The following is a 278,799-nucleotide window of genomic DNA, read 5'->3' as shown; positions in this document are numbered from 1 at the left end:
GAATGTTTAGTATTTATGGCCAAAAAGTATTTCTCATACAAATATTTACTGTAATCATGACTTAACTAGTGCTTTTACGCAAGTTTCCAATTTATGTACAAATTTGTTACGTTGCTGCCGTAGGAACCCAACTCCATCATAAGTTGTTACACACATTTTTAATGACAAATTTTGTCAAACGCCATATTGTTGGGCCATTAAACCTTTAGCGGCCGCCGGTGAGTGGGACGCAGTTGCGCGAAGTGGAGGTCCGCCGGCAGCTGTTCCCAGCCCAACTGTGGCGCGTCGTCTGCGCTTGGGGAGACAGAAGACGGCGCGAGGGTCGACTCTCGCCCAACTGATAGTGAAGCGATGCTCAGACAGGCGAGGTGTGTTCGAAGTGAGGATGTGTGTCCTGCCACTCACAATCGTTCTCACCTCTATTTTTGTTGTCGGGCAATTAATGCATGCCTCTTATGTAACCCAGTTACAGCCAGTGCAGCCACAGTTTTGGAGACATTACGTTCGCTTTAAAAAACTAGCAAGTTAGCCAATCATCAGTGTCTTTCTTGTGATGTGGTCATATGGGTTACGCGGCCAAAAAGATATATATATATATATATATATATATATATATATATATATATATACTGTAAAAAGGAAGAGGAGAGAGAAATGTAGAACCCCGGTTAAAGCAACATGCCTACATATAGCCGACACAAACTAGATTTTAAGCACAACGGGTCATTATTTTATAAGGAGACAAGACCACAACACTTTTATATGCATGTACGTCGTAGGTATATGTGTGTACGCACACACACAGAGACATAGAATACACACGGTATTGGTATGAATTGGCGGAGGCCGGCTCAATCTTGCTTCTTACCCATACATTTTTGCTGTAGAAGTTCATGTGATAGGACAATGACATTTTTGAGCAGTTACGTCTGTGACGTTCCAACGCTGTTCACCTGCGATTCAAATTTCGATTCGCAGAAAATATAGTGTCCAACAGAATCCTAGTTGCAGAAACGTTCGGCCATGTCGCGGGCCTATAGCAGCATATGATCATCTAAATCTGGTTCCACTACTTTTATGCACCTACAGGCAGCATTATTCTCTCTAGCATTGTAAATGGTGTTCACAACATGAGTGAGAGATCTTACCATCCTATTAAACCTTATTTAAAAGAATTGATCATTAATTTTCAACAATGAATCAAGAAAATGTCAATTGGCCAGCCCTACTTTAGGTGCACCAAGTAAAATTTAACTTTAAAAAAGAATCATGCCAATGGAACATCCATCCATTTTCTGAACCGCTTCTCCTCACTAAGGTCGCGGGCGTGCTGGAGCCTATCCCAGCTATCATCGGGCAGGAGGCGGGGTACACCCTGAATTGGTTGCCAGCCAATTGCATGGCACACATAAACAAACAACCATTCCCACTCACATTCACACCTACGGGCAATTTAGAGTTGTCAATTAACCTAGCATGCATGTTTTTGGGATGTGGGAGGAAACCGGAGTGCCCGGAGAAAACCCACGCAGGCACGGGGAGAACATGCAAACTCCACACAGGCGGGGCCGGGGATTGAACCCTGGTGCCACTGGAACATAAGCACGCATTTAATCTTTCAAACACAATTCATTCATTTTGTTTCATACTGACGAAATAGAGTGCCTTGTAAATGTATACGCATGCAGCTGGCCACTGGTCAAAGATATCACAGAGGGAGGGGTCTGCTTCCTGTAAAAAATTCCCCTATAGTTGACCCTTAAGAAAACACTTGTTTCAAGGTAATGTCATTTTCATGACAATGTTTCTTTTGGCCTCATCTTAAAATCGCTCTCAGCCGATGCATCAGGCTGCCCCATCAGACACCTGCGCCCCTTTTGACGTTGTGTTTAACAATGCTCCCGTCTTTGAGTAAACACTGGTTCGTAGCAACAACTCTGGGGTCAGGGGGGAGCTGAGCCAGCAGGATGGATGAAGTGAGGCCGTGGAGAACGGGTGACTGGGGAAAAGGGACACCTGCTTGTGCCATTTTGGGAAATAGCCAATTTAGGCCACATGGAAGTGAAAACTTCGGGGAATGGTGGTGCATTGGCCTTGTCCATTTTAATCTATTATGTATTTTATTATTATTTTATTATTCCCATCCATCCATTTTCTGTACCGCTTCTCCTCACTAGGGTCGCGGGCATGCTAGAGCCTATCCCAGCTAACTTCAGGCAATAGGCGGGGTACGCCCTCAACTGGTCGCCAGCCAATCACAGGGCAAATAGAAACAAACAACGATTCGCACTCACATTCCCGTAGGTGGAAATTCACTCACACTCTACTACATATTTATGTTGCACACAGCACAGAGAATGTGATTGCAAACATGTGACGGTGAAAGGGGCACGAAAACAGTGCTGAACCATTTGAGCTGGGGGCGTGGAGGGTGGATTCAGTGCCTCTCATTGGCACCTCGACAGTAGTCAGGACGCAGACTTGCATCTCTCCAGCAACTTGTTAACATTGTGGGAACTGTCAAACTTTGGTTCCAATGCCCAAGTCCTTACAGATGCCCTACTGCTGCCCAAAGAGGAAATGCAATTGCTAGTATTGTCATATGTGATTGCAACATGGACATATAAAAGACAACTAAACAAAAAATAAGACTGGTCTGAAAAGTCGGTGAGATCAAATTTTTGACAAAAGTTGAAAAACTAAGAAAATTGCAAGCAAACTAACCAACTAACTAAATTGAGACTGACAACTCGTCATGGTAGCGAATAGGGGAGCAGTCAGTCTTAATATAGCAACGGGCACGACGTTCGGCTTTTTAAACTGCGTATGCGTGGGTGGTACATGATCAGAGGACTGAGTTTTGAGCGTGTGTTATATCGGGACTCCTCTCAAATTCACTTCACTAACTTGTGTCAAATCCCAAAACATCCTGTGCTAACTTTACGCCTACGGGGCACCGAGCTAAGCTAAACGCTAGCTCGCTAACTAGTGGGAGGAAGCTGCTCCTCGCTTTGCCACAATTTAAATGTCTTTGTTCGCGTAGGTTAATGGCCCCGGTAAGTAACGCGTACGGAACTTAATGGCAACTCCTGGACCAACTCCAGCTGTCCATCTCTGGTTACTAGCAGCAAGCACCTACTGCTAAGGTTAGCTTAGCCTAGCTTAGCCCCCGTAGCCGTTAGCCACTCGTCCCAGCAAAAGTGTTCCCCCTCTCGCTTCAGCTTCCACCGCGCGACCCTTACCATGTCTGCGGCGGTCTCAGCGGGGCAGGGGGGCACGATTTCACCGGTGACTGTACGCCTTATAGCCTTTGAATGGTTTGTCAGACCGCTCCTCTTGCTTCTTGTTTTTTTTTCCTCTGTCCCCCGCGGAAGATGTTTTGTTCGCCTCTCCCTCAGTGAACCCAGCCTTGTCAGCGAAATTCACTTCCTCAACCGGTCTTACAGGAAGGAGAGGCGGCAGTCAGAAAAACGGGCCTCGGTTGCATGTCCGGGTCACTCGGGGCCTTCTCGGCTCCAGCCAATAGCGACGAAGCAAGAAAGGCATTGCCAAGTATGGCCAGAGAGGAGTGGTGCACTGGTGCGCTCGGGTTTATGTACTGTACTTTCACACACTGGAATAGACCAACATTATTCTTGCAAATCCGAGACTTTTTTTCCAGTAGCCTTTCATAGTCGGGACGTGAATGACGGAAATACGTTTTAAATTGTGCATTTACTATGTTTTTTTTTTTTTTGACACATCCAGACAAGTTTAGCACAGACTGTTCGAACAAACATTATAATATATACTGGACATTCACTTGGCTTATTTTTCTCATTTACAGAGTCACGTTAAAATGTATCTTATCTATTTTATAAATACATATTTCACTTTGAAAATATTAGTACTGTAACGATACACCAAGTTAAGATTCGATTCGTGTCTCGATTACTGACCCAGCTAAGCTAACAACTAGCTCGCTAACTAGATTGAGGAAGCTGCGACTCGCTTTGTCACAAATTGAAGGTGTTTGTTTTTCGATGCACGGGGGTTAGTAGCCATAAGTAACGCGTAAGGATATAAAATTAGGCTCCAAAATTATGAAAAATAGAGACCTTCTCTCAGCTGTCGGTCACTGTGGGCGTGCCCGTTGAATGCACTGAAAATACACGCTGCTCGGCCTTCACCTGTCACTCATAAAAGTTCGTAGTCGGTCAGTAGGCTATGTGATCAAATGTCCGTAGAGTGAATCTCAAGTTATGTCGGCCTACACATGACACAAAACCCACTGAGGCAGTGATTTATTGGATAAAGCCGATGCAAATCCCCAGGCTAGCGGGATAACTGTAGCTGGAGGAATGGGGCAGATTATTATTACTTTTTTTTTTTTTTTTTTAACCCGTCCTGTTCAGCTGAATGGCCATATTATTATTACAAAGTAATACACACTTGCCTTGGATAGCCACTGATGGAATGGCAGTGCTCAGTACTTACATAGAGGGGAAAGGCTGAGCCATGTCAGAAAGCCCAAATGCGTACTTGGGCTTGGTTTTAACGATGCCCAAAAAATCCTGGCAACTGAAATGGCGAAAAACAGTTTAACACTACTGTATATTTCAACAACTCAGTACTAAAAAATTTTTCAGTCGGTGGACATGTTTTCAGCACTTACCTTCAAAAATATTTAATGTATTTAGAAATCACAAATCACTGAAATCTCTTTGCAGGGTCTCTAACCTGAAATGTATGTTTCTGGAATGTGAAAGGAAGCATGGGGAGAACATGCAAACTCAACACAAGAAGGCAGCAACCTGGATTCAAACCCACAACCTTTGAACTGTTAGGCAGACATGCTAATGTGATACGTATTAAATGTATAATATATATGATTAATAAATATAATACATAAATTTGTCAGAGTAGACTGTGCCTGTGTTTCCTTTTGTGCCCCACTTAAATTTATTTCGGAATGGTGTCTTTGAAGGCGCATGAACATCTTTGACTTGGCTTGGGAAAGATTTTTGAAGCACTAACCGCAAATAGTCTGGGCCTTTTTGACGACGCAACTTTCATCTTTGTTCTCAACCGGATAGCCAAAATACTCCCATACTGCTGACCTAAATGAACTTGGAGACTCCACAATTTCAGGTTTATTAGTAGGACTGGCTATGTTCTTATATATTTTTAATTAACTTAAAATAACAATAATATTTATTATGTTAAGTTTGGCCGGCACGGTGGACGACTGGTTAGCACATCCATTTGCCAGTATATTACAGAATTGAGCAATGCCACCTGGAGGAGTTGCCATAGTGTGGCTGTAGTTCAACATCCCATAGTTGACATGATGTGCTTCTATAGATATCAAACTGGGTGAGATGGAATCAGCAGTGCCTCTGCTGCTCATAGCCAAGTACAGCAGTGCACTCCAGTTTACACAACTCCTTTATTTGATCAATAAACTACTTAAAGATTCCACACAAATTACAGAATTATTTAAAATAAGTAGGACGTTTTTACTATTACTAATATAGTAACGTTAACATCCTCTTCTTTTCCATTGGCCGTAATTTTTTCCTTCATTTTTTTAACTTCTCGCGATATCTCGGGAACAGGAAACATGGCGGACGAGAATGGACGGAAGTGGGATCGGTGCCTAGCAGACACCACAGTGAAAACCGGTAAACTTTAATTTCCACATTTTGCAAACGTCACTTTACTGTACAATATTTAGTATTGTGTATGAGTTAGCAGCGAATTAATTTGTGCTCGAGCGAAATGCTTTACGTGACGCCCTTTAGCGGGACATTGGCTTGACCACTCTGTGTGTGTGAGGCACTTTCCTGAGGTCAACTTCATAGAAAAATGTATTTTGTTTCGGGAATTCGATATGAAGATCTAAATTCAACAATACAATGTTCCCAATGTTTTATCCTCGCATTATTCAGTTTTCTGGAGAGGATAATGTGTCGGTGTGTATGACAGCCCAAACTGAGATGAAATATAGTGTTAATTCATCCCACTTCATTTGAAACTAATAAACAGTGTACTCTGAGCAAGTCGAGCCTGATTTGCCATAAAATTAACATTTTAAACAATGACTTCGCTTTTTGAGGGGGAGACTGATTGGAGAAGTCTCCATTGTGTCTGATGTCAGTTTAATTTAAAATGCACATTCTTTCGACAACCTTGCATCGTGGATTAAGTTCATATGCGCTATTTGCAGTAGGTCCAGCCCTCAAATGGGGGTCTTCCTCCAGATGGTGCTTGCTCGGCTCATTTAAGTGTCCTCACAGAGAAGCAATGTGCAACTAATCTCAGATGACACTGGATGCAATCAAAACTTTACTATACCTCACGCAGTTGTTCAAGGCCAAAGCAAACCCCATAGTCTTTCTCTGATCTAATATGAATCGCATGCATACTTCCTTGTCGCGAGAGACAATAGCACGTGGCTTGTTGCTGCCGTCGATGTGCACTAAGCTTGAAAAGGGTGCTGCTGTCTGTGTTTGCCGTGTTAACTTCGTGATAATGAATCAACACATTTTAATAATGACAACATTAAGGCCTATACAGTGTCCAAGTAAGAATAGTTTGGCGTTTGCCATCGTGGGCTGATCTGGAAGTTTCTGGAAAAGTGGTACAGTTGAGCTACTAAAATGGACTTCAGAATTCTGCAAAACGTTTTGTGGAAATTATATGCTTTTAAAGTAGTAAGCAGAAGTTGGTTTGGTTGTTTTGCGTGACATTCCGTGAGACATCAGCCCAGACATAACGAACTCTGAATGTTTTGCTTTTCATTAAGCTTTTTTGACACTTATTGAAAAAGGACAAGCAGCTTCAACACAGGGTGTTAAGAGAACAAGATATATTAGAAGTTACGATCTCATTCAAAACAGTAAGAATCAAGCATCACCATATGCATCGTCAATGTATGTTAAAATGAGATGTGTGGGGAAATAATATGACAGAAATTCCCTTTGCATTACACCTTTGCCATTCAAGTTAAAAGACCGGGTTTTACCGTTTTCCCCGAGTAAATGGTGGTTAATTCTATTTAGACTTGTATGACATTTGAGAAGATTTTTTTTCTTGCCTAATAACTTCATCTGTCTGAATATCAATAAAAATACTAATGTGCACTGCTTTCTTTGTTTGTGTAGATTCTCAATCATCCAGGTCATGCTAATCTGCCAAGGTTGATTTGAGGCAACTGGTCTCTTCTTATTTATTACATTTGTTGTTCTGTGTGTGTGTGTGTGTTTTCTGTAGCAAACGTTCAAATATAACTTAGGCAACTATACTATTAGGCTAAAGATTTGTGAATGTGAACAGAAAAAAATGTAAACTTACAAATTGATTTAATGGTGCTAAAATGACTACATATAGATTTTTTAGTCTAACAAAGCAACATTGCAGAAATACTTTTTTTTTAATCATCATTGAAATTGTGAGAATTGCTCTTGTGTTTGATGAGAAATGAATAGCGAGCTTACTTTTCAAAGGGAGTGTATCCTTTATCTTGAGCAGTGTGTATATATATTAAAAGAATGAATCATTCATTCTTCCTGGATGAGAGATGCTTGTATAAACTCTTTCTTGCCTCTGAAAAGACTCCAGGTCAAATCTCCTGGACGTCCCGGTGTTTAACTATCGTTCTCGTAAATGATGCCGGGCTAGTTTCACGTAGTCCCACCGCCATGACCAGCGAGAAGGAGACGGAATTGCAAGCGCAATGTACACTGAGACAAATGGAAAATGGTGAAATACTTAGGCTGGCAAACAATCCACTTGACTCTGCGTGACACCACCATCAGCACAATAAAATAGGCTTCTTGCCGGGAGGAAAACATCTGCATTCTTTGAGCGAACTCCAGCAAGCTGCCAGCTGTGCGAAAGTGCCTTTTGTGGCCTAGCAACTCTGTAGCATATGTTCTGCTAATGCTGTTGGTTAATTACAATTAATTTGCGGAAATGATGTCGGTATCTTTAAGTTGGCTACATACAGTCCAACTATATGCCAGAAAGAATTATGTTTGTTTTGTAACTTCATAGGTTTTTGTTTGTTTGTTTATATCCAAGAGCAATTGTCTAGGGTATTGGCTAAAGTGAATTCCCGGGATTGAAAATTAGTAAATTATTGGTGGAATTTTGAGAGAATAAAAAAAAAAAAAAAAAGTATAACAATAAGACTTTTACACCGATTTCATCGGTGTGATCGGTATCGTCCGATAATTAGCATTTTATCCTGATCGGCTTTAATGTCATCATTCGCCGATTCGATCAATGACGTCATTGATCGGCTGCGCAAAATAAATTTACGCCGCGTCGCCATCGTGCGCAGTATATTTGAATCCAAAAGCGAGTTTATTTTTAGCCTTGTCGCGTGTCTTTTGACGTAGTACTGTAAATATCTGGCGGCAAATAAATTTATTTAAAAAAAAAAAAAAAAAACATGTCAATGGTGTGGAACAGACAACACGTCTGAGACAGACAACACGTAATGCCCGGATCAGACTACAAGACAAATTTCGTCTTTCAAGATTGCACTATGTCAGACTACTGCAATAAAATATTGTATTCCGATACCACCGCATCCCATTTTTTACGATCATTGGGCTTTATCTTGTCAACTCAAATGCGACCGTATACACTCGTTACCGTGGCGACGACGACAAGAGTGGCTCGGCCGACTGTATTATAAGAACAAAATGGGGAAAACGTCTGTTGGTGCTCACTGGTGCTCAGGACAGGAGAGGATATTTGTTTGAGGCTAGCTTGAGGTATGTTCCCATACTTTTAATACGATACGGCTCGCAAGCAGGCAACAAAATGTTATGTAGCCTAGCAAGCTAGCGGTAGCACTAACCTTTGTACGTAAACATGCCGCCGTTCTGTCGAATCATGCTCTAAGGTTTCGGTGTGGGTGAAGTAAGCTAATTGCAATAAGTTAGCACTCATTATTTCTGTCATGTAATGTTGGTTTGACCTGACTGATTAGAATACACGATCTGACTAGAGCAGTGATTTCCAACCTTTACGGAGCCAATGAACATATTTTACAATTGAAAAATCTCACGGCACACCAACAAACAAAGATTTCACAAAAGGTGGATAAACCAATTACTGTACTTACTTCCTGCCATCTAATAGAAGACCATTCATTTGTTCTATCACTATGCCTCACTGGCATCAATAGAGGAACAAAGATACATTATTTATCCATCCATCCATCCATTTTCTGAGCCGCTTATCCTCACAAGAGTCGGGGGAGTGCTGGAGCCTATCCCAGCTGTCATCGGGCAGGAGGCGGGGTACACCCTGAACTGGTTGCCAGCCAATCGCAGGGCACATATAAACAAACAACCATTCGCACTCACATTCACACCTGCAGGAAATTTAGAGTCTTCAAATTTAGAGCCCCAAAAATCCTGATTGTGTAAAGCCTAATGACAATAGGTTACTGGGAACCGGGTGAGGGTTTTCAGGCCCGAGGCTTGTGTATTTTTTGTTACCGCACGAATCTTTTCACTATAGTCAGAGGAACACAAACTGATTCAAAGGGACATGTTGATTTGCGCTGATATTTTCCTGCGAGTATCGCTATGAAAATCAGCGCTTGGCATGAGAGCAAAGCGAGAGTGAGGTGGAACCAAACATGGTCTTAAGTTGAGCAAAATATTTGTATGAAAAGGATGCATATGGTTTAATTTTGATCTGGGCAGATAATGAAGATGAGCTTTTCTTGTTTGACTTTTCTAAAGCTGGGTAATCGAAAACAGTCCAACGGTTCTGGTTCAACAACATCGGTCATGCCGCATAGCTCTCTGAATCCAATTAAGAGTTAAGAGGGGCCCAAATGGCTCTTTTTATGTTTTCTGTGCTGGCTGGCCTGCCACTGGGTGCGATGTGGCCTGCACATTCCTATGCAAGGTCCTCTCCAGTCCGAGGCAAAACAAGCATGGGGATTTTTTTTGTGGCACTGCCTAACCGTTTTCACGGCTGCACTGCATGGGACCGACACTGCAGCACTGTATTTCTTACCTACATGTGCACCCTCTTGAACTGGCCTCTGTCTCAACTCCACACACCCATTTTGGCACCTTTTTAGTATTTTGTGTGCTCTTATTTCTTCGTCGCTGCCTTCCTCTTCCTCACGAGCAATGTCTTGCTGTTTGTGTTTTCATTTAGGGATCTCATCACAGCAGATTTACTTTGGTGGATCTAAAGCTGGGTTTCCCAAACCTTTTCAGCTCAAGACTTAAACTAGAAATGTGGTTTATCTCTCGAAACACACTAAAAATATCATTGTTCTGTATGTAAACTAATGATGAAAAACACAAGACATTAATTCAGCTCAACTCTATTTCTGTTGCACTTTAACAACAACCACAGCTGTAACAAAGTGATGTACATAAAAATAGTCATTCAAATAATATCAATACAATCATAAATAAAATATTGTCTAATTAAAATATACAAGCGCTCCCTTTACATTTGCATTTAGCATACAGGAGGACCATATCAAATGTGTATTAGAGCTGGCCCCCCAATATGTAGCGGATGCGCCACTAATACTTCAAATCCCAGAATGCTTTGCCAGTGTGTTGGTGCATCAGTCGAGGCCAGCAAGCGTCCCCTCCTTTTGTGTTGGAGTCATGAGTAACTATGCCACCAGTCTCTTCGGGCAAATTTATACCAACCCCTTGCCCAAAAATGGCCAAACAAAAGATGGAAAACAAGTGCTTTCAAGACAAGTGCAGGCGGAATATTATCTGTTCACGACAGATTTTAGATTTCAGAGCTACATATTTTATGTTTTTAAATAAGAACAAATTTGCTCTAATTGTTTAGGGTAAATCACCTGCTAATTGTCGTTGCACCGGCTAGCTTGTCTCCATGAATGCTAGGTTTAGTCATGCTAAAATACTGAACTTTGACCTATATATATATATATATATATATTAAAATAGCATTTCCAAATTTACACCAATAGAAATGTGATTTAAAATGCATAGCTGCAAAAAAACACATCCAGCTCACTGGTCAGTGGCACAATTTCTTTTTGATGAACAACAAAAAAAATGACTCATGTCACTGGTGTGCTATTTTCAGTACAGGTCCACAGGCTACCCAGGTGGTCCTTGGGGGCTACCTGGTGCCTGTGGGTATCATGTTGGTGACCCCTGGCCCTAGCATAACCTAACGTTAGTCACTTAAAGCTGGGATATCAATAAACTAATATGTCACTTTATCAGATAGTCTTTTCAGCTAATCTATCACAGTGAATATTAGTGGTCCAGATTCTTGAAGTTGTGCTGATGAAAGGTGTTCGTTTAAAAAAAAAAAATAATAATAATAATAATTCTGGATCTGTATAGAAAGGTGCATGATTCCAAAACCAGTCAGCCTATTCTGGACTTCTGCTCTGCATCCACTGCGCCAGACGCTATGGGACTGGATCAAACTTCCAGACGCCACCTCAGTGCTTGAGTTGAGTCACTGAAGCCGTGTTGTAAATGCTGTCTATTTTTTTTCTCCTTTGCAGTAACTGGCCTGGGTGTGGGGATCGTCTTCTCTGTCCTTCTCTTTAAGCGTAAGTCATCAGTGCAAAAAGAAGTAGGCTCTCGTCATTTGGGTGATGAATGAATGTTTTTGTCCTCCCCTCAGGACGCACATGGCCCGTCTCGTTTGGTGCAGGTTTGGGTTTGGGCATGGGCTACTCCAACTGCCAGAATGACATCAGGTCGCCGTACTTGATTCATGGCCGTGTGGTAAAGGTGAGAGCACAGTGTGAAGAAGTGTTCGTGTTGAGGGCTGTTCACCCATCCACACCTCCAGGCTATATGATTTCTGTTTCCTCTCAGGACCAGCAGTGAAGGATTAAGGAGGATGTGGTTTCACCACATAAGCATCTGTTTCATGTTGCCCTACTAATGTGGCTCTGACACCAATGTTGCCTCACTTAGGGCACTCGATGTATATTTAATAAAGTGACTAAAGAGGATTCTCTGCCTGTCTTTGTCTGTTTGTGAGCAATGCAATGTGGTTTGGGTGTGGAAGGTAATATTGTGTGTTAATGAGCTTTGAGACTTTGACCTCCTGCTGTATTGGAATGAAGACCAGGTTCAGCATCTGCAGCCTGCTTGGAGAGTGGGAGGACAAAGACTGAGAAATATTGTGTGTACAGTTTCTCACTGGGGAGAAAAATATATTTGTGGATGCATAGCTACATGGATAGAAAGATAGATAGATATTAAATACAAATGTTACATCCCTCAGATGTGCACAATTTAAATAGAGCTGCAGTGGAATCTCCAAAGTTGTTGGTTGACTTCCAAGTAATTTCAACACTTTTCCCAGATGAAATATGTGAATTAAGTTATTCTAGGGTGAAACTGTTTTCATCAAACTAATACTAACTGGACAGGCAACGCTTTAACATTTGAACATTCTTTACTAAAAAAAAAAAAAGTTAATCACTGAAATAATACCGAATCTCACCCTTTGAAGACGAGTGACAGAATATTGGGGAAGAGAAATGCATTTACAGAGCAATACTGTTAAAGTGTGCATCTGTATGAGGGCATCATTAAAACAGCATGTACCTTTCAAGTAGTTATTTGTTCAACATGCCATTTGCTTGGTAAAAATAATCTATATGCTGTAAGAAATGGACATTTAATTTTAGCCAAAGACATGTCGCACTGAGAGGCCAGATCCTTTCCAGTTCTATGGTTAGGGTTAGCGTTACGGTTTTCCTCTTTGCTACCACTGGTACCCTTCAGTGGTGTTCCCACAAAGTCGGAAGCGTCAGGATTGTCTCAACTGTCTCCGTAAGATAAACGAACAATTCACGGGGAATTTAGGGGTCTAACTTAACCCCCGACTGATTATTAACTTGATTAGCTGTGCCTCAATTCTTCTCCACGTATATATTTTAGGTTTCTGTGAAGCGCGAGTACCATCTGTGTGTCACTCGCGAAAAGCATCATGAGGTCGACATGGCTTGTGTAATCACTGGCAGCGTGTGCTCCTGATCAAGATTGAGTACATGTGCTCGGACCACTCGAGTATTTGCCCGCTTGTCCGATTGAAGAGGAAGAAGACGAAGAGCAGATGTTCGTGTGGACGTCAGTTCACATTTAGCCCCCCGCTGAAGCAGAATCTGCGGAATGCTGGAGAAGGCCTTTTCTGGACTGGATCTTGGGTCTTATTGCTAACAGGTGAGTCCAACACTTTCTCATCTACGAAAACACGGGTGCATGATGGATTGTTCTTTTTTCCTTCATCAAGCTTTTCACAGTTCAAGCCCACACATTCCAGTGCACAAAAGAACAGAGCTTTCAAAGGTCACTCATGACTTCAACACGAGTGCTGTGCAAAAAGCATGTCGGATATTGAGCCTATCGCTCATCCCCTGTTCATTGAAATATGTCTTTGCTAATTAAACCGATAAGGGCGCTCATGGACTCCTGCCAGGGTACACACCTGTGCGGTTCGGGAACTTGGGGTGACTGGTGAGATAAATGCCAGTAAGGTAGTGTAAAAAATACAATAAAATCTTCCAAAAGTGGGAGGAGAGTAGTCTGAATAATTTAATTGATTGTACTTGTTCCAAGTATTGAGCAGTATTGATTGACTTTAGGTTCTAACTTGCCTGAATCAGGTCACACTCTGCGAAAGTAGCAATTGGCTCTTGTCTCCTGACCTCTTTCTTCCCACGGAGCATATTGTGACCACTATGTGTAAAGAATAGAAGCGTATACAACAATGCAACAGATTGTTAGTGTTCAGTATTACAATAGATTTCTATGATCATTCTTTTTCTTGTGTATTCCTACTTTCTTACATGTGTCTGCTAGTTATACACGCGTCTCTTGTTATTTACACTGAAATGCTTAAACACTGTGGAGCCATGACTGTTACAATACACGCTGGGAATTATTGGGCATATATTACCATTTCTGTAAATTGTACAGTTATTTATCACATGCCACAGTAAAATACTGTAAAGTCATTGTACACTAATGAAAAATCGTAAGCCAACTTGAACAATCACAAGGAAGTACACGTTTGTATCCAATGCAACTGGTAAGTCACGATGTAATGCTTAGCTTTGTTTGGCATATAGCAGAACGGACTGGGATGTCTATCGCACACAACCCACAGTCAGGTTTTCATGAAAACAAAAAGTATGAATAAATAATAAATGTAACACGAGAATTAAATATTAAACTACGGGTACCATACATGCACATGATTCATGTTATGTTAATCCTTATCATTAATGAATATTAAGGATTAACGGCCTTATTATGGCAACAGTTGAACAATGCGTGACGCAATGCATGCTGGGAACCACACGGCTTCACAAGCCTGCTGCTTTCAAACTTAGCCTGGCATTTGGTGCCTCCACTAATGTCAGAATCAGAATCATCTTTATTTGCCAAGTATGTCCAAAAAACACACAAGGCTCTAGTACGACAACAGACAGTCAATTGACAGAGAATACTTTTGAGACATAAAGACATTGACCAAAAACAGTCAATGAGCAATAAAGGGTTGCTAGTTATCTGGTAATGCCGGTACATATTTAATTTTTTGGGACAATTGTGCAAAAAGATGCAGAGTCCTCTAGCACTTAGAGCAGTTTGAAAGACTAATATTGCAATAGTCCGGTGCAATGACCATTGTGTAATCTGGGACAATGTTGATTGTGCAAAAGTTGCAGATACTCCTCAATCAGTGTGCAAATGGAGCAGATGCTACTCTGGCATGAGTGGCCAGTATTGGTCAACAACAGATATGCAAATAGTGCAGCGTGGCGAGACTACTACAGTGAGTGCACGAGTAATGTATAATCGGCCCCACAGAAATGTGACAACAAACTCAAGTCAAAAAAATTGCCAGCATATTGTAATGGAATTGTAGGTTAGCTGTTTAAGAAGTTGATTGCAAGAGGGAAGAAGCTGTTGGAATATCTGCTCGTTCTAGTTTGCATTGATCGGTAGCGCCTACATGAGGGAAGGAGTTGGAAGAGCTGGTGACCGGGGTGCGGAGGGTCCGAGAGGATTTTGCACGCGCTTGTCTTAGTTCCGGCAGCGTGCAAGTCCTCAAGGGTGGGTAGGGGGTTACCGACAATCCTTTCAGCGGTTTGGATTGTCCGTTGCAGTCGGAGTTTGTCCTTTTTTGTAGCAGCACCAAACCAGACCGTGATGGAAGAACACAGGACTGATTCGATGACCGCTGTGTAGAACTGCCTCAGCAGCTCCGGTGGCAGGCCGTGCTTTCTCAGAAGCCCCAGGAAGTACATGCTCTGCTGGGCCTTTTTGAGGACGGAGTTGATGTTGGTCGCCCACTTCAGGTCCTGAGAGATTGTAATTCCCAGGAACTTGAAGGTCTCGACGGTTGACACAAGGCACCTGGACAACGTGAGGGGCAGCTGTGGCGAAGGATGCCTCCTGAAGTCCACGATCATCTCTACCGTCTTGAGCGTGTTCAGCTCCAGGTTGTGTCGGCCGCACCACAGCTCCGGCCGCTCCGCTTCCTGTCGATATGCAGACGCATCACCGTCCTTGATGAGGCAGATGACGGTGGTGTCATCTGCAAACTTTAGGAGTTTGACAGCTGGGTGCGCTGAGGTACAGTCGTTCGTGTGGAGAGAGAAGAGCAGCGGAGAGAGGACACAACCTTGGGGTGCCCCAGTGCTGATGCTGCGTGTGGATGAGGTGGCCTCCCCCAGCCTGACCTGCTGTGTCCTGCCCGTCAGAAAGCTGTAGATCCAAAAAGTGAAAGTGTCCTTTTCAAATCTGCATGTGTTGTGTTATCACACAAAATTGTCGAATACAATATTTTATTGTGAAATGACAGTAAACTGGTGATTTCACAATTCAATTCTAGGAATAGTTCTACACTGTGTTTGTCAAAGTCTACATTAAATCCTGCATGAGTGAAATGTTAAATTTGCATTTAAATAGTATGCAATTGTATTTTTGCGTTTTTTTGTTTACATCCATTAAAACAATAAATCAGTAACTGTGTGGCGTCCAACCAAAATGCCATGATGAAAGTGAAAATTACAGTTAATTACTGTGTAATCACCCCAAAAATTTTTTTACTATATGGTATGTGGTTAATAACTACAATTTTCAGAAATGGCAAACAGGGAGGCTATTATACTGCAGATCTACCTTATATGCAGATTGTGTATAATATATAACCACAATATATGGATCTTCTTCACCTGGCCTTTAACTTTGAAATAATAATAATCATTTTTATTTTTTTCAAACTGGACTTCCAAGCCCCCTCACAGCAGGAGCTCCGTCTGGCTGACTGCGGGCATTTTTACAACCACAGCTTGGAAAGAGCTTTTCGGCGGCTTTAAACTTGGGACTTGACTCGGGCTGGAGGAGAACGAAAGAAAGAAAGAAGAAGGGGAGGAAGGGGAGGGACGCTCCGGGCTGATGGAGCCTGACATGAGATAGTCGCGCAAGGCACATCTCCTCCTCCTCCTCCTCCTCCTCCTCCTCCTCCTCCTCCTCCTCCTTCCTTCCTTCCTTCCTCGGACCCGGACGCACGCTGTTGTCACTGCTGCTGCCGCTGCTGCTGCTGGATGATGTGAGCGCTAAATGACATAGCAGGCTCGGATGTTCCAGCACAGAGCAGGACGCTCTCCTAATTTGCTTTAAAAAACCATCAAGACATCATTTTGTATTCCTTGGAGACGGCGACGACGCGCAGCAACGGTAACGCAGCGGGCCGTTACTTTTCCCCGTGTTAATGTCATCACCGGGAGTTAATATTTATTAAGCACACTTTTAGTTCATTGCCTATACGGTGACCTACCAAAGTTCGACGCTAGAAAAACCAATGGCGTGATAAATGAAAAAAAAAACCTTGTTTTTTTTAAAAAAATCCTAGGAATAAAAATGAACCTCATTATTCTATTTGCTTTGCGATTGTGCTGTTGGGTGCGTCAAAATTAATTAGAAATGAATCATCTTACTATATTTGCAACTACTGTATCGTGTCGCAGTGTTACAATGGAACCTCCAAAGTCGAACAGACAAAAAAGGCAATCATAACTTGGAGTTAAAACCCCAAAAATCTCATGACACTTAAACTCATTGAGCAATAAAAGGCTTGACTTGTTTTGACTTTGACTTTTTTTTTTTTTTTTACTTTAAAAGCTGCAGTGTTGGCAAAGTGGAATGTGATGATAACCGTAGAATCAGAAATGGCACTTGAATAGGAAAGCATATTGACCTTACAATTAAGTCCCGTGACACTTAATTCCATTGAGTATTTAAAGACTTGACTCCCTAGTATTGGTTTTTTTGCTTTTTCTCTGGCTTTATATCTATAAACCATAGAACCAGAAAAAAATCTGAGCTCTCAATAAAACATAACCGTACAATTAATGATCAATAACATACACAAATAGCATGGAGCTAAATGTACAATGGCTATTAACTTTATGAAAATGACCAAAGAATCGTCCTAACTAAAGGTACATTTCATGCATTTTTTCTATTTTGCAACCAACAGTGTTGCCTCAATCCTTTTCATAAACTACATACCGATGTAACAAACCCGAAGCTCAAGATGCGTGTTAAATGTTGCCTGCCAACGGAAATATTGTTCCGTCCCACAAGGCTATATAAATTCCAGCAATACTTAGAAAACTATCGCTCTGCAAACACTTTCCAGTTTCCTCGCCATTATGTTTCTGTCAGCCGTGTTCCAAATGTATCTGTATCATACAGTGGTGAACTTGCTTTTACACTTATATGCAAGTGAGGACTGTCCAAATCTAGATTTGATAAATGTTTTATGAATGTGACACTTTGAGCTTGGAACTCACTTCACATTATTTCTTACATGGGAAGATTGTTCTGAGATTAGAACTCAACTATTGTCACTGAACATATTGTTTAGCTTTCCATATTTCACTGTAAGTATCATGGCAAGGTATGGTTTCTCAAACCTCAGGTTGTGGGCCCAAAATAGGCAGCGGACAGATTTTTTGGAGTCGTCTATTGTCAGAGTAAAATGCTTTAAGCTGATTTACTGATCATCAAGCAGGCACACGATATCTTGGCAAATGACTTTTTCATTCATGTTTGTTTTCATAAAGTCATGTCTGTTGTGTTTATTGCGTGTGTTTTCCTCATTTGTTTGTAAGTACATGATGTATTTTCAGTATGATGGTTCTGGAACTCCTGCTGGAAGGGATTTTGACCCTTATTTTTTTCTACTAACAAGTGCAACACTAAACCCTTTAAGAATCAAATGTGATGGTATTTGACGCATATTTGCATTGGGTTTGCCTGCGTCTGCTTCATAGGAGAGTACCAAAAAGGGCGCAGCAGGAGAAACGTGTTAAAACTCTAGCTTGTAAAGGACTTGACAGGCCGAGGCATTTTTAAAGAGGGAGGTGAGGACAACATTGCTATTGAGGCCAGAAAGGCTTTCCTTCTTCCAACTGTTGGCCTTTTTAGGGACAATGTGAGTCGAGTCCACCCTAATGTCCTCTGTGCAACTGGTGATTTACATCATTGCGCATCCGGCATGTCTATGTCAGTTGTGATGCATCGTAAACAGGTCCAGATATCTTCAGAAAGTTAGCAGTGTGTTTGCTTGGGTGAATAAAATCGCACCAAACGACTTTGGTGATGGTTAGTAACACACTACTGTGTTGTGCCCGTTTAGGTGCAGTCATGTGGCAGACCATTCTCATTTGCTACGCCCTGTTTGCACTGTATGCCACGGCACCGCCCGCGCACATCAACCGCCTGGCGCTGTTCCCTGACAAGAGTGCCTGGTGCGAGGCCAAGAACATCACACAGATAGTCGGGCACACTGGATGTCAGCCTCGCTCTATTCAAAACAGGTCAGAATGAGAGCCCTCCGTCCTCTGTGTCCTTCCTCGCCTCTATCTTATGATCTCGTCATACTGTTTTAAGCGAGTCATATTTCAGTGTCCTCCACAAGCTGAGGTCGACTATTTTCTGAAAGGGCTTTTAGGAAACAAACAACAACAGAAACAAATGAAAAGCCTCATGTTCATTGCAGTGCATCGATTTAGCATATTGTTGTATTTTGCAAGCTCATTGTCTTTTACTGCTTCTCTGATGCTCCACATAAAACTGCTTCCAGCAGAAGCCAGCAAAATCCTATTGAAGTCATGTTTAATATGCTAACCATTTACCACATGCAGTGACATTTGTATATACCAAAATGGTGGGCACCAACTGCTTTGCTAAGGTAATCTACAAACCAGGAGAATATTCTCTCCTACTGTCTGACAAACATCATTTGTGATTCATTATAAAACCTAACAAAGGAATTAAAACTGTGTTATAAAGTGTCTTCGCAAATAGTGTGAGTGTTTATTTCCTGAACTGAAGATTGGGGGAGACATGTATTCAATTATGCATTTTTGGAACAATGTTAGGGATTAAAAAAAAAACCCACTGATGTCAAGAGAAACTTCTTGTAGAAACTCTGCATTGGGGTAATAATTTCATGTGAAAAGAGCGGCTTATTTTGTCTTCATTTCAGGAGCAAACAAAACAGGGTTGACAAAAGGCTCATCACAGAGTGAGATACAGCTCTGGTTCACAGACTTCAATTTATACAGTCCAAAATGAAGTCATAACAAGGATACTTTTGTTTTGAGAGCTATGTGCGGCGTAACAATCACACACTCGTATATCGACAAAAGTGTACGTGGCCTTGTGAGGCTCGAGGCTGGAAAACAGGAAAGTCACTGATATTAAAACATCATAAAGAGTGCATAAATGCAATAAATAGAATAACACATTAAGCTTATCGATGATTTTGTTTTTGAAATTTGAGGTTTAGAATTTGTTTCTATGGAAATGACTAGTTTTAAGAATAGAATACGATTTTTGCAAGTCACTTCATTGGTCAGTGCAAATAAATTACACTAGCAACACTAGTAGTGCCAAATAATGACAATAGAAAAAAATGAAGGAAACAAAAGTAATTCAACTAATAAACGCAGTGTATGCGAATACTGTGTGTAGGACATATTTCCTCAATAGTGTCCATTGCAAAAGTTCTCATCATATCCCAATTAATCACAAATAAAAGCCACTCCAAATAGACACGTCCCTTATCCCATCAGAAAAAAACAGGTTGAAATTAGTTTACCGATGCAATTGTTCACACGCGTACATTTAAAGTTAACGGCTGAGCCCATTTCAACTCAGATGCTAACCGAAACAGCAGCACTGACGCACATAAAAAGTCAAATTCGGGTCTACTCAAGAATTGTAAAGGTGTTCCATTCGTAATACTGAAGACGATCTTACGTTACATGGAGATCGCTTCTTTAACTGCAACTAGTATACTTTGACGTGTAATCAATCTGCAATGCTGTGTGCGTCCATGTTTATGTTTGGTGGAGTTACACAACTTATCTGCTCCACTCAGTTTGGTTATTTACTTTGAAACTGTAGTTTCACTAGACATCTATTGTATTAAACCAGTAATATTGTTTACTATTATTCAAAAATGCATTCCCAAGCAGAGAGTTTACCAGCCTTTATTGAGCCAAAGCGCATACAATATTTTATATGAGAAATATCTCACAACACGACCAAAGAAATATGTAGATACTGTAATAATGATTGTCTTACCTCGATTTACTCACGAATGTACTCAGTCTAAACTATGGGCCTGTTTAGTTGAACACAGCTGATATACTGGCAGGAAGAAACACAAAAGGAGAATGTAAATGGTAATTTTTGGACCAATTAAGTGAAATAGGATAATTTCCTACAGCACAGTGGTTGGAAATTACTTTCCTAGCAATTTCCCCCGAAATAGATGTATCCCCTCCTTTGACGTAAAAAAACATCTCAGACCACGATTCTCAGCCGCTGTGCCACGGCACAATATTGAGTGAGATCATAAGGTGTTCAGTTCGTGTTCATTATCCAACTTCCCTTAATTCGTCCCAAAAGCATTTTTTTTTAACTGTACAAATAATGTATATTTGTTCATCTATGAATTAACACATACACTGCCATTGACGTCTTTAGAAGTCAAATATCCATGTTAACTGGGAAGGCTGGCAGTGAAGCGACATATTGTAACAGGCAAAATAATTCGATGCTCTTCCACTAGATGGCAGAAGGTACAATTAAGCTGCCATGAGATTTTTCCCGTACAGTATGTGCCTTGGCTCAATGTAGTTTGGAAAACACAGATAGATCGCTAACCAGCTAGCTAGCTAGCTAGCTAGCTAGATAGATAGATAGATAGATAGATAGATAGATAGATAGATAGATAGATAGATAGATAGATAGATAGATAGACAGACAGACAGACAGACAGACAGACAGATAGATAGATAGATAGATAGATAGATAGATGTAGGTTTTTCCAGTATCTCCACAATTACAAAAAAGGCAACAACACAAAGCAAAGCTGGCATGGCAAATACCAAATTATTAATATGATTAAAGATGTGAAAAATCTAAACAATTTAACATGGTTTAAAATGATCTTAAACGTGACCAATATCATCAGGTAGAGTGATGTGATTTCAGTGAGCTCTGTTTCCTTTTTTCTGTCACACATGGATGCGTTGGCCGTGCATCTGAATGTGACGGGGGATAATGGCCTGTGTCCTCCTTGCAGAGCTTGTCTGGGCCAATGTTTCAGCTACAGCGTCCCCAACACATTCCCGCAGTCCACTGAGTCTCTGGTGCACTGCGACTCCTGCATGCCTGCACAGACTCAGTGGGAAGTGGTAAGAGTTATTGCATGTTTGTTAGCTCACGGAGCAAGCGGACTTTTTGGTATTCTCACCCAAAAACACAACTTCCAAACAAGCGCGTTCATTACTCGACAGCGTACATATGAAAACGGTGCATTTGTTCCTATGCTTATTGACAATGTCAAGTCCATGTTCCACAAGCGTCTACAGTTCATTGTACCTCTGAGACAGGAATCCAGTCTTGCGACAACAAAGGCTTTGGAGAAAGCACTTTGGAGGGATGCCATGTAGACTAGGCGGGTGGGGGCACAGGTGAGGTCACCTCATGTTACACTGGAAAATATTCCATCTTTTTCAAAGAACAGACACCTGATAGAGTAGTCACTTTGCTCCTCGTGTTGAGGATGTGTGTGTGTGTGTGTGTGTGTGTGTGTGTGTGAGAGAGAGTGTGTATCTTGGGGAGAGAGCGAACGAGTCCAACTCAACTGACTTTTAATCATCTTCAAATGGATGTTTGTGTTTGTGGTTATGATTGTTGTTCCATGACTTTAACTGGAGCTGGAAATAACAAAGTCAGAGCTCATGAAAGAGGATACCACTCACAGTTGTTTTGGTCCTCATGCTCGAACTTGATGAAACTGCTGAAGGATCATTTTCAATGCACAATCCAAACAGTGAGGGGAAGTTGTGTGAGGTCTGGAGCACAAGTTTAGCTTGTGCAACAGTAAGATTCGCCGGGAATTTAAGCAGCGGGAACTTTCGAAGTTGACCGTCCCAAAAGTGGTCAAATTTGTTGTACAAACAAATGCTTCGAATGCAGTGGCGGCTGGTCAATAGAGGGCGCTAGGGCACCGCCCCACCGTTCAGCTGAGTCACCTTGAATCAGACAAAATTAATGAAAATATTCAGGAAAATATTGCAAAATATATGTATATCTATTTTTAAATTTGCAAGATAAATAGCTTACAGTTAATGATGAGTACAATTGTTCCGGTTTGGGGTGAAAAAAAGTTTAACCATTGACGCTCATTAAAAGTTGGACACGTACAGTTGATCCTGTTTTTGTAGAAGAGATAGGAGCATGGTGGGGCATTGAATTCCAGCGCCCACGGAGCAATTATGATTGCTGATATTTCATGCCGAGTTGTATACGATCAGATTGTGTTCTCTGTTGACATGTGCAGTCGTCAAGCGTGGCAAAGTGCACATGCTGTCAGCTGGACTTGCGATTTATTTATTTGAAGTTTTTCATCTCATCTTACTTCTGCACATTGAAAAGCAAGTTTTGTAACATTGGTTGCTAGCTTGCTAACTTGCCTTCATGACCTTCGGGCTGGTCGAAAGGTGCTTTTGAAAATCTCACTCCGAACCGTTCGAAAACTCACAACGCTTGTTGGAATGGGCTCAACATTGTCATTCTCAGAGTAGAGTTAGGGCGTCAGATTGAATTTCGGAACGCACCTCATACACGCCGCTGCAGCCATGCGTGCCGCCATCTTGGCTTGCATTAGCACTACGGCTCACTGCTTCGCCACATTAGTAAGTGAGAAAAAAAGAGAGTGCATGCCTACGAGGCGAATGGGACACATGCAAACTGAACCGACACAGTTGAACCGACGTTTGACATTCCATCCCTCATATAAATATATATACATACACATTTGTTTGCGCGCTGCTAAACTGTGATGTACTGTAATGCATTTACCCGCACTTTCCTGAAAGCAGTTTGTGTTTATGTACGCACAGGTGACTCTGGAGTGCCCAGGGAATGAAGAGACTCCTCGCGTGGACAAGTTGGTAGAGAGGATCTTCCACTGCAGCTGCCAGTCCTGCGGTAAGGAAGGCGCCCAGGAGGGTGCCATGATGCAGCTGTATCCGGCAGACAACAGCCTGGACGCTCCGTCTTTACCCGACGCCCTGAGCGAGACTAACTCTCACCCACCACCCCGTTCAGACAAACACTCTAAGCACGGCCACACACTCGCAGGCCATCACCCTCTTCCACACACGTCAAACGGAGGGTAGGGCTTACCCATCCCGCCGCTCCGTTCTCCTACGCTTTGCATCGTTCTTAATGCGTAGTGTTGCAGAAGCACTTTGAAGATGGGATTCACTTTGTCTTAAAAGCTGCAAACGCATTTACAAATTCATTTTATCCATTGTTAATAGATTCAAATCATATTAACACATGAGCCTATAAATGCACTGCTTTTGTTTCCTGATAAAATATGTTTGTTGTATCCAGACACAACCATAGTCTGTTGATGAACTGTGGTAGCTACCTTTTATCTGCAATGATTACAATAAATTACAAAATTGTTGTGATAGCTGCATTTGATTCATTTTGTCTGGTCTATCGGACCCCACGACCCGGTACCGACTCCAGTAGAATGGTACTGCAAATAAGTTGTCTGTTCAATAATAGTTCAAGATAAAATAAATAATAAAGGCATTTTCCCTCACTTTATTTTCAGGCTTTAAAGTACCTGGGAAAAACAATTTAATGTCATGTAAGTCTACTACAAAAGGGCGCTCATACTTAGCATCGCCTTCGGCGCTCAAGCAGAGGGGGCAAACTTGTAATCAAGAGGCCCATTTGAATTTTAAAACAGACAGATGGGCGAGTTATTTGTCACATAACGTAAAAACTAAGATTCGATGTGTCTGTAAAATATATCAATTTAAAGTTTGTTATTTTTAATAATAGAAAATACACTCTGTTTTTATTAATATTCATCATTAATTGAATTATAGTGAATTAACCACTTATTTAAGAACACAAATAGCATATACACTTTGTAAAAATGTTTATTCCACCCCAAGAAATATTTTACCTTTTACAAGAAATCAATGAACCAATTATCTAATTAGATACAAGAATAATAATAAAAAAAGAATAAATAAAAAGGAGAAACAAATAAATAAAAATGAATATATATTTTTTAAAAGGCTAAATTAATGCTCAGCTTGGTGGCCCTGATTATATAACAGAGTGAGCAATATTGGCACATGGGCCTGGTCTAAAGGCATGATATGATTTCTGAAAACCTCCTCTTTGCTTCCTGTATTGAAATTATCCCTGCAAGCTGAGTCATACTACTGTCCTGGCTGTGTGGTGTTGTTGCACTGTTAATGCGGTTTTAATAAACGGTTGGCTTAAAGGCTGTTTTGACCAGGAGTAATGGGGCTTTTAATGAGCCATTTTAACTTTGGCAGCATGTGGTGATGTTGACCTTACATTATGGGGTCTATTTTTGTAGACGGTGCATCTGCGGCAGGGCGGAAATGCTGGCATATCCTTAGTTTTGTGCAAGTGCAAGGTTAGCTGTACGTGCTTGCCAATTTGGCAGAGCAGTCTGCACCAAGCTGGGTCTTCCGGCACGTCGAGGGTGTGTCCTTTGACATGCACTCGCCGGAGTGACAATTTGGTGGCAGAAAGTAAACACACGCCTGCTGAGACCGCTGGTCGAACATGATTTTGGTGACTTTGACTGGAGTGCAGGCAGACATCGACTTACGAGTGCAGCAACACATGTAGACAGAATAGAGCAAGACTCACAAGCATAAATTCTTTATCCTCTGTGAAAAATGACGACTTTTACTGCAGCTGACTGAGTCACTTACAAACTCTACTTCGATTGTGCCTGCATGACTGAATTATACTGCCCCCGGTGAGAAGTTGCACACACCAGAAGGAGCCGCAATATGATGCACAAACTGTTTAATGCTTTACATACTATTTAATTATGTTATTACTATAAGTTTTTATAAACTACAATACTATAGAGCATGGTCACTTTTATCTCAGGCCACCACTGCCTAGTGGTTTTAAAACATTAATAGCATGATACGCACCAGTCAGACTCACTGTGATGTGATCAACAATTCTCTGAAATGGGTTATTAAGTTTTATAGAATTGTTTAAATTGTGACATTTTAAAGAATGGGAGGTGCTGATGTTCTATAAGGGGAGGCTCACTGTCCACACTTTGCAAGCCCGGATGGAAGACATCCTAAGAGGTCACATTTATGGGTCACCATGTACACTAGTTAGACATGATGTTCTTCAAATCAGGAACAGCACATGCTGCCTAAATGACTGCCTAATCTTTGCTCGAAGACCTCAATCAGTCCCCATCATCTATTCCCGGATCCTCTCTTCTGTTTCTCGTCAATTCTGTTCCTGTAGACTACCCTTTATCTTTCCCTTTTTCTTCTATGTAATTCCATTTGAGCAGCGATGGACCGACTGTGGGTCTGCGCTGCTCGACAAATGGATCTCCTCCTTATCTCAGGGCTACATAGCTGACCGACATAGATTCGGACGTCACAGGTTATTGTATCAAAAGATGAGACTAAATGCGATGTTGTGTGGCTCCGAATGGTATCCCCTTGGAGTGCGCCATGGCAACGGTAATCCTTGCGATATCGCTTTTCATTGGAAAACCAATGCAATAATGTCACTCAAGGAATAGTTTGCGTAAAGGATTATTGATAGCCTCTGCAAGGGGGTTGTAACATGTAAAGTTTATCAGGCCTTTCAGGGGTCACTGGAGTACAATTTCGGCCATGTTTCCAGGTCCAATTTAATAGTGGTGGTTGTAAACACAAACATAAAACACATCAAACAGGCAGATTTCCGGTGGGCATCCATAAGCGATGTCTTACCCACACAGGTGGCAATATTTGTGTCAAAAAAATACTCTGTTAATGGTCACATTTCAACTCCTTTGCACCATTCTTTGCACATTTTTAGCAATTATTTTTAAACATGTAACGTATAATATATTTAGAAGCAAATCTCTGAATTCATACATCCCTCCTTCCCTCCCTCCAGAAAGGCCACCCCCCATCAACTTTGCATTAAAGCTCAATGTCATCAGACCTCTTTTGAAAACCCTCTACCCTGGATCCAGAAGTCCTAGCCCACTACAAACCCACAGCAAATATTCAATTTCTTTCAACAGCTTCAGGAACAAGTGCAATAACCTCTTTGAAACGTTTCAGTCTAGTTTCCGCTCAGCCCACAGCGCGGAATCCGCTCTGTGGTCGATGCGACAAATGACCCGCTGATGGCGGCAGATGCTGGTTCTCCATCATTACTGTTCCTCCTAACCACAGCATTTGGCCACATTATCCTACTTAAGCGCCCGTACAACACTAATCGACTACCACACTGCGGTCGGACCTCGCCGGGAGAAGTGTATATGTAACGCTAGAAGCTACGAAGCCTTAAGAACTCAAAATGCAGGACAGAGCTCCAAGAATCCTGACGAGACAACCAAAAAAGGAACACATGACCCCTGCCATCTTGCACTTACTTCAATGGCTGCCCATTACCCAGCAGGGTTGAATACAAAATCTGACTGTTAACACATCTCTGTATCCATGGCAATTCCCCCCCTTGCCCCCATCCACACGCACCGTCTTTTCCAAAAATACCTCCAACCCCCAGGTCCAATCTACGACCAATGGTTGATTGGGCCTTCTGCTCTTCTCGGTGGTGCGATGCTCTCCCTGACCACCTGAGGACACTAAAATACTTAGAGACTTTCAAAAAGGAACTAAAACGCTACCTTTTCATTGATGCCTTCTATTAAGGGGGAGATTTGCATTGTTAAAGCTGCCAGCAAGATTTGAACGTAGCCAGGAATGATCGTTGAATGGGTTATACAGTAGATACATAAGGTCGGCGGACATATTTAAGTCACCAGCAGTTTTCACGAGATCATTCTATATTTAATAAGTGTCCCTGATAACGTTCAATGCTCCAGTAATGCATGAATCGCTGCATCCTCTTCTGCATAAAGAGACGTCTCCATGCAAGACTATTGCGTCACATTTAAAGGGAACGAGAGGAGCCGCTTCGATTGGAGTGGATTGAAGTCGGCTGTGAACACACCCACACCAGTGCAGATGTCCCACTTTTAAATACGCTGATGTACGCCGGCCCACCAAATTACCAACACCCGGTCTAAAACACCTCCTCGCAGAGTTACGCCAGTCCTGAAAATAGAGCCCTAAATGTTATTGGGCTGAAGTTTTTTTTTTTGGAACCTCCAATGAATTAAAAATCAAAAAGAGGTGATAAACTCATGTGTCGCGAAGAAATGTTGCTAATTCAGCATAATTTCTGACTTCGCTCAGCTGTCTGCCTCTGCCTATATTATGTAAATTAGCAGAACCCTAACATCACATCTGGGGGGGGGGGGGGGGTCAGATAACAAATAATTACTTGTTTGTATAATTTCCCACTTGATGATTGGAAAGGCAAACCAGAGTACCAACTAATACATGTCTGGTCCAACACATACACTTTACAGTACTAGTGTATATGCTGTACATTTGTGTTACAGAAAATACTGTGCAGAATGTGCCATCCATGTAGAAAATCCATCAATGACCTCTTATCAGTAAGAACATTTGCTCAACATGCTCCAATCTGAAAACAACAACAACGTGCTTTTAGTGATGCAAACCCGAGCAGAGTTTATCCGACTTCGGTGGCTACGTGGTTGGATAACTTGCTTGACTGATTTTAAAAGCACTCTATTCATTATGTTATTTGCCCTGTACATTGTAAATACTCAACTTAGCTCTTCTATTTAATAGTATTTTTTTAGGTTAGTATTTTTTAGTGAAGCTTTATTATTATTATTTTATTATTTTAAATCGGTTAGGTTTGTTTCCAGTTTGCCTTTAAAAAGGTGCTAAAGCTTGACGGATAAATTCACTGGTCGAATGATAAAACTTAACAGAGCATATCATTTTCCAAAAAGTTGTAAAAACACAAGGCTGGAACTAAATGGTTCAAGATAGTACACATAATAAATCAGTTGCCATGACGGAAATGATCCATGTGGGGGGGGGACAAAACAAAAACGACAAACCTCCTTTGGCCACGTGAGCGTGCATGCGCTGCTCGCGCACGCGGGCTCGTTGGGTCGCGCGCCCCAACGAGCCCAAAGTGTCCTTGCGCTCCGCCGTCGCCTCAACCGGCAGCTGATTTTTCTCCAGCACATCATTTGAAAACTTGTTTGCAGCAGCCTCACACACTTGCAGGTAGGCAGCATTTACTCCTTGATACTACTTTACATCCGCACCTTATTGTTGCTATAGGAATAGAAAATGTTACCAAAGGATTATAAAGTGTGTTATCATGAAGCGCTAGGCTATACGTGAATGCGTTCCTGAGCTTTTAATCTCGTTTGCAGTATGTGCATGTTCTGCACGTTTAAGATTACAATGGATTGTCTGTGTCGAAATGCAATGACAAAAGGATTGATCAATAGGGTGTGTGTGTGTGTGTGTGTGTGAAAGCTATAAGATGCTTATTTGCATTTAGTCTAATGATTTTCTGACGACCAGGAATGGGGTGGAAGGGGATAATGATCTGATCTGATAAAGATAATAGTCTTATGGGACTGTACCTTCCTCTCAGGATGTGTGGCACGGATGTGGACCTGGACGACGAAGGCTCAGTCGAGGAGGAGAAGGAGGAAGACTTGTGGATGGGCGAGCGAGTGAAGATGCTGCCCCCTCCTGTGGCCCACAGCCAGGGTTCCGCGTGGGGCACCCGGAGGAGCGGGTCGGGCTGCGTGGTGTGCGGGGCGGCTCTGGTCCTTTGGAACGTGTGTGTGCTCCTGGCTGGTGCTCTGCTCCTGACGCTGATCTTCTCCTTGGTGCTGCTGCCCGCAGTGGTGCTGCTCTACGTTGGATTCCTGTGCCATTCCAGGGTGAGTTGATTACGACAGTTACTGTATTTGCAGGAGCGCAGTGCTCGTAGCCTCGAGATACAAGTTGAATATGTTCTATGAGCGCGCTCTTATCTCTAATCGTCTTTCCCCATTTCTAGTTCTCTCACGTCTCTTTTCTCTTGTACAGCCAGGGGCGTCGAATCGGGGGGAATAGGGGACCATTATTAGAGTCTTGGATGTTTGCATATTCCAGGCGAGTCCACCAACACAATGGGTGACTGAAATAGGTGATTTGTGGTTGCCATGGCAATGACAAACACCCCATCTAAAGACAAGTAGATTAGTTCTTAAGATTTTAATTTGATGTTAAATGACTACGTATTTCACCTGCAAGTAAACAGTAAGTATGAGACACCTGCCAAACCCTCAGCGACCAGCAGATTCAGTTCTGCCTGAGTCTCGGTGTCTCATCTTCCTGTGAAGATCTACAGTCATGTCCTTGAAGAAGCCAACCCCGCCCTGCACGTGACCATTGCAGATATTATATTTCACTACTGTATGGCAGCGTGGACAATAAACCAAAAATAGTCTGCTCAAAATAATCAAGTGAACGCATAATAATCACGGTGCAAGTCAATCACACTTCTGAAATATCGACCTGTCGAGCGAGGAAGCAAAAACGACTGTGAATCAATTTGAGCTCTGATAGTAGCGTGAGGCACTGCACAGTGTCCTGGTGGTGAGCACGTCTGCCTCATAGTTCTGAAGAGGATTTTTGTTTTCTAGATACTCTGCCTTACTCCCCATTACAATAAAATGCATTTTATATTCATTGAACACTCTAAATCACTGGTTCTCAACTGGTGGGGCTTTGGGACTCACCATCACTCCTTATGCACAAGCCCTGATCCAAATCGAGGAAGAACATATTTCAACATATCGTATGTATTTCATAAAAACATGTTGCAGTTTGAACCCGACATATGACAAAATATCACAGTGTGCCAATAGATGTGATGTTCAAATTTAATGATGAACAACCAAAGTGTGCAATGGTAGAGACAAAAATACTCCTCCCAAGTGGCTGGATTTTAATTTTTAAAATAAATAAATAAGTGAGTCTTGGGGAAAGAACAATGGACATAACGTACAAACTTTCTGTAACTTTTAAGTCTTTCATTCACAAATAGGAAATAAAAATGCAGCAGTTATTAATCCACACACTAAATATATTCATCACGGTGACATTAAAGAACACAAAGCAATTTAAGTATATTAAAAAATAGTTTTGTTCATTTAAATGGCTTGTCAGCATTCCCCTCTTTTGTCTTTAATATCAGAAAATCCATATTTCATGTAGTCTATGTCATACATGCGTTTAGCCATATTCATTGTGCAATTATGACAATAAAATGGCGGGATCCCGTTAGCATTACATGGCATCGTCGCCACCTTCTGTTGAGGAGTGTGTATAGCCGGCATTTTGTAAACGTTTCCGCAGACCCCGCAACGGTTCAGTGACCCAACCGGTCGAGAATCACTGCTCTGAATTGTCCATAGGTGCGAATGAGCGTGGAGGAAATACCCGGCCGGCAAGAGGGCGGTAAACCAAGGTGAGGTCGAAAGGGTTTTGGATTTGGGGCTTTGGGGCCCATCACGTCAATGCTGAAAATTGAAAATACTATTTTCTAGGCGGACCCTCAGTCACGTGCCCATGGAATCGTCATCACCCGCCACCTTATGGCGCCCTGTTATTCGCTCATATGTGACTGGAAAAGCCCTGCCAGAGCCCTACAAATTGACCTCCAGCTGGCCACTCGTGTTCATGCACTAATTGTGTAGGAAATCATAATTGCTGCTTGAAATCATGAATAAATAATGTATAATTACTAAAGAGCGGGACGAGCTAATTTCACCTGCTTTAAAAGTCCATTTACCTGAGTGGCAGATTACCATAGCCTGGATGAGTGACAATCTAAACAGACTTTTCTTGTCCTCATTAGGACTTGATTTATCTTCGAAAACCAGCTCTAGTCAATTTGGCCCAATTACGGGGCTTATTGTCAAAGTTCACAAATCGGAAGGAACAATCCAATGCTGATGCTGAAGAATGTTTCTGTCTTTTACAAATCTCAAAAATATGAACTACTGTCATTAGCATCAAACCAGCCTGCTTGCAAATGAGTTGGCAATTGAGTGAATTGTGGTGACTTTAATTGTCGCTAGACTTCCTGCCTCCTTACGTACAGCTTGCAGCCGCTGTGACGCTCACTGTGAACTATTCAGGCAGGCAAGGTGCAGTGTGGGAGCAAAAGCATCAATCCATCCGTCCATTTTCTATAGCACTTGTCCCCGGAAAATAGGTTCGCGGACTTCCTGTGTACGCTGCGGTAACTAGCGTACCAATGGGTTGATGACACGATGATTTGAACCCAAACTAAAATGTTGTTTTCTTTATGGCTGGTGTCTTTGGACAAAACATTTATATATATTGCATTGTCATTTAATTGTACAGATATCATTTAATATATGTAAAAACAAACAAATCCTAAACATATTGATATTGTCATCTTCAAAAGACACTGTAGACGTTTAAAGTTCTTACGGGTGCTTTGTCCCGGTCTCCTGCTGTAAGGTTCACCTATTTATCCGAGCCGAAAGGAAGTGCTTCGACTTGTTTTGCCGAATGCTTCGGTAGGTTGCACATTCAGTGGACCACCTGCGGATTTTTGTTGTTGTTGTTTTTTTCTTTGGGGGAGGGATACTTTTTGGCAGTATACATCCCTGCTTATTCAATAATTTTTTAGGTTTAAAAAAAAAAAAAAGTTTTTTGTTTTTTTCCCATTATAACGGCCGTCAATTACCTGCAGATCTTCGCTATTCGCAGACAGGTCTGGTCCCTACCTCTGTGAATAGGAAGGGTCCTCTGTATATCCTATTAGGGTCTGGGATGAGCTGGATCCCAGCTGACTTTGAGCAGGAAGCGGGATACATTCTGGACTGGTCGCCAGTCATTCACAGAAAACTATTGGCACTCACATTTCCACCAATGGACAATTTAGAACAGGGGTGTCAAACCCATTTTTGTCGCGGGCCACATTGTAATTGCAATTTCCCTCAGAGGGCCATTATGACTGTGAAACCATAAAAATCTTTAATCGCCTCATCATATTATTACACATGAAATTTATTAACTAGTTTTGGAATCAGAAATCAGGGGTAATGAGTTTTTCAACTATTGTTCATGTTTGGTAACACAAAAATGCTTGCAATATTTCAACGTTGTCATTGATGATATATGACAATTTAAAATTTTGGTACAGATTTTAACAAGAATCATGGAAGCCTTCGCGGCCCACAGCAAATCATGTGGCGGGCCGGATCTGGCCCCCGCGCCTTGAGGTTGACACGTGTGATTTAAAGTCTTCCTTGAACCTAAAATGTTTTGGGGATTGTGGGAGAGAGCTGGAGTACATTAAGAAAATCCACGCAAGCATGGGCAGAAGATGAAAATTCCACACTTTGTGAACACGCACGCAATTGCGGTAATATCCTGCCTTCACTGACTTCCATGTACAACCCCAATTCCAATGAAGTTGGGATGTTGTGTTAAACAGAAATAAAAACAGAATACAATAATTTGCAAATCATGTTCAACCTATTTTTAATTGAATACACTACAAAGACAAGATGTTTGATGTTCAAACTGATAAACTTTATTGTTTTTAGCAAATAGTCATTAACTCAGAATTTTATGGCTGCAACACGTTCCAAAAAAGCTGGGACAGGGTCATGTTTACCACTGATTTACATCACCTTTTCTTTCAACAACATTCAATAAACGTTTGGGAACTGAGGACACTAATTGTTGAAGCTTTGTAGGTGGAATTCTTTCCCATTCTCCACAGCTTCAGCTGTTCAACAGTCCGGGGTCTCCGTTGTCGTATTTTACGCTTCATAATGCGCCACACATTTTCAATGGGAGACCGGTCTGGACTGCAGCCAGGCCAGTCTAGTACCCGCACTCTTTTACTACGAAGCCACGCTGTTGTAACACGTGCAGAATGTGGTTTGGCATTGTCTTGCTGAAATAAGCAGGGGCGTCCATGAAAAAGACATAGCTTGGATGGCAGCATATGTTTCTCCAAAACCTGTATGTACTTTTCAGCATCAATGGTGCCTTCACAGATGTGTAAGTTACCAATGCCATTGGCATTAACACAGCCCCATACCATCACAGATCCTAGCTTTTGAACTTTGCGTCCATAACAGTCCGGATGGTTCTTTTCCTCTTTGGCCCGGAGGACACGACGTCCACAATTTCCAAAAACAATTTGAAATGTCGAGTCGTCGGACCGCAAAACACTTTTCCACTTTGCATCAGTCCATATTTGATTAGCTCGGGCCCACAGAAGCCGGCGGCGTTTCTGGGTGTTGTTGATAAATGGCTTTTGCTTTGCATAGTAGAGTTTCAAGTTGCATTTACGGATGTAGCCCCGAACTGTATTTCGTGACATTGGTTTTCTGAAGTGTTCCTGAGCCCATGTCGTGATATCCTTTACACACTGATGTCGGTTTTTTATGCTGAGGGATCGAAGGTCACGGGCATTCAAGGTTGGTTTTCGGCCTTGCCGCTGACATGCAGTGATTTCTCCAGATTCTCTGAACCTTTTGATGATATTATGGACCGTAGATTAGGAAATCCCTAAATTCCTTGCAATTGTACGTTGAGGAACATTGTCCTTAAACTGTTCGACTATTTTCTCACACACTTGTTCACAAAGAGGTGAACCTCGTCCAATCTTTGCTTGTGAATGACTGAGCAATTCAGGGATCCTCCTTTTATACCCAATCATGGCACCCACCTGTTCCCAATGAGCCTGTTCACCTGTGGGATGTTCCAAACAGGTGTTTGATGAGCATTCCTCAACTTTCTCAGTCTTTTTTGCCACCTGTCTCAGCTTTTTTGGAACGTGTTGCAGCCATAAAATTCTAAATTAATGTTTATTTGCTAAAAGCAATAAAGTTTATCAGTTTGAACATTAAATATCTCACAATCAGAATCAGATCAGAATTGACTGTCCGTTGTCGTACTCGAGCGGCGCCAACTACGGAGACAAATCCACTGACTGTTTTTTGGACATACTTGGCAAATAAAGATGATTCTGATTCTGATTCTGATCCCGATCTTGTCTTTGTAGTGTATTCAATTAAATATAGGTTGAACATGATTTGCAAATCATTGTATTCTGTTTTTATTTATGTTTAACACAACGTCCCAACTTCATTGGAATTGGGGTTGTAAAATGCTGACTGCCTCATCATCTGTCATCTCTGCGTGTGTGTGTGTGTGTGTGTGTGTGTGTGCGTGAGTATGGAGTTCACCATCACCATCATTGATTGACAGCTCAGAGTTGGTGCCAACCCTGAGACACTCGCCTCGTCACACTTCACTGCCCGCATGACGTCTCTCCTTCACAAATATGAACACAAATGCATTCACTCATATGCAGTAACGAGCAAATAAAATAATTTCACCAGAGGCTCCACTCAGACCCTCTTCCAAGGGCCCCATGTGGACTTTTACGCCCTTCCCCGTGTGTCTTCACAGATCCTGGACAGCTCGTCAGCCATCTGCAATTACCTTGACGACAACAGCTGCTCGGCCCTCATCATCCTGGGCTTTGTAATGATGTCGCCGCTCGTGGTTGTGGCGGCGGCGGTCTTCTGCGGTTTGCTGCGAAGGTTTCGACTCCTGCTTCTCATTCAGCCAATCAGTCGCGCACGGTACAGAGGGAGGTTAATGGACTGGGTGGGCAGCGTCCACGCTTGGGTCTGATTGCTGCATTAAGTTGGTGGGGGAAAAAAAGGCCTGGCATGTTGAGTCTAAAGCAGCCTTTTCTTACCTCATACATTGCCTGCAGAAGTTGTTTCCCAACCTTTACTGAGCTAAGGCACATACTTTACAGTAAACACAAAAAGCATAGCTTAAATTGTTTTGTGGCCACACTTGTAACCCAAAACACCTGCACCTCAAATTAAATCAACTTTCCATTGAAAAGAATGTAAACAACATTAATCTGTTCCACCCCCCACCCCCAAAATTTTACAAAAATGTTTGGAATGTTTTTTAAGATGAACAATAGGACTCTATAATATATTACTTTGTAACAACATCCAAAGTTAGCATAGGTAAGTAGAATGTAAAGAATTAAAGAGTTTGTGGATCATGAATAATTTATTGGGGCTCTTGCTGGTGTGCGTGACTTGGCCAGCTGGGGGCAGTCTAATACAGTGAGGCAGACACACGCGAAGAAGACTTTCACAACAACTCTAAGCAGCACTATTAGTTGTTTTTTTTTTTGCAGAGGATAAAGAATATATACGTGTGAATATTGTTATATTGTCTGTCTATATGTGTTGCTGCACCATTTGTGTTCAAATATCTGTTTGTTTGTTTTTTTAGTGTTATAACACTGCCACATAGATGTTATTTGTTAGCCTCGCTATGACTTTCCCTGTTCCCATCAAGCTAGCAGACTTTGAGGCAACGTTATGTGTTTGTTTTAACTACACAAGATGTAATTGTTTAATGTTTAGATTGACAGCAAACTTCTCATGTCTCACAAAACACGCAATTCGAGTCACTCATATCCCAAGTCACCACTGAATACTGAAATAATGATGATCACGTCTCAATGGACTCCCAAATTGACTTACTCAGTGTGAAATGTGGGCCTGTTTAGTTGAACATAACGCTACTATTTTATTGTAAATACAATACAATAATACAATAATATTGTAAATTGTACCTTCTTCCTTCAAGTGGAAGGACAATTAAGTGTTCTCCTTGACACAATATGTCGCTGACAAAGATAGATGAACAGAGGCACAAATATGACTATAGGTGTTGATTGACACTGTCAGATATTGTTTGACATTTTATTGTTGTTTTTTTTGCTGTGGTTGTAGATTGCTGTGGTGTAGAACTGCACGAGTTGCTTCTAATCTATTGGTTACCTAATTTAGCTACATGAAACTGTCAGTATATTACAAATGCTCGCTTTTTCTTCAGCTTTTTGTGACCTTTCGTGGAATATTTATTCCAATGTTGTTCAGAGAAGAAAAAAGGCTCAAAGTTACATTGAAATCAGCAAAACTGCAGTGTCACTTGTTTTTAGAGGATTGTTTTATTGTTGTGTTCAGTGTTTTTTAATTTTTTTAATTTTTTTGGGTGGTTTGCTTCTCATGTACAAAATCACCTAATGTAGCCTTTTAGTAGTCATGCCTTGTACTGTATGAGGGAGGCTATAAAGATACATAGTACAACCACAATTAGAAAACAAAAGTTGCCAATATAATAGTGTAATGGCTGTTTAGTGGGAGCCTAGTGTTTAAGTTTAAATTTGTGTTTAAATTTGATCATCAGATTGTTATGCTTCATTCTGCCGTCGAGTCGTTTACTTTAATGTATGCATGCCCAGCATCCTCTTTATGTATGTGTCCTTTCTTTGTGTTATTGTTATCGAGGAGGTAGACAAGAACCAGAATTACTGTAATTATTGTATGCTGTACAGATACAGTAAAATGTCTGACGATTTTAAATTGTACTTATTATTTTAGTACCAGGAGTGGAAAATCATTTTTTGCTTATTGCTTGTGCCAAACCACACAAACACACATCGCCATAGTGAGTATTCCCATTAATAAAGATATACTCTGCAGTATTTTGTTTGTAATGTGACCTTTTCCCCCCATAAGAATGTTAGTTGATTAAATCCAATTGAGTGATTGCTTTACCTTTAACTCAGACAACACACACTCAAAAAAGACAATGTGGGTCCACTATGTTCTCATTACTGTAATCAATTTGAACAATATACCCGCATGCGCAGAACAAGTGAGATAATCAGCTAATCAGGATGAAATGGCCTACGTCCATCGTGGTGATGTTTATGTGCCCCTTAATCAGATGAGCTTTGTTCTTATTGACAAATACATCATTGAGAAAGATTACCACATTGAACTGGGACCATGTTAGCATAATAATAAGCCTGACATGTTCAATATAGAACTTTATTGTTGATCAAAACTATATGGCGTCGGACAATATTGCGCTGACATGTAATTGGGTTTGGCATTGAAAATGCCCCATCAGAGAGAAAGTTGTTTATATTCATCCACATCATTAGGTACACCTGCTCAATCAAATACGATCCAATTCAAGTTCTGTCGTGGAATAAAAAAACATGTAACACTGTAAAATGATTTAAAAACATAACCTTTAATAGTGTAGAACTGCATGTACAGAGAAATATAATGTATAAATCAATAGGAACCTTTCCCAGTTAGAGACAGTTACAAATAAAAAAAAAATTGTTCGCGGTCCAACCGAATGATTAAAATAAGAAAACAAGTACCCTTAAAGGCGACGTTTGCCATTTTCAAAGAAATCACTTGTCCCCTTGTTTATTGCAGGGTTTCAGTTCTGGAGTAAAAGTCAATCAAAAGTGGTTAGAATGTTTATTGTTTTGAGTTATTCAAATTACATTTTTATTTTGTTTTGTTTATTACATTAGTAGTGTAGTTAGAGCTGTGTGTTGGCTATTGAGCGAAGTTAGCATGGCCTCAAGCTGCTACGCCCATTTAAAGACTTCCTGATAACATGCATCTCATTTTCATGACTTCCCCCCTAGAAGTATTCCTACTGCATCAGGCAGGACTATTCTTCTGCTTTATGCTCCGTGGTTCTGGCATTACATCAACGGAAAAGAAATTCTGGTTTGATTTTGTGGTAACGAGTAACGAAGATGGTTCGGGGAAATATATCGGAGTAATCGTATACATTTTAATTAGGAAAGTACAGAGTAGTACAGTTATGTGAAAATTCTACTTAAGTGCAGTGACAAAGTATTTGGACGTTACACTGCAAGACTTGTGTATTTGTGGCCAAAGATGTGGACCAAGCAACAAAAGAAAAACTAGTTCAGTACTGTGCCCGTCTGAATATGAAACAACCCTTTAAAGTACACACTGACAATTTAGCAGCCCACGCATTTTCACTAGAACAATGTTCCAACTTGAAGTGACTGAAATAATGGCTGCTCCTGTATGCGCGTGTTAAGTGTGTCAAGTGTGTACGTTAATATGAGGCGAACGCATCACAGTTAGAGAAAAAAAAAAAAAAGTCAAAAGGATATTTCCATTTGAAGAACAATGTTCAATATGGATTGAATAATCGCATTGTATGAAACAGACTGCATTGCTTAAAGTTTGATTGTTTCATCACTGCCCATGCAAGAAGTGTTTTTTTTTGTTTTTTTTTGTACTTTTGTGTAAAAGTCCTTTTGTACTTTTTTCATGTCTATCGTCATAATATAAAATATAACATAATCAGGTTTGGGGAGTAATGGATTAATAATAATAATTAATAATTAGGATGCAAAAAAAGGTAACTGTATTGTACAGTTAGAGAAAAAAAAAACAAATTACAAATGACAGGGACATTTAGTAAATTGGATTATTTTGGATTATTTGGCAGGCTTACAAGGCCGGTGGTTGATTTGAGCTCTCGGCCGCTTTCAAGATAGCAAGCGGCTCCACCTTGTTCAGGGTTAGCAGCGCAACAAGTGGCTGTCACAATAAAGCTCAACGGGCCGCTGTGCCTCCACTCGCACGGTCGTTGCCGTGATATTGTGAGCGTACCCGGTGATCATTTGCGCCATTTACTCAGTTAGCTTAAGATACGGCTAACACCAAAGGTTGCCTTCAAATGCTTCATTTGTCCCATTTCAATTTTTTTCATTTGCAGTCATTGACACAGTGGGTCATGCGGCTGGGTTTTTAAAACACTGCTATGAAGGTAGGCAGCACGGTGAAATAGTGGTTAGCACATCTACCTCACACTTCCGAGGTTCTGGGTTTGAATCCTGGGGATTCTGGTTTCTGCCCAGATTGCGAAAACATGCATATTAATCCTTCATAAGACAGAAAAGAACAGAATCTTATATATATTTCATTGATACTTTATTTTGGAATATATGGTATTGGGGTAATCCAAAAAGTACAACCCCAATTCCAATGAAGTTGGGATGTTGTGTTAAACATAAATAAAAACAGAATACAATGATTTGAAAATCAAGTTCAACCTATAATTAATTGAATACACTACAAAAACAAGATAGTTAATGTTCAAACTGTTAAACTTGATTGTTTTTAGCAAATAAGCATTAACTTGGAATTTTATGGCTGCAACACGTTCCAAAAAAGCTGGGACAGGGTCATGTTTACCACTGTGTTACATCACCTTTTCTTTCAACAACATTCAATAAACGTTTGGGAACTGAGGACACTAATTGTTCAAGCCTTGTAGGAGGAATTCTTTCCCATTCTTACTTGATGTACAGCTTCAGCTGTTCAACAGTCCGGGGTCTCCGTTGTCGTATTTTACGCTTCATAATGCGCCACACATTTTCAATGGGAGACCGGTCTGGGCTGCAGGCAGGCCAGTCTCGTACCCGCACTCTTTTACGACAAAGCCACGTAGTAGAGTTTCAAGTTGCATTTACGGATGTAGCGCCAAACTGTATTTACTGACATTGGTTTTCTGAAGTGTTCCTGAGCCCAAGTGGTGATATCCTTCATCCTTTTTGATGCAGTGCCGCCTGAGGGATCGAAGGTCACGGGCATTCAATGTTGGTTTTCGGCCTTGCCGCTTACATGCAGTCATTTCTCCAGGTTCTCTGAACCTTTTGATGACATTATGGACCGTAGAGGATGAAATCCCTAAATTCCTTGCAATTGTACGTTGAGGAACATTGTCCTTACAATGTTCGAGTATTTTCTCACACACTTGTTCACAAAGAGGTGAACCTCCCCCATCTTTGCTTGTGAATGACTGAGCAATTCAGGGAAGCTCCTTTTCTACCCAATCATGGCACCCACCTGTTCCCAATGAGCCTGTTCACCTGTGGGATGTTCCAAACAGGCGTTTGATGAGCATTCCTCAACTTTCTCACTCTTTTTTGCCACCCGTCCCAGCTTTTTTGGAACGTGTTGCAGCCATAAAATTCTAAGTTAATGATTATTTGCTAAAAACAATCAAGTTTATCAGTTTGAACATTAAATAGCTTGTCTTTGTAGTGTATTCAATTAAATATAAGTTGAACAGGATTTGCAAATCACTGTATTCTGTTTTTATTTATATTTAACACAACGTCCCAACTTCATTGGAATTGGGGTTGTAATTGAAGGTAACAAAGTTACATTGTTTGGATATTATCGTAGGCTACTTCGGTTACGTTACTGACTACATTTTTTTTTACAGGTAACCAGTAACTGTATGAATACATTTTTAAAGTAACCCTTCAAACCCTCCATATCATAAACGTTTCTCATCCATCTTTAAACAATATACCATAGCTAAACGCTAGCGCTGAATTGTAAGCATGACTATAAACATTTGCACACGAAAATGTTTTGAACATTACATACATTTTACATTTAACCTTTGGGAAAAAAAGGTGAGAAATGTGTTATATGCCATGTTATTTAGTGTGCAAGGCATGCTATCCCAGAAGTGCGTAAATAATTAAGATAGATGGGTATCAAAGTTATCTATTTTATGTATATACTCTAAATGCAAACGTGGCAGTGCCGTGTACTGTATTTCTATGCATACTTAATGTGTACAGGGTATGACATTTCTGAACACAGTCTGCTGTAAACAAAAGCAAAAATCAATTATACTCTGTCAACAAATAAATCTGGATTAGACTAGCAAAACAAAAAAGACAAACAAAATGGCCTCGTCCAGCAGATTATTACAGGTTATATTTGTTGGCATGAGTGGCCAAACAAATAAAATCATTTGGGATAATAGTAACCAAAAAAAAAAAAACAACAACAATTGTGATTCTCTGCACAGTGCACGGCAAACAACTGTGGGTGATGAAGCACTCAAGTGCATAATCACCAGCAGCCAGTCAGGCACGGCTCTCTGAGGAGAAACACTTCCAGGGCAGGCTGTAGGCGTGGGGAACTAAAGACTTTTAATTACTGCGATGGACATCTCCTCTTTATATGGTCTATTTAAAGACACTCATTCAATTCGCTATTGCCTTGCCGGTTGGGTTTGGTGCGGGATGTGGGAAGCGACAAAGACGGCTGGCGCGAGACAGCCACATCCAACGTGAACCTTAAACGAATAGCGACTGTCTCGCTCGCCTCGTCTCTAACGGTCATAAGTGGTGTGTATGGCAGAATCAGAATCATCTTTATTTGCCAGGTATGTCAAAAAGGAAGCAGGGAATTTGTCTCCGGCAGTTGGAGCCGCTCTAGTACGATAACAGACAGCCATTTGACAGAAAATACTTTTGCGACATAAAAACACAGTACGGAGAGTCACTGAGCAATGAAAGGTTACCAGTAATGTGGTAATGCTGATACATGTTTTTTTTTTGACAATTGTGCAAATGATGCAGAGTCCGCTGGCAATTTAGAGCAGTTTGAAATGACTAATAGAGCAATAGTCTGGTATAGTGACCATTGTGCAAATGGCGCAGAGACTTCTCAAGCTCATGAGTGGCCAGTATTGGTCAACGACAGATATGCAAATAGTGCCGAGTGGCGAGAGTGCTCCAGTGAGTGCATGAATAATGTATAATTGGCCCGAAAGAGATGTGACAACAATCTCAAGACAAAATTGGCGGCATGTTACAATGGAAGTTAACTGTTTCAGAAGTTAATGGCAAGAGAGAAGAAGCTGTTGGAATGTCTGCCAGTTTTATTTTGCATTGTTCGATAGTGCCTACCCGAGGGAAGGAGCTGGAAAAGGTGGTGACCAGGATGTGACGGGTCCAAGAGGATTTTGCATGCTCTTGTGTGAATCGAAAGAAGGGTGTTTGTCTACAATATGTGTACATGTAAATGGACAGACAGATGTTTACACAGAGTCTGTACGATCGTGTGAGATTGTGACCTTAGCATACCATAGAAAAGTATACAGTCACCCTGAAAGCACTTTGAAGCCAAGTTAATATTGCAAACAACTTAGTTGGTACTTTGCAATCTTCATTTATTTAACAGTTTGAGATGTCCTCTTGGTGATGCACCGAGCCGAGTCATCCATTTTGAGGCTACCGAGATGACAGAGAAAGGTTACGAAAGTCAGCATATTCTCAACAACAAATGCTCCCATTCCTGAATGAGTGCTGGCGCAGATGTATTTCTTATTGCTCCTACGGTAACGTTAATTTCGAGCTGGCCGCACAATATATGACTTGCCTCATAACAACGTTGTCTCGTCTGTGCGCTCGGGCTCTGCTGCTTTATGAAGCACTCAAGCTGAATCTATAAGCCAATTACAGCTCTCGATTCATTTCCCGCTTGTGCACTGCCATACACATGTCCACATATACGCATTGTCAGATGTTTATTATGGCCACTACAATTTCCCCTTGTACACCCTCTCTACCTTCCATTTACAGCCTCGTTGTGCTTAATTAGCGCTCCCCCAGGGAGAAAAGTATCTTATTGATTGTTCGTCCAGATTCCTCTGCTTCCTTGTGGTAACATCCTATCTTCATGATGGCGCCATCCACGGGGGATTCTGCTGCAAGGTTTACATGTTTGCCTTTAACAGAATTCCTCGAGTGATCATTTAGCGTGAAATTAACAACACAGTCTTGCTCGGAATGAGTCGCGATTGCTTGAGTGGTTTCCTGACGTGGTAATGGAAGAGCAGAGCACATGATGTAAATATGGGATTTTAAATTACATCTTTTTCTCTTTTTCACAAAACAAAATGAACATACGGTATGTGGGTAGCCACCTAACATCATGATATTAGACTTTATTTAGGGCTAACTCAGTCAGCATTTGATTACATTTACTAGATTAAATTCGTCAATTAATTGTAATATTTTTATATGAATTGATATGTAGGAAAATAGTAAGGAAATAGTGTTTTTTAATCGTAATTTTTATATAGTTTTAACAGTACAAAAAATAATTAGAAGAAAATACAATTCATTAGTTCAATGCTTCTATACACAACCAACTAGGTTATTATCATTAAGAGTTCCTCCATTAGTTGCAGACAAATGGTGCACTCCAATTTGCCTCGGTTGCCCCAAGAGACGATTAATCAACAAATGAGGTCGTGAATATTTTGCCCATCCCTAATTAATTCTTAATAAAGGCTCCTAAATGTGGTTTCCTTTGTTACTGTCTCATCCTATTTAAATCCAAGAAACCAGCTGTACATGGATATTTTCTTGTATGGGATCTAATTGAATGTATTAAAAGAATTGTACTAGGAAATGTTCACACTCACTGGACACTTCATAAGATACACTGTCATAATACCACAAGTAGATAAGAATACTGTTTATTGAAAAAAAAAAAATCACAAGTGCAGGGTTATCATATTAATCAACAGTTAAATTAAGACGGTGTCAATCAAAACTCAGTACAGCGTTGCCTTGAAATATGAGTTTAAGGTGTTCCGTGACTATGCTCGTAAATTAAAACACTCTCAAAAATCATCTTTTTGCATTGAAATGAATGGAAATGCCATTCATCTATTCCAGCCTCCCCCCCAAAAAAAATATTGTAATGTGTTTTCGAAAAATAGCACTCTACAATATTGTACTTTGTAAAACAACAACAACAACATACAGTTAGGACATAATTAAATAAAATGTATGGATGGTTTTTGCCACTTTTTAAAAAAAAACTTTGCGGTGTAACAAAAGACAGACCAAGTAAACTGAAGTTATATTAGTCATTTTTTTCCACAAAGGATAAAGAATATATGCTTGTGAGTATTATAATACAAGTATTATCTTTTCATTTGCGTTGCTCCACTGTTTGTGTTCAAATATCTGTTCGACCGAACGACGGCTCGTATCTCAAAAAACCCATAGGTCGGGTCACTCTTAAGTCAAGGCAGCACTGCATTTTTATCTTTGTAAAGGCAGAACTTTGGAAACACATTTTGCATTGGATCGTAATCGATTCAGTGTGTCAGTGAACAGAAAAACTGTGTTGAGTTTGCTCAGAAATGTGTACCTTTATTTTTATTTTTATTTTATTTTGATCTCTTTGCCTTCAGGTGACCACTGTACATTTGTTTCCGAATTAAGGTGTGAACACAGAGGCGTTGAGTCTGGCTCTCATCATCACCCAACAGAGATAAGAAGGAAAAATAGCGAGCTCCCACTAAGACTTATCATCTTCACCCTTTTTTCCAGTTTCTGGCTCATTAATCTCATTTCAGTTCACGGCTTAACAGTTGGGCTCATTGCGGGATACCGCAGGTCCTTCCTATTTTCTCACATCTAAAATCCATTTTCCATGTTCCACTTCTATCTCATCACAACCTATTGCCTGTGCTGCTAGCATGAAAAGAGGAATCAAGGCAGGCTATTCATTAACCCTGCTTCCAACCTCTACAAAACACCATTCAGGAAAGCAAAGCACGGTAACACATTGGGTCATTCAGGCCGTTAGACACTCAATGCAATTGAGAAATCATATTCACCCAAGGTCTAAAGGACCAACTGTCTTGATAATCTTCTTTTATTACATCAGTAATTAAAGCAGTTTTTCCCCTCTCTTCTGTGTGATCATGAGTTCCATCCATCCAATTCTTTATATACTGTAGCCCAAAGCATTCATATCTACGGCCAATTCTGACAAGTGTAATTTTCATATCAATAAAGCATCCTGCAACCTCTGAAGTTGAACAATTCAGCAGTGAAAAGAAATTGGGATTTTCCATCCATCCATCTTCTTTACCGCTTCTCCTCACTAGGGTCGCGGGTGTGCTGGAGCCTATCCCATAGCCTATCTGCGGGCGGGAGGCGGGGTACACCCTGAACTGGTCGCCAGCCAATCGCAGTCCAAGTTAGAACTTTTTACATTCAACATTCATCATGGCAGCATCCATCATCATTCAAGGGGTGAGCCCATTTTTTTGAAAGCACTTTAAGCTGTCAATGTTTAGTTTTTTTAAAACTGAGGAGCATTGTTCCTTTCTGTCCCCACTGCGTTCATCAGTGGGTCAGAGTCCACCGATCGTCTCGTCTCTTGGACGACTGCTGACGTGAGGAGCTGAAGTGGCGACATGTTCGACTGATCCTTGCGCACACAGTCGCGCTGAGCGAAATAAAAATGAAGTTGTTGAAGCACAGAAGCTATAAAAGGTCACGGGGGAGTAAGGGAGAAGGCGGGGAGGTCACATAAAGTGAATGCAGAATTTGAAATGAGGTAAATATACAGTAAACCTTCCTGCAACAACAATAGGTACACATGCTAATGAGATCAAATACAAGACCTTCTGCCTTCAAACTTTACAACTGCAAATTTCTCCAAATACTGCAAAGCGTCTTTTATCATCCCCTGGTCCCCAACTTGTGTGATTATTGCTTTAGTCAGCACCAAAGAGCCAACTGTGTATATGTGTTGCTCCCTTAGTTTACTTGCAAAGTCAGCACAGCACACTGGAACGAATCAATGCAATGGCACAACTGGAAATATTTATTTATGATCCCCCTTAAGCTGCCATCACCATCCCTGATGCAGTATTTGAATAAAAGCACACTCACGTAAACATCGAAATGTCAGAATATGGGTGCAAATGTCTGAGGCTCACTGACAGGCCTAAACAGGACAGATGGTTGAAATGCAGTAGTAATGGATGCGACGAATGAAAATAGCTAAATATGAACTGTGAATGGAAAAGACCTTCAATTGGTCTCAGTCTTGATAAGATGCCATGAACTGTACATTAACGTAGCTTGGGCAACAACTAAAATGGGAGCACAGGCGACCATTAAACGGAGGCGCATGTCTCAAAGTGAGTCCCTGTCGCGGCGGGACAAGTTTTAAAGTAATCATTAAAATGGAATTGGAGGCATAAGATGGCGGCAGAGAGGGTTACGTTTTCAAAAGATAATTTTAATAATATTCTATTGTCAGGTCATACAGACAGTTTTAACATAAACATGAAAAAAGTGTTTTTATTTATTTTTATTATTTTTTTTACTGTACCTTTAAATGGTGGCAGGTGTGTGCTGACTCCCATTCAAGTTGAGTTTGAATGGGATTGATGAATTGTGAAAACATTCCCGCTGATAAGAGGGTGTGCACACTTGTGCAACTACATTATCTCAATTGTTGATTTTTTTTTTTTCCCTCCCGAAAATTTGAAAGTTCAAATTGAGTTGTACAGGTTACAGATCACATTCATGATGGAAACATGTTTGAAAAATGTTTTACAGCATCGTCGTTTTTTATCACAAAAACCTGACATTTGAACTTACTGTATAATACTAGAATATTATTTGCATTCTGGTAGTCAGTTTCAAATGGAAGGTGCAATCAAAATGGTCCAACACAAGCATACTGAGTGGAAATGTGCACCTCACGGCAAGGTCGTTTTTAGAATTGTGCTCACATGTCCTGAAAAGCTGAATCGATTGGTCACAGGTCACAGTCGACGCGTGTAACACGACTGCGACATCATATTTCCTTTGGGTCCACACGAAGGTGGCGTAACGATGTATTTCCAGCGATGAAAATATATCAGTGGTATTTAACAACACTTAATTCATAGTTCGTATCTAGTTCATCTTTACGGGCATTTAATGTTTTATTGTGCCCTCTGGCGACCTATAAATTTTACATTTGCTTATTTATTAATATGAATTGAACTCGCAGAGACTTGAATTCTACAGCTGTTTAATGTTGTAGCTCAAAGGGTACACACACACACATCAGAATCACTAAATATTACATTTGTGCTGATCTTCCAGTCTTTGTAAATGCTGCAGTTTGAGGGGAAATTAGCCACACCGTGATTTTGTCCCTGCTGCCAAACTACTTTGATACATTGCTGAGTGGAATGACTCACGACAGTCGATTTAGGATTCAGAGATGTGCCGAGTCTAGCCTTTAAAGAATTTGCTTGACATTCAAAAGTTCTTAAAGATATCATAATGACGATCAATCAGGCTGCTATAGCCAAGGCACGTATTTTGCGTAAGAAAAAAGTCAGGGCACACAAACAAAAATGTCACCAAAAAAAACCTGCCGTCTAGCGGAAGACCATTTAATTGTTCTGCCTGTCACATTATGCCACTGGAATAGATAGATTAACAAATACACATTATTTGTAGTTAATAATTAATCATTTTCAGATGTATGTAAAATAAGGAAAATCACGAATAAAAGGCTCTCCTCCGAGCTGCAGCACTGTGTGGGCGTGTCCGCTGAAGGCGCTGGAGACAAGCCCTTCACCTGTCAATCAAATATGTTCGTTCGTATGTTCTGTGCTCAAGTGTCTGGACTTAGCTACTGGCTGAAAAACATGTGCTGCTGGGGTTATAGTTAATAAACAGTTAACTTTGCCGTGTCTGCGTTATGTGGGGGACCCACACACAACAACTCTGGGCGAGACGTTGCCGTATTAAAAGACCCCGCCACGGTTAGGCGAGTTCTTTAGCTCCTTAGCTCGGTAGCTCGTGGGCTAGCGAACGTAATAAACAGTTAACTTTCCCTTAAGTGTCTCTGTAGTGTGGCTCTACACCCGGCACATGGAGCAAGGCTGTGGAATATTGGACGGAGACAATGACGGTCCACGCGAGCACTAGCGGCTAACGCGTACTAGCCTAGCTGCTAGTAGAAGGCCGCGTCGCAGTCGAGCCGTCCAACTCGCCGTCAGCTCACTGCGTGAGCCGCGTACAGAGATAAATAACACAAAAATAACACAATAACACAATATCAAATAACACAAAAAGCTTCAGCAAAGATGCATTTTTCGGGTTGTAGGCATTGATGTCTAACTGCACAATGTCGTTGTGATAGAAATGCCCAAAGCTATTATAGTAACTCGCAATTCCGGCAAATTGCCATACTTAACTAAAAAAGTTATATAGTTGTTATACTGCACAGTTTACTGTATATAGTGTGGTAGAGTTGACACATGCTACTCCCTGATGACATCACGAGACCCCATTTAAGCCCCGCCCCAGAAATCCGGCCAGCTGAGAAGGTGAAAAAGAGTTTTAAACTCGTTCTCAACAATTCAGTGCTATCCTTTTTCTCAGTCTTTGCACGTTTTCAACACTTACCTTCAAACATATTTAATGTACTTAGAAACAAAACATGAAAATGACTTCAGTGCGACTTGAAGTAAAATAGTTTTTTTAAATGTCACACCTGACGATCTCTCACGACACAGTAACCACGGCACAGTGGTTGCTAAAGGTTAAAGCTAACATGCGTTTATGAAGTTGGGTTTCAACTGTTTTTTTGTTTTTGTTTTGCTTGTTTTTGCAGAACAAGTACGGAGGAAAAACACATGTAACATCTCATCTTTGTAAAAACAAGACACGATGTTGGCTGTACATGTTTGTCCCTGCAAACAGGAAGACAAAGTTTCACAAACTCTCCCTCATTGGGAAATTCCACTTTTCTAACTGAGCTACAGTCTGTGATGCGGCAAGCCCAGACACGCAGCAGACAGATGTCTACAAACACACACACACACACACACACACACACACACACACACACTTCAGGAGAGATGGCTGCATCTGTACTCATCTGTGTAAACAGTCAAGTCAAATGCTACGTAAATTGTTTTCCTCAGCCCGTCACTTCAAAGTTGCGTTTGAGGGTTTTCCTTGCCACCAACACTCAGCATGTAAACACTCCACAACATGGAACATATGCATAATAATAACATTCAGTAAGGGAATTTCCTGAAAGCTGGCATGCTTCGTGTCCAGCAGGTTCTCGGTTTACGATAGCACCGACACAGTTTCGGGGTTCTGAACGTCACGCAACGAACTAGTTTCCGTGACGAGATGAGAATGCACTTTTCCAGTGAACCGACACATATTCGTCGGTCGGTATTTGCAAATTCGCCTATTTGATTTTTGCGGGGAACCTATCCTACATTATTTGCTGAAAAACTCACCTACGAGCTTTTTTATGCTCTGGTCACGACCATGTCGAGTATAAAAAATATTGCTTTGGCGCCATCTTGTTACATCTTGGTGACCAGCAACTATTGAGTGAGGGGAGGAGCTTCATTTCATCATGCCATAATCTTGTCCAGTAGAAGAAAGGGGGGGGGGGTAAGGAATTGCTTGTGGCATCTAAAGGCAATTACAAACCTTTTGGGATAGGCATCGGTTACTTGCGCGTTTTCCTTTCATTGTACTTACTGTTTTTCATTTGATTGGTTGAAACTAGATCGCCTAGAAGTGTTTTTCATGCAAATATATACTGTGATAACAAAGAGAAAAAGAACAAGCAGGAACTGATGATAGTTGCAGTAGAGGCCTGGCGGAACGTCACCAGGGATGAAATCCAACGTCTGGTGATGTCTACACGTTCCAGACTTTAGCTTGTAATTGACTGCAAAGGATTTGCAACCTTTTGATTCATGATTGTTAATTTGTCCCATGACTTGTGGTCCCTTCAAAAGTGGTAGGCATTTATGCAAACTGCTGTTATTCCTACATCATTCACCTGATTTGTAAATAAACTGAAAAATAAAAACTCAAAGGTGATTGGACAAATGTTCGGTTTTACACATTGACCGTGAAACACTCGGTCAGACCAAGATCACAGTAAGAAGCTGAATGACATATTTCCACTTCTTTGAATGAGGAATATTGTCTAATATTGCTCCATTCAGATAACACCACTGCTATGCTTGTGTCTTTTTCCATTTTCCAAACAACGTCCAAACCAAGTCGCCCTAAAACAAGTTGATTGGTTTTGTCATTTGAACAAGCCTATTCAAGTACTCCCAAAATTGTGATGGAATACTGTTGCACTGCTAAGCTGTTGTGACACCAAATCATGTACCAAATAAAAGCAGACAGCTGACAGCACGTTCATCGGGAGTCATATTAATTAGCGTGACTCCCCAGCAGCAGCACGGCTCATCAACACGGTGTTGATAAAATGCGTATTCATCACCCATCCTGCACACTTCCGTCAACACAAAATAAAATATTCCTTTTACATTTCTCCTTTTTAAAGGTTGCAGAGTGAGCATGGGCACACTTGCTGCACAATTAGAGATGAATGGATGAAAAATAAAAGGGTCCTAATCTATCTTGCATTAATGACTCATAAAGTTGGAGAAATGTCTGGATGATTTTGAGAGGGATAAAATTGGCAGACTGTGAGCAAGATTTTTTTATTTTTTTTAAACCGTGTATCAACAGATTCCAGCACTCATTTGTGTTATCATTTCATCAGCCTGCCTCCTTTTACCCAGCATGCACCTCTCTCCCTGTCTGGAGGCTCCTTAGCAAGAAATGTGATGAAAACTCAGATAATATGCTGTTACGTATATGGTGCTATTTTCAATTCGTTTTTTTACAGTACAAAATGTTCTGAGTCATTTGGTTTTCCAAATGACTCTAATTGTAAAACAATATATATTTTTTTTATACCAGGCATCATGAGGCTATAGTGGGGAATTTTTTTAACACCAGCTCGTGGTTTTAGACTGGCACAAGAGCAGTGCGTTCACAAAAAAAATCAATTCCACTGTTCTCTTAAATAAGGGAATATTTTGCTCCTTAAAATCTGTTGGGTCATCGTTAATGCTCCCTGAATTACGTTCCGCCTTGTAAATCCACAAGATGTCAATCAGTCAAAATCTCAACCGCTGTTGACTTAACTTCTCTCTATTTTCTTCTTTTTTTACATCGAGTTGCCATCTGCGGAGGTTGAAAAAAAAGTAACAAGCCTATTTTGACAAAGTTAGGCGTAGAAATTATATAGGTATCTGTTTTCAAATGTAGGGAGTAAAAGTAAAAAGTCATAAGAAAAGTCAATTCTCAAATAGCTGCAGTCCCTGAAAATGTGTACATTAAATGACAATTTGCAATTTAAAACAAAAACAAAAACATCACTTTTGGTTATGTTCGTTAAAACCATCAGGATGACCGAACAGTAGTGCATTATTAAAAAGATCTTTGAAAAAATAAATAAAACATCTCTATCTGACCCCGTCTTGTACCTCTAATAAGATTTTCAAACCACCATGCAGTAGGAAAAAACAACCTATCCCAGACAGAAGGCGAGGTGTCAATCATTCGTGTGCACAATCATAGTGGGAAAGGTAATAGCTGAGCCATTACTTTGCGTTTCAAGAGCTTTGACGGAATATTTAATATTTACACCACCTCTAAACCATTCGGAAACTACGGAAGCGTATTGCATTCACTTGGATTAAAAAAAAAAACCCACACAAAAAAAACTCCTGTTTTAATGAGTAATTTTTCTTCGGGCTTTGTTTTTTAAATATTTTTTTCTGTTTTTTTTGACAAATTGTTTTTCTCAGTTTTTCTGACAAATTTTTTTCCACCGGTTTTTCTGGCTAATTGTTTTCCAAGTTATCGGACACATCGAACCTGAGAACTGCAAGCGGCTCTGCGGATGACCGGCTTATTTAGTTTGATTTTTTTTCCCCTTTTTTTTTTTTTTTTTTTGCCCAGCGGTAACTGAGCGTGTCATCTGTCCCGCGTGACGCCCCTGTTCGTAATACTTGTGCAATGCCATTGTATTATTAATAGTGGGGCGTTACCACAGAGCACTTTGAGATCTGCTCATTATTTGCTCATTAGACGTGTAATGAATCACTTGTGTGCCCGCGGGCGTTAAGTGCCTGTTACATGTTGGAGCAGCGAGACTAAAACTTGAAATGATGATGTGACTTCCTGGAGGAGGAGGATGAGGAGGAGGAGAAGGAGGAAGGTTACTCCGAGCATTGCTAATCAACATTTCCACACACATTGAGGAGAAGAGTTATGCCGCGCGTGACCATCTTATGAGGATGAAGACTATTTGGCCCGCTTGCGTTTTTCTGTGGGCGACGTTGCAGCGCGGCATCTTGCAGGTTGTTGAATTACCTGACTCAGGTGAGAGAGACGGCGAAACGCACGCGCGATCGTATCGACACTCACGATAGACATCCTTCAGGCCGAGAGTTGCTATTTTCGTTCATTTTATTCCAGCAGCGCAAAAGTCATTCCACTCGACTGCCAGTTCATTAGGTACACCTGCACAATGACACTGGCAGAGAGGCCTGGGTTCAACCGTGCAGTTTCGTTTTATATTCAAAAGTAATGACACTTTGATTCAACACGCATTGTCATTTGCATTGGCTGCTGAACTCCCCAAAAAAACAATTACAAACCCCCCCCCCCCAAAAAAACAGCATCCGTTTTTGTAATGTTTTTTAATAAGACAAATTGTACAGTACTGTGTAAAATTGTCCCTTTATCAGAAATACAGGACTGTCATAAGAAAATACAATGTAAGGAATGAAACCGTTTTTGCTCCCTTTTTAGTTTCAATTTAACTCGACATTGTGCTGCTCCTTTTGGTGTGTACACTTTGGCCACCTGGGGGCGATATAATATCGGCATACTGAGAGGTGGTCCAACCTCCTCAAGAAGCGTAGTAATATCAATCGTACTTTGCAGAAGATAAAGAATATATCCCTGCGAGTATTACAAAATCATCTGTCTGCAGTGCATACTCTCGGTTCGGCAACACCGGATTCATCTCATCGCTGATATTTTTTATTTGTATTTTTTTTGCTATTCAATGTTATTTTTATGCTATTCAACAACAACAAAATGCTTATGATGATGTTGCTGCAGGGTTAAGTAATGACCATGACCAAATTATGACAACCAAAGGCAGATTGGACCTTTTAATGGATTGCTTCCGTCCATCTTTATACTTTGCACACTTTTAAATGAATGATTCTCCAAAGGTACAATGCAAGGAAGTTATTAATAATACAGTATATCAACCGCAGGCTACTGCATGCTTCACTTCCTTCTATAACAAACAGCATTTTTTCCCCTCCACCCACACTCTTTGTTACTTTCAGACTTATTTTGAGAAATAGCTCCGTCACCTCATGGCTGAGAAACTCGAAAAGTGGTGCTGTGAGACTTTAAAAGCAGAATAATTTGTTACTTGTCTAGTGCGCTACTTTGCTCTGATGTTAGTGGAGGGAGGTTGTCCCCTGTTATTACTCATTGCTGTTTTTTTAATGTATTTTAAATCTGGTAATGTGTGCTAATGCAGGCTTGTCTACAGACTGAGTCAAAACAACTACCTATAAAACCTCTACATTTCCTTTTAACAATGGCAGTTGACTATTAGGGGTTGAACGGATTAGTCGATTTGTCGACTGGCGGACGAGTAGACTTACGACTCTGCATCAACATTTAAAGCTTGAAGTCGACTAATCCCTCGTCATGTTTTTTTTTCATCTCATCTTCCAATTGATACAATTTCAGAGGACCTTTGACTCACGCCTCCACTGCCATTGCCGGACATAAACGCTCCACGAAGGAGCGAAATGTCCAACCATCAAGGCAACGGGCAGTCGTCATACATCTGCGTGGGTCAAAGAGCATGAAAATAAGATGGTGGTAGAAGAGCTAGCTTCGGCTATACTGATCGCCACTTGTCTTAAAATACTCATACTTGCAGGACCGCGGGAATGTTATGTCCAATAATGTGCGGGCAACTGTCAACAACGGTCACATGCCAAATATGCAAGACTATCCTCAATCATAATAAAAGCGAAACACAAACTGAAAAAGAGAAATGCTTAATTTTTTTGGAGCCTGGCTACGATGTCCCGTCTTACAACACGCCATGAAGTAGCTACGAGTATGGAAAACACCAATAACAACAACTACATTCAACATAATCGCGAGACGTATTTTGGGCTCGTCAAAACGTGTCTTTACTTGAAACTGGTCTGGGCTGCAAAAAAGGTGGGCAACTGCTCTACTGTGCTGAAAAAATATAAATGACATAATCAATTAATATAGTTTGATTTTACGTTCTTCACATTATATACCGAGTATACAGTACAAATGACCACAAAGTCCAATAGACGTACTATAACATCTCGTAGAAAGTCTTCCAGCAGAGTAGAAGATGTAAGAGCTGCTGGGTGGTGGGTTATGATGGCAAGGCGTCCCAACATTTTTGTCCATCCAGTGAAAATTTCCTGCATCTCTAGCATTCGCAGATGACATGCTCAGATTTCACCTCTGTTTTGGATGAATGCAAAGATGCGACATTTCATTCAAGCATCTCCAAGAAGAGTCAGTCTAACCCTCATCAGCTCATGTGTTTTGTCTCTGTCTCGTTGTATTTTCACTCAGCTTCTTCTTTCAAGGTATCTAAAGGTATTTGTTTTACGAGCATTTGTCTGCTCGTTCTTCACTCTTTTCCGGTGGCTTTTTTTCCCCCTTTAAAAGATTCATGATTGTGGGCAAGTACTGCAATAAAATATTTCTTTGGTTCTGCTGAGACTTCACAAATGGGAGATGCAGAATGCACAAATACACACACGCCACGCTGAAAGAATTGGGCAGTTGCGGTTCTAAAATCCTTTGAAATCTGAACTATGAATATGAAAAAGTGATCAATATCTTTAGCTTTTATTTCCTAGTATTTAAATCTTCACCTGATACACAGTTGAAGATTCTGTAACACCTTTTGTCTGAACCCAGACATTTTACATGTAAGCGCAAGTATTGGAACGTGTGACTGGCGTGTGTTTTGTTTCCCGGGTGTGTCCTGTTACTGTCCTGTCTACTACTATAATCCAACTATTTGGAATGTCCTGAAGACGAAATAAACCACTCGTGTACTAAGTAACAGACGTCGAATGGGTAGACCAGCAGCAGTTGATAACAGAAACATTGCCAGCGCGAAGAAAGAAAGAGCCTAAAACAACTGTTAATGACATCAGCAACAACCCCAAGAGGGCAGGAGTGAAAGCAGTCCAAAAGTACAGAGGCTACACCTGAAAATGCAAACCACTCATTGCATGAACACTAGGAAGGACCGACTGGAATTTGCCAAAAAGTGCAAAGATGAGCCTAAAAATCTTTGGTGGAAACTTTTATGGGCAGACAAGACATGGAAACTCATCTGTGAAACTCACTGGAGGTCATGTCCCAGCTTGGGCTTGCATGGCATCTTCTGAGACTGTTATCACTCATTAATCTTCACTGATAAACAACATGAAGGCAGCAGCAAAATAAAATCTGAAGTCTACAGAAACATTTTGTCTGCCAATTTAAAGCAAGATGCAGCCAACTGATGAGGAGAGCTTTGACTATGTAGCACGATAATGACCCAGACAACAGAGGAGGTCATCTGGAGCAAGAAATGGAATGTTTTAGACTTTTCTAGTCAATCTCCAGACGTAAACTCTATAGAACATGGATTTTTCCTGCTAAAAAGGAGACAGAAGGGGGTAAACCCCTCCTCTCCATAAAAACAACAACAACCACAACAATAACTGAAAGAAGCTACAATGAAAGCCTGGAAAACGCATCACAAAAGAAGAATCCAAATGTTTGGTGGTGTCAAAGTATCGCCAGAGAGGACAATCAGGAAAGTGATGATTTCCACAAGTTCCAGACTTCAAACAGTCATTCACTGCAAAGGATTACTCATGGTTACATTTTATATCGAAATATATGACGTGTATGTGCTATCCATAGTACCTCTAAATAGGTTACAAGTGCAATACCCAAAGTTCTATTTTACATGTACAATTATTCAGGTGCAATATACAGTATCTCGGCATTGCTCACAAAAGTATCAAATTGTGACCAAGATCATCATCAAACATATTTTGATTTCAAAACAATTTGTATTGGTGAAACCCAATTACTCACACTGGGACTCCTCCAAACTGAAGTAGTGTTTGCCGTATTCTGTCTTCTGTTCAGTGTGGAACTGCTGTGAGGGCGACATTCTCGTATTGCTGGACTCGTCAGGAAGCGTGGCCAACTACGAGTTCTCACGCATGCTGGGCTTCACCGCCAAGCTTCTTCGGCCCTTCTCGCTAGCCCGCGGCCACGTGAGGGTCGGGCTGCTGCAGGTGGGGACCGCCCCGAACCTGGAGTTCGGCCTGGATGTGCACAGCGAGCAAAGAAGTCTGCAGAAAGCTTTTCTCGGCGTCGCACAGCTGCAGGGGAGCACCAACACCGAGGCGGCGCTACGGGTAGCCCAGCGGCTCCTGACGGAGACGCGCGTGCCGAAGGTTCTGCTCTGGCTGACCGATGGCGTGGAGCTGGGGAAGGTGGACGAGCCCATAGCACAACTGAAGGCGCAAGGGGTGTCTGTGTTGATTGTGTCCACTGTGCACGGCGACTACCAGGTCTTGCAGCGTGCGGTCTCCCCTCCTCTGGAGTCCCACCTGTACTCTGTGGACATGGACAACATTGACATCATCACAGAGGAAATGAGAGCGGCCATTATCAGTATGTGTGAATTATGTTTGGTACCTGGGCCCAGTGGCGGCTGGTGTAGTTTTCTCCATTTATCTGTCTGGATAAAGCAATACAATTTGTTGATGATTTCCAACAACTTTTTGTTCATCTTAACTGTAGGAATCATTCGAGCAGAGCGACTCCGTGCCACTGACGTCACGTCGCGCGGCGCTGTACTGCAGTGGCGCCCTGTTTTAAGCACACTAAGCGGTTACTACGAGCTGTGGTATAACACCGTTGGGAATGCACACGCAGAGGCAAGACGCATTCTCCCGGGACAAACCAGCTCGGTGGCGCTGACCGAACTGCAACCCCAGACCACCTATTCCGCCTTCTTGCGGCCAGAGTCCAACCAGAGGCTTTTCAACACCCTCACTGTGAGCTTCACCACGCTTCCAGGTGAGAATGTTATCATTGCGTGAATGCTACAGCACAATGATGTGATCACCTGAAAATTGTAGTGCTACACGTGTCAAAGTCCAACAAAATCTGTTCTGTGTCACTGGCTGGCTTCCTAGTTTTTCTCATTTAAAAACAAAGGAAAGGGAATTCAATAAGTAACTTGATCACATTCCTAACTCAAACAAGCATGATAGAGAATAACCACCATGTAATGACACTACTGTAAATAAATTAGGAAAGTGCCTCATCCTTTGAAGAAAAGATGTAAATGTATTTTTGGAATGAATAAATGTACTTCCGACAGCATGCGTACTTCTTGTCAGTGTGTAATAGATAGACTAAACACAGTAAAAACGTACAGTGGTGCCTTAAGTTACAAACAAACAAAAAACACCAATAAACCCTTATCTCAAATCATGTACCCCCTTTGAAATGAATGCAAATGTCGTTCATTCATTCATATTGCAGCGACTCCCGTAAAAAAAAAAAAATTTTTTTTTTAATTAAAAAAATACCACTCTATAACATGGTACTTTATAAAAACATACAGTAAATGACAAAGTCCAATAAAATGTAAAGAATTAAACAGTTTTTGACACATTTTTTACTTCAATTCAATGGACATCGTGCTGGTCCCTCTGGTGTGCGCATCTTGGCCACCTGGAGGCAGCATTATACAGACATACAGCATGGATATACATGGAAATATCACAGCTCCTCAATAAGCTGCAGGAATATTAGGCGTTTTTCGCAGAGGATAAAGAAAACATGCCGGTGAGTATTGTTATATATTATATCTAAATGAATTGCTCCACCGTTTGTGTTCAAATATCTGTTGCTTAACACAATTGTTAGGAAAGAGAAATATCAACATGCACCACTTTATTTCAATAAATCTCTGCCAGTGTTTACATTTCTACAACATTTGCAGAAAATCGCAATGTCCCATCACTGGTGAGCTATTTTTAGAGCAGGCCGGTGGGCTACTCATGTGGTCTTTTGTGGTTTGTATTTAATTTTCAAATTCAAAACATTTGCATTTAAGCTTTAAGAACTGTTTGTTTTTAAATATGTACTTAACTAGGATTTAATTTTTTTAAATTTCCCAGTGCAATATTTCAAAATTGTATTCATGTATTTATTTAGCTTGATGGCATCCCCAGTTTCTGCAGTATTTGCAATTTACACTTTAAGATGTTTCTCTGAGATGCTTATTTCATTCCTTCTCATGATTATCATGTTATCTTTCCCTATAACACCTTCAGATCTTTTAAGCCCGGCAGTGGTCTCGGTGTCCGAATCCGGCGCCCGTCAGACACGAGTCAGCTGGGGTCCCCTGCAGCCCGCTTTGGTTGCGAGATACACCGTGGAGTACGGAGTCATTCCAAGCGGCGCGGTCTCCAGTGTAATGGCACAGAGCCACCAGAACTCCACTGTGCTCACCAACCTGGAGCCAGGAACTCAGTACCTTGTCACAGTCAGTGCCTTGTACAAGAACGGAAAAGAAAGAGCCATGTCTGTGAAAGCATGCACTCAAGAAGGTGTGTAAAGGTGTCATCTTGCTTGTATCTTTTTTTTTTTTTTTTTTAAAAGATAACCTTTATTTCTGATCATAATGTCACTGACCACTTTTCCATCGAGCGTCACACTTGATTTTCCCATGGTACAGCACAGTTTGAGTAGGCCAGGTGTGGCTGTATCAGCTATGTAAACAGTGAGACATCAAAAGCAGCGTGACATAGTGTAACTCGGCAAGAAAGCAAACAAAGAACAGGAAGACAATGCAGAAAACGGAAAACTGTTGTCCTTGAAAGATGTACAGTATTTTATGTTCATCTTTTTTGGTTGTTTAGGACAAGAAGACAAGCTTTGTATCATTTTTATGTTTAAAAAACACAAAACAGCAGCTGGTGAGCGAGTGGTTAGCATGTCTGCCTCCCAGTTCCGACATTCAGGTTCGGATCTCAGCTGCGGCTTTCTTGTGTGGAGTTTTCATGTTCTGCTTTTACTCCACCTTCCTCCCACATTCCAAAAACATGCATCAGAGTTTAACTGAAGATTCTAAATAGTCCATAGGTGTAGGACCGCAGCTATTGGATATTTATTCTACCGATTATCCCATTGGATAAAAATGGATTTTGTTTTATTGCACAACAAAAATAGTTCATGTGCGATGCCGGTATTTTTTGGGGATCGCTGTTCCAAACATATCTGTGACTTTGTGTGTGTGTGTGTGTGTGTGTGTGTGTGTGTGTGTGGCTTTAAAAGGTGGGGTCTGACCTTGTGAGTGACGTGGGAGTCAGCAAATGGGAGTGTAAAGGTGGCTCTTGTTAGCAAGTTAGCAGACAGCTACCAACTGGCTAACTGTTAGCCAATCTGTGTGAGTGTCGGCCATAGCAGCTTGCGTATGAATGTGCTTATTAAGTGTTTATTTTATTACGGTTTGTTCAGTAATGCGATTGAAAGTGCAGTGGCAGCTGTGTATATTCTTGGCCACTTGTGGGGTCATTACAATATGTTCTACCTAGCGGCGGTCGCCTATTAGTTAATACCGATACCTTGTTTTGGCCATCATAGACGTGCTATTTTGGACGTTAGCTAGTTCTGATTTGCAGTTGACACATCGAACTGTGTTATCTTCCTTTTTTCAGTGTGAAATGCTCCCAAACTTTGGACATTCTTTTACGCACTTTGCTTCTGACTCACTGCCGTCGCGCTAACTTGTTTTCGACATGGATTTGTGCATGAGTCTGCAGTAACATAGGTGTGAATGTGAGTATGGATGGTTTGTCTGTATTTGTCTTAAATTAAAGATTGACTGGGGGTGTACCCAGCCTCTCACCCAAAGTCAGCTGGGCTAACTAGTCACTAGCTCCCCTGCAGCCCTGGTGAGGACAAGCGCTATCGAAAATGGATGGATGAATGATTAATGGATCAAGAAAAATGTTGTCAAACGCAAATTCCTAGTGTATTTACAGTGCTTTTTTTTTTTTTCTTCTTTTTCACCAGCACCAGCAGCGAGTCTGCCTGCCCTGTCAGATCTTCAGCTCAACCCAGCGGCGCACGAGGAGGTACAGGTAGAATGGAAGGCGCGACAGCAGGGCCTGACAGGATTCTGGCTCACCTGGGAGAAAGGGAACACCCACAGCTCTTCTTCCATATACCTGCCGCCGTCCTCACACTCAACGCGTCTCACACACCTTGCGCCGAGCAGCCGCGTGTGCGTGTCCCCCGTCTACAGCTCGGGCCGAGGAGAGGGCATATGCTGCACGACAGAGAAGTAAAGAGGTTATCGGAGCTTAAGGCCTCTTCAGTTGTTTTCTTCAGTTGTGTTGCGTTTTTTTGTTTATTTGCGGAAATGCAATATCCGTTTTCCTGGATTAACGAGAGAAGGCTGCAATCTAGCAGCCGGCAAACAATCTGCATTTGGAGTGCTGGAGGCACAAGATAATATGCAGGACTGAGTATTATTATTCTTTTTTTTTTTTTTTTTTTTATGAATTTCAGCCATAACATTACAACATGTTCAAGGCTGTGGCTTGCCAAATACAAAATGTTGATTACTATTATCCCTAACACTATCAATACATCATTTAATTTCCATCTCAGGACCAATCAAGTTTCATATTTAAATTGAATGATGAAAAATATCGTAGCAAATAAGAGTCAAGTTATTACTGGACTTGTTTGTGTCAAATTATACCTTTGTGCAGAACTATCTATCCATCCATTTTATCCATGCAAGCACACGGAGAGTATGCAAACTTCACACAGGCAAGCTGGAGCCCGGATTCATAAATTTGAGCATTTTTCATCTGAAGTGGATTTTGACCTACGAAAGCAAGTAAACTATAAAGATGATCATTGCAATTTTTTTCCCCCAGCGCTTAGTCTTTTATTTTTATGTATTTTTTGCCTAACACTTGCTGTTTTAAATCAAGCATGCAGAACATAAAACATCAACTAAAATGGTAAATGATATGGAAAATGTTAAAGTGAGTAGGCAGTCCGGAAAAGGCGTGTCTCGACTTTGAATTTGAAGAAGATTAATGAGTCTGTGTTTTGGAGGTGAGGCGGTAGTACGTTCCAAAGACGGGGGCCAGAGCGGCTGAAGGCTCTGTCCTCCACGGTGGACAGACGGGCAGAAGGGACGGTGAGGTGGATGGAGGACGAAGACCTGACAGAGCGGGAGGGTATGGCAACATGAAGGTCAGCAAGATTTGGCGGGGCGAGGTTAATTGATGGCCTTGAAGGTGCAGATCAGTATTTTATATTGGATTTGCATTGGACAGGGAGCTGGAGTGATGTGGTGAGTGGATGGGCTCGTTGTGATAATACGGGCGGCAGATATGATGACAAACAAGCTCTTTTATCAAACTCTTCCCATTTATAAATCAAGAAGAAATGTGTTTTTAAATGTTTGTTTTTTTTATCTTTTTTTTTTTTATCTTTATTTATAGTTCAGTTGTTCCTGTAAATGTTTTCTTTGGTTAAATGAAAGGACACGAGAGAAATATGTTCTGTTCGTAAATATTCTGGTATTTAAATTTCTAAGAATTCAGATGTTGGCACACAATACGGGATCATGATCAATTGTTATAAGCTCCTTTCCGTTCTGGTGTTTGGGTGGTTATGGCACCATCAAATGGCTGTTATTAGAAATTACAAAGAATGAACTGTTGTGTAAATTGCAGCATCCAGGGAAGATGCATTTTCATTCTGTACGCATAACTAGCTAGCTAACTGCACGCCGTAGTGATAGAAATGGGTAATAAATTAAAACCAAATTCCATCTATCCATCCATTTTCAATTATACTGACAATTGTATACAATAGCTGTTTAGATGATTTGGCACAAAGACACAAAAATAAAACTAACTAATAAAATTAGGATGCGGAATACTGTATGTTGCTTCTCCAAAACTGCGTCATCGTCATCAATGCTCCCTGGCTCCTCGAATAAATGTAATCCAAATCTTAACGGCATTTGACTTGACCTCTGTATTTCCATCATTTTTACACTGTGTTTTCATCCGTGGAGTTTGACAAAAAGTAACAAGCCTATTTTGTCAAAATAAGGATGAAGAAAGTACATATTTCTATTTCCAAATGTAACGTGTAGAAGTAAAAAGTAGTCCGAAAAATAAATACTCAAGTTAGGTACAGATACCTGTCAAATCTACTTAAGCCTTCCCTAACAGATGAAAATGTCACAACATTTGATTGCAGAACTCATTTCCAATCTTTCTTAATTCTCCTAATAATCCCCATTAGATAGCTGTGCATCAATTTATGCCAGTCACTCAGAGCCAGGATGATGCCATGAGATTTTTTCCTGATATAAATATGTGCCTTTGCTCAATAAAAGTTGGGACATAGGCCTGCCACAAATATACATAAAAAACACTTGAGTAATTGACACCACCCACGGCCCCACCCCCCCAAAAAAGAGATTTATAATTGCCTATAGATGCCACAAGATGGCGGCAAAGCTATACTTATGCAGTATATTATACCGTGCTTTGGCCTAAGCATAAAAACTGTGAAAAATCAGGAGAGGCTCCCCCCAAAAATTAGTGAATATGTGGGGGAACATTGTATTATTAAAACTATTCTATTGAATTACATCAAATTGTGAGAGTGTGAATGACAGTCAAGCTGAATTCCCTCTGAATGAAACAAATACACTCAAACTGCAAAATAGATATTCATAGTTGAACTCATATTTATTGCTTCAAAAACTGTGATATAATAAGTCATAAAGATTAATAAAATAAAAATTAATTAATAAAGACGTTGACTGTGTTGTTGTGAATGTGGGGGTGGGGGGGTCGGGTTGCTTAACGTCATTCCTACGCCCATGTGCTTTGGGGACTGGTTGGTTTTTTTTTTTTTGTTTTTTTTTTGCAACACTTGCGTGGGATTGTGACTCAGGCCGATTTGTTGATGGCCACTAATATTCCTGCACACGCACGCGTGCACTGTGCGGCGCGCGCCCCCCGCGTGCACCCGCCCACGGCGGACATCAGAGCGCGCACGACGGGGAGCGACAAGAGGAAGACGCGGCCGGCAGACCCACTGGCACCGTAACCCAGGAAGTAAGTGACGATCTTAAATGGCGAGGTGATCGATGACGCAACTTGGGCTGATTTGAAGTCTTTTTTTTTTTTTTTTTTACTCAAAGGGAGCTCCTCTCTATCTCTCTGCTTGTGTGATTTCTGTCGCAGATGCTTTATCCTAAGTGTCCTCGCCCGTGGACGCGCTTCCCTCCTCCACGCGGATGTTGAAGCAGAGCTGATCCGATTTTATGGCCGCCATCAGCACGTCCGACCAGAGGAGATGAGCGGCCAACAGCGGCCGTCGGTGCTCGCTTTAGCAGCACTGCTCTTCTGCACAGCCCAGCACAGGACTCATGGCAGCGGATCAGCATCAGCGTCGTCATTGGAGGTGACAGGCGGGGAGGATTCTGGGATGCAACGCAGGCGGCTCAACCATGACAACAGCAGTCAGGAAAGCAGGCCGTGGCAGAAATCGTCGAGCCGCGGCGACGCTTCGGCCGCGGCGTCGGTCAAGTGGAGCCCGGCGAGCGGGGGGTCATCAGCGCTGTGTGCCTACCAAGTCACGGAAGGGGGCATCGGGGGGCCGCTCTGCTTTCGACACATGTCGGTTGGGTTTAAGTGTCACAAGGGAGACTGCACATCAGCCATGTCTTCGGGGAGCCTGGTTGCGAATATTCTCGTCAATGGCAGCGTGCTACTACAGTGGGGTCGAGGGGGAGAGACAAACTCGTCGACAAACTCGTCGACAGGGGAAAATGCAAACAGTGTTTTTGGCGGCCGGCGCCACAGACCCGGAGGCTACGAGTTGAGCTGCCGGTGGAACGGCAGCTACACTCAGTTCGAGTGCGCCGGGGTCCGTCTCGGTTCCGGGTGCAGGGACTTCCTGTTGAGCGGGCTGCACGAGAACATCCCTTACCGCATCTGCCTGCGCTCCACGGTCCAGAGAGCAGACCACAGGGACTGCGTGGAGTTCACCCTGCCGCCGTCCGGGATGCAGGATATCGTGATCGCCATGACGACAGTCGGGGGTGCCATTTGCGTAATGTTGGTCATCATCTGCTTACTGGTGGCGTACATCACGGAAAACATCATGAGCCCCGCAACGCAGCACACATACTCTTACCGCACTCACTCACGCCACTGAGGTTCCCGGCCTAACCTTTGCACTGATGAGCGAACGCTTTAAGCATCCACCGTGACTGCATCTGACGTGACCTTCTCTCAACTGTTGTCCACGTAGCAACACCAGTGTGTGCTGCTATGCTACTGAAGCACAAGAGTGACTCTGACACAAATAAACCTTTCAACGTCTCCAAACAAGTGCTAAACCAAATTTCCTGATACTGTACAATGTAATCTCCAAAGTGGATTCAGTCCAATTTGATTCCAATTTGTTGTCATTTTAAAAACAATGTAATCCTGAGGTAATGCTTTAGGTCAGCAATCGCCGACATTTTTTTGCGCCACGGATGGGTTACATATAAAGACATACAGTATATTGACGGACCTTACGGATAAAATATACAATTCACGTTACGCCATTACGCTGAATGTAACTATCGGGCGCCGTTCCCATCTCGGGGTAATCTTTTGTCTTTTAAAAAAAACTCCCAAAGCTTGTCTTTCTTGCTTGGGTTCCTTGCGCCTAAGCAGTTTTGATAGCTTCATTGCCTCATTTGTGAGCCTGTCGTGACATATTTACTCATTTTTGTTAGCTTTTGTGCTTCCTTTTCCCCCCCTGTATCACGTGACCCGTTCTCACAGAGGCACAGGTGGATGCACCTAATTTTCAAACAGACTCTGATGATCAATAAAATATATATATTTTTTTGTTCAATTGCGCATCCCAGTATTGGTCCGTGTAGCGGTGGTTGGGGACCCCTGCTTTAGGTCGGTGTTTCGCAAACTTTAATTGAGCCAAGGCACCCATTTTACGTTGGAAAAATCTCACAGCACAATACCAAACAAAAGCACAAAAGTCCCAAAATGTCTAAATACGAAAATAATGATGATATTGTCTCAATTTACCAACAAATTTGCTTACTTAGCATGACATCTGAGCCGTTTTAATCGAATAGAGCTAAGATACTCACAGGAAGATTCTGTTTTAAGAACAGGTGGATACACGGGTTTATTGTACTTTCTGCCATCGAATGAAAGAGCATATAATTGTTCCTCCTGTCACTATATATTGCTGGTAAAGACAGATAAAGATATATTTGTAATCAATAATTGTCTGATAAATGAATTGAAACGGTATAATTCCTCATGGTTGGGAATCGCTGCTTTAGGTGACATTTCAACCAGGAAAGAGATTCATGTCCAGAATAACTGACCGAATGGCTAATTTGCATAATACACTCTCCGGGATACGCTCCCTTCTTCTTTTATTATTTTTGTACTGAGCAGCCACAACATACAGACGATATCGTATTACCGTGTTGCATATCCATCTCTGGTTCTATAGTCGACATCATACTTCACCTCGTTGCCATCACTGGTACCCTTTGTTGTGATAAAAATACAAAAGGGCCAAAGAAAACCCAAAATAGTCTTGTGGAATTCATCTTGAAGTCTTATGAATGACTTTAGAGGCATTTTGTCCCAAAAATGTAAGTAGAATTCCATATTTTTACAACCTGAGGGCATTCCACTTTGGACGTTCCACTGCACTGTACACTGAGTACATGGCGATCAACTCAACTGTTACGTTTAAGGTTTTGTCAGTGATTAATAGTTAATCTGTATACCGGCAGCAATATACAGCAATATAATTAATGAAATGCTTCAAATGTGTCCCATCAGCTGATGTTTTGTTCAACTTGCGCCGCACATAAGTGTCCAGATAACTTGTGTCCTTTCTGTAACAAAAACAAAACAAAAAAAACACACACAAAAAAAAGATACTGGAGGGAATTATGTGTGCCCATTAGACTAATTTTGTGGCATAGGTCTCCATATGTACACATTTGTATACCATTTGATAAAGGGCAATACAACCTCTAAATACTGTACCAAACTACATTACCCACTTGTGTCCTGCTGTCAGCCAGTAAAGTATCATGAGATTATTTATATTATTTGACTGTGTTTCTTTACTGACTGTGCACGAGAGATTGGCCATTTGGTCAATTTCACACTTACAAGATGACACTAAGAAAATGACCACAAGCATTGTTATGCAAATAAATATCCAAAAGAAAGCCGTATAACAGTATAAAAAGACTTTCGAATATGATTCAGTATATTATCAAAGTAGGAGAGGCTGAGACTGTTAGAACAGTTTTCTATATTACTCGTACATTGTGATCACAGTCAAGTGGATATATGTCTGCCTCACATTTCTGAGATTCAGGGTTAGAATTTCGGGTCTGGCTTTCCTTCTGTGGAATATATTCTACTTGATAGTAAAATGTATTGCGGGAGGGCATCAATTTATCATAACGAACAGCATACAACATTTTCAAACTTCTGTAGCAACCACATGCGTTTTCAACATGCAAAATAGCAGACATGTATTTACTTTCACCATGTAACAACTGACACACAGAATTAGGAAAACAAAAAAAATACAAAATAGAATAACAATAACAACAGAAATAAATATGATCCATCCATCCATTTTCTACATTCTTAATTCACATTAGAGACATGGGTGGGCTGGAGCCTATCCAAGCTGATTTAAAGATTGGATTTAACATACTGTCTACTCAGTTTCATATATGTCACCATCATATCATTAGCCTAATAGCATAATTGCCTAAATCATTTTTAATTTACTGTCATAATATCAATAAATGTGTTTGCTAATTTTTTTTTTTTTTTTTTATGTGCGTGTGTAGATACTCAGTCATCCAGGTCATAGTAATCCGCAAAGGTTGAAACAAGGCAACAAACTCATTTTGTTTGTTGAATTATTTATTTTTTTCCTAAAATGTTGAAAAAAATGATGTAGACTATGCTATTAGGCTAACGATGTGTATGGTTCTTTTGTGTATTTAATCAAATACAGGTTTTTTAAATTATGATGCGCGGTACAGAAATTATTTTCTTAATTTTTATACCAAATTATCAAACGTCAAACAAAATAAACAGAAGACCACGCGCGTCATACAGTGACGTCAGAAACGTGTAACGATTGGGCACGCCCTCCAATGACGTCACGGTAATAAATACTTTTCCAAGCACGGGGTTTCCGCCATTTTAACTTCCTGCTTTCAAAGGAGAAGAGGCGTCTATAGAACAGTACTCGAAGCGCTTTACTGTATAGCTTGTTTAAAGGGGGTTGTTTTTTTTTTCTTGTCTAAACGGGGCACAAACAAACGACACCAAGTGGTTTCCGACCGTTTTCGTAGCGTAGCTTCAGCCGGAGAGTCGCAATGCCGAGCCACCCGCTGCGAGTAGCGGTTGTGTGCTCGAGCAACCAGAACCGCAGTATGGAAGCGCACAATATCCTCAGGTAAACAATGGCCACCCGAGGAAGAAGAAGACGACGACCACGCGACGACGACGACGACATGAACGAAATGTGCCTTATCGCGTCGTGTTTGTGAAGCGGTTTCCAGCTGACACGACGCCGCACTTGCCGGGCCTCCGCAGTCCCAACAATGGACTCAGAGTGCAGTGTCACGCCGGATGTTGAGCTCTACTCTTAAACCTTGTTTTCTGAGTCAGTTTAAGATTGTCGTTGGATAATACCCTCACAGCGTGTATTCTCAACTGAGTCCGTTTTTTTTTGTTTTTTTAAATACTCTTTTTTTTTTTTTTTTTTTTTTTTTTTTTTTTTTTTTCTTAATAGTCGATTCATGCTGACAGACCGAGAGCGCCCCCTAGGTGAAAGAATTACGGAAGGAAGCAACTGCTGCTGCGCGGCATTTGATGACGTAGGGGCTCAGTGCTGCCCCTTTTCGGTCACTCGCTTTAGTGTTTGCGCTGACTTGGGTAAAGCCTATGGAAAGCCATTTGAGCGTTTATTCGATATCCAGCTTAAGGTCCATGTAGTACGCTCTTTTTCCTCACAAGTAAGACAATTCAGGGCACTAATAGGCAACTAAATAATTGCTCAAACGGCTTACTGTAATTTATTTGATAGGCAGCCTTAAGGTCCATGTTACTAGTACACTCTTCGTCCAACTTTGGTATTCAAGTAGGCTAACTGCGTGGGTAGTGAGGCACAATTGCAGTAGACGACTCCTGCGTACGGTTAGTATTGGTAATGAAGCACTAGATGAATTGCCTCACTTGTAAGTCTTAACAAGTATGCTCAAGTTGTCCTGTTGAGGATGAAAGGAGTTACTACTACTTGGACCTTAAGAAGGATATTAAAAAAATGCTCATATGGCTGTATGGCAAGCCATTAATGTGTTTATTCGATATCCTACTAGTGCGCCGAATTGTCTTACAAGTGAGGACAATGTACTAGTGTGTGGACCTACAAGGTGGATAACAAGGATGTCAAAGAAATGCTTCAAACAGCTTTCCATAGGGTAAAAATGGTATTTGGGATCGCTCGTATTAAAGGTAACATTTTTAAGATGAAATAATGTCTGTGTGGGGTTACAGACGAAACTGCAAGAAAACCTTTTTATTTTATTTATTTATTTTTTTAATAGAAATATTTATATAGGTTGCATAAGTGATTAAAAAAAAAAAGCAGAGCTCTGGCATTGTTCGGCTGGTCTACTCATTTTAAATTACTATTCCCTATGGTATCTAATTAACTTTTGTCCCCCACCCTCTTCTCTCTGTCCTCTGCAGTAAACGTGGATTCGATGTGCGTTCATTCGGGACTGGTTCTCATGTGAAGTTACCCGGTCCTGCCCCAGACAAGCCTAATGTGTACGACTTCAAAACAACATATGAACAGATGTACAACGACTTGGTCCGCAAGGACAAGGAACTGTATCCCCGTCTCACTACACATACACGCACTGTCAGACAAATCACGGGATAAGTATTCCATGTACTGTGTGCGCATCTTTGTTAGCTTTATGGACATCAGGAAGGTGGACGCAACTGCATCGATGGGTAAATGGCATGCCAGGGAACCCATGTCTTTAGCCCTGTAACAATACACTTAAACATGTTGCAATATGCCAGTTGTGTCAAAGTAAATGGCTGTATGGTTAAAAAAATATATATATATTTTTTTTTTTTGTAAGAAAGGAATCAGATCTATTTCCGTTCTGATATACAGGTTAAATACAGAAACCTTGGGCTTGTTTTGACTTGATGCTGTCGCTGCTTTTAAACCCCATCAGTTGACAAGTGCATCTCAATGCAACTAGAGTATTTTAGTCAAAAAGCTCATTAAGTCTTTACAAGTCTAAAGTTGGGTTTGTTTTTTTAATTTGAATTTTGATTATAGTTTTATGTAATTGACCATCTCAAGAAACTGGAATATTGCACAACAAAAATAAGCAGATTTTTAACTGATATGGTGTTTAATGAATATTTGAGTTTTAATTTTTTAAAGAAAAATGGATGCACGCTTAAAACACGAGTGATTTTTTTAACATTAAAAAAGGCAACTATCAGATTAATATAAATTCAAGATGGTATGTATTCTAATTGAAGCTGCAGTATAATTTTCAAAGGCCCATTATTGGGATCCATTGGACCACTGAATTATTTAGCATCTTGTAAATGCAAACTTGGGGAAAATTAGTTTTAAAAGCATAAAACTAAAGTTTCTTTCCTGTTCAGGAAACCATATGGCATGCATATTTTAGCAATAGCTGTAATGTTTCAACTTTAAAAAAAAAAAATAATAAAATTCCACACAAAAGGAGGGAGCCTTGCAATAATCCCCTCATTAAATCTATTGATCTTAAAAACAAAGGACAACATATTAGGGACACCTGCCTAGTAAGATAAGAGCAGATTCAGTTCTTGTATGTCAAAATGCATCAAAACCTTCACAGCGGAACTTAATTTGACACCTGAATTTAGAAATGCACATATACAACTGTTGAATGTTTTACTTTTTTTTTTTTTACATGCTGGTTAAGGAGCTCAATGGCAAAATTGAATTGATTTGAATTTTTTTATTTTTTCCCCCCCAAGGATGTCCACTCTGCCTTTCTGTGACTCTTCCAGTCTCCCTGTATGTCAACAATCATCTGATATCACTCTGTGATACTTTAAGCTCACTTGTCACTTCCCTCTGAGGACATCCTGCTTGAAGCCTCACAATGGTTAAGTGTCGTCTTGGTCTCAAAATTCCAGCAACATTGGGAAGAGGACTGTTTGAATACAAATTATAATTGAACCAGGAAATGTTGTGTAACACCTGTTGCAAATTGTGCCATTCAGCTTCTTAAGTTGAAGCATTGAACGACTGGGGGTGCATGTGAAAATTTAGAAATCAAATTAAGTTCAATGTAAATGTGAGAGTGCCTTTTAGGTTAATCCTGAAATTTCACCTGAAAACTGAATATCCCGAACTTTTTGAGTAGTGTATGTTGAGCTTATTACTGTATTGCTATGTGCAGGATGGCTGGGTCCTTACATGACTAAAATGTGACAAAATTGAGTATTTGTAATTGTCTACAGTCAAACTTGGCAATTGAGTTGCAGTGGCGGCTGATATACTAAATTAACCTTTTACTACAGAATTTAGCTGAATTAAGCTTATAACCGTTTAGAAGTACATTTGTTAAAGCACATGACATCGCAATGGTGCCGTTAACAAAACATGCTTATGCAATCTTCTCTGCTCCGTGTGTTCCGCAGGGTTACCACTAGGTGGTGATGTTGCTCACTTCAAATGGTTAACATGATCTATCGCCTCGGTATGTTCCTTGACCTAGACCCCTCCTCAGATATACACAGAATGGAATCCTCCACATGCTGGACCGAAACAAGCGAATCAAGTCAAAGCCGGAGCGCTTTCAGAGCTGCAAGGACAAGTTTGACCTGGTCATCACCTGTGAGGAGCGCGTCTACGACCAAGTGCTGGAGGGTGAGCGGGGCTTCCTGTCCAACTGTCTTCGTGTTCCCCACCTCCCTCATGTTTTGTTGTTGTTTTCCCAGATCTGAGCTCACGGGAGCAGGAGACACTGCAGCCCGTGCACGTCATCAATGTAGACATTCAGGACAACCATGAGGAAGCAACGCTGGGCGCCTTCCTCATCTGCGAGCTGTGTCAATGTGTGAGTGTCTGCTAGGTGGAGGCGTCACTCTGAAGAACAATTTGGTTTGGAATGATTCGTACTGACCATTTCTGCACTGGAGCACTTTCTACTCTTAACACTTGAAGCCAATTCCTCTTTCGCATCATCTGCACCATCAAATATAGAAATCTTTTTTTAAAGCAAATAATCCTCACTTTTGTTCAGAACAAGCAGCAATAATTTCCCAAAATGTTGACTTTGTGATTGTCACTTGCAGTGGTGAAAAGCAGCATTGCATCATACTGAGAACCGATTCTGACTACTTTTTTTTTCAGATAACTACCTCTGGCATTGTCATGAACATTAAGTGAGCATTATAATCTATATGGATCATTTTAGTCAAACAGCAAGAAGCCTTATGGTTCTATAATAAACCTTTGTCAATATCAATCACAACTGAGCATCATTATCTTTGTAAAAGCTTTTGAGAAGAGTTTCTGTTGGGTCTCAAGAGTTCTGGTGCATCTAATCAAGTGGCTTGTATAGATAGGTCCTTTTAGATTTGTTAAAATCAGTGTAGAACGAGCAAACTTGGATGAGGTCACTAAGGCAGGCAAGGCCTCACCATCGAATGTTCCGCATTTGCTTAAGCTTTTTAGGTTTTTTTTGTTTTTTGTCAACTTTGGGAGTCTGTGATGGTGTAGCACAGTGATTTTCAACTGATGGTTCGTGGACCCATTTTGAGCGGGGAGCAGACTGCTAGTAAAAAAGCAATCACAAGTGGCCCTCTGTTTACGGCAGCACCAAAGTGCACACATTTGGCTAATTTGCGTTTCGGTGTATGCATTTTGTCACGTGGTACCAAAAGACACGCTCATACAACCATACTGTTTCATTTGATTATATTTGTGCCCTACAAGTGTTTTTCATACAAATATTTACTGTAATTGTGACTTTACTACTGCACTAGCTTAGCTTCGTAATTGATTTTGGCGTGTTCCAACTTACAAATGCGGGTTACGTCGATGCCGTTGGAACAGAACTCTATCCTAAACTAAAGACCCACATCTCAGGTTTGACTAGTCTTTGTTTACTGAAGAAGAAACGAAAAACATTTAAACAGGCTTTCATCAGAAATATAACTGGGGGTGTAACTGTACATGTATTCTGAATTTTTGGTACTGTTCAAAGGCAGACCAAGTTTCCACAAGGACCACCCCCCTCCCTCTTCACTCCCTCCATCCATCAATTTTTTTTTATAGTGCTTATCGTCATTTGCCATTTGGGTGAGCTGGAGCCTATCCAACCTGACTTGGCAAGAGACAAGGTACACCCTGAAGTGGTCGCCAGCCAATCGCAGAGCACATATAGACAAACGACCTTATACTCGCACATTCACACCTAAGGCCAATTTAGAGTCGACAATTAACCAAACATGCATGTTTTTGGAATGTTGGAGGAAGACAGGAGTACCCACAACAAACCCAAGAAAGCTAGGCACTCAGCCGGCGCCACTATTTGAACACACTGTGAATTCACCAATTGTTTAAAAAAATAATAATTGTATCTGTCCATTATTCACTCGAAAAACTCACCTATTTGTTTTTTTTGGTAGCTATTTCTAAAAGATTTTAACCAGGTTTGGTCTCCAGGGTGAAGTGATCCATCTCGACTGAGAGACCAGCTTTGTATGCCAGGGATGAGCTAAATTTAATCTGGGTGGGGAGGGGAAGTTTCAGGGAGGCTTTGCCGCATGTACATGCGAACTTTAGGCTTTTTTTTCTAAATTAAATATGTAAGCTAATTATTTTTAAGGTTCATGTCGTAAGATGACTGAAATTATATTAAAATAGCAACCGGGATCCTAGGTTTAGTTATAGTTACGATTTAAACCATTGGTTCTCAAAGTGTCGTACAAGTATCAGTTGTTGTATATAGGCTCCCTCTAGTGGTAAGCGAAAGAATCACTGAATAAAATTTTCATACGATGCAAAATGTTCGTGGTTTAAAGCTTTTTTTTAAATACCAGTACATTTAAGTACACTTCAGTTTGTTTGACGTTCAATACGTTCAATCTCGTTTTCAAACATTTAAGTGGAATTTTTATTTACGTGTGCAATACAATTAAATCCAAATTTAAATAATTATGCCACTGTATCTTTGTTTGTCAATATGGCTGTACTTGGAGGGGTGTCAATTTGGCTTTTTGGTGCTTAGCTGATGGGCTCGGCCCCTCCGGTTATTCTATTTCAGTCTGCATTTGTCACCGCAGCTGCTGGCACGACATTAAGCCGCATTTTTTTTCTCTCCTCACATCTTTCACAGATCCAGCACACGGACGACATGGAGAACGAAATTGACGAGCTCCTGCAAGAGTTTGAGGACAAGAGCAGCAGGGCTTTCCTTCACACCGTCTGCTTCTACTGACAGCTGCAAAAAGCACACGCAGGGCCCCGGCACCAATGGCAAATAATGTGACAGTTACATTTACAGGATTTGTGTTCAGAGAAACACACACGTGTGCAGAGCCTAACGAAAAATATTGGCAATCATGTGGTTGGCCTCCACGAGGAGCGCTGACTCGCTGCTGTTCCTCTTGCCTTTATTCCTCCTGATCAAGGTCAAGCCAAGGTCAGCCACGCCTCCTGAGGGAGTGCAATGATGCCCAGTCCCGCCATTTTACTCAGTGCATCTTCATAAAGATGATTCTCCCGCAATCCTAGTCATCTATTGTTCAGTAATTCAGTCAATCTCGTCAGATTTGTCTTCCACACCCAGAACTCTGTAGATTTGTTTTATTGAGCCAGGAAGAATGATCTGAATGCTTTTTGTTTTGCGTTTTAAATTAAGTTAAAAGGTCAAGCTAGCGAATAACCAAACCTTGACCTCTTTGAAGAAATATGTGTTGGCCTGATACTCAAACTTGGATATGTTGTTTTTCAGGGTGTACCTTTTTTTGAGGGGGGGTTAAAAATGATGCTTTGTCAGCTCAAGAGTGCCTGATTTGTACATAGGAATATACTAAAAGAATCTCTAAGAAAGATTTGTGGCTTATTCTTTTTTTTTTTTAACCATTGCACTGCTTTTAGGACCTGAAAATACTTTTTCCACATTAACTACTCACCATTACAGACTTGCTGTTATGTTAGCACATTTGCATTGGGGTCAGTTATTCTGCTCTTCTGAAACCTCTGTGCTAATGTGCTGTTTTAGCATCATATAAAATATATTTGTATATACAATATCAATTTACAATTTCTAATTCAGTTGGAGAGTTCACATAGTATATTCTCTGAACTTTTAAGGTTTAGCTGGTGGCGATGGGAGTTTTCATCTTCATCCCATCTTGTCTTGTATTCACCTCCTAAATTGTATCAGCAGGGCCTCAGAACTGTGAGGCAGATATGTTAACCACAAATATACTGTGCTTCTCTAAAATATTACTTAAAAGTAGTCTCATTTACCTTTATTTGCCTACTATTAGGCTGACATCGGCCTCAAGAAGCTGAGATACTGCCAACTACCAATCAGAGCAAAGCTGTTTTCCATATTGGAATTATGGAGAACAGGGATCCAATCAGAGCAAATGTTATTTACATGTCAAATATTAATGAGAAATTTGGCTATTTTACCTACCAGATGTTTAAATCAACTAGAATAGGTTGGGAAAAAGTGCATCCTGGGCATTTTCAAATCACATCTTCCAAACCTGATAAAACGACATCAAAGATTATTAAAAAAAAAAAAAAAAAAGTTGCAGCATGGGACGTTCAAAAACAAATCAGGGTTAGGCAAACTTGTGCTGATCGACCATATTGAATATAGAAAACGGATCGGTGGGTCATTTGTAGTGGAGGTGCCCAAACAATTCTGTCTAAAATATGTAAAATAGTTAATTTCAGGTGGCGCGACTGGTTAGAGCGTCTGCCTCACAGTTCTGAGGACCGGGTTTCAATCCCTGACCTCGTCTGTGTGAAGTTCGCATGTTCTCCCCGTGCCTGCGTGGGTTTTCTCCGGGCACCCCGGTTTCCTCCCACATCCCAAAAACATGCGTGGTAGGTTAATTGACAACTCTAAATTGCCCGTAGGTGTGAATGTGAGTGCGAATGGTTGTTTGTTTTGTATGTGGCCTGCGATTGGCTGGCAACCCCGCCTCCTGCCCGATGATAGCTGGGATAGGCTCCAGCACGCCCGCGACCCGAGTGAGGAGAAGCTGCTCAGAAAATGGATGGATGGATAGTTAATTTCATTTTAATTGTAATTATTTAAACCATTTATTGAAATTGGAAACACTTCACCATTTTTTCCTTTAAGTCAACCAAATGAATTAAAAGCAAGCAATTTTAGGTTATAAAAAACTTGACGCAAATGTTACAGGACACTTGATCACGTATGTTCGTTCATATGTTTAACATTTATCAGTTCATATTTCCAGTGAAATCACACAATGTCCATTTGAGTTTTCCTCTTAGTGTTTCATCTCTTATTTCACCTCAACATTACTTAAGGTTTTAATTGAAAGCGCTATACCATTAATTATAACATATTTGAATTCAACAGCAGTCAATGGCTGTGAATGAGTTAATTATAGCACATCAAGTCATGTACATGATGTCATCACTTTGTTGGAATGGCTGATTGTTGCAGGCATGTTGCCTTCACTTTCGTTATTCATTTAGGGTGAAAAAAAGAACCTGTATTAATGTAGCGATGGTGATGTAGGTGATAATCATATCAATTGTTACTGGTTAGAAAGACACAAAGCAGTTTAATTCTACTTGACTCCATTGTGCACATTTATATTATGTTGAACTTGTTACAGACAGACAAGTAATCCTTTACAGGTTAGTTTCCTCCAACAATAACAAACGAACCAGTCCAACATGTGTGAAGACACAGTGACAGACTCGTTCGAGGGACATGATTCAGTCTTTCTAATTCATTGAAATAATCTATGATTCAGACTGGAGTTCCATCTTTTGGAGGAGAGCCAGTCATGTCCATTTTCTCCACGCTGCCTTCACTGTCTGCCGCAGGCTGCTCTAAACTTGCTTTGAGTGCTTCTTCACAGTCTAGTCCGGCTGAGGCAGAACTTTGAGCCTCTGCTGTCCTCTCTTGAGATAGACCGTCCCGTTGTTGCTTCATCTCGTGGACGAGGAGCGGGGCGATCACCTCCTGAGCCTGAGGTGTCTCTCCAAGTGGCAGAGTGAAGCCTATTTTACCGACAGCGCTACTAGCGGTGCCCCCTGCTGGCGGAGGCGTGAGGGTCTTGGTCTGAGCCTCCTCTTCGGTACGCAGCCAGTCCATCTTCTGCCGGTGCTGCTTGACGGCGTCGTCCACGCGGGCGTCAATCATGGCCTCTGTCAGAACGCCGTCCTCGGAGGAATACGCCGCTGCCTGTGAGGACACGGTGCTCATATTAGAACCAAAAACACGCTTAAGATGACACTGTTCGGCTGTTTTGTCGCTGATTTTTAAGTCGCCGCTACTTGTGAATAGCAAAAATCCCCAAGTAATTGATACCCCACCAAAAGGTTTAGAACGGCCTAGAGATGCAACAACATGGCGGCAAAGCACTACTTTCGTCCAAATGAAGCTTTTCAACTCACTTCAGTATACAAATAGCTTGAATAGCTTTGCCTCTTTTTTGGAAAACTATGCGAGCAAAAGTGAGAACCGGCGCTAAGGAAGTGTGTTATAATAAGTTTACGTGTATTTAAAGTAAGTGGGAGGGGTTAAACCATTTTTTAAAATGCTTTTATATGGTCTCTCATGTCGCAGATTTTAACTTGAACGTAACCCCCGCGATAACCCAGGGTTCACTTTGATGAGCACTTTAAGGGCCTTACCTGCCAGGCCACTCCCAACTTGGAGATCTCTCTACCGGACATGCCTTCTGCCCGCTTGGCTATCTCGGAGCATTTTTGACCATAATCGAACTGCGCCAGCTTCATTCTCCTGCAGGAAGACAAACATTCATGCGTTTGCAAGTGAACAAAAGACAACAACTGTGAGCCTGGATACAGTTTTATTAAGGAAATGAAGGCTATTCGGGATTGCAAGTGATGGGAATAATTGAATAAATTATTGTAAAGATTTTTTTTTGGATTGGTCTATTAATCGCTTCATGAAGCACTTCATTGTTGTGTTGTTTTGTTTGCTACTGATTGAGCAGTCTAAGCCATCATTTTTGTTGTGCCAAAAAAAAATATATATTTTACTCACTGCCTCCCTCCGGTGGCGGGCTCCAGAACATATCTGTCAAAGTACAAACGCACCAGCCTCTCTCTCTCCTCCAGCCCAGGCAGAGCAAAATTGACTATTTCATCGATACGGTCGTTAATGGCCCAGTCAAACTGCTCTGGTTGGTTACTGGCCAAAATCAACATGAACCTTGATGGGAACAGCAAAACAGCACAGTTTGAGATGTGGCAGGTAGTCGCAAAGGCCAAACTTTTCAAATATAGAATAGACTTTACCTGTTGCTCTGCTCTCCAGTGCGATACAAAAATGCATTCAAAGTGGCTCGGAGATCTTCACTGATCTTCTCCTGCAAACATCGGGAAGGAAGATTACAAATTAGCTCAGGGGACACATACAGCCCGCTCCATTCTTAAATTCCAGCCACCGAACATGATTAGCGGTTTCTTTCCTAAGATTAAAACATGTGTTCAGTATTGTCTTATTATTAATGCATCTCATGCAATAATTTGTTAATTAAAAATGTTAATTAATATATCGCTGCCGCCGTGCAGAAACCTCCCGTATCCAAATTTGGTCAATTTCACATTTCTTTCACAAATCAATACTATTGGTCAGTCCCCACGTGGGTTTACTTTTACAAATTATTGGCCAATGTAAAGTGTTGAAAATGATTTGCTCCGTTTGACGACGCAACATTTATGGCTCAATGCCGTTTTTTTTTTGTTTCGTTTTTTTTTATGAGAGGATTTTGCCGGACGCCAGCAAGGTTTCATTTGTCTTGTTTGTTTCTAAAATTGGTTACTCAATTCAGTTTTATTTATAGAGCACTTTAGCAAACAACTACAGCTCAAACAAAGTGCCGTGCATAAATAAAAATACATCAAAATATACTTATCAATTTAGGATTTTTGTCTCTCAAACAATATGGTAATTGGTTTAATTGTCAATGTTGTTTGTTTGTTTGATTGTGTGTTTGACTAGTCCACCAAAATGTTTAAAAAGTACAAAAATATTTTACATATGCATTTAACTATTTTATTAAATAACTGGTCACATTAAATTAATTATAAATAAAATTTTACAATCGATGATGATTTTTTGTTATTATTAATATAAACTGTTTTAGATACACATTTTAGCAACTTTTTTAAGGCACTTGAACGCAAACATTTTTCCACCCATGATTTAACTGGTTTGAACCAGAAATGCTGCATGCAGTTAAAATTAATCAACACACTTGAGGCTAGAAAGACTTTTCTTTTTCTTTTTTTAAGAAAGATAAAACACTAAATGACAAAAAGTTAATCGTTTCTGGATAATTCAAACTTACAGTGGATCTCTTACGAAGGAATGCGTCGGCTTCATCGACGAATAACAGCAGACTGTAATAACATAAACGGAATTGAAATTTTGCAGGTTTACATTTTATTCCTATAAGTCAGTAAGTAAGTGGCTTACCCTCGTTTGCTCGTGCTGGCCCAGTCAAACACTTTGTGCATGGCCGTCACACCATCGCGGCCCATCGGTGCGACGTCACCCCCGGTCATGATTGCGTAGTCCATCCCAGAATGCACTGCCAGCTTCTGCTCAAAACAGACAAATGCTTTCCAGCCGAAGCTCCTTTTTAAAAAGTCTCATCAGCCACTGTACCTTCGCAAACAGCGTCTTGCCGGTGCCTGGGGGTCCGTACATCAGGATGTTCCTGTAGAGGCCGTTGTTCTGCCTTGTGTTTTTTGTTGCTATGGCAATATCACGCACTCGCTCCTCCAGCATAGGCTAGAACATAAAACTGTCACAATACTGTCTGTACTTGATACTAGTTTGTGTGTTCTTGCTACTTACATTGAGCACAACTCCTTCAAGGGCATCCTGAGGTTTGCTTTTCAGCCTTTTGACCGCCTAAAAAGCGGCGCGAGAGGAACAATGATGTCAAAAGAGGAATACATCAAATACAGGATTTATTTGTGAAGTAAAAGTCCTACCTTGACTGGATGCTTAATGGCCTCCCCCACAGTGAATCGGGACGTCTCTCGCACCAAAGACGGCTTCCCCAGTCTCGCCTCGATGTAGCGACCCGCCACTCCGGTGGCGTTGCGGGCTGAATACACCCCCACAGCTAAAAGTGTTAGTCCGGCCACCTGTTTGTTGCGAGGAGAAAAAGTTGTTACTTGGACAACCAGTTAGTCTGAGGGTGAAACTATAGCTATGATTCCATTTTCTGTAGCGCTTATCCACATTAGGATCGAACCTTGGGCACATTAGAGGTTCTACTGTACATGCGCAGCATATAGAAGCAGATGACTGACCGTGGCCGTGACTTTGTCCCAGTCAGACACAAAGGCTCTGAATCCTTCTCCAAATACCGCGCCTGCTGTCCTGAAAGTAATAACTACGTTCATTACATCAGCGTGACCAGTATCACATTGATATGATTTCGGAACTTTAGGCACACCTGCACAATTTAATAAGTCTACAGTAATACAAGCTCTCTATCAACAATTGCTTTCATAAAGACTGTCAAACAGGCTTTATTCTCATTCTCTTAACTGAGCATTACTAAGTAATCACATGGAATCTGCTTCGTATTATTCTATTGGCCAATTAAAATACCAGAAGCTCACCAAGAGTGAAACTGTATGAATTTTAGGAGTCTTTTTAAAAAAAAAAAAGTATTTTAACTTACTAGGAAAGTTAGAAAATATTATCCCCCCACACCAGTTTCACCCACCAACATGAAATTCGGTGGCCATGGCATCCATCATAGCAGGACGCACAAAAAAGTCAAAAGTACCCATGCCCGGAATTGAATTGGGAGTCAGACATTTTGGTTTGAAGCGGCCCTTTTGCGTAAATTCCAGGGCTCCATACTTTGAAGGAATTTGCCCAAATGAGCCTCAATCAGAAGCAGGTGTACTAGATGGGTGGTCAACGCCAAATTGCAACGCTTTTTTTTTGCCTGCACCATCTAACATGGGAGGAGTATGGTATCCAAGTTTGACAATCATTTCAAGGATTCGCCATGAAAAAAATAGGAGGGACCATTCATCACCAAAAATGTGTGTCACTGTTGTGAAAGTGTACCTAATGTTGTGGCCCGAGTGCATGCGTCTAAACTGGCCTGTCAAGTGAGCATGTCTTACTTTATGGACTCCAGGACTGTCTGTCTGTGCTCCGCAGCCTTCAGGCGGATTTGCTCGCGTATGATGTCGGCGTTCTCTCGCTCCACACGAGCCCGCGCTTTGGACTCGGCGTCGATACGCAGCATCTCGTTCTTGTGCCTCAGCTCCATCTCGTGCTCGATGGTCGCTATTGTAGGAGAAAAAAAAAATCTAAACACATCAACCTCCAGCTCATCGCCGGATCTTGGGGTTATTGAAGAGCCGATGCACGGACCTTTCCTCATGGCTTCCTGTTTCTGAACCGACTCTTCCTGCTTGCGAAGGTTGTCCTCGTTCAGCATTTGCTGAGTGGGGGTGGGAGGAAAACTGAAACCAAAACTCTTTACTGCAGAGGAATGTCAAACTAAATCAGGACAGCTCACCTGTTGTCTTAGTTGGTCCTCGTAGCGCTGCCGGGCCAGCTTGTCCTGGTACTGAGCCCTCTGAAGAAGACACGAAGGATTACTTACACAAAAAAGTGAAAAATGTTGGACAAATATGGCGCAAAACTCACCGCTTGATGCTGCTTGGTTTCTTCATTTAGAGTTTTCCTCCTCTCCTCACCCTGCATTCGGATCTGGTCGCCTTTCAGCTGCTCCACGGCCGCTTCATACTCCTGTCACGGTGGAAAACAGAATAAAAGCCATTAAACAAAACTTTTTAGCCTCATTATGACATTATTGACATTATTGTCTAACCAGAGGCAAAAACTCAACTTTTCCAAGGCCAAATTGCATAGTTACATAAATATCAACATACTCCAAATGGCAATCTGAATTGATAACATGAAAGGCGATGCTATTACGCTATTTATCTAGCTGACAGACAAACGATGAAGCCTTAACGTTGAAGGCGATTGACCTGGCCATTGAAGCGGCATGAATGACTTCAATGGATTTCGTGAGCAGGATGACGTTGAATAAATGTGACGAAGATTGTGGCCCTTATTTCTGTTGTGCAGATTTGTGTTATGGCACTAGCAAACTTGTTGCTTCTGTGTTACTTTCTGCTGTTTCCACTTGTTTATTTCCTACAGTAAGACTGGCAGTTTTTGTTTTTGCTCATATTCGTATGTGTAATATGTGCAGGTCAACCACTACAATCACTAGATGGAAATTTACGGTCCATTATAGAACTATAAAGTCTCACATTGTAAATATCAAACCGCGACTAGCTACACCACAAGCTAAATGAAATGACCTGCACCAAGAGAGCGGTGCCGCTGTTGTTTATTTCTTACGGCGTACCTTGATTTTGCTGTGGTGCTCCAAGTGGGTACTCTGCTCCTGCATGCGGGCCAACTCCAGAGCTTCTTTGGCATTTCCTAAATGAATGGACAACACAAGACATTATAAGCATGTCAGTCAAAAGACACACACACACACACACACACACACACTGCTTGCTTTGGAGCGTGATGACGACCTTTGAACCATGCCTGTGAGTTTGAATGGCGGTGGGACAAAAAAAAAAAAAAAGTGTTGTTTGGTTAAATTGGCACGTATTATTGCATATTAATGTTGAGGAAGATACCAATTGAACCAGAGTGCTGGGCCTCGATGTCAAAGAGACTCCAGGTACAGGAATAAACCAAAAGGAAACTCCGGAGTTAGTGAGTGCGTCCTGTGTAAAGAGCCCCCCTCCTCTCGGAAAACTTACGGGACTTGTCGAGCTCCTTGGCCGCCTGTGCAGCCCGTTCCAGACCGGTGGGATCGAAGTTGCTCCATTTGTCCTTGGGTTTATCTCCACCGCCGCTGGAGCCTCCGGACGGCGGCGGCTGGGGAGGCTGAACCGGCAGACCCGGAGGAGGCTCCGGTTGCCCCTTGTTCAGGCCGAACAGCCACGACATTTTTGGGAGTGACTAAGGTTGAATTGGACCAGTTGTGTGCAGAGGGACCGGGACGGGCTGCCAAAGATCTGTCACTCGACTTCCTCCACGCGCGTGCCACTCACTAGTGTTATGCGCATGCGCAACGGAGAGGGCCGGTGTCGCTGAGTAACACCAATGACGATTGGCTCGATTTGAGTGTTCTTTCTTTTTATTGGTCGTTGTGACTGCGGAGGTCATCAGTAGGCCCCACCCAGATAAGAGACGGCAGCCGTAATGGGACAAATTCGATCCGAGCGTCATGTCGGTTTGTTACATCAGTCCGGCTGCTTCTGAAAGTCAAACGTTGACTTTTGTTGAATGTCCTTGCTTCTGGGATGCTTCGTAACCAGGAGCAATTATGGCATTGCTGTTTTTTTTTTTTTTTTTTTTTTTGCAAGCCCACTGAATGATATATACACTACTCAAAAATAGTTATTTAGTTTTCACCTGGAATTTCATCATAGAACTAAAATGCACTATAATCCTTCCAGGTGAACTTGATTTGACCTTTATTTTTTAAATAGCCTACATATGTCCAACTGTTTCAGTACATTTTGCACAACTTGCTGTTCTTAAACGAGCTGAATAGCAGAATTGTCATTTTTTTATCCATGACTCGTTAATTATATCTACAAGGATGCCCACTTTTATACCTTTCTGTAAGTCTTCCAGTCTCCGTTACAACTTGTTTACTATTGACATTCACATCCAGTTGGAAGCTTTGCAATGGAGCGGTACTGTTGATCAATTGTTAGGAGACATCTTGGTCTCATTTCTATGACAAAATGTGAACAGCATGATCATGAGGACTGTTTAAATACCAATTCTAATTAAACCAGGAAACTTAGTGTTTAATTTTTGGATCAAACACCTGCTGTAAATTTTCATTCAGATCCTTTTTAGGGAACAGGAAATTGTACAAAAAGAAAGTACTGAAACATTCCACAGCAGGACATGTATATTCCAAAGTTTTCAATTTAAGTTCACCTGTAACACATACATTAAAAGCAAACAAAACGTACAGTATATCAAAATGTTTAATGGTAACTAAACAATCAGAGGACAATCACACAATGAGAAATAAATATTTACATAAAGGAAAAAACCGAGACATTTCAGATCAACCCTATGCAGAGGAATTGAATTTATTTGCAATATAATCTGTAGACGCATTATTATGACATGAAATCGTTCCAAACTGGAATTGTGGCGGTGTGACGGCTTCAAAGGGTTAGAAAATCACCATGTCTTGTCATTTTACAATAATACACTGATATTATTGATAGTTTTACAAAACAAAGCTTTCTAACCCCTTTACATTGTAAAGAACAAATGGGGGGGGGGGGGGGGGGGGGGGAGAAAAAAAAAACAACTAAACCAAATCGATTGTATGTGCCCGTTTAATGAACAGCTCCACAATACTGAGGCCAGTAGCGCGTCCACTACTGTTGCACAACAACACGGGAGAAGACACCGGGAGGTTCTTTGCCGTCACCCAGCGCTGCACAGAAGCCTTCTTGCTGCCGGGCCCGGGCCAGCTTCGCGAGGGCGAGGAACGACCTGGGTTCCGTGATGGCCAGGTCGCTGATAACCCGTCGGTTGAGCTGAACACTGCTCTGTAGATAAGAACAGACGGAACTTTAGTGCACAATCTAATACGATCCAATAAAAGCGATGTGTCGTATATTCTGGTTTTACAAAGACAACAACAATGGTTGGTTTGATTCTAGTTATCATATTTAGAAAAACGGTACAGTTGTACACCCCTTCAAACTATTGTAAGAGGGGCACTAGTCAGTGTTTTTGAGTATTATTGAGTGTTAAAAAAAAATAAAAAAAAAATAACAAAAAAAAAATAAAAAAAAAACATTTAAAAAGACTAACCTTGATTAGGTTGCTCATGAGGACAGGATACTTCATGCCGTGCTCTCGGGACGCTGCAGCAATGCGTGTGATCCACAGCTGGAATAAGAAAAACAAAGGAGGGATGATTATATGACCAAAAAAAAAAAACATTTTTAGTCTCCTTCAAGATGTAATCTGGCTACCTGTAATATGCACATCTTAGTCGCACACATTAACCACTTTAGCACAAATATACACTCATGAGAAACCTACACGTGTCTCATAACATTTCTGCGTTTCTATTTGGTCCCACTCATGTAACTAAACAAAGCAAATAAAAAAAAAAAAAATGACCATACCCTATTTTCTCAAATAGTTTGAGTATTTTCTCAAACACTTTAATACCTAGTACCGCCTAAAAAAATAATTAGCTCTGGTACCACCATAATGACAACTCTAGTACTAGGCCTTACACCTAATAGACGTGTTGATTTCTGCTATTGAGTAAACAGCCCTGCTTCCCAATGAGGACATAAATCAAGACACCTAGCAGTATAATGCAGTGCAAGCTACACGACAACCACAATAATACAAGTACATGGAGTGTCAGAATTGTTCTAGGACTAGTGTCTCAAAAGATATAGTTCTACTATTTCCAATCCAAATTACAAGGTTTCCCCTTTACAAGTAATCGCCCTGGAGTTTAACACACTTTCCCATCATTCTCTGCCACGCCTTCATGCACTGCTGGAAGGATTCTTCCGGGATCCTCCCCAGCTCTATTGACAGTCATCTTGAGCTCATCCAAAAACAAAACCAAAACAAAACCAAAAATAAAATCACACAGAGCGAGGTCAGGTGAGTAGGGCGGCGGCTCCGGCACAGCGATTTTCTTCTCGGCCAGGAACTGTCAGATGCTCGGGGCTTGTGAGCTACAACTCTCGCACACTGACTGAATGATGCAAGCGTGGCAGATCTCTCAGAGGCTGTGCCGGTTGATCATCTGGCCCACATCGAAGGGGGGCAAAACTCATTGGTTGGAGTTTAGGTTTGAAAATATCTTTTGTGACAACAGTCCTGGAACTTTTTTTTTTTTTTTTTTTTTTTTTTTTAACCCACCTTGCAATCAATTGAACAAATGTGAGCATTATTATCTTGTTCAAGGCAGAACCTTTTTTTTTTTTTTTTTTTTTTTTTTTTTTGATGGCGCTCTTGTATTGCATCTCCATGTTTGGTACGGTGGTCCTCAACGATGAGTACAATAACGAAATATGTATTTCTCACCGTTCTAATGTTGCGTTTCTTCAGCCTGCGTCCTTTCGTAGCGTAGACAAAAGCCCTCCTGACAGCCCGCACGGCCAGACTGTAACAGCGGTTCTTTCTGCCTCTGAAATGCTTCAAACAGACGTCAAATATCTTATATGATGACATCATCGTCACATTTATAGACATCTTTGAGTCATTTCTCAGAACATCAACAAACAAGAGGACGATGATAGGGACGTGTAATACAAACGGGAAACAGTAGTTTAACATTAACACGTTGCTCTCTTGTGCTTACCCGTGCATGCTTGAGAAGTTCTTGAACCTTCCAGTATCTGTCCGGTCCACGGCTTCTAATCCAGTTGGACAACGTCAGGAATACCATTTTTGGCTCTCCACAGAATTCTTACTAAAAAAAAAACCCAACAGCAACAATGAGGCCACGGTGTTGACTGTGACATTCGATAGAATCCACACATGAGTCACACTCGCTCATTACGTGAGACTCACTGCACACTAGTGGCACATGGGTTCGCTTGCTTTTTTGTACCGTGAAAGCCGGTAAAGGTTTTCCAGACGCTAATGGATTAGCTCCGGAAAAAAACAAAAAAACAAAGCACAGTTACTGATGTATTTCTTTCTATGAAAATAAGTGGTTTATTGGTTTTGTAATATGTTTTATTAATATTACTTTGTTTGTATACGTGCGAAATGAATACATTTGTATTTAAACTGGATTGGAAAATCAAATTTTGTGCATGGTGATGTGCGGAAATTCTAAAACTCAAGAATAAGCAACAACTCTTATTTTATTTAGCACCGTGTTGGGCAAAAATTTGTGAATTAGGGCCACAATTTTCTTTTTTAAAACTCAAACATTGGCCAGGTCATTTGTAGATTAGGTTAAAAATATATAATTGGGTGTTTAAAATATGTAAAATCATGTTTTTATTTTTTTAAAATAATAACAATGATCTTTTTCAGGGTATTTTTATTTAATTATAATTAATCCCATTATTCAATAAAAAAAATAAAGCAATGGTAAATCCAGATTGAATTTTTATTTTAGTGAATTAGATTATTAACAATAGTAATAATGCATAATGATTAATCAATTCTTTAATACGATAAATGAATTAAAAAAATAATTTATACAAATTTTCGTGGGGGAAAAGAGCCAAAATGTATTTTATCTGATAAATGCTCATACTAAAGGGACTGTTGATACTGTAAATGCTTGGTGGGCCGGATTAAGGAATGTAAAATCCGGGCGATGCCGGTATTCAAAGCCAACGCTTCCACCTTCTGGTGACGCTACTGCGGTGGATTGTGGGACATGGAGGAAGGAAGGAAGTGTAGGTCAGGCTAGAAACAGCAACATGTCCGTAGCTAGCCTCACGTCCTTGAGCCGCTGTGGGGGTTTGGCTTTCCGCTCATCAACTGGTCTAGTGGTATGTTCATAATCATCACCGACTCTCGTAAAGCTGTTGTTTTTTTTACCTTTTCCATATTAGAAACTATTGCCTTGTATTTGGTATAACTCAGATTGACCACAGAGGGGTCCGTCTATATCCTGGAATACCGATTGTATAGCGGCACCATTCTCTTTATTAACAGTAGTAGTAGTAGTAGTAGATGAAACCTTAATGACATTCTTGAATACTACCATTTTTTTACATATGAAATAAACTAGACCACCATGAATCATTTCAATATCCTCCCAAAAACGTAATTATAACCTCTGCAAATCACGTGAAAAAGAGTCACCATTAATGCAGTGATTCCCAACCACTGTGCCATGAGAAATTATCCAATAATACAATAATATATACATATATGCATTGCTTTCATGACATTTTTGACCGGTGGTGTGCTGACAGATTTTTCTAATGTAAACTATGTGCCTTGGTTCAGTGAATGTTGGGAAACAGTTGTCTATAGTTTATCCCACCTTTTCATTTTCATCATGTTTATTTGGATTAAATATTGCATTTCGTTGTGGCAGGCAGTGCGTTGTGCGCAGACAGCAGCCGCTCCAGCAGCACAGCCTCGGATTAAGAAGTTCCAGGTGTACAGATGGGACCCAGACACTCCAGGAGACAAACCTCGCATGCAGACCTTCGACATCGACCTGAACACGTACGTAATGACCCAGATCCAAGCCTGTGACAGCTGCAGTGTATTAAGTGTTGTCCTGAAAACAGCGGAACATCCAAATTAGGTCTTACATTTGGGAAAGTGGCCAACATGTTCGCACAGCTTGACTTAGCGAGCCTCTAAAGCTGTGTGCCAAAAAGATTTTAACCATGCACGTTTGACATTTCGGTTCTTTCTTTATCCTTCCTCCAGATGTGGACCTATGGTACTTGATGCCCTAATTAAGATAAAAAATGAAATGGACCCCACATTGACTTTCCGCCGCTCCTGCAGAGAAGGTGTGTATTCTGAATGTTCAAGTTTGACATCAGCCCATAAGCAGAGTGCCTCTGTTATTTCAGATTGTTCTTGCAAAAAATACAAATAAAACTGAATCCTCGTGAGGGGTCACTCTCTTACTTGTAAATGCAGGTATCTGTGGATCGTGCGCAATGAACATCAATGGTGGGAACACGCTGGCCTGCCTCAACAAGATTGACACTAACATCAGCAAGCCAACCAAGATTTACCCCCTTCCACATATGTATGTGGTCAAAGACCTGGTGCCTGTAAGTATACGCCATCTTAAGCCTATCTACTGTAAATGCAGTGGTGCTTTGAGATACAAGTGACCCGACTTAAGAGTTTTTCGAGATGCAAGCCGTCGTTATTTTTTATGTTTTTCTTTGACTTGCCAACAAAAATGTGAGATACGAGTGACTGTTGGTGGGAGAGAACTGAAAACTCAACTTCAAGCAGCAGTTTGGCACATAGGGAAATATATTTCCAAATTGAGGCTTCAAACTGGTTAACTCCCGTTGAAGTTAACTGCCAAACTAAACAAAGAGAATTACACATTGTGTAAGTAAAACAACCACATAACTTTGCCTTAAAGTCTGCTAGCTTAATGCTAATGCATAATGGGAAACGCTGTAGACGGGCGGACGAATAGCATCTGTGTCGCGATGTTAAAACCATTTAAGCAACAAATATTTGGTGGCGCAACACTTGTAGACAGACAAATATAACAATACTCACAGGCATATATTCTTTATCTTTTTTAGATAAAGTCAGAGTCAGTTGTGAAACACTTCTTTGTGTGTCTGTGATGATATTCTACTCCCCTCTGGTGGCCAAGATGCGCACACTTGAAGAAGCACAATGACCATTGAATTGAAGCAAAAACAGTTTCATTTATTTACCTTATATTTAATTGGAATTACTGTGTGTTTGTCTAAAGTATAATATTGAATTAATATGAAAAACATTACAAACGTTTTAGGGGGGGAGGCTGGAACTTCTGGAAATTAAATTTTGTTGTCAAGTATTCTTTCAACACAGGTTATGGCTTTCAAAGCTATTTTTCCCATGATTGAAATAAAAACAATCGGTAGGTGTAGAACGGATGGCAATATTTTAAGTAAGCGTGCTTTGCTCCACAGGACATGAGCAACTTCTATGCTCAGTACAAGTCCATTGAGCCCTACTTGAAGAAGAAGGATAAGTCCCAGGAGGGGAAGGAGCAGTACATGCAGTCTGTGGAGGACAGGCAGAAACTGGCATGTTCCTCTCATTTCTGCTTTCACATTCGCTATCCATAGCGCAAGTCCCATGATGCTGAGGACTAATCTCACTTCCTTTTTTTTGTCCCGCGCAGGATGGGCTGTACGAGTGCATCCTTTGCGCCTGCTGCAGTACCAGCTGCCCCAGCTACTGGTGGAATGGTGACAAATATCTTGGACCCGCCGTGCTCATGCAGGTGTGTACTATAGTACCTCGACCAAAATCTGTTCTGTGACGCTTGTCGACCTGGGATTTGTTTAGGAGAAAAACATTTTTTACCATTGAGATCAATTATATTCAGTATAAAATGTCCCAGAGTCCAAACTGCCATAAAACTTTTCTTAAATGTATCCGGAATTTTAAAAGTAACATTTTAACGTTATTGTCAAATATAAGCAGACATTAACCACTGTAAAGTAATAATGGAATGTTTTAGCTCAGCTACTTGAAACAATGGATTCGTAGGTATTACTTACATGGCTCAATCTCAATGAGACCAACCTGGCTAAATAAAAATAACCTGGCTAAATACAAATAAAGAAATAAGGGACACACCGATACCACTTTTTAGACAGAGTTCAAGTGTAAGTACTTACATTTGAGTACTCACCGATTCCAGGTATCAACATGTTTTAATCAAATATTGTTCAAAAACTAACTTTTCTTGAACTTGTGGCATGGCATGTTTCACTCAAATATAACAGTTTTTAGAATAAATGACATTTTAACATCCAACTGCATGTTTTTTAAACGTAGCCTGTAACACAAGCCATTTTAGTTATGTGGTGTTTCAGTCGGGAACACCAGGGGGCACTGTGTAAAAGGCGTACATATGTGAGGGCCTGCAACTGAGTGTGGGGAACTGCCCTTCCACACTACTGTCGCTTAAAACAAAACAAAATTAACTGTATTGTCTATTATGTATATTTTTCTAAAAAAAAAAATCTTCCTCTCACTATTCTGGCATTTAGTCAATAGAAATTATTTTGGTAATCCCAATTGACCTAAAACAGGAAAGGTTTGATATCAGGAAAGTCTGATTTCATGTCAGACAGTCAAGAAAAAAAGCATAATGCTAAAAAATATTGTCACCCCAGGGGTGAGTATTTCTGAGCAGGACTTTACAAGAAATTTCCATTCGTGCAACACACAAACAACTTCATATTAGTTTGATGTGGGGAAAAAAAACTTGTTTCTATCTGCAAATAGTCACTTAAAAGGCCACATGGATCACAACAAATAACAGAAGCTTTTATGGACACTTAACATGTTAAAATACAAAACACAAACAGAATATGAACGTCAAATAATTAACGATTCCGGAACATCTGAGAAATACCATTGCATGCCGAGTGGGAGATGGGGGTCGTGAAGCTCGTTGCTTGCCGGAAGGTGGTCACCACCCTTGCTGCCTGAATTGGAGTTTGTTATCAATTTTGCAGAGAATAATTTGCAGTCGCCTAAAAGTGTTGTCATCCATTTCCTTAAAGTGTCTCCACGTTTGTAATGGCTCCTACCAGGAAGGTATCGTATTTATTTAAGGCTGGTGAAGCGGTATCAGGTGTTGCGGTATCGGAGCATGCAGATGTACCATATCGATACCGATATCTGTTACGCGGCTGCACGATATTTTGTTTGTGCATCGTCATCGCGACGTATGTGTGTGCAATAGTCAAATCGCTGGGTCTGCTACGATGTAGGTGGACTGTGACATACAGGGATATCAACTGTAATATTACAAGTGACCAGCAGAGGCATCTGTTCGGGCATGCTCAAAAGATTAAAAGATTGTACACCTGCTGCATTTCCTGTTTCGGGCTTCAGAGTGAAACTAGGCTGACACGCTGCAGCTGCGTGAGTGCACGAGGTGCATCTGGGGACACTGCGTAAATGGGAGCGAATGTGTTCTTTTGTAATAGAGTACATCATTTTAAAAATGGATTACCAGGAAAATTATTATTTGTATCAGAATGCTTCAATTAAACCGCTGTACGATCACACTGGGATAACATGGAATTTATTTTGCTTTGTAATATAAGACAAGATCAATTATTTTATCGATTTCCTTTCACCATCGTTCCTGTCATACTGTGTTGAATGTTTTTGTTTGCATCTTAAGGACAAAAGTCCTGTTTTTCTTTTAATTCCTCCTTAAAAAATCAGTCAAGCAACACGTTTTTCCTCATGTTTTAGAGATTGTAGGGGGGACTGCAGCTAGCTACTAGTGTGAACCAAAGGGGTGGCAACAATGGGCAAATAAAATGGCAGTATTTTGAGGGTAACAGCCTGTCAGCAACATATTGGGAGGGGGGGAATAACTATGAACTGGTTCATTTTTGGACCAGTGAACTTTGAACTATGAACTGAACTAGTTAATTGTTGGAAGGATGAACTGAACTTTAAACTACTCCATATAGAAAATGAACTTTTCCAACACTGATCCTGTATTTCACATTGCAGGTTTGAAAAAAAAAAATTGCAATGTCATTTTTCCCCAATATCCTGCAGGCCTACCCTTGTACATGGTTTACTTGATAAACATCTCACTACACACCACCGAACAAAAATGTTAAAAAAAAAAAAAAAAATCCTGAAATAGTCAGTGTTGGGAAAGTTCATTTTCTACACAAACTACTTCAAAGTTAATTTCATCCCAAAAATGAACTAGTTAACTTCATAGTTCATAATTAAACATTTTGAAATAACTTCACCGTTAAAAAAACAAACTAGTTAATGGTCCTTTTTTTCCCCCAATATGTTGTTGACAGGCTGTTTCCCTGAAAACACTGGCATTTAATTTCCAACATGTTTCCACCCATTCACTCCACCCTGGTAACCAGCTGCAGCTCTCACCCTACGATCTCAAAAACATGAGGAAAAACTTGTTGCTTGAATAGTCATTCTTCTGTGGTCAGCGTGGTGCAGAGCCTAAGAATACCAGAGAATCGCTGGTTCGTATGCCCACCTGAGCGCATGTTGTTGTCGTGACCTTGGGCAAGACACGTAACCTACATTGCCTACGAATGAATGTGATTGGATGTTTGGTGGTGGTCGGGGGGGGGGGCCGTAGGCGCAGAATGGCAGCCACGCTTCCGTCAGACTGCCCCAGGGCTACACAAGTAGTTTACCACCACCAGCTATGACTGTGGAGTGAATGAATAATGTATGCAATTGTAAAGCGTCTTTGAGTGTCCATAAAAGCGCTATGTAAGTGTAATGCATTATTAATATTATTTTAAATGAGGAAATACAACAAAACAGGACTTTTATTCTTAATGCGCAAACAAAACCAAACAACGCGGTGTGAGAGGAACGATGGCGAAAGGTCAATGACAACTGCATTTCTCGCAGCTCTCGCTGACTTATATTAACAAAATATTTTATGTACTAAAAAACGAAATCAATTCCATATTATGACATAGTGATTGTGCAGTGTTAACTAAGGCATTCTGATACAAATAATAATTTTTCTAGCAATCAATTTTTGCAATTATGTACCAAAGAAGACATTCACTCCCCTTGACGCAGTGTCCCTGAACGCACCACGCCCACTTGAGACGTGAACATGAATGGCGACCGCAAAGAATGGGTTGCCAAATACATGTAGCGTTTCATAGATTTTGAATTTGAACAAAAGTTTTGTGTTTAACTTCACTGTATTGTAAGAGCCTCACACGTGTCAAGGACGAGCGCACTCCCTGTCGTTCTCCAGGCCTACCGTTGGATGATCGACTCGCGGGACGACTTCACAGAGGAGCGTCTGTCCAAGCTGCAGGATCCGTTTTCTCTTTACCGCTGCCACACCATCATGAACTGCACCAAGACGTGCCCCAAGGTAACGCGTCCGGCCGCTGCTGACCGTCCGCGAATGACACTTATACCCTTGCCGCCTGTGTCGTCCTCACAGGGCCTGAACCCGGGGAAAGCCATAGCGGAGATCAAGAAGATGATGGCCACCTATCAGGAGAAGAAAGCAGCTGCTGTTTGAAGACCCAGCTGTCCTGTGTATCATATATCATTAAATTATAAACAATTGATTCTAAAACCTGCTTCTTGATGTCTGATGGTTTTGTACACTCTTCTTTCACACACAAAAGCACTCGTTTGATGAAATGTACTATGAATTGCACATGTACGTAATTGTTGTTTAACCAAGCAAAAATAGTTTATCTGGATACTCGATTATTCGATTGACTTTTCAGTAGGATATGTGAATACTAAAATATTCGATAGGTGCAGCCCTACGTTCAACTGCCCTGTTATGTGGTCATAATTGTATGGTTTAATAAAACCATTACATCAGGTCCTTGTGGGATGAACCTGTAAAAATTAAAAAAAAAAAAAAAAAAAAGGAATGCTCCTTTAAAATTAGAAAGTTTTTGATCCTTACGTTTCAGTTCGCCATTGGCGATGTGAGGACTTGGGAGCACGCACACTGCTGATCCCCACCTTGGAATTTGAAATACCCAAGAAGAGCATTTGATCGGGATTCTGGGTAGGATTGGATTACCAAATCTATATTCCAAATGTCCTTGGATCAGGTCCACATTCTGGTTTGAAATACCCAATTTTGAGATTTATTCCTGTCCAGACCAATCTGATTCCAGATTATATGTTTTGAAATACTGGGTCCAGGTTTTATGCAGGTATCTGTGGTAGGCTAAAAAAATTCGGAGCGGCTGCATAATTTGGACAGTTTACTCGGCCACTAAGGCCTGCTACATACGTAAAGATAATGGGTCTGTTTATGTCCTGATTTTGCCCCTTTCTGACCAAGGACAAATTGCAGACTGTGTTTTCTCAGATTATCCTATAAAATGATCATGTGGTCTGAATTGAAATTTTCCCATCGAAACGGGTCGGGTCCGACAGTCTTTAATATTAAACGTGTTAAATATCTACGACCAAAAAGTCAACGATTCCCGAGTAGAAGCTCACATGGGAGCGGATGTTGAATCCCACTCCCTCCCACTTCCACAGAAATTGCTCCCACTACTCCCAGTCTCAAGTGAGTGTTTAAAAATCTTGAAATCCTGCCCAATCCCGAGTCTTTGAAAAAAAATCCCACTCCCACAGCAATTGATCCCTATCCCAGCCAAAATTTTACAGAAGCCCACTCCCATACACGCCCCCCACCCACCACCCCTCACTCCTTTATTATTATTTTTTGTACCAGTCAATCCTGCTCCGCTATTCTTCCTCGGTATAAAACATGCATGACATGTCTGCTTTAGTCACCGTAAAATACACTGAATTACCGGAATGCTCAAGAAAGAAAACAAGTTAATGAACAATAGCCGTATTAGTCTCTTAGGTTGGCAATGTTTATCTAAATGCTGATGGGAAATGTTCAAAACATCGATTTGACTAAAAATAAAATAACTGCATCATGTTTTCACTCCTGTTATGGTTTCCACTTCCAACAACTCCTGCCATTATGGCTTCAACACCCACCCAATCCCAGTGACTTTGTTTCATAGTTCCCGCTCCCACCCGCTCGAGATGACCTTCAATCCTGCTCCTGCCCAATTGCGTGATTGATGGTGAAATTCCCTCAGATCCCGAAAAATGTCAGCCTCACTTAGTGAATTCTGACTTGAAATGGAAAGTAGGCAACCACGAAGCAACCTGGTTGAGGAATGAGGAAGCAGGCGTAAATAAAGGTAAACTTGAACTACCCAAACACAAAACTATAATAACTCAGACCATTAACTTAATTAGAGACTTCACCTTTAGCTAGCTTCTCATGAGCTCACCACCTATGGGTGTAGTGTGAGACGGACGCCAGCCAAAGGGATCAGTTCGGTAGTCCGATAACCGGCTTCAGAAGCTATCACTAAGGACGTGGAAGGTCAACTCTCTGGCAGGGAAAGAACCAGAACTGGTGTCCCGCGGGACCCAGTGGGAATCCTGAAAAATGTCATCCTCTACTCCCGAGTCATGACTTGACTTGAATTGTGACTTGAAACGGAACGTCCGCAACCAAGAAGCGAAACTGACAGGAACGAGGAAGCGGACAAGTAAATAAAAATTAGCTTGAACTACCTGAAACACAAAGGATAATGAGCCAGGCCATTAACTTAATTGGGGAACTAAACATTAGTTCGCTTCTAAAGGGCTCACCGCATGTGGGAGGGGCCAAGGGGGAGGCCGAAGATGGTTAGCTTGGTGGTCTGATCCGTGGCTACAGAAACTAGCTCTCGGGACGTGGAACGTCACCTCTCTGGTAGGGAAAGAGCCTGAGCTGGTGGGCAAGGTTGAGAAATTGCGACTACATATAGTCAGGCTCGCCTCAACACACCGCTTGGGCTCCGGTACCTGTCTTCTTGAGAGGGGTTCTACTCTTTTTCACTCTGGAGTTGCTCACAGTGAGAGGTGCCGCACAGGTGTGGGCGTATTTATTGCCCCACGCCTCGGTGCCTGTATATTTGGGTTCACCCCAGTAGACGAGAGGGAAGCCTCTCTCCGCCTTTGGGTGGGGGGTCAACAGCTCAGAGTACTTACCCTTTTTGGAGTCTTTAAAGGGGGTGTTGGAGAACGCCACTGCTAGGGACTCCGTTATTCTGCTTGGGGACCTCAACGCTCACGTGGGCAATGACAGTGAGACCTGGAAGGGTGCGATTAGGAGGAATGACACCCTTCTCCGATCTGAATTTGATTGTTGCTTTGTTATTGGACTTCCATGATCATCAAGCACTGTCCTTCACGAACACCATGTTCAAACATAAGTGTGTCCATACGTGCACTTTGCGCCAGGACACCCTAGGCTGCAGTTCAATGATCAACTTTTTGGTCGTGTGGATGAAAATCAGCACCTCCAAATCTCAGGCCATGGTGCTCTGTCGGAAAAGGGTGGAGTGACCTCTCCGTGTCAAGGAAGAGATCCTGCCCCAAGTGGAGGCGTTCAAGTATCTCAGGGTCTTGTTCACAAGTGAGGGAAGAATGGAGATCTTCCTCGAAGAGCTGGACGAAGTGGCTAGGGAGAGGGAAGTCTGGGCTTCCCTGCTAAAGATGCTAACCCTGCAGTCCATCCCCGGATAAGCGGAATAAAATGGATTGGTGGATGGATGGATGAATGGGTGGATGGCTCTTCCGCTTGTGTTGTAGACTACAAAGTCCACTTTCACGCTGTCTCCAGGATTTTTCAAAATCTTTTCTCTTTTTTTTAGTCAGGGATTTTTCTGTAAAAAACAATCCCAAAACCAGCATCATCCCCTCTTCTCGTGTGTCCTCTTCCATGTTACGTATTTGTGTTTCCCAGTTGTTAGATTTTACAACAACGGATGGAAAGTAAATCATTCTACGTCATGTTTGACTTGCTGTTCATCCATGTTAGAACCTCCTCTGCACCACATCAGTCAACTCTTTGCCAGCCAACACCATTAGAGGTGCCAAATGTCACCTGTTCTGATTAGAACAAATTAAGTATTACATTAGTCACGCAATTGATTCGTTAATTACAGACAGCAAAACAATAGTGCTTGAAAAGAGTCAACTCTTGAACACACAGTAAGTTGTCTTCAAAAGGTTAGGGAGGAGCAGTAAAATAATTAAGACGTAAGTTAAGGTCACACTAATTATCAACGATCACGGCCCTGCTGGGAGTCAACATAAAACGTTGGTGCAGGACCCAAACGGACACAGAGTTCTTTCGAGCTCCACTCAGACTATTGACAGCGTAATTGATTGAGCGTGGTGAGTACTTTCTATTATTTATAAGTATTTTCGTTGAGAAATATTCATTGAGAAACTTCCAACTTTCATCCAAGTTGGACATTTTAATTGTTGCACTTTGTAGAATCACGCAAAAGGTACAGATTGGGACTGGGGTCAAAGTGGACATTGCCTCCTCCACTTTAGGATGTTTGTCTAATGGGATTGTAGAGTTTGGACACTGACGCCTTGAAGTGACAGTGTGCAAAAAAAAGCTTTTCTGCTGTGGATCAGCTTATGAAATGCAGGGAAGAATGACATTCTTAATTGCATGCGTCTCTTGGCAAGAACGGAAAACATCAATACAAGATTAAAAAAAAAAAAAATGAATAGAAGAGACTAAAAAGTGACATGGAATGTGAACTAACAAAAATAATAATATACCGACAGAAACACGTACGGTAAGTGTGGAATTTTGAACATCCTGCGCGGAAAACATTCCTGCAGTGCTTCCAACAATGTGCAACTTTTCATCACAACAAGTCCAAACAGCTTTTGATAAAAGAGGAAATATTTGGGGACATAAACATAATTTTACCTTCAAGTGTTTTTCTTTCTCTTTTCATCTTTTTTTTTTTTTTTACAGGAAATAACCCCATTTCTTTTGATATATCAGAGGACAGAAGGGCGTCATAATGATGATCAAAACTTTCATTTTCGTACTTCTACTTCTTGGTAAGTAATCTGAACTAAATGTTGCAATCTAGAGCTTCATGTCATCATGTAAGATATCTAACCAAACTCCTCCATTGAAACAGCAACCACTGCTGAGGAAAGTCAAGAACACCACAGCGGCGGTAGACGACTCCTCCAGAACACACTTTCCGTCAACTCAATTATCAAAACCGCAACCACCAAGAGGACAACCACCGACCGTACACCCGTCACCGATTGCCCCGTCGTCACATGCCCCACATGCCCCAGTATCTCCACATGCCCCCCCCCGCGCTCATGCCCCACATGCCCCAGATGGCGCACATGCCCCACATGCCCCAACCCCACCCCATGCTCCAGATGTCCCCCATTCACCCCCTCCACATGTCCCAGATGCCCTGACGGCACCACATGCCCCAGATGCCCCCCCACCATCACATGCCCCACATGCCCCCGCACCACCACATGCCCCACATGCCCCCCCACCACCACATGCCCCTCATGCCCCACTTTACGTCCATACCCATTCTACAAACACCCCAAATGCCCCAAATGCCACCCCTTCCACAAATGCCCCATCCACATATGCCCCATATGCCCCACCGTCCCCACATGCCACCCCTGACGAAGATAACGCTTCAGTGATTGATCATTAAAAAAAAAAAAAAAAAAAAAGAAAATGTAGAAGAAATCAAATGCATTGCAATGAAGTTAAGTAAGATAATTGAATAATTGAAATTGTACTAAGTTGAAAAGAATTGAACTGTACTCAAACATTCTGCATTGGAATAAAAATGGAAATGTTGAAGCCACTCCAACGTGCACAGTTTGAACATTTACTGTCATTCACTGTTTCTGGCATTTGTGTCCTCTTTCTTTCTTTCTTTCTTGCTTACTTTCTTTATTGCATGTGCTGTGGCACATAAGTGTCGTGACCGTGCAGGATAATCAGATGTGTTGCGATTGGTTCCAAAATGATGTATTCACTACAAAGACGGTATCTTTGTTCATCTCGCTATGATGCTGACCTATTGTGACAGGCAGAATAATTAAACGCTCTTCCACTAGATGGCAGAAAGCACAATGAATTAGTCCCTAACTTAGTTTTTCGAGTTGACACTCACGCAGACTAATCAGCCAATTAGTCTTCAACACCTGAAGTGACCACGCCTTTGAAAGGCACAGATAATATTACTCCAGGTGTTGTCACTTTTGGCTTGTCCCAACATACAGTAATTACACTTTATAAAGAAGTTTCTGTTTTACATTGTCTTGCTATGTTTTCACACAATACAGAGCAATTTCTATTTCTCAAAAATACAACAACAAAAAGTATTTTGGGGGGTCTGGAGTGTTTCTATTCATTTCCATGGCTTAAACTGATTTGATGGAATGAGTAAATTGAGTTATGAGCATGCTCAAAGAAAAAAGTCAAGGTGCGACCCGGTACTTTTGGGATGGCCAATTCTGTCATGACAGACAGCCAGTCTGTCAGCCAATCACGTTCTACAAGCTACAGTGACACACCCGCTATTCAAGGCTTTGTTGATGATGCAGTCAAGTCAAAGTGTGTCAGAGCCAGCCATCCGTCCAAGAGACAAAACATTGCAACCTCTGAATTCACTCCACTTTCCGTCTATGACTGGGAGTTCTGCCAGATCAAGTTTGGGTGAGTTTCCCTGATTCTGCTCTCTGCAAATCATAAAGACCTGCTATCTGCGGATTCCGGAACCTTGCATCACTGGCCCGAAACAAATTCCCTATAGTCAAAGCCTGACCCTCTCAACTGTGAAGTGAACTGCTCTGTATCCTGGCTTTGAAGAGACCTGTTACAGTTGCTCTCAAATTGATGATTACAAAAAAAAATCCTTTCCAACTTTTCTGGTTGTTGCGTATTTTGCAGATGGGTCCTTCACCACACCTCCCTCATGTCAGTGCCGTGAGATTCTTCAAACACTGAATTGGCAGCTGGTTTGGACAAAGAACACTCGCAGTGCTGTATATTAATTCCGATGAGGACAATAAAGGCACTTTATAGTGCTATTGACCCCCAATAGTAACGCTATACACCGTTATAAACCAGTATAAGGTAAACAAAATATGAGAAACATCTCTGATGCACTGTAGGCTACAACAACCGCGATAATAAGCATGTTGAATTCATGACCAATGACCATGTCAATCAAAACAGATCTCAATAACTTGTGCAAGTGTACCATAGCTGGCTGGTGAGTATAAATAATACAAAATCCTTAGTTTTGAGTTCTTTTGACTCCCATATTTATCTCTACTGTACATCCAATCCATATCATTTTGCAAACTCGCAATGATTACGGTCTGTCGTCGATCAGTGTTGCCGCTAATGAGCTGCTTAGGTGCAGTATTTGGCGGGTCCAGAAGCGGGGCCTGCATGGGAGGCCGGACGGGGAGGAGACTTGACAATGCGGGGTGGTGCAATGTGGCGCTGCAAAATCCTCCAGCACTCACGGGGCGCATGAAGGTGGCGGACAGTCGCAGCACATTGATCCAAAGTTTTTGGTGAGTGGCAGCTATTTTTATTTTTAGTTTTCCTTCTTATCAGGTTATTCTCATCTGCATGCATTTGAGGTTTGATGGAACTGAGGCTAAAAGACAAATCAATTGATTGTGTTGTGTAATGCACTTCAACTTTACACTTTTCACTCCACGCTCCGGGTGCTTTGCATGGAGGTGTTGGGGACATGTGGCCCTGTGTTTTCACGAGGGGGGGCAGGGAGGAGGGACTTCAGTTAAGCCCCTGCAGCAATGGCAGGGGTATTGCCAGGGGGGAAAACTACCAGACAAATGAGGGTCAATGAGGGCAAAGGAGGGGCTGGTGTGGGGGGTGGGGGGGCGCTTTATAATTCCTTTAGCTGGAAAATATAAAGAAAAGCTTAAATGTAAGAGCATTTGCGGTTTCTGTCCTGAGAAACTAGTTCACAAGTGTATGTGGGAGGTGTGTATTGTGGGGGTCTTTGGTGGAGAAGGTGGTGGGAGGGCTAATAGCTCCCAGATGTGTGCCGTGAAAACATATGGCCTTTGATGCCACTGTGATGCACCATTGGAATTTGCCCGTACGTGTGTGTGTGTGTGTGTGTGCGGGTGTGTTTTTTTTTTTTTTTTCTATGCTAGTGCAAACATGAGATTTTACTCAACAATTTCCCTTGGGAACTAAAGTGTTACAGTCAATTTAAAAACAACACAAAACAAACAACAGCATAGTAACATGCCCGGTGCATTTGTTTTTCTCAAAGGGGCCCTTATTGTCATTTCCAGTAAGTCTCCCAAACGTCGCAAGGTGAAAAAAGCCCAAATGCTGTCATACTTCATCTTGTGTGGGTGACGTACAGTATAGCAGAGAAGCTGTAGGAGGAGCGTTAACATTTTTCCACATCGTACAAAAACAACATCATTAGCGTGAGAGGGAAGAGAGAGAGAGATTGATTTCAATGTCGTTCATGTGTACAGTATGTTGATGATGTCACTGTTCACGTTTTTAGGCCCACACTACTTTTTTATTTTATTTATTTATTTATTTATTTATTTTTACTCTTCCAGGAGACCATTTGCTTGGAAGAAGAAAATGGGGGTGCAAAGAGGGGGAGGGCGACAGAAGGGAAATGAGGGATGCAGTCACAGACGTATCGAGGGAGGGAGGGAAAGGGGGGACCAGAGAGCGGGTGCCGGGGTCCGCCGTTTCTTTTCCTGGAATGCAGCCCCAGACTGTCTGCTGCAGAGGAGAAAAGTGGGAAAACAGAGTGATTGTTCTTAGGAAGGAGAGACTTTCCACATTCTTGCTGTTATACTCGCCCCATACTTTTTGCTGGGGCCAGTGGAGGGGTTCAGGGGTGGGGGGGGGGGGGCTGGAGAGGTTAGAAAGGACGTGCAAAAAAAAATAAATCAATAAAAAAACACTTAATGCTGCTCGCCGTTTTTATCTGCTGATCTTCTCTACACAGAGAGAGTCTGACTACCTCCCAGAGCGACCATGAGAGCCCTCCTCTTGATATGCATGCCAGGTAACGGCATCTTAGTGGTCACCAATAAAGTGACCGCCCCGCCCGTTTTGGAGATTAGTATCGGTATTACTTTTAATACTTGGGAATCCGGCATTCGATCCACATCTTGTTGCTGCGTCCACGCTTGGTCATGTGACCTCGTGATGTGTTCTTGCCTCCGACTTGGATGACATTTGTGACTTTCTGTAACCACCAAAAGCAAAAGATGCATTTGTGAAACAAAAAAAAAATATTCCGAGATGATTTTGACGATAATGTATTTACAGTTTTGGTTAAGTCAGTCAGAAAAAAAGCACATGATAAACATAACCTCTAAATTTAGACCCCCCCCCCCACCCCAAAAAAAAAACCCATCAAAACTTTGATGGGGATATACAGTATGTACAGTATGTACATCGCGATGCTTAGAATGGTCTATTGCAGTTCGGCATTGACACCAATCTGAAAAGTCATAAAAGTTGACCCATATTATTCCGTCATGTTGTCATTTGTTTCTTTCTGCGAATCGTCAACAGTTGTGCTGCTTGCCCAGGCTCAGTACGAGGAATCTATTCCTTTTCTTGGTGAGTTCGTGAAATAATCAATATTGTTCCACTTTAGTATGGAATTATAACACAATGGACTTAGATAACTTCAACAGTAATATATCATATAGTTACTGTTTTCTTCTCTAGATGACTATGGACTTGATTATTTACCAGGTAAAGCATATTTTGATTAATCTATATAAACGTGTTACGTGTGTGGTATTATCTGTTTGTTTCTGGGTCTGTTAAATTGAGGTTCCACTGGAGGTGACTATCATTCATGATCAATAATAACATGAATTATTGTATTTGGAGCAAATTCGTTATTTCAGAAGGTAGCGCTTCGCATTAATTATTAATCATTACCCAGGAAGTAGCTCTCATTTTCAAAAAGGTCAGTGACCCCCAATCTATGTCAAGTATGAGTTTCACTTTTTAAGATATGCTTTTACAAAGATGATGTATTGATTGAGTGATATGTTCAGGTTTGTGGTCGTAGTTTGCAGTGGTGTACGACTATACCCTATCATACTTAGGTCTGCCCTTGTATCGCATCTCAGTATATTGTGCCGGTACAGTTCAAACGCTTCTTCGTGTGACAACAAATAAAAAGCAATTTGTTTCCCTGCGTTCAGAAAATCCAAATTCTGAGAATCATGATTCTGTTCCCGAAAACTACCAGCAGCAGGCCCGATTCGAACCCGTGATCCGTCCGGAAAAAACTGGTATGTCTGCTAAAGCTTTAAATTACCATCTGGAGAAAGAGTCTGATTTTCCCTTTCTTTTCATATGGATATCAGAGACGGATTTGGAGACGGAGCCCACGGAGCCCGGTCCTCTCGGTAAGACAATCGAGTTGTCGACTTCTTCGTAGAGAGTATTGTCTTTTTAAGCGTTCCAAATGTTGAACTTCCAGATTGCAGAGAGGAGCAGTATCCGTGCACTAGACTCTATTCCGTGCACAAACCATGCAAGCAGTGCCTGAACAGTCTCTGCTTTTACAGGTATGTCGCACGTGGAAACACTTACACCATGAGCTAGTTACCCGAGCATCCCAAAATCATGTCATTATCTATTTTCTGTTTATTAGCCAGAAAGCCCATCTGAACTCAGTCAGCCAACATGGCCTCAAGGATTTCAGTTTGGGTGGAAATTAAATACTCACAGATGCAAACATGCACACACTCAGACCTATTTAATTAAAGACCCTGGGCTCTGTAGGAAGAATGCCCTATTATTCTGTTTAAAAAAATAAATAAATAATACATTTCAAGCACAAGTACTTTTCTAGACTATGTTTTGTACAAGTAGAATATGATACGATTTCATCTGCTATATAATCTTTCTAAAGTTAGAGTAGGCCAAAATATGTACATACAGTATATACACACTGGCCATTGTAGGACCTTCATTGTGTACAGGTCAACACGCATCATCTCATGAGATCCAATTGTATTTTTTCTATTTATTATACTATTTTCCCACACATTTTCTTTTTTATACACAGTGGTGACTTGACATGCGAGTTTACATCAAGTAATTTATTGTTTCGTAATAAAAATTTAAAAAAAACACTTTATAATCTTCTTTTTCTTTCAGCGTGTCCTGTTAGGGGTCACCACAGCGTGTCAAATAGGAAAGAAAAATAACCTTTTTATAATATTGTAAATAAAAAAATAAAAACATAACCATGACATAATTAATTAGAATGTAAAGAATTAAACTGCCCCATTTCTCTGCTTCAATTCAATGGACATTGTGCTGCTCCTTCTGGTCTCAGCCACCTGGGAACAGCAGAATACAGACATAGCGACACACAAAGAACAGTTTCGCAACTGACTCAGTAAACTGCAGATTGTGCAAAAACTGTTTTTTTTTTTTCCTTCATTTTTTTGTGTGCGCAAAGGATAAAGAATATGTGCCTGTGAGTATTGTTGTATTATCGGTCTACGTGTGTTGCTCCACCATTTGTGTTCAAATATCTGTTTCTTAAAGGGCTAACACCACGACAGCGATGCTTTTCGTTAGCCCATATATGGTGTTTCCCATTACCCGTTAGCATTTTACCAGACTTTGAGGCAGTTATTTAGTTGTTTAAGCATAGCATGAAATTCTCTTTAGCTTGACAGTAAACATCAAATGCGAGTGGAAATAAACAGTTTGTAGCCTCTTTTTTTTCCCCCTAAGAATTGTTCACTATCTGCCAAATTGCCGCTTGTTGTGAAGTGAATTGAGTTCTCTGCCACCGTACGTACAGTGCTTGTATCTCAATTTTTTGCTCACAAGTCAAAGCAATAAAAAAATAAAAATAAAACAATTGACCGAATGACAGGCCACTTGTATCTCAAGGCACCACTGTACTCCATTTTTTTTCTTTGCAAAGCCAATAATGCACAGTTTTGATTGACTGTCACATGTATTAGCCCTTAGAATACAACAGCTCAGGACTACTTGTACTATGTAACAATAATAATAATTATTATTTTTAAATCAAATACAGTGCAATTGTTATATTCACAGTAATGAAATAATGGGCAGCGCGAACAGTGGTCTGTACATCTGCCTCTCATTTGAGAGGTTCTGGGTTTGAAGATCTCTCTGAATTCTACTGCCTCAAAGTGAGCGTTCCATTTTGACTCAAGTTGAAGTTAAACGTGGAGATGCTTCCTTGCCCCATAAAGTGGTGGCCCCCATTCTTCTTTTTTTCCCCCACAATAAAAAGAGATAAAAGTGACACAACCGAAGCCACATTACAGAGAACGGACTTGGAGCACGTGAATCATCAGTTATGATGAGGAATATTGCTATTTTCTTTGGCGTGTGGGTGTTATTGTTTTTTTTTTTTTCTTTTATTAAAAACCACAAAGCCCATTTTGCCTCTTTTTCAAAGAAATTTGTTTCTGCCAGCTGTGCTACTTGGTGGGCTTAATGGGCATGAAAAAAGTGACAGAGATGTGCGTGGGAATGGTGCAAAGCAAAGTGGTGAATAGAATCGTTTGCGCCTATATGTACAAATGAAATACCAATTAGGAAATGTTTTATTCTTTCTGTGTGGCCCTGTACCAAACGATCCACAAACCCTTAAAAAAAGTCCTGAGTGTGAGTTTCCAATATGAATTATCCTTAAAAACGACACAATCCTTTAATGAGCTGTTTAAAGGCCATAGAAATCCCTGGATTGCGTGAGCTGCAGCCTTCTCTGCTGGCCTACAACAGTCTATTGTCTTTATTTCGTAATGTTTCCCTCGGCTGCTGACGTTAGATTTGTTTGTGAAATCAACCATGTGGCGGTGTTATAACGCTCCAACACAATCGGTGCAGCAGCACATGTAGACAGACATTTTAACAATACGCGCGCGCATATATTCGTTGTCCTCTGCAAAAACCGAATACTACTACAGCTTACTGAGACACGTACAGTAGTTGTGAACCTCTTCATCGTTTGCGTTATCATGACTTTCTTATATTGCCAGTGGCCAAGTACCACACTCCGGAAGCCGCAATAAACTAATCATGAGGAGGAGCGTGTTTACAGAATTAAGTAAACTTGTATCCCAAGGCATGACTTGTAATGGGCTCAAACATTCTTGGAACATCTTTTTTTCAAAAAATAAGGATAAAGGTTTCCCACAATTCTTGATACAGATTGTAGGAAAAGTTTATACAAAAAGGATTATTAAAAGAAAAGACCCCAGAATGTTTTTTTTTTTTTTTTTTTGACATGATATTAAAAGATATTATTTGACATTTTTTGACATGATATTAAAAGTTTCTACTGAAGGACCAGGCACCAAATGCACGGCCCGCTACTGTTTTATGGCCCAAAAAAGTTGGAACACCTGCAGTGCATTTCTACACTACAGCACACAAACCACAGTAATGAACCAAAGCGGAAACATATTGATGGTACTAGTTTCATGTCATTCGATGTGAACGTGCTTCATCACCTTTCTCTGTTGTTTTGCAGTCTGAGGCGTGTGTACGTCATCAACAGGGAGGTGTGCGTGAGGACCGTGTGTGCACATGAAGAGCTGCTGAGAGGTGAGTTCACCACAGTAGTTGTTTTTTTTCTTAAACCTGACCTTTTTGTTCTGACTGGGAACTCGCCTGTCTGTAGTTGACCTGTGCCGGGACCAGTTCTCACGCTGCGGCGTGGCGGCGCTGAGCGGCCACTGCGGATCCGTGGGGGCGAGCTGCGGGAAGAGCTGCGGTGGTGGCTGCTGATGATGGAGACCCAACCGAACCACGATCGCCATCTACAACTCTTGTTCTTCTTCACTGATGTGCTTTAAAATGCAGTGTTTCCCAACCTTTATTTAGCCAAGGCACACATTTCGCATTAGGATAACCTCGCAACAGATGACCAAACAAAAATGTCACAAATGGTATATAAAGTGGATACCCTCCTTTTTTTTTTTTCTTTTTAGTAGCCGTTTATGTGCCCAAAGCTATGACAGAATTGCTTTGACATCATTTGGTGGCATCTTGGTGCCAAGGAAATATGATAATGTGAGTTGAGGCGCTTCATTCACACAAAATCTTTTGGCGCCATCTTATGATATTTATAGGCCATTACAGTACAGTATAACCCTTTTTTACGGGGTACATCAATTCCACTGGTGCCTTGAGATACAATTTTAATTTGTTCCATGACCCGCTTGCATCTCAACACACGCAAATCATCTTGAGCCATTGAAATCAATGGAAATGCGATTAATCCGTTCCAGCCCCTTAAAGAACACCCCAAATTATTTTTTAACATATATTTTCACATGAAAAATTATACTCAACAGTATTGTGCTGTATAAAAACACACAGTAATAACATTTGCTCTCCGCATAACCTGCAAAGACGGAAAATGCAAGCACAAAACACAATGGTACCTAATGTATTGTCTTTACTGGCTCTCCTGTGGGGTCTATTGCTGGTTGGCAAATCATCTTAATGGTGCATTACCCCCACCAACTGATAGTGCCCTTCTACTGAAACCAATGTGAATTGATGGTGGCTTGATGTGATTAAAAAAAAAAAATAAAAATTGGCTAAGTAATGGTTCATATATTGAAAAATAAACCAATGGAAGTCAAGGCACCTGTATCTCAAGGTATTATACAGTCGGAAAAGCTGTGAATAATTGACACTCATTATATAATGATTATTTTTTTCTTCTTACAAACACCACCCTCCTGACCCTAATACAAAAAAAATGTGAATAAGCAGGGGAATCAGATTTTTAAAAAATGAAAAACAAGTGGGGGATCTTGAACAAGTACTGCGACTAAGCAGGGGTTTCTTAGGTGAATGATGCTAAAATGCAAATGTACATGGGTCCACTCTACTTTATTACTTACTGTATACTTACTGCTGGCATGGGTCGGTCCTTATCGCCAGCAAATAGCGGGGGATTCACTGTACGCTGAGAAAACGATGATCTTAATTTACTCACACATTTACTTGTGTGTGCCTGTTTAGTTGAGCGCAAAGCTATCATTCTGTTGTACAAATAGCATCAGGTGGATACACAGGTTCATTCGACCTTCCGCCTTATTGTGGAAGAGCATTCAATTTTTCAGCCTGTCACTATACGTCATTAGCATAGCTAGATGAACAAAGACACATTATTTGTAGTAAATAATTTTCAGTCCAATAATTGCCCGTGGCACACCTGATGATCTAGTGGTTGGGAATCACTGCTATAATGTCAACGCTTCTATTTCTCACATACTACAGTTTGCCTTTCCCCTCCCACCTGTGTGTATCGATCAGTATACTCCAAAGAAGCTTGATGATTGTACAAATCACTGGTGCTATAAACTCATCACACTGGTGCTGTATTAGAGATGCGACTAGCTGCGGAGACCTCTCAGTTTGTTTTGCATACTGTACCGTATCAATCGCATGCTTTGTATTTTGTTGTTTTCTTATACTGTACTTAAAAAAAAAAAATAATAATAATAATAATTTTTTTTAAGTCATTCGGTCAAAGCAGTCGCTGACATCAGCCAAGATGACCTCAGCTTTGAGAAGGATCCTCACAAAGCACTACTGCTGCTTTGTAAAACTACCACAATTAAAATATAATAAAATATGTTTTTTTGTTTTTTTTTTTTTTCAACAACAGCTTTGTAGCATGTGACTTACTCATTTATTCACATTCCACAAGTGTGTTTATTCTGTGTTACAAACATACTGTACATGTACCAGTGTTCACCATCTAACACAGGGTTTCCCCAAACTTAAAGTTGAGAACCAAAATGTCCCATTTTTTGTTAGCAAATGGCTTTCAGGCTCATGTTTGTTGTCAATTAATGCATTTGTTATTTATCATTAGTCTGAGTACAGTATATGTGGATATTATAGTGATACAGGATGTATTTTTGTAAGTTTGTGTACTCGAGAGAACCATATTCGGGCTTGATCTGTAAATGTTTGGGAAACCCTGGCAGCATTTACACAGTAAGCCAATATCATTGAAATAATTACAATTAAAAAATATATTTCTTTACAGTCACACTAAAGCAATGACTTCATATGGTTAGTACTAAAATATTTTTTAGTTATTAGTTTAGTTTTTAGTCCTTTTTGACTGTTAGTATAATCACTGGAATGTGCATGATGAATAGCTTATACTTCATTCAAATGACCGGAGGAAAGTCAGGTATAGTACAGTTAGTGGCCACTTTATTAGGTACACCTGCGGAGCCTCAGAGTTTTGCCTTTTCAAAGATAATTATGCTCAGTTTAGATTGACACTGTCACAGTGAATAAGCAGGGGAATCGGATATAAACAATATATATATTTTTTTAGGACTGTGCAGAACTGCGCTGCATCATACTGAGAGCTGTTTCTAATAGTTGGACCTCAACTGTAACTGAATAAGTTAACCAAAACAAAAAAGAAAGTGACATCTCTCAGTATGAGGAAGTGCAAAATGAGCATTTTAATAGACGCAGAATTGTTTAGACAGATAATTCCATTGTGCAGAGGTACCTAATATTTTGGCCGGCGAGTGCACATTTTTGCCTTCAGTCACTGGTGATGACATTTTCCCTGAGGGTGACGCGGCTGCTGCTTCTACTCTCAGTTAGTTGTCGACAGAAATGAGGAGGGAAGCGAAGGATGTCGTCGTTTCATCTCCTGTTGTAGCTGCTCCTTCAAGGTGGACACCTGCACAAAGAAGAAAACAAAAAAATGAATCGTCATGAAAATGATACAATTAATTCTCCATAAGCCACATGCTCCGTTTTCTTTACATGATCCTGGATAAACGCTCTTTTATTTTACTGTGGTATGAACGAAATAATATGAAACATTGATTTGATTAATTAACTAATCGATTATTATCCCCACCACTCTGATGATGATAATTTCATAGTAACACATCCATCGTTTATACAGTAAACCCTGTTAATTGCAGGGGATGGATGAAAATGTGCTATACAGAGAGCGTACGGGTATTAGTTATGCAGTTTTACCTCTCCCACAAGTTTTAAACACATTAAAACTTATTAAAACACACTACTTAAAGTATTTTTTGAGCAACTGTTCGCACTCGCTCGCTTGCACAGTTCTCCAAAAAGGAGGCAATGCGTGCTTGCTTCAAGCTGTTTATTGATCACACCCAGTTGAAGTGGAAAAGAGAATTGTATATTTAAACACCAAAATGTTCCACCAAACCACAAAACTTCATTTAATGAAAGTCTGCTAGCTTAACGCTCACAAATAATACAAAACGCCAAAGACAGGCGAATGGAAATGAGCATAGATGTTACTGCAATTGTAAACCTTCAAACAACTGCTACTTTAACACACACGAGGCAGCAACACACGTAAACAGCAACAATACTCACGTGCAAATATTCTCTCTAAGTTGGGCACCTTCTCTGCTTCTTCTGCTTGCTCTCAATTACGCTGCATTGCTTCCAGACGTCAGTGCTGCCCGCATGTTATGGTACTATACTAACTACCACACCGCCAGGCGGAAGTCAGGCAAGTGAACCACTATACTGTCAGTGACTTTATAGTAACACAATAAAGTGTTATTGTGTATCCCAAACACACTGAGAGCTTCAAAGCCTTGACGTCTCTACCTGTTCCTCCAGACCTTTGACCCGGTGCCGATGTGTGCGCTCCCTGGAGCCCAGAGTCCTCTCCAGATCCCTGAAGCTGGCCCTCAGCCTCTCGGCCTCCTGCTGAGTCTCATCACGCTGCCTGACCAAACTTTCACACACGCTGTGGGATTGCTCCATGTCAGCCATCTGCGTCTACACATGACACACACATTGAGAGGGGTGGGGGTGGGTGGGTAGAAAGAAAGAAAGAAAGAAAGGAAGAAAGAAAAGCAGACAATAGTTGGCGTCAAAAGAGGAACGTGGGCTGACCATTAAGCACGTTAGAGGCTATAAAACAAAAAAGGGACAGATGACCTCATGCCTAATGATGGCTCAGGAGATTCATTGGGAAGCATTAAATGAAGAAATGATTCTGTTACAATCTAGCCATCGTGAACCATGTATGGAATATGTCAGTTTGTTTCAAAACGGACAGATGGATCAGGTTAAAAAAAATAAAAAATTAAAAAAAGTTTAATGAAAGAGGCCCAAAAAATATCTAAAATATCTAAATTTGTCACACCACAGGGAAGACTACTGTTCACAAGCTGCATACATTTGTATTAAAAATAAAAATAAAAATAAAGTACTGTATATGAAATCAGACTTCGACATACTTTCAGCTTGCAGATGCTGCGGGCATGTCACTGAATCCTATGAAAACCCCGCCTCCCTGGAACTTTCAGCTGTCAATCAAATATGGTAAAAATGTTGTGCTAAAATAAACAAACAAACAAAAAAATCCACTAAGCAAGAACCATGAAGTGGACTATTTGTTTTCGTGGGCCACATGAAATGATGTATAGGTTCGTATGTGGCCCCCAAGCTACATTTGCCCACCCCCTGGTACAGTACATGATGTATGAAACCCCATTGGCCAACAACATTAGGTACACCTGCAAAATAGTAACAACAGTCGCGTTTCGTTACACATGACTTATTTCCCATTATTGTTAACAACGCTGTCCGACAAAACAAAAAAAGAAAACATCTACAGTTCACACTAGCACATAGTGTTACCACAAATATGTTGGTGTCTTTTATCAGGCACTTTTGAAGTTTATTAGTCTGGACAAAGTTGACGGACAAATGCTTGATGGCTTCTGAGACACCCACAAAGTGTGGCTCCCTCCTGCATTTCTTCTTTTAATCTACGAAAATGTAATTATTATTATTTTTTTTTAAAATTTATTCTAAGATGTTTCACACACATCACACACACACACACACACACACACACGACTTCTCACCCATAAATGTGCAAAGACACGCACACACAATGTATTTTGAATGAGCAGTGGTCCACTCTACCCCTTCATGTTGGAGTTGCAGCGAATTCCCACGTCACTAAAAATGAATGAGGAAATGTCACAGCTGTGTGGATTACCTGCAGCATGAGAATCTGCTGCTGGGCTTCCTGCAGCTCCTGTTCAGCCGTGTTCAGGGAGCGATCCAAGCGGTTTCTCTCGGCCGAAAGACGCATGCTGCCCTCTTCGCTCTTCAGCTTCTGGCGCTCGACCTAAGGAGAGATGCATTTCATTTCGCACTTCTCATATAATAACCAAAATCGCTTGATTGGACAGCTGTAGCGGCACAGTTCTGAGGACCGGGGTTCAATCCCCGGCCCCGCCTGTGTGGAGTTTGCATGTTCTCCCCGTGCCTGCGTGGGTTTTCTCCGGGCACTCCGGTTTCCTCCCATATCCCAAATACATGAATGGTAGGTTAATTGACAACTCTAAATTGCCCGTAGGTGTGAATGTGAGTGCGAACGGTTGTTTGTTTGTATGTGCCCTGCGATTGGCTGGCAACCAGTTCAGGGTGTACCCCGCCTCCAGCCCGATGATAGCTGGGATAGGCTCCAGCACGCCCGCGACCCTAGTTAGGAGAAGCGGCTCAGAAAATGGATGGATGGATGGATGGATGGATGGATGGACAGCTGTACAAAAAAATTGCAATTGGAAAATGTTAAAGTAACTGATGCTGCAGAAGTGTGAGAATCGCTTTTTTTGTGTGGCTCAAGAGCAATAGGTGTATATTTTTTAGTTTTAGTTGAGTTTGGATTGGATTGGATACCTTATCAAGCGTATTCCTCAGGGCATTTTTATCTTTCTCCAGCCTCACTGCCTGCCTCTCGGCGTCTTTCTTCTCCGTTTCCAGCATGGCCACGGCCCTCTGCAGAGCCCGCAGACGCTCCTCCACCACGGCCCGTTCCGTCTGAGCCGCATGGGCGCCGCGCTGGGCTTCGGCAAGGCCGGCTGAACGCTGACGCAGAGCCTGCCGCATAATGAACGACAACACACGACTGGTAGACAACATCTGAGAAGTTACAGAACTGTGGATGAAACAGATGGAGGCCACAAGTGGTCTCGAGAGTGAAGCTCCTAAGGTGCCATTCAATAAGCCACAAAACCTCCAAGTGGTCTGAGGAATGTACAGCCCCAACTTTGGGATGCGAAGAGTACATGATCCACAATCAGCGGACAACATCTAGATTATGATATAATGCATTTGAGTGTGTTTGTAATTTACAGTGATTCCCAACCACTGTGAGCCATGAAAGATCATCAGATGTTTCACTGGAAATGATCCTGTACTGTCATAAACACACCCACACACAATTTGGTCTTGTGTACAATAAAGCCAGAGCTGTGTCTTGCACACGAAATTACATCTCTGTGGCGGAGAGGCAATATTTGATGTAGTGAACATGAGCTTCACCTCCTGGGTTTTGGTGAACTCAGCCTCCAGTTCTTCTCGTTGCAGCTCGCTCTGGTGCAGCTCACTCTGCACGCTGTGCATGCGCTCATTAAGGGCGGCCATGTTCCGCCTGGCTTCGCTTAACGATGACCGAGATTCATCGATTCGCTCCTGACGGACACAGAGTTACATTAAATGATCATACTAGCACAACTATGGCCTTTTGTTCATCATTGCTTTTATTGACGCCCACCTGGAGGTGTTGTTTCTCCTGCTCGGTCATACTCAAAGCCTTCTGCAGAGCAGTCAGGCGACTCTGAGCGCTGCCGTGAGCAGCCGCCAACTCCTGCAGACTCTGGTTGAGGGAGGCGTTCTTCTCTCGCAGCAGAGCTTCGTTTTCCTCGGCTTTGAGCAGGGACTGACTCAGCCGCTCCACTTCCGTCTGAAACAGGGACACCCGGCCTTCTCCCTCTGCTACCTGCCATTTGTACCCAGAAAATAACTATATGTCACATCAATGCTTTGTCACTTTTGTGGAGTGCCATAAAGCAGCAGCAGAGGAGAGTCGTACCAATAATTTTGCCTAAATAACTTAATAAAGCTTAGAATCAGAATCATCTTTATTTACCAAGTATGTCCAAAACACACAAGGAATTTACTTAGTTAGGATTGACCCCATCAGTGAGGTGTTAATTTAACAATAACGTTTAAAAATTTGGAGTGGTGTAGAATTGAAATTTATCCATACACATACATTTCAATCATAAACTCACATGATACAAGGGGGAAAAACTGTGGCCTTTAACGAGATAACGCTAACGTGTACATTTTAACTGAAGGAGAAAACAATTTAAAACCGTTCCGAAGAGTCTTAATAACATTTCTATTTTCATTAAAATACTCAACACACATTAGTTTATCATGATCAAGAATGATATTACAAATCGGTTATAAAATAAAAAGTCTGAATAGATTGCCAATTTAATTTTGTTTGCCGAGGTTAATGTACTTCCTTCGATATTGACATTTAAAATCATGGCATTTTTCGGGACACCCTGTATTTTGGCTACATGAGGTGGGTTGGGGCGCAAAATATGAGAAACATGTCTCTTTATGATGAACCCCATTATCGAAAATTATGAAAATGTGTCTGGGACGCCATTTGATTTAGATGATGCTTCTTATTTATTGCATCACTCTTCGTAATTGATCGAAACTACAAGCGACAAACAATTGGAGCGCACCTGTTTGAGCAGAGCGTCATGGCGAGAATGGGAGGCCTGGCTCTCGGCCTCTCGGTCTCCCAGGCTCAGTCTGAGTCTCTGCAGCTCGCCCTCCAGACTCCGCCGTCCCACCTCAACCCGGGTGGCCCGCGCTTCGGACGTCTCCAGCGCCTCTCGCAGGCGCCTCCTCTCGGCCTCCAGACGCACCTCTGCAGCTCGTTGCTTATCTAATTGTTCCTGCAGAACAATGCATTTGTTTGCAGTTAGGCTCATAAAAAGCATTTGGAGGCATGGAAACATCAGCTTTGCATTTTTCTACAGAAATGTTAGTACTGTGGAACCTCTGAACCTCGAATCTTCCTGATGGCGGAATTTGACCAACATTGTCGTGCAAACTATGCCTCTAAACTCTAAAGCAGAGATGGACAAAGTATGGCCCATGGTGTGTTTCCTAATGCAAATGTGTGTTTTATAAAGAAATGAATAAAGAAAAATTCATGTGACTTTAAAGACCCACTAAAGTCATTTTTGTGTTTTTTATATACAGGATCTTAAGGACGGAGTAAAAATCCAATGAGTTGTCACTTGCGATGTTTTATAGTGCTTAACTTCTTTTTACACTTGTACTGTATGTGTGTAAAGAATGTTCACCTCAAAACAGTGCCTGTACAGTAAATAAAGGTTTTATGATGGTGACAGATTGACTCAAGAGCATTGTTTCTATTTCCATGATTTCCTATGGGAATGAGTGTTTCCAAAAAGTTGACTGACTCCCTTCAACAAACTGTGTTCAACCTTGTTGGTTCCACTTGACACGTTTTCGGTAGCATGCCGCATAAAAAGCATTCATCCATAATGTTCTGTCTGTTCTTACTGTTTTCTGGCATCACAAGCAGACATAAGGGGAGCTGGCATGAGACGCCACAAGCAGTCAAAGCCCATCTGCTGTTATTGTATTATCTTCCTCTGTTGTTGTTGTTGTCCATCAGCGCCCACAAGTGATGCGCAGTAGTCTACGTGTGTGTGCGTACCTGTGTGTGTTTCTTCTCCGCCTCACAGGCCTGCAGTCCACGCTCCAGCTCCTTCACCCTGTCGGTGAGCGTCCTCCTCTCTCTGTCGCCTCTCCTCACCGCCTCCTCCTGTTGATGGAGCTGAAGCTGAGCATGCGTCAGACGCTCGTCCAGGCCTCGCTTGCCTACGCACACAAATACGCACGCGCCCAGGACGCATTTGCTTGTGTGATTGTGAGATAATAATGCAGTTGACGTGACAAGCAGACGCACACCTTCTTGGTATTCTTGTAGGTTCTTTTGCAGCTGAGCGAGACGACTCTGAGCAGAGTCTCGATCCCCCCTCAGCTCGTCCACCTCCCGCTGAAAGGCCCCCAACTGACACAGAGCGTCATCCTTTAACATAAGACGCGCCAAGGACCAATGTTGAAGTGAGTTGAGGAGCTTCATTTAGACCAAAGTAGTGTTTTGCTGCCATCTTGCAGCATCTACAGACAGTTCTAAACTGTAAACTTTTGAGGGGGGTCAATTACTCGTGGATTTTCCCAATTCGCAGCACGGCTCAGTCCCGGTCGACTACTCATAGCGCAGGAACACAGCACAAAATTAATTTTGTCCTTTACCCGCTCTCTGTGCGCTTCACGGAGCTCCAGGAGGAATTCCTTCAGACCACTTCGCAGTGTGTCAGTGTCCAGCTCTGACTGGGAGAGTGGGAGAGGCGTCCCCCCCCTTTCAGGAGAAACGGCTCTAGAGCCCAGAGTGTTGTCAGGGGTGCTCGTCTGAAATTCTGTAAGAATTCAATACGACATAGACAGGGGTCATCTGATGCAGAAAAGTTTTACTTGCAACTGAACTCATTTACATTATCCAAAAAAAAAAAAAAAAAACAGCTCCAACTAAAACCTGCAAACTCCATTGGTGATCTATTTCTGTTTCAATCAACCATAACTTGCATCTCAGTACTCACTGAAAACCACACACAAAATGTAATTTAAGAGTGTCAAAATAAATGGACAAAATCAGCTCTGTAAGATTGAGAATATTAATGGCTAAAAAAATAATTTTAAAAAAATGGCCGACTGCTAAGCGTGTCTGCCTCACAGTTCTGAGGACGTGAGTTCAAATCCGGCCTCGCCTGTGTGGAGTTTGCATGTTCTCCCTGTGCCTGCGTGCGTTTTCTCCGGGTATTCCGGTTTCCTCCCACATCCCAAAAAGATGCATGGGAGGTTCATCGAAGACTCTAAATTGCCCGTAGGTGTGAATGTGAGTGCGAATGGTTGTTTGTTTATATGTGCCCTGCGATTGGCTGGCGACCGGTTCGGGGTGTACCCAGGCTTTCGCCCGAAGATAGCTGGGATAGGCTCCAGTACGCCCGCGACCCTTGTGAGGATAAAGCGGTACGGAAAACGCATGAATAAAAAAAATATAGCAAAAATATATTAAGTTAAAGAAAAGAGAGGTTTCTTCCGCATTTACACATTTTTTAAAGGGATTGTGTCTTCTGTAGAGCGGTCACGGAATGAAACCTAATACGGTTAATTTTGTTCAAATATACTGGTGAAGAAGCAACTTTCGGCTTTTTCCCTCTCAGTGGTCGCCAGAGTGAGTCATTTGTATGATTTGTTTGGAAAAGTTCTTGCGCATCTCAACAATTTCAATATTGTTAAAAGTTATATAAAATTATTGAACGTTTATTTCAGTAGCCCTAAATCACACGCGCATCAAAAGGGCTTCACAGGCAGATTAAATGGAGACAGGAAGTTGTGCACCACCAAACAAACCTTGCACTGCAATGCAAGTGAGAAAAGGCATCATCTTGTTTCTACCTTTAGGTGGCGAGAGAGAGGAGCGCAGCGGTGAGATGCTGTGATGGCGTGACATGGAGCTGGGTGACGCAGAGCTGCCTCCAGGGCTCCTCCCTCTGACTCCTCTTCCTCCAGCAGCGATTCCCAGCGTTCTGGTCAGCGCCGACTGTAGGCCGCTCAGACGAAACTCCAGGTCCCTCCTGGAGGCCTCGGCCCGCGTTAGCTCCGCCTCGGTGGCGGCCAGGCGGCCCTGGGCCTCGCTCAGCTGCAGGCTGTACACGCTGGCCGAGTCCTGGGCCGCCTGCGTGCGCAGAGTCAGGTTCTTGGCTTCGTCCTGCAGCTTCTTCTCGCAGCCTCGGGCTTCCTGAAGCTGAGCGGTCAGTTCTCTCTCGCAAAGCCGCCAGCCGGACTCGGACTCGGCCAGCTGCTTCTGAACTAGGGTGAACTGAGAAAAAAGGGACATATGAAGGTGTTTGACTCCCAGTGTGAGGAAAAAGCTGGTACAACAAACACATTTTTCTTGACTATGCTGATGTTGCTCCCAGTACTAAACTCCTTTGTCAAAATGTGCAATAGACTCAACGCATCATTGCTTTGCTATCTGCATTATATCATTGCGAGGTTATACAAACCCCGAATGCAATTAAGCTGGGACATTGTGTAAAATGTAAATATAAACAGAATACAATGATTTGTAAATCTTTTTCAACCTATATTCAAGTGAATTCACTTCAAGATATTTAATGTTCAAACTAATTACCTTTATTGTTTTGTGCAAACATTCACTCATTTTGAATTTTGAACGTTCAAAAACGTTGAGACAGGGACATGTTTACCAGTGTGTTACCGGTACATCGCCTTTCCTTTTAACAACATTCAATAAGCTTTTGGGAACAAACGCAAAGCAAAGCCGCGCAGAATGTGGCTTTGCATTGCCTTGCAGAAATAGGCAGGGATGTCCCTGAAAAGGATATTGCTTGGATGGCAGCATATGTTGTTCCAAAACCTGTATGTACCTTTTAGCATTAATAGTTCCTTCACAGATGCTGCCTTGTGAACTTTGCGCCGATAACAACTTTAGAGTACCTTATATACAGTAACCTTGTTTGATTGATTTGTCTAGTTTGTTGTTACTTTTTGTTATTGTTTTGCTGTTGCTGCTTTGTCCTATTTTGCATTATCTATGGTCTTGTCTTTTTGGATATCCTCACCTCTCTCTTCAGGGAGTCTCGAGCAGCTTCGGCTTCAGATAACTTGTGCTTGAGGGCAAAAACCTCCTTGCCTCTTTCCTCCTCTCGCTGCTCTTCCAGGGACAAGCGAGTTTGCAGCTCTGCTACCTCCCTACCTTTCTGCTCCTTCTCTCCATCCAAGACCTTCAGCTGGAACCCACAAACATGACAACTTGTGAATAGTGTGTACAGTATAAATCATTTTGGGTTAACTGTATTTGTCAACGCAAAAACGTAATGCAATTACGTCAATGCCGATAACTAAACAATTGTTTAAGCCTTTCTGTAGGTTTGGCCGGTGTCACCTGTCTGCGCAGCTCCTGCAGCTCCCGTCGCGCCTCCAGTCGTGACCGTTCAACTTCCCTAAGACAGCTGCGCAGCTCCGTCACCTCCTTCTGAGTGGATGAAAGATTCTCCTGTAGCACGACCAGTCTCTGCTCCTTCTCCTCGCACTGTCGCTTCACACTGACAGACACACAGTCATGAGGACGAGAACATCTTGGACGTTACCTCCATTTCTGCCATTGAGAGCGCTCACCTGATTCTCTCGGTCTCAGCCCCTCGTAGAGTTTCCCTCAGCTGGGAGTTAGACTGGCTGATGGTGTCTCTCTCCTTGGAGATGTCGCTCAGGCTGCGGCGCAGTTCCGTGCCTTCCCTTCTGTAGTTTTCCGCCTCGTCATGCGCTTGGTTGAGACGACGCTCTGCCTCCGTGGCGTTTCGCCGGAGCTCATCTCGACTCTCCTCGCTGACGGCGAGAGAAGCTCTGCAATTGTCGAGCTGGAGAGATCATAGGCCAGTTAGAACTTATTATTAATTTAGCCAGGTTGTTAATTATTATTATTTTTTTATTACTTTCTAGCAATAGTTATTTGAATTAGTTGGCAGTACAGTTGTTTCCAAAATTGGGACTGGTTGCTTGTGACTATGGCAAAAACAGTTGTTTTGTTTCTGTTGTTTTTAAATGTGCTTTATAAATAAATTGGATTGGATTGAATAGTATCCAATCCGACTTTGGGCGGGGACACCCTGCACTGGTACAGTATATAGACAAACAGCCATTCACTCTCAACACTTCAAGGAATGTTTTGGAACGGGGGGAAGCTGGAATGCCAGGAACTAAACAACCTAACCTACACACAGAGCTATGTTTCATAACCCCACAAGCGTCAACACCAGGTAGTGACAACAAAGAAGTAAACAATAATAAATCAATATTACAAATATTAAACCTGACTTACAGTGCAGTTGACCTGTGGTGCCAATTTTCCCCATCGGTTTAAATTTGGGTAACCTCCACATTATTCCACTGGCCACCGTCGATAAGTATGTTGGCTATTTAATGATTTGACATACTTTGAATTAACCTCCAATGCTCTATACTTTTGTTGTAGTTTAGTTTTTTTCGTTGGAGTGTGTCATTCCATGACGTTAAGCTCGCATCGGGAGTGTGTATCCGATCTACGCGTTTAACGCTGCGGTCGCACTGGCACGTATCCAATACGTACTGGATTTGTATCCGTGTTTTGAAGAGGCCTGATTCCCATCTAAGACTCACCGAGTTTATGCGTTTGTTTCTTTTAGATTTATACTAACATGACACAAAACCCAATTGTGCCACTTTAGTGACTTGACTGAAACTGTGACTTGTCTTGAGACTCGAGACAGACTTGTGCGTTGAACATTGCTACAAACCCGTGTACCTCTTTGACGGCACCATCGGCACGTGACTGAAAGTCGCGCAGACTCTCCCGCAGACTTTGAAGGTCCCTTTCGTGAAGAGCGGAAGCGTCCTCGAGCTGTGACCGAAGCTCCTGCAGCTCACTGGTGAGAGCACCAACTCTGGCCTGCAACATAAAATAAATAAATAGGTTATTGGAAATATTTTAAATAAAACATACACTGACAGGGGATAAAATTTCTACAATCGAATGTTTCTTATTTTGCTTGTACTTTGCAGCTTATATGTATATACAGTACATCATTTTTGTACGGCAGGGAAAAGACAGGAAAGGCAAAAAAGGAGTGCAATGTCTTTGTTTCACCTGTTCCTGCTCTTTGAAGACGGCCGCTGCTCGGGCCTTACGCTCGGCCTCCAGGGTCAAGGCTGACAGCTCGGCCTGCAGACTGGACACTCGGTCACACAGAGCCGCTTTCTCAGCCTCCTTTAGCGACAGAGCCTGCAATGATGAAAATACAGTGGTGCCTTGACATACAAGTTTAATTACTCCAAAAGCCAAAAGGTTTTTCCATTCAAAATGCTTGTAGTCATCATTATGTGTCCGAGCGTGACTCTAACCTGTTGTTTCTCAGTTTCCGCCTGGAGTAGACTCTGATCCCGATCGTGCAGGAGAGTCCTCAGATCACTCTGCAGCTCCTCTTTCTCTCGCTGTGCTTTGTGAAGCTCTTCCTCCACCTGCTGCCTCAGCTTCCTCAGAGTGCTGTCATGAGCCACCGTGAGGCTTTGTCGCAGGTCTTCCTGTCACAACCACAAATGTGATATTGATGATTTGCAATAAAACGCACTAATGCTGATTTTTTTGAATTATTTGGTGCCACTTGAAACCAGGTGGCTTATGACCTCACCTTTTCTGTGACAAGTTTCTCCACTTCTTCGTGATGTTCGCTGGTGGCCTTGCGCAAAGCTTGCTGGGCCTCCAGATGTGCCGCATTCAGGCTGTGAGTCACAGCGTGTTTCTCCTTCTCAGCCTGGTCCAGTGCGCTCTGTGCCTCAGAGCGAGCACGCCGCAGCTCAGCTATAAACCATGTATTTTAACCAAAAAAAAAAAAGGGAAGGTGAAGTCTATCCCTGCTGACTTAGTGCAAGAAGCAGGTATAGCATCGCAATTTAGCGCCCACGATTTGGGATCTCAGTAAAAGATCGCAATCTTAGTAGATCAGGCGTAACATGCCTAGCAGCAGCGCACGCAATCTGTTAGGGCGAACATGCAATTTATCGGCTACTATTTGGGATCTTAGGAAATCGGGCACGTAAACAGATCGTGGGCCCAAAAATAACTGTTCATTCCCTCCTCATCGTTCACCTGTTGCTGTGTCTGTGCGCACTCGAAGATTTTGGTTGTCTGCTACGAGCTGCTCCCTGCGAGACTCCAGCTGAGCAAGCTGATGCTGCACCTCAAACAGAGTGGTCTCGAGAGACTCACGCTCGGACCTGCGGGGGTTAAAAGACAAGTTACAAGAGGCATGTGAGAGTGTGAAAATGATTTCCTGACTGTAAACGCGCCTGTAAGCGGAGAGTTCTTCCGACAGCGCGCTGTTTTCTCTCTCGGACGCCGTCAGCTGAACTAGAAGAGCTGCTTTGTCTCTGGCCAGCTCTGCCCGGCCGCGGCCGGCCTCCTCCGAGGCCGCTTCGTGCCGCTGGCCCTCTCCTCTGGCGAGGCTTAGCTCAGAACCCAAGGACGTCACCTCAGCACAGAGCTGACAAGGAGGACCAAGCAGATGACATTGTCTTGATAAATAAATAGTCTCATCAATAGGACAGGCAACGGCTATACCTGTGTGACTTTCTCTTGCAGCTTAAGTCTCTCGGCCCTGAGACTGTGGAGCTCAGCCTCCATCCCCACACGGGTCAGCTCAGTGTCCTGCAGGGACTGGCGCAGAGCGATGCGAGCGGAGTCCAGCTCCATTCGGTCCTGCTCCAACCGGACCAGCTCGTCTCTGATGGTCAGCTTCTCCAGCTCGGCCTCACGTTTCTGAATTTGCAGCAGGGCCTTCTCCTCCTCCAGCTATTGACAGAGTTCATCGTGAACGCTCCAAAAGAGGACACAAGTGATATTCCATGGGGTGGGCAAACATTGGTGCCACAGGGCCACATTTGATTTTTAAAGCAAACAGATGAGCCACGTCAGTAATAGATGAAAGAAAAAAAAATAAAGTGCAGTTAAATGCAAAATTGTTAATTTGAATAATGATTCATTCTTATTTTTGGTTGTATTATGCTCTAATTAATTCAATTATAATTGACCAATTATTTAGTTTAAAAAAAAATATATATATATATATATATATATATATATATATATATATATATATATGTGTGTAAATTATTTATTTACCAATACTTATACTTCATTTACAATAAATCAATTATTTAATTAGATACATGAATTAAAAATGAATAAATACATTTTCATTAACTAATTTTAGGGGGAAAAAAACTGCAAAATGAAGCCAACAAATATTACAGGACTCTTGATAATGTAAATGCCCACCCCTGCTCTATGTAAAAAACATTATCTACCTGAAGGATGTAGGTGTTAAGGTCAGTTTTATCTTGGGACAGCGCCTCATTCATGTTGCCCATTTTGGCCAAAGAGTCCCCTAGCGCTGCATCCTCAGACTGGAGTTTATTGATCAGTAGAGAGAGTTCTGCATTGCTGCTCTCAGCCTGTGGGTGGGAAACGGCACTCTGAATTAAATGCAACAAAATGACCCACTCATGTACATACACGCTTGCTACCTGAGTGAGTGCTTCAGAAAGTTGGGCTCTCTCCTTCTCTAGCAACTGCCTCTCAACTTCCGCCTGCTGGTGAGTCTCCCTCACTGCAGAGAGCTCGCCACGTTGGGCAGACGCTCGGCTTTCGCTCTGGTCCCACTGCTTCTGACTAAAAGTACACAAAGATACATAATTTTTTTTTTTTAAAAGACAAAAAAAACTGCGAATGGCATTTAGGCTCTAGACAGTGGGGGCTTCGTGCAAGTTAGGCAGCATACATTGAGATTTGTTGGCTGCACAGATTAGCATTACCTAACAGCTACTTGATTGCTTGGTGAAGTTTTCGACGCGGCGGTGGTGTCACGTATATACACATAGTATACGGCAGTAAGCTTAAATTCCATAGTCATGGGAGCCAAAGAGGATTGAATCAAACTCTCTTGAATGACCTCCTGTGTGCGTGTGTGTGCTGGCTGGGCGAGACTTTGCGGATTAGTGTGCGCATCGGCAAGTCCGAATTACTTTCAATTAGCCTACTTACATCCTCTGAATCTCAGCCTTGGCCCGGTCCCTCTCCTGGATGGCAGCCTCCTTCTCTTCCCTCTGGTGGTCTTTCTCCCGCTGCGTGGATGTCAGAACCAGCTGCAGCTTCTCAAACTCCATCTGCAGAGTCTGATTGCTGCTCTGAGTTGCCTTCATGCTCTTCTCCAAGCTCATTTTCTCACTGCATTAGTGATGATACATTGAAATATTAGAGTTCAGGAATAAACTAGATATTGGTAAAAATATTAAATGAAGATAAAAAAATATATATAGGGAAATACAATAAAAATAATGAAGCGTTTGACCTTGCATGCGATATTTTATATATAATATATATATATATTTGTTTTTATTTATTTATTTATTTATTTATTCCAAGTTTGGCACACATAAAATTTTGGGGAATCAGTAGAATTTCCCCTTGAGGGATCATAAATAATATAATAAATTAAATAACAGTGAAAAAATATTCAAGCCAAATCTACATATCATTAAAAAATCTCGACTGACAAGCGATCTATACAAAAGGAATAGGAGTATACTGTATATTAAATGAGAGGACAGGTGTTGCGATATAGTAGAGAAGGGGGAGAGGGGCTGGGGGTTGTTTTGTACATACATACACCTTATACCCAAAGTATATACATATACCCAAACTTCAGACAATATTTCAACTAGACCACTTATTTAGCCCTGATGCTTAATTCTTCCTATACCAAGACATTTAAGACACTTAGTAACTTTCAATTTTTAGCGAACAGTTTGGGAAAGACCCTTTTTTTTTTTTTACTTCCAACATAAATGTGTCCCAGTGAAAAAAAACAAGGTCCATAAAGACACTTGGACAAGTCTTGTGAAGAACCTCAAACACCTTTGGGACGAACTAGTACAAATTTTGAGCCAACATCAGCTACCTCTTACCAATTATTCTTGTGGTTCCATGGACACACCAACATTTTGAATAAAGTTTAGATACACACTGATATTGCTGCAAAGTGGAGTACTTTTTTCTATAAAGTGTATTGGTTGGTAAAGTGAGGGAAAGGTTGAGGTGACATGGGTGAGGGAGTGTGGATTCAGACTTAACAGTGTTTAGAAACAAGTTGATTACAAATGTGTGAACCTGGCCAGGGTGTCTCTCTCCTGTCTGAAGCGGTCCTTCTCTCGCTGCGAGGTCTCTTTGTCCCGCTGGGCAGCGTCTCGCTCCCGCTGCAGCGTTTGATGACGTTGATCCGCTTCTCTTTTGGCTGAATCAGCCTCAGCTAGCTGCTTTCGTAACTGCTGTATAGAGGACTGGGCAGAGAGCAAACGCCCTCGAGCATCCTGTTGAAAAAACAAATGATGTTACAATGCAAACTCGAGGTTTCGAATTTTGAATCCGAAATAATTGGGGATTTTCCTCACGTATTGTGTGCTTTCAAAGCAACCAGGTACTGCTAAAAAAAATCCGAATATAGTGACCCAAATGTTCCAGGCCCACCCGCTATGTGTAAAAATCCGCACTACAGAGAGATCATATTTAAAAAAAAATTAAAAACGTCTTCCCTTCCATATGCTTTAAACACATTTTAAAAAAAATTTTTTTTTTTTTTTTTTTTTTACATCCTGAAAAGTGCATAAGTGACAGTGGCTCTCCTTTCCCACATGGGAGGGCATTACAGAAAATAAACATTTTTTTGCTTTTCAACCCGTTCCGGTTCGGCTGCTCGGTCAAGCAAAAGGGAGGATCTCTATGTCTTTTATGCCAGAACAGTTTTACCATGCAACAGTGGACATTTTGTATACTGCCACTGTAGTTCTTTGTATTATGATGGATATTTATTGAAAATTTGAGTCGGACAAAACAAGGTTCTAAAGGAGAGTGACAAAAAAGAAAAAAAGAGGGCAGAGAGAAAAACAAACAAGACAGGACCCAAGCTGTAAGAGTAACAGTACAGTAAGTAAGTATACTGTAAAAAGAAAATTGTTAATGTAATATTCTTATCTAATTTCTTGAGATGGTGAATTTGAGGTTTGTGTTAGCTGTATGTTATACAGCATGTAAGTAAGTAACATTTCTTCGTTATTCTAATTTATTAAGATGCACCTGTCCATTCAAACTGAGCAACCACAACATTAGGTACTGCTACCGAATCAAATGAGCTCTAAGACAAGACTGTACGAAGAAATTGCCTTTATTTTACGGATAATAATTCTTGATTGAGAAATTTGGGGGATTTCCTGAGTTTGTGCAAGTGTACCTAATGTTGTGGCCAGTGAGCGTATATCACCATGTCACCTGCAGCTGCAGCGTCTTGTGTGTGACTGCCGAGCGTAGCGCCGACAGGGTCGCCTCTGGTGGAGCAGACGGCGAGGTGAGTTTTGAGGGGGAGGATGACCTGCGAGGAGGAGCGGCAGGGGAGGAGCCGTGGATAAAGGCCAGCAGAGGTGCAGCAGAGTTGTCCTGATCTGCCTCCGAAAACGACTCCGCGTCTGTCAACACCGTCTAGAAAACAAAACAATTCAATAGCATGATGAATCTCCATCTTAATTGTGTGATTACAAGACCATATGTGTCGCAGATTCACCTGAGCGATGTCTCGCAGTGTGTCCAATAGCGTCTCAGTGTGAGCTCTCATCATCTGCATGTCACTCCCGTCATTGCTGCTCTGCTCCTATAGGCACAATAACCAATAGAATACATAATCTGAATCTAAAGACATCCTATACAAGATATTCTGCCGTTACAAAGAGAACAACCCTCAGTTTTGATTGTCATAGAGGTATTCATTCAACAATAATATGTACTGTATGTGTATTATAGGTTGTAGTTTGTAGTGGAAAAGAACTGCGCGGCAACATACTAGAAGGTGTTTTTAATATTTTGGTGATCTTATAAAGCTACATGTAAAAGGGAGCATTGTACATGACAAACAGCAAGTCTGATGCAGACTGAAATAACAAAGATATTATTCAAATACTGCATTTCATTCAGCGGCCTTTGCTGCAATTGGAGCCATGGACCAATTATTCCTCAGATGGCTTCAAAAACCGCGCACCTCAAATAGTTATTAGACAGAAAGACAGACAGAGACAGTTGCAATCTAGCTAGCTCGTTAGCTGGATAGATAGAAAAATAGATATATGTATAGATCGATAAATAATCTTTCTGTTTTATAATAGTTAAAAAAAAGATGTTTGAAAACATGTGCTTTTACTTTGGAAAACAATGATCAACATTTTTGCCTATTTTCTAACATGTTACGGACCAAATCAATCAAACTGAATCATAATCATTTTATGTTTGTACATTTTCTGCTCTGTCAAACAATGTCCAATTTTTGAATAAAGGGATGGAAATTAAAACTTTTTTTTTTTTTTTTTTTTTTTTTTTAAATCTGATTCATGTATGAATCGAAAGAATAATTGACGGATGAGCTGATTATTCAAATAATTATTAGTTGCAGCCCTAATAGTTTAGGTACATATTATTTATTATTTAAAAATATATATATTATTTTGAAATAACATTAACATTATTTTAAAATACATTTGTATTTATACAGACCTGACTGCTAATACATGCCAGGAACTGGTATCACTTTTCAGTCAGATATATCAGCAACAATACTGTAGTCATTGTCCACTCACCTCAAGCCTCCTGGACAGAAGAACAAGTTCTCTCTCTTTCTCCTCAATTTTGCCCTTCAGTCTTTCCCCCTCGCGCACCGAGTCCGACAACCTGTCGTTTGGGACACAAAAGAACATAATGAGTCATTTAACACATTCGCTGCCGTTGACAGCTTTAGAAGTCAAATATCCATTTGAACTGGGAAGGCTGGCAGTGAATGAGTTAATCATCTAAATCAGTGATAGGTTCTTCACTGTTGGGGGCGCTTGAGAGCAGCCTCTGACCTAAGGTTGAGCTCGCTTCTCTCTGCGTCCGTCCTGGCCTGAAGGTTCATCATCTCGGACACTCGTTCCCTCAGTTGCTTCTCCAGTTGGACCCTGAGAGCCTTCTCGCGCTCCAGTGCCAGCACGGCTCCTCCCTCTCTGGACTGTAGAGTTGCAGAAAGACCCGTGCAGGACACCTGAGCAGAGTGGGACGCCTGAGCCAGCTCGTTACGCATGTCTGACAAGTCTCTGTGGGTTGGGGAGAGCGGGACAGAGGTGGGCATAGGGGAGAGGGGTCTCATTTACATCCATCACCCATCCATGGATATGTCACTCCATCTAACCAGACATCCATGAGCACATCTACCATCTACCCATCCATTCATCTATCATCTGTCTATTTATCTACAACTCCAGAATTTGTCCCTCATCTACCCAACCATCCATTAGTGCATCTGTCCATCTAGCCATACGTCAATCAGATCCATCCATCCACCCATCAATCTACCCATCTACCCATCTATTCATCCATCCATGAAACAGTGCATCAGACAGCTACCCCTCCATTCATCCATCAGTGTAACTGTCCATCAACCATCAATCCATCATCATTCGTCCAGCCATCTACTAATCAGTTTATCCATCCGTGTATCTCTCCTTCTACCAATCCATCAGTGCATCTGTTATCTACCCATCCATCCGTCTGTGCAGCTTTCAACTACCCATCCATTCATCCATCTCCAATCTTCCCAACTATATATCAGCATCTTTGTCATTTACCGAATCATCAATCTGTCCATCAGCACATCCATTCATCTACCCATCCATCCTTCAGCACAGCTGTCCAAACAATCAGTCATCAGCAAATCTGTCCATCTGCCTTCCAAACATTATCCATCCATCATTAAATATCCCATCTGCCATCCATCCATTCATAATCTGTCCATTATCATCATCCACCAGTACATCTGTCTATCGATCCAGCAGTGCAACCATCTACCATCCATCGATCAGCACATTTGTCCATCCATCAGTGAATTCATCAACCCATCCATCCATCTGCGTATTTTTCCATCTACCCATCCATCGCCATCTGCATACCTTTCAGTGGCACTCTTCAGCTCACATGTATGCCTGCGGAACCCGACCACTTGGCGCCACAGAGTCAGCAGGCGGCTGTGCTCGCTGCTAAAGTAACTGTGGAAAGACTGAGAAGAAAATCACAGTTAGAAAAAAATATCACTTATTGCAAAAGCGAACACGCTTGGTAAGCATCCTTGTGCCACCTCTTCCTCTCTCCTCCAGTCAGACTCCTTTTGTTCCAGTTCTTCTCGGGCTTTGGTCCAGTCAGTGGTGAGCCTGCGGATGTCCTGGCTGAGAGCCTCATTGGCTAAACTGGCCTGCTCCAGCTGCTCCCTCAGCATGGCGTTCACCGCAGAAAGACTGCTGCTTCTGAAAATAGACCAAGCAGCAACATATTGATAGAAAAGGTACAAAAGGCAAAGGGATAAACGCCTAAAGTGAGTTTTCAATGAATACCAACCGCTGTTGTTCTTCTTCCAGACGGATTAACGCATCCTCCAGGTTACTGCTGGATTCCCCCGGACAGCGACCATTTGACGTTTCACTGGAATCCTAATTAGGAAAACAAAACGTGATTTTACTTGTGCCATCATCTGCATTGCTGAATTTAGTGTATATTAGGGCAGTGACCCAACAGACCCAGCAATTGAGACTGCTTTAATCATTTCAATGCCAATGTATGCATCTTGTGTTTATACAGAAAGGTAATTCAATAGGTGGCACGGTGGACGACTGGTTAGCCCCTCTGCCTCACAGTTCTGAGGACCAGGGTTCAATCCCCGGCCCCGCCTGTGTGGAGTTTGCATGTTCTCCCCGTGCCTGCGTGGGTTTTCTCCGGGGACTCCGGTTTCCTCCCACATTCCAGAAACATGCACGGTAGGTTGATTAAAGACTCTAAATTGCCCGTAAGTGTGAATGTGTGTGCGACTGGTTGTTTGTTTATATGTGCCCTGCGATTCGCTGGCGACCAGTTCAGGGTGTACCCCGCCTCTCGCCCGAAGATAGCAGGGATAGACTCCAGCACGCCCACGACCCTTGTGAGGATAAAGCGGTACGGAAAAATGGATGGATGGACGGTAATTCAATGGAAGTGTCTCACAATGGATCGCTGTCTGCCGGCAGAGTGCCATTATCCCCTAAAATTTCATTCAAAAACCCCAGTGAGCATTGCTAGTATGTATATTTTTTTTTCATCGACTATGCTGGCAGTTTGCATTGAGCCTGATGAACTCTGCCTTGCAATGAGTGGAACATGTGACGTGACCAGACAGCTACACAATAATTGCAGTTGTGAAGTTTTCGAATGAATTAGGAGCTTTTGGGCTTTCGGTTGTCTGTGGGATGAATAATAGAAATAATCAGAGAAATTTTAATATTATTTTTAATTTACTTAATCTTTTATTTTCCAGGTATTTTGGAAAACGGAACATCAGATATTAAGTACTGTACTGTAGTTGAATTCATTTTTCATTTGGTAATTGTATACTCTCTGACTGCAAAATTTTACAAGAAAGTGGAAAAAGGCTGCAAGATGTTTTGTTATAGCTATTAATGAAAATATCTGCCATTTAAATAATTAGATTTGGAGGAAACAATGTTTTTGCACCATTCCACAGCATTCTAATCAACTATACATTTAGAACATTGGCCATGTCTGTATTGATTATGAATATGAATAATTTTAGGAATTGAACTTTTTTGTCAAAATGTGTAATACAGGGCGCTCCAAGAAATTTTACATCATTATGGAATACAGGAACAATCATAGTGAACATTTGTGAAGCTTTGTGATTAGTTATGAAATCTATTGCTGCTTGAATACATTGTTGCAATTCCGATATTTATTTTCTAACATGAAGCCTATTTGATTTTGTTTCCCTAGGACATAGTCACTCAAATAGTCATATTTTTTAAATAACCCGTATAAAGAAAATAGAAATAAAAAAATAAAAAAACACTATGACATGTCAATAGAAGTGGGGAATCATAAATACAGGAGCTGCTTACACTCAGTCTGGGTTTCTCAAACTCTGCTGACTTCTGCTGCAGCATCTGCTCCAGATCTCCACACCTCTTTTTGTACTGAAGCACCTAAAGTCACAGCACATTAATCAGCAACACCTTTACAACTACATCACATATGAAGGCGGAGCGTGATATAACACACCTTAGCCTGCAACTTCTGCACGAGCTGCGCCTGCCTCTGCTGCCCCTCCTGATACGCAGTGAGTTTTCTTTTGTAGGCTGCCTGCTCTTCATCCAGCCGCCTGCGCAGATCCACGTTCTGCTGAGTCAGGCTGCGAGACTCTGGCGAATCACGGTCGCCGTCTCCCGAATCGAAACGTAGCCTCTGCTCCAACTTTATGTAATGAGGAGAAAATAAGAAATACACTCATTTGACACTTTATGAGGCACGCCTGTCCAATTTAATAACATCCTATTGACAAGCTATATGGAACTAAGGCCAAATAATACCAATTTGGCTCTATAGATAGCCACTCCTGAATATGCCCAATTTTTAGAATAATGCTTCATGCATTATTCACATCGAGTCTAGCACAATGTTAGCAAAGGTTTTACTGGATGCCCACCAAAATTTTGCGGGCGATGTAATAATAGAAATTGTACTATAGCAGTTTCTGCCCCTTTCCTCTCGTTCTCAGTACGTTGCAGTGCAGTCCTACATCACTGTTAACTACACCCACATTAAAAATCATATTGTTAAATTAATACCTCACTTACATTGCCAATCAAAATATATCATTATTATCTTTGATATTAGTCTCATTAGATTGTGCAAGTGTACCTTATGTTGTTGCCTGTGCATGCATATTTGAACAGTGTTTGTTGGAATGCTCCATTTGGTGATGTTTATCTCAAAACTGGGCATTGTGCCCCTCCCACCAAGAGACCCTCCTCAAAACAACTTGAAGCCCCTGTTTAAAAGTCACCCCTAGCAACAGACACCATGGCAACAGTGCACTTCAGTTCATTCCGGGCCTCATCACCTGGGAGACCAGTAAATCTCAGACAAAGAAAGAGCGAAAAATACTGAACAATCTCCCCCGGAGAACGTTATTTTCACATATGGCGCTTTCTGAGTCATCCGCAGACCACCTTCGAGCTCCTTACCCTCTCGCTGATTGCACTGTACTTGATAGCCAGCTCGTCGCGGTCCGCCCTGCTGTGTGCCAGGAGGTCCTCCAGTTTGGCCAGCTCTCCCTGCAGGACCTGGTTCTCCTCCTGGAGCGACATGACTGACGACATGGCCCCTGTCGCTGCAACGGCCAAAACAAGAAAGAAATGACTCTGAGTATACTGTATATTTAGTTTTCAATTGAGACCACTCACAGTTTTCGTTGAGGTTCTTTGTGACAATCTCACGAACTCTTGCCGGTAGACATGTAGGGGGGGCATCCGGCGAGTGGCCCCGGACAGTGAGCTTCTTCTCCTCAGATAAAACACTCTCCTCCAGCCTCTGATGAGTAACATGGACATTTGGAGACGTAAGCTGTTAGCTCGTGCAGCCGACACTCAGTGAACATTGTGCAATGTAGCTCAGGGCAACGCAAAGACAACACAGAAAAGTGATGAGGACAGTGGAATATGTTTTTAACGCTGCAATCAATCAAGTGCGTGTGCGTGTGAGGTTCAGGTGGCGCTCACCTGTATCACTGACTCCAGTTTGTTGGGCTCGCTCGCCTGGTTTTCCGCGACACTCATCGCAGCAGACATGCTTAAACCCCCCAAAAGAATTAACTCTAATGCATTTAAGGAAAAACAAAACAGATTTGAATCCGGTGTTTAAGCCGAGCCAATCGAGTCAGAGGCAGGCGCGGAGTGTGCTTCCTGCTTGCGTCCTCCACGCAGATTGAGGGCAGCGGGATTAGCAGGTTTAAAGACACACAGCGCTTCCACCTCCACCCGCCCACTTCGCTCCACTCCAATACACAGACGAGCCCACAGACCCACTACAAAGGGTTCAACTAAAATGAACATTACCAATAATTTCATGTTAGGGTTAGCAGGTGGTCCTTTAGTGGGGAAAAAAAACTTTTGTTTCTAATACAGTATTTTTTTTTTCTATTTTGACACTTTATTATGTTGCTGTTACTGCGGCTACCATTGTTATGTTAAAACGATAAACATAAAGTATAATATGGGAAGAACAAATGAAAGGGATGTGAGCTATTTTCTCAGTCAGTGTGAATATTTATCAGTTATGAAATATTGACACTTTTTCTGTGAGACAATCAATTTTATGTTTTAAATTCTTCATGTATTGAAGTGAGTTTTTTTTTTTAACTGAGGTTGTTTTTTTTCAATTGGCTAATAGTTGTAGTAGTATAGTTGTGTTTCCTGTGTTCATTTAGTAAACACATTATGCACTCATGCCTCTTACTTTGTACTAATTTGCACTAATTGTGTAAATACTGTTTTAGCATAATTGGACTACATTTCTTACCAGAGATCAACACGTTATGCTTCTATTTTTTTCCCCTGCTTAGATTAGATTTAAATTTCCTTTAAATCTTCACAAATGCTGCTCTTGTTTTTTTATTTTTTTCACTTTCTTCACTTGCTTGGTTGTTCATATAGTAGTGTATATTTTTTAATACTGCAGCTGTGACAATCTAATTTCACTCACGTGATGAATAAACTATCTGTCTATCTATCTATCGATTTACTGTATCTAAAGATAAATGGTGGAGAACTTGTGTCAACCTTCCAACAATTTTCGGCGAAAGGACTGGAACATTAAGTGTGAGTCTGCACCACTTTGTTAGGATTGTCATAGTGACCAACAGAGGATCATTATGTCAATAACAGACACCCCACTAGGTAGACCCCGCCGGGCTTTAACACTTGCATACAATTTCTTTTCCGAAACTGTGAGGATGCTTATTACATTCCCATGTTAACTTCACCGTCACAACTATGTGCACCCTGAACCCTATGTGTAAAAGAGACCACCATCAATGTGACCCAACAATGCAAAGGTTACAAACTAAGAGCTGTTTGACAAAGAGTGCAACACTGCAGCACAGTCCTACAATGGACTAGCAGAGAAAATAGCAATAGCTCCGGGAACACAACCCTGTGGGACCACTGTTGAGAGCGAAGCATCTGTTGTCTCTATTACAAGAGATTGGATAGGAAACAAATAGATCTTGAACTCTCAACTTTGAAAATAATTTCAATTCATCCATTCATTGACTGCGTGTATATACATAAAAGGGTCTGCAAGTGGCTGGTGACCACTCTAGGGAGTACCCTTCCTCCAGTCCCAAGTCAGCTGCCATAGGCTCTAGCTCACCCTGGACTCTAATAAATTCAAGCGCCAAAGAAAATGGATTGATACAACACTTTATGTTTAATATTGTGACAGCAATGGTGTAGAATTTCAAGGCATCATATTCGTTCCTAATATTTCTGCTACCTTTCGCACACGTGGCAACGGTCGATTCGTGGTCAGCACATCTGCCTCACAGTTCTGAGGTTCCGGGTTTGAATCTCGAGGGTGAAAGGTTGTCAGGCTGTAGGTGCCCTGCGATTGGCTGGCGACCACTTCACGATGGGTGGACGCAGACTTTCACTCAAAGTCAGATGGGTTAAATTAACCAGATTTGCACTTCAGATTAGTTCCCGTTCATCAGCAAATTATATCGGACGTGCACTTCCCATGATATGAAACACGGCAAAAAAAAGAGAACAACATTGTGGGTTGCATCCATCGTTAACATCCACACTGAGCACAACGCGTCCAGTCCGACATGTGCAAAAAAGTGCAGCGTGAACTTGCTTAATTATTAAGCCGCGCAGCATCCACCCAACTTCACTTTTAACTTGTTCTCTGTGGATGCTAGCGGTGGAGGGTTCGATTCACAACATGATACTGAGAGCTAACGAAATCTAAATTTAAAAAAAAACACAAAAAAAACAGCGCGGAGGCGCGCTCGACAATGCGCATGTGCAGACAGAACACGTCGCCGTTGCTCACCTCTTGAGACAATTCCAAATTTCCAACGTTGTCCTTCACAGCTCCATGGGCGTGGGCCGCACTCACACAAATCACATCCAGTCAGCCAACTCACTCACTGCCGCAATCGTCTGCTTCCTAATTCTCCCCCCCCCCACTCACGCTTCTTTTTCCGGGGAGGGACTTCCACAGCACACACAGCCTGGAAGAGTCATGTGGCGCCCTGAAGGCTGCACAGTTTAGAAACAAAGCGAGTGATGAACAAACGGCATTGCACTCACAGGCCGGGTAAAAAGTGTTAAGTTACCAACCAGTGGCTTTATTTTTGCGCCTCGAGCCGCTACAATAGGAGATAGTTGTCAAAAGTTAAGACTATCTGGGATATGTCATTAGAGATATGCTGTAGCTAGGCCTATATCTAAACAGTAGTTCCAATACACAGTACTTTTACAGTATCAGCGGTAGAGAACATTTTTTCCCATCATTCATTTCAGGCTTTACATGAGTCATAAAAAATATGAAAATGCAATTATCAAACAGTTATTGTTGGATACTGTATTATAAGCATTTTGTTTTTTCCCCCCCCGTTCCAGTTCCTCTCTTAAACTTGCAAATCTTGGTAAAGTTTATGCCTATCGTTGCAGCAAGGATGGAAAGGAAGACGAATGAAAGAAGGGCGTCACCGGCCGTTTTAGGGTCTCTAACAGTACCAGCTCCGCGCACACAAACCCACATCCTGGTGTGTGTATTTGAAACTCCAACATTGGCCTTGAAACCTTAACCCTTGTTTAAAACCCTAATCCTGATTTGAAACCAAATCCCAGGCAAGAAACCCAAACCTCAGCAAGAAACCCCACCGTGAAACCGTAATCCTGTTTTAAAACCTTACTTTGAAACCCCTCAACCTTCCACAACACCTAACAACTGACTTGGAACACTAACCCTTTGATTGATACGACAATTTAAATGAATCTCTCAAGCTTCGATTGAAAGTGATGCAGATGGGAATTTGTGTGGTGCTGTGTCACATGGTTCTGGAAAGGTTTGAGGAATGTTGCAATGTTGAAGGACATTTTGAGGAATTACGAGAATAAACTGTGTTCAATAAATGTGATTTTTATGAATACATGCAAATGTATTATCAGTTAAATCATCCCAGCAACAGTGCTAATTGATTATATTCATGCCTTTAGAAAATCTAAAATAATTCACTAGTAAAACTAAAACATTTTATTAAAGACAGAGAAAATGAAATATACTGTTTATTTACAAAGAGGTTTACATTTTATACATTTTTTTTTCTGAGGCACTTAAATACTCAGTGCAACTTTTGAATAAGAATAAGGACATTTCTTTTTTGGTAAAAGGCACATTAAAAGGGAAAAAAACTTACTGGGTAAACAAAGACAAACCTGAAAACATGAAATCATAATCATGTTTAAAAGCTCTTTAGATTAACAATTAAAGGGTTCCATGTAAAACTATTCATCAAAATAGCAACATAACCACTGAGCTCAGTACTGCAGGTCCTCCTAAAAACAATACCAGTAATGAAAATGAATCCTGCAAAAAAAAAAAAATTCTAAAGGAAAACATTTTAACTCTTCGGATCTGAAAACAAAATGTTTTGCGAAAGAGGGGGAAAAGACATTCATTTGATTCTACACAGATTTCCGAGGGATTCCATGAGAGTCCAAAAAGACGAGGTGCTGATTGCTTTAAAGCAATAATGGAGGAAGTAACTCAAACTAACACACATTTTGTCGTTACCCAACTACTAAAATCATAGAGGGATCATCCTACATAGGGGAGTGAAAAGGGAAAATAATGTAAAAATAATAATAATAATGTAGATGTGACCATGTTTCCTTTTTAGAGCAAGTTGGTATGTGACCCTCACAGGGTGGCTGCTGTGCGTTAATCAGACCAGTTTGCCATGTTTCCCACTTCTTTTTTTCTTTCCCCACACAATCATCCCATCCATGGAATGTATGCAAACAGAGCATGTCCACGTTTGTCCACACTCAGCTGAACTGCACCCAGCCTGATTTGACAGCATCTTTACTGGAGCTGTGGAGGAGATGCACCCAAGGGATGAAGAAGAACCGTGAAGAAAACAAAATCCACATGGGAGGAATATGATGATGATGTTAGCCTAATAGCATACCGTAGTTGCCCAAGTGATTTTTAACTTATTATCACAATAACAATAAAAATACCTAGGTGCTTGCCTATTGGCTGTGTAGATTCTCAGTCATCCAAGTCATGGTAATAATCTGCAGAGGATGAATTGAGGCAAGTGCACTCATTTGTTGAATTTGTTTTTGTTGTTCAGAAATGACTTGGGCAATTATGCTATTAGGCTAGCTGTGACTTACTTGGAACCTGCAGATGTGAAATCCCCCCACATGTCAGAGCTGGGTTGGGTTTCAGACACAGGGGATCCAAAGTCTAAAAAAGGGCCTGAAATAAAGACAAATCAAATATGTGTTGAGAACGAAGTAGGATTCTCGTTAGACAAGCTGTCGCAAGGAGGTGAGCATGACCTAATGTCCGCGTCTACTTGAAGTCGGTATTGCATATATAAATGATAAAGAACAGCTATTACTCTGTGATGGAAAATATGTCAATATGTTTGGACAAAATTACAGCAGTCCAAGTACAGCAGCTAAAACCAGCAAGCCTTCTGGAAGAGCAGTTGGGCAGATCAAGCAAGATACAGCCACCAAGTTCAATTTTGCAACTAGCATTTCTATTTAATGTAGAATTCCGTAAATAAATATATAACCAAGAGTAGTGTATTTAGCTTTATGTTACTGAATTTGACAGACTTGTGAAATGTAAATAAAAGAAGAAATGTGACATACAGATGTGTTGAAAGTGACCAACAAATTATTATTCATTTCCTTTCATCGCTGTTCCAACAAAAATCTATCTCCAAATGTTGTTTATCTTTACCCCCAAAGAAAACAACAAAAACAAGTAGAAGTCTGTCACTGCTATTTAAGAAAATCTTGTAGTTGTCCTCTAAAGCGTGAATTCTTGAACGTCATCATAGATTGTTTCTAGAGGGAACTTCTAATGTGATTGACGAGGAAGTACTATGGAAATGAACCGAGGAGAAAAAAGTTAAAAGTCGCGTTATTACGAGAATAGTTGTTTTTGTTTGTTTTTTTTTTTTTTTAAGTTGGAATCTGCCAAAAGTCAGTTCAAATCTCAGCTGTGGCCTTCCTGTGTGACGTTTGCAAATTCTCTTTGTGATTATGTGGGTTTCTCCAGGTACTCTGGCTACTGCCCACATTCCGAAAAAATCCATGTTACTCTAAAGACTAAATTGCCCACACGTGTGACTGCGAGTGTGAATGGTTGTTCATCTATATGTCCTGTGATTGACTGGTGACCAGTCCAGGGATGTAACCCGCCTTTTGGATAGGCTGCAGAAAATGGATGGCTGGAAGTTGAAATATTTTTTTTCTTTTTTTTAAACGGATAGTTTTCAAAATACCCACACGAACGTTAACACATCCATCCTCGTCGCAACACAGGTACGTTTGCAGTCGTAATATTACGACTTTATTCTCATAGTTTCTTTTTTTGTTCAGGGTGGCCCTAATACTCCTTCATTGCTACTGTAACTGGAGGAACAGAAATGTAATTACCAATGTTTGTTTCTTGTTGTTGTGCAGGTGTGATTGTGTGCTGGCTGCCAGGAGGTGGGATGACACCTCCAACCTTAACTCCTGGTGGAGGTGGGAGCAGACCTCCAGCCATGGGGCGCGGCTTGGCACCAGATGCATCCTTCTTCTTGATATTCTGTCACAGACAACGACAATTTTGTCAACATCACTATTCCGATAATGGTTGCCCATCCAATTTATTGTAATGCTGGAGGAATATATTCACCCCGATGCTGATCTTGATGGTCTGCCCCTCCTTGAAGCTCAGGTCGAGCTTTGGTGCGGTACTCTGGGTTGCTTCCATTTTGGCCAGCTCACCTTCTTGCTTTACCCACCTTCAGAAATAGAGCATGTATAACTATAACTTAAAGTCACATGCTCCAGTGTAAAATTTCATGTTTTACTTTTAACTGTGATTAGCTTCTTTTTAGCCTTGTAAGGAATATATGTCAAAATGTTAAGAAGCACAATGCATGAAGTCTTAAAGCTCTGGAACTTGTCTTTCTCTTCACTGCCATGCTTCAATGATCATCAAGGTTTCAATTTCTATAAATTCAAGGTAAGATTATTTGATTACTTTGGTCAGTTACTGTCCAGGAATGGATTAGATTACCTCAACCATTTCGAAATTATAACATTTTATGTACCAATATGAAAGTGAGTTTTCTTAACTTACTTAAAATGGTCTTGCAAAGCAACGTTGAAATCAAAGGAGTCTCCTCGATCAGCAAAGCCCAGACCGATAAAAGCATGACGGCCTACAACGAAAACATCGATGGATGTGAAAGATTTTGTGTCACATATTTTAAAAGATGAAAATGTCTGCTGGAAGAAAAATGACTTGTGGCATTATGGCTAAGCAATATTTATTTTATTGAGGAAACAAAAATACATGGCAATAACAACTAATAAAGTCAACATTCCAACCAACAGTGTTCACTTCCACACAATATGGCCACCCCTATTGGTTTGGTATGTACAATATGAGGTGGTAGTTTGTAGTGGTGGACAATACAATCTATTCAGTTTAATATCATGCATAAATGACACCAATTATTTACAGCTACAACTGTAGTTACATAGCAAACTCCTGTATGTTAGAGTACATTATGCACAAATGAAAGTGTCTTACCATTTCCATCCTCTATCCGGATCACAAAGTACCTGCTGGAGTCTGTGACCGCTTCAACTACACTGCCCGGATACTGTTCAACTGGAGCTTGGGCAAAAAGCTCTCCTACAAACACAAACAGAATACAGTAGTATTTTAAACTTGATATATACACCAAAGGTCCTACGCGGGAAAGCGGTTAAGAATATTAAAATGTTAGTTGCCAGCACAGTTAGTTCAGGCTTTATGATCGTGACAGTTTGACTCCTGATTGCATTTCTATTACTTCGATTGGGAAATTGGTGATGAAAAAAGAACCAAATTGCTTTTAAGGTTCCATTGTATACAAAATTGTAGTGGAAAAGTGAAAGCTACATGCGATTCAAACAAATGTCTGTCTAGAAACTGACATGAATACACACAATGCATGTGTGCATATTTGTTTACCTGTGTTTTTGTCCTCCAACTTGATGTAGGCCAGCTTTCCTTTTGCAGTGATTTTCATTCTCCCACTCCATGCGGGTTCGTCCAGCTTCCAATCAGCAGCACTGTAAACAAAGGAGGAAAGCAAATGAACATTTTTCCTTGTCTTTTTACCACCTAAACAGGAACCAGTTCCTCTCAATGAACTGCTCAGTGGCAAATGCCTGCAGATCTTTCTGGGTTTATGTGCCAGGCATGATAAGATGTTCTTAGTTATAAAACCAGGTAAAACGTCACTGATATCACTTGCACATGGGTAGTCTTTTTTTCCCCCCTGTGCCAAGTTATTAGAAAAAAATAATCAGATACATTAAGCATTGGTTAAACTAATGGGATTACTGTGATGATGGGCTAATGTACAAAGACCCAAACAAGCATATTAGGGGCCATGAGGGCTCCGTTTCCATCCAGAGAAAGACTTTCACAAAGCACCAGAGTGGAACAAAAGTAGTAAAGCACTCTTATTTGCAGAAGCAGACGACTCGCAGCTGTCGCTTGATCCAGCAAAAGGAATTGAAATCAAAGGTTCTCAAGGAGTCAAACAGAGCCGTTAATCGTGAACGTGGGTGCCAGCTGGATAAAACTAATCCTATAGAGGGAAGTCATTACTTTAGCAACTGGCGGGGAGCTAAACAACAGGCATCTGCTGAAATGTTTGGGTGTTTCGCTTGTTGTTCTTTTTCCCTCACATTTTAATCCGCACAAAAACTAACTTTGACAGGAGGAAACTGGATCCGTTTTCCCTACGCCGGGAGAACAAAGAAGCGGGTTTAAGGAATAACAGTATGAACAACAATTTGAAGTTTTGAATATATATAAACAATCCGTTTACTCAAGAATGAAAATCAACATATCACCGCTTCTGGTTCATTTAAAAAAACAATAATTTGCACATAGTGATGACGACAGATTTAATAGTAGTAGTTGTAGTAGTAGACAAAAGTAGTGCTGGACAATCCAGCTTTACGCAACCAAGATGTAAGTTCGTGAATTAACCATCTATTTAGGTTCATAGACTTTAAATAAGTAAATGATTGGAAATTTGGATAAGTCACTTAAATAAAATGTGAAGCGTCCACGCGAAGTGGTGTCCGATAATGGGTGCACTAGATTCATTAAGCTAGCGATTTGACAGTTGCGGATGTCTCGTGAAACAAACATGTTTCTTACCGATAACCCCGGTTCGAAGCCCGCGGCGGAATCCGGTAGACGTGGACCTCGGGCTTCACACAGAGCATCGATTCATAACTGCTGTCTTCTGCCATTGCGTTTGCGTCAAGTGTCACTTGATGAAACTCCAACTTCCGACTTTCACCAAACACCTCGACCGCAGTGGAAGCAGACGAAACCTCGAACAGAAGCTCGGCGCGCTTCCTACAGCGCCGCCACTGTTCAGGAGGATTAATGCATGTCCGTATGTAAAATAAGCCAGTACTGTATAGTACAGTACAGTAGAGTACACTTAAAAAAAACCTCATCTGGAGAGCTACTTTTTTTTTTTTTTTGAGGTGGTAGTTGGTGTAAAAGGTTTGAGAACCAATGGCCGACGGTATTTTACCCTTCTCATGTCTAATTAGAGTCAACCACAGTAGTTAGAAACCGCTTTCAGAGGAAGAACTTCTAACCTAAACCATTGAAATCTACTGATTGATTAATAACATTTCCAAAAGCTTTAGTGGAATTTCTGAGCTAGAGCAATTGAGAGAAAAAAAAAGCTCCGTTTTTTTTTTTTTAAAGGAGTAAAGCGAAACTAAGTTCAGTTGACACACAGCGACTCCTCGCCAGTTTTAGTGCACAGGGGACAATTTATAGTTTTGCATCCCTGATATGTTGGACAAATTTGAGCTATGTGTACTTTATTATCAAGGCCATGGGATGGGAAGCATATTAAGTGAGTCAAACCAATCATGCATAACAACCACGAGCGTGCAGGTTATGCCTTGAGGAACTGGTGGGTGGAACACAAGAGTTGTGTCTGTATACGCATCATGAAACGAAAACATGCACTTAATAATTGATATAGTAAATAATCCAATTCCCATTACAAAAGCATCAATCAACTGAGCTTTGTGGTATTTGTGAAGTCATACAGTTGTTATGGAATCTAATTAGTTTGCCTTTAATAAAGTGATATGCGCTTCACACCAATATAGTTAACTTAAGGAATGACCTAATTCAAATAAAAAGAAAACAAGACATTTTATTTTATGATTGGTTTATTAAAGGGATTTTTTTGTTTTCAGGATTCTAAATGACAAGTAAGCCACATACTACTGACAGAATAAAACAAGTTTCATGAGCTCAGTCACACAATGCTTATGATAGTTGCAGATAATCACTACTTTTAACTCAAAATTAAATTGTGTTAATTCGACTCTCCTTTGTAGCAATAACTGAATCCGATCATTTAGAAATCTAGGAGTATAGATGGTGCCTTATTCGAAGACGAATGTGATGAATGTATCCGCGCAAAGCAATAGTCCCATCCCAATGACATTGCAACAATTACCCAGTTTTGAGAATGAAAATGCTACCCTGAGTTTTGTGATAGCAATAGAGGTTTAGTAGCATATGCTATAACCTTTCCCAGGTTTCTATGTGACTGCTGCATGTCACTCAGAAACCTTAAGAACCATGCACACAGAAGAGGATGTTCCATTCACAGGTAGTAGAGAAAAACAAATTAAATATCAAAACAGAAATACAAACAAGCAGATTTCGCATACCTGTCATTTGTGTAAACAAAAATATTCTGCTCAAATTGAGTTCTAAGCAACATAATACTCACACTAAAAAGGTGTAATATTTCTAAAGGCCATTAAGGGAGACTGAAATTTTTTTATAAACAAATTCACCTTCTGACTTAACCTTGAATAGTTTTAACATTCCATCACGACATTTTCTTCATTTTACTGTGATATTAAATTCATGAATCAGTCTCATTTATGTAACATAGTTTAACATTGTGACCGACAAAACAGATTTTTTTAGTATGCTTAGAAGAAATATAAAAAAATACTATTTCATCACTTCTTTTAAACAGATATTTGTAATGGAGAGCACAATTGTGGAGTATGCCTTAAGATTTTTTTGTGACAAGTTGTGTTGCTTAAACTTGCTTACTTGCTTAAAACGTATGCTACATTCATAAGTGCAATGAGCACCATATGAATAGGCAAAAGCCACACACCATCAATGTTGGGCATTTAGGATTTAAGGCATGTATGGGTCGACCATTTAAAGACAATGTACTAAATAGCTAGCTGTTTAGAACACTTTCATGATTTGCAAACTTTTGTTTGAGGGGTTGTGGACATCTGACAATGCTGTAAAATGCAGTGAGAAAGAAGTTAAGAAAAACAAAATAGTTACATTTGAATGAAATCCAAAATTCATACAAAAATGTACCCAAAAAAATAAAATGAATCACTTGATGGTGGAAACATCCTTTCTTGTGTTGCTTAGGCAAGTCATTTGTTAATCATTTACCAGCAATCATCTTAATTGCAGTCTGCAAATATGCTGCAGTCTTTGATCGACATTGACCAACTCTCTGCAGATCAAGCAAACCAAATGCTCTTCAGTTTTGCAATTACTTTCAATTCATAGGAGAGTCAGCCTGTTTCAAAGCTTATGCACTTCGATGTTATAATTCTTATGTTGAAATAAACGACTATAATCTGTCTATTGAATTCCTTGACAAAAATTCCTCGGGGAAAAAAATTTATGCAAGTTAAAGAATTGAAAACAAGATCACGTGACCAAAAAGCAGATCACTGACAATAGAGCAAAAAATAAAAAATAAAAAAATAAGGAAGGAATGCATTTCTTATTGCTTGAATGAAACAGACTTATTTTATCTGGGTGACTATTGGGCAGTCACCAGCACCCCACGGACGACTGTGGACTGCTACTTTGGGCCCCTTCTGTATTAAAACACATAAAGCAACGTGCACGATGACCGGAAGGTGACACCAGGTTGACTTTTTGTCCAGTGCCTAATACTAGAGTTACTTAACACAAATACTTAACCACCTGAACTCGTCTTACCGGAGGACACGCAGTCATGACCGGTTCAACTTTCCATGGAAGGGCCAGCTCATTCGTTTCCATCTCCAGGGCTGTTCCCGGACTTACTTAATTGGCCTGGAAGGGACCGACATCTGACACCCTGACACTCGCCTGCGAACGAGTAAGAGTCAAAGGGCACCTCATGGTATAGCAAAGTATCACAGTGTTTAGGGATGTTAGGCAAAAGCCCCCTTATAAGCGTGGAACAGGCGGGGAGGTGGCCAATCTCTGCCAGCCCCTCCTATTGTTCCACAAAGAGAGAAGGCATGACGGATGGCAAAGACGATCCCATTATGTTGGGTAGAGCGAGGGTGGACGAGTTCATGTTTTATCTTCATGTTTCAAATGTTCACACACCACTCTGCTCTTCATACTACACACCCCTTTCACTGCTCTTGGTAACACATTTGACCCAATAATAGTGGGAGGCTCCGGTTTATCTGCAAAGTCGAAAGCCTGAGGTGCCGTCAGGCCCGGTGGGCTGGCGGATCACATGACTGTTGGGACGAACTGGTTCTGATGGTTGCTGTGCAGTTATACGAACTGGCCTAGGGAAATAAAGAGATCCAAATAATTCATTTTAACAAGAGCAAAAATGTCAGTTTTGTGTGTTTTTTTTTTTTTTTTTTGCAGCAAGTCTTACCTCTCTTGGCATGGATTGTCCTGAGGTGTATCATCTGACGAAGCACTACCCAGAATCCTCCGACGAGCCTCTGCATACTCCGCCTCACGCTGCGCCAAAGACTTCATCTGCTGGGAAGGTCGAGACGAGGATGCAGGATTTCCCGCAGTACCATTATTTGACGGCCGCTTTAAAATTCTGATTTGTGGTGGCGGTGCTGCAGGAAGAGATTCATCCTGGATTACAATTGCAGTTCTCACAGGTGAACTTGAACTGGACTTCCTGCACAGATAAGGTTTCCCCAAAAATATTAGTAATAGTTTTGTTATTATTATTTCTATTTTCCATTAAATATTAGTTATTGTGCTTACTTTGAAAGCTGGTTTATTTTCAGCTTTGCCTCAAGTCTTCTTTCTATTTCCTGAAGAGATAAAATACATGCATTATTTAAAACATATGTAGAATAATTTTTTCAGACATTATGAGACAGAAATGTAAAACAAACTTGTCTCAACAGGTTATAACTTCATTTGAATGTACAATGTAAATATTTGTTCTTCGATTTTATTGTTATAGCCATCAATCGCAAACCTGGTTAGATCAACCCCCTGCTACGTGTACTGTTTTTTTGTTTTGTACTGAGAAAATGAGAATTTGATTCCCGTTTGGTAACGGACTGTTATTTGGATTTTGGTGGAGAGTTTGTTCCCAGGATTCCTGTGGCAAGAAAAACTAAAAACCTGAAACATTCAATTCCGTAACCACAACACAAACGCTCACTAGATGCATCCATCTTGGATTTTCGAACGTTAAAAGCAATGGGAACCACGGACGTGACGTAATTCCTAGCGTCAGAGGTAAATGGAAACCAAACCAGGAGAAAAATTATCCAATTCCTATAACACTACGAACGTGTATGTACATATACTATCATACCATATTCAGTAATTATAATTTAAGTGACTAAAAGTAGCTTGACTAATTATAGCCCACATACAACCAAACGAATGACGATCCCATGCAGTGTCCTGTATGTAGTCTCTCATTTCCGCAAGGAGCGGCTATAAATACAAAGGTTACGTACTTAAGCACAAAGAAAACGGAATTGAAAAGCGTAGGCCAAGGAAAATCACAAATGTGCTGGAAAATTAAATTTCCTGTTGACCCACGTAGTGCTGGACAGCGAGGCCTGTTGGAGAGTCGCAGGCTGTTGAAAATGTACGAATTTGACAAAAACTAAATAATGTATCCGGACGGTGCCTATCACGAGTATGTAATAATTCGACATTAATCTTGTAACGGTTGTTCTGTCATCGTTTCTTACCCCGCTGTCCGCCGCTTCCTCCCAGCTCTCCGCAACCTCTTCATCCTCCATTTTAACAGAGCTCAGTAATCGCCGCCTGGTGCCCGCTTCGGCTCCTCCACGCCAGCTAACTGCGGTCCATCCGCACATTAGCAACAACCCGGGCCCAAGATTTTGTTCGGTGAGATTTCTGACGATATTATCAAGGACGTAGACTGCACAGGACTACTAACCTGTTCTTTTTTTTAAAGCCCTGCTCAACAGAACGAAAGCCTTCCTGGTTACAGTGGTGTCTCAACTTACTTTATGTTTGGCGTCACGTCCACTGGGCGTAACCAGCCATTGGTGTTAAACCAAGCACCTCTCACACCTAAAATTAGTCCATGACAGTGGCCAGGCCAGCCCTAGTTTGGTTGGGCTCAAGCCCACCCAACAACTTGCCTTAGTCCCCCCTACGAATTCGTCCTCAAATTAATTGTATTTTTTGAAAAAAAATATTTTTTTTAATAAACAAATGTTCCATGGTGATAGCATACGCTTTGGCATTGGCAAAAAAGTAAACCTCGTGAAAATCGCTTGAGAAATGAGCAATTTATGACTTAATTTCAATGTTCATACATTGCCTTTGAAGGCAACATCGACCTTCCCAACATGGCCGCCACGTAGACACGTCAGTTAGCCTGACTGCTCCAACGCGCTGGCGTGTCGTCTTCATATCTATGGACAGAACAGCTACAGATATTTCCAGATGTGTTAACGCAAATGACCAGGAAATGCTTGATTTACAACCATGACACAACGACAATTCACCACACGGCGATGCTTCAAACCCTCGTCATGAATTGCTTTATGTTATGTGTCGGCAGTAGCCCAGGGTATCTGATACAATATGAAGTACTGTACTGTCCCCAATAAGCCCAATGTGTAGATTACATTTATTTTGGTAAAACTCCAAAATATGTAATTACTTTTGAGTATGGTCAATAATAATAATAGTAATTTATAATTAACAAAATAAATAAAATGTGAAGAATGTGTGTAATGTAATGGAAAATTGGAATGATTCCAATTTTATTTTATCATGGGGGTCAAATAATCCAAATAGATTCAAATTATCTCTGACAGTGGTTCTCAAACTTTTTACACCAAGTAACACCGAAAGAAAATACTTAGCTCTCCAAGTACCACCATAATGAACACATTCATTAAAATACAGTAGCGTAGTAGGCCCAAGTGTTCGTCAAGACAAGGCAGCGCTTTCCTTCCTCAAAGTTGTATTTGATATTATTGTAAGCCACTGTAACACTACACACAGTTTGGACATTAACACTGTGCTTAAATATAGGAAAATAAAAAGTGTACTTAAATATTTATTCAATTATAATGCATTCCACATAAAAGTTAGATAAAAATCGTACCTAATAAATGTTTTAAAGCAAACAGTTTTACAAGTTTAATTGCAAATGTAAAGTTAAATGTAAAAGTTAAACCTGTTCAATATTTACAACCAAAAAATGCAGCCCTATGGGGGGGCATAAGCCAGTGCAAACTGTAGGCCGGTCCCAGCCCGAATAAATGCAGAGGGTTGCGTGAGGAAGGTCATCCGTCTTAAAACCTCGCCAAACAAATATGAGCGTTCATGCAAAGAATTCCATGCCGGATCGGTCGTGGGACGGGTTAACAAGGTCCGTCACCGGCGCCATCAACCTGCAGGGCGCCGTTGGGAATTCAGCTACTGTGGGTCGAAGTCGAAGAAGGAGAATCAGTGGACAGTGAGTTCTTCTAGAACTGAATGTGGGGACTTTGAATGTTGGGACTATGACAGGAAAATCTCGGGAGTTGGTTGACATGATGATTAGGAGAAAGGTTGATATATTGTGTGTCCAGGAGACCAGGTGGAAAGGCAGTAAGGCTAGAAGTTTAGGGGCAGGGTTTACATTATTTTACCATGGTGTAGATGGGAAGAAAAATGGAGTCGGGGTTATTTTAAGAGAAGAGTTGGTTAAGAATGTCTTGGAGGTGAAAAGAGTATTAGATCGAGTGATGAGGGTGAAACCTGAAATTGAGGGTGTTATGTGATTAGTGGCTATGCCCCACAGGTAGGATGTGACCTAGAGGTGAAAGAGAAATTCTGGAAGGAGCTAGATGAAGTGTGGAACCTCACAGTACAGGAAATCATATGTATATGAGTATATTGGTAGAAGGATGATGAGGATGCAGCTGTCAGGCAAGAGAGCTAAAGGAAGACCAGAGAGAAGGTTGATGGATGTCGTGAGGGAAGACATGAGGGCAGTTGGTCTTCGAGAGGAGGATGCAGGAGATATGCTTACATGGAAAAGGATGACGCGCGGTGGTGACCCCTAAAGGGACAGGCCGAAAGGAAAAGAAGAATATTTACAACCAAAAATCCTTGTGTAACGGAAAAGCTGACTACTTTCAAGTCATGACTTGTGACGTAAAACGGAATGAAGCCAATTACAAGCGACCTGACTGAGGAATAAAGAGGGGGCCGCAAATAAAAACAAATATGTCCTACCCAAAGTCGTATTTTGTATAAGTGGGTTCACCAGACAGCAAGAAGTATTTTTCAAAATGTTTATTGACATCACCCTTCTACAATAGACCTGCCTTCGGTCGCTTCGGCAACACTCTGGAAACATCGATACAAGATATACGGTAGTGTTTCTTCTTCGTTTTTGTTAGATGTTTGATCACACAAGATTTCTGTCTTGGGGGACTGAATTCTAGAACAGTGGTGGAACAGAATGTTTATGTATGTGGTGTTCAGTGTTGAGATTATTGGCGTACACCACACTCAGTATGACCAAAACTGTTAAATGCCACATTTTTTTTTCAAATCTTCATGTAATCTTTGAATATTTGAAAAATCCTTATGTATGTTCCAAGCCTCAGTTCACTTATGACTCGTCCCAGCTCAATACTACGATTTCACGTAGACCTGCTTTCCTATTAATGTGGTTTGTTTTGATTTTAAAAAAGCAAAACAATTCTCAAGGTATTATAATGAGTATAAATACATATAATCCAATTTTCTTTTGTATTATTGTGTTTTACGTTTTATGAATTATTATTTTTTTAAATGTATGTACTGCACTATGTTTTAGCTGCCGTTGTTCTCTCTGAATAAAGTTGAGTTAGTTTCTGCTGATGCATACAGTACTGTTCTGTAGTGAAAGTACTTGTCCCGTGCGGTTGTCTGCCTGTGACCGCCCCCTCTTGGGGTTCCAGGCGGAGGACCCACCCAGCCAGTGGAGCCGGTCCGCGGCTGCTGCTGCTGCCGGAATGTAGCTGTGCTCTCAGTGTGCTGCGGAGGAGGACGCCGTTGCGAGATTGGAAGATGGCGACCGTTTGGAGGCTGTTAAGGACACGCCGGAGCTGATACCCGGAGACGAGCGGACCTTTAAAACACAGTCACGGAAGAGCACGTCTTAAGCGGCGGTACTGTCGACGCTCCCACGGCTGAAAGGGCTGAAAGTGACGGCGTCATTCGTGAGAAAGCCTCACCAAAAGAACGATGCGTCCGCCGCACCAGCTAATTAGCGCACTGATTCTGTTGAAGCTAACGTTAGCACAGATTACCAGCAGTAACACAAGGAAGTCAGCACCCGTTTACTCGTTTATCATTGAGACTGTTGAGTAGTTGGAACACAGCACAATTAGGGGATTTTTAAAAGGTGTTTTTCTTTTTCAATTATTTGGTCGTGTCTTGAATGGAAACGCTTCCGTATCCTTTCTATCAAACGACTCCTAGGCGTTAGCTAAAATGCTAGCGATGTTAGCATAACACTCCGAGGAAAGAGCGTTAAAAGAAAAAAAAAAAATTACACTCCAAAATGCTGCTTTATAAAGTCTACAACAACCGCCGACGATGTCAGTCGGTTAGCTTTATTGGCGAAAAACAAGGGAGTACTCAACATTTCCGTTATGTGATGGCTAGCTAGTGTGTTGTTCCTAACGACATAGTGGGATGTGGGAAAAGAAAGATTGGCTAAGGGGACAACTCGTCTCAAACAACGATGAAAACAATTAATACCTATACATGTACAAAGGGCACAGAGAAAGGTGTTCCAAAGTTCAAGCTAGTTACTATCGTTGGGTTCATTTGAATGTACTACAAGGCGTCGGTCTTTATATCTCATTGCAGTAGTTTAATACCTAATAATAGACCTGATTGATTACCACTGCTAACCTCAGTAATGGTGCTGCAAATTGCAGTGCTTCTACATTGTGTCCCGTAATAATCCTAAACTTTATGAATCCCTGTGGGTACATTTACATTTTTGACTGCATGCACTGTCCATCGCAATTGCAGTCTGGTATTTCTCTTCATGAACATCACGCACATGTATCACCATCTTGTCTCCCCTGTCCCAACAGACCATAATGTCCCAAACAACCAACTGTGACGATGGATGCTTTGTTGCCATGGACACTGAGGACGATGGCGCCGACCCCGCTGGAAGAATAGAAGCCCTTGATTCAAAGACGGGGTCCTATCGGGAAGAAGGGGACATGGACACTTGTGCCAAAGCGGGAGGGAGAACCATGATGGAGCTGCCAGAGGAAGTCCTTGAATATATTCTGTCCTTTCTGTCACCCTACCAGGAGCACAAAATGGCTGCGCTTGTATGCAAGCAGTGGTATCGCCTCATTAAAGGTAAGTGATTTTTATTTTAGTAACAGACTACAAGGCAGGCTCGTTAAATGTTAGTTACTCCTGTTACAAATATATTTTTTTTTAACTTAGGTGTTGCTTATCAGTGCTATCATGGGTTCATGAGAGCTGTCCAGGATGGAAACATTCAATGGGAAAGTCGAACATACCCGTATCCAGGAACTCCAATTACGCAGCGCTTTTCACACAGTCAGTATACTTAAAACAGCCCGTGCGTGACAAATGAATTGCTCATAATTCTGTGTGGATGAAACTATATTTTTATGCAATAAACACTTAGTAAAACTTCAGCTACTAGCATCTCTATTGCATAGTACCTTAAATGTGGAACAACATCTGCTCCAGAATGTGATATGTTTGGATTTTATTTAGGAAATAATAGATATTGACTCTGTGACCAGTTCTTACCTCTCATACAAGTTACACACACACACACACATATATATATATACCAGTGGATAATATACAACTTTAAACAATAAAACACTTAACGGTGATACATGTAACAATCTCTGGGTATGGTGACACTGGACTCAAATATTTGGACTCCACATTGATTTTCGAGTCGCCTGAATTATTTTTACTTGTATATTCTTCTCCCAACACTCCTTGTTGAGGCATCAGGGTTAATGGTTTGGTTTAATGAAATTATGATTGCATCATATATATATATATTTTTTTTTAACAAAAAATCTGTAAAATTGTCCTCTGTGGACTTTATGATAACTGAAATTGCGCCAGTAGGGAAAAGGTTCCCCCCACCCTGGACTAAGTTTTTATGTGACTCTCAAGCCATGAAATATGCTTCACTGGTGCTAAATTTTAAGCTTACGCCTTAAAATAATAAACCTGTTTCTTGTACTTCCTCTTTTGTTTCTATTTCTGTTTAAAGTCTCTTTTAATGTCCACTATTACAGGTGCATGTTATTATGACTCAAACCAGTCCATGTATGTGTTTGGGGGCTGCACCCAGAGTAGCTGCAATGCTGCCTTTAATGATTTATGGAGACTCGACCTGAACAGCAAGGAGTGGATCCGTCCTCTAGCTTCAGGTAGGACTACCACAGATGCAGATACAAAAACAAAACAATGAAAATGTTCCCTAGAGAAGTGAGAACTGCACTAATGTAAAAATAAAATGGAGCACATGAAATAAATACTGTTTTCTATTATCACATGTTTGACCAAGCGAGTTAAGTCAGGAGTCGATAAATATTTTTTTTTACTGAGTTGTAATCCAAAGAACCGATGCTGCCATATGTGTGTTGGAATTATATTCCCTTACACACATCAAGCAATCATTCACCATCACAGTGTGTCTGTGTGAGGAATTGACTTCAGCCATGCGCTTTAGATCTGTGGCTCACAAGGGTGATGACAAGTATTACTTTCTCCTCTGTAAACAGCGGGAAGAATAAAGAAATATGTTCATGTGATGACGGTGGAACTAGTGTAACAACATGCGTTTTATTTCCTTCAGATTTTTTCCACTTAAGCCGCAGTCAACTGTGTCCATTTATTTTCCTGATCCTCATTGCTTTACATGAACAACCTTGTTCATGTAGAACACAGGCATCAAACTCAAAGCTCGGGGGCCAGATCCGGCCCGCCACATCATTTAATGTGGACCATGAAACAAATAGTATGAATATTTTCTTTTAATTTTGGTACAAAATTTGTACCAAATTTGCAAATATTGTCTTTGCTTAACTGATATTACCAAAATGTATTCCTCCAAATCACTTCTTAACTTGAACAATAGTTACTGTACTTAACAGCATGGACAAGTGAATTCAAAGATTTGTTTCTTGATACATTATCAATGTTTGAAGATAATCTGGTATATGCAGACAGTCACGTGACCAAACTCGGGAAATAGGTTAGCGGACTTCTATGTATGCTGCGCTAACGAGTATGACTACGAGTTAATGGCACGATAGTATGAAGCTGAAATTTAGTTTTCACTTTGGCTGGCATCTTCTGACAAAAGTTAAATAATCAGAATCAGAATCAGAATCATCTTTATTTGCCAAGTATGTCCAAAACACACAAGGAATTTGTCTCCGGTAGTTGGAGCCGCTCTAGTACAACAAACAGTCAATTTACAGAACACTTTGGGGACATAAAGACATTGACAAAAAACAATTGTGCAAAAAGATGCAGAGTCCTCTAGCACTTAGAGCAGTTCGAACGACTAATATTGCAATAGTCCGGTGCAATGACCATTGTGCAAAGGGCGCTGAGACTTCAAGGAGTGTATGCGGTTTAAAGTGACAAGTAGTGCGATCATCTGGGACAATGTCGGTTGTGCAAATGTTACAGATACTCCTCAATCAGTGTGCAAATGGAGCAGATGCTACTCTGGGATGAGTGGCCAGTATATGCAAATAGTGCAGCATGGCGAGACAACTACAGTGAGTGCACAAGTAATAAATAATTGGCCCCACAGAAATGTGACAACGAACTCAAGTCAAAAAATTGCCAGCTTGTTGTAATGGAATTATAGGTTAGGTGTTTAAGAAGTTGATCGCAAGAGGGAAGAAGCTGTTGGAATGTCTACTAGTTCTAGTTAGCGTTGATCGGTAGCGCCTACCTGAGGGAAGGAGCTGGAAGAGCTGGTGACCGGGGTGCAGACGGTCCGAGAGGATTTTGCACGCCCTTGTCTTAGTTCTGGCAGCGTGCAAGTCCTCAATGGTGGGTAGGGGGTTACCGACAATCCTTTCAGCAGTTTTGATTGTCCGTTGCAGTCGGAGCTTGTCCTTTTTTGTAGCAGCACCAAACCAGACTGTGATGGAAGAACACAGGACCGATTCGATGACCGCTGTGTAGAACTGTCTCAGCAGCTCCGGTGGCAGGCCGTGCTTTCTCAGAAGCCGCAGGAAGTACATCCTCTGCTGGGCCTTTTTGAGGACGGAGTTGATGTTGTTCGCCCACTTCAGGTCCTGAGAGATTGTAATTCCCAGGAACTTGAAGGTCTCGACGGTTGACACAAGGCAGCTGGACAACGTGAGGGGCAGCTGTGGCGAAGGATGCCTCCTGAAGTCCACGATCATCTCTACCGTCTTGAGCGTGTTCAGCTCCAGGTTGTGTCGCCCGCACCACAGCTCCAGCCGCTCCGCTTCCTGTCGATATGCAGACTCGTCACCGTCCTTGATGAGGCCGATGACAGTGGTGTCATCTGCAAACTTCAGGAGCTTGACAGTCGGGTTCGCTGAGGTGCAGTCGTTCGTGTAGAGAGAGAAGAGCAGCGGAGAGAGGACACAACCTTGGGGCGCCCCAGTGCTGATGCTGCGTGTGGATGAGGTGGCCTCCCCCAGCCTGACCTGCTGTGTCCTGCCCGTCAGAAAGCTGTAAATCCACTGGCAGATGGCAGGTGAGACGCTGAGCTGGAGAAGCTTGGTTGAAAGGAGTTCAGGGATGATGGTGTTGAACGCTGAGCTGAAGTCCACGAACAGGATCCTCACGTAGGTCCCTGCACTGTCGAGGTGTTCTAGGATGAAGTGCAGGCCCATGTTGACTGCATCATCCGCAGACCTGTTCGCTTGGTAGGCAAACTGCAGGGGGTCCAGCAGGGGACCTGTGACACTCTTGAGGTGGTCCAGCACGAGACGTTCAAAGGACTTCATGACCACAGATGTCAAAGCGACAGGCCTGTAGTCATTCAGACTAGAGATTGCAGGTTTCTTGGGGACTGGAATGATGGTGGAGCGTTTGAAGCAGGATGGAACTTCGCACATTTCCAAAGATCTGTTAAAGATCTGAGTGAAGACTGGAGCGAGCTGGTCCGCGCAGACTTTGAGGCAGGATGGGGACACATGGTCCGGTCCTGTTGCTTTGTTAATCTTCTGTTGTTTGAAGATGCGTCTCACATCCTGTTCATGGATGGTTAACGCAGAAGTCAGAGGTGTGGTTGTGGTCGCGGGTGCGGCCGGGTTGGTGTGTGGAGTGAAACTGTCCTTTTCAAATCTGCAATAGAAGGTATTCAAGTCGTTGGCTAGTGTGCTATTGTTCTCAGCTTGGGGGGATCGTCGCTTGTAATTAGTCAGCGATTGGAATGCACGCCAGACTGATTTCGAGTCGTTCGCGCTAAACTGTTTTTCCAACTTTGCTGCATAGATCCTCTTTGCAATGTTAATTTCTTTAGTAAGCTGGTTTCTAGCTCGATTATACAGGGCCCTGTCCCCGCTCTGATATGCATCTTCCTTAGCTTGGCGAAGCTGCTTAAGTTTAGCAGTGAACCACGGCTTGTTGTTGTTGAATGTCCGAAATGATTTTGTTGGTACACAAACCTCTTCACAGAAACTGATATAGGATGTGACAGTGTCCGTATATTCATCCAGGCTGCCAGCTGAATTTTCAAAGACACTCCAGTCTGTGCAGTCTAAACAGCTTTGAAGTTCCATCTTTGCTTCATTGGTCCACTTTTTGACTGTTTTCACTGTAGGCTTCGCACATTTAAGTACTTGCTTGTACGTCGGTATTAAGTGAATTAAGCAGTGATCAGACGAGCCCAGGGCTGCACGAGGTATAGCACGGTATGCGTTTTTTACCGTAGTGTAGCAGTGGTCTAAAGTATTATTTGCCCTGGTAGGACAGTCGATGTGCTGCTTGTATTTAGGGAGTTCGTGGTTGAGTTTAGCTTTGTTAAAGTCCCCGAGAATAATGAGGGGTGAGTCAGGGTGTTTTTTTTCAATTTCGTTGACTTGTTCGGCGAGCGTTAGCAATGCGGCGCTCGTGTTAGCTTGCGGTGTGATATAGACTCCAGCCAGTATAAACGATGCAAACTCACGTGGCGCGTAAAATGGTTTACAGTTCAGAAACAGCGACTCCAAATGCGGGCTGCAGTGTGTGCTGAGCACCGTGACGTCCGTACACCATTTTTCGTTTATATGGAGGCATATCCCGCCGCCCTTCGTTTTTCCCGATGATTCCATGTCGCGGTCCGCTCGATGAATGTTGAAGCCGGGAAGCGTGACGGCGCCATCGGGTACAGCGTCGCAAAGCCAGGTCTCCGTGAAGCACATGGCCGCGGAACGTCCGAAGTCTTTACTGGTCTTTAACAGAAGATGAAGCTCGTCCATTTTGTTGGGTAGGGAGCGTACATTCGCGAGGTGGATCGACGGGAAGGCCAATCTGTGTCCTCTCTTGCGGAGTTTCACCTGAATTCCGGCTCGTTTTCCTCTGTGGCGCCGCTTCCGCATCCATGCGCCGAAAACCGCGGACGCCGCTCCGGTGAGTAACTCGGGGAAAAAACTGAGCGGATTTTCGAAAGTTGGTGACAGAAAGTCCGGAGTAGCCTCCTTGATGGTTAGCAGGTCTCCCCTTGTGTAAGTGAGTCGTGTAAGGTCTCCAAAGACGGACGAAAAACACAAAAACGAAGACAATACTAGAGAGCGCGTTACCGAGGCGGCCACACTGGTAGGCGCCATCTTGTGTAATTTATTTACGCAAATGTGATATATGTCAACACAAACGAAGTCTAAACACTGCTACCGTTATCTTTGTTAGTTCTGTGGTGACGTCTTGTCCTAAACAAAAAACATAGTAGTAGGTGTGAATGTGAGTGCGAATGGTTGTTTGTTTATATGTGCCCTGTGATTGGCTGGCAACCAGTTGAGAGTGTACCCTGCCTCTTGCCCGATGATAGCTAGGACCCCAGTGAGGATAAGCGGTACAGAAAATGGATGGATGATTTTTGGGGGGCATGGCTTAAACGGGGGCCAGTGATGCACTTGGGCCCTGGCAGGAGTCATCCCACCCCTACTATGTAAGAACTTTAGCATCTTTGTTAGCATCAGTGGCGCTATTGCGAGTTACTAAGTTATAATTACTTTGCCTCTTTTTACCACTGCAGCATGCAATTAGCTAGCCAGCTATGCCTACACCCCCAAAAAAATCCATCTTCTCTGGATGCCGCAATTCACAGAACTGCTCAGTGTTATTTAGTATAATGTTACGTATGTTGAAATGAAAAGGATTGTTGTTATATAACTAGGAGGAAGTATCTTTTCAAGTGTCTGTTGTAGTGTGAATAAAAGGTTAACCTTTCCTGAGGTGTCGCAATTATGTAGACCCACACACACAGAAAGCATGTTTAATCATTTCTCTCTTCTCTCCAGGCTCATATCCATCTCCTAAAGCTGGAGCAACTCTCGTGATGCACAAAGATCTGTTAGTGCTGTTTGGAGGGTGGACTAGACCTAGTCCTTACCCACTGCACCAACCAGAGAGATTTTTCGATGAAATCCACACCTACTCCCCTTCAAAGAACTGGTGAGGGGAAAGAAATTGACTGTTTGAAACATTTTTCATTTCTTCTTTTATTTATATGCATTCCCTCTGTCCTAGGTGGAACTGTATAGTAACGACACAAGGACCGCCACCCATGGCTGGCCACTCTTCATCTGTTATTGGAAACATCATGGTGGTGTTTGGAGGCTCTTTAGGAGCACGGCAAATGTATGCATGTCTTATCCTTGATTTAGTTACACATTTTAAAATGCAAAGCCTATATTTTACAGACTTTTACTCATTTTATTGCTATAATCATATACTGGTACCTGTTTGTTCTGATCAGGAGTAATGATGTGTGGGTTTTGGATCTGGAACAGTGGTCCTGGTCGAAACCAGCCATATCAGGCCACTGCCCACACCCGCGAGGTGGCCAGTCACAGGTAGGAAAACCTCACTTAAATAAACTATTATTATTATTATTTTTTTTAGACACCAGTTTGTTGACTCATTGAAACTAGTATTATTGGCAACCCTAGTTATTTCTGACTTGATGGTTTCCTGACAGATTGTGATTGATGATCACACGCTGCTCATTTTGGGAGGCTGTGGAGGCCCAAATGCTGTAAGTGTAATTGAGTCACAGTTTTGCCTGTTATGTCAGTTCCACCCAGAAGCTATCCATAGAACAAATATAGGGATATTAATAATTTATTAATTACATTTACTGGACAGTAATGAGGGAAATTATCTTCAGTGGGTTACATTGTGGTTGTTTGCAGCCACACACATCTAGTTACCCGTCTCCCATGTATTAAAGCTCCTCAAGGATGCCTGGCTGCTTCACATAGATGTGCCCACGTGGAGGTGGCAGCAGCTGCAGGTGGAAAACGAGGATCACGGTGCCCCGGAGCTGTGGTGCCACCCAGCTTGCAGAGTAAGTCTTGCTAATCAGTATTCAACTATTGTGGGTGGGTCTGCAATGTTCCCCCCCCCAATGAGGTTCACTGAAATCTTAAATAACATCTGATGTTGTGTTGTTCAACTCTTTCTCAAGGTGGGCCAGTGTGTGGTGGTCTTCTCGCAGGCTCCTTCTGGCCGCGCACCACTCAGCCCAAGTCTTAACTCTCGGCCCTCCCCAATAAGTGCCATACCTGCCCCTCTGGGCCCGGAACCGCCTTCTTTGCGCTCTCAGTCTCCCGTGCGGAGTGGGGCAGCTGGCGTCGTTCTCGGTGCTGTCGAAGAGGCTCCCTGCGTGAACGGCCGATGGGGCACGCTGAGACCCCGACCTTCAGCCAGAGGAAGCGCCAGGGACGGCAGCCCATCATCTTCCCAGCAGCCGTCTCCTTCACACTGCCCCGACAGCCCCCCACAGCCTCCGCCATTACTAAATGGCTCCTCCCCTTCCCCGCGGACCAGTCCGGCACAGGCTGCATCGCCGCCCCTTCGCGCCCATCCGCCTGCCTCTACAGACTATAGCTGGGAGGCAGCACACCACCCCGAAGTGCCCAGCACTAACGGCCTGTACACACCTCCTACGGGTTCCCCGCGCACTCCACCGGGAGCAGTTTCCCCCGCTGCCTTACGACGAGGCCTGGAGGCGGTCAAAAACACATCTTCCCCTTCTTTACCGTCTTCGTTATCGTCGCCTTCCCTTCAAACACAGGGACCTTCTGCTGGAGGAGGAAGTGGTGGAGCAGGAGCGGGCCCCCCTGGAACTTCCCCGTCTTCCTCCTCTAGCCCCCCGCAGGCTGCAGGAGCAGACGGACACGCTATCCCCCCGATTGCCCGGCGCCTCGGCCATCATCCTCCTCAGAGTCTGAACGTAGGAAAACCTCTGTATCAGTCGCTCAATTGCAAGCCAATGCAGATGTACGTGTTAGACGTGTCACGCGCCAAAACTGCTGGCACTGTGGCTTGGAGAGTTTATGGAAACGGGACTCCTGCTGCAGTTACGGGGCCCCCAGAGACCAGCCTCCACACTGTGGTGCAGGGCAGGGGAGAGCTTATTATTTTCGGAGGCCTCATGGACAAGAAACAGAACGTGAAGTACTACCCTAAGACAAACGCCTTGTACTTTGTCCGTGCAAAGAGGTAATAACGGAGCGCAGGGGATCATAGGGATTCAGCCCATGACCACACAAGGGAATTGACACATAAGGCCTTTTTCTTATAGGAAGGATTATTGGGGAATCTGTCAGATGTTCCACTTCACAATCTTCTCCCTCCTGGCTTCTGCAAAATAAAACATCTTAGCCACATTTTGATTAAAAAAAAATAAATACATGACTTAGGCGTTATTTTTGACTGCATTGATCCTACATGACATTATTAGCTCCAAATAGACTAATCAAACAGACCATAACATTTCCGCTTCTGTCGTCTTCTGAACTCTTAAGGAAGGACGCTGTTGAGAGAAACGCATGACGACTACCTTGCTTTTGGTATCATTCTTTAAGCCTGCAATGTTTACATTGAGAACTGTGTGTGTGTATGTGTATGCGCGCGTTTATGCTCGGTGGTGGTTAAAAGTTGTGAGAGATGTGGCACTATACTATAAACATAGTAAAACAATAAAGGCCTCCACGTCTCCTCTCTGTCCATGTGTGGTGTACTTGACTTAACAGACCCATCACAACTTGTAGTCTGTAATACTAAGCTTTTATTAAAGCCTCAGTCAGTTATTTTCCTGGTAAGTGAAAAATCCATCACCCATTTCTTTGGATACACCATGGATCTCATCAGATTGTGCATGTAAACTGTTTTGACGGTGCAGTAAAGCAGCAGTAAAGGATTGAAATTCACTTTCTAAGAAAAAAAAAAAAAAGCCACTGCTTTTGTCCATCCATCCATGCATCCATTTTTAATAGCGCTTGTCTTGCTGGAGCGGGGTACACCCTGGACTGTTTTGCAAACCACTGAATACAGTTCTATGAATTCATGTGCTTAATTTTAATAAAATATTAGTAAATACTCTAATTGAGAATATTTTTGTTTTTCATACAATTTTAACAAGTGATAAATGTGTCTGGGTTACTGTAATACAGTATATGTAGTAATTCAATGTTGATACATTAAAATAAAATGTCATTGATGAATTTACACCGTTAAATGATCTGTTGTAGGCTTGTGCTACTTGTTTACCTCCAGCTCAGTTCTGAGGTTTGGGGTTCGAATCTCTTGCATTCCTGTGTGGCGGCTGCATTTTGTACCTGTTACTGTGTGGGTTTTCTCTCGGTACCCCAGCTTCCTCACACATTACAAAAACATGCATGCTATGTAAATTGAGGACTAAACTGGAATTGCTAGTCTGAATATGACATAGGCTGGCGACCAGTCCAGGGTGTACCTCCTCGGCTCTCGTCCCAAATTAGCTGGGATAGGCCCCAGCTCAACCGCGACCTAAATGAGGATATAGAAAACGGATGGAAGTAACAATCGTTCTGAACCGCATCGCCGTAGTTTCCAAGATCAAAAAGCTTCATCAACATATTCTATATCGTCGTTGAGTTATAATTTTTTTGGTTTGTTTTAAGCCTTTTTACTGACTTCAAACAACAAAAGTTGCGACTCCTATACAACTTTATAACCGGGCCAACTTACCACAACTTGAAAGTTGCTTTTTGTCAATGACACAGTAGAATACAATTTATTGGTTTATAATTATACATCACATTCAACACAATTGAGGTTAGCATGTTGGTGTAGCCCTCGACAACTGTTTCATTTTCTCTCATGGCCCATTAAAAATGTATTTTCCAAACCTTCTGTATACGCATCGATGGTCAGTGTAACCTTGTGAAAGTCTGTTCTCTCGTGGCTCCAGAAAATGACAACACCATAACTATTACACACTGTATTGTAGTACAGGTGCTGAACATAATTCAGAATTGAGCCCCTTGATGGAGTCATCGTTTACGTTTACACAATCGTATGTGAGGTTGACCTTGAGGAAACACCACTGTGCTACCCTCATTCACCCGAGACCCTCCACTCATTCCCCCTGGTCTGACCAACGGTAACCTTTTACCCACAGAGCTCCCAGTAGGGAGGCCGTGCGAGGCGCTACTTGGTGGCGATTCGCAGACTGGTGAGGTGGCAGAATGGGCCCTTGACTGGGCCCCGTGCCCATTGGCTGCGGCCTGGGCGGTGGGCGGAGTCATTGACAATGGGTGTGCTCCGGACACGTTTACATTGAGAGACGGGAAGAATGAAGCGTGATCCCCAAACACTCACCCGAATCAGACAGACGTTAGCATTGTTTTTTTTTTTGGCGGACAGGGGCACTTCATCATGTGAGTGTCATTAATTCATCCGTTTGTTTGCTAGTTTCAATTAACTTTGACCACATTGTCACTGTTGTCTGTTTACTGTTAGTGTAACTTCATGCTTAAATGCACGGACTCATGAAAAATTATTTCCAAGGGGATCAACATGCATGCAATGCAAGGCATAAGGTTAAAGTTTCCACTTCAAGAATGATATCTTTCTCTATAATATTACACACTGAAGCGTAGAATCATTTAAAAGCCCTTTGTTTGCTAGTTTGGATGACTTTGACCACATCAGCACTATTGTCTATTTACTGGTGTCATTTAATGCTTAAATGAACTGATTTGTGAAAAAGTGTTTACAAGGTGTTGAACATGCATGCAACTAAAGCTTGGATTTCTACTTTAGCCATGACAACATCTTTCCGTGTAATATGCAGGGTTGAATCATTTAATCCACAGGTGTCATATTCAGACTCCGAAAACTTTATTTAAACTCAGGGGCCCAGATCCGGCCATTGTTTTATGTATCCTACCAAAACAAATCATGTGTCTCTACTCCATGTTTCTTGGGGAAAAAAATGTCCCAAAATAGCAAATTGTCTTCATTTTTAATAGTATTGATATAGTGCAAGCATTTTTTGTGACCCAATTGAACAATAGTTGAACAAACGTTTTTTGTTTTCATTGACTTTTGATTTTAAAAGTAGTTATGGATCTGTCAATTTATTATGTATATGTAATAATATGGTGGCACGGTAGGCGACGAGTTAGCACATCTGCCTCAAAGTTCTGAGGACCGGGTTTCAAATCCCAGCCCCGCCTCTATGGAGTTTGCATGTTCTCCTCGAGCCAGTGTGGGTTTTCTCCGGGCACTCCGGTTTCCTCCCACGTCCCCAAAACATTCATGGTAGGTTGATTAAGGACTCTAAATTGCCCGTAGGTGTGAATGTGTGCGCGAATGGTTGTTTGTTTATATGCTCCCTGCGATTGGCTGGCAACCAGTTCAGGGTGTACCCCGGCTCTTGCCCGAAGAAAGCTGGGATAGGCTCCAGCACGCTCGCGACCCTAGTGAGGATAAGCTGAACGGAAGATGAATGAATGTAATAATATGACGAGACGATTATGCATTTCTATGGTTTCACAGTCATAACGGCCCTAACCATAACTACAATGTGGCCCGTGAGTTTGACATTAAAAGCAATGCATTCTTTTGTTGCAGATGATGCCTTCCTTGATAGAAGAGAAGGAAGAGTGTCATGTGACATGTCAGACATGCAAAAAAGGTTGATAACATTCCATTCTGGCTTCCATGTTGCACTCAAGCTGCTTCCTGACGAAGACGGCTGTTGTTATCTCAAAGGGCAAAGTGTCACAGTCTCCTCTGAGACATGACAAGTGAGCTGCAGATTTCTTAACAAAAGTTTGGTAGCCTTTCGCACATGATGGCGTCCACGGTGTCACCTGTACCCCGTGCCATTTTTGCCCCCTCTCCGCCCCCACTTCTGGACTTCGCTCTGGGTGCCTTGGCCTGCTGCGCGGCCTGTGTCTTCACCAACCCTTTAGAAGTGGTAAAGACCCGTCTGCAGCTTCAGGGAGAGCTGCGTGCGCGGGCCACCTACCAGAGGCACTACCGTGGGGTCTTGCAGGCCCTATGGGTGGTGGGCCGTACAGACGGGCTCCGGGGTCTTCAGAAGGGGCTCTCTGTCGGTTTGATCTACCAGGGGGTTATGAACGGCGTGAGGCTGGGCTCCTATTCTTACTGTGAAGCTCTGGGCATCACGTCTTACCACGGAGGAAGTGTCCTATCAGGGGCGGGGGCCGGGGCGCTTGGAGCATTCATTGCCTCTCCTGCCTATCTGGTAAGCTTAGAAACTTTCTTTCCAATATTTGCGGTCCCCCCTGAACAGATACTGTACAAGATGTTGGCCACTCTGGCACTGTGCTGCTGTGTGTTGAAATGTAGCCCCAATAGGTAACCGAATCCCAACGTGATGAGATTACATACTCGTCTTCACGTTTCGGAGACACAACAGCGACAACAAGTTAATTAACACCCAAAGGTCAGGCCGAGAAAAATATATTTAAAAAAAAGTGTATTTGACAAATAACCGCATAGTCTTTAGAACAGGTGGGTATTCAGACATTTGGGGGCCCAAGGCAAACCCAGTCAAGGGTCCTCCACACCTGTACTGCAACTGTACTGCACTGACAAAACGTTTTATTTTTACCTCAACACAAGGTCTTCCGTGATAAAGTCATTAAAACTCTTCTGGTTGAATATTATCCAACAAATGAATAATCTCAAAGTTTTTACTGTAATTGACAAGAACAGCTATCAACATTTAATATAGTCATCACAACCAGATCAGTGTTTACCATTTCAAACCGAAGTGATAACCGATGGGCATAATAATGGAATAGTTGATTGCTCAGAACTTCAATACAAATAACACTGCTAAATTGTAATAATGTGTAATGGGAAATTTGTCCAGAATAACTAAATACATTTTCTAATGACTTACTTACAAAAGTAGGATGAACCAGCAGAATTTGAAGTCCTATCATAATTAAAGATCGCTAATAATTTTTCAAAAGGTTAAAAACTAAAGAAGCATTGTTAAAATTTTGCAATCCCACCATGCAACTGTTTTTTTTTTTTTTTTTTTTTAAGGAACAGCAAAGACGAGTTCACCCACAATGCATTTGAATGTCCTACATCTATTTTTGTCCAGCAACTTCAAGGCAACATGAATATTCTCAGCAAATTCCTAAACAACGTATCGTGTGTGAACTATGAAAGCACAAAAGGTTGACTCGTGTGCGTGTCACAGTCCTGGAATTAATGAGCATGTTGCTTTTCTCCCTGACTTGTCAGCTATTAGGGTTTTGCACTGTCAGGGAAAGACAATACTGTGTGTCTTTTTTAATATCACAAAACCCTGGCATTTAAACAGGGGTTTGTAGACATTCCTTAGCTACAGTATCTATGTAGAGTTGTGAGAAAAAGTTGGAAGCGACTCAAATTTTGTGTTTCTAAATAACTTTGCTATCTTAATAAAATAACTAAATGTTCCCTTATACACACAAAAAACAAATAAGCAACCTCTAACTTTTAAAGATTTGTGTAAAATACGAATGAAGTATATAACGTTTGTTAATATGGTAATTTTGACCATGCTTTAGAAATTCAGCAATTTGCTCAGACATACACTATTTTGGGAATGTTGAGAAGTAATTAAAGGCAGTTAATTCTAAGAAGTAATTAATTTTATGTGCTCAGTACAAGAAACAACTACCAAAACCTTTGACCACAGCTATCTCCCTCCCTAACCTATCTAGAACTTGCAAGCTAGATAGGTAGGTTTGATATTCACATTAATTTGCAATATGGTGATGCAATCCTAATCCGAATCTATGTATAAACGTCAATAAAGGCTGATATTCGTATCCGTAGGTGAAGACACATCTGCAGGCTCAAACAGTAGAAGCAATAGCTGTGGGCCATCAGCATAACCATGTGGTATGACCAATACACTCAACACATTTCCAATTTCAACGTGTCTGAATGTGTACAAGAAAATCCTGCCAAGTGACAACACTACAATATATGATTACGGTAATTATATACAGTAGCGCCTTCAGATACGAATGGCTTTTTTTTGCTATAACTTGTGAGCAAACATTTTTGAGATACGAGCAATGTATGGTGACAGTGAACTCAACTCACTTTTCACAACAAAAAGCAGTTTGGCAGATAGAGAACAATTCTACAGAAAATATGCTTCAAGCTGTTTATAACCATTGACAGTTGGACTTTACTGTAAAACTAAAGAGAATTACAAGTTGTATATTTAATGTCAACATGGATATTTGAATTCAACAGCCGTCAATGGCAGTGAATGAGTTACATCAATCACATACTGTAACTTTGCCTTAACGTCTGCTAGCTTAATGCTAACACATAATGGGAAATGCCATAAACAGGCTAATTAATAGCATCTACTTGGCGGTGTCACAACACTTTAAGTAATGCATATTTGACCACAAATGGTGCTGCAACACATGTAGACAGAGAGTATATTATTTGTCCTCTGTGAAAGATGGCTAATATTACTACATCTTACTGAATCACTTACGGTACTGTCTTAAAGTCTTCTTTCTTTGTAGCTGAATGACTGTATTATACTGCCCCAGGTGGCCAAGTCACACACACTAGAAGGAGCTGTAATGCATTAAGCATGATGCACAAACTGTTTAATTCTTTACATTCTATTCAATTATGATATTACTACAGTATATGTTTTTATAGAGTGCTATAGTTTTCTTATTTAAAAAAAAAACAGAATTTGGGGCTCTAGAATGGATTAATGGCATTTATATTAATTTCATTGGGGAACAATGATTTGAGATGTGTGAATGGTGTGAATGTGTGAACGCCAATCGCTCTATAATATGCTGCTATGTTCTTTTCTATCACCCATTGTGTGACTTTTTCTTTACATTTCCAGGGAGTGTCTGATGCCTTTGTTACCATCTATAGAAAAGAGGGATTCATTGGACTCTGGAGGGGTGTGAATGGGGCCGTGCCTCGCGTCACGGTTGGTTCAGCTACTCAACTGGCAATCTTCACCTCGGCCAAGGAGTGGGTGTTACATTCCCAGGTACACTAGTTGCCGCTGTAAACACCTGCCATTTTCGGACGCACGTGATTGAGCAGCTGCCACAAAACCTTTCCCATTTTGTCCTCGCAGTGTTTTAGTCCCAGAGCCAACTGGGTTGTGGCTTTGATAGCGGCCAGCATCAGCGGAGTTGCTGTGGCGATCACCATGACACCCTTTGATGTCATCAGTACGCGGCTCTACAACCAGCCGGTGGATGAGTTTCACAGGGTGAGTTCAAGGTTTAACATTTACAGTGGAACCTCTGAATTTGAATAAGAGCCATTCTTCAATCCTGGTGTACCTCGGATTTCTATAGAACTATTTTCCCATTGAAAGTTCACCCCAGGCTCAAATTGTCACCATCATTAAACCTACCAAAAGCTGTGATTGTCCCCCCCCCCCTCCCAATGTTCCTCTTAGGGACGTCTCTACAACGGTTTTTCGGACTGTATGCTGAAGGTCTGCCGAGCTGAAGGCCTGCTCGGTCTGTACAAAGGCATGGGCCCAGTGTTTCTGCGCTTGGCTCCACACACAGTCCTCAGCATGCTCTTCTGGGATCTGATGAGGCAACACGCTGTGAAAAACAGGCAGACCCAAGGGCAGGGCTGAATCCACCCAAATACACGCGACAAGCATTGCAACATTGTCTAGACAATGAACTTGTAACTCAGAACAACTGTCAAAGGAAGGAAGGATTAACAAAGAACTGCTTGACCAACAATGAACTGTCAAACGCTTGAAGTGTTTTGTGGCCACTCTGAATGTTAATAAGTGAATAGTAACACAGTTACAGCAATCCCCAAGTTCTTCATATCCTGGCCAAATTTTGTCTTTACGTGCTTTTTTTTTTTATTTGTTGAATGGGTATCTTTCAGCTAGAAATGACACCAAGTATCAAATGACTTAAAGACCCTGTGGTGTGAGTTCAGAGATTTGTTCCTGAATAATTACACGCTTGAAGATAATTTTTGAAAATGTGCAAAGACTGAGAACTAGGATTCACTTGTGGAGATATACTGTTAAACTGCTTTTTTCAACATTTCAGATTTCCTGATTTCCCTTTGCTGATATCCCTTCCGATACTCCACTGGCGCGGCTCTTTCAGAGTGCCTCGTCGTCTGTGAGTGTGCGCATGTCACACAGACTGAGGAACGAGCGAGGCGTGGGAAAAAAACTAAGTCCAACTAAGTCCAGCGTGTGGACAGGGGCTTTTACGCTGGTGTGGTAGCTTTAGAGCGCCTTGTTGTTGTGGCGTGGGAAAGCCCTGTGATGACCTGGTGAGATATATTCCAGCCACTGGAGGCTTGAAGAGACTCAAACTTGTAGTTACATGTAAGCTTAAGAAAGATGTCTAGCAGCTCGATGAAGTAGCATCCATTTTTCCAGGTCGTAGAAGTGGTATTTGATTGACAGTGGAGCAGGGCATGGTCTCAGCACATTCAGCAGACACGCCCACAGCGTTTGAGAGAGGGGACAACGGCTTGATTTTTCACAATTTTTAAGCCTCATTTTATATACTTGGTGATTTATATAAAACTTACAAAATTGGGAGGGATTGTGAACAACCTCTTTTCTGTGGTGTGTCACATTTACAAGACACTTACTTTTACTTTAAAGAAGTTGAGTGAATAGATATTGATGCAAATATATACATTTGAATTAATTTTGATAATTGATCTGGACAATCTCTGCATAATTATAATCCAATCTAACCTCAAATCTAACATGATTATAACCAACTATATTGTACATGATAGAGTATGGAATTATTTTGGATATAGAATGTATTGTCAAAGTGTAAGAGATTCACTTTAACTCAAAATGTGTCCAGATTTTAAATAGATTTGGCCTCAAATACATTTTATTCCGAAAGCACATTTAAAAACCAAAGTGCTTTAAGAAATATCAAGGTCTGTACTGTAAATTAAAACATTCTGTATTACCTGACATTTTATATGTGCTACACCAAGTTGCCATGTACTTTGATGATCTTTTCAACTGATATCTTGTGCACGCTAAATAGATCCATTACATTTATCGCTCAAATCATGTTTCATTGTTGAACTATTTGATCCACACAAAATTACAGATTAAACATTATTTTACATGACACAGTTTGAGTGTGTTTGACTGCTATTGGTATTCAAGGTTTCTATTTGAGGGGATTTTCAGCCTCTTTCATCAAGCAGTGATTGCATTGACAATCACAGTTAAATCACTTTTGACCTTTGGAACTCAGTGTCAGTGGTGTTCACAAAGATCAGCAGCCACCAGGGAGATCGACTTAATCGTTAGCCAGAGGCTTGGCTTACAGGAACCCACCATAAACAGGCGTGGGGTTGTCAGACTAATTTTGTTGTTGCAGTGATAATACACAAGGAAAACACCAAAATGTTTTTCCCCTTCTCTTGGATCCCGGAGATCCTTCCTATTGATTCCAATCCTATTGACTGCTTTTTTCAAGGTGAGTTGATGCAAGGGACTTGTGGGTAAACTGTGACACTCAGTTAATTTATTCAAAATGTATTTCAATACTCGTTGGTGTGTGTTCTTTAAAGGTGTTACAGCTGCATGTGGAATATCCGTGCTGTGCAGCCTTATGAGAGTGTACTATTTCACTCAAATGTGCTGGTGAGGTTTTTAAATTACAAAATGTCCACTACTGTACATCAGGAGTGTCCAAACTATTGCCCAGGGGCCCTTTATTGCCTACTATCTACTTTTTTTAAAATATCTAAAACCAAGAACTGACATTGCCCGCGTTGTACTACTTACTTTCTACACTGGGTGGCAAGGCAGGAGAAGAGAAGAAGAACAAGGTTTTCATGCTCATCTCTCACTTCCTTGTTTTCCACCAATCACACATCATTCGGTAAGACGCACCTCAGACTCGTGATTGCTTTGCTCCCCTTTTTGCTGTGTGTCAAAGTCAGTTTAGTCCAGATTGCTCTCATTTGGTTTTGAATGTGGATATGTGATTCTGCTGTTGCTCAGTACATGGGCAGATCTATTCTAGTTGGATGCATACATTCATTCACTTTACACTGACTTCTTTCGTTTCAGGTATCATTCAAACAGACGTGAGCCCTTCAGTATTTGGCAGTTTAGGCTTTGCGGTTGCAGTAAGCGTTCCCTTGCCCATGGCTCGCCAACTGACTTTGCAACAACATTACAAACTTTTTCTCTCCCTGATTGCAGGTCAGCACCAGTTTTCCAAGCTTCATGGTGTAAATTGTACTAAACGTTGGAGCAGAGTGACGTCAAATAAAGCTTCTTAAACTGGTGCTGATTTGCAGTCGGGGACAGAAAAACTTTTTGCCAGGTGGCAATTTTCCAATGCTGGTGAGCTACTGCATGGGCATATGCTTACAAAAACCACAAGGCCTAAGCTGTCAAATGCTGATGCCTTCACATCTGCCTGAATGATACCTGAAATGAAATAGAACAGCAAGTGTGTACTTTTGAGACACATTTAGGAAACAATATATATATGCATTGCATACCTACATTAATGGATTGGTTTTAGTGTGTTAAATAAATGAAAAGAGAAGAATATCAAAGCAGCCCTTGCATCCTTATTTGCGGCCCTTGGAGGAAAAAGTCTGGACACCCCTGCCGTACAGTGTCAGAAGCAGCAAAGTTATATTCGTCCACGTCTGTCTGAGCAGTGATTCTGAAACAGAGAGCAAGGAGAAGACGCTGTCATCAAGAAGCCCGCTCACATCGAATTGGAGATTGTTCGTCCACTTCTGGGCCTTGACCGGCCTCCTGTCTTTGATTGGCCCGCGGGTTTCTTCTCTGATAGTTCTGGAATTTTCCCTGCGAGCCATCTCTGCCTGGGTGTCAGCACGACTGGTGAGTCTAGACAGCACAGCCCATATGCAGTTGCACATCTATAAGTGGTTTATAATCTCCTTTTTCTTTTAAAGGATGCTGGCAGCAAAGGCCTAGGACTGATTCTCATCCAGAGCCATTTTTCCCTGGGTTGCAGCATCACCTGCTCTCTGTACTTTCTGCATCAGGGAGCGCCGCACAGCTCCCTGAGCCTGTTCCTGGCCGCGGCCTTCAGTTGGGCGCTGGCAGGCTGTTGTAACTCTCTGTGGAGTCACGTGGCCCGACTCTACCCGCTGCACAGTACAGAGCGCTACTGTGGGAGGTGCATCGCCCTCCTGTCCTCAGGACACACCCTGCTGGCCTTTCTGCAGAGAATTGTTATCTTGGTCTTTGCGGTGGCAGTGGTGTCCTCCTTCGTCACAGTTTATGACCACTTCCTGTCCCAGAAGGAGGCGCTCAAGTTTTGGACTCCCCTCACACTCTGTTACACAATGCTGGTGGTCTATAATCAAGGTGAGGATTAGTAAGAGGGGTTCTGCTCTTTTAGAACAACCTTCTGAAACGTTTTCGGGTCCACGGACCACATGAAGGGTAGAGATTTTTGTATGGACAACCTCACAAATTGAACAAAACGACCATATGCACCTCTAAAGGCCATAGGAATTACTAGCATTTCTGAACATTTTAACCTAATTATTCATGACCTGTTTAATAGAAAGCAACTTCATCCATCTATTTTTTATACTGCTTAGCCTGCTCAGGGTCAAAGGTGAGCTGGAGCCTATCAGCTGACTTCGGACAAAAGACGGACTACTTCCTTGACTGGTTGCCAGTCAGCTGCAGGGCACATAAAGAGACAGATAACACTTCGCTCTAACATTTACACTGTCACTGAGTGGAAACTGAACCCACGATGCCTGAACCAAAGTCAAGCGTATGTACCACTAAACCACCAGTTACTCAAGCAAATTCAATTAAAATTGAATTCAATATTTATCTTTTTTTTAAACCTGTCAGCTGACGCAGAATGGAGAATCTTTATACTTCGAGGCAGTGCAACTGGAGTGTGCTGTGAGTGGCTATGTCATATCTAATATCTATAAATTGAATATTTATCCACTGTCGCTAACGGCATCCAGTAACAACATGGCTGCGAAGAGAGGAACGTTACCAATTTTGCGATTTGGTCAATAACTAACCCATATTTAGAGACGTTTCCCGACGACAATGTTTCTACAAAGCGACTCGTGAATTTAATTCCAGTGAAGAAACAGACAACAGGTGCAGAACCATTTTCACAATGTGTTCCATAAGACAAGAAATGAGTTTGGTGGAAGGCAGTCAAGGAGTTAATTGCGCTGAACATTGCATTGCAGAGACATGGGGCCCATTTATATGATACAAAAGCAGCGATTTATTGAAACTTTGGAAACTCTTAACCTGTGGTGTGTGCTTCCAAACTGCAGATATTTACTGTACATATATACAGTATGTCTAGATGACAAAAGCATGACAGAGCTAGAAAAGTTGCTCACGTGCCGGGATGTCAGATTACTGTGATATGCCATAATCATATAAGTGCTTTTTAATGAGCCCAAAGCTAAGTAAGATAGGGAGGAGTAATTTGTTTAACTGGTGAGCCAGTTTTTGAAAAATCATACCACATAATTTATTGCAAAATATGTTGCGGCTGGCAGACCCCCAGAAGTCCCCGTACCCCAGTTTGAGACCCACTGTTTTTGAAAATCTAAATTCATCTTTCTTTTTATTCCTACAGAGGATCAGCAACGTCAGATGGGCGCAGAGCCCCTGTTGCACACCGTCGTGCTGCGCCTGGGGGCCCTGCTGGTGCTGATGCTGACAGTGGGTTATTGGACTGACGTGCTCCACGTCCTCGTCACTTTCCTTGGAGAAGCCGTCTGTCTCCTGTTCACCAAAGACCTGCTGCAGCTCGTTTTAAAGGTCTGTGCAAAGAAGCTCCAATTTGTATGCTACGATCATGGCAATCTATTGTATTAATTCCCTAAATCATCCCTAAATCAGATTGATTGTTAATTTTCCCCCACTGCGTTCAAGGAAATGTAGCCAAATGCATATCCCTGATATGGGCACATCTATCTTTTTTAGGAAGAAGAGGACAACAACATGCCCAAATATGGGCAAAGCTCCAGTTACAGAAAAAGGGAACGTACGAGTAACACACGATCATAAAGGAGCTGATAATGAACGTCTACCTGCAAAACAACTCATCATGTTGAATATAAATTAAAAGACTTTGTTAAAACATTATTAAGGTTTTCTAATTTATAATGTGATTAGTTTTTGTGAGAAAAAGTAAGCTTCCTTTTGGTACTGCTGCTATTTGTGGGTCAGTTCATTGGTATTCAAAACATCCATAAGGTCACGGGTGAGCCCAGTTTAGATTGTGTAAAAAAATGGTCGCCGCCAATCGCAGTGCACATATAGACAACCGTTCACATTCACACCTATGGACAATTTTGAAGCTTTAATGAACCGAACATTGCATGCTTTGGAATGTGGGAGGAAGCCGGAGTCCCTGGGGAAAACCCATACATACAAACTTCACCCAGGAGGGCCTGAGCCAAGATTCAAACACAGGACCTCACGGTGGAGACGCAAACGTGCTAACCACTATTCCAAACAGCATGATGCCATTTCGTGAAATCTTGGGCATTGTTTTTTTTTTTTTTTAATGAATTTTAACATATAATTTGATACCATCTTGATTAAAGCTTTGTTATGCAAACCTTTGGGGTTTTCCCCTTTATCAACCCCGTTACCCTTTGAACTATGAAACATGAACATTGTCTAAATTTAAAAAAAATAGACACCATTTTTTAAAATGTTCTAAATTAAACTAACCAGAGGCAAACAAACGACATGTTCTTCTCTGGATGTGCATGAAACGTAAATGGACACATGCCGACAAATTGAAAATATGATGAAAAGAAAGGCAGTATAAAATGAGTAATGCAGGGAAATAATACAAAGTTACTGGAAAAGCCCTGAGGAGTGTCCAAAAAGATAGCGTGAGGCTGCGACCATGCGTCTCTACGGTGAAGACGTTATCTTATATTTTATGACACGAGCAATCATAAAAAGTTGGACATGTGTATTGCAAGCATGGCTTGACTTTCTCTGTAAAGTATATCCAAATGAGGCAGCTTGGCTAAGATAGCGAACTTACTTGTTTCTTACATGGAATTATATCATACCATCTATGCATCAGTGAGTTGAATATAAAAAAAAAAACCTTGAAAATAAAGGCTGCTGCGACATAAATTCAACGTGTGATTATACAGGTGATCGGTCCAAGGTGTACCCCGCCTCTCGCCCAGTTAACTCCAGCTTTCCCGTCACACTGAACGAGATAAGCAGTAGAAATGGATGGATGGACAAGTATGTCATATCTCCCCTAAGACTACCTTTTTATCTTTTACGGAAGTGATGTTGCCACCTAGGCAGAGAGGAGGAGGAGGGGGTCGGGGGTGTGGAAAATAATACAGGTTGGAGGTACACAAGGAGTGGCCTACCGTAGATATAATCACCCTCTTCGGCATAAAGTCCACCATCTGTGACAAGAATAATCGGGAAGGAAAGCGGTGCTTTTGAGACACAGACGAGGGAAGGAGTTCAGAAAACTACATTACTTCACCTCTCAGGTACTGAGCATTTTATTTTTAAAATAAATCAATTAATGTGTGATTGAAATACTAATGGTAAAATGACATCCTTACTCGTGGCGGCTCTGCAATAGTCACTGGGGCGACTAGATCGAAACAGCAGTTAGCAATGTTTTATCTTTCTTTCTGATATTTTTTTAACCTTTTAACCTTGATTTGAAGTAGAGAGCTGTCCAATTCCTTCTTTCTAACTTTTGTTGTTAACTGGAATTAAATAATCGGGCCCAGAAACTACAATAGTCTCCTTTTGCGAGAGGCTGCTGTGCACCCCCATGAAGCATGTGAGCATGAAAACTCCTGATCCTCACTCATAACATTTTAATGTGATCATTACATGTGTTTCAATGTTTCAATCTTTTTTTTCATAAAGACATCTCATCTTCATTACATTTAGTTCTGGTTTCTTGGTTTGAACTTTGTGCTGACCATGAATTTTTCCATAGCCATGGCCTCGGAAGATTCAAACAGGAAAGTGTCCTCTGTCTTCATCACCTTGGCAACGCCTCACCAAACGAAGGCCACGCAATATGTTAGGAACAAAAAGGGTTGGGTGCATGTCGGGCCTTCCCTAAAGAGCTCAGGATTTCAAAGCGCTGCACCTCGAGAGCTTTCCCACAGGCCCCCGTGTTCTGAGAGCAGTGCATCAGTCCAGTCGGGACACGACATGGGAATGCTGCGGGAAAATGACAACAGGGACGTTGCAGGTATTTGTGACAAACTTTTTCGTCAAATAGATCTACTCTTCAGATGCATGCCATCATGTCCCTTTTAGATTATATGTAATTTCCTTGAAACACTCCCATTCCATTGAGCATTTTGCTTCCAGGTTCTGGGCCTTTTTGACAAGTGTTATTTCTGTATTTCAATTATTTCATTCTATTTCTTTAGTACACACTGAATTAGTCCCAGTCCTTGACTGTAAATAAAAAATTCTACAAGTATGCTGTTATGAAAAGGTGTCTAATCCAACTCCTGATTGATTAACTAATTGATTAAAACTATTCTCTTTTATCTTACAGGTTCAATAGATGTACCTCCTCCTACTCCTCCTCCTCCTTCACCTACACCCCCTCGTCCTTCTCCACCTTCTCCTTCTGCGCTACATTCATATCCCTCGGATCCACTGCCCACACCACCACCTCCGGCCCAGAAACCTGTCTCACGCCCTTCGACCTCGCCCCGGTTGCTACATCCCAACAAAGAGGTAAAGTGACTAAAATTCCATGGCTCCGCTTTTTCACTTTCAGTATACGTACGTACATTAGTCACAAGGTATGCAGTGACCCTAAAGCCTTTCGAATAGCATTACAGTAAACAGTACCGTTTCCTTTGCAAATGGAGAACATTCCATGACGTGTATAACTAGATTTGATAAGGAATTGCTTGTGCCAGCAATACAGTGATGACGTGGCTGCAACAAAGTTGTCAGAAAGCACCTATTAAAAAAATAGAACCAGCTCTCAACATGCTGCAGGGCAGTTCTCCACCAGCATACAACCAAAAGAATAAATATATAGTTAAATCAGTAATAGAGTATATCTTAATAGAGTTTAGCGAGCAGTCTAATTTTTACATGAACTATGTGCTTTGCATTTAAGGTGGTAAAAAGAGCAGCATCTAGTGGGACGAATACAAACGAAAAGCCAAGTGGGATCCAGAAAGATAATCGCAGTGACAGCAGAGGTAACATTTTCCTGACCTATATTAACATCTCTCAGGTGTTGATGATGCATGTCGTCTAACCATTTGTTAATTTGCGTGCATTGCAGGCTTGTGTGGTTTCTGTCAAAAGCCAATCCCTTTTTCTGAGCCAGCGTTAACCACTCTGAAAACGATTTACCATAAAAGCTGCTTCAGGTGCAGCAATTGTAGTAAGCTTCTGGCTGGAAAAAAGTTCTACCAGAAGGCAGAAGCCGCTGAATGTGAAGCGTGCTATGAGGTGAAGACAAATCTTTACATACATACAACCTGCAAGGTTATACACAATTCTTTCCCATGATAATAGTCCACTCCGGATTTGTTCAAATTTTTAATTTAAAACCTTGAATGAAATGTGTAAGCTATGTTTCAGTAACATTTTTACATTGTCACATACAGTGGTGCTGTGGGAAACGAGTGACCCGATTTAGAAATGTTTCAAGATACGAGTTGCGTTCAGATGATTTTTTTTTTTACTTTGAATTTTGTATGATATATTTTTCAAGAAAATTCTGCGGGTTTCCAAATGTAGGGATGTTCAAATTTTGAGTTTCCGGGAAAACACTCTCTGACTCCATATAAGAGGTCACATTTCTCCGCTTTTGGAAACTTCACCACAAAAGTTCCAAAATTCATCTTTGCCTGTTTGAATTATGTTTGTAATACTTGTGATTGTATTCACTATATCCTAGCAAAACTCAGCCCTGAGGCATCAATACAGCGAGAACATGTATTTTACTGCACTTTACCTAAGAACCATTTCATGGGTGGGATGCCTGCGGGTTTGTTAGAGATGTATTTTGAAGTGAAAAAAACGTAAGTATATATGACAAACTTTTCTCTTCCTTCATGCAGGAGAGTCTCGAACGTTGCTGGTCATGTGGTTATATCATAAGAGGGCAACTCGTTCGAGCACTCCAGCGAGTGTATCATCCTGCTTGTTTTACCTGCATAACATGTAAACAGCCACTTCAAAAATTCATCCAGGCAGATACAGGAGAGGTCTACTGCAATCTGGACTACGCCAGGTATGACAATGAAAGCCACAGACTGCAGTTTTGCGATACTTAAATAAATTTTTTTTAATTGCATGACTCATATTGAACTGAGCGGCCAGATAGTTTCAGATGTTGCAGTCCATTGCCAGTTCCATTAGCACACATTTCCTCTGGCATCACCGATAGCCTTCTGTGGTGGCATCACACACACACAACTACACACACACACACACAAGCAAAGAAAATCCACAGAAAAAGGAAAAAACACTTCACTTTCACAAGATTTGCTGAAGTCGCACATTTTTTCCAGAACATTCGCCATTTTTGGGCATTCGATTTTCCTTATGTAACCTTTTCTTTTGCTTTCTATCTACGAAGGAAGATTGCTAAGAAGTGCAGTGGCTGCCACAAGCTAATTATGTCCAGTGAAGGCAGTTTTCCAACAAGCATTGAAAGTGATGGCCGCAACTTCCATGAAGAGTGCTACAGATGTGAGGTACACTGGCATAATCACACCACAAAGTTCATACAAACACAGGTGCGTTACCAAGATGGAGTCAATTCAGTTTTTTCCTACAGGTTTGTCACTTCAAGTTCTCTCTCTCTCCGGTGAAAAACGAACATGGTTGCTATTATTTGGGTGATAAAAGGCTTTGCCTCACCTGCTGTCGAAAACATCAAGGGACGACTGGATAAAAGCACTCGCGTCAATTTTTACCAACAAACCAAAATCACAGAAGTAATGGAAGACGACATTGGCGCTCTACGTGCAGGCAACATACATTTGGATACAATGATTTATATGTTTACTTAGTTTAGTACCCAGACTCTGTTAGCACATTTCAGGTAAATGTTGGAATTGTACAGTAACTAATGATTCAATCGTTTGCTAGTGATACCAATAATATCGCAATACAGCGACAATTTAGGCAATCATTTAGATACTGGAAGATAAACATCATCACGATATTTATGCAACTGAAGAAGGGAAAACGTTTTAGAAAAACATCATTTGTCATCTTGCACATCAAGCATACAAAAACATTTCAATATTATGTCATATACAGTGGTGCCTTTTGATATGAATGACCCGACAGGGGTTTTTCAAGATAAATGAGGTTGTTCGGACAATTTTTTCTGCTTTGTCTGTATGAACTCAACTCACTTCATAACAAGCAGCAGTTTGCCAGATAGTGACCAATTCTTCAAAAACAGGCTTCAAGCTGTTTAATGCCACTCCCAGTTGAAGTTTGCTGTCAAAGTCCGCTTAGCTTAATGCTAACAAACACGGCAAAACGCCATAGACAGGCTAACGAAAAGCATCATTGTTGCTGTGTTTTAGGGAATGTATATTTGAACACAAATGGTGGAACAACAGACAGGAGACAAAAAAAAAACAACAACAATATTCACAGGCATATTTTCCTTATCTTTTGCACACACAAAAAACATAATATTATAGAGTGCTATTTTCCCTGTTAAAAAATACATTACAAATGTTGGGTGGGGAAGGGGGGGGGGGGGGGTGTTGTCGAATGGATTCATGGGATTTCTAATTATTTAAATGGAGACAAATAATTTGAGATACGAGTTTTTTAAAGCTGTGATTGTGGTCACGGAACGAATTCAACTCGTATATCAAGGCACTACTCCATAAAGCTAATATGTTCAATTACCGTGTGTGTGTGGTTTTTTTTTTTTTTAAAGGAGCAAGAATTGTGTTTTATAAAAACACAATAACAGTAATAAAAAATATATAGTACAAAAAATATACATCTATTTGTCTCGTAGTCATAACTGAATCTTCAAATATTTAGTAATGCTTAAAAAAACGTAATTAATATGTAATAAAGTATGTGTATTCATTGGTTGTTTAATTACCCAGTCAGGAGAATACTGTGGCTTATATCCTATTGCAAGATGAAAATCAACATAGACTACTTGGGAATCAGATAGTTATAATATTGCTATTTGATAATTGTGTATACTGTAAGAGAAAAAAATTATACATCACAATGTTTTAAAAGTTTATTTTTAAAAAATCATATCAATGTGATTTCCACCTCTCCCAAAAAAGATGAATTTGTAGTACTGCATTGTGTATGATTCCAACTGTGCTTCTTCCTGACCGTGAGTTAAACATACAAAATGATTTTACATTGTGAAATTGGAATTAGACAACAGGGGAATCATGTCAGAATGTGTGGTCTTGTTTTCCAAATGAGTTGTATCTACAATTTTATATAATCAATTTTGTATTAAAGACAATGTCATGGGTCAGTCAATGAGTCCTTTATGTTCTTTCAGCATGTGACAAATATTAAGCGCCCACAGCTGACACCCAATTCATACACAACATCAGCTATGCACTTTCATTTAGGCCTGTTGGGTTGAACTTTCATGCTGATCTACACAAAAAGACTGCAGCTGTTCTTTACAACCTCCCCCATCACCAGCACCCACACCCGCGGACACCCAAAAGAAAATGCACGCATAGCACGGTACTCTGGTAGTCTTGTAGAATGTTTAAATGCGGATCCACAAAAGATTTGAGAGTACCTATAGCCAAACAGAATTCTTACTACATATGCCACAAAAATGTGTCGTTATTAAAATCTCGTTATCACAGAAACACACTACCTAAAGCACATATGGGCATTTTTTTAAGCATCATGAGATGAGAAATCATCAAAGTTCACTTAATTAGTCGAAAAATGATTATTTATTTACTCCAAATAATGTATCTTTGTCAACTATCTATGCCAGTGACATCTAGTGACAAGCAAAACAGTTACATGCCCTTCCACTAGATGGCAGAAAGTACATAATTAATCTGTATATCCACTTCTTGTGACATTGTTCTGTGCAGATTATATTGACGTGGCAACACGTAAAGACCGAAATCTGATTGGACAAAAAAAATAATAATTTGTGGAAGCAGTGCAGCCAAGAGAAACGCAATAAAATGAAGAGAAAAGACTGCTGGGAATAAATTACATCAAACAAATATTAGAATTTACATTGTCAATGTTGGTCAGTACTTTTGATAGTGTTTAGCAGAGGTGGGACCAAGTCATTGCTTTGCAAGTCACAAGTAAGTCTCAAGTCATGGCCCTCAATTCCCGGGTCAAATCTCAAGTCGAGACATGCAAGTCCCGAGTCAGGTCGCCAGTCGAGACATGCAAGTCCTACACTTTGTGTTTTGAGTCCTTTTGAGTCATTTTACCAACAAAATACAAATATATTTTAATATATATATTATTTATATTCAATTAAGATGTATTTATTATATACTACATTTATATATGATGAGTTAATATAATTTAAAATCCATATTTATGTATCAAAACAAATTTGATAAACAAGTGGATTGAACCTATATAAGCAAACTAGGGGACTGATCAAAATGTTTGCACCTTCAAAGCCAATCGTCCAAGGGGACTTAGTTTATTGTCCCTTCAAAACCGATTGATAGTACGTTTTCAGTTATTCTATGAAAATGCTATGCTATGACTTACTTTTTCTCACTTTATTTCTGAAGTGACATTATAGAGACCTGTCACAAATAAGAATTTGCATCCAGTAGTGCTGCAATTAGTGATGGAGTATCCTCCTGACAATTCCATCAGAATCAGGTATACCAATAAAATATTTTTTTGCTTAGTTAAAAGGAAATTATGAATACACAAGAATACACATTTCACGAAATAATGAATGACCAATTGGTTTCCTCTTTTTGATAACCAACAGTATTTTTCTTAAATTCACATTGTGCAAATAGCAGGAAACTCTATTTTCTTGTCTACAAAACTTTCTAGTGAGGCAATATCACACACAAATATAAATAGATTTTAGTTTAATTTATTATATATGTTATATTAATGGCAGTTTGAAAAATATAAGGCATTTATTTAAAAAAAAAAGGTGAACACAAATTTGTCATCTTGTTATAAAGGTACAATTCTATCTAACTGTGGTATCTCAGTCAGAACACTAGAGGGCACTATATAAAAATATTACACCAAAAAGAGGCAACGAATAGGACACGAAGAAGAATCTAGTTCAATGTCGAAAAGATGCTCGCTCAGTGCTGATCGATTGCTAAATAAAGTGAATAGAAAAGAAATACAAGGCTGATTCTTGAGAACACTACACTGATTAAAACAGACTGTAATGTACAGCACACACAGCCAGCGCAGAGCAGGCCCACCGTGTAACTATTTGCGTGGTCGCTAACAAACCTAGCTGAAAACAAGCATACGTGACGTCAAGCCACGCGATTCCCACAATGCAATGTGGATTTTATTGTATTTTTTGCGGTGGGGGTGCAAGAATTAACGTCCTTATTGTTACGTGAAATGTCGTTGTCGTTTCTGTTTATGTTAACAGTGGTTCTTGGAATGTAAACCTTGTTTAGATGTCACATTTATTGTTGATTTATGTCGTACTTAATGAAACCATTACTTTAGGTAGTGTGTGAAAGAGGCACACCCCAAAATAAACAGAAAAGTGCTACGTGAAATGGTTTTCTGTTGTATAATGCATGACATGTCAATCATTGCCGTTTGAATGGGGAATTTGCACCCCCTCGTGTAGTTGCTTTCCATAGAAGCGATAATAGGGGAGGGGGTCTTGCGGAATGACAGCAAATGTGGAAAATTTCAAAGCCATCAGGTACGCGATTTTGAAACATAAGAAGAGGAGCAAAGGGATGCAGGTATGCGGCTTCCTGCTGGACCAGGGTCGTACCTTGACGAGTTGAATAAATAATATGTGCTTCATCTGTTTGTGTGTTTGCGTGTACTGGGGGTGGGGGTCAAAGGGCGGTTTTCCACAGTGTGCCATTCAAGCTACGAAACAACAGTTAGCGGAATCGCGTCGTCCCTCCCCAATAGGCGCGCGCAGTTTGTGAGCGCGCAGCTCGCACCCCCAAAGCGCGCTCTCGTGGCTGGCTGGAGGACGCATCGGCTAAAGCTACAAGAGCAGCGGCCGAGCAGGCCCGCGTCTCCTCGGAATAGATAACGTCGTTGTTCATTTCGTCCCGACGGACGCTTCGGCCGGCTGGGATTCGAAACGCGCCCGATCATATGTGTGTGAAGGGGGAGAGGATATCGCAAGATGGTTCGGGAAACCAGACACCTTTGGGTGGGAAATTTACCCGAACACGTCCGAGAGGAGAAAATTGTGGAGCATTTTAAACGGTAGGTTACGCAAGAGGGGATTCTGTGCTGGCGGAGTAGCGCGCCATACACAACACTTAGCTGTCGGTGGCTAGTCCACCGTCAATGCTAACCCCGCTAACGTTAGCATGTGTGAACTTTGGACGAAGCTAGTGAGTGGGGGCTTTTCACAGTCCGGCTCGGGTTCGACTACATAAAGTCGCGATTTCTAAGAACGATATTTGCCGAATTAGCCAATTTTTGCTAATACCGTCAAGCAAGGCGCTAGCCACCGTGCTACCACCCAGCCAACCATTTTGTGGCAGGTCGATACGTTTTAATGCTCGTCAAAAGACACACGGTTGCACGCGTTTGACGGTCCAACACTTAACATAAAATTAACTTTAACTGCAACTTTGTTGTTGTTGTTTTTTTTAACCTGTAGAAAATAATTCTTTTTCCGCCAGGGTGTTGCAGTCGTGTGTTAAGAAAACAATCCAGCCCGAATTAGAGGAAAAATCAGCGAGCCGACTGGGCCCATCTTCAAATATTAGCTGTTTGTTAGGCTGCGTAAGCGCCCTTTATCAATCTTCTCGATCTAGATTTTTCATAGATTGTAACTCGGCTAAAACGAGAGCGAGGCAGTCTTCTGTCTCTTGGAAAAGGTAAACTCAACATTTCGTTATCGTGTGGGGGGGGGGGGGAAAGGGAACTCAACCAACGCGTCTGCAAGACTGCAACACAACAAACATCCCCATTTTAGAAGCTACTACTACAGCACGTTTGTTTGATTGTGTTTCTTATTATAGTTGTTGTAACTATTGCATTAAATGGATATAATCCCAATTTCTTCAGTGTTCTTTCCTTATTCCTTATTATTTCCTTAGAAATTCCTTAGTCTTTTTTTTTTCTTTTTTTTTTTTTTTTTACTTCCTGTTTGATAATGTAGGATGCTTGACTACTTACTATGCAGCTGCTTTGTTTTTATTCACCCATTTGATTTCAGTTTCAGTAATATTTCCTGCGTGTTGTGTTTGCATGAGGTATTTGTTAGACTGTTACCCTGAGGTAATCAGTTCCATTTGATTTCATCCATTCTCGCAGGTATGGACGCGTGGAGAGCGTTAAGGTCCTGCGGAAGCGCGGGTCAGAGGGTGGCGTCGCAGCCTTTGTGGATTTTGTGGACATCAAAAGTGCTCAGAAGGCTCACAATGCCGTCAACAAGATGGGTGATAGGGACCTTCGGACTGACTACAATGAACCGGGGTCAGTCCCAAGTGCTGTACGGGGCCTTGATGACAGCTCCCCCTCGAGCAGTCGAGACGTAACAGGATTCTCTAGGGGAACAGTTGGACCTGTGTTTGGCCCCCCTGTGTCCATTCACACCAGAGAGGGACGTTATGAACGGAGAATAGATGGGTAAGTGGACATGGTCTCCAATCTGTGGAAAGCTCGGTATGAGATAGGTGTAACGCCTAATCACATTAGTTGGGTTTATTCCAAAGGGATGTATGCCTCATGGGGGTCTCACAAAGGTTATCTAGGGATCGTTCCACTTTTCATCATAATTGACTTGCCATGCCCATGGGATTAATTAAATTAACCACACATTATGATTTCTTAAGGTTACTTTAATTCAAGGTCTGTTTATGGATATTACACCTATGAGGAATATCCTGGCGAGTTCTGGATTTATTTTATTGGAAACTACCCCTGCCTGGGAGCTTTTGGATGTTTTAAAGCCATTTTTCCAGAACATGGATCTAACTTTTTATTTCGACCTGAGACCAAAAACTGGAAGTAAATTCCTGTCATGGTGGAGTCACAGGTATTCGGTATTTTATAATAACATTTTTTAGGACTACCAACATCTGGTTATCCTTTTGTCCATCTTGGCAACTGTTGATAGCTGGATTACTATTTTTTTTCCTTTTTTTTCCCCAACCATTTTTGACTCCATGGATACAGCCTGTTCTGGATCTGGAATGTAATCATTACACAAGCTAAGGTCAACATATTAAGCACCTTTTTTATTTTTGAAGTTGATAACAATTCTAGCACAAGCTGAAATAGAGTAGCTACATTTCCTGCCAAATATGGAAGCTATACCAAGAAGACTTCATAAGAACACGGATGATCCCAGCTGCTATCCACGGAGGTTTGTGGAGCTATTCCTGGACAAGAAGATGCCAGAAGACTGCACTATTGGACATACATTACTGGATGTATGGATGTACTCACTTGCATCCTAGTATGGATTGGGGTAGCTGCCATTCAGTTGGATTACTTGTGTGTGGATGTAGCTGTGTGAGGTTGCCTGATCTGCAGTTAAGAGATCCGAAGACAACGTTTCCGAAGTAATACCACAACATCAAGCCCGCCAGCAGGCACATCGGATACGATCCATGGAGTGTGGAATTATGCCATATCCAACACCTGGGATTTTATATCTTGTAATTATGGAGTAGAAATGTCTACAGAATCTGTGCCATTTTACATATTATGTAATACTATGACAAAGCCAAGGAATACCTTTCTGACTCCTTTGAAGTGGAATTCTTGCAAATATTTTTTGCTTAGATCATCCATTTGGATGCTCTGTTTAGGCGACGTGGATTTGGCTGAATTATCCTGAAGTTCATCATCTTTATTTTTTATTTTTTATGAGCTTTATGTTCCGATGTTTTTTTTTTTTTTCTGTTCTACATGTTCAGAAATCCATTAATTCTGTGGTTGTTGTATTTTTCTTTTTTCCTCCCCTCATCCCGTGAAGGAAATTCCATTGCCTAATAGTGGATTATCTGATGGCCTCATGCTCCACAGTAATTGAAGATTACTTGCAGTCTGATCGAAGAGGCCCATTTTTGGCACATTAGAATAACAGATTTTTCCTGTTGATTTTTCATTCTGGCTCTCGCATTCTCACCACCTAGATTTTATTTGGATTAGTTACAGTAACTTCTTTCCAAAAAGGTTGGTATTGCTCTGTCCTATGCTTATTCATCTTCCCTTGTGTGTCTGCAATTGCATCACTTTTAGATACACCTGACAGGATAATTCTTATTCTATAAATCTCGTGAAACATGTTTATGTATATTATGTCATTTTATATATGCAGCACAATGGAATTAGGGATAGCCTCACAGTGGAGACGTTCAAGTCTCTGCTCAGGCCCACGCTAGTGTGGGTTTGGTCCAGATATTCCGGTTTCCTCCCACATTACAAAAACATGAATTGTTTGTCGACGCCTGCCCTGCAGTTGATTGGCGACCAGTGCAGGGCTCTCCTCACCCTTTTGCTCAAAGTATCTGGGGTAGGCTGTCCAGCTCACCCACGACTCGAAGGGGGACAAGCGTTATATAAAACAGATGGATTAATTTTATAACTATTTAGGGTTTCACAGGGAACACGTTAGATATACATCAGCTATGGGTTCACCGAAAGAGGAAAATAATTTGAATTTGAAGTTGAATTCCCCATACAAATTAAATTGACAGTTTTACCCACCATTGTCGTGCAACCTGAAACTATATGTCAAACGTTTCACTACCCCTTAAAATATTAAGGGGTATCATATTCATCGTTAATGACTGTGTTTTTATAATATTACCCGTCCTGCTATAACGCTTTTATGTTTTTGCTGTCCATCCATTTTATGTAATTCTTATCCTCATTAAGATTGCGGGTGATCTGGAGCCAATCCCTGACTTTGGGTGGGAGGCGGGGTACGCTGGTCCCCACCCAAACAGTGCGCATATAGGAAATAAAAAAACCATTAACGCTGATGTTCAAACTGATGGACAATTTCGAGTCGTCAATTAAACCAGGAAATGTTTTAGGAATGCGGGAGGTAATGTACCCAGAGAAATACACACAAGCATAGGGAGAACTTGCAAACTCCATACAGAAAGGCAGAAGCCTGGATTCGAACCCCTTAACTAAGATTATGAGGAGAATATACCTAACACTCTGTCAACGTGCTGCCCCGTTGCTGTCCAATGAAAAGCGTTGAAGATTTTTTTTATGAAATGCAGAACAATCGTTTTACGTTTTTCAGATAAAATAGCGACAATTTGGCAATAGTTGATTTTCATTGGCTGGTGACCATATGTACTATAGAATGCAAAGCAGCATGTCACGAATCCTATTGACCCGTTTCCCTCTCTATCCTCTTGTCATTTTGCAGTAGCTCAGAAGCCCGTGAACGTGCATATGACCACAGCCCGTATGGACACCATGAGCGCAGTGGCACTTTCGACAGACAGCGGCACTACAACGCAGACTATTACAGGGAGCGATCTTTGTTTGCTGCTGCCGGTCCAGGGAGCAGTGCCATCAGCGGAAGCTTTGAGGCACCAGACCCTCATTTTGACTCTAGAATTCGAGACCCCTTCTCTCTTGCGACTGCGACACGTCGCGACCTCTATAGAGATGACAGAGGACGGCGTGTTGATAGAACATACCATCACCGTCGGAGCCGATCGTCTCATTCCTCACAGTCTCTACACCCTTCTCCCCAGCGGACAACTGGACAGACCGCCAAAACTGCTCATTCCCCTAAACGAGCACCTCTGTCCCCTGGAAGAGTCCCACGATCTCAATCCCGCAGCAGATCGTCAAGCTCTGATTCCGTGAGCAGCACCAGCAGTACAGGCAGCGGCAGGTGGGACAATTTTCTTGGGTGGGATTGAGACTGTGTTTATACGTCATGTCTTCAGCATCTTCATGTTAACATAATTTCCCTTTCAGACTAGCAAATGTGTCATAATGTACCCTTTTGACTACAGCGATTCCCACAGCAGTTCAAGTGACGGATCACGAGCGCGTTCTGTTCAGTCGTCAGCTGCACATGCGCCACCTCAGTCGTCAATGGTGCTTGACTCCGATGAGCCACGTAGAAGCTTTGGGATTAAAGTACAAAACCTACCAGCGCGATCGACAGGTGCGCTTTGTCCCTGATGTTGAAGTTTCACAAAATAGACTGGGCTTAAGCTATCCTTTTACTGTAAATGGTGATGATGGGTGTTTTGAGGGATAACGATTGCTATTAAACATAATATATAGACAATGTTGGTGTCAGAGGGCATGTACTTTATCAGTAAGATTGGCATTATATTTATGATTACACAGACTTATAACATTTGATAATTTATCTCTTCAGACACAAGCTTAAAAGACGGACTCTTCCATGAGTTCAAAAAACATGGTAAAGTGACCTCCGTGCAGATCCATGGGACATCAGAAGATCGCTATGGTTTGGTGTTCTTCAGACAGCAAGAGGATCAAGAGAAAGCTCTTAGCGTCCCTAAAGGAAAACTGTTCTTTGGTATGCTGATTGAAGTAACGGCATGGAATGGTCCTGGTAAGTGTTGTCATCTAAAATACAGAGTTTTGATTACATTTTTATTGTATATTGTTGCTGTCCATCTCACAAACTGTTTTACTATTACTATTTCATACAAAAGAAAAAAGAATTGACAGCCATGACTGTATGTATGTATGTGTATCTATAGTGGACCCCCGCTATTCGCCAGAATTATGAACCGAGCCTGACAGCGAATAGCGAATTTACGCAAATAATTGATACGCTTCTAAAAGTGTTTATAATTGCTTATATTAGTTTAAACCAAGTATACCACAAAATATGATCCCAAAATATGTTAATTGCATTTCAAACACTCACAAACCTCTTCAAACATTAAAAATTACAGAATAGTATACAGTTTACAGGTAAGCATGCAGCTAAACAATCTGTGGTACCTTCACATTCTGTATATTTAATATACATTCAATGTGCATTTCTATATATTAAAATTCAGATTATGATAATTAATAATTACTCCAGCAGTGCATTCTAGTGTAAAACAATGAATAGCGAAGTTCAGTAGTCATCACTGGTGCTGACTTCCCCGGGGCGGCCTGTGCTGATGCAAAACTCCGCCGCATCGTAGGTCATTATGGTAACTTAGCAGTTAGTGCTAGAATGTGTAGCTGTTTACTGACCCGAAACTGTTAGAGCCGCGCAGTGACAACACAAACTGGCTTTTCTAGATGGCGATGCCGTTACGGAGTTCACTGGTTTTGATGCTGTGTTTAGGCCAAGTTAGGCGAAACTATATGTAACATGGGTTCTTGAGTGTGTACATGTTAGAAGCATGATGTTCATGCTTTGTGACCCTCTCCGATTGACATGCTTTGCCACCATCTTGTGGCTTCCATATGTAATTTAACATTTATTGGCAGATTTTCGCTATTCTCCGCAAATAGTGGGAGTTCAAAATTTGACATTGTGATCAACTATATTTGGAGATAATTGGTTCCTGTGTCCAAACCTGCCATCATAAAACAGTTCCCTGTTTCGAGGCATTGTTTTTAGTATTTTAGCATTAGTCATACAGGAATAAACAGAAATTGACAATTCTAATAATAATGTGCATTAAAAACAGTAAAACAATCTTTAAATGTTTTAAATATTGACTGCCCTGTGATTGGCCAGCAATCCTGAGCTTAGCCTGCCTCTTGCCCAGGCAGCTGGGATATGCTCCAGTACACCCACAACCCGAATGAGTATAATCGCTATTGAAAATGGAATGGAATGGAGAGTCAATGAATAAATGTGCACCGCTCACATCGTTTAAAAAAACAGGAACTAATCAAGGCCTTGTTGGGAGGTGCTTGACTCGCTCATGCCTTCATACCAAACACAATGAATTTGTGATGAAATTGTAAGGTGATTGGTTGAATTTGTGTGAATTGTTGCGATTGCGGCAATGCAAATTCCTGGAGGGACGGTGCAATGTAAAAATGTTACCCCCAGAAAGAAAGAGGAAAAAAAACTACTCGATCACAAGACACAAGCATATGGCAGCTAGCCAGTCTGTGGTTAGCGTGGGAAACCAATTTAGTAGTCTACAATTTTATTAGGGGCTCGTCCTTGTGAAACAGCAAAAAACAGATGACTCATACGGACAACACCAGTCACAGAAAAGTCAATTTCCTAAAGTCTATTTATTCTACTTACAATTTTGACCACCTTATATAGCTAAATGAAAGAGGTAGAGGTGTGAATCTTCATTGGTGTCACAATTGAATTGGATTACAATTACACGGTATGTCAATGATTCTATCACACGTCACATACATTTTCTTTATTACTTTGTTCTGTATTAGGCCTACTACTGTTTTGTTTTAAAGCATAAATGCAACTCAGTTGCCTTTTGGCAAAATTCGTCATTTTGAACTCATAATAGGCTATTTACTTGAATAGTATAGAGCCGATGAGTTTTTCCTGGGGAGTGGGTGTCGCTGTCGTCATAGGCAGTTTCGTACTCCTTGAATGCTGGCAGCTAGATCTATTCCACACATCCACCATCCACACACGGATGTAATTTCTGAATATTACTCCACGGCGGATTAACATGCGAGCGCATCGGCCTGAGGTTCCGCCTGTGCGGTCGGGACCTGCTTTGGATAAGTCACAGGAGTGGACGAGACCAGAAAAAAACACTTACGCTGCTTCTGCTGTTAAGGAATAACGGTATTATTACTCGGTTACAATGATCTAAATGTCGCTCTCTACTTTTATTTATCAATTATTGCTTAACTGTTTTGTGTGCGAGAATGCGACTTCGACTTTCGTATTGGGCGCTGTTTGCTCCAATTTAATTTTAGCGCTTGTGAGGTTTAAGTATAGTTCACCAATCAAATGACACAAGAAAGTCACATGACCTCACACGACGTCTTCTATTGGGCTTCCCGGGTATGGGTATTAACCCCAGTTAAGCCAGCCCTGCTGATCGTCATGACTGCGTGGCCACCATGTTGGGAAGGTCGTCGTTACTACGAAGGCAACGGCGCACTACTCGTTTACATTTAGATGAACAAAAACAACAGCTTTCATGTATTGTAGTATTTGTCTGGCACTGTCTGACCAAACATGGATATTTCAGCCCATTATAACTTGAGAAAAACACCGTGCAGTAAATTGTAGATGTTTTGTTGTAGTTTTAGGTGTGCATACACACACACGCACGCACAGAGCAACTTCAGAATTTGCACATTCACATTTTAATTTTAATGGTCATGCTGTGGTTAAAAAAATCTGAAGTTACTCACTATTTACTCAGTACTTGAGTAATTATTTCACTGTGTACTTTTTACTCTTAAGTCATTTTTGGGAGGACTACTTTTTACTTGAGTCACATTATTATCAAGTAACAGTACTCTTACTTGAGTACAGTATTTGGCTACTCTACCCACGTCTGGAGTGGTCATCCTCTATTGCTACTCTTACATTTAAGCAACATTTTTGCTCATCAGATCAGCCAGTGTTGTATTTGTTGCACTGGTCTTTTGTATTTTCGCATTGAGGTGCTGCGGGTCGTGGCCCTGGTTGGGGTCCCAGCGGAACAGCGAAGCACGCGTAACATCGGCAATAAAAGCTCGTTCGCTAGTACATCTTGTATTAATTAGGGAACGCGCCTACAATTATCTTATCAGTTTACGGATGTTAATGTTAAATATATTAAGCCACGGAGCGATGTTAGGGATTATGTCACAACACAGAATTAACTAACTTCATATTCAGAAAAACAGAAAAATACTATACTTAATATTTTCCTGAAGGCTGCATTTGGAATTAGCCTTTCAAATTGGTAATAGTGAAAAATAAAAAATAAATTTGTACATCAACATGTACTTGAGCCGTGTAAATGTTTTTCTGCGTGAAGAAAATTTATTTTTCCTTATTGTATTCTTCAGTCTTCCAAATTGCTTATGTTAAAATTTAAAAAAAATCTCTGCAGGAGCCCGGGGGATTTCTTTTCATGCCTTTGGTGTTTGCATGTCTGTTTGAGTTAAAGAATTTGACAGCATGTTCACAACAACCATAGCATTAACAGAAATCGTCCACTTGAAGGCTGCACAATTAATCATAATTTAATCACGATCACAATTTTAGCCACCACAATTAAATGAGCCTGATCATCTTTTGTTTTTTTTTTTTGTATTTTTTAAGGCGGCACGGTAGCCGACTGGTTAGAGCGTCAGCCTCACAGTTCTGAGGACCCGGGTTCAATCCCCGGCCCCGACTGTGTGGAGTTTGCATGTTCTCCCCGTGCCTGCGTGGGTTTTCTCCGGGCACTCCGGTTTCCTCCCACATCCCAAAAAACATGCATAAATTGGAGACTCTAAATTGCCCGTAGGTGTGCATGTGAGTGCGAATGGTTGTCTGTTTGTATGTGCCCTGCGATTGGCTGGCAACCAGTTCAGGGTGTACCCCGCCTCCTGCCCGATGACAGCTGGGATAGGCTCCAGCACGCCCGCGACCCTAGTGAGGATAAGCGGCTCAGAAGATGGATGGATGGATGTATTTTTTAAACATTTGAAATGCGGGTACTGCTGCTTAGCAAAAGTCCTTCTTTTGCAGCAGTAACCGCCATGTAGTCATCCAGCCACCAGGGGGCGAGTGCATAGTTAGGGCTTCATTAAGTTCTGTGCACTCAGGTGTCCACTTCAAAATAAAAGCCTAAATTGGCATTAATGTCCAATGTAGTAATATATGAAGTTTATATTTTAAAGTTGGTACTCGTAGCACGTTGGTAGAGAGGCACTGTGTCACGGAAAAAAAGCCAGAATAGAGAGGGACATCACAACTGACGAGGTCTTTACAGTTTGTGACCATGCACAACTGACCAGTGCTCAAGCAGAACAATGGAGACGCTTCGTACTTGACAATTCACTATATTGACGGGGATTTTCTAATAAAAAGTCGGTGCTTACAGCCTAATTTTATTGCGTTTTATGCATTAACTGTATTTGCCTCGATTAAGTTGCAATTCTTGATTGTAATAGCACATTTATTTAAGTAGCCCTTGCTAAAGTATAATTTTTTGGGCATTTTTTAAAATTATCATTTAAAAAAAAAAAAAAATTTTAAGAATCATTTTGAACTGAAAACTCTTACACATTTTAAAGTCGTGGAATAAATATGTCGTGTTTAATAATCGTGATTACATTGATCAGAATAATTGTGATTTTGGCCATAATCACGCAGCTCTAGAGTCAAGTTTAAACCAAAAAAAATAAAAATAAAAAAAGCATACTACAGTGATGCAGTATTGTAAATAAAAGCTATATAGAATAAGAGCATGGAGCACTACCTAAAAATGCAAATCACTGTTATTAATAATAATAATAATAATAATAATAATAATACCAACTGAATGACACTGTGTTTTAAGTGGGAATAACAATGACCACATCTCTGGCTGTGATATGACATTGTTACATCACATTAATGTTGTTACTATTATTATAAAGGTGTATCACTTTTTTTTTTTTTTTTTTTTGTAGAATAGCTGCACTGAGGAGTCTTATATAGCGGCAAGTGTTGAAACTAGGCTTTACACGATAAGGATCTTTGGGGCCGATCACAAGATGGAGCAATGTGTCTATTTAAATGACTTGTTCATTTACTGTATATACTTGTGTACTTATTGCTCAAAAATTATATTTACAATAAATAATGTATCTTTGTTCATCTTTTTATGCCAGTGAGGCATAGTGACAGACAGAACAAATGAATGGTCTTCTATTCGATGCCAGGAAGTACATACAGTAATTAATGCATCCACTTTTTGTGACATTTTTGTTTGTTGGTGTGCTGTGTGATTTTTCAATTGTAAAATATGTGCCTTGGCTCCATAAAGGTTGTAAATCACTGCTCTAGTCATATGTATTCTAATCAGTCAGGTCAAACCAATATTACAACATGACAGAAATAATGGGTGCTAACTTACTGTTATTAAATTAATTTATTGTAATTAAATTACTTCACACACACCTAAACATTAGAGCATGATTCGACAGAACGCCTGCATGTTCCCTTACAACAGTTAGTGCTAGGCTACATGACGTTTTACCTGCTTGCAAGCCGTATCGTATTAAAAGTACGTGAACATACCTCAAGCAATCCTTGAATGAAAGTCCTCTCCTGAGCACCAGTGACCACCAACACACGTTTTCCCCCATTTTGTTCTAACAAACACACGACGCAATCCATTATAGTTGTCACCATGGGAACGAGTGTATCCAGTCGCGTTTGAGTTGATAAGATGAAGCCCAGTGATCGTAAAAGATGGGATATGGTGGTATCGGAATACAAGATTTTTTTGCATTAGTCTGACAGTGCAATCGTGAAAAAAAAAATTTGTCTTGTAGTCTGAGCCGAGCATTACGTCTTGTCTGTCCCACACCGCCGTGTTTTAAAAAAAAAAAACTAACTACATTGGTGGTCAGATATTTACAGTACTACATCAAAAGACACGCAACAAGGCTAAAAATAAACTAGCTTTTGGATTTGAATATACTGTACACGACGGCGATGTGGAGTAAATTTATGTCTTTACATTTTTGTCTTTATGGATTGGCGAATTTTGACATTAAAGCCGATAAGCATAAAATGCTAATTATCGACCGATATCAATCAGATCGGTGTAAAGCCGAGTTGAAACCCTGCGTTGTCTACTGTGCAAATCCCTTTCCATAAACGCTCCCACATCCTGGGTTATTTTCTTACCTTTGTCTGAGATAGGTGATATTGTTGACAGCCTCATGTCATTTCTTGGCTGTGCATTTTCGTTGACCTGTATATTTATCAATTCAGGGTGGAAACGGCTATTGTGATTCCTTAAATTCGTGGTTCCTGACCTAATTAATTACTTTTGTGAAAGGCTTTACACCACAGGTGACTTATCCAGTTTTTGTTTCCCTGTCTGTTTGTGAACTGCAAATCGTGTCCATATATCCACCTTTAAAACGTGTGGACTTTCATTAACTTTCAGCTTGTGGACTTGTATGTGACGAATTATTTAATTTAGATGAGAGCAGAGCTATAATGCTGTGGGTGAGACTATCATTGAGACCCAGCATAGGCAGTCCACAAGAATTTTTATGCCGCTAGCTGAAAGCAATAAGCATTGTCATCACCTTTTAATCGAGTATGGTCTGCCACCACATCGCTGCTTAATAGTTCGTCTGCATCCCAATATATAAATTATTATTTTCAACACCCCCTAGAAAGAGGGAAAATATTCCAAAATGTCTCTGAGTACAGGGCGTGCACTTTTTTTTGTTGTGGTTCTCAGGGGGACTGTTATTTATTTATTTATTTTTCACTGACTCCCAACGGGAGAGAGGAATGTGTGACTATTTTCATCCAGCCATCCATCCATTTTCTACCCCTTATCCGAGGTCAGGTCGCGGGGGTAGTAGCTTTAGCAGGGACGCCCTCTTCCCAGCCACTTCATTCAGCTCTTCCGGGGGGATCCCGATCTCCTGCCATGCCCAAGTATTTGCTTCAGCGACCACCAAAGCTGCATTCCGCTTGGCCAGCCGCTACCCATCAGCTGCCTCAGGAGTCTCACAGGCCAAAAAGGCCCGATAGGACTCCTTCTTCAGCTTGACGGCATCCCTCACCATTGGTGTCCACCAACGGGTTCGGGGATTGCCGCCACGACAGGCACCAACCACCTTACGGCCACAGCTCTGGTCGGCCGCCTCAGCAATCGCGGCGCATGGTCCACTCGGACAATATGTCCCCCGCCTCCCCCGGAACATGAGCAAAGTTCTGCCGGAGGTGGGAGTTGAAACTCCTTCTGACAGGGGATTCCGCCAGATGTTCCCAGCAGACCCTCACAATACGTTTGGGCCTGCCACATCGCACTGGCATCTTCCCCCACCATCGGAACCAACTCGCTACCATGTGGTGATCAGTTGACAGCGCCGCCGCTCTCTTCACCCGAGTGTCCAAGACATGCGCCCGCAAGTCTGATGACACGACCACAAAGTCGATCATCAAACTGCGACCTAGGGTGTCCTGGTACCAAGTGCACGTGTGGACACCCTTATGCTTGAACATGGTGTTCGTTATGGACCATCCAGCGCCCAGCTCGCATTGCACCCAACCCCTATGGCCTCTCCCACAGGTGGTGAGCCCATGGGAAAGGGGACCCACGTTACCCTTTCGGGCTGTGTCCGGCCGGGCCCCATTTGCGCTCGCCTTGTAGCCCCACCTCCAGGCCTGGCTCCAGAGGGGTCCCTGGTGACCCGCGTCTGGGCAAGGAAAACCTGAGTCCATTTTTTGTCGTCATCATAAGGGGTCTTTGAGCCGTGCTTTGTCTGGTCCCTCACCTAGGACCTGTTTGCCATGGGTGACCCTGCCAGGGGAATAAAGCCCCAGACAACTTAGCTCCTAGGATCTTTGGGACACACAAACCCCTCCACCACAATAAGGTGACGGCTCAAGGAGGGGGACTATTCTCATATATACTTTAATTTTAATTGAAAGTGAATACAATCAGTATAACACTGTAGGTCTGCATTCATTTGGTGTGTTCACGCCTACACAAAAAAATGCTGATTAATTGCTCAGTTCATCTGTAAGGCTAAAGCCGACCACTTGTGCATCCCTTTCTCAGTATGATAGAGCACAAGCGTAGACCACCAAATAATATAGTACAATAATAATAAGGACTCAATTATGCTTCTGATCATAGCTGTTGTACATAATTTGTCCGTAGGTTACATTTTTGTGCTAATGCTAAAGAAAATTTGCACCATAATTTTTCATATTACTGACATTTATTTTCTTAGAAACGGAGAGTGAGAATGAGTTCAGGCCCCTGGATGGCAGGATAGATGAATTCCACCCAAAAGCCACGAGAACATTATTTATTGGCAACCTTGAGAAGACAACCAGCCGTGAACAACTTTTTGAAAATTTTCAACGCTTTGGAGAAATTGTCGTAAGATACCATCTTACTGTAAACATTTATTCAGTTTGTATTTGTGTGGCCTGTAAATTATTATTTTTTAATTCTCCCCAAGGACATTGACATCAAGAAAATGAATGGAATTCCTCAGTATGCATTTGTTCAGTATTCTGATATTGCCAGTGTTTGCAAGGCCATTAAAAAGATGGATGGCGAATATCTTGGCAGTAACAGACTAAAGGTAATATTCAACAAATTAGTTGCTTTGTTGTGTGTTTGTCAGTGAAATGCTTACTTTTATGTAATATTTATATTGTCTTTTTTTTTTTTAGCTTGGTTTTGGGAAAAGTATGCCTACGGCGTGTGTTTGGCTTGATGGGCTGACAACCAATATCACAGAGCATTACCTCTCACGGCATTTCTGTCGTTATGGACATGTTGTCAAGGTAAGCTATGTATTCCTCACGTGTGTTGCTGTTTTTTTTTTTTTTGTGTGTTTTTTTTTTTTTTTTTTTTTAAACTCCTCAAATGGGCTTTTTTTTTTAATATATTTTTTTAATTAAAAAACATTTTTTTTTTTTAGGTTTTATTTGACAGAATGAAAGGGATGGCCCTCATCTTCTACAACAACACAGATTTTGCTCAGGCTGCTGTGAGAGAGACCAAAGGGTGGAAGATTGGAGGCAGCAAGATTAAGGTGAACAATATTGTTGAATATGGCATTTTTTTAAAATAAAATATTAAATTTAACATGATATAATCATTTGTTTGTGATAGGTGGACTTTGCAAGCCAAGAGAGTCAGCTGGCATTCTTCAGAGCTATGCAGACATCTGGTCAAGACATTAGAGAGCTTTATGAAATTCCTCCTGAACGACGGTAAATTGTCTACATTGTCTACAATGTTAATTGCATACTTACTAATTGTTAATGCATGAATTTAAATCAACTCAATTGTTACTTATTTAACAAGGAATTGAACTAGGTTGAATGGGTCTGGATTACATGATAATGCATTAGTTTTAGAATTAAGTGTCTCATGCTTAAAAAGGGAAATGTTTGTGTAACTGTTAATTTGGCAATGTTTAATTTTCCTTTTATTCCCTATTCATGAAACAGGGAGGATCGGAGGCCCCTGTACCATGAATTTACAGCAGAGAGGGCTTACTATGAAACAATACGCACGCCTGGCCTTTATACAGAGGATGCTCGAAGAGAGTATGCTGCTCGCAGTAGGGACCGTTTCCCTGAATTGGAACATTTTCAGGGGGAACCTTTTGACCCACGTTACCATGAAGACCCACGGGACTACAGGGACTATAGAGATCCCTTTGAGCAAGACATTAGGAAATACACATATATTCAACGAGAACGAGAGCGTTTTGAAGCTGACCGAAATAGATGGAGTCCCTCTCATCATCGCCGGCCAATTACCCCTGCTGTGTCACCATCACCGTCTGAACGTGCTCCTAGAGAATCCGAGCACCGAGTTTATAGCCAGTCCTCTGAAAGAAGTGGTAGTGTAAGCTCACTATCACCCCCACACTTTGAAAAGTCTGAAAAGACTTTGCTAGAACCTGCATCAAAGAGTGACAAGGTTGAAAAGAGTAGTCAACCTGATAGAGTGGTGGGCTCTGAAAAAAACAAGCGGACCAAACGAAAAGAGAAAGGCGACAAAGCAGAGAGACTCAAATCAAGGAAAGTAAAGGCCCACTCTCCATCCAATCCACTACCAGCCACAGAGCTTGATACCTCTCTGGAAGTAGGCACTGTGAGAGGAAAGGGAGTTGAACAAGATACCCAAGATAGGCAGAAATATAAGGGAGATAATGACTCTATTACTGGAAGTCAGTTCTCAGCTACTCATCATGACTCTTCGAAAAGTGAAAGATCTGAAATGGCTAAAGGTGATAATTCTGATATGGATGGAAAAAATCGAGTCAAAAAACATCTTAAGCCTGATACTGGAAATGATGCGAAAGACTCATCAGTGGATTCAGATCGCCTTGCTGCAAGAAAAAGGCGCTTTGCTGATTCAAGTGGAAGGACTATTCATCAAAAGCGTAGCAGGCTTGAAGAAGAGGATTGTAATCAATCGCAAGACCCTAGTACGATTGCACCATATGGGAAAGATATAGACTCTGATAAGCACAAAGATGCTCAACGCAGAGATTCAAGATTTAAAAGTGGAACACAGAAGGATGTTCAAGAGGACAAAGTACCAAGAGAGAAAATAGAGGGCTCGTTGGATCCTTCTGAGTCGAAACGACTCCCAGCCCACACTCCATCCCGAAGATTTTCACATGAAGGAAATGCAGACCAAGGCTCTTTGAAAGAACAGGAACACGGTGCTATTTTCAAATTTAGTGGTCAGGCAACCGAAACTGCCAAAAGCATTAAGATTAAGGAAGAGCATGTTGACATTGACCTGTCTCAGAGTTATCGCAAGCAAATGGAGCAAAATAGAAGGTTACATCAGCAACAATATCGAGAATCTGACAAATCTGGCAAACCTGTCAAACCAGGAAGTCCACGAGAAAATGAAAGTGAGGATTTGGAACACCGTAGTCTTGTGCATGAAGTTGGCAAACCACCTGAGGATGTCACAGATAATTTCCCATCTCACAAGCAAAAGAAACTAGACCAGTTTGACAGTGAAGGAATCAAGAGGGAGCGTGTCTATAGGAGCTTCAGGCAAAAAAGTGAAGATCCTGAATGGAACAACACTTCCTCTCCAGGACACCAGTTTTCTCAACATACAGAGGAGGACTTTGATCATTCTCAGAAAGAGCTTGCCAGAAATGAAAAAAATGACCCTGATTTGGAGCTGCTTGTCAAAAGGACACATAATACCCATGTAAACAAATCCAACACACTTAATGCAGAAGAGGAGCAACAAAAGAGATGGGAGAGCAGAGTGAAGCGAAACATGCTACCTGACCTCAACTTTTCTAGAAATCTTAGTAAAAATGTTCACAACCGTAAACGTTTGGAATTTGGTGTTTGGCATGATATAGAGCCAGGGGAGGTGAGATCTGACTCTGAAGAGGATCGAGAAGCTGAACCCCGTTCTCCTGTGGCATCTACTTCAAAGTCTTTTTCAGAGAGGCCGAGGGGTGAGAGATTTTCAGACCCCAAAACAGCACATCTTGAAAGAAATAAATTCTACTCCTTTGCACTTGACCAGACCATCACACCAGATACAAAGGCTCTGCTTGAGCGTGCGAAATCCCTGTCATCTTCCAGAGAAGATAACTGGTCCTTCTTAGATTATGATTCTCACTTTGTAAGTTTCCGGAACCGGAAAGATACTGAGAAGATAGAATCAACACCACGGCCTACACCATCGTGGTACATGAAAAAGAAAAAGATCCGAAGTGGATCTGAAGATAAACTTGATAATCGGAAGGAGGAGCCAAAACCAGAGGAACAAGAACGAAGAGAACTGTTTGCCTCCCGCTTCCTTCACAGCCCTGTTTTTGAGTTGGACTCTAGACGACTTCAGCATCTGGAACGAAAATATGAAGAAGCTGAGCATGGTCAAAACCAGCAAGGAACTATAGATGGTGAACTTGACTCAGGCCCAGTGGTTCTTTTCCATAGTCGTTTTTTGGAACTTACAAGACTGCAACAACAAAAGAATAAAACACAACCACAAGAAATGATAGATGAAATAAAAGTAGAAAAAACATTGATGGAAGAGCCACAAATTTTGCAATCACCTGAAACAAAAGAATCTATCATTGAGCCAGAAATTAAGCCCATCAGTCCTGCTGAAGAGTTAGTGTCTGAACCCAGGGTAACAACACCTATCTCACAGACGTTGCTAAAAGACTTTCCTCCTGTAGAAAAGCCGTCTCAATTACCCATTGAACCATCCCCTACTGTAGTTTTCATAAAGCAGGAAAAAGACATTGAACATGTGCCTGTGCATTATCCACTAATTGAGACTACCGCTGATTCAGAAGATGCATCTGTCAAAGAAGAAGCCAATTATGTAACGGATAGTTATAAGCTTTCTCCTTCTGAAATTAAAGTGGATGATGTTACAGATGATGTCAAACCTGATGCAGAAGAGCAGAGTAGCTGCAATTTGCATGAGTTTGTCAGTAGTTCAGAACCAGAGCTTGACTGTGAAGCAGCGCAGTCCGAAATCCCTCCAGCCTTAAGTTCGACAATACCTAGTCATGATGAGTGTAATGACTTAGCGAAGAAAGAGACGTATTGCACAGTTTCAGAGCCTGAGGAAGAAAAAACTCTTAAAGTTACTAAAGAGTCCAGCGATGACATAAACATTGAGGGAAACTCTGCCCATAAGGAGTATAAAACAAAAGAAATGAAAACAAAAAAGGGCAAACCATCCCCAGGTGAAGTTGCTTCAACTGTTGTGTCTGCATCTGCTCCTGAAAAACAAGCCACTCGAAAGAGTGAGCGCATTGACAAAGAGAAACTGAAACGGGGTTCCTCTCCAAGAGCAGAATCTAAGTCTACAGGCAAATCTCCTCTTCATGGATCAGATGCTGATGTCTCGGAGCAGAGCATATCATCAGGCAGAGCAAGACGTAGGAATGTGAAATCTGTGTATGCGACCCCAGTTGAAGATGAAGTGCCGTGTCGTACTGCAAAGGATATTCAAGAGTCCCCACGTTCTGCAAGAAAACGTGGTACAGATAAGGATGCTACACAGCAGCAGAACAATGAGCAAGATTTACCTGCTCCCACTCCTGCAGCTAAACGAGGCCGGCCTCCCAAGAATCGTAGGCAGGGTGAGGACGCTTCAGCAGTTAAAATGGACAAAATAAAAATGGAGAACAAAGACACAGATCCAAATGAATCTGAGAGTTGTGAAAAGATCCCTAGAAATTTGAAGGGGAAATCCTCCCCCAGTGCCACAAAAGGTTCAACAATTCAGTTCTCTCCAGCTCAACTATGTGGCTCAACAAGGAAAGGAGAAAAAAGAGAGTTGACTGAGGGCAATGATCAGGAAATGGATTCCACTGATGACAGTACCCTGACTTTGCTAGACTCATCTAAAGAAGCCCAATCACCTGAAGTTGACCAAAAGAAAGAGGAAAAAGACCTACACAAAAGAGAAATGGTCAAAGAAAACTGTGCTCTGAATGAAAAGATTTATGAAGTTAAATCAAATGGTAAAGATGAATTTCCCCCTGTGTTAGAAGAAAAAAGCACCACAGAAAAAGATAAGCTTGTTAAAGGAAAAAGCAAGTTGCCAAGAACCCCAAAGTCTCCTGTTCTCAAGAACCTTAAAATCAGGCTAAATGTCAAAGAGGTGAAAGATCATGTTTCAAAGTGCACCAGCAGAGGTACTAACAGTGAAGACAGTGAAATTTCGTCTTTGGAAAAAAACGAACTTCAGGAAACATCAAAAAGTTTAAGTTCACATGAGATGGAATTGGAACAGGCCGTGGAGAACATTGCCAAACTCACTGATCCGTCTTTTCCAAGAGAACCTCAAACCCCAACTGGCCCAATCACAGACTTAAAAAGTTTCTCAGATGAAGAAAAACCTAATCCAGCTAGTGAAACAGAACTCATTGCTGCTATCGACTCCATCACCGCTGAGGATGTAGCCGTCTCTTTATCCCAAGCACCACCTATAGGTGTTGATATAACTTCAGAACCAGAGATGCAAGACTCAGTTCAGCCTGCCAAAGAAGGCGAGCCTGAAATGAACACTGTTAACATCCGGGAAGAGCCTCCCTTACCTGCCAAAAAGGGCACTAAGGGAAGACCTAAGACTCATAAACGTCCTAAAGCCCAAAAGGCACGGAAAGATTCAAAAGAACAACCTCCACTAAATGAAGAGACAGCAACTCTTTTAGTTCAGAACGCATCCTCCAGTGTAAAGATTGTCCCAGAAATTATTCCATCAGCAGCTATTGCTGCTGTTATTACACCCACTACATGGAAGCCAGAACAAGAGCCTTTAGCTGTCAAGGCACCTGATGAAAAAGTAGAGTCAGCGTCATCTCCTGAAGAGCAGATTCAACACATCAAAACTGTTTACCCACAGTCCAAAAGTCCAGTGGGCCCAAAGCCACAATCACCTTCCCTGTCACCATTAGCATGTAGACCAAATATTAAACCAATTCAAAACAGTAGAGCACCTGTCTCTCCACCAGATTGGCTCCACCACTCAGTAGATACAGGAGTTCCTTCTTTACCAGCCTTGCCTCGAGTACACAAGGAAAACCATCCTTCACCTGACTCTGAAAATATTGACATTGATCGTGGCCCAAGTGATCTGCGGCAGATTCTTTTGAAACACAAAACTATTTCTCTGCCGGGAAGTAGTTATGTACCTACCAATTTGCCCACAGTCCAAGATAAGAACCTCACTGAGCGTACCACTACTTTACCAGTTGTGCCAAATAAATCACCACTACCAGACTGCAGAATGTCATCTCAGTCTGTTCGAACACCAGCTACACTACCTTCTCCTGAGACCAAGTCTGTGATCTCTGTCATTGCGTCCACTGCACTGCACTCCTCTGTCATTAGTCGTGTATGCAACCCTCCTGAGCATGAAGAAAAAGTTAACCTAAATATTGGGAACCAAGGTGCAGACATGGCTCTACCTAAACCCAACTACAGGCCCAGCAAAGAGGATACTGGCTCATACCATGGACCAACTATTGTTGATGAAGGGGGAAGTGCTAAACGCTTTATCATTGAAAGTTCCACTCTTGGTACAGGTTCTTGCCCAGGTCTCAGGGTAAATACGTCTGAAGGAGTGGTGGTTCTAAGCCACTCGGGACAAAAAACCGAGGGACCCCAAAGGATAAGTGCAAAAATAAGTCAAATTCCACAAGCAACAGCAGGTGACATGGAATCTCAGCAGCTGGTATCTATGCCCCAAATTAAACAGGAAATGTACAGTCATCCTCCATCAGGCCTTCAAAAAGGGTCTTTGCAGACAGATCATGGTCATCCTGGTAAGACTCAGTCAGCCTTTTCTTCTAATAAGCAAGAAGGCACAGGTTTGGAGAAATTGGAGGCTTCCTATCACTCTGGTCCTCAAGGAGTTGTAAAGCGTCTCACACAGGGAGTTGGTAATCAAGGTATGAGCTCAATGTACCACCAGGAGTACATTCCTACAAAACATCAAAAGAAAATAGACAGTGGAGATTCACATAGTACAGATGGTTCTAAGGCATCATGGGCCTCAGCTATTAGTCCTGCTATAAGTCCCCATCTGCCCTCTCCTCCTGGAAACCATGTAGGCTTTGTTACGGCAGCTGGTGACAGACCTTCGCATATCAGTGGCATCAAACAGGAGCCACGATCCCCACGCAAGTCAAGTCATCCACATTCTCCATTTACTAAAGTGTCCTCACCTATTGGGTCTTCATCTCCTAAGGGCATACCAGTGATGTTACCCACTGGTCTTCCCGCCATGCAACAGTTTATCACAGGTGTGCATCATCCAGAGCAGTCCGTTATCATGCCACCTCACAGTGTCCCTGGAGGTTTGGGCCGAATGTCACCTCACCCTGCTACCCAGTCGATTCCAGTGGGACATCTCGTCCAGGGAGATGTTCGGGTCAATACTCCCCCACTCTCTGTGATGAGCTACGGGATGCATAGTGAGTCTCTTACATCTCCCTGGTCTGGTTCCATGCAACAACGACCAACTTCACCCCAAACTGTTGGCAGAGACAAGGTCCTCAAGGTGAACCCAAGTGCTTTGAGGAGTCATGACATAGACCAAGAAGAATCGAGACGCTTTCACCAGCAAGGACGTCAACCTTCCACACAGTTAAAACCAGAGACGATGCAGTCAGATCCTCGGGGGAGTTTCCGAAGTGGTGTGCCAATGGAAGCGTATATGACACCGAGAGAGATGCGTGCACTCCAACACCAACAAGGAGAGCGTTCGTCCACAGACCCTCATTCAGGGCACCTTCAAGAGACTCATCCCCCCACCTCTGCACCTTCCAGTTTACCAATGTCTATGTCTCCGAGGGCACACATTCTGCCTAAAGGTGTTTCTGAGAAGGATATAGGAAAGCCATTAGAGGCTAAAAGGCCCCACTCCCCTCTTTCTAAAGATGGATTAATGGGGATCCGGCAGCCTGGACCTACAATATCATCTCCCCAGAGAGTTACGATCATGCCTCCAGGACTTAGTGGCACCTTCCCAGAGTACTCTCAGATGTACTCAAACCCAAGAGCCATCCATTCCCAGATGCCTGACGCAGCACACGTTGTTCCTGATGGCAAGATTGCGCAGCCTGTTAATATGGTGCAGTTGCTCACAGTAAGAGAAACCCATTTCAAGATGTCTGTTTTTAAGCCATTCAGTTCTTATTAAACACATTATTTTCTTTCTCACTCTCCCCGCTAAACCTTTACAGAAATACCCGATTGTTTGGCAAGGGCTACTTGCGCTCAAAAACGACACAGCGGCGGTCCAGTTGCATTTTGTGTGTGGCAACAAAGCTTTGGCTCACCGATCACTGCCCCTCCAGGAAGGCGGTGCCTTCCTCAGAATTGTTCAGAGAATGAGACTCGAAGCATCTCAGCTGGAGAGCGTAGCCAGAAGAATGACAGTATGTGCTCACAGCCTTTTGCCAGTTGGTTCACTATTCCTGTTTTTTTCCTTGTTTCATTGAGAGGTGCACGTGTTTGTTTTGCAACAGGGGGAGTGTGACTTCTGTCTTCTGCTTGCTTTACCTTGTGGACGAGATCAAGACGATGTTCTGAACCAGACCCAAGCTCTAAAGGCCGCCTTTATAAACTACTTGCAGACAAAGTTGGCGGCTGGCATTATTAATATCCCAAATCCAGGTTCCAATCAGGTGACCCCAGTTATTAAGTTTGTCTAGCTTGTTTTTGTAAAACTATGTTTTGTGTATGTTAGCTGAATGTGTTAGGTATTATATGTAATCTTTATCGCTCATTGAGAAAACATATATACTTAAAGGGGAAGTTTGAACTTCCCCTTTAAACTGCTGGCAGGATTACGTCACCAATCCCTCCTTTCACCTCAAGTTTCTGACCAAAGCCATGACCCTCACAGCGTGTACGAGCTTGAATCTCAAACATGGCCATTCGTAATGGCATGCGATTTATAACAGTTTGTAGTCGTAATATAGTCACAGACAATGCATATTCAGCTTCTACCAAATAGCACTACGCTGTAAACAAGCCGACATCAGCAACGTTGGTTGCATGAGTGACTTCTTTGTAATGGAGTGTTACCATAGCACTAAATGTTATCGGCGTGAAGTACATTTTCTGGGAATGTGTAGTCACTTAATAATCATAAAGAGGTTATGAACTTACCTGTCGAGCAAAAATGTTGCTAATTCTGCAGTGCTTCTGAATCCTCGCTGCTGCTTGAGTTCCCTCCATCTTTAAAGGCGACTCGTTTGCTCTTGTTTTAGTCTAATTCATTCATTTTATGCTTCTGTTATTATATGAGGGATGGGCATTTTTATTTTTTTATTTTCAGGAGGTGGATATTCCACTATAGTTTCAGCAAAGCTCTTGAAGCTCAAGTTAACAGGGCTGCCAGAATCTACGGGAGTGTACCCGCTATGAGCGTGCCTGTGAGTGCACCAGCTATGATTAATACCTTGTCAGTCACGCCTTCTGTCTCTGGTTGGTTGTTTTTCCTTGGGTGCGGTGGATTCTAATTAGAGGTACAACATGGGGCCAGAAATGGCAGATCCCCCCCCCCCGATCATTATCCTCACTGCTACTGTCAGTTCTTACTGACAATTTGACCAAATAGGCACATAAATTTGCAAACTCACGCCTTAAATGTGAGGGCTGGTTCACTGGCATTTATTTTTATGCCTTGGTTGTAATATCACAAATTCCCGTTAAACATACAACAAGGACATAGAGAAGTTAAGAATTTAAACAGTCATGTTGTTGTTGCTACCATATATCGAGAGAGGTTCTATTCTTAGTTGTTGTTTACCCAGATATTTTCATTTGAGTAACTGTGTTGCGTATTTTGTTTTTTCCCAGCCGGCCTACGTCCTGCAGATTTTCCCACCATGTGAATTTTCAGAGAGCCACTTATCTCAGCTGGCCCCCGACCTTCTCAACAGAATCTCCAGTATCTCTCCTCACCTCATGATTGTCATCACCTCTGTGTGACCTTCACTGCGAGGGACTCTTGTCATATGGATGGACGGAAGAGCCACAGATGAGCCTCAGGAAACTAGAGGAATAAGAGTCTTTTTATTCTTCTCGTCATTCTTTTCCAGTCTCACCCTTATGTCATCCCATCTGGTGTTTTTGTCCTTCTCAAAAGAACTCAGGGATGGACCAAACCAGAATCACATCTTTTTTTTTTCTTCTTTTTTTTTTGACCATTTCTGCTGTATTTCTATTTATTGGAGTTTTACCTTTCTGTGAAGAAAAAAAAATGGATGCTTGATGAACAGGAATGATTGACTGACCAGATGGCCTTTTTATTGATTTTTCTTTTTTTCCAACAAGAGGGTCATGGATGTTTAAAAAAAAACACAAACAAAAAAAAAGACATGTAATTTTAAATATGTACAGACTGCCTCTACTGTGCTTTCTTTAAGAGGATGAGGAATAAAAAGACCCTGCAGAGGACCACAGATTTCAATTCCACCAGCTTGGTTCATTGTTTTTCTCCCCCCCCCCCACTACTGAAACAGTTTACACCTCTGGCACCTACATTTGCATTGATCAAGCAACAGTTTCCTTTGGATGTTTTGGAATATTGGACGTTGTAAATATTTTAAATATTTAAACTTTGACAATGGAACTTGGAAAACCTGGCAGAGACTTGAACTCCGGGATTGTACCAGAACACAGAATGGAGATAGGTGGGTATTCTTGATTTCATTTTTTTTTTCTTGGGTGTAAATACGTAACACAAGAAGGGTAGCAAACTCTCTTGTAGAGTCTGCTGATGGCACTTCATATTTTGTAACTGAAATAAAAAAATCTACAGAAATCTTGGAATATTAAATTATAATCCTTTAAGTTTCATTTTTGGTTATTATATGATTATTGCTTTGAGGCACAAATCTTTGCTGAGTCCAAATAAAACTAGTGAGGTCTAATACAAAATATACAAATGAGCCCAGAGATATTCATACCTTAGCCACATTTTTAGTTTAAATACATCTAATTTGGTTTGTGTGTATATTTTAGTCTGGTAATTTATTAGTCCTGTGAGAAATTTTAACAAAAAGTCTATGTCCAAAATTATTCATACCCTTTTTATATTTTAGTTTGTTAAATTTGTGAATTTTGCTAGAAGTTACAGCTGTGCTTTTGAATGGTGCTAAAGTTTTTCTCCTCAAAATCAGCCAGTAAGAGATTATGGATACTACAAAATATATATATATATATATTTTGTAGTATCCATATATATATATATATATATATATATATATATATATATATATATATATATATATATATATATTTTGTAGTTATTTTATCTATAACCAACTCACTCACCCACCCACCCACCTGGTTAGCACATCTGCATCACAGTTCAGATGTCCTGAGTTCAAATCTGGGCTCTGGCCTTCCTGTGTGGGGTTTCTCTGGCTACTCTGGTTCCCCCCCCACAAACCAAATACATTCATGGTACAGTCGTTGACAAAATTTTCCATCGATGTGAATGGTTGTTTGTCTATTGAGTATGTATTTCTATACAGCTGAAAGATCAACAATAACAAATAATTGGGGCTTAACTATTAAAAATCAATATTAACTTTCGCAGTGCAGTATATGTGGAAACAAAGTAGTGAGGTGTTTCAAATGAAGCTCAAGAATAATGTATTACGCTAATCTGGCAATTGAAAATATAAAGGAAATTGGTATTTAAATAAGAAAAAAAAAAAAGAAAATTCAATAGTTCACCAGCTGTAACACTCCAAAAATCCATCAGGGCATATTTCTGCAGGTCTTTTATGGTTGTTTTTTTTAAACTTCTGAGTTTTACGTAAAGGGTCAACACACTAACAAAAGGGAAAAAGCATATATATATACACATGCAGTAGATCCTAGTTTTTTAAATCTACGCTGGAGCCAAACAATGCCACAAGCTGATCTTCATACTGGGAGATATTCCTCTTCATGATCTCCTTACAGGGGCCCAGCAGGCGCTCAAATGCCTGGATGTCAATCACTGCAACAAACAGTCAAAATTCTTGTCAGCACGTCATTATCAATAAAACATTCCACTAACCCTAAACATAAAAAAAATACGATTAAAAAGGTCATTCACTGGGTGATGTTCAAAAACATTACCCAAACATTTGGTTTCTCCAACAGCATAAACGGACGCCGCGCGAGGTTTGTTGGTGACGAGTGCGAGCTCCCCAAAGTATTGTCCTCGAGAGCAACGAGCCACCTCGACCTCCGTGTCGTCCTGCTGGCCTGCCTTTGTCTAGAATTGAACGCACAGGTTGGGATATAGTACTGAGGTGGCAAAAGTACACAAAAAGACTGGTAGAAGAAAGTACAGCAAAAATTGGAGATGGGGAGCATCATGGTGAGGAGCTTGTGCCTCACATTGGATCAACATCTGTTGTCTGGGCGTGTTTCATATTGAGGGCAAGTGACATTAAACAAGATGATATATTTATTCAGTTCGCCTTTGCATTTAGTTTAAAGTTTCATTTTGCACTGAAAACTATTTATATATTGTTTGTTGAAAAGTAGTGCAATACAAATGTTTTCCCTAACATGATGAATAATTGTGATTACAGTATCCATTAAAATATTTTTTTTACTATAATGCATCCCTACTGTGAGTATTGTTACATTTTAACATTTGCGTTCAAATATCCGACCCTGCCACATACTGTAGATGCTCATCATGGCTCGACATTAACACCCGCCAAATGCGGGTGAATTTCAGCAGTGGGGGTTAACACCCCCCGCAAACGTCCGATCTCGGAAGCTAAGCAGGGTCGGTCCTGGTTAGTACTTGGATGAGAGGGAAATACCAGGTGCTGGGGTTGGACAGTAGGCCAATTATCTGTAATCCGTAAAAAAAATACGGATTACATAAACCGCAATTGCGGCCTTATGTGCCTCATGGCACTGAGCGCTCTAAAAAAAGAAAATTAAAACAATTCTGATCAGAAAAGGTTCAGACACACCCCGACGAATGTATTAATGCTACGCACCCCTATTTACTTGTATTTTGTTTACTTCCCACCACTAGATAACGTATACACAATACAATGAATGCAATACAGAAGCTCACCAGACTTACTTTGGTTTTGATCATGATCCTCACTTGTCCCGACTCCATGAAGTAGAAACAGTCAGCACTGTCTCCCTGCGGCCACACAAGAGCGACAATACATTTCGTCCATTCAAACTGACTGTGAGAAGGTACTGTGTGTTACCTGCGCTATTATACACTCTCCATCTTTGAAACATCTTGCTCCTAGAACATCCACAATCTTCATCCTCTCTGAGAGCTGTTGGACACATGAAAACATCAACCTGAAATCATGCAAGTCAGAATTCAACCCAAATTTTGAGGAAAATACATCTCTTAAAATCGCACAAAACTTTGACAACCGCTGTCGCGAATGATGCAGTAAGATTACACCTTTTGCTTTTTCTTTGGCTTTATGCAACCAAAGTAAGAGCAGCCTCAATAAGGGGTGAAGAACGTGAGAAGAATTAAAGAACATACATAGATGTTATACAAAGTGAGCGGGTGCACACAAATAGGTGGGGAGCTTTTCTTTTTTATATGTAGAACGCTCATTATGGGGCTCATTAAGTTCTAGCTTCCCCAGAAATTACAACTATTTTTGTTATCTATTTTTTAATAAGATAAATAGCAATCTATAAGACTGTATTATACTTCATAAAAACAAATAGTAATGACATTATTTAATAGAATGAAAATAAATTAAACTGTTTTTGCGACATTTTTTGCTTCGATTTAATGGACATCTTGCTGCTCCTTCTGGTGGCCACCTGGGGGAAGTATAATACAAACACAGATATACGTGGAGATTGTTACAAATTACTCCTCTATGAACCGCATCAATATTAGTCAGTCTTCGTAGAAGATAAAGAATTCACGCCTGTGGCTGTGAGTAAAGGATTATAGCACTATGACATGATGCTTTGCTCTGGTGTTTTGCATTGTGTGTTAGCATTAGCTAAACTGACTTTCCCAAGGCAAAGCTTCAGGTATGAGATTGTTTTAATTCTCTTTGTTTTATGTTTAGTTTGACCGAAAACCTCAACTGGGAGCGGCATTTAACAGCTTAAAACTTCTTTTTATTTTAAAGAATTGTTCACTATCAACCAAACTGCTGCTTGTTGTGAAGTGAGTTGAGTTGAGTTCACTGCCACCCTACAGCGCTCAGCTCTCAGAATCAAATTAACAAAAAATAAAATAAATTGGCCAAATGACAGCGCTCGTATCTCGAGACACCACTAATTTCTTCAATTCTCTGCGCGACATCTACAGTATGTATTGTTAGAAGTGCAGTTGAATTGTTCCCAGTGTTTGTGGTACAAACCTCCAGAGACTTCAGAAGAGGAACACATTCAACAAAGGCCTCATACATCCTCCTCTTCTTTGCGTTATTTTTCACAATGAGCCTGTGGAAGGTGGCTCGGTCCTGCATTAGCACAAAAAGCAAATACGCTAGCACTCACGTCTCGTTTACCCTTGACAAAGTCATCGTGAGCACGCGTTAGTAGCCCACCAGGCCCCACAGGGCGCCTTCCTGTGTTGCCATGATGGTGGCAGCTCGAGGCGTGTTGTACATGAGGGCCAGCTCGCCAAAGCTGCCCTTGTTGTCGTACTTTCCCACGCGCACACTCACACCGTCTTTCGCCACCACTATATCGTAAACACCCCTGAGACGAGGAACAAAGCAAGATATTATAAACCTTTTAAAAAAAAAAAAAAAAAAAAACTTCTGAAGAGAATTAAGCAATCCACTCACCTCTCTATGACATAGAAATTATCTCCATCATCTCCTTGGTCTATGATGTGCTCCTGTGGTTTGACCTGAACCTCGAACATGCCGTCCAAAACCTCAGCGAACTGCTCCTACGGGACGTCGCACTCATTATTAAGATGACTGTAAATATTCAATATGGTCACAGGACACTTTATGAGGTACACCTGAACCAGCTAATGAGATCCCATACAAGAGCCGTTTCAATCAATTCTGCCTCTGTAAAAACAATAATGCTGTGTTCTGATTGTGAGAGAGCGATTAATTTCTAACAATGATTTTTATTGTGGTTGTCGTTTGTGTGAGTGTAAGCTAGAGGTCATATCCTGACGATATTGCGCTTTCTGTTAGTTATATACAATTTCATGTATTATTACAAGCAGTAACTCAGATTACGCTAAAAACTAATTAAAGTGGGTGTTTGAAATTTCCAACAAAAAAAAATCATTTTTTGTCATGTTTGTTGAACTGTCAGTATGACCTGACAGCAGTAGATTAATAAAATGATCTGTGAAAATATTTTTTAAAATCAGCTCTCTCGGCCCATCTTGTAACTTATTCGCTTTTTAAGAAATGACTGCGCCTGAGGAAAAACAACCAATTCGAAACAAAAGGCTTGACTACTAGTTGGAAATCATTTGCCGTGTACTCGCGGGCACACTCATCCTGGGTACACCCCCGCAGCCCCCCCCCTGAGACTGGTAATGGTCTTAAAAAGGTTGGTGACCCCTGTACATAAAGGTCGACCATGTCTTTTCACACGCGTGTGCACCTGCTCCAGTGTCTTAAAGAGTAAAATGTCCTTGCAGGCATCCTGAAGCCGGCGACGCTGCTCGTCCGTTTTGGGGTGCACAACTCGAGGCTCGGTGTCGTCGTCCTCGTCGTCGTCGGGGTTGTAGGCCTCTGCACAAACTACATTAGCACATGCGGGTTAGAAACATGACATGACATGACAAAAATGACAGTTGTGAAAATTCATTACACGTATAGGCACGCTAGTTCATCTGTAATGACTTGGGCTTTGGAATCGGAGGGCCACAGTAAGGATGTAAAATGGCAACTAGTTGTTGGGCAGACGCTACGCTGCTTCCGGACTACTGTCGAGGTGCCCTTTAGCAAGGCACCAACACGTTGTTGAAATTGACACTTTATAGTTATGTCCCTAGATTTTAGCTCAGCGCTGTTACCAAGATAATTTTTGTGATTTTATTTTAAAATATATATTTTTTGTTGAATCACTGAAATGTGCTTTTTCAACATGGTATTAGTATAAACGCCACGTAGCTATATTTCATGTATTTGCAAATTCTATGCTAAAAACTCAGTCCTGTTACTGAAAATGACTTTCAGTACATAAAACAATGACATATTGTCATCAATATGTGTATTATATTTAAAGTTGAAAAGACCGAACTTTAACTTTATTTTGACAGAGTTACATGCAAATGGCGCCAACTGGATGAAAATGGATGGATGGGATTATAATATCCAGCCATCCACTTTCTATTGCGTTGATTCTCATTAGAGTCACGAGTGTCTCATCTAACTTTGGGTGAGAAGTTTCCTTTGCAATGGAAACAGGGAGAAGAGGCAAACTTTCCACAGAAGGGCCGGATTCCAAGCCTGACCTCAGGCCTGCGGGGCTGATGGACTAAACACGAGTGCGCCATGCTGCCTGGCCTTATAACAAATACAAAAACGTAGTTACAGACCTGAAACTCTGCGGTTGTATTCTGCGGAGACACGTAAATTACACTTTTATTACAACTGCACAAGCGCATCTGAACAACACTTACACATTTAACGAAGTACTCACTAACAAGCTTCTCCTGATCTTCTTCTCTCTCATCCTGGACATTCTCATCAGAGTTGGCCGCAAAGGTCACCCCTTTCCGTGACACTTTCCCGCCACGCTTCTTAGCCGGCTTGTCGTTCCCTCGGTTCTCCAGAATTTGCGTAAAATGCCGCACGGCGAATTCCACCAAGTCCGGCGGCCTGTGGCGAAGAACCTCCACCGTGTACCCCTGCAGAAGCTCCTTCAGGCCTGCCGGAATGTCGGAATTGCTCATCTTTGAGCTTCAGAGGTCGTCAAAAGCGTGTGCGTGTGTTGTTTCCGTGCGACAAACCATCAGCAGGCTCCCCCCTTCATGTGAACACACTTGGTAACAAAAGCAGACTCCTCCCTGTTGCACCCGTCACATTCACTTTATTGATGTCTTTATTGAACACGGCCCGTTGGAAAGTATCGACCGAAACTTTTCCCCAATTAAACCTAATGCATGTGCAATGGACACATCACAGTGAAATGATGGAAAAAGACAGGACATAGGAAAATGACTTTTCACAATGCAAGTCAACGGCATAATAGCACAAAAGTCCCATTCAATGTTGTGGTTTTGCTTCTATTTTGCACATTTCTACACAGCGACATCCATGTACAGGACATTCGAGAGACACAGTAGAAAGACAAATGTACCTTTTCCCTGATACTGTAAGTTCAAATAAGGCAGCGGTAAGGCACGACATGTTCAGCTCACTGCATCACTGCCTCACTGACACATTTCAAAAGCAAAGACTGTGACAATATTTGAGCACATTATTTCCTCATATAGTGGACCCAGCATCTATTATGGGTAAGGTGCTTATTAATGTATACTTTCCTGGTCAACCATGGATAAAATGCACAACTGTTATTTTCCACACATGATTTTTAATGGAATGGGAGAATCTATCGGGAGTCTTCTGAACTTCTGTTTCAATGCCAGTTGTTGTATTGAGTAGAAAACTGCTGCCAACAGGAGCTGCGTCATAGCGGAGATGTACGTCAAGCCCTCCGAACATTTCACAGCGAGACTGGACCACTTGCAGATATCTCCAATTCCGTTTTGCCTCGTCAAAGAGAACGGCAGATATCCGCAAGTCCGTTATTCTTATCCGCGATTGTCATTTCAAATTTGTGCAACGTCATTTCGCCTTGGGCAAATGACGTCACTTTTATCATTCGTGGTCACTCCAGATATCTCCAATTCAGTTGCAGATATCCGCTAGTGAATTACAGCTATCTGCAACTGAATTGGAGATATATGGAACTTCAGTTTGAGGTATCAACCATTTTATTCCGACTCCTCATAATTCCAGGTCAAGATATCTATAATTCACCTCAATTTAAATTATCTACAAGTCCCTTTTCAGATATGTTAAGTTTTAACGAGGCGGAACGGCATTCTCGATGTCTGTCGGTAGAATTATGACCAGTCAAAATTATGTTATGTTTTGACTAGGCAAAACTGAATTTTCTTTTGAATAGGCCAAACTGAATTACAGATATCTATAACTGTCATTACAACTACTCACATTTACGTTACCGATATCTCGCATGAAAATTCAAACTATTCAAAATGTCATTACAAAGAGTCTGAAAGATTTTTGTTGACATCGGCAACGTTAATTCTGTTTAGTTAAACATTTAAATGTTGAATTTGGTTGCCATATAAAGTACATGTAGCTCAACTTCCTATAACTGGCATCATGTTTTACTTCTTTAGACAGAAGATTGATTCAATGATTGATGATCCCCCAAGATTGTGGCGCGAGCACAGACGTGACGAGAACAGAAAGCGTCTCAATATTACGCAAAATCACCTTGAGTCCAGTACAGGAAACGTGTTGACAACCACATAGTGGCAAGAGTTCATGTGCTTTGGTAGTTCTTTAATGCCTCTGTGTCTAAAATTTCATTTCAGTTGCTACTCGTTTTCCCAAAAGGGGAAAAAAGAGAAAAAAAAAAAAAAAAAAAAAAAGAAGGAATTATAGAGAACAGCTTATTAGATAACGAACCCTGACATTAATTGAGAAAAGGCGTCTATTCGAGTGGAGGCCACTATTTGAGGAAATATGATTTGCTCTAAAACCCACTACCACAGGTTTTCAGACACAATCAAGTAGAGAATTGGACATTTGTTAAAATTATAAAGTCCCTGTGTGTGTGTACTAATAAATGCACTGCAATAACATTTTCATCACAGGTTCGGTGCCAGCCAGTTGAGGAATTTCATTGCGAGTTCGAATCCCAAGAAGCAAGCCTGAGGACACAAATGGACAAAAAATATTCAGTTTGTTTGGAACGACTTCGATTCTCATTCACACACACACACATACACACACATTGTTGTGAACAAATGTGTTGCTCCTGGTCATGCTTTAATTTGCATACTAACCATGAAAAAAATAATAATTAGTCACTTGCCTCTCTGTAAATACTGTGTTACGAAAATCACTTCAACACATCTACATGCTTAATTACTCATACTGAAAGTGGTTTCTAATATTATGTCCCTCTCAGGATCAACTGAAAGTAAGGTAAGGAATATTACATACAGCTTGTTTAACAGCAGTTCTACACCACCGCAAAGTACCGTACAAACAATAATAAACAGCATTATTATCTTGATAAAAGTTGATGGAGCTCTTGTATTGGCTCTCATTAGTAAAAAAACTAATTGAATGCTCCCTCTCCACATAAAACATTCAAACAAGACTGAGGTCGTGTTTCTAAAAAGTATTTTGAATATTATTGGAAGCCACTCTTAACACTGAGCTTAAACATACAAAAACAAACAAACAAAAGACCCTGATTAAATAATGATTCAATTAAAATGTATGGCACATAAAAGGTAAATAAAAATTGCATCTAAAAAATGTTTTAAAACAAACAGTAACTAAATATTAAACATTTTTAACTTAAAAATTAAATACAACTGAACCGTGCTTAGGCAGCGATTCTTTCACATAACGCTAGAAGGAGCCCATGTGCCACACTTTCAGAATCATTGTGCTCGATATAGTGATGAATATGACAAAAACATATAAACTCACAGCGTTTGCCGGAAAAGCTCGAAGCATGACAGCGGTGAAACCTTTATACAAGGAGCCAATGCCCTCCTCTCGGATCAGCTCGCGCAGAACATCCCGGAAGCCATTGGGATATTTTCCTTCAGGAGCTACAGTGATTGGCACACACACTAACTTTTAATCTATTTTTTTTTTCTTTACATGTTATAACAAATCAAAGCAGAGAACGAACTCAACAAAATGCTCATGCACGCATGCAACTGATTGGTAGGTGGACACCTGTTTGAAAACGAGACTTGAGCACATCGGGGGGAATTGCCACGGCCCAGTTAAATATTCCCGCCATCCCTCCAGCGAACAGCACGCTGGGAACGCTGAGTTCGTCATGACTGGGCGAGCCGGAGAACAAGAGCGAGAAGGACACAGAGAGAGCAGGTTCCGGTTACGTCTCACTTGTAACAAGGAGCTAAAGTTGGGGCCGTCGGGAGTTCTCACCTCTTCCCTGCCGGCCTGAGGAGATTCTTCAACCACTCGTATGACATGAAGTACATGCCGCTCGCAGGAACATCTGAATCGCACGCGAAAAAGTCTCCATCAGAACACGCCTGATCGTTTGAAAAGGCAACACTGATCCAAAATTAAATGGGTGAATGCGAAGCAAAACGAAGCGGCACACCTCTCATGAGGGTCAGCACGGTGCCTTTGTAGATTCCTCTGATGCCGGACTCCTTGTAGAGCTGTTTGACACAGTCCATCGGTCCGTCGTACTTCACCTTCCCGGATGACGCCTGGATCTACGCAAACGCGCGCACACACAAACATGTCCTCACATCAGGTTATTATTATTATTTATTTGTATTTTTTATTTTTATTTTTTTTAAATCGCTGATGCACTTTTTAGCTGTTTAATGAACGCCAGGAGAACAGTAAATAAAAAAAATAATTTAAAAACTTGCCAACATCCCACAGGCCCCACCTCTTAAAGGCACATGAAGAGGTTAGCTGACCTGCAGTAGACATTTGATGCGCTCGCCAGGAGTCATGATGGCCGTGGTGAAAACGCCGGACAACATGCCGGCAGCAAATAGCTGCGGATACCTGGAGGAGGTAGGCAAAATCTTCACCCGCGGTGCTCGCAAGCACCAAAATACCAGCGAGGAAGAGCGGTGACCAACGTGAGGATATCGTCGGGGCTTTTCTGCTGCAGTTTCTTGCCCAACCCGAAGCCAAAGAAACACACGGCAAACATGGGCGTGACTCCGATGATTGGGGCCGCCATGCCTTTGTAGAGCCCCTTCACTCCCTGCAAAGAGGAGGTGGAAATGGAGTTAGCACTGGGAAGCAACTTACTGAGGATAACATAGTTCCTCTCCTAAAGCCCACTGTTCTAGTAGCCCCAATTTCATCCACTTGAAAAAAAATAAATAAACATCTTCAAAGACCCTAACATGCATGTTTTTGGGTTGTAGGAAGAAGCTGGAGTACCTGGAGAAAACCCACGCAAACTCGATCTTTCAAAACATGTTATTTAATATTGCAAATATGCATTTCTACAAATAAATGCCTCACCTCTTATACACGCCTGATACTTTCTGCTGTTAATTAAAGTGGCAAAGTCTCGGCCACTATCGGAGCACATAGGTTTTTTAACCTCAAGATAAGGTTGCCTGCCTGCTCACCTCTTTTGCTAAGGTCTTTTTGAAGCAATCGATGGTCCCCACATACATGACGCTCTCGCCTGGTTTGGGCTTTGGCTGAGTCTGTAGACGCACCTGAGGGAATAATTTTGCACCAACAGAAAATAAAAAGAAGAAAAGAAGAAATATCACACTTTACAAAGAGAAACATGCTCACTTTTGATTGACAATGTAAAATTCAGTGGGAACTACCTGACTTAATCCATCACTATTGTGTCACAATCTTAGAACCATCAAAACTGTACCAAAATGCAATATAACAGCATGCAACTGTGCCAAGCACCTCATCTGGAACAGTTCAGAATCAATATGTGCTGTATCTAATAGCATGACAAAAATAAAAAAACACTCAAATTAAAACTTAAAAGACATCATACTCACCAGAGATGCTGATTATTAACTGTAGCGAGACATGGTTTGCCCTGAGCAACCAATCAGAGGACGGAAAAATGCTGACAAGTGTGGTTGGCCAGCGAGCTGGCCCTGCGAGGCTGATTGGTTAAAGAAATAGCTGCTCTAATTGAGGTTACATGGGCCAGCACTACTGATTCTGAAGGCCCAGGGCCTCTGCGGTGTGACGAGGGCACGTGAATGTGGGTCAAAGTACTGTACTGCAGTACACTCCGCTCTATTCCTCAGCAAGACGGACATTTGCAGCGAAATACAATAATTTTCCTGATCCAGCACCCGCCTTTAAGTGACAAACACGGAGCGAATGTTTTGCCGCATGCACACGTGATTTACTTTAATAGTGTCGAGGGGGTGTCCGGCAAACACGAGGCAGACGCCACCGAAACCTCCAGCGAAGAAGTTCTTCATTGGGCTGATCGGCTGCGGCTGTTTCGACATTTTGACTTTCCGCTTTGGAGATATAGTAATAGAAACAAAGACTATTAGGACGTGAGGATCAGTAGTTTGCAGTATACATGCAGCGAAACAAAACGGACGTCAGTTAGCTCACCTGGTCGGGCACAGCTATGAGCGGAAATGTCTGTCAAGTGCTTTGCCGTCTTACCGATGGACCTTTCACCTACTTGTAGACCCGGACGGATTTGACTACAACACACAGCGAGTCTGGTACGTCATTGTTTGTTGTCCGGGTTAACCACGGTTTACTTGAGCTATAACTTTATGATTGCTACCCAAGACAAATTTAAACCCTTCTCCCCACTAATTATTTATATAAAAATAAAAATTGTAATCTTTTCTCAAATTTGTTTGAAATATTATTGCGTTTGGTAACTGTAGCAATGTCTTCTGTGTATTGTATATAATCATGTTAGCAACGTAATAATGAAACAATTATTATAATTAAGTGAAAGCAAATTTATATTTAAAAAATTATAATAGAAAATGTGATACTACAAAAATATCTCCATGGTCTAGACATTTTGGTTAAATGTCACTTTTCTCAATTGTGCCACAAGAATTCCCACTAATACACGTTTATGTTTACTGATACAGTATATATATATATATATATATATATATATATATATATATGTGTGTGTGTGTGTGTGTGTGTGTATAAAAGTGCATCTAAAAATTAATATCGTAAAATTATTTTTTCAGTACACAGTTAAAAAAGTGAAACGTGTATTTTCAGATTTATGAAACAGATACTAAATACTTTTCAGAGGACAAACTACTATGCATATATATATATATATATATATATATATATATATATTTTTTTTTTTTTTTATCTTATGCAATACACTAATTTCTTGCAGTGCTAAATTTGGAATTCTCATCATCAAAATGATCAAACATAAAATCATGAAACATTTCACTCTGGGTGCTGTCAATCTATGAGTAATTATGTTATAATTAAGATTTCTATAATATTCCAAATTACTGATAGATCCGCATGTGTATTTAAATGATTGTCCCAATCTGTTAGAAACGAAACAACTTCCACTTTTAAAAAATAACTTTATTAGTTTCTTTTAGAGTTTTATTTTAGTTAAGGGGAGATGTTTATGTCTCTCACGCGTTCTGTAAACAAACACACAACTGATGAATGGATGTTTGAACACAACACAAAAAACATCAGATATGACTGCAAGATTATGTCAACTGTTTTAAGGGATACGTTTCCAGACAAAAGAACCGTGTCACAGACAAAACAAATAAAATAAAAATAAAACCCTCCAGATATATTAACTTGTAAAATCAAGAGAACAACCCCAATGACAACACAATGTAAATAAAACAAGGGCATTTCTTTCTGTTAAATTATTATCCAAGATGAATTTCAGTGGCTATGAAATGCAAAGCAGCAGCGTTCGCTCAAGAATAACTGCAAAACATCAGCCAACGCTACAAAGCTGTATTGCAGGCGAAATGCAGCATTGTGGATTCAAATGCTCCATTTTTTTAATGATATAAAGCCACCGAGGCTCGCTGAGGCTTGACGAGCTTCGTATAAGTGAGCACACAAGACAAGCTACTCTGCTCAAAGCTTTCTTGTGATATGTGCAAGGAACAATCAACCTGTTTATCTTCTTCTACTTGATTTTAGTGACGTTTCTGTCTTAGTTTGATGAAGTAATGACGCACCTTGGGGTTGTGTGAATGAAGTATGTGAAGTCAGTTTTAATAGAATATACTCTTTTCTGTAAGGAAAATACTGCTTTGAGTGACACACATACATTTGCCCCCACTAATGGGAAGCAGTCATTATATATGGCACTATTGCAATTGGTTGAGTGCATTTTGGTTATAATATGGTCTACGCATGTTTTCTGTTACTTTAAAAATAAAATTGTACGCATTTGCTAAGGTTCATTATTGCTCACAAGTCAAACAGCATGTTATATTTTGGCCTACATTTCGGTATATCGGTAGCTATGACCTGTTTTTGCGCATTTGTTTTTTTTCCTCATTCGATCATCAAATCACATCATTCTCAAATAAAAGTAATGAATTCTACCACATCTCGTGCATGCTGCAGCAGTGGACAAAAAGTCCAAGGAAACACTGGCATACTGTAAGCGAACAGGGCATCAGTTGCGCCTCCCTGCAGCGGACTACAGTGTGTGATATGCGTGACACTGACACCGGTCCGAGAAAGTCATATTTCCCATCTGCGGCATTGAAGTGGTGGGGGTTAAAAGATATTATTTTCCCTAGCGGTGATACTGCGATGGTGAGTTAGTCTTGACCCGCGCTGATCTGCGGGAACTCCTTGTAGATCTGCTGCACAATGAGCTTATCCATCTGTTTGGCTGTAGCGCACCCTTCATCCTCCCCGGGGTCTTCCTCCTCCCCGAGAATCCTCTGCAGCGCTCCTTGCAGGTCAGAAAGGCGGTGACGGTGCTCCAGGTAATCCGTAGAGCGCACGATGGAGTGCATGAGGGAGAGGTACTCCATGCGGAGCTTTCGATGAAGATAGTGAGAGAGAAGAACATTTATGTGACAATTTTCACAGAAAAATCTTCTCTTGCTGGGTAACACACAGTGAATCCAGAAAATGAACCACTTTTTTACAAGATCAGACATTTCTGATGCAAAAATAAGACCATGACACATTATTTATTTATGTTGAAAAAAAATTTGAATTATAACCTGTAAAAGTCAGTAAAAACAAAAAACACACATTCAGTCTTTTTAGGTAGAATGACATATCTTGGCTTGCGCTGTTAAATTATCGAACATTAAAATAGTTTTTCCTCATAGTTTTAATAATGATAATAAATTTAATTGCTTTTGACAATAACTCACACGGTTATACTGCCTTGAAGTGAGGTGTTAGGAGTCACGTTTTACTTCACTTACCAAATATAATTCATTGCTCTATAAAGGGCCTAGTTTGAAGCTTGATTCTAAAAATAAGAAACAAATATACTGTGTAAGACTCCATTTATTTCCCGAAACAGTTACTTTGAAGCTTGAGTCTAAATACCACGGTAAAACCTTCTCTTTTCCTATAACATTCAAATTTGAATCAATTTTATGAGCTTAAGTGTTTGCCTGAAAACACAAGCAGCCTATGGAATGATCAAAGTGATGTTAAGCATCTTTGAGTGTCCTCCCAGGTCACCTTGTCTCCGGGTGAAAGGTCAGAGATCTGCCGCACGGCTATGTCAATCATCACCATCATGTCGGTACGGTAGAAGATGTCGGCCGTCTCTCGACTGGCAAAGACGTCCTGCAGAAACTTGAGCACGGCGTGAGGCGCGGGCGGCATGTGCTTGAACATACACACGGGGTCATCTGCAGAGGAGTGAACGCACAGAGACGGTCGTGTGGAACACAGGAGGACGGACGGGAACAAAACAAGCACGTACCTCCTCGGTTGAGCAGCAGCAGGACCTTCTCGGTCAGAATCTTGACGTTCTTCTTCTTCAGCTGCTCCATGATGACGTTGCTGCTCGGCGCTGCATGACAAAAACATTCCAGGTGCATCTCAATAAATTACAATCGATTTATTAATTTACTAATTTATGAAAATAAACAGCTCTATTGCGAATGTTAATGGTGACAAAATGTGCAAGCTGTCAGCGGTCACCTGTGTGGTGAAGGTTGAAGGCCAGCACGAGGTTGAGGAAGAGGTCAGGCAGCTGCTCCGTGGGGTCACAGGGATGTCCGTCCTCCACCACATTCAGCAGGAACTGCACAAAGTCGCCATTCAAGTGCTCTGAAAGCGAGGCGGAAGAGCACTGCGTCAACAGGACACCAGACACTGTGCTTTTTTGCAACACTGTCACACTTCAGCATCCTTGTACTTTGGCACATGTTAACTTGCCCAAACACGGATTCACAAAAACATTTGGAAATGTGTCTTGTCTGGACCATTACATTGTAGAGTGCACACTGGGGCGCAATGTCACAGGATTTAGTTATTAATTGGGATTACATTTATTTATTGCATTTTCTGCAGCAGACTGTATACAAGGTATATGTGGGTGACAACCTATAAAACAGTAAATACAAGGATAGCTGTACCATTAAATAGGATTCCATTACATTCAGATTTTTATGTGCAACTCCACAGTGTTATACAATTCATGGTTCCTCTGAATGCATGCTGTACAGGTATAACTATGTGTCTGACAAAGTATCTTGTTTGAAAAAAGGAGGAAAGAAATTGCTAGATTTTGTTTTTTTTCTGATTACAATGGCAAATCTCTCGACTTATTTCAAGTGAAATTTTGCAAGTTGAAACAAACATTGTCTAAAAACAAGTTACTTTTTCACAAGATGTCTTTTTTAAGTGTGATTAGTCTTATTTTAAGTGTAATCAAATTAGTTTTGCCTAGAAGTAAGACAAATATCCTTAGAAGATTGAGTTTCTGTAGTGTACTTACTGTTTTTCATCTGATTGCTTTATATTTATGGCCTAGAAGTCCTTAATACCAATATTTACTGTAATGATGACTTTTACTGAACTCTGTCAGAAACGGAGATGTCCGTGTACATACTCATCATCAACAAGTGCCCTACCATAGTGATGATATGGCACCTGTTCCCCCATTGAGAAAATCATAGTAAGTACCAAGGCTGTGTAACACATCTTCTGATGCTCTGAGCAATGAGAAACAAAGAGACAACACAAATGAGTCATGAATATGTGTACCGTACATACGAGATCACTAAAGCAATAATAACCTTGCGTGTCCGTCTGTAAGTCCCTGGCGAGCTCCATAGGGAGGATGGAGTTGAGGAGGCTGGAGATGAGCGCAGCATCCAGACTGCACATGGCGCCAAACACTTTAAGCAGCAGCAGCCGCAAAGACACTCGAAGCTCCTGCGAGGTCAGACTGATTTGTCACTCGTGGTTCTCCGAGATGATTTTGAAGCGTATCAACAACGGGATGAGGGAGGAAGCCAGTGGACAAGGAGGACATACACGTACCGCCTACATATCTGATGTGGCATCTGTAAAGCTGATGTTCATGGTGGAGGATTTTGTTTTTATATTACTTGTAAATATAAATGCATAGTAAATACATTATACAAACTATAATACAGTACATAGGACCCCCACATACTCACGGTTCGGCACCCGCGGATACACATTTGCTGATTTTTTTCTCTCAATATTTTTCCACCTTTTTCTTTCTTTTCGGGGGGGACCAACCCCCAAACACTTATTGGTGGCTTATCCCTGCTTATTCAAGAATTTTGGGGGGGTTTAAAGAAAAAGATAAATGAATTTTATATATATATATATATATATATATATATATATATCTTGAGATCGAGAGAATATTGCCAACCCGGGGGTACCAATATTTTTTTGCATGATTGTCTTGTCTATTATATGTATTTGTAAAAAAAATAAATAACTATTCTTCTCTCACTATTTTGGCATTTAGCAAACAGAAATATTTTGGTAATCCTAATTGACCTAAAACAGGAACGGGTTAGTCTGATTTCATGTGAGACAGACAAGAAAAAAAAAAAGCATATTGGCACCCCTGTTTAATATTTTTGAGCACGACTTTTCAGTGAAATTATAATGAGTGTCAATTATTCGCTATTCGAGGGGGGCGGGGCCAGGCCAGACAGCATATGTAAATAATACCTCAGTAAATGTACATAATTAAAAATGAAAATAAAAGTTAAAAAAATAAAATAATAATTATATTGTACACAATATTATTATATTAATATTATTATATACAATAATATAATAATATCAGGTTAGAATCACAAAGGTTCTTCTTACCATCTGATAATAGGAAACCAGAGAGAGCACATTCTCATAGTCGCTGGCCTTGCACATCCTTTTACACACCCCAGGATCTGCATCAGTCTACAAAAAAAAACAAAAAACAATTATTATGTCCATCACCAATAATAAACAGTGTTTCTCTTCATAATCTGTTGACTGGATGAGGTCCCTGAACACATCAGAGGATCTTTGGGTGCATTAAAAGCTTGTCTGATCCTCCCACGTTGATTGGGGGTTTTAGTCAGCAGGAAAATGCCAACCCAAAAGATTTGGCAGGCTGTCATTTAGACTGAGTCAGTCTTTAATAACATGGTCGGATCTGTAAACTGGCCTGTCTGATCCCGTCAGACATGTCTGGTATTTCCAGCGGGATCTGGATGGGTGTCCTGTGTGGGGATTATATGTTCATCTGACTGAAATGTTTTTATTACACTGTACAGGCAACAATAGTTGTAGCAACAGGGGAGTAACTTTGCTGGGCTTCGCTTCGTTTGAAAACTCAACACTAACACTATAGCTCACTAGAAAAACACTTTTGTGGCATTTTAGGGTGCTATAAAAATTGGAAATAGGCGCTTTTATTTTCAGCAAATAGTTATTTAATATTTCTTTTTGTTTCTTCTTTTTTCTGGGGGGGGGGCAACACCAAAAATGCTTCTTGGCAGTTTATTCCCTCTTATATAAGATTTTTTAGGTTGACAGAGTCGATATATTTTTTTCCTACTGCAACTATAATGGCTGATAATTATCCTCAAATTTTCGCTGTCCGCATTCCAGCCAAGTCCCTATTGTCCCAAGAATAGCGGGGGTCCACTTTACTCCTCTCATGAAGCCATTTACAAACATACGTTGGATTTCATGCGCCTTACCAGTATCTTGAGGAGCTCCTCGAGGTAGCACGCAATGAGGGCGTGGTCTTCGTGGAGCGCCCAGCTCCGCTGCTGCGAGTCATCGCGGTGGCGGGCCAGGTCGCCGAAGATGACTTCCAACCGCTGCTCGTCGTGACACACCTGACCTCGTGGCAGCGCAGCACCCAGGTCCTGCACGGACATCAAGAGTAATATGTATAATACGCTTTTAATGTGTTTGGATGCTCTGTCAAATGTAATTAGAGCCAGTAGTAATGTGTTGTGCTTATGTATGATCTTGTTACATCTTGTTCTCTTGGAACCGCAAGTGACAAATGTTTAAGCCTTGGCGGAGGTCAAACGTCTCTTGTATCAAGTTTGACCTGCGCCAAGCGGAGCTTCCAAGAAACGAGTGAATGACATGATAAACCCCCCCCCCCCCCCCCCCCCACACACACACACACACACACATTCACACACACACTTTCTCACAGCTAAAAGCAGCTTGAGCTGTAACTCTAAACAGCCTTCGTGTTCTCTCTTGAGCGTACGTGACGCAATGAAAGCATGTCTAACCTTGCTCTCCACCAGCGACAGGAGAACTCGCTCCAGGGCGGAGGTGGAGTGAGGCAGGCTGGTCTGCAGGTGGCCCACCACCACCCCGACGGCGACCCGCGACAGCTCGTAACTTAAACCCGTGTTCTTCCGCACCAGCTCGATCAATTCGGCCCCGATGGTCGGGGGAACCGGCTCCGAGGAAGCGGGGCTGCCGGGGGGGCTTTCGGCAACAGACGGCGGGGCGACCGGCCACTCGCCCTCCGGCTGCTCCTCCTTGGCAGCGGGAGGCTGCGGGGGCTGCGGGGCCGGGCTCTTTTTGGCCGGCGCTGACTGAGCGGGGGTGTCCGGAGGCAGCGCGGTGGGCTTGACGCGGGACGGTACGGGGGGGGGCGGGGTGCTGGAAACACTTGGCAGGCTGACGTCGGAGGACGCCGCAGATTCTAAAGACGTGCTGCTGATTGTGAGGGAGGGAACAGGGGACGGAGGGAGCGAGGACAATCTGTTGGGGACGTCCGGCTCTGCGGGAAAAGAAAGAGAGAGAGCTCCAGTTACACAGATGGAGCCGCCTACGAATAGAGTGCTTTTCAGCAGAGCTTGATTATCCTCATATAGTCGCAGGTGACAAATCCATGCCGCCGCACGCTGACCTGGACGCCGGATGTTGCGTTGTTTCTCAGGTGGTGGCGGCGTGATTGGAGCAGCGCGTCGAGGTTGCGGGGGCACCTGCACGGAGGGATGCAGGCCAGGATGAATGAACACGAAGGCTGATCGGGTGAATTCAACTGTACATTTCAACAAACAAACATTGCTGCAAATACTGTGAACCAGATTACAAATTAACGCAATAGGTAAAAATATGCAATATGGATAGACCATTAAAAATAGCTTCTTTTATAGTTTTACCCCTCCCAAACACATTTAAAAAAATGTAAACACGTTGGAAGCATATTTGAACACATACGCAAATTGCAAGCATAAACTGTAAAGAAAATACAGAACGTATTGCAGTGTTTGTTTATTTGATAACTGCCTTTACTAGGCGGGGCATGGTGGGGTTGCGTGTGACATTGATGAGTCTGTGTGTGAGTGTCTGAGCGTGAGCTGTGGCAGACAGCAGCTCCTGCGATGATGTGATATTTGTTTTTTTTTATGTTTTACTGTTCTCCCGGCGTTCAATAAACAGCTGAAAAGTGACCTGTGCTCTCCTTTCCCGCATGTGAGGTCATTACAGTAAGTATATGGTAAAAAGCCATTAAAAATGATCGCTTAAAGAAAACATACGCCAACGATTAATCGCAATACTGCAGGGAACACTGTACATCAGCTTTGTTTTGTTTTTAATTAATCAAACTGTACATTTGTACCAAACAAATACTGTAACTTACTTTAAAAGTGTTGACTCTTTAGTTAGAATATATTTCAAATTTCCGCGTTTGTGGGTTTGCTGGATTGCCCAAAAACTGACATGAGAGATATGATATCGGCATTCTTATCAATGTACAGTATAAAGTGAACGTACCAGGCAAATTAAAAAATATTGTAAAAGCTACACAATGAAAATTCACCCTTTGCATCATACTGAGAGGAATTTAGAATACAGTATTTTGCCCCCAATGAAAAACCAAATTGGGTAATTTGATGATGGCACCCTGGTATGGAATCACTACTTGTAAAAGTTAAATGAGTTGCATTAACATGTTTGTATGTAGGATGGAAAAGCATGTGCTTTTGTGTTGTGCCAAAACTGAAACATTAGTGTTACCTGATAAAAGCCCGGCTCTCCATGCATGCTGTCCATGCTTCCTGATAAGGGGACACCTCCCTGCCGTCCGTAGTCTCGGTTAAGGCCATTGGGCAGCGGAGGAGTGTGACTGAGAGATATTTCACTGTTGGATGCCGGGAGGCCTTGCGAGTGTCCCGATATGCTCCGCCGTGCAAGCGTCTCCTTTCTGTGATGGATCAACTTTCTACAACAGAAGGACCAACTCATTAGAAATCCAATGTGTGCCATTGTGGAAATGTTGACGCTATTCTGCGACAATAGATTCTTTTTTGCACACATGCGCAACCACATTATCTCAGTTGTTTATTTTTACTTCCCCTCTCAAAAAGATTGTTTTTTGTTTCTAGTTTACAGGTTATAGGTCACATTATGGTGAGAATTGTTATCTTGTTCTCATTTTTCTTATATACATATAAAAAAAAAAAAAAAACCTGCCATTTGAACAGGGGTGTGTAGACTTTTTTTATATCCACTGCACTTTTGCTTGTTTCACAGTTCAAAATGTTAAAGGTTTGACCCTGGAGCAGATTATTTCAATTCGCATTATTTCTCATTAGAAAATTAGTTACTCTGGTGTATGACTTGTTTTCAATCCCACAAAGTGTTTAAGGGTGTGATCATAGGACATGAAAGCAAGCAGTTTTACGTGTCAATGACATTGCCTCTGAGCATGTACCTAAGTGTAGCTTATAGCCACTAGAGGAGAAAATGTCATGGAATGTGAGGAGTCCTATTGAATACAGTACTGTCAAGTCCTCAGTTTCATTTCCCATTTCTAAGCAAGAACACGCCATTGAAGGAAAATACTCCTGTAAACATTTCTACTCACTGAAGGACATCGCGTTGTTCCAGATTGTATTTTCCTCCGTTCTTTAAGGCAACATTGTGGATGCCTTCAATGGCTCTATCAATGGACTGCAACACTTCATCCTGCTCGGGAGCCTGGCCAAAAGAAAGGAAAATAAAAGAAACAGAAAATAACGAGCTGTAGAAATTAAATATTTACTCATGTTTGCATGAAAACACAACACAGTAAAATTCTCGCCTATGGCTGTGTATTGTGCGTGTGTGTGTCTGTTTGTGTGTGTTTGAGACTGGAGGAAGGAGAAACTGGGTCAGTTATCTAACAAAAAACAAAAAAGCAGCCTTTCAGTCAGTGTCACACATGCTCAGCAAGACTCCAAATTGGAGCTCACTGAAGCTCCACAGCAAGTGTGGAGGGAGCATTCATTCCTGAGTGGCGCAGGTCACATGCCGGGACTAGTTCACTGATGAATGGGTCCCCAGAAGAACACAAATGTGGGAGAGACCGAGTGTATAGAAAAGCTATATAGTCTATCCCAGATGACTTTGGGTTCGAGGCGGCCTACACCCTGGACTGGAGGCCAGTTAATCACAGGGTACATATAGAGACAAACAACTATACCCACTCACACCTAAAGATAACTTACAGTCTTAAAAAAAAATAATATGCATGTTTTTGGAAAGTGGGAGAAAGCCGGAGTACCAAGAGAAAACCAAGCACGCACTCGGAGAAGATGCAAACTTCATACTGAAATGTGACAACGGAGATTGCAACCTAGATTTCCTGACTCATCCGAAATAATACAATGAATTACTTTCTTTTCATTTTTAAAAAATGTATAAATAAATAAAGTGAATCTGGTACCCATCCATGTGTACCGATTAAAACTACAACTATACCACTAACAAACTAACATGTACAGTTTAGAAGAGTGATTCTCAAAATGTGCTACGAGTAGAACTTAGTGGTATGTGAAAGAATCACAGAATTAAATGTTAAAACTGTGCATATTGTTACATTGGTTGAAGTAATTTTTTCAATCCAGCACAGTACATTTTATTAAGTATAGTTCAGTTGTATTTCAGTTTTAAGCACAATACATTAATTAGAATTTAATCTTTATAGAACTGTTTTTAAAATCATTTAGGTACATGTATTTTTATTCAATTTTAAGTGCAATAGATTTTATTTAAATTATGATTAAGGTACAGTTTACTCATAAATTTACAGTGGCTCACAATTATATTAAATATACTTTTTAGGAATAAAACCCATCTATTTTTTTGTTAATACTCCACCACTGTATTTTAATGTTGGTCATTATGGTAGTTCTTGGGGAGCCAAAAGTATATATATATATATTTTATTTTATTTATTTATTTATTTTTTTAGGTTGTATGTGGTGAAAAAAGATTGACAACCACTGGTGTAGAAGAGGGATGGATGGGATAAATGATTTTAAAAAATGTAATGAATGCATCAAATGGAATGCATCTACTGCACATCAATTTCTTCTGATCAGATTACAACAACACAACTAATCTGGCATTCAGTCTGATTTTGCATCTTTTTTTTAAACCTTGAATTCCTTGCTTAATTTTCCTCATTCATTTTTATTGTCAAACTCCTTAATTCTGGTATTCAATACCAGCATCAACAATAGCAAGACTCAGAGCAAAAAACACAATTATAATAAATAAATACTATGCATACTTTTCTGTACTGTACTGTATTTCCCTCACATTTCCATCCTTCGAACGATATTTTCCAATTCCTCCATCCATATTATTATTACAATACTGGACATGCCTATCTATTTATTTTAGACATATTTTCGTACTCTTTGAATTTATTTCATATATTCTAACAGAGAGATAGATGGGTAACAATTGTGATTTTCACTGAGCATCAATGACAATAAATAAATCCCTTGAAAGTAGTCCTGATGCATCCCAACCCCTCCCATGAATGATCCACAGTGGATGTGTTCATTCGCCACATTTCTCCAGAATGGGACCGTGGTGATGTTTACCTGGATCTTTTCGATATACGACGAGGGGATGTAGCCGGTCTCCCCGGAGCTGCATCGGGAGCCCAGCCACCAGTGTTTGTTGCTCCTTTCCAGGATTAGGAAGCTCTCTCCGGCCGTGAAGCGCAGCGAGTTGGGCTCCGCCGATCGGAAGGCGTACAGGGACCGGTACATGTTGTTGCTCAACACTTGGACGCCACGAACGGAAGCCGAACAGTAAGGAAAACCTTCCTGGGCTGATAATGAGTCCCTGAGAGGGAATCAGTGCCGTTTTGGGGGTGTTTTGAAAGAGGCTAGGAGGGAGGCATGGTCCCGGTGGATCCCTGCTGTCTATTTCCAAAGCAGCTCAGATCAGATCACCTGACCTGTGGCTGTTACCGCTCAGTGTCGCTAGGGGCGCTCTTGTGAATATATACACGCCCCTAGGTTTATTAATCTAAAGCAGAGCCACTCGTCTTCTTAATTGTTTTATTTGTGGAACTGAGCAGAAGTACAGCATACACCTATTTAAATGTATCTTCCTATTGTTCTAAAACAAATCATTTTAATCCTGTATTATGTGAATATACTGTATATTGATATATCTATAACATATTATGTGTGCTTAAAAAAGATTCATCGATCGATTTGTTTGCCTTACACGGTTAACCGGAAGAGATGGTCGGCGTCACACTGATTACCTTCCTCCGCACCGCTACTGTCACCATGGCAAGTGTGGTTTGTGCCAAAATGCTCCTTCAGAGATCATTGCCAAGGTTAATCGTTCCCTCCAGAACAACACCTGCTTCCCTCAGGTATGACTCTATTTTTTACACTCATTTTTAAAAAAAGGTTTTTAGGCATGCGCGAGAAAGAATTCAATTTCACGGGGTCATTTAGTCTTTTCCCAGTGGGAAGTCGGAACTCGTCTCAGTGTTATAAAACTCCTGAAAAATCGCCGATTAATGTATATATTTTTTTGCGATTTTAGGGTAACGAAAATGTAAGAAAATACGTTCCAATCTTTTAAGAATTGTAATACTTTAAAATAGATCCTCGGGTGGATTTAAATGCTTTCTAATGTTAAGGGTCTGCCATAACCCTTTATCAACTAATTTTGCTGTGATGCGTCAATGCAGTAATCAACAATGTGGTGTCAAAAATAACTAAACTTAAAGTTGTTTTACTTGTAGCCTAAATATTAACTTTAACTCAACTTTGTATGAATGTGCTTAATTTAGATTGACGTTCTAACTGGCATGAATATCTTAATTTTAGATGATTTTTTTTTTGAAAGAATGCATTTAGACGTAATACTATTAATTGTATGACAAAATTACGATCAAATCTGTACACACACACACACACACACGTTGTGTGCTGTACCTTTTTTTTCTTTTACACCTGCCTCTTCTTTCAAATTCCTTCTTCCAATAAAGAGCATGTATGAATGGATGTTTTATGTCTCTATGTTTCATGGTTTGTTTGATTGTTTTTGTAACAGAGTGCTCTAGGAAAAGTCATTTCAGCCTTCCACACTTATTGAGGACTGACAATAAAATGCTACAATACCACACCATGCTGAGTCTCATAGTATTTAAGTAGATATTAAGTACTTATTGATAGTGTAATAAATTTAGTAAATACAATCATCCAAACATGGTTGAGTGTGTGCTATGACAGATCACAATCATTACTTATGTGTCTCTGCCTCCATCTTGTGGAGCTCAAAGTAATTACATTCCTTGGCCAGTTCACCTCCCCGATATATATAAGGTCCAGTTCTCTTCAATCTTGTATTCCAACCTGCTCTTGTTCCTTCAATCGTCAGGAAATTAGTCAGATTTGTATCATTCCAGTACCAATAATTCAAGCCAAACAAACACAAAGTGGTGACTAATGTAATAAAATTCCAACATTGTTTTCACGTATGTAATACGGGCCTGTTGTCTCCATGTTTCTCGCAGTCCGTCTCTGTCCCGGGGTCACCGTTTGGGCCCGAGTGATGACGAGAGGTATCAGCGTACCACGGTTTCGGTTATGAAGAAGGAGCAAGGGAGCGGCATCATGATCCACAGCTACAGCTCTCAAGGATTTAACATTGATGGCAACAAAGTGTTTGGGCCCTGCGCAGTGTTGCCTCCTTCTATCCTGCAGTGGAAGGTGCACTAAAATCACATTGCACTCCATTGAATACACTTCGTGGTCATTGTGAAATGTATTTAATACGTTGCAGGTTGGGACTTCTAAAGATATCACAGAAGAAAGTGTTTCACTTTTCCATATGATTGTACCCCAAATTGGTAACAATTCAAGTTTATCAGTTCGCAAGTTCTACTAAGATACTGCGTGTCATGTGTCCTATAATCCTTTTTGCAGAGATTCTCGTTCTGGGCACTGGTGAACGGCTTGAACGCATTCATCCCTCCGTTTTGGCTCTTCTTAAGCGCAAACGCATTGCTGTGGAGGTGCAAGACACGGTAAAGCTCACCCATCAAAGGGATAAGAACATTCCAAGTTGGCTTCTGTGGGGATGTTAAGATGGGGTATTTGGGATAGACATTCCATTTGGACACTTAACCGAAGAATTAGTGGTAGGCAGGCAGGTAAAGGTACTCTACTTAATTGATTCCATAGGAAATTATGAGAGTTAATAGGAATTAGTTAGCCGTTCTAGGCAATCTATTATTCTTTATCATGTAGAACCATAGATACAAATAAATGAATAAAAAAGCTACTAACATTTTTTTGTTGTCATAAGCAGACTTGCATGCATTGTCATTTTATTATGATTTATTTTTTCATTTATGGAACCATAATCTGTTTCTTCCAATAAACAACAACACAAAAACTGATTTTGATTAAAATAATCACATACACTTACTATCATCTGTATCATAAATGGGCCTGAACTGACTTGTTCTGTTTATTATGCAACATATTTTCCCAACCATTGTACAAGTTCCTTCTGATGTTATTTCAGTTTATTCCCATTCATTCCTTTAAATTTGTAATTCCCCAGAACCCTAATCCCGGTTTCCTGATTGCATCTTCACTGTATTTTATCGTTTAAGGTTTGAAGTAGAAAACTGCTTAAATTTCATATCCAAATAATCTTTGCATCTCTACTGTTTTGTTTTTGTTTTGTTTTTTAGCCAAACGCATGTGCAACATTCAACTTCCTGATAAGTGAGAACAGGATAGCGGCCGCTGGTCTGATCCCTCCTTGCGCCAGCAGGGCGCTTGAGGTGAAGCAGGAGTAGGTGAACATGCCTAAAGCACGGCTAAGGACTGTTTCCAGGAGATAGAGGTTCATGAAGCATCTTCAGCCCGTGTCATACTTTAGTCACCAAGCTGCTCTTCTCTGATCTTTGTATGAACCTCACCTATCGGCCGTCATCTGAAACGAGACTTGATGAGCTGAAATGTCGCTGCTTCAAAAACTCACTTGAAATCAGTTGAACATTTATTTGTAAGACAGCACTGATGGCATAATGTGTGACATTTTGCTTGTAAATAAACCATGTGTTATATGTCTAAATTATATATTTAAAAGTGTTGTAAGAGAACGATTTGTACTAAGTTGTTTCTGTTATAGTGGCTTAAAGGTGTTAGACAAGCATAAGGTTGGCTCTGTTTGTGCTGCTAAATTGCTCCCATTCATTCAGTAATTCTGCATTGAACGCTAGATTTCTATTTATAATGCACACATGCTTTGTATGGAAATAGTCGCTGTATAGACATGCAGTGCGTACTGTATAGCGACTGTTGTAGTGCCTGTGTGGCTGTGTCACAGTTTGGCGCCCTTAGTCACCGGTGCGCTCTCCCAGTGTATTTCCATTTACCGCTCCACTCTGCCAGGCAGTCACACCCGCCTATTTGAGGTTCTCCGAATGACTCATTGTCAGATTGTTCGCAACGCGCCCATACAAGACACTGCTGCACTTTTCCTTGGGTTGACCTACGGTTGTCGACCCTGTGTGCCCCTAATCTTCCTGCCTTGACGTTCTCCCGAGAATCCCCTCGGTCTTCAGCCCCTGAGCATGAATTCCACCTTAACACATTTGGCTTTCCCCTTGGTTGTTTGCTGTTCTGCTACAATGGCAACTAAGTGTGAGTTTCCCCGTCCTGTTATCAGTGGATGACGGAGCATTACATGACCTGGCCTCAAACCCACATCTTCAAAGACTATCTAGAGTTTGAAGTTAACTGTGTTGTTACTGACCAGTTCGTTGTTGGACTTTTGGAAGTTATTAAAAGCCAATTCCATCTAGTTTTTGTGGTCCGGTTTACTGCATTTGGATTCTACACACACCCGTACCAATATATGCCTAGCTATCACATTAGCTATACGTGTATAACAATTACCTCCCACACAGTCTATAAATGTATACTGTACCACTTAACAATGTCAGTATTCTTATTAATAGTTTAATAGTTTCTAAATGACTTTAACACTTTGTCAGCTACAAGTCATTAGAGAAGAACAACGAGTGTCACCTCCGTTTGAGAAATAGTGAGCCTACTTTGTCCATTTGTTACCTCTAAGGACAATTGTTATATCGTATTTTAAATAATAATAAGTCGTAGGAGCTCATAAATACTGCAGAATCAAACACTTTCACTATCAAAGTAGATCATTTTAAAGTGTGGCGGTAGCTTGAACTTGCCAAATAGTGAACAAACACTTTTTGTTATCCAGTTATGGATCATTTTCTTAAAAGGAATTTATAATGTCATTAGTAATCTATTAAGTACCATTTTTTAAAACCATAAGGGTATATGTATTATTGTAAAGAGGTTCCAAATGTTTGTATTTTTTTTTTTTTTTTTTTTTTTAAACTCACAAAAAAGATGCTCAATACTCTCTGCTTGCAAAAACAACTTTCTACCTCTGTCGCTCATGTCAACTGTCCTTGACTTGATAAGCGTCTTATGGTCGCCCTGCAGCAGCACAGGCTACATGCAGCATGTGACATCATTTAAAGGCTTTGGCCTTGTCACGTAAGCTGCGACAGAAGCGATTAATCCTCTGCATTCATCTCTCATCATCGCAGGCCTTTGTGCGCAGTGCCCTCGTCAGTCTTTCAACTCCCTGTTGTGTTGGTTGTACCTACTGCAACCACTTTTTCCCCCTTCACTGACTACCTGAAAAAACATTTGCGTTCAGTAGTTTTTTGCAGTAATTATTGGGTGTATAAAATCAGCAAGTTCACCTTAAAACAGCCATTTTCTTATGCTATATTGCTTTGCAATAAGAAAAACAATCAACTCTTTTGTTGCCTTGTTGAGTCTGGATAACCTCCATTAGTTATCTTGTGGTGGAACAGCCAGGACACCTCTCCTGTTGTTTTAGCTATAGCATCAATAGTTACAAACATTGCCACCTGCTAAAATGGTCAATGTTTATTTCAAGATAATATGTTAATAAATGATGTTCTGTTGCAATTTAGTTTATTTTACTAAAGGCTTATTAAGCGTCTCATCATGATTTTATGCTATATTAAAAAAAAAAACAACCGTAAAGTGTGACATTTTCAACCTAATACTTAAGAAAGGTTTGCAAAGTAGGAAAATTATTTTAGATATTGCTATTCATAGGTGCATTGCTAGTATATGTTCACAGCATTCACTTATTTGGTCGAATGTATTCCACTTATGATCAAATGACATATTTACAAACAAAGCAATGACTAGTTCGTCACGGTCATCAGTCATGATTTTTATTTGCATTGTTTTTTGTGTTTCCCCTGACTGTGGCACAAGCAGCAGGGGTTCAGTTCCCATGACGTCATGATTGTGACTGTGAATAGTTGTTCCATCTCTACTACTGTAGTCCACCTTTTGCCCGAAGTTGGCTGGGATCAGTTAAAAAAACCAGCAACAACAAAGACAACATAAAACAGAAGAAAAAAACACTTCCCTACTTCTGTGTTAACATCCCACGAAAGGATATGGTGACAAGTAATTTGAAAAAAAAAAAAAAAAACTGCTCTATCTATATGTCTGTCTGGCTGCTTATGTATTTCTCTATGAGGGGTCAGTCTTCATCCGAGCTGCGTGACTGATGCCTGTGTGAAGTGAAGCAGAACTCGGTGCCAGTGATGCGGCGGTACATGTCCTTAATGTCTTCACACTCGCCCTCAAAGTGGTTGGTTTCATCATATGAGCGAGACACAAAAATCTGAGCGAGCAAAAAAGTTGTTGTCAGCACATTTTCTCTTCCTTTGCCCCCTATGTAACTTGGAGGATTTTACCTGACTCTTGTTTCCGTCATCATTGGGAACAAGCAGGCTCCTGACCGAAACAAATCTTGGGTGGGAAAAAAAAGAAAGAAAAAAAGAACATTTTCACATGCAGCGATATCCTTCAAATTACAGTGCTTTTGAATTCCAATCCAATATCGCATTTCCTCTAGTTTAGCTTATTTTCTGCCTCTATCGCTTTTTTTTTTTTTTTTTTTGCCAAAGGCTGGCAAAACCTTGCAATATCATTCTAAAACAGTGAAACAGTGCTTTTATCATATCAACTCTCACGAGTCCTGAGGTCCTTTGGCAGCGGCCTTTTAATTATTCCAACCCAACGGCCAGAATAAAAACTTACTTGAGAGGCTGCGTTCAGCCTCTATGGCCTGCCAGAGGGCAGCAGGACCGCAGAGATGGATTTTTAAAAGGAGGCTCAAGACCTGTTTGGTTTAGCTTTGAACTGATTTTTCAATTATTTATTCCGCATACACGTAATCATTTGATACACAGTTTGATTATCTGTTGAACATATTTTTGAATCCTGACCCACTTTTGCATGATGGGCTCCAGAAGGTCCAGGCCTGGCTGCACTTCTTTCTCCGGTTGGTTGGTTTCAGCTGCTGTGCTCACTGTGGCAATGTAAAAGCCATCCGAGGCTACGTTGTGTGCATAGGACACTACAGATATGAAGATGTCTGCATAGACACACAGGGATTATTGTAATTATGAGTTACAATTTCAAATTAAAGCACATGCAGTCTTTGGGAGACAACCCACCCGATTTCCTGCTGAGTTGCGTTTGGGGGATGATGATCTGGCACGACTTGGCTTCCTGCGTGTTTTTAACGGGATGATTTAATAAGCAGATGACCCTGATGACTCGCCCCACCTTCCTCACTCGGTTGGGAACGTAGCCGGGGTCGCAGATGAGCTGTTTACACCGGAACAACTGGAAAACAACAACAAGGAGATGAACAAAGAATGGTTCTGTGCCCCACATGGCCACAGTGCAATTCCCAACCGGGGCGCACTTGCCTTCCCTTCAGATTTCACGGCTGTCACTTTGCCGTTGTTCAACAAGATCTCATCCACCGTTCGGTTAAGCAGGAACGTTCCTCCGTTCTCTGCACTCAATCTGAAGCATACATTCACTGAAATAAATAAACCATTCAGACCGTGACACTTAAAGGCCATGAATGGGCAAAAATATCAGGACAAAGGAAGCAATTTGCAGCTTCCCATCTTTTGGGAAGATGCTGGGGTCGAGTCTGTGGGAATTTGTGTTCATCCATCCAGTTGAACGGTTATGAGATCAGAACTTGTTGGTGTGTGTTGAAAAATCTACGTTCTAATTCATCCCAAAGGTGTTTGATGGGGTTTATAATGGTCAAGGTTTCCAAGTTCTTCTGCTCTAGTTTCACCCAATCATGCATTTGGGAACCAAAAGGTTTTCCCAAAAACCTTCCCATAAAGTGGAAATCATCCATCCATTCATTTTCTATACTGCTTATTCTATTCAGGGGTTGTGGGGAGCTGGAACGTGTCCCAGTTGACCTCAGGCCTTTGTCCAAACCCTGACTAATTAATCAGTTGATAATGTGCATCCCAATCATTTTGTCCATACCATTAACCATCAGTTCGGAAGTGTTACCTCGCAAATCCTTGCGGTAGTTCCGCCAGTCCAAACACAGGGTAGAGGTACGGGCTGGTGTTGTGGCGAGCCAGAGACTCGGCATACAATCTGATCCGCTTGATAGTCTCCATGCAGGGCTGGTCCAGATAACTACCAAGTACACAAGGACAGATCTGTTTGACTTAGTTTTTTTTTTTTTTTTTTAAAGCCACAACTTAATGTGCCCCTCGTGACCGACCTCTCGCTGCCGTGCAAGGCTATGGCGTGACCTATGAACTCTACAACGTCCAGCCCGAGGTCAAAGCGAGAGAAGAGATCGCGGGTTGTGGTTTGGTCGGGGTCCACATCCTGATGCGTGCGAGGTTTTCTCACGTCAAAGTTCTGAGCGAAAAGCAACAACTTCCTGAACCTCCTCTTGTCAAACATCCCCATCAGATCTGAAAGATGTGTTTAAAACACTTAACGCCAATACTGTACACGGTTACCATTAGCCATTGTAATCAACTCCCAGTCTTGAGTTCTTTGGCCACACCAGGAAGACGCCAGATTGTTCCTTTTTCTTTGCTGTTGAGTTAATACTTAGAAACGGTGGCTCTCCAGCATCCAATCCCAGTCAACATATTCATTTAAAGTCAAAAACTAGTCTTGAACCTGCAACATTATGCTCCCCGAGCCCGTGCCAGTCACGAGTATCAACTGACCTGAATTGTGAGCGTCTTCCTCAGTGGCGGGGACCCTGTGTAGCTTTCCCGCTTTGTACACGTAGTTCCCTTCGACCACTCTGAAGTCCAAATAGCGAGTCACGTCAGTATGTATCAACATTATCACCAGATGACCTAATGGAGCCCCACGCACGGCATGAAATGATGTCATGAAAGTAGAAGGGGGGGAAAAGGAGAAGAACTCTCTACTTTACCACAACAGGCCCTTACTATTGGCAAGGAAAAACTTGGGAATAAGATCAACGTTCCATTCTTTTCCACGACCAGTAGATGTGACGGGACCAGGAACCTTGAACCTCCTGTACAGCTGAAAAGAGAATTAGACATATACTGTAAGTGAGAGCAATGATGTAACAGCGCATGTGCTTGTGTTTGGATGAGCACACCTCCTCGAGGGCGGAGATCGACGCACTCTCTCCCCCGCAGTAAGCGTTCTTGTCGATGTGAAGGACCTTTTTGCCGTTTAGTGACATTAAACCTGAGAGGACACATTCCTGCGACAGACAGGCCAGGAACAAATAAAGTCAAATGATGGACTGCTATTGGAACCTGGAGCCACTGTCTGCTGACAATAAAAAGTATAGGTATATGTTTATTGCAGGTTAAATTCAAAACCAGCAGCATATTTAACATCTCCAGTGCGCAAATTCCACATAATTACTCAATCTTGGACATTCTTGTCTGATCTACAGCTCAAGTTGAAATATAAGATGATGTTTGTCGTAAACCTACAAACTGACCTGATGCGATTTCATATTTACCAGAAAATGCTCTTACCTTAAGCCCAGTTCCGAGCACTATAACATCATACTCCTGCATCTTAACAGTCTCTCTCTCCCCTTTCTGGCTGAATGGTATGAGGACGATCAGTGGCGGTAATTGCTTTGCAGTAATCCTCTTACAAGTGGCACATCTATGTATGAATTTGTATGTGTGTGCGTGTGTGTGTGTGTGTATTTCATCATCCATTTTTGTGTTGTTATTTGAAATCCGTAAGCAATAATACCCAGAATAATGGTGACGACTCAAAAAAAAAAAAAAGAATGTTGGAATTCAGCAGGACAAATACATGTCTATTCTATTCTATTCTATTCTATTCTATTCTCACATCCGTTTCCATGTTCTAGTTCAGAGGGTCTCAAAAATGTTAACTGGAGTACCATCTCGAAATATTTAGCTCTCTAAGTACCATCATAATATCTAATAGTAAAATACATAACAGTAGTGGGGGGGGGGGGGGGGGGGGGGGGGGTATGGGGGCTTTAGCCCCCTAAAATAGGCCTAGAAATGCCACTGACTGACACAGTTACATATAGTATGGGTTTTAAACTGGATATTGTTAGGACATTATTGTATTATAATAAATATATATAAATTATATGAATTGTTCGAGGTAATCTGCACAAATTGACTAAGAAAATCCTTTTGTGGTTTAGTCCAAGATTATTGATTCAGACCCCGGTCCGGTAGGTGGCGGTAATGCATAAAATTGCCGGTTGCCAACTGCCATTCAACTAAAATAATAATAAGACGAAGCGGTGGAATGATCTCATTGGTAGTTGAAGTTTGTCGCGTTTGTCTGCTTCGCGAGCGTCCCCAACAACTTTTCTAGACTTGTGTTGTTCGAAATGTCTTCGGCGTCGACAGTAAGTTGTGCCCACGCGAACTGCGATGAACTTTATTTATCGACAATGACAGTTTACCACATTGTCGATGTGGTGGCATTTGCCCTTTGTCAGTATGCTAGCTTGCTTGGCACAAGACGAGCAACAATGACGGCCTGTATATGACGCAAGTTATGTATTCTGATTATTACTTAATGTGCATTTTGTCTCATGTCACGAGCGTTACTTGGGCTCACGTGCGGTGTGGCTGTCCCTCACCTCAATCAACAGGCGAGACGTTTTTAGATGGGTTGCTTGAACTTATTTGCACGTTGGTTCCGTATGCGATCATCACACGCCGTGAAAACTAAGTACTGAACACAATTATCAGTTGAGAATAAACTGCAGCGAAGCGTACAACTGTCTTACATAAAATAAAATAAAAAAAGAGATCACCTCGTTCTACTTGCAAGGGTGCTAATCTACGATTCAACATGGAAGCTCTTTTCGGGTTCTTTCTGGAGCGTTGCTTTGGCAGGCTTGACTTGAGATTCGGGGCTTATGTCCTATAACCTAACAGGCCAGTTCTATGTTGCATCCCCTTGAAAGAGTATCTATAGCTGTGTGACATGTGAGAAGCAAGAACAGATTATCAGTAAGAGGTGTGTCTGTTTAACAGCTCACACACTTTTGGTTCAGTTCATCGCGTCATCTTTTTTGACTTTCGTTGTGTTTGATTTTCAGTGGAGCTGACATAGTTTGTTTCAGTTTTCAGGCAAAGACTCACACAAGCGTGTGAGGAGTCACAGCAACCCAGGATTCCTGCAACGATTAGGTGACACAGCAGGAGGAACGCTTGTCGGCATTGGACTGTTTTTCCTCTCCATATATATTCTCTTTACCAACGAGGTGAGAATCACACGCACGGTGGAAAACCGATCGGTGTACAGCACCTCTTGCCCATAGTCAGCTGGAATAGCATCCAGCTCACCTGTAGCTCTAATGAGGACAAGCGCTAGAGAAAATGGATGGATGCGCTATGCGTTATTGTAGCAAATGCAATGGTTTGTTTGTACCATTAGGGACGGGCTCTGCGGACGGCGTCGTCCCTGGATGAAGGACTCACTCAGGTGGTGTCGCTGGACACTTTAGCCAGACTCGACTTGCAGAACAACAACCGCTTGGTTCACCTGTCTGCACCGTTGCGCACCTCCAAGGTAGACTCGACTCCATCACTCTTTATTGCGACTACAATTCCAATATAAGTTTGGACAAGGATTCTCTAAGTGTGGTAAAAGTAACAATAGTAGTTCGTGGACGCCCTCTTCTGGTGTGTGAAAGATTTACTTAAGTACGGTTGAGGTTTATCTAATTTTTAAGTACAATTTCTTTTTTAACTTTTACTTGGGTAATTTTTTTAAATATAAATTTGATGTGCAATACATTTTAATGAAGTAGTTAAATTTAGTACATTATGTGCTTTTTAAAAAAAATTCCCATATTTAGGCACAGAGTTAATGATCAAACTGCATAATGTTACAAAGGTTTACATAATATTAAATATACTTTTTGGAGATACAACCTCTCCCATTTTTCATAAACGTCTAGGCCTACCGCTGTATTGCAATGTTGGTCATGAAAGCAATTTTTTTTTTTAGGTGGTACACCACTTGGGGTAAAGTTTGAGAACCACTTAGACAATTCAGTCGAACTCTTCTATTTCTCTTTAAGACCTGCATCCTTAGACACTCACTGGCCACATAATTAGGTTCCCTTACACTACATCTTGAGATCCAAAACGAAGAGCTCTGTCAAGAGATTTTCCTTTACCATGATAATTAAATCAATTTTGTAGAGGTTTCTGCAGTCGGCAGTGTGCTTTTTAAAAAATACCGAGACAGTAGATAGCAATGACGAAATAAGTTATGCTAATAAATGTGTGTTTGTGTGGGGGGGTAGGAGAAATTCTTGAGTCTTATCGATAAATAATAAATATTTCTGTGTGTTTGTATCAGCAGAGTACTAACTTGTTTATGCGGTGTAGTTTTTGTGTAATCTAGCCTTGTCAACACCATCAGATTTTTTTTCATTGTATTTTTTTAACCTTGGCTGAACCAGGTAGGTCAGTTGAGAACCAGTTCTCATTTACAATGATGACCTGGCCAAGAGGCAGCATAAAAAGCAGTTACATAAAAGTGATAATTTAAAAAAAACAAAAAAAAAAAACACACAAACAACCAAAACGTCAAAAATACACAAACCCAATAAATTCAGCGATGTATGGTAAGAGTAAGTGGCTAAAAGCAAGTGCAGTGTTCTTGGACAACGGTTTGCAAGGAGTTTTTAAACGCAGAACAAGAGATGAATGAACTGAGGTTTAAATTCTGCTGCAGATGATTCCAGTCATTTGTAGCAGAAAATTGCAAAGAGGAGCGGCCAAAAAGGAAGTACGGGGCTTTTGGGATTGTAAGACTGATGAAGCTGCTGGAGCGTAGACTGAGAGGTATTTATCGCCCCTTTTATTCAACTTAATAACTCAATGAATTAGAAATGTCTGTCAGTATGATGCAGTGCAGGCCAAACCACAACGACAATATTAGTCATACTGTAAAAGGAATGCCTCTCTATCAATCAAAACCAAGCATTCGTTCCTTTGTAAAGGCAAATACAGTATGTCACTACAGTTAGCTTGTGCAATAGGACCTAATAAAGTGGCCAAGGCGTGAGTGTGTTTCATGTACTGTCCTTGGTAATGGGTTTATTTTACTGTGTATGCGTTTGTATCCACAGACTTTAAATGATCCCAACTACAGAATAGAAGTGCAGGCTGTAAAGTTGAAGAGACAGGTGGAGATGTATCAGTGGGTGGAGTACCAGGAGAGCCAGTGAGTGTTGCCAACACGTTTGGCAGGGTGAGGCCTCAACATTTTTTCTCTTCAATACAGGATAGTCATCTGAGTTCTTCCTTGTATGACTAATTTCAGAGACTACCAAGAGAACGGTGAAACTAAAACTGAGACCACGTACACCTACAGTAAGTAGTTGCTAGATGGAAATACATTTAAGTGCAAAAGTGTTTGGATCATGACAATGATTTTTTATGATGTGGCCTTTATACGCCAACACAGTGGATTGGATATAAAACAATCAAAATGTCATTGAAGTGAAAAGTTTCACAAAAATATGGCATTTACTATTTAGGAATTATTTATGCACACTACATCTATTTCCGGGGGCTCTAAAGTACTTGGACAATTGACCACTTGTGTCCATTCCCTTGTTACCTATAGACAAATTAGGCAGATACAAGTTTAGAGTTGAGTTTGCATTTGGCAGCTGTTTGACTGCAACTATCAATATGAAGTGAAAGAACATCTCAATGGCTGGGAAAGAGGCCCACATTAGGCCACAAACAACATAATCTAATTCGTAACAGAGAGATAAATAGCTTGGGTTTTCCCCAATTAACAATTTATGAGAGAAAATAAATATGTCACAACTGTAATTCAAAGGATGCTTCAAATTAGTTGCTGTGCCACCAAAGGCAAATTGCTTGCCATGACGTCCGCCAGCCAAACGCTGAGCGGGACTATTAGTTTACAGAGTAAATTAGTGGCTTGAGTGCAAGGCAGAAACATTTCTTGTCACTCTCCTACCATGTTCCGCGTGGGAAGTTTGTACGCCTCTGTTACTGTGACCAAAAAAATTAAATGAGAATAAATGTAATTATTATTAGTTTTTTACTAGCTGTCTGAGATCCAACCAAAGTAGGAATTTTGGGTCCCGACCCACAAGTTGAGAATCCCTAGATTAGAAAATGTCTGAAAAGCCTCCAAGATTCCAGAGTCAAGAGTCTAATTTAAAAAAAAGACTAATGAATCCAAGGTTCCAGGCTATCTGCAAACTGCAAATGATTTTCACCCAACTATTCTAATTATCTCTGATTAGTGGGCGACCAGTCCAGGGTGTACCCTGCCTCTCCCCTCAAATTAGGCTCCAGTTGACCTGTGACCCTAATGAGGACAAGCACAATTACCGGTAAAAATTAATGTATATTAAAATTTTGCTTTTATTTACAATGATGTCAAATGTCCAAATCATTTTGAGCCCTGGAAAAGTGAGTTATTGTAATTCTTAAAAAGCTAAATGTCATATTTTTGTGAAAGCTGTTAAAGTAAAGCGGCAAGGCACCATTTCAATCACATATTTATTTTCATCTTTTTCCTTTCTATAGACACCGAGTGGAAATCAGAGCTGATCAACAGTCGCAATTTTGATAAAGAAATTGGTCACCAGAACCCCAGGTGCTTCATTCTTCTTATATTATATAGATTTCATATCACAAGAGACATTGAATATAATCTTTGCCTTTCAGTGCCATGGCAGTTGAGAGTGTGACAGTTGTAGCTCCTCAAGTCCAAGTTGGACCTTTCACTCTGTCGAAAGGTTAGAATCAAGTGGCATCAACACACTGCGAGGAAATAGAAATAAACAATGATTATTGTATGTCTCATTATTGTATGACTAATAACACATTGCGTTTGCTCCTCCTCAGGATTGGTGGACCAGATTAATAACTTCCAGACACTGAGCCTGACGGATTTGACGTCCTCTGACTCGGACCCTTTCCTCACCATCAGTGACGATTATTTCTATCACACTCGGCAGCCAAAGAGGCCGGAGGTGAGCGCCATAATGACAGCATCTGGAAAAAAAAAAAAGAAAAGAAATGTTCACACCGTGTTACTTTAAGTCCATCATTTGTACAATTTGGTAGGTTGGAGATGTCCGCGTGAGCTTCTCCTTCGCGGGACTCAGTGGTGATGGCCCAGCCCAAACTGTGAGTTTTGAACACTCTGAAAACATGCATCCAAGTTTTACAGTTCATGAAGTGAAAAGGAAAAAATAAGTATCAATAATAAAAAAAAAGCACAGCACTCATTTGCTTAATGTGTGATTAAGATTTCCAATTTGAAGTGGCTTTATCTGAATCAGAATCCTCTTTATTTGCCAAGTATGTCCAAAAAACACACAAGGAATTTGTCTCCGGTAATTGGACCCGCTCTAGTACGACAACAGACAGTCAATTGACAGAGAACACTTTTGAGACATAAAGACATTGAGAAAAACAGTCACTGAGCAATAAAGGGTTGCCTGTTATCTGGTAATGCCGGTACATTTTTTAAATTTTTTGACAATTGGCACTTAGAGCAGAGAGGCAAATAAAGGAACTTTGATGAGACATTTCCTCAAAAAAGCTGAAAGATCAGCAGGATTCCTGTCATCTATGATGGACCTCAATAAATGGACCTTTGACTCATTGAGAAAAAAAAAAAAAAAAGTTTGTGATTTGCTCTATAGTTTGAACGTCTCGTTTCCCTCCTGTTGAGGTGCAGGTGATTTATCAGAGAGAAAAAAAGACAACTTTGTTCCAGGTCAGCGTTGTGGCCAAGCAGAGCGGAGAGCTGCTGGTGCCCTTCAAAACCAAGTCAGGAGATGTTCTGGAGATCTTGTACCTGGAGGAGCTGTCTGCAGAGGTTTGTGGGACACTTGTTTGGATCTCAGAAATGACCTACATTCTGACGTGCTCTACATGTGCAGGAAGTGTTTATGAAGGAGCAGCAGCATAACAGCATGAAGACATGGGGACTCCGAGCTGCCGGATGGGCGCTCATGTTCCTCGCCATTCAGCTGACCATGCGCATCATCTACACATTGGGTAATTCACTCACACAACAATACATTTTCTTTAGTGATGCACCGAAAGGAAAATTCTTGACCGAAACCAAAGGCCGAAGCACAGAAAGAAATGATCCATCAGTCAATCAAACTTTATTTGTAAGTGATTTTCATACATATTAGTAAAATTGCATTTATGGCTATGACTACAGAGCTGCCAACCTGTAGCAATTCACTTCCGGAACAATTAGAATTTCCATACTTTTAAAATTATGTCAAGAACATTACCGTGGGACAGTTATTGCATTGTATTATGTAATAGGATAAAACAAAAATCTCCATACTGTTCAATTTCACAACATAATCATTACTTTATAATCCTAATCGTTAATAAATTATGCCGTCAATGTTTGTTATTTTACAGTATTGCATCAACACGGCGGATGCATTTGGCGCCAAATGTCTTCCCTTGCATGTTCTTTTTGTCTTTCCTGTATCCACTATTTCTGCTGAAATTATGCAAATTTGCCCATTGTGGGACTAATAAAAGTTATCTTATAAAGTAGTATTATATTAATGTACTTTTAAATTCTAGGTTCATTTTCTCAAGTGGCGTAGCAGCGGTGACGTTCTAATTCATTTGCGGTTCCTGTGTTTATGTAGCTGTCTAGCGTTATCGTATATTTTCCACTTATTAAACACATACTAGTGTGCCTGCTATTTTGCTCTTGAAAGTTGGCTAATCGCAGCTATAATGCGGTTCCAGCCAGACCAATGTGACAAGTATACTGTACCTATATTCATTTTGACATACAAATTTGAATTAGTACAGTAAAAAAGACTTTCATCTGTGTTAGTGTGTTTCTGTTACTTGTAGTTTGTTGAATGTATTTTTTATTTAAAATGTATGCTTGTTTTGGATTTATGGTTGATTTATGGCACTACGTCGTTATGAAAACGACGTAGTGCCATAAACATGCGTGTTGTGTGTGCGTAATAAAGTGACTTTGCAGTCAATTCCACTGAACAGTCAGCAAAGCTCTACAAGACATTGCTTGTTAATGGTAAAAGATGTTTTAGTCTGATGTGCTCACACACTTGCGCAGGGACTGTCAGTGATCAACATGAGACATGTTATTTCAGTAGTTTTATGTTGATGGAAAAAGTATTTCGGTCCTCAACTGAAGATGCACTTTTGGGCTTTTTTGGGGGGGGGGGGGTGGCTGAAATTTCAGATCACTAATTTCCTTAACTTCTGTAAAAGTGTGTCAAAACTTAGCAACAGCAGGAAAATTGACCGCTGATGTCTTTCTCCACTTCTGTGCCCTCAGTGGACTGGGTTCCTATCCTGAGAGACCTCGTATCTGTGGGGTTGAAGATCTTCGCCTTGTGCGTGTCCTCCTCGCTCTCTCTCCTCACCATCGCAGCCGGGTGGTTCTTTTATAGACCTCTGACGGCGGCCGCTCTTGGTGCTTTGGCTCTCCTTCCTGTGCTCCTCGCACGCTCGGGACTCCCAGCCAAAAAGCATCTGTGACTAATAATACCCTTAGTTGTATGTAAAGAGGCATGTGTTGTTTTATTTTACTGCATTGCTCTGTTCCATGTATGTTTCCATACATCAGTATATAGCGGGGGGGGGGGGGGGGGGGGAAATCAAATAACTCAGCATGACAAGTTCCACCCAGAACCTGTGTTTAACACGGACACTTATTGGAGATGGGCGCAGTGTTGGGCCAATGATAAACTTTGCCAAAAACTACAAAGGAGCATCTGTGTTTAACACCGTTAGATGTGTAATGTACATACAAGTATGAGTGAGGTGAAGTGTGGTTACCGGGTTTTTTTTTTTTTAACCTAAAATCATAATTGCTAGCATGCTAATCCTAATCGCCATTGCTAACAGTTTCGCATTTTACTCAGATTCTGTACACCAAATTTGTACCATACGCTCCGTACCAACATATGCAGTTTAAGGATTGAGGTCTATCCCACGTGAATGAGTATGAAATGCATGTTACTAGTAAAAAAAAATAATAATTGTAATGGTGTATTATTATTCGATTATTACTTTATTTGATAAATAGTAGAATCGATTCTAAAAAGATTTGATAGTGACAGCCCTACATCAGTGATGTATAAACATCTTTGAAAATGTTTTTTTTCCCAAACCAATTTCTTTTGACAAAAAACAAAAACAAAAAAAAACAGTGCCTGTTTCTATGAATGTTGTTGGGTTTTACTTGATTGTCACCCTCAGATACACAAAAGAGAGGCCCCTGTGTAATTAAATTGAGAACTTTCAAAGAGATGTTTTTTTTTTTGTTACTACTCTATCATCAAAATCTTACTTTTTTCATATCCACGTAGAACTTCAAATTTAGTGGCTGGTGCACTTTGTTGACCATTTTAAGTGATGCAAATGAGCAAGATTCTTACAAAGTAATTTATTACACAAAACACTAAGTTTCCATTTGCGTGTTAACAAAATTGAGTTTCCAGTCTCCTATCGTGTACATCGTCACGATGCACACAGGGATTCGTCAATGGAGCGCACCAAACAAACGTTGACTTCACATGTGCGTTAGCTTGTTCAAGAAGTCACAGTGATCAGGTACTTTTACCCTAGTTGGCTGTGGAAACATTCGTCAGGTCAGCAGGCAGGGCTTCAGCACTTAACTAGTTGGCAGGTTTGCTGACTTCTCATGACAGGTGATACTGGCGGTTTCATTATGGCCGATTGACTGATGCTTTAGTACAAAAAAAAATATTTCCAATACTGACAGAACCTACTTCAGCTTAAGACAAAAACAAACAAAGTAAAAGCGTTGCACCTTTTTTAAAAACTGGTGAGAAAACAGTCTTTTGTGTGGGTGTTTTTGTTTGTTGGGGGGGACTTGACCCTCTGCTCCTTTTTCCCCAAACAGGAAGCAGTCCCTTGCCATCCCAGTTTACAGGAGGGTACATTTATTGTTCTTCTTTCCCCGTCGGGCCTGTAGTGCCGCCCGGGTGGCCATCTCAAAGACTTCCCTCACGCCATCCTTTGTTTTGGCAGAGCACTCCATGTATCCAAAGGCACCGATCCTGTTGGCCATGTCCCGTCCATCCTCCTGCTTCACGGGTTCCTAGGACCAAAAAAAAAGTTAGGAAACATGCACTCAGCACTTTTGTATTTGTGTGTTACTCTACCAAAGAGTTAATATCTCCTGTTTAGTATAAAATTGTAACAAAAATACAATTAAAAAAAATACATGGAAAGAAAGTGAACATTTAATCGTTCAGTTGTTAAGTTGTCATCCATTCTGGTTAACGGCAATATCCAAATACATTGCTACAAAACTTCAAAAAAAATCTTATTTTGTGAACCATTTAGTTTACAATTTCAAAACTTCAAAAACTGAGGGCAGCCTGGTAGAACATTAATGGTTAGCATGTCTGCTTCACAGTTCTGAGGTTTGAGGTTCAATTCTCTGCTTTTCCTGCAATCCAAAAACATGCTTATTTTAGGGCCACTAAACAGGACAATCACAATCATTGGAGAATCACTGACTGCACTCGTGCATTTCGGCGACTGAGACACTCCACACTTCACTTTATCAACCACAGGAACATGGAATTATACATATCGTTAAGGATTATTGTAAAACAGTATTGTATATATACTGAACATACTGTATTGGAACGGCTTGGAGGCTGCTGGCTAGATGTCACGTCATACCTGGAAATAGTTTTTGCTGTGAAAGCTCTCGTGCATTTTGGCGACGGATACTCTCTACACTTCACTTTTTAGCGAAAGAGACACATGAAATTAAATATAGTTAAGTGTTATTGGAAAACTCTTATTTGTATACTGTATTGGTTTGGCTTGGCGGTGGCTAGCTGGATGTCGCTTTGTACCTGGAAATGCAATGTCTGTTGTGAAAGCTGATGTAATACAACGTGGCATTTTTTATTGGCCGTTACATCTGTGACTTTGGACCGTCATTCTCTGAGACCAAAACAAGTGGCTGACCATCACTCACTTATGAAAAATTGTTTGAATGACTTCCGAATAAGAATCGAATTGTTACACTCTGTACTATTTCGAAATGATAGTCCAACGAAGGAATAATCCAATTTGATTATTTGCAAACTGTCTACTTGAACGGGAGCTAGAGTACGCTGGTATATTTTGGATGCCGCTTCTCCCTCCAGAAACTTTTCTTTTTATGTTTCGAATGGGTTACTTTAACCAGGATCCCTCACCGTAGTGTGAGGGATCCAAAGGTAGGTTGGTTTTACGACCCCTGGTGCCAAAAATGCTCGCTGCCTTGGACCAGCTGCCGCCTTTCTAGCTAGCTGGCTACTTAGCCTGCTGTGTTGGATCAACTTTCTCCTATTCGTTCTGTTGCCTTCACTGTCCACCTTGGCGATGGCTTCTTTTCGGCTTTGGGTGTGGCGCTTCGGTGAATATCTGTGCAGCTCCTTGGGGCTAGACTAATGGACTCCTCCTTCCACAGAGAGCTCAGAAACTATGCTCAGTAAGTCCCAAATGGCGTCAGCCGTACACAAAGGCTAAAAATGTTTAAATACTTTGTTGTAAATACGGCGTGGCAGCATTGCAGCTCTTGTCAGAATAAAGTAAGTAGTATCTAATTTGAGTATTTGTTCAAATCCAAGAATTCTGATTTCTGTTATTTTTCGGCGGACTTAAATGCCCATTCGAGTCACCACACATCTGTGAAGAGCCGCACCCTTGACCCTAATGAAAACAAGTGCTATAGAAAATGGATGGATAGGGGAAAACAATTTAAACTTAATTGTGCTAGCAGATAAAACAGTTAAATTCTCTTGTGGATAGAAATATGTATTTCAGTTCTTCTACACTAAATATATGTTTATATGTCACCTTGTTATTTTCTATGTGCTCTTATTTGCTGTTTTCTTTTTTTTTTTTTACATAGACGCCATTTCAAATCTTCAGTTGTCCATTTATAGTGTGTCGAAAACAAAGCTGAAGCGATAATAAATCTTAATAGATTTTTCCACTAGTTCTACAAAGTGCCACTGTAGTTTATTTAAGGCTGAACAAGACTAGTCTAATTCTAATGATATATCTTAGCAAAGAAGGGAAAAATCTGCCAGTGTGTGGCATTATCGTTTGGCCTTGGCGGAGGTATGTTTGCGCCATGCGTGCCATACCACTTTCGCACGCGTTTACCTGCTTCATTTTGGCAAGCTCCCTGCGGGTGTGCTCATCGTTGCGCAGGTCCTTTTTGTTTCCCACAAGGATAATAGGGACGTTAGGGCAGAAGTGTTTTACCTCTGGAGTCCACTTCTCTGGGATGTTCTCTGAAAACGAAACAAGACTTAATCCAATATATGTGAATGTGAAACAAAATCTGAGGCGCCCGCACCATAAGATGTCCATTGATGCAAATGGATCAGGTTCTTTAGACAATGGCTTACCGAGACTATCGGGACTGTCAATGGAGAAGCACATAAGAATAACATCAGTATCTGGATATGAGAGAGGGCGCAGTCGGTCGTAGTCTTCTTGACCAGCTGTGTCCCACAGCGCTAATTCCACCTGCCAAAAGAATCCACGGATCATCCATATATTCCTATAAATCAACAATTAAACTCATGGTGATGGTGTGAGAACACGCAATTCCCGATGTTTGGAATCACAACAATGTTGTAACCCTCGCGGGCAATGCGAGCAGACTGAGAGGCTCCGTACCTGTTTGCTGTCCACTTCAATGTCCGCCACGTAGTTCTCGAACACGGTGGGCACGTAGACCTCGGGAAACTGGTCCTTGCTGAACACAATCAGCAGGCATGTCTTACCGCACGCGCCATCCCCCACTATGACCAGCTTTTTCCTGATTGCCGCCATAACTGCAGAAGAGAGGCAGGGGTAGAGGTTGTGTTAAACCAGGCTGAATTCGATGGAACTGGACAATAATGAACAAATTACAGTGGACGACTAACCCTCCACACCTACCAACTCGCCACAACAACAAAATGCGCACCGTGGGTGTTCTTATCGAGAAACAACATTTAGAAGCGACACCTAGATTATTTTATTGAACCGCAAAAACCATGGCTTGATTTGTAAGGAAAAAATGGATTGCAGGCGGTACGGTGGACGACTGGTTAGCACATCTCTCTCACAGTTCTGACGGTTCAAATCCGGCCTCGCCTGTGGAGTTTGGTAATCAGTTCGGGGTGTACCCCGCTTCTTGCCCAAAGTCAGCTGGGATAGGCGCCAGCAAACCTGCGACCCTAGAGAGGATAAACGGTACGGAAAATTAATGGATCGAAAACTGATTGCCCTGGCTGCTGTAGTCATATTTCCCCATCGGCAGAGAAATAGAGGAAAGAACGAGAAGAAAGAAGAGACGTTGGATAAAAACATTAGTATATATTTACACAGTCCCCTCCAAAATTAAATACTCTTGCAAATGTCATTACGTATTGGAGATACCGGTATTGCCTCTAATAGCAGCCACTCTTCGTAAGCACATTTTGCTTATCGCTGGCATCAGGACGAAACCTCTTTTGTTAAAATTCAGTCAATTTCATATTTGTTTTTACAAATCAATACTATTGGTCAGCCCCCACATGGGTATGTTATTTTCACAAATTACTTACCAGTATGAAGGTTTGAAAATGGCTTGTTGTCTTTGAAGATAATGTTAATGGCTCAAAACCATGCCGTTTCCTGAAAAGTGATGTTTTTGGAGATACAAGGTTTTCGCCCGATGTCAGTGATATCCTTCCTCTACTAAGATACAAAAAAGTATCTGAGTACCCAAGTACCCGAAAAAAAAATCCCAAGGGAGATGACTTTTTCTACAGGGAGAAAAGTCGTCATGCACCAACTGCAGGAGGAGGAATTGTGTCACTTACCTTGACACCGGTAACCAGCCCATATCTACAAGTAATTCACTTTACCACTGCAGGCGAATTCATGAATAGCAAACCGCGAATAAGTAGGTGTTCACGGTTCGGCCGTGATGGCTATCTTGTAAATGAAATTTCTGATCATGCGATATGACTTAGCATTTTGAGTGGGAATCAACATCTGTGCTACGTCATTCATTTGAGATGAGACCTTTGGAATCCTAGCCAAACTAGTTGCAGGCGGCCAACGACATGTGAAAAAGTAGTTGCTGAACCTTTGCACACTGCATGACGTGACTGAATTGTTCAGTGACGTTCGGCTGTTTTTAGGAAAGACATGGATGGTTCCACTGCAGCATTATAATAATGACTGATGATGATACCTTATAACCCATCAAATGCGCTGATTTCAAACATTGGTTCTCAACTGTTGTCACCCTGGGACCTGCATTTTTCTATTGTCACCAAGTTGTGGCCTACTTACAGAAGTTAGAAACAACAAACAATGTATTGTTTAAAAATAGCGTTTGATAGCGCATGAATATCGTATTTTTAAACATAGCTACTCATGCTTACATGTTTAAAGTGACTCTCAGAGCACCTCATTGAAAAATTGAATCTGAACCTAACTGCAAATCGAAAAATATCTTCTTTTTAGGAAAGTACATCAATAGTTTGAATTCTTTTGAGGAACTGAAGGCTGTAGACCAAGCAATTGTAACAGTCTGAATTTTATTATGCTGTCATTTTTTTGGTACCTGTCCGGAGCAAAATGCAAAGCAAGCAAAATGGCTCCCCGACCCACTAGTTGAGAATCAGTTATTTAAAAGGTTGCTTTTAAAGCTACAAGGTGAATTAGCATTCTATAGGTAAACATCAACGTCACTACTGTTTACAACAAATTAGTACGACATTTTACGTAGTAGTAAGGGAGCAGCCATTCTATTTTGTCTTTAAATGTAATTCAGACTATCTTCTTTCATTATTATTTCCTTAAGTCTATTCTAGCATTAAATTAGACCCCAAATCACAATTAAAAGCACTACTGATGCCATATACAGATCTGAATAAAAGGTTAAAGTTAGCGTTAAACATTCGGGATGACGGCGGGCCCGATATGACTAAAGGAGGAAGTTGTTGTTATGTTTACCAAAGGATCGACGCCAGCGCCATAAGAGCAAGCTGGATAGAAGACAAATATGCTTACATTTCCTTTTTCAGTTGTGTACTAAAAATTGGCAACATTGTTTAAATTATGTCCCCGTTCGCCTCAAAAATAAGTTAAAACTAGCTTCTCGGTGCGAAATAAGCTAGCTGGCTAGTTAGCTTAGCATAACGGAAGTCAATGGGACTTTACGGGTCCGTTAGCTTTTCGGCTAACGTTAGCCGAGTAGCGGGCCGAATACGTAGCTGGACGCAACATCGCCAACCGGACGGTTAACGTGTGATCATTGTGGCAGGCAGTGGCGGTCGTTTTCGACTTGCGGCGTGCTTACCCAGTGATTGTTTTCGAACGTATCCGAATGACTTTCGAGTTGTGCTTTGTTGGCCTCCGTCGCTGAGTGCGCCGCTGGAGGATCAAGAGAAGGGAAGTGAGGGGGTGGGGAGAGACCAGAGCAGACTACGAGACGATGGGCTACTACAAACACAAATCGTTGTCGAAACAAAACAATTTGGAATAAACGTTTTAATAATAAATAAAAAAAAAAAATACTGGAGAAAGTTTTACTCAGACAACTGCAGTATTTTTATATACGGACATCCAATCTGGTTTTAAACCAACATCGAATCATCACGTCCAAGTTTTTAATTATTATTTTTTTTTAGCTACCGACACTGGGGTGCTTTTATTTCTTATTTTTTAATTATTGTATTCGTTGCTTGCAGCTGCCTTCGACACTGGACCACGATATCCCCATATTCTCATCCTCGGTGTGCTTATTATTATTATTATTATTATTTTTAATTTATTTGTTAAATCTCTTTACGTCTGTGTAGATTGTCAGTCATCATAGAATCAGCCAACTTGTTTATTTTTTTTTTCTTGTTTTCCTACAACGTTCAAAAATGACTTGGGCAATTTTGCTATTTGACAAATGAAATAACACTCATACACATTATTGCTATAGTTTGTAGGTTGCATATAGGTTAGGGAATTAGTTCGAATACAAGAGCTGTATAGAAAGTTTTTTGTTTCTTCTTTATTCTTTTCAACATTCAAGTTGTAAATGTCCCTTTAAAGTGGTGTCGATAGGTCTCTATACCCCCCTAAAATGTTGTCAACCCCCCCCCCGAAATTTTGGGGTTATGAGTAATTATGCCTATATTATGTGAGCTTCAGCCCCCACCCCAATTTTTTTAAAGCCCCCCCCCCCAAAAAAACAACAAAATCTAACACGTTGGTGCACACACAATAATGATTTTCAACGTTGAAATTTTCAATCAGCACCCTACCCCTCAGAGAGTAGAATACATTTCTGTATATTTTTTTAAGAAGACAAGTTAAAACCATTTCCCGCGCCTGAATTTGCCTTAAGTCATGTGATTTTATAACCCAAACTGTCATGAATCAATCTTCTACTCGAACTGGTTACAAACTAATAGCAACAAAAGTGCCCAAAGGTGTTTATTAACGCCACTGCTTCTATTGGAGAGGATGCCTTTATTTGTGCAAAGTGAGTTTATCTGGCTTGCAGTTGTACATTTGTCTGTAGTTATACAGTCGATGCACCTGCATGGAGTTCATTTTGCACCTGCTGTATGGCTGTGAGACCGTTCTGATGTGTGTAATTGTATGTTGTCGGTTTTATTCTTTATCCTGCTACTATTTCGGTAGCTCATGCTGGTATCCTGCCTACACCCAACCACAGTAAAAACAATAACCAAAGCAGGGTGCAGTGTACCCATCCACATGCACCAGCTTTCATTCTTTTTTGCTAAGGGGAAAAGGAGGCGCCTTTTTGAGGTGAGCACTGGTGTTGTTGAAATGCGCTGACACAGATTTTGGTACAGCTGCCCCCCCCCCCCAGCTAGTGAGTCTTTGAAAACTTGCCTTGTGATTCTAGTGTGGCTTCCGTTCTGTCTTTGCCAATTTCCTCCTGGCACAGAGAAAAAAAATTTTGGTGCTTTGGCAGACTGACAACTTTGCAAAAAGACATTTTGAACAGTGTGTCTTCCGTTTTATTTTTTTGGGTCAGTACGAATCTATATATGGGGGGCGGATGGGCTAAAATACTATATTTTACTATATTCTATACTATATTTTTTAACCTGCAGGAATAGCTCGCAAGCCTGGACTTTTCACCCCGATTTTTTTTTGACCTAAATTGCCTTTGTGATGACCTTTGTGCTATATTTTTTTTTACTGAGGCTAGAGCTGGATACATTTAAGGAATTATTGCTTCATTTTTAAAGATAATAATTTAGTTGTGGTGCGTAATGTGATTTAAATCTTTTAGGCTGACGCAGGTCATGGCTTGTTCACAGCAGGTGAATCAGTGTGCTCATAACTACTGCTCACTAATCCCGATAAGAGGCTTTCTCAGTACTGCTCAGTTTTACCACTCGGAAAGCAACACACAGCAGCAGTTTCTTCTCACTTAGCTGCAGTTGAACAGCGGGGGTGGAAAAGAAAACGCACGTGCACAGTGGATTCGTACAGTACTTCTACGAATTCCCAAGGCATGTGGGTTTCATTTAGTATGAACAGTGATGTCCACATGATCACTGTGTTTCATGTCGGCTGTTAGTTTCAGCTATTCGAATGGTAGTTTCAGCAAAAAAATTGAAATCAATGTTCCACTTTTTCTATCGGAAAAGACGGTCACCCGATGTGACGGTCCGAAATATTCTCTCAAACATCCAGTGGTTAACAATTAATTAATAATTAATTTATTGGACCAATTGTTCCTGTTTCCCTCAGAGACTATCCAGGATCATGAAGGGCTTTAACTTCAAGTTTGATTTTCCTTTTATAAACAAATTTAAACTAGCTCACATTCAATCACTAAAACTATTGTATGTGTGTGTGCGCAAGAATATAAGTTAATAAACTATAAAATTTAAAGTGGCACCTTGTGCTTTACTATCTTTCCAGTTTTATATTACACAGTACAGTTGATCAATTTGAAAAAAAAAGGTGTATTTTTAGCAATAATAATGTCATTTGGGTTAAAGAACTTCTACATACTGGTTTATTACAGAAACATAAAAATGACTTTGATAATTGTCATTGTTAATGTAGGGTAGTTTTTGCTTAAACCTTACTTTAGGTGATGGACTAATACATTTGATAAGGACTGTATCTGTTGAAAAAGCATTTCAATTAAACTGTGTTCATGTATACAGTTAAGCCCATAATGATTCATACCCTGGATGAACCTGGTTAACGTGCTTTGCCATTTGTTTGTGCATTTTTTTTGTCACAGTCATTTTTTTTTTTTTTTTTTTTTACATTTTAACAAAAAGTCCAGGATTATTCATATCCTTTTTCAATGCTTTAACTGGAAGAAGTCGATGATAATCGAAGTTTCCAGGATCCATTAGAATGGGGCAAAAGATTGCACTTCCTCGAAATGATCTGATAAGGTCTGTTATATGAATCACTAATTAAAAAAACACAAAACAAAAAAACAAAGCTTGTCTTTTTTTGTGTGAGTAGTCATTTATTTATTAGAAAAGGTCAAATTTAAATGTTCCTCAAGACATCTCTTATGTAATGATACAGTAACGCCTTTGTTTCATCCATCCATCCATCCATCCATCCATTTTCTGAGCCGCTTCTCCTCACTAGGGTCGCGGGCGTGCTGGAGCCTATCCCAGCTATCATCGGGGAGGAGGCGGGGTACACCCTGAACTGGTTGCCAGCCAATCGCAGGACACATACAAACAAACAACCATTTGCACTCACAGTCACACGTATGGGCAATTTAGAGTCTTCAATGAACCTACCATGCATGTTTTTGGGATGTGGGAGGAAACCGGAGTGCCCGGAGAAAACCCACGCAGGCACGGGGAGAACATGCAAAATCCACACAGTTGGGGCCGGGGATTGAACCCCAGTCCTCAGAACTGTGAGGCAGACGCTCTAACCAGTCGGCCATGCCTTTGTTTATTTGTCAAAAATGCACTGGAAAGGACAAACACAGTACAGTGTTTTAGACTACAGTTGATCCCCGCGATTCGTGGGGAGTAGGAAAATTCTGGAATTAGCAGAGAAATACCACCAATAAGCATTTTCTTTGGAAAAACAGGGGTTTAAAAAAATGGAAAAAATAATCCGTGATCAGGTGAATCCATAGGTGCTGACCCGTGAATATGCGGGGCTCCACTGTATATAATTCCACATGTAAGTAAACAAAGGGTTTTACAGTGTTTCACATAGCGTAATCTGCTTGCCATTGATGGCCAAAACATTTATTTTGCAAAACGAAATAGGCTTGAGGATAGTGACAGAAGCCTTGTGTCTCAAAATGAAACAAAGCAATTCAGGAGGACAACAGTAGTATGACACTTTTTTTTTTTTTTTCCATGAGCAAATGTTAGAATAATCTCACAATACCGACTGCCTGGGCTCTCAGATGAAGTGAGTCGATGACCCCGCATGTATCCCCATCTCAGCCTACTGAGACCCTCAGATGTGGAAAGGGTAATCATGCAAGTAGTCCAGGAGAGGCTTCGGGAGGGGCAGTTTGTCGGGGCAGTTTGTATTTTGGTTGATGGTGAGGCGTGCCAGGTGCTGCAAACGTGGGAAGGTCTCTGGCCTGCGTAGGGGACGCATCAGCTTCAGAATCACAGCGCTGTCCTTGGCGGGGGGGAATTGGACATGTTTGTCCCCGATGGACGCCGTCTGGCCTTGCGGTGCGTGTCCCGAGCCAGTGTAGCGCTGGATGAGACTGACGACGTTGGGGAAGGACTGCAGGTGAGGCAGCTCAGGACTGAGGGAGTCCAGCCAGAAAGAGCCTCTCTTGTACTGTATTCGGACACTGGTCGGTCCACAGTGGGTCATCACTGACAGCGCCACCATGTATTTAGGATGACTGCTGTCCCGCACCAGGAACGTGCCTTCAGACTTGGCCAGGAGTTTGTCCCGAGCCTGTCTCGCCGAGATGGAACCCCAGTACCAGCCTGCGATGACAAGATTGCATTTAAAATCACTCATTCACTGCCATTGACAGCTTTTGAAGTCAAATATCCATGTTAACTGGGAGGGCTGGCAGTGAATGAGTTTTAATCACCAGTCAGATTGATTATTGTAATTCCCTGCTTTCTGGTGTTCTCCCCCACACACAAAAAAAGAGTATTTGAAGTTTACAAATATGACCGAATTGAGCCGCACGTTTCCTGACGAACATCAGAAGGTGAGAGCCCATTACACCAATTTTAAAATCTCTGCATTGGCTCCCTGTTTGTTTCAGGATCAATTTTAATGACCCTATAAAGTAAATTCAGAGATTTCCAAATACAGTATACATGTTTGAAGATAATTACTGGAAACGTTTGCAAAGACTGAGAACTGTTTAGTATTGAATTTTGGAGATACTGTATAGAGTTAAATCGTTTGTCACCATTTCAGTTTTCCAGATTTTTTTCAGTGGCTAAAACAGCGCCCAGTGACACACTTGGGCATGAGTTGCCTCGCCCCACTATAAAAGAACAGGACCTTTTTTCTATCAGTTGTGAGTTATTTAGTTATAATTTCTATCACTACACCGTGCAGTTAGCGACGCGTATGCCAAGAAACATGTATCTAACCTGCATGCCACAATTTACAGAACAGCTCAGTGTTTTTATTTAAATTCCCAAGTGTTACATATTTTTGGGCTGTATTTTCATAGACAGCGCATCCGCAGCGGATCCTGATTTTTGTGTGCCAGTTTGGCAGGCCAGTCTGCGCCAAGCTGGGCGTTGCAGCGCGGCAGAGTGGGTGTACTTGGACGTGCACCTCGGGGCGTGGCAATGTGGTGGCAGAAAGTCGATCTAAATTCACCACTGCTCAGACCACGCCTAACTGCCGGTGCACGCCAGACTGCAGGTCCAACGAGATTTTGGTGAATTTGATCGTCACACAGGCAGATCGATATTGAGCTCCGCGGGAATATTTTAAGTCGCACGGCGATTATCACCAGTTCATTCTGTATAGTCGCTCACATTGTCTGTTGCCACAGAGCAGTGACAATGCTCCACTCACGCACGGATCACTGCAATTATGCATTGTCCTCTTCCGCACAGAGATGTTGTGAGACGAAGTGTGCTGCACCCCCCAACCTGCCATACAGTCAATGACATTCTTATGTATAATTGGTGATGCATTGCGTAACTGGTAGTGTCATCGTTAACATAGCTGACCATCCCGCTCTTGGCGCGAGCTTGATTTTTGGTCCAATGTGATGAGAACCACAGAACTGAAAATGGAAATGATTTGGACATGGGAAAGTGCATGTCTCTGTCCGACAATAATTTAACAGTCAGTCGACAACGATAATAATAAATCTAGAACAGATTGTACACCAGAATGTAAGCTGCATGAAGAAATTCCCCCCGGTTCACTTGTGCACACCCCACAAAGTGAGTACTGTACATGTTCTCTTGTTTTTAGAGAAATTCTTCAAGATGAGGCAATTCACCTTCCAGTTATCCTCCACTTCCTCTTACCAAGGGTTAGTACACGTTTATTGTTTTTACCATTAACAACAATTCATTTATTTTGACACTTGTATGATATGTTACGATTGCCTGCACAGTAAATAAGTGCTTTATGATACAAACAGATAGAGGTAGATACAAAGATGTGAGGTACCTGACGTGTGTAAATAGTGGAAGGTGGTGGCGATGCAGGACATATCCTCATCATGTGGGCTGCATGGACCGGGGTCCACAGGATGGGCCGTGGTAACCATGTCTGACAGGACATTCGTACATGTTAGCAACATACACTCTTCATGGCTCTATACACACCAGTGGTTCCCAATAAGTGTGGCGTGGGCACATCAGTGTGCCGTGAGAGACCATCAGGCGTACAGCTGGAAATGATCCAATTCCACTTTATTGGTCCGAAAATATTGTATTTATGGGTATGGTTATGTAGGCGGCACGGTGGACGACTGGTTAGAGCGTCAGCCTCACAGTTCTGAGGACCAGGGTTCAATGCCCGGCCCCGCCTGTGTGGAGTTTGCATGTTCTCCCCGTGCCTGCGTGAGTTTTCTCCGGGCACTCCGGTTTCCTCCCACATCCCAAAAACATGCATGGTAGGTTAATTGAAAACTCTAAATTGCCCGTAGGTGTGAATGTGAGTGCAAATGGTTGTTTGTTTGTATGTGCCCTGCGATTGGCTGGAATCCAGTTCAGGGTGTAGCCCGCCTCCTGCCCGATGATAGCTGGGATAGGCTCCAGCACGCCCGCGACTCTCGTGAGGAGAAGCGGCTCAGAAAATGGATGGATGGATATGGTTATGTATGACATCCAGAACAAATAAATACCTTTCCATTAGATCATGTAATTAATCCGGAATATTTACTTTTTGTGACATTTTCGTTTGGGATTTTTATATGATGTTAAATATGTGCCTTGGCTCAATTTAAAACAAATAAATAACACTTTATTGTGTTGTAGACTACAAGCCACACGTGAAGTCGTGGAAGAGTTTAAATCAGCCTTAAAATATTATTAATAGAAAAGCACCACAAATACATCAGTAACAACATAAACAGCACATTCAAAGATACAAACCCCAAAGAATATAAAAACGAAGATCAACATTTCACAATGTTACCACATAAAACTGTATATGACTGTAGAGTTGAACACGAATAAGAAACACCTTTGTAATATTTGAATTTGCTGGTAATCATCTCACCTTTGACCACGATTAATCATAAAGTTTGAAGAAACAATCACGACAAATAGCTCCTGTGGCTCCTAATTCACTGAAACACGAGCGCAGAAAACAAGTGAGACCGCGTTAAGCTGACAAAAGGTTCCAGGAATCTTGTTTCCCAGAAAGGTTTTGCGTTTCAGTGCGGCTGACACGCGGTGAGTTGAACGCTGCCCTAACTGCACTTCCTGCGCATTTCAAAATAAAACAATGACAGCGACGGATGTGTATTTTTCACATGACAATTCCTCATAGCTGTCAGAAAAAAAAAAAAAAATATATATATATATATATATATATATATATATTTGTTGTTGTTATTGATTTTTTTCATTTTTGTAGTTTGAATTTGACTTTCTGAGTTTAAATGTCTAACATTGACCAAAAACCATTAGAGTTCAATATCCGGTTTACACACATTACGTTCCATTGGTAAAGCGTTACTTGAAAAAAAACAACAACAATCTGTTAGAAATTCAAACTCATAAATTCTAAATTAAAATCAGAATCTCAAATTTTAAAACTCGGAAATTTTAATTGAAACAGAGAAATTCTAATTCAAACTGAGATAGCACAGATCGACTTTCATACCAGGAAAATGTCTTCAAGCGTAGGCCCGGAACATCATAACCAAAGCATGCATTATAATTCAGTCACAAACATTTTGTCTGACTGTCAAAATACTTGCACTTGTCCTCATGAGGGTCACAGGTGACCCACTCACGTACCAGCTGACTTTGGGTGAGAGGAAAGGTACACCTAGACTGGTTGGCAGCCTATTGTAAGGCACATATAGACACACAATGATACCAATGGACAATTTAGAGCAGGGGTGTCAAACTCTTTTTTAATTTGTTTTGTTTATGCGGGGACCTCATCGTAGATATGGTCTAGGCATGAAACCAACCTGTTGCTCGCAAATACTCACTTCTGTCCTGAGTCTAGCCTCCACTACTCTTTCCCATAACTCCATTGTGTGGCTCATTAACTTTACTCCTCTATAGTTCCCACAGCTCTGCACATCACCCTTGTTCTTAAAAATGGGCACCAGCACACTTTTCCTCCATTCCTCAGGCATCTTCTCACGCGCTAGAATTCTATTAAACAACCTGGTCTAAAACTCCACAGCCACCTCTCTTAGATGCTTCCATACCTCCACAGGAATGTCATCAGGACCAACTGTCTTTCCATTTTTCATCCTCTTTAATGCCTTTCTAACTTCCCCCTTACTAATAATTGACACTTCCTGGCCCACCACACTTGGCTCTTCTACTCTCCCTTCTCCCTCATTCATCAACTCCTCAAAGTCATCTAGCTAGCACACTACTAGCACCAGTCTACATATTTCCATCTCTATCCTTAATCACCCTAACCTGCTGCACTTCCTTCCTATCTCTATCCCTCTGTCTGGCCAACCTGTATAGATCCTTTTCTCCTTCTTTAGTGTCCAACCTGGCATACAAGTCATCATATGCCTCTTGTTTGGCCTTTGCCACCTCTACCTTTGCCCTATGTCGCTTATCAATGTATTCCTTTTGCCTCTCCTCGGTCCTCTCAGTGTCCCACTTCTTCTTAGCTAACCTTTTTCCTTGTATGATTTCCTGTACTGTGAGGTTCCACCACCAAGTCTCCTTCTCTCCTTTCCTGCCAGAAGATACACCAAGTACTCTCCTGCCTGCCTCTCTGATCACCTTGGCTGCAGTGGTCCAGTCTTCTGGAAGATCCTCCTGTCCACCGAGAGCCTGTCTCACCTCTTCCCGAAAAGCTGCACAACACTCGTCCTGTCTCAGCTTCCACCACATGGTTCTCTGCTCTGCCTTTGTCTTCCTAATCTTCCTCCCCACCACCAGAGTCATCTTACATGCCACCATTCTATGCTGTCTAGCCACACTCTCCCCTACCACTACCTTACAGTTGTTAACCTCCTACAGATTACATCGTCTGCACAATATGTAATCCACCTGCGTGTTTCTACCGCTGCTTTTGTAGGTCACCCTATGCTCCTGCCTCTTCTCAAAGAAAGTGTTCACTACAGCCATTTCCATCATTTTTGTAAAATCTACCACCATCTGTCCCTCCAAGTTCCTTTCCTGGATGCCGTACTTATCCATCACTTCTTCATCACCCCTATTTCCTTCACCAACATGTCCATTACAATCTGCACCAATCACGACTCGCTCTGTCTGGGAAGCTCAGAACTACTTCGTCTAGCTCCTTCCAGAATTTCTCTTTCACCTCAAGGTCGCATCCTACCTGTGGGGCATAGCCACTAATCACATAACACCCTCAATTTCAAGTTTCACCCTCATCACTCGATCTGATACTCTTTTCACCTCCAAGACATTCTTAGCCAACTCTTCTTTTAAAATAACCCGACTCCATTTTTCTTCCCATCTACACCATGGTAAAATAATGTAAACCCTGCCCCTAAACTTCTAGCCTTACTGCCTTTCCACCTGGTCTCCTGGACACACAATATATCAACCTTTCTCCTAATCATCATGTCAACCAACTCCCGAGATTTTCCTGTCATAGCCCCAACATTCAAAGTCCCCACATTCAGTTCTAGGCTCTGTGCTTTCCTCTTCTCTTTCTGCCGAAGAACCTGCTTTCCACCAGTAGCTGAATTTCCACCGGCGCCCTGCCGGTTGACGGCGCCGGTAGTGGACGTTGTTAACCCGGGTCACGACCGATCCAGTATGGAATTCTTTGGATGAACGCTCATATTTGTTTGGCAAAGTTTTAAGCCGGATGCCCTTCCTGATGCAACCCTCTGCATTTATCCGGGCTTGGGACCGGCCTACAGTTTGCACTGTCTTGCGCCCCCCATAGGGCTGCATTTTTAAAGTGATAAGAGTATTCCTAGAAAAATGTGTTGTTTATGTGTACTGTGTATTAGCTTGAGCAGGCGTGAAATCATTTTGTTGACCGATGATACAGTGAATGCCTCAATCAGTTCCCAACTGTGGTGCAATAATCCTGTAGTTTCTGAGTGAGCGCCTTCCTGGAATAGACACACAAACACACACACACGCACACACGCACACACACACACGCACACACACACACACACAGAAAAAAGGACAAAACAGAACAGCCTTGGTGCATGTTATTCACAGACTTTACTGTATATAATGGAGACTTATATCCCGCAAGTACACAGACGCACTATAGGATGAAGAGCATTTTATTGTAATGAACATTCACGTGAAACAGTGTGACTGAGACAAGCGTGAACACCGGTGTTCAATCATGGAGACTGATTCGGTGATAAAATAGGATAATAATCCACCATGCAACAGACATTTTAAAGGCCTTCTCCCTTTCACCAACGACGGTTTGATCTGGATAACTGATGACGAGAGCAAAACAACACAGTGCATTCGGCCTTGCAAATTAAAGTGGGCATATTATGAAAGTTGACTTTTTGCTTTGTTGCAGCTCTTTATCCATGTTTTATTTGGACTCATTTTGGAAAAATTAAGTAGGTACAATCGAAACAGTTTAACTCAATTCGTAAATATAACGTTTCTTTGGGTGTGTTATATTGTATTCGTGTGTGTATATTTGTGTGTGCTTAAATTTCCTCGCCGTTCTCTCCCGCGCCCTTGATAAGGCGTTTGTTGCCCCTCTTGCCCCCCGGTCCACGAGGCTTAACGAACGCTTGCTTCAAGGTGTGCTCCATCGGGTGGACCTCCTCGTACAGGAAGTCTTCTGTAAGGCCGTCGCCACTATCTATCTCCATCTGTACACATGCAAATGGTAAATTCGGATTGGTATCTTCTATTCATTTCGATGAATAAAGTGGAACCTCTATAGTCGTATACCGCTCAGGTGATAAAATATAGAATTTGATACAAATGTCTGGGGGGAAAAAAATTCCCCTCAAGTCACACAAAACTCAATTTCAAAGCGGTGTCACGTGGAAAAGGGCCGTTCTGACAAGTAGAACGTGAGAAGAGAAGACGATGGACTCACATTAAAACCAATCGGACTTCAGCTCTGTCCCAATACTTTTGACCAATGAGAGCATGTAGCAGTGGCGGGCACTATCAGAAGCACTGACCTACATTTGCAACCTAAATTCTAAATTGTATAGCTTTATTGGCCACGATCTATTCTCTTCATTTCGCTCAATTCACCATCTTCTCCACAAGGTTGAGAAACCACAATATAATTGTGTTTTTATCCACCTGCAAATTCGAATGCACGAGATCATCCAAACGTTGTCTGGTGGGATCATTTCTGCACGCATTTCTACTTTAGATTTTTTTTTTTTTTTTTTAGATTACATTTAAATTTTGTACCTTTTTGGTCACTTCCAGCTGGTAATCTTTCTCCACTTCCTCAAGCAGTCTGTTCTTGCAGCTGGAATACAACATCCGCTCCTTTATACTGCAGGTGTACCCAGGCATTGAATATATGAACACTGGAAGGGATATCAAACCATAAAGCATATATTATGTGTTGTTAAAGAGCTTCAATTTAACAGTATGTTACTGTCATTTATTACTGTTGTGGTAGTTTGTAGAACTTCAGTGCATCATACGGAGAGATGTTTTTAATATTCGAACATTCTTATGTAGCTAAATAAAGTCAACAAAAAGTGAGTATTATTATTCTTGACAGAGCTTTTGAATTCATCGTTTCAATCGCATTAGATTGTGCACGTGTACCTGGGGTTGCAAAATTCCAGCAATTTGGGTAAAGTGGAAAACTACATTGGAATTATTGGGAATATTTAGGAATGGCCAGAAATAATTGGGAATACATTGAAAGTTTCAGATTTTGTAGAACACATTTAATACAAATATAATTTTACTGTGCAAAACACACAATTTCCTACCCCACTGTTGATGCCACAAGCCCTGCACGGACAATGCATTCCTCCATCATGTGCACCGATCATTTGCAAAATATTTGGGCCATTTTCATTCCACAAGTAATTGTAATTGATTCAACTACCGTACTATTCGCAAGTAATCTATTGTAGCTGTTAAAATCTATATGAATATATTTATCAGAAAACACATACTACAGTAAATATGAATATTTAAATTGCCATTTACGTACAGTATTCCAAATTGAGTCCAACTTTAATCATTACCAAACATACAGAAAAATTGATGGCTGCGAGGGCCGGTTTGATGTTCTTCACCTTTAATTTATTTATTGTAACATGGTAAAACCAATCCATAAGTGATATGCTGTTTTTATGTACTGTATTTATTGGGAGAAACAAAAAGCTTAGCTCGATGATGAAGCAAAAAGTATTTGTCAAGATTTTAGGGTGGCCAGTGGATCACATGTACTCATTCAGAACAAAACAAAAAAAGAAAAAGTACAATCTCTCCTAAAATGATCTTGACACGACACATAAAGTGGAGCAAAGAATTATTCTTCACACTATTTGCTGCTGTAAATGAATTATTTGTATCCATCAGTGGATTATAAACAGAAATTACAGTATGTTACTATTTTAGTTGTAAATAGTATCTTTGTATATTTGTAAATCTACAAAAACTATCGTCAGCCTGATAGCGTAATTTCCTAAGCCATTTTTAACATAATGATGGATGTAGTGAGGGAAGACAGTTGGTGTTAGAGAGGAGGATGCAGGAGGTACGCTTACATGAAAAAGGATGACACGGTGTGGCGACCCCTAACGGGACAAGCCGAAAGGAAAAGAAGAAGAAGAGTAGTAGACATGAGCAGTGTCAATTTGTTAATTTTAGGATATGCCGCAGGCCACTAAAAAAACGGACGGCTTGCCGTAAATGGCCCCTGGACCGTAGTTTGGACACCCCTGCCCTAGAACATTGAAAGTGTAGTTTTTTCCATGTTTATTGTAAGAAAAAAATAAGAATCTATAAAAGTACGCTCCATATGGCTTCTTATTTAATGCCTGGCTAACTACTCACACTTCTTCTTCCCAAGTGTAAAAGTGAAGGGTCAAGGGGTCAAAAAAACACAGTGAGGGCGCGGCATACTGACCCAGTGCCTCCTGCGTGCGGCCCTGGTGGGAATGTTTGAAGATGAAGAAGTGGTATCTGGGGGAATCTGTGGGGATCCTGTACGGGAGCTCACGGGTCTCTGTTGGTTTGGTGTGCACCAGCTCGATGGTCTCTTTCTCCACATCCAACCTCTGCAACGCAACACGAGCAGGCTTTGTTCAGAGACCAAAGTCACGCGAACACCGGTTTCGCTGCATATTTGCAACAGACGATTGCGTCAGAGCTAACCAGCTGTATGTAGTTGACGCGTTTCTGCTTCAGCTGCTGCAGTGCTCGCTTGGCCTCCTCTTGTAAAGGGAATGCGAGACCCTGAGAGACTCTTTTGTCTATACCAAACTCCACTGGAACCTAACCCACAAACCACCACATACAAACAATGTAAACTGTAGAGAGATGATTTACAGGAAGTCAAAATAATGAAATAAAACTGAGCTAGACAAATTAGTGCATATGTTGGCATGTACAACTACTACTACCAATAGTAATAACAATTGCAATTGTACAACACACTACTGAGCAAACAGACAATTTCATTTCATTTTTTAATTTACAAACTATATGCTAACACTGGCTTTATTGTTAACTTATATTCTTTAAATTGTTATACAGTGGTGCCTTGAGATAAGAGTGACCCAACTTCCGCGTTTTTCAAGAATACGAGCCTTGACTCGAAATTCGAGATACGAGTGCTAGCTGCTGCTCGCAAACTCAACTCGCTTCACGGTACTTAGTTTGGCTCATAGTGAACAAATTATTTTTTTTAAAATCAATAAGTGGCTTCACTCTGTTTGTTGCCACCCACTGTCAAATTAAACGTAAAACAAATAGAATCACGCATTGTGTATTTGAAACAACCGCACAACTTTGCCTTAGGATTCTCTGCTAGTACAACACACAATGCAAAACGCCATAGACGGGCTAACGAAAAACAGCGATAGTCGCGGTGCTATAACCCCTTAAGCAATATTTTTTTTTAACACAAACAGTAATGCAACATATGTACAGACAGATAGTGACACAATACTTACATGCATATATTTTTTATCCTTTGCAAAAAAAACAATTCATATTACGATGACTGCAACTTACTGAGTTGGTTGTGAAACTTTTCTTCATGTTTATTTTTGAATGGGGAAAGATGATTTGAGACAAGAATGTTTTGAGATACTCGCAAGTCAAGGCACCCCTGATTTGTTGATTTATTGTACAGAGCCTGCTGAGGTTTAGTTTCTCAAAAAATAGTATCGATAATACTGTAGGTAGAAAGATTGATAAAATACAGACTAGACTACTACTACACAGTACAGTGAGTGAATATGTAATACAGCGAGAATACTGCATGTGGCACAATATTGATATATATTTTTTCAAAGTCGTATTTGCATTCTAAACAGTAACACAAGCTTTAATTATAATTATTATTATTAGTAGTAGCAGTAGTTGTAGTATTTCATCATTTATGTATTTTTATTTGATTATAGTTTTTTAATTATTGTATCAAACTGCTGAGGTTTGTTTTCTTTAAAGCAAATACAGTATATACAATGTATAAAATAGTTACATACCCTTGCACGTGGAATCCCAATTCGTCTACGCTCATCCTGCGAACAATAAAATAAAGCTTGTATAGCTCATAATTCATAACCCACACGCATGCGCACGCACGCACCCAAGTAAAAAAGTAGTCGTTATAAAATGAACTCACCCATACAACTTTATCCTACAGAGAAAAGATGCACACTCAGTTGTTTTCACATTCCCACTTCAAATTGAAATACACTTCTTCCCTTTCTAACTTCACCTCTGTGACCCGAATTCGTTGGAGCTCTTGTTCAGCTGCTGTGAGAGGCGCCGGAGAACAGCAAGAGGTCATGTGACGCAGGTACCCCTGGAAGCACACGTCTTCCTACCAATACAGACAGAAGAAAGTTACTTTGGAGGGGGGGGGCATCGTCCATCTTTTTTTTTTTTTTAACTAACCTCGACTGTGCCAAACAGCTCGTCTTTGATGTGACCTCCTCCGAACTCTTTCTTCAATGTGGCACGAGTGGCAGCGTAAACCATCTTCTCTCTGACCTGCACAGTGCATATAGATATACTATTGTTACGCTACACCACATATACAGACAAATATGTACTTTATACTACTAGGAATGCTGTAAGGTAACAAAAATGTTGGAAAAAAGCCTCCTTGAACAGCTGAATCAGAGGCAGTTGTGTGCTGAGGTTCAGTGCTCATGCACATTCACACACTCGTACAAGCATCACACAAGGCGCTATAGGATAAAGAGCATTTTATTGTAATGAACTATACTCTATCAAGGCACGCTCCGTCTGTCCAAGTCCACAATGCATGCGCAAATCACACTCCATTAAAGAAAATCCTTTGGTCAAAATGAAAGCCAAGCTGTAAAGTTAAATTGCAGGAAAAAAAAATCAAAAATCATAAGCTGAAAATGTTCAACAATTTCAATAAAAAATAAATTAAATAAATGTGTGACAGCTATGTTAATTTTTTTTCAGTGTCTCCACTGTAAATGCATGTTACACGATGATATTTGTATTTACAAATTTGGGGAGCCTGAGAGCGGAATGGGAACCGCTACCAACTCGTTAATGCAGTTGCGTACACTGCGGTCTGCAGGGTGCAATTTCCTTCTCAGATTAACCTTTGCGTTCACGTGTTTTTAAGTCGACAGAGTGATGTGCAAAGCAAACGTGACATGGCATCATGCACATGCAGATTCTGACTTGTTTATGCCACTTCTGCATTGCCGAATTACAGTAAGAAGAACTACGGTGGCTTAAAGGGTCAAAAAGGCATGACACTGGACCGATGGGCCTAAATAGTTTACCCACATTACACCACTGATCTGATCAGGTTGTTACTCCTTGCCAAGGATCCTCATTGCCTTGACATGTCTTTGTACTATCAGTCAATACGTGCTGTGTTTGTGTGTTCATACGAGTGTGTGTGTTTGTATCGGTGTGTTTGTATTTACATGTGGGGATGGGCAGGGTGAGTTTTTTCTATATTTCCTGCTAGTTATGCATGAAAAGACCTATATACGTAAATAAAGTTTGACTGATAAATTGATTGAAGAAACCGTATTAAGACTGTAAGTACTGATACGAGTTTTAAAAATCATGTGCATATAAAAAATAGTAAAAACGGGTCTGTTTTGAAATATCATTGCAGGAAGATATAATACATTTAGTGCAGTTAAAGACTAAAATGGTGCACAAAAAGGCTATTGTTGGATATGTGTGACTGACGCATTCATTGTTCTTCTGGTTCCCAGCAAGTCATTGTGGAACACACAGACAACAAACCGTTTTATCATTCTCATCTATGGGCATTATAGAGCATAATTTCGAGAGCTACCCACATATTCCTTTTTTGCTGCCTTATGAGTCGCCCAAGCAAAATCATTTTAGATTTATACATGAGTCATATGTCTATGTTTGGTAACTGTTTTAACCTCATTGCTCCTTTCACAATCTGCCTGCTGTTCTTTGACTATGTGATACGGTATTCACGATGCATCCTCGGGACATACTGGTGACTGGTCAGGTGACCAGGCGATGAAGATCCACTCGTATCCCAGTGCATTCTGGGAGTCCAGCCGGTAGAGGATGTAGCACGGCTGCTGTGGCGTGAGCAGAGGTAATAGGAAGTGGTCATAGTCCATGTCCCAGCTTTGGGCTGGATTCCCGCTCGACTCTAGCACCAACTCCTCTGCGGACAAAAATCGAATATTAAGTTAGCTAATGTCTCCAAATCCCGAAGATGGATCCTTTAAATAAACACGCTGTGTTTACCATTTTGGATGACGATCTTTATTATCCTGATGGGACCTCCCCTTGCTTGGGCCAGGAAGTCTTTAAGCTCCGATGTTGCTAACGTGATCAGAAATATAGCAGACAAAATGTAAAAAAGTACCTCGACTTACGAGTGCCCCAACTTGTGAGTTTTTTCAAGATACGATCTTTTGCCTTGACTTGCGAACAATGACTCGAGTTACAAGTGCGCGTCAGACCCTCCAAAACTCGAGCAAAGTGGAAAAAAAATTGAGGCGAAACCTTTTACGGAACCAAGGTTCACTGACAAATCGGTTTTGGTTTGCAAACAAACGATTCCAACAAATATTGCTTCGGTTCCCAGACATATGCTTCCTGACATCCACGTGGAGCACTCACTCGTGCTTTCTATCACACAGCGTAAACGCGATTCACTCCGCACGTCGCGTTATTTCAGGTGCACAGTAATCCTCGTTTATCGTGGGAGTCACGTTCCAGACCACCCCTGCAATGGACGAAATCCGTGAAGTAGCAACCAAATATTTATTGTATTATTCATATGTATTTTAAAGCTTCCTGCATGGATGGTAATACCGCCATACAATATAGTGCATGTATTATTTTTTGCAAGTAACCCATCGTCACATTCTACACTATAGTGCCTGTGATGTTGAACGCATAGATCTGGCCTATTGAGTGACAGGGGGACGTACTGTTGACTGGCTGTTTACTGGCTTTAGCGTTACCGTTGTGTTTACTGTATTTTGTTACTGTTTGTTCAATAAAGTAATTGAAAGAGTACCAGCTGCAGTTTCCATCCTAACCAACTGTTATGGATTTCAATTAGTTCAAATTAGCAGTGGTAGGCTACTGAATATCCAGTTAGCTAAGGATGTTTGCTTCAGACGTGCAGTTATGTAACTTAGGCCAGTTTTACTTTGGAATAGGCACATTCCACTTTAGCGTTTTTTTATGTGAAATGATCCGAAACTTTGGACATTCTCTGTCTTTACGCTCTTGCCCCCTGGTTACGTGAGTCTGCAGTAACAGTCCATGTGGATAAATAATCACCATAAAATCCCGCACTATAGCAAATAAGATATAAGTACAGTTTGAAAACAAAAATCTGCGATGCACTAAAGCCACAAAAAAAGTCAACCGCCATAAAGCAAGGGATGACAATTAGCAAATTAGCCCTTCTTGAGACTTTTCATATAAGTTTCATATGTGAATTAGGAAATATAATTCAATAACAGTTTAAACACTTCTGTGTAATGGTTGAAGAAACCCAACAAAAGAGCGACTTACAATGCATGTTCTCATTAATTATGTAATTTTAACACTTTGTTCTCAAAGTAGTTTTTTTTCCCTTCTTTTCATTGTGGCCATAAAACTCTATGACGTAGCCGTGTCCACTACTTCGTACACATTTTATATTGTTTGTGCAGTTTAAGAATGAATCTGATTCAAGTAAATGGGACAGTAAGAGAGCATACTTAAGCAGTAACTGCCGCAGCATTTTTTAATATATAAAAATGAATCTATTGAACATTGCGTGAGGTAAAACTGGTGAAATGAGAAGCTGAGACGCCACAGTGACAACATGTGATCCGGGCCGGAGTCACACTACCCCTACAAAGCGGCTCAAACTAAAACGTTAAATGATGAAAAAATATAGGGTTGAAATCATTAAAAACATCCACTTGAATCCCTGAAATCCAGACCCATGAGTTTGGTGCTGAAAACTAGATCTGCAGATGTGTTATGTGTCACCATGGTTACCAAACACAGCGCTCTTATGAATGATGTATGAAAAGGTGAGAAAGGTGAGAGAGGTGTGCTTCAGGCCAACCATCCCTCTGTGCTCCTGTTACCAAATCCCATAAAATGTATTCTGTATATATGCAAAACCCTTAAAATAAGGAATACAAATGTCTGACATTTAAATTGCTCTTAGTCCTCATTGGCATTATGAATTATTTTTTTCACAGAAAGTAAAAGTCACACTCCAATGTGAGCTTAACATTTAAAGAAATATAGTTTCAAAGAATGTTATAGGAAGATAGAGATGTGAAGTCACGTGAGGTTGAATTCCTTGCATTAATACACGAGTAAAGAAGACAATAAAAGTAACTAAATTGGAAACTGTGGAAAAACATGCAAAGATACCATTGATCCCAGTTTGGTGTGACATGTTTTGGCAGTCAGCAGTCAGTTTCACGGAAGGAGCCGCTCCAGATCTCTCTTTCCTCGCTCTTCGGGCTCTGGAGGAAGTTTGGTCGTCCTCTGATGGCAGACGGATGGACCCACGCGCACCAAGTGACACCAACTCTCAAGGGGGACGCTGGAGATTCTTCACACCTGAAATGCAATATGCGGAACTGGGCGGCGGATGAGTAATAGTGCGCCTGTCAGTGGATATGGCAGCCTGACCACTGATCTAACCCCCCCCCCCAGGATCACTGACCAGAGCCAAAAGAGTTTGCCGGCCTGGCTTGGCGATCCACAGGTGTGCCCAGGCGTTGTTCTCGTGTAGCTTACCTGTAAGGATATTTTATCGCTCCTTCATAAACTCACCATCAGCTGCATCTTCTCAAATTCAAGCACACAGAAATGTGACACCGGGCAAGAATCTGACCGTTTCAAAATTGCTCTATGGACCAAAGATAGTGGGCGGGTGGGGGCAGGGGGGGGGGTGCATTTAGTACTGAGCTTTCAAGTATTACATTGCATTAAAGACCCTTTAAACTGAATTCAGAGATTTGTTTCTCCATACATCATACTGTACATTTGACTTGCTGAAAATATGCACAAAGAATAAGAAAAAATTGTGGACAGTTTTCATGATTTCTTGCAGTGCTTCACGCGTCCCCCCCCACAATATAAAAACTGGAGCGCCTTCATTCACATCAGCAGTTATCTGGCGCAATTGCAAGTTGCTTAGTTATTATTACTGGACTCATTTCCACCACTATAGCATGCATTTAGCTAGGTAGCTATGCCTGCACCCCGAAAATGCATCTTATCTGTATGCCACAATTTACAGACCAGCTCGATGTTGTTATTTACATTTCCCAACAAGGAGGTGACACCACGGACAAGCCCGCCGCCCGTTCGGTGGCCGAGAGGAGCCTCAGAACCGTGTTAGCGCATAAGCTAGCTGGTAGCTAGTGTCTCGTCGAGACGTGGAAAGCACCGCAACAACCTGGCTATATTCCAGCCACCAGAGGCTTTAAGCGGATATATTTTTGCTGCTACAACGTGTAAGAATGTGTAAGCATAAGAAAGTCTCTCGACAAAATAGCTTCCATTTTTCAGTAGCTTGTTGGCATTCTGCGGACACGCCCACAAAGTTGAGAGTGGAGACAACTGCTTGATTTTTCACGATTTTGAAGCCTATTTTTTTTATACTTGGTAGCTGTATTTATTTGCGTTGTACATTGCATTCTTCTCCTTTTATAATCAAGATTGTCGACTAGCTGTCGAGTTAGCCATATAGTCGAATGTCAACTGAGCAGACAGCTTGCGCAGCCTTCCTTATACATTCCCAAATCAATATATACAGTAAAAACACACTCCCACTGTACATCATTCCTATGCACATTCACACACACACACAGGGTGCAAAAGGGGGACCGCACACCAAGCAGGTTGGGGTCAAATGCTTTGCAAACTAGCATCGCTATCAAAAAATCTAATTATAAATTAACACAATGTGCTCATTCACATTTACTGTATGGGCACACACACAAAAGTGTGTACTAGCGAGGTTACCTGTGACAGGATCGTGTATTATTCATTCAGTGGTGAGTACATAACCCAAGCATTCATACATTTTTTATATGAACAGCCTCTCACCCTTACACACACACACACACAAAGATTCAAGCTAATGAAATATGGTTGAGGATAACCTCTTGCACTTTTAAAATTACAAATGTTTTAGTAATCAAAAATCTTTTTTTTTTTTTTTTTTAAATAGAGCTGAATTTTTTTTTTTTTTTATAAATACCAATTTATAAAAATCAACAGTTGGGCAATTTGTTGGTGGATAAATAATTGACTTGCCCCTGTCATAGAAGTCCAAAAGTAGTAGTATTTTTTATTTTATTTTGTCAAATCTGCTTGAAGCAATATTATATTATTATTTCAGTATATATCACACACAGATCACAAAATTGTTTATCTTTCGTCTGTGGGAAGATTTTGAGGACGTATTATCTATTATTTAAGTATTGTTTTTTTTTTTATTTTGGGGAAAATGTACATCAAGTATTGACAATTAAGATTTTTTAAACATAATTTGAAGTCAACAAAACTAAATATTTATCTTTTGTCAGTGGAAAGGTTAATCCTTATGTATGATTTGCAGTTTTTCCAATAATCATAGGCCAGGATTATCACAAAATTAAAAAACAAAAAGCATTTATTTTTTCACAATAAAGGTTATAACATTTTAATGAAAAAACACTGATAAAAATCTAACTGTGCTAATACAATACTATATATATATATATATATAAACTTGACGTTTACATTTAAAAAAATACTTTTAGGTAAAACGTCATAAAAAAACAAACGGCATACATGACTTTTGCCAACATTAGCCTGAGGTTAAAAAAGGTTCAAAGGAAGCATTAAAGTGTCTGATGTTGGCACATTGTACGCACACATTATAAAGTAAAATAGTTTCATGGAAAACTATAGTTGCATCTTTACATGTCATCAACACTGGGGAGCCAAAACGTCTGTGGAGAGGACAAGAAAAGAGGACAGCATTACAAAGAACCTGAATCAACATATAGACTAATGCATGTTACTATGCATATTAGGGACTGAACAGACCAGCTACATGCTGCCCTGTTTAAACCCCATTGAACACCAATATCCGTTAACATACAGCACCTACGGCAAATTAGCTGTTGTATGCAGGGTCTAATAATGATGCATTGTGTATTATCTCACCATATTGCTGCAAGCAGTGGCAAAAGTCATGTATCTGGGGTTAAACTGCATGGCGCTGATCGGTCCCGGATGTTTGCCATCCAGCACAGCGACCTTCATCTTGTTCTCTGTGCTCCAAACATGGACTCTCCCGTCCTCTGAGCCTACAAAGGTAGGAGAAGGTGTGTTAAAGGCACTTAGAAAAACTTGTAGAGAGAGCGAGAGAGAAATGTAAAGGAAAGATTTTACCGATCATGACAAACTGGGAGTCGGGGGTGAAACATGCCTCCAGGTTTAAGCCTCTGCTGTTGTTATAGCCCTTGAAATTAACAACAATACACAAGTTCCAATAGAATATGATGTTTCATAGTGATTGCATCAATTTTTAGCAGGCATGTCAGGGTCTTACAGAAAATTTGTGCATCACATCTCCAGTGAAAGCGTTGACGACGCAGATCATCCCCCCATTGGTTGAGATGAGAATCTGCTTCCCATCATTGCTGAACTTCAGCCCGGTCCATCCACAGGCGCGATTCAGCCTCATTTCAAACGAATTAAATGGACCCTTTTCACACAAACAAGTCATACAAAATCACTTGTCAAGAGTTTGCACACACTGGGAACTCGCCTCAACTGTACCTTGGCAAAAGCACGGACATCATACAGTTTAATGGACTGTGAATCCACTCCTACAGCAAAAACGAGCCCATCTGGATCAAAGGAACAAATGGGTCTGTTGAGGGGCTCTGTTAGACCCTGGAACACAAAAACACTGACCTACTTAGATCCAAAACTGACAGTGGCTCAAAATATTGTGCATCCTGGTTGTTGGCCATTTTAAATTTGGGTCTGCTTTCACGTGACTCACCTGAACATTTTCAGTCCGTAGATCCCAGATGCGGATTGTCTTATCCAATGAACCAGAAATAAACATGTCCTCCACAGGTGACATGGAGAGAGCAGTGACTCTGTAAAACAATTACCGGAAACGAACGCTAGTAAGAGCACAATCATAAGTGCACAGTGAAATGAGAACACTTGAGAAAATGGGTCATTAAATAATAATATATATTTATAATAAATGTGTGGTTCATTTACTCACCTTGCAGTGTGACCGGGGAAATATCTGATGTACTTGTTGTCAGTCAGTGACAGATAACGTATTGTATCTAAAAGTCACAAAACAATATACAGTGGTACGTCAACTTACAAGTGCCCCGACTTGGAAAGTTTTCAAGATACGAGTTGCGTCGCTAGGACGATTTTTTTTTTTGTTGCCTTGACTTGCAAGCAATTGTGGTTTCTTTTTTCTATCCTTTTCAGTAATCTTTTGGCGTTTATATACATTTTTGAACCCATAAATGTCCCGGTTTATTATTATTATTATTATGTTGGACAAACCCTGGATTCCGGTATGATCGATTATTAAACTAAGAGAGGTGTGACACCATTTAAGAGACAAACAGAGAGTCACAGACAAGGAAAGTCTGGACAGGACACTAGTTTAAAAAAACAAACAAAAACAAAACACATTAATTTAAAAAAACAAACAAACAAAAAACAAAAAAACAAAAAAGAACTCACACGTAGCCAATTAGTCATCCTCATGACACCATTAGGACGTAAACCCACACTGATTGGCCAAATATGGTTATCTATCATAAAGAATAAATTCGTTGTGACCAGAACTACTCGGACCCCATCTTATTTTTCCTTTTGGACTTAAGACATTTTTGATATTGGAAAACTTTCTTACTCCAAAGAAACGTGGTCGAGTTTTACATAAGCGCCACGGTCTTGAGTAAAGTGTTTGACGCGGAGGACCGGACGGGACCCCGACTTCATCTGGCCCTTGCCTGAGGTTTCTACCAGCCCGTATTTAGCAGTTTCCCTGACATCAAACACACTCACTCAGCCACGACATTTAAAGGCACAACACACCAATGTACTAAAGTGTGTGTGAGACTTTTGTCTTAACACATTCATTGCCATTGACGGCTTTAGAAGTCAAATATCCATGTTAACTGGAAAGGCTGGCAGCGAATGAGTTAATTACACTTCATAAAACCGGTTTATTAATTGTGGTGTTTTTGGGGGGGGGGGCCGTGCAACAGAACTGATTAATAGCATTGCCATTCATTTCAATGGGGAGAGTTGATTTGCGCGGCACGGTGGACGACTGGTTAGAGCGTCAGCCTCACAGTTCTGAGGACCCGGGTTCAATCCCCGGCCCCGCCTGTGTGGAGTTTGCATGTTCTCCCCGTGCCTGCGTGGGTTTTCTCCGGGCACTCCGGTTTCCTCCCACATCCCAAAAACATGCATTAATTGGAGACTCTAAATTGCCCGTAGGCATGTCTGTGAGTGCGAATGGTTGTCTGATTGTATGTGCCCTGCGATTGGCTGGTGTACCCCGCCTCCTGCCCGATGATAGCTGGGATTGGCTCCAGCACGCCCGCGACCCTAGTGAGGAGAAGCGGCTCAGAAAATGGATGGATGGATGGAGTTGATTTGCGATGAGTGATTTGAGTTATTGAACGAGCGTGGTCACAGAATGAATTAAACCCCTAAATCAAGGCACCACTGTATTGGGTTCCACAACATCGTGCAGTCATATTTGAATTATTCCACATTTACTTATTTGCAATGTTGAGTTGTTTACCATCCAGTTTATTGGAACTGTAGATGACTCTGTGGGAATCTCCATGTGTGTATCGGATCAAATCGGCGCCATACTTCTTGCTGTACAATGTCTCGATGGGTCTGAGAGGGGATCATAGCAAAGTTAAACAAACACTGCCAAAATGTGCATGCACAAACCATCAAATCAATAGATGATAATCTAATGCAGATCTAGATGATTCAATCAAATGTTTTACCTTTTTCTATTGACTGTCAGAGGTATTCATTTTCACGTTTATTATTGTAATTCTTTCTTTTATTTTGCATCACTGCGATGCAAACTACAACCGTAATAAATAAGTAGCACACCTAGAATTCTGCATACTTTCAAACACATCCAAGAGACACATTACAAATAAAATTGATGAAATGCAAAATTCTAATGCATACTTACTTTCCTTGGGTGATATCATACAATACAATGCGGTCGTCGTCGCTGCTTGAGATGGCGTTCTCACCATTCGGACTGTATTCTAAACAATTGACTTTATCCGAATTTTCTCGATATGTTCTCGCAACCCTGAAACTCCTTAATACGCTGTCCGTGATTTTCATGTTTACACGCCCGCTACACAAACCTGACTATAAAATGCACAAAATAAAATTTTATTGTAAAATAATTCCATTAGGATTTTTTCCCATGCCTTCACCGTGCAATGCAGCGAAAACAAATAAAGTTGGCTACAACACTGACGAAAAACGAGCACACATATACGGACGGAAATTACGTCAGAAAATATTTAAGTTCAATTAATTCTCGAATTTCGAAGGTCAAAAATAATTTTTTTTGCTATTGTTTTATCCAATTGGTGCAATACATGTACATATTGTTTGCGATAATCTACTATAGTAGGATTTGTTGATGGATTT

At 41.3% G+C, this 278,799-nt stretch overlaps 29 protein-coding genes and 1 long non-coding RNA gene across 49 annotated transcripts in view; 16 read left to right on the top strand and 14 right to left on the bottom strand.

Annotated features, from left to right (window-relative positions):
* capzb (capping actin protein of muscle Z-line subunit beta) overlaps positions 1-3,463 on the bottom strand; it is a 14,789-nt gene extending 11,326 nt beyond the window's left edge. Inside the window, exon 1 of the mRNA XM_061688567.1 lies at positions 3,243-3,463. Within this exon, the coding sequence (XP_061544551.1) occupies positions 3,243-3,245 (3 nt within the window). The 5' untranslated portion in view covers positions 3,246-3,463. The remainder of the gene's footprint in view (positions 1-3,242) is intronic.
* A 2,129-nt stretch (positions 3,464-5,592) lies between these two features.
* Positions 5,593-11,983, top strand: LOC133408974 (MICOS complex subunit Mic10-like). Of its 2 annotated transcripts, XM_061688415.1 has the most exons (4): positions 5,593-5,663; positions 11,531-11,578; positions 11,653-11,762; positions 11,850-11,983. In XM_061688415.1, the coding sequence occupies exons 1-4, from the start codon at positions 5,603-5,605 to the stop codon at positions 11,859-11,861; spliced, it is 231 nt and encodes a 76-aa protein (XP_061544399.1). In that variant the 5' UTR covers positions 5,593-5,602; the 3' UTR covers positions 11,862-11,983. The 2 variants fall into 2 exon arrangements, with proteins under 2 accessions (XP_061544399.1, XP_061544397.1); XM_061688413.1 differs by having other exon boundaries at positions 11,653-11,983.
* Positions 11,984-16,546: 4,563 nt separating this feature from the next.
* Positions 16,547-24,058, top strand: nbl1 (NBL1, DAN family BMP antagonist). The gene is made up of 4 exons (XM_061688301.1): positions 16,547-16,733; positions 18,700-18,880; positions 21,661-21,772; positions 23,486-24,058. Exons 2-4 carry the CDS (start codon positions 18,708-18,710, stop codon positions 23,762-23,764), a joined length of 564 nt encoding a protein of 187 aa, XP_061544285.1. The 5' UTR covers positions 16,547-16,733; positions 18,700-18,707; the 3' UTR covers positions 23,765-24,058.
* A 4,647-nt stretch (positions 24,059-28,705) lies between these two features.
* Positions 28,706-37,142, top strand: LOC133408691 (transmembrane protein 88). Of its 2 annotated transcripts, XM_061687834.1 has the most exons (4): positions 28,706-28,801; positions 29,181-29,475; positions 30,997-31,049; positions 31,129-32,179. In XM_061687834.1, the coding sequence occupies exons 2-4, from the start codon at positions 29,182-29,184 to the stop codon at positions 31,268-31,270; spliced, it is 489 nt and encodes a 162-aa protein (XP_061543818.1). In that variant the 5' UTR covers positions 28,706-28,801; position 29,181; the 3' UTR covers positions 31,271-32,179. The 2 variants fall into 2 exon arrangements, with proteins under 2 accessions (XP_061543818.1, XP_061543817.1); XM_061687833.1 differs by lacking the exons at positions 30,997-31,049; positions 31,129-32,179 and adding an exon at positions 35,048-37,142.
* A 14,998-nt stretch (positions 37,143-52,140) lies between these two features.
* LOC133408682 (von Willebrand factor A domain-containing protein 1-like) lies at positions 52,141-62,181 on the top strand. The gene is made up of 5 exons (XM_061687818.1): positions 52,141-52,391; positions 56,256-56,789; positions 56,919-57,197; positions 58,466-58,741; positions 60,210-62,181. The coding sequence occupies exons 1-5, from the start codon at positions 52,301-52,303 to the stop codon at positions 60,482-60,484; spliced, it is 1,455 nt and encodes a 484-aa protein (XP_061543802.1). The 5' UTR covers positions 52,141-52,300; the 3' UTR covers positions 60,485-62,181.
* Positions 62,182-63,125: 944 nt separating this feature from the next.
* fndc10 (fibronectin type III domain containing 10) lies at positions 63,126-66,319 on the top strand. Its single transcript, XM_061687988.1, has 2 exons — positions 63,126-63,298; positions 63,428-66,319. Exon 2 carries the CDS (start codon positions 63,540-63,542, stop codon positions 64,401-64,403), a length of 864 nt encoding a protein of 287 aa, XP_061543972.1. The 5' UTR covers positions 63,126-63,298; positions 63,428-63,539; the 3' UTR covers positions 64,404-66,319.
* A 1,153-nt stretch (positions 66,320-67,472) lies between these two features.
* ssu72 (SSU72 homolog, RNA polymerase II CTD phosphatase) lies at positions 67,473-74,414 on the top strand. Its single transcript, XM_061688519.1, has 5 exons — positions 67,473-67,718; positions 69,017-69,160; positions 71,083-71,222; positions 71,294-71,412; positions 73,699-74,414. The coding sequence occupies exons 1-5, from the start codon at positions 67,639-67,641 to the stop codon at positions 73,798-73,800; spliced, it is 585 nt and encodes a 194-aa protein (XP_061544503.1). The 5' UTR covers positions 67,473-67,638; the 3' UTR covers positions 73,801-74,414.
* A 1,338-nt stretch (positions 74,415-75,752) lies between these two features.
* atad3 (ATPase family AAA domain containing 3) lies at positions 75,753-82,676 on the bottom strand. Its single transcript, XM_061687791.1, has 16 exons — positions 82,395-82,676; positions 81,983-82,059; positions 81,250-81,351; positions 81,119-81,178; positions 80,971-81,040; positions 80,718-80,883; positions 79,884-79,953; positions 79,560-79,715; positions 79,420-79,476; positions 79,228-79,353; positions 79,036-79,160; positions 78,908-78,959; positions 77,853-77,923; positions 77,599-77,766; positions 77,223-77,331; positions 75,753-76,770 (listed from the first exon to the last, which is right to left on the bottom strand). The coding sequence occupies exons 1-16, from the start codon at positions 82,582-82,584 to the stop codon at positions 76,333-76,335; spliced, it is 2,037 nt and encodes a 678-aa protein (XP_061543775.1). The 5' UTR covers positions 82,585-82,676; the 3' UTR covers positions 75,753-76,332.
* A 1,288-nt stretch (positions 82,677-83,964) lies between these two features.
* On the bottom strand, positions 83,965-86,190 carry mrpl20 (mitochondrial ribosomal protein L20). Its single transcript, XM_061688139.1, has 4 exons — positions 86,012-86,190; positions 85,735-85,845; positions 84,490-84,567; positions 83,965-84,221 (listed from the first exon to the last, which is right to left on the bottom strand). The coding sequence occupies exons 1-4, from the start codon at positions 86,096-86,098 to the stop codon at positions 84,048-84,050; spliced, it is 450 nt and encodes a 149-aa protein (XP_061544123.1). The 5' UTR covers positions 86,099-86,190; the 3' UTR covers positions 83,965-84,047.
* An 835-nt stretch (positions 86,191-87,025) lies between these two features.
* On the top strand, positions 87,026-93,457 carry sdhb (succinate dehydrogenase complex, subunit B, iron sulfur (Ip)). 2 transcript variants are annotated; one of them, XM_061687548.1, is made up of 8 exons: positions 87,026-87,164; positions 87,719-87,852; positions 88,063-88,148; positions 88,282-88,418; positions 89,292-89,408; positions 89,507-89,608; positions 93,079-93,247; positions 93,320-93,457. In XM_061687548.1, the coding sequence occupies exons 1-8, from the start codon at positions 87,093-87,095 to the stop codon at positions 93,439-93,441; spliced, it is 939 nt and encodes a 312-aa protein (XP_061543532.1). In that variant the 5' UTR covers positions 87,026-87,092; the 3' UTR covers positions 93,442-93,457. The 2 variants fall into 2 exon arrangements, with proteins under 2 accessions (XP_061543532.1, XP_061543533.1); XM_061687549.1 differs by having other exon boundaries at positions 87,027-87,164; positions 93,125-93,247.
* Positions 93,458-100,261: 6,804 nt separating this feature from the next.
* On the top strand, positions 100,262-108,848 carry mfap2 (microfibril associated protein 2). 2 transcript variants are annotated; one of them, XM_061687510.1, is made up of 9 exons: positions 100,262-100,317; positions 101,757-101,816; positions 102,332-102,379; positions 102,491-102,517; positions 102,979-103,068; positions 103,144-103,185; positions 103,260-103,347; positions 106,311-106,384; positions 106,461-108,848. In XM_061687510.1, the coding sequence occupies exons 2-9, from the start codon at positions 101,786-101,788 to the stop codon at positions 106,565-106,567; spliced, it is 507 nt and encodes a 168-aa protein (XP_061543494.1). In that variant the 5' UTR covers positions 100,262-100,317; positions 101,757-101,785; the 3' UTR covers positions 106,568-108,848. The 2 variants fall into 2 exon arrangements, with proteins under 2 accessions (XP_061543494.1, XP_061543496.1); XM_061687512.1 differs by lacking the exon at positions 102,491-102,517.
* On the bottom strand, positions 101,849-134,493 carry LOC133408512 (rootletin-like). 7 transcript variants are annotated; one of them, XR_009769311.1, is made up of 39 exons: positions 132,038-133,202; positions 131,723-131,849; positions 131,504-131,649; positions 130,539-130,730; positions 130,379-130,462; positions 128,832-128,923; positions 128,575-128,740; positions 128,390-128,496; positions 127,310-127,537; positions 127,046-127,136; positions 125,983-126,069; positions 125,694-125,900; positions 124,539-124,738; positions 123,414-123,596; positions 122,897-123,041; positions 122,678-122,824; positions 121,932-122,162; positions 121,661-121,854; positions 121,461-121,588; positions 121,003-121,172; positions 120,716-120,895; positions 120,462-120,596; positions 120,120-120,263; positions 118,958-119,196; positions 118,725-118,884; positions 118,402-118,569; positions 117,212-117,635; positions 116,009-116,172; positions 115,661-115,781; positions 115,407-115,570; positions 114,397-114,612; positions 113,406-113,630; positions 113,174-113,323; positions 112,529-112,729; positions 111,843-111,974; positions 110,435-110,608; positions 109,335-109,511; positions 106,291-106,653; positions 101,849-101,999 (listed from the first exon to the last, which is right to left on the bottom strand). XR_009769311.1 is itself a non-coding variant. In XM_061687506.1 (38 exons), exons 2-38 carry the CDS (start codon positions 132,104-132,106, stop codon positions 109,425-109,427), a joined length of 6,078 nt encoding a protein of 2,025 aa, XP_061543490.1. In that variant the 5' UTR covers positions 132,107-132,132; positions 134,373-134,493; the 3' UTR covers positions 108,120-109,424. The 7 variants fall into 7 exon arrangements, 5 of the variants coding, with proteins under 5 accessions (XP_061543490.1, XP_061543491.1, XP_061543489.1 ...); XR_009769312.1 differs by lacking the exon at positions 101,849-101,999 and adding an exon at positions 104,069-104,127; XM_061687506.1 differs by lacking the exons at positions 101,849-101,999; positions 106,291-106,653 and adding an exon at positions 134,373-134,493 and having other exon boundaries at positions 108,120-109,511; positions 132,038-132,132.
* Positions 134,494-135,599: 1,106 nt separating this feature from the next.
* necap2 (NECAP endocytosis associated 2) lies at positions 135,600-140,945 on the bottom strand. Of its 2 annotated transcripts, none has more exons than XM_061687847.1 (8): positions 140,793-140,945; positions 139,587-139,687; positions 139,161-139,265; positions 138,705-138,786; positions 138,255-138,363; positions 138,011-138,164; positions 136,730-136,814; positions 135,600-136,421 (listed from the first exon to the last, which is right to left on the bottom strand). In XM_061687847.1, exons 1-8 carry the CDS (start codon positions 140,885-140,887, stop codon positions 136,376-136,378), a joined length of 777 nt encoding a protein of 258 aa, XP_061543831.1. In that variant the 5' UTR covers positions 140,888-140,945; the 3' UTR covers positions 135,600-136,375. The 2 variants fall into 2 exon arrangements, with proteins under 2 accessions (XP_061543831.1, XP_061543832.1); XM_061687848.1 differs by lacking the exon at positions 135,600-136,421 and adding an exon at positions 136,434-136,627.
* Positions 140,946-141,837: 892 nt separating this feature from the next.
* On the bottom strand, positions 141,838-145,942 carry LOC133408642 (SUZ domain-containing protein 1-like). The gene is made up of 4 exons (XM_061687745.1): positions 145,640-145,942; positions 144,687-144,736; positions 144,337-144,597; positions 141,838-144,241 (listed from the first exon to the last, which is right to left on the bottom strand). The coding sequence occupies exons 1-4, from the start codon at positions 145,766-145,768 to the stop codon at positions 144,130-144,132; spliced, it is 552 nt and encodes a 183-aa protein (XP_061543729.1). The 5' UTR covers positions 145,769-145,942; the 3' UTR covers positions 141,838-144,129.
* Positions 145,943-148,881: 2,939 nt separating this feature from the next.
* fbxo42 (F-box protein 42) lies at positions 148,882-159,421 on the top strand. Of its 3 annotated transcripts, none has more exons than XM_061688716.1 (10): positions 148,882-149,077; positions 150,017-150,296; positions 150,387-150,503; positions 151,232-151,366; positions 156,434-156,587; positions 156,663-156,773; positions 156,892-156,988; positions 157,114-157,170; positions 157,366-157,482; positions 157,603-159,421. In XM_061688716.1, the coding sequence occupies exons 2-10, from the start codon at positions 150,023-150,025 to the stop codon at positions 158,641-158,643; spliced, it is 2,103 nt and encodes a 700-aa protein (XP_061544700.1). In that variant the 5' UTR covers positions 148,882-149,077; positions 150,017-150,022; the 3' UTR covers positions 158,644-159,421. The 3 variants fall into 3 exon arrangements, with proteins under 3 accessions (XP_061544700.1, XP_061544701.1, XP_061544699.1); XM_061688717.1 differs by having other exon boundaries at positions 148,882-149,128; XM_061688715.1 differs by having other exon boundaries at positions 148,882-149,313.
* Positions 159,422-160,788: 1,367 nt separating this feature from the next.
* slc25a34 (solute carrier family 25 member 34) lies at positions 160,789-166,314 on the top strand. Of its 3 annotated transcripts, XM_061688091.1 has the most exons (7): positions 160,789-160,840; positions 161,579-162,214; positions 162,383-162,678; positions 164,274-164,339; positions 165,328-165,480; positions 165,571-165,708; positions 165,901-166,314. In XM_061688091.1, the coding sequence occupies exons 2-7, from the start codon at positions 162,208-162,210 to the stop codon at positions 166,087-166,089; spliced, it is 849 nt and encodes a 282-aa protein (XP_061544075.1). In that variant the 5' UTR covers positions 160,789-160,840; positions 161,579-162,207; the 3' UTR covers positions 166,090-166,314. The 3 variants fall into 3 exon arrangements, with proteins under 3 accessions (XP_061544075.1, XP_061544073.1, XP_061544074.1); XM_061688089.1 differs by having other exon boundaries at positions 161,579-162,678; XM_061688090.1 differs by having other exon boundaries at positions 160,825-160,840; positions 162,039-162,678.
* Positions 166,315-167,871: 1,557 nt separating this feature from the next.
* On the top strand, positions 167,872-171,525 carry LOC133408501 (transmembrane protein 82-like). Its single transcript, XM_061687491.1, has 6 exons — positions 167,872-167,944; positions 168,039-168,111; positions 169,149-169,335; positions 169,410-169,827; positions 171,092-171,276; positions 171,442-171,525. The coding sequence occupies exons 1-6, from the start codon at positions 167,872-167,874 to the stop codon at positions 171,523-171,525; spliced, it is 1,020 nt and encodes a 339-aa protein (XP_061543475.1).
* Positions 171,526-172,928: 1,403 nt separating this feature from the next.
* Positions 172,929-177,183, top strand: fblim1 (filamin binding LIM protein 1). The gene is made up of 8 exons (XM_061688559.1): positions 172,929-172,997; positions 173,462-173,722; positions 174,038-174,222; positions 174,617-174,701; positions 174,788-174,957; positions 175,572-175,744; positions 176,093-176,210; positions 176,294-177,183. The coding sequence occupies exons 2-8, from the start codon at positions 173,464-173,466 to the stop codon at positions 176,408-176,410; spliced, it is 1,107 nt and encodes a 368-aa protein (XP_061544543.1). The 5' UTR covers positions 172,929-172,997; positions 173,462-173,463; the 3' UTR covers positions 176,411-177,183.
* Positions 177,184-180,647: 3,464 nt separating this feature from the next.
* si:ch1073-335m2.2 (msx2-interacting protein) lies at positions 180,648-207,367 on the top strand. Of its 2 annotated transcripts, XR_009769337.1 has the most exons (15): positions 180,648-180,915; positions 181,978-182,292; positions 185,060-185,536; positions 185,661-185,815; positions 186,035-186,235; positions 194,527-194,678; positions 194,761-194,886; positions 194,978-195,091; positions 195,229-195,342; positions 195,423-195,523; positions 195,764-202,925; positions 203,023-203,217; positions 203,308-203,466; positions 204,647-205,482; positions 206,948-207,367. XR_009769337.1 is itself a non-coding variant. In XM_061688246.1 (14 exons), the coding sequence occupies exons 1-14, from the start codon at positions 180,833-180,835 to the stop codon at positions 204,776-204,778; spliced, it is 9,486 nt and encodes a 3,161-aa protein (XP_061544230.1). In that variant the 5' UTR covers positions 180,648-180,832; the 3' UTR covers positions 204,779-205,628. The 2 variants fall into 2 exon arrangements, 1 of the variants encoding a protein (XP_061544230.1); XM_061688246.1 differs by lacking the exon at positions 206,948-207,367 and having other exon boundaries at positions 204,647-205,628.
* Positions 206,103-211,733, bottom strand: prkar2ab (protein kinase, cAMP-dependent, regulatory, type II, alpha, B). Of its 2 annotated transcripts, XM_061688249.1 has the most exons (10): positions 211,436-211,733; positions 211,332-211,352; positions 210,392-210,531; positions 209,605-209,711; positions 209,362-209,515; positions 209,173-209,274; positions 208,033-208,107; positions 207,897-207,962; positions 206,924-207,062; positions 206,103-206,801 (listed from the first exon to the last, which is right to left on the bottom strand). In XM_061688249.1, exons 1-10 carry the CDS (start codon positions 211,686-211,688, stop codon positions 206,677-206,679), a joined length of 1,182 nt encoding a protein of 393 aa, XP_061544233.1. In that variant the 5' UTR covers positions 211,689-211,733; the 3' UTR covers positions 206,103-206,676. The 2 variants fall into 2 exon arrangements, with proteins under 2 accessions (XP_061544233.1, XP_061544234.1); XM_061688250.1 differs by lacking the exon at positions 211,332-211,352.
* A 74-nt stretch (positions 211,734-211,807) lies between these two features.
* On the bottom strand, positions 211,808-217,216 carry slc25a20 (solute carrier family 25 member 20). Of its 2 annotated transcripts, XM_061688251.1 has the most exons (10): positions 217,129-217,216; positions 216,912-217,028; positions 216,150-216,242; positions 215,646-215,773; positions 215,478-215,568; positions 215,147-215,264; positions 214,966-215,038; positions 214,750-214,859; positions 214,495-214,619; positions 211,808-213,701 (listed from the first exon to the last, which is right to left on the bottom strand). In XM_061688251.1, exons 2-10 carry the CDS (start codon positions 217,014-217,016, stop codon positions 213,639-213,641), a joined length of 906 nt encoding a protein of 301 aa, XP_061544235.1. In that variant the 5' UTR covers positions 217,017-217,028; positions 217,129-217,216; the 3' UTR covers positions 211,808-213,638. The 2 variants fall into 2 exon arrangements, with proteins under 2 accessions (XP_061544235.1, XP_061544236.1); XM_061688252.1 differs by lacking the exons at positions 216,912-217,028; positions 217,129-217,216 and adding an exon at positions 216,549-216,905.
* LOC133408895 (uncharacterized) lies at positions 216,869-222,296 on the top strand. The gene is made up of 3 exons (XR_009769338.1): positions 216,869-217,244; positions 219,404-220,571; positions 220,667-222,296. It is a non-coding gene; the product is annotated as an uncharacterized LOC133408895 (long non-coding RNA).
* Positions 218,083-229,244, bottom strand: LOC133408892 (NCK-interacting protein with SH3 domain-like). The gene is made up of 13 exons (XM_061688247.1): positions 228,876-229,244; positions 226,868-226,980; positions 226,018-226,222; positions 224,903-224,978; positions 224,274-224,773; positions 223,719-223,889; positions 222,844-222,930; positions 221,781-221,919; positions 221,616-221,696; positions 220,681-220,809; positions 220,460-220,549; positions 220,213-220,385; positions 218,083-219,548 (listed from the first exon to the last, which is right to left on the bottom strand). Exons 1-13 carry the CDS (start codon positions 229,044-229,046, stop codon positions 219,324-219,326), a joined length of 2,160 nt encoding a protein of 719 aa, XP_061544231.1. The 5' UTR covers positions 229,047-229,244; the 3' UTR covers positions 218,083-219,323.
* Positions 229,245-229,537: 293 nt separating this feature from the next.
* ndufaf3 (NADH:ubiquinone oxidoreductase complex assembly factor) lies at positions 229,538-233,138 on the top strand. The gene is made up of 5 exons (XM_061687984.1): positions 229,538-229,666; positions 230,819-231,014; positions 231,088-231,154; positions 231,231-231,331; positions 232,007-233,138. Exons 1-5 carry the CDS (start codon positions 229,578-229,580, stop codon positions 232,112-232,114), a joined length of 561 nt encoding a protein of 186 aa, XP_061543968.1. The 5' UTR covers positions 229,538-229,577; the 3' UTR covers positions 232,115-233,138.
* Positions 233,139-234,552: 1,414 nt separating this feature from the next.
* On the bottom strand, positions 234,553-238,321 carry zgc:112334 (uncharacterized protein LOC619199 homolog). The gene is made up of 11 exons (XM_061687409.1): positions 238,229-238,321; positions 237,838-237,945; positions 237,662-237,758; positions 237,431-237,565; positions 236,968-237,166; positions 236,748-236,879; positions 236,132-236,231; positions 235,874-236,045; positions 235,647-235,791; positions 235,109-235,163; positions 234,553-235,035 (listed from the first exon to the last, which is right to left on the bottom strand). The coding sequence occupies exons 1-11, from the start codon at positions 238,268-238,270 to the stop codon at positions 234,892-234,894; spliced, it is 1,329 nt and encodes a 442-aa protein (XP_061543393.1). The 5' UTR covers positions 238,271-238,321; the 3' UTR covers positions 234,553-234,891.
* A 678-nt stretch (positions 238,322-238,999) lies between these two features.
* On the top strand, positions 239,000-246,376 carry LOC133408262 (transmembrane protein 43). Its single transcript, XM_061686890.1, has 12 exons — positions 239,000-239,097; positions 239,824-239,964; positions 240,138-240,272; positions 241,846-241,940; positions 242,040-242,089; positions 243,290-243,359; positions 243,431-243,501; positions 243,611-243,738; positions 243,833-243,895; positions 244,491-244,592; positions 244,657-244,774; positions 246,066-246,376. The coding sequence occupies exons 1-12, from the start codon at positions 239,080-239,082 to the stop codon at positions 246,266-246,268; spliced, it is 1,194 nt and encodes a 397-aa protein (XP_061542874.1). The 5' UTR covers positions 239,000-239,079; the 3' UTR covers positions 246,269-246,376.
* Positions 246,377-247,159: 783 nt separating this feature from the next.
* Positions 247,160-253,227, bottom strand: LOC133408263 (rho-related GTP-binding protein RhoA-B). Its single transcript, XM_061686891.1, has 5 exons — positions 253,116-253,227; positions 250,454-250,611; positions 250,180-250,300; positions 249,932-250,062; positions 247,160-247,856 (listed from the first exon to the last, which is right to left on the bottom strand). The coding sequence occupies exons 2-5, from the start codon at positions 250,607-250,609 to the stop codon at positions 247,683-247,685; spliced, it is 582 nt and encodes a 193-aa protein (XP_061542875.1). The 5' UTR covers positions 250,610-250,611; positions 253,116-253,227; the 3' UTR covers positions 247,160-247,682.
* A 3,481-nt stretch (positions 253,228-256,708) lies between these two features.
* LOC133408778 (cytokine-inducible SH2-containing protein-like) lies at positions 256,709-260,649 on the bottom strand. Its single transcript, XM_061688001.1, has 3 exons — positions 260,474-260,649; positions 259,418-259,519; positions 256,709-257,745 (listed from the first exon to the last, which is right to left on the bottom strand). Exons 2-3 carry the CDS (start codon positions 259,515-259,517, stop codon positions 257,252-257,254), a joined length of 594 nt encoding a protein of 197 aa, XP_061543985.1. The 5' UTR covers positions 259,518-259,519; positions 260,474-260,649; the 3' UTR covers positions 256,709-257,251.
* Positions 260,650-263,639: 2,990 nt separating this feature from the next.
* Positions 263,640-273,076, bottom strand: LOC133408776 (twinfilin-2-like). 2 transcript variants are annotated; one of them, XM_061687998.1, is made up of 12 exons: positions 272,774-273,076; positions 272,476-272,687; positions 270,328-270,405; positions 270,066-270,244; positions 268,486-268,581; positions 268,307-268,411; positions 268,211-268,225; positions 268,071-268,106; positions 266,734-266,853; positions 266,486-266,636; positions 264,799-264,920; positions 263,640-264,236 (listed from the first exon to the last, which is right to left on the bottom strand). In XM_061687998.1, exons 2-12 carry the CDS (start codon positions 272,498-272,500, stop codon positions 264,069-264,071), a joined length of 1,095 nt encoding a protein of 364 aa, XP_061543982.1. In that variant the 5' UTR covers positions 272,501-272,687; positions 272,774-273,076; the 3' UTR covers positions 263,640-264,068. The 2 variants fall into 2 exon arrangements, with proteins under 2 accessions (XP_061543982.1, XP_061543983.1); XM_061687999.1 differs by having other exon boundaries at positions 272,476-272,667.
* A 1,627-nt stretch (positions 273,077-274,703) lies between these two features.
* LOC133408777 (WD repeat-containing protein 82-like) lies at positions 274,704-278,690 on the bottom strand. Its single transcript, XM_061688000.1, has 9 exons — positions 278,324-278,690; positions 277,910-278,010; positions 276,353-276,419; positions 276,119-276,218; positions 275,890-276,006; positions 275,660-275,815; positions 275,500-275,569; positions 275,272-275,414; positions 274,704-275,054 (listed from the first exon to the last, which is right to left on the bottom strand). Exons 1-9 carry the CDS (start codon positions 278,482-278,484, stop codon positions 275,022-275,024), a joined length of 948 nt encoding a protein of 315 aa, XP_061543984.1. The 5' UTR covers positions 278,485-278,690; the 3' UTR covers positions 274,704-275,021.
* Between the last annotated feature and the right edge of the window lie 109 nt (positions 278,691-278,799).

The sequence above is a fragment of the Phycodurus eques genome, chromosome 10, assembly GCF_024500275.1.
Source record: "Phycodurus eques isolate BA_2022a chromosome 10, UOR_Pequ_1.1, whole genome shotgun sequence".
Lineage (NCBI taxonomy): Eukaryota > Metazoa > Chordata > Actinopteri > Syngnathiformes > Syngnathidae > Phycodurus > Phycodurus eques.
Note: the sequence above shows the minus strand (reverse complement) of the source record. Positions and strands in the feature narration are given on the sequence as shown.

Coding starts and splice junctions, on each gene's coding strand:
- LOC133408974 (XM_061688413.1), top strand. CDS start 5,603: ATGGCGGACGAGAATGGACGGAAGTGGGATCGGTGCCTAGCAGACACC. Junction 5,664..11,530: donor AGACACCACAGTGAAAACCG/GTAAACTTTAAT, acceptor TCTCCTTTGCAG/TAACTGGCCTGGGTGTGGGG. Junction 11,579..11,652: donor CTCTGTCCTTCTCTTTAAGC/GTAAGTCATCAG, acceptor TCCTCCCCTCAG/GACGCACATGGCCCGTCTCG.
- nbl1 (XM_061688301.1), top strand. CDS start 18,708: ATGTGGCAGACCATTCTCATTTGCTACGCCCTGTTTGCACTGTATGCC. Junction 18,881..21,660: donor CCTCGCTCTATTCAAAACAG/GTCAGAATGAGA, acceptor TCCTCCTTGCAG/AGCTTGTCTGGGCCAATGTT. Junction 21,773..23,485: donor CACAGACTCAGTGGGAAGTG/GTAAGAGTTATT, acceptor ATGTACGCACAG/GTGACTCTGGAGTGCCCAGG.
- LOC133408691 (XM_061687833.1), top strand. CDS start 29,182: ATGTGTGGCACGGATGTGGACCTGGACGACGAAGGCTCAGTCGAGGAG. Junction 29,476..35,047: donor GATTCCTGTGCCATTCCAGG/GTGAGTTGATTA, acceptor GTGTCTTCACAG/ATCCTGGACAGCTCGTCAGC.
- LOC133408682 (XM_061687818.1), top strand. CDS start 52,301: ATGAGGATGAAGACTATTTGGCCCGCTTGCGTTTTTCTGTGGGCGACG. Junction 57,198..58,465: donor GAGCTTCACCACGCTTCCAG/GTGAGAATGTTA, acceptor TAACACCTTCAG/ATCTTTTAAGCCCGGCAGTG. Junction 58,742..60,209: donor GAAAGCATGCACTCAAGAAG/GTGTGTAAAGGT, acceptor CTTTTTCACCAG/CACCAGCAGCGAGTCTGCCT.
- fndc10 (XM_061687988.1), top strand. CDS start 63,540: ATGAGCGGCCAACAGCGGCCGTCGGTGCTCGCTTTAGCAGCACTGCTC.
- ssu72 (XM_061688519.1), top strand. CDS start 67,639: ATGCCGAGCCACCCGCTGCGAGTAGCGGTTGTGTGCTCGAGCAACCAG. Junction 69,161..71,082: donor GTCCGCAAGGACAAGGAACT/GTATCCCCGTCT, acceptor ACCCCTCCTCAG/ATATACACAGAATGGAATCC. Junction 71,223..71,293: donor CTACGACCAAGTGCTGGAGG/GTGAGCGGGGCT, acceptor TTGTTTTCCCAG/ATCTGAGCTCACGGGAGCAG.
- atad3 (XM_061687791.1), bottom strand. CDS start 82,584: ATGTCGTGGCTGTTCGGCCTGAACAAGGGGCAACCGGAGCCTCCTCCG. Junction 81,041..81,118: donor AGGACCAACTAAGACAACAG/GTGAGCTGTCCT, acceptor ACCCCCACTCAG/CAAATGCTGAACGAGGACAA. Junction 77,332..77,598: donor CCCGCCACCGGAGGGAGGCA/GTGAGTAAAATA, acceptor GTCTTCCTGCAG/GAGAATGAAGCTGGCGCAGT.
- mrpl20 (XM_061688139.1), bottom strand. CDS start 86,098: ATGGTATTCCTGACGTTGTCCAACTGGATTAGAAGCCGTGGACCGGAC. Junction 85,846..86,011: donor AACTTCTCAAGCATGCACGG/GTAAGCACAAGA, acceptor GTCTGTTTGAAG/CATTTCAGAGGCAGAAAGAA. Junction 84,222..84,489: donor TCATGAGCAACCTAATCAAG/GTTAGTCTTTTT, acceptor TCTTATCTACAG/AGCAGTGTTCAGCTCAACCG.
- sdhb (XM_061687548.1), top strand. CDS start 87,093: ATGTCCGTAGCTAGCCTCACGTCCTTGAGCCGCTGTGGGGGTTTGGCT. Junction 89,609..93,078: donor GACCCGCCGTGCTCATGCAG/GTGTGTACTATA, acceptor CTGTATTGTAAG/AGCCTCACACGTGTCAAGGA. Junction 93,248..93,319: donor GCACCAAGACGTGCCCCAAG/GTAACGCGTCCG, acceptor TCGTCCTCACAG/GGCCTGAACCCGGGGAAAGC.
- mfap2 (XM_061687510.1), top strand. CDS start 101,786: ATGAGAGCCCTCCTCTTGATATGCATGCCAG. Junction 103,186..103,259: donor CACGGAGCCCGGTCCTCTCG/GTAAGACAATCG, acceptor TTGAACTTCCAG/ATTGCAGAGAGGAGCAGTAT. Junction 106,385..106,460: donor ACATGAAGAGCTGCTGAGAG/GTGAGTTCACCA, acceptor GCCTGTCTGTAG/TTGACCTGTGCCGGGACCAG.
- LOC133408512 (XM_061687506.1), bottom strand. CDS start 132,106: ATGTCTGCTGCGATGAGTGTCGCGGAAAACCAGGCGAGCGAGCCCAAC. Junction 126,070..127,045: donor TTCTGTCCAGGAGGCTTGAG/GTGAGTGGACAA, acceptor TTGTGCCTATAG/GAGCAGAGCAGCAATGACGG. Junction 121,855..121,931: donor TGCAAGAGAAAGTCACACAG/GTATAGCCGTTG, acceptor CCTCCTTGTCAG/CTCTGTGCTGAGGTGACGTC.
- necap2 (XM_061687847.1), bottom strand. CDS start 140,887: ATGGCAGAAGACAGCAGTTATGAATCGATGCTCTGTGTGAAGCCCGAG. Junction 139,688..140,792: donor GCTTCGAACCGGGGTTATCG/GTAAGAAACATG, acceptor CTTTGTTTACAG/TGCTGCTGATTGGAAGCTGG. Junction 139,266..139,586: donor GTTGGAGGACAAAAACACAG/GTAAACAAATAT, acceptor TTGTGTTTGTAG/GAGAGCTTTTTGCCCAAGCT.
- LOC133408642 (XM_061687745.1), bottom strand. CDS start 145,768: ATGTGCGGATGGACCGCAGTTAGCTGGCGTGGAGGAGCCGAAGCGGGC. Junction 144,737..145,639: donor AGGAAGCGGCGGACAGCGGG/GTAAGAAACGAT, acceptor TTATCTCTTCAG/GAAATAGAAAGAAGACTTGA. Junction 144,242..144,336: donor GACAATCCATGCCAAGAGAG/GTAAGACTTGCT, acceptor TTATTTCCCTAG/GCCAGTTCGTATAACTGCAC.
- fbxo42 (XM_061688716.1), top strand. CDS start 150,023: ATGTCCCAAACAACCAACTGTGACGATGGATGCTTTGTTGCCATGGAC. Junction 156,989..157,113: donor CGCGAGGTGGCCAGTCACAG/GTAGGAAAACCT, acceptor GTTTCCTGACAG/ATTGTGATTGATGATCACAC. Junction 157,483..157,602: donor GGTGCCACCCAGCTTGCAGA/GTAAGTCTTGCT, acceptor CTCTTTCTCAAG/GTGGGCCAGTGTGTGGTGGT.
- slc25a34 (XM_061688089.1), top strand. CDS start 162,259: ATGATGGCGTCCACGGTGTCACCTGTACCCCGTGCCATTTTTGCCCCC. Junction 162,679..164,273: donor TTGCCTCTCCTGCCTATCTG/GTAAGCTTAGAA, acceptor TCGTATCCGTAG/GTGAAGACACATCTGCAGGC. Junction 164,340..165,327: donor GCCATCAGCATAACCATGTG/GTATGACCAATA, acceptor TTACATTTCCAG/GGAGTGTCTGATGCCTTTGT.
- LOC133408501 (XM_061687491.1), top strand. CDS start 167,872: ATGTTTTTCCCCTTCTCTTGGATCCCGGAGATCCTTCCTATTGATTCC. Junction 167,945..168,038: donor TATTGACTGCTTTTTTCAAG/GTGAGTTGATGC, acceptor TGTTCTTTAAAG/GTGTTACAGCTGCATGTGGA. Junction 169,828..171,091: donor GCTGGTGGTCTATAATCAAG/GTGAGGATTAGT, acceptor TTATTCCTACAG/AGGATCAGCAACGTCAGATG.
- fblim1 (XM_061688559.1), top strand. CDS start 173,464: ATGGCCTCGGAAGATTCAAACAGGAAAGTGTCCTCTGTCTTCATCACC. Junction 174,223..174,616: donor TGCTACATCCCAACAAAGAG/GTAAAGTGACTA, acceptor TTTGCATTTAAG/GTGGTAAAAAGAGCAGCATC. Junction 174,958..175,571: donor AATGTGAAGCGTGCTATGAG/GTGAAGACAAAT, acceptor TCCTTCATGCAG/GAGAGTCTCGAACGTTGCTG.
- si:ch1073-335m2.2 (XM_061688246.1), top strand. CDS start 180,833: ATGGTTCGGGAAACCAGACACCTTTGGGTGGGAAATTTACCCGAACAC. Junction 195,524..195,763: donor GAAATTCCTCCTGAACGACG/GTAAATTGTCTA, acceptor TTCATGAAACAG/GGAGGATCGGAGGCCCCTGT. Junction 203,218..203,307: donor GCGTAGCCAGAAGAATGACA/GTATGTGCTCAC, acceptor GTTTTGCAACAG/GGGGAGTGTGACTTCTGTCT.
- prkar2ab (XM_061688249.1), bottom strand. CDS start 211,688: ATGAGCAATTCCGACATTCCGGCAGGCCTGAAGGAGCTTCTGCAGGGG. Junction 209,712..210,391: donor TCTTTAAGACACTGGAGCAG/GTGCACACGCGT, acceptor GACGTCCCGTAG/GAGCAGTTCGCTGAGGTTTT. Junction 206,802..206,923: donor TGGAGAAACCAAATGTTTGG/GTAATGTTTTTG, acceptor TGTTTGTTGCAG/TGATTGACATCCAGGCATTT.
- slc25a20 (XM_061688251.1), bottom strand. CDS start 217,016: ATGTCGAAACAGCCGCAGCCGATCAGCCCAATGAAGAACTTCTTCGCT. Junction 216,243..216,911: donor ACCCCCTCGACACTATTAAA/GTAAATCACGTG, acceptor TTATTCCCTCAG/GTGCGTCTACAGACTCAGCC. Junction 215,774..216,149: donor AAAAGACCTTAGCAAAAGAG/GTGAGCAGGCAG, acceptor TCCTCTTTGCAG/GGAGTGAAGGGGCTCTACAA.
- LOC133408892 (XM_061688247.1), bottom strand. CDS start 229,046: ATGTACCGGTCCCTGTACGCCTTCCGATCGGCGGAGCCCAACTCGCTG. Junction 222,931..223,718: donor AGGAGCTCCTCAAGATACTG/GTAAGGCGCATG, acceptor TTTTTTTTGTAG/ACTGATGCAGATCCTGGGGT. Junction 221,697..221,780: donor CTTACAGACGGACACGCAAG/GTTATTATTGCT, acceptor CTCATTGCTCAG/AGCATCAGAAGATGTGTTAC.
- ndufaf3 (XM_061687984.1), top strand. CDS start 229,578: ATGGCAAGTGTGGTTTGTGCCAAAATGCTCCTTCAGAGATCATTGCCA. Junction 231,155..231,230: donor TATGATTGTACCCCAAATTG/GTAACAATTCAA, acceptor TCCTTTTTGCAG/AGATTCTCGTTCTGGGCACT. Junction 231,332..232,006: donor CTGTGGAGGTGCAAGACACG/GTAAAGCTCACC, acceptor TTTGTTTTTTAG/CCAAACGCATGTGCAACATT.
- zgc:112334 (XM_061687409.1), bottom strand. CDS start 238,270: ATGCAGGAGTATGATGTTATAGTGCTCGGAACTGGGCTTAAG. Junction 237,167..237,430: donor GGAAGACGCTCACAATTCAG/GTCAGTTGATAC, acceptor CACATCTTTCAG/ATCTGATGGGGATGTTTGAC. Junction 236,880..236,967: donor GCCTTGCACGGCAGCGAGAG/GTCGGTCACGAG, acceptor TGTACTTGGTAG/TTATCTGGACCAGCCCTGCA.
- LOC133408262 (XM_061686890.1), top strand. Junction 243,502..243,610: donor ACCTTTCACTCTGTCGAAAG/GTTAGAATCAAG, acceptor GCTCCTCCTCAG/GATTGGTGGACCAGATTAAT. Junction 243,896..244,490: donor GTGATGGCCCAGCCCAAACT/GTGAGTTTTGAA, acceptor ACTTTGTTCCAG/GTCAGCGTTGTGGCCAAGCA.
- LOC133408263 (XM_061686891.1), bottom strand. CDS start 250,609: ATGGCGGCAATCAGGAAAAAGCTGGTCATAGTGGGGGATGGCGCGTGC. Junction 250,301..250,453: donor TTGAAGTGGACAGCAAACAG/GTACGGAGCCTC, acceptor TTCTTTTGGCAG/GTGGAATTAGCGCTGTGGGA. Junction 247,857..249,931: donor AGCTTGCCAAAATGAAGCAG/GTAAACGCGTGC, acceptor TTTTGGTCCTAG/GAACCCGTGAAGCAGGAGGA.
- LOC133408778 (XM_061688001.1), bottom strand. CDS start 259,517: ATGGTTACCACGGCCCATCCTGTGGACCCCGGTCCATGCAGCCCACAT. Junction 257,746..259,417: donor CCACTATTTACACACGTCAG/GTACCTCACATC, acceptor TTGTCATCGCAG/GCTGGTACTGGGGTTCCATC.
- LOC133408776 (XM_061687998.1), bottom strand. CDS start 272,500: ATGTCACACCAAACTGGGATCAATG. Junction 266,854..268,070: donor TTGGGATTCCACGTGCAAGG/GTATGTAACTAT, acceptor TTTGTGGGTTAG/GTTCCAGTGGAGTTTGGTAT. Junction 264,921..266,485: donor CCGCACGCAGGAGGCACTGG/GTCAGTATGCCG, acceptor TATCCCTTCCAG/TGTTCATATATTCAATGCCT.
- LOC133408777 (XM_061688000.1), bottom strand. CDS start 278,484: ATGAAAATCACGGACAGCGTATTAAGGAGTTTCAGGGTTGCGAGAACA. Junction 276,219..276,352: donor TTCCCCGGTCACACTGCAAG/GTGAGTAAATGA, acceptor ATTGTTTTACAG/AGTCACTGCTCTCTCCATGT. Junction 275,816..275,889: donor ATGTCCGTGCTTTTGCCAAG/GTACAGTTGAGG, acceptor TTGTGTGAAAAG/GGTCCATTTAATTCGTTTGA.